The sequence below is a fragment of the Cryptomeria japonica genome, chromosome 9, assembly GCF_030272615.1.
Source record: "Cryptomeria japonica chromosome 9, Sugi_1.0, whole genome shotgun sequence".
Lineage (NCBI taxonomy): Eukaryota > Viridiplantae > Streptophyta > Pinopsida > Cupressales > Cupressaceae > Cryptomeria > Cryptomeria japonica.
Window position 1 is genome coordinate 330,104,387 of NC_081413.1, and position 273,915 is coordinate 330,378,301.

A 273,915-nucleotide genomic window follows, 5' to 3' on the forward strand; every position below is an offset into this window, starting at 1 on the left:
ATCCAGCTGACCTATATATCCTATACAACTTATCATGCCTTATGTTGGCTTCCAACGATAATTACAATATCAAATTACATGTCGGCTAGATAACATAAATGCATGAATATAAAAAAAAAAAATTGATGCCGGATCCAAGAGATGTTAGCCTCCAATATCGATAACCTTATTCTAAACCAAGTTGGCCTGCATTGTCGGTAACCAAAGAAATCCTTTTGTCTTGCCGGTGCCAGTGTCGATGTAGTGTCTATGAAGTGTCTGTCGGTACACAACTGAATCAAAACATGAAGCCGGAACACAATATCATGTTTCCATCAATGACAACATAGCGAAACCTACCAATTGAGTGTCAATTGCCAACAAGGTTGTCATCTGTTCAAGCTAGGAGGAAGGAACTTTTGCAAAATCAGGATGATGAAGAGAAAGATGTACTTAAGGAATAGTGTTAGAAGCCGAGTTAGGAAAACATGGTCATGAGAAATGAAATGCAATCTATAACCATGAGGATGTCTAAGGAGATTGAAGACTGGAGGACAAAGGAAGAAAATCTTGTTGTATCCCTGAAGAACAAATTTGAAGAATATGGTAGGTTGGTTCATGAGAATGATATGTTGAGAACTGATTTAGTACAATCTCAAAGTAATGAACAAGATCTTGAGAGACAAATGATAATTCTGAGAGATGATCTAACTACTGCAAGTCAGTATAAAGAAAAATTCAAGATTAGTTTAGCACAACTAGATGAGTTACTGAAAAGACAAAGGCAGATTGGAGATTCCAATGGACTTGGATTTGAGAAAGGACAAAGTTTCGGTACTGCTAATGAATATCAAAACCATAAGGCACCAGTAAGGAAGTTTAATGCTTATAAATTTAATGGTAGATGTTTTGTTTGCAATAAATTTGGTCACATGGCTAGGCAATGTAGAAACAGAGCAAATCAAAACCCTGATTCTGCTCCCGGTAAATGTTCTAAATGTAATAAGTATGGTCATAAGACAGAAGATTGCAAAATGAATGTTAAATTCTATGCATGTGGAAAATTTGGACATATGGTTAATCAATGCAGGTCAAGCAATTTCATCGGTTTTAGCAAAGCAATTCAAAGAAACAATGTTACATGTAATGAGGTTGGACATATTGCTAAATTCTATAGAAGCAGAAATCCACCTATTGGTAATGGAGGATAAAATGAGAAAGGGAAAGAGAAGGTAAATGAAATCCGACAAGATCATATACAGAGATGGGCCAAGAAGACTGAAGAACAAACAACAGATGGGAATGCACTGGTTACTTATCTAGCAAAGGAGGTTGCTCCTGCACCGACATGTAGCTCAATCGGTAAATAAGGCAGATGCCTTAGGGGTAGGAAAAATTCATGAAGATGTTGCATATGCCCCGGGAAGAGGTTTTGGAAGATGTTCCAGACATTGGGGATGCTTATCCGACATGGAGATGTTTTGTTCGAGATCCGGTATCTTTCACCGTCAATCATTGATGTCAATGAAAGATTAGGGTTTTTCTTTTTCTTGGAGGATAAAAGGTCGAATTCACTTCATTTTTTAATTAACTTGCATTCAGAGTGATTCAGTGTGATTAAGAGCGACTAAGAATGATCAAAGGTGATTCAAAGCAATCAGATTTCTTCTTGAGTGATTTCACCATCGACTGAAAGAGTTTGTTAGGGTTTCATCGAAAGTGATTACCAGGTATTTTTCTTTAATCATGGAAGTGGGATCATCATCTATTCCTATCTTTGTTGCAAATCTGACTTTTGTAGAGGTCAAAGACCATCCAAGGCCAACTTTCAAGCAATATCCACATGTGGCTACCCTAAATGACTCGGTTGGAGCATTTTCCCGTGTTCCAGAGGGAGTTGTTTATGTTGAAGATGTTAGGGCATACATATATTGTCACATTGAGGATTTTGGGATATCTGATATAAAGGGCATGTACATGAGCGGGCTTATGGGAGATTCTGGAAAGGTTAAACCAAAATACAAGCACATTGAAGACCTAGGGTTTACCGACATTCTGGACATTTCAGAATTCGAAGATGAAATCATTAGGTATGTTTTGAGCAGAGTACATAGGGAGTTTATCTGGTTGGATAGACCTTACAAGATCACCAAGGAAGCCATCAGGGCAATCACTGGTTTACCACAAGTTGGGCAATGTCTAGATAAGAAGGTTTCTAATGATTATGTCAACAAAATCACTGGTGCAACATCAGATAGGAGATCTATGAAAATAAGCACTATTATCGACACAGACATTAGATTCGGTAGCATGATCATCGGTTATAAGGTAACTCAGTCAAACCGACTGAATTCTGTTTCTAGCTCCTGCATTTTCGTAGCTTACAAGATGATGAGAGAAAATGAGAAATTGGATCTATGCGGTTGGATGTTGGATGAACTATTAATAAACCTAGGAAAGATTAAAGGTGAAAAGAAAGGAACTTTCTGGTATGGCAACTTAATTGTCTTCTTAATGCTATTTTTCATGAATGACACTCCCAATTTTTGGAAGAGACAATGGGCATTTGATATCCCGGTAGGGAGACAATTGAAATAGTCAATTGCTAATTTAGGAAGTCAAAGAGATGATAAGGTATGGGGATATTTTAAGGGATTCCAGAAGTATATGAAGTCTAGGGAAAGGGTTCCTAAGCATATTGTTGAAAAAAACTCAATCGACATATGCTTCATGGTGAAGAAGGATGAAACACTTATGGAAGCGATTAAGCCCTGAAAGATTTTGATTGAGGAAATGGGCTATGAAGTTGATGCACAGATCCTCGATGCTTATGCAAAGATCCTAATTTATGCACCTATTGATGAGGCTGAGAAACCTTGTGGTACTGCAAAACAAAAGACACAAGAGGTTGAAACAGAGTTAAACCAAAAGAAGAGAGAGAAAAGGGAAGGAAAGGCAAGCGAGTTTGTAGAAAAGGTTTCACTGGACATTAAAGAATTGATTGATGTTGTCTCGAAGAAAGGAAAGAAGAGGAAGGATCCAGATGTACACATTGAGCCTGTTACAATAGAGTCTGAATCTGAGGATGACACACCCTTGGCTTTCAAGAGGGTTATAAGGAAGAAAACAAAGGAAACCAAGGTAGAAGCTAAAAAGCAACCGGTTAGAAGAGTTACATTCAAGTTACCGGTAGAGAAGTAAGCACCATAAGTAACACCTTCAGCTCCATCTGGTACTGCAAAAAGGAAGAACAAGAATGACATTGATATAACAATTCAATCCGGTAACGTAACTATCATTCCACCAAAAGATTGTGTAGAATTAGTAGATGAAATAACTAAGGATGACATGTTAAAGAATGTACATTTTTACTATGATCGTTTAGACAATGTTGAACAAAGAGAGGTAGAGGAAGCAATTTTGTTATATTTGGATATTTACAAGAAAGCCTTGACAGAAATTGAAAACCAAGTACTGGCAGAACTGTATGATATGTTAGATGCTAGGAGAGTATCAGCAGTACAAGAAGACAAGAATATTAAAATTCAAGAGTTGTTATTTGTTTGTGATTCTATTACTCCAGAGGAAATGGATAAGACACTTGAGGTTGCAGATAGAAAGGTCTTTAACAACAAACATAGAATAACCAGTCTTATGCTAGGAAGGGTAAATGAGATAATAAAGGAGACCCAAAAGGCATGGGCTAAGTTCTTTGAAGAGAACAAAGGTTTCTTTACTTCACCGGAATAAAAAATAGACACTACAGACACCCTGGTTGAAGGGAAAGGAAATGGTATTATGGGTACTTCACCCTCAATTGTGAAGAGCATTAAGATAGTGAAAATCAAGCCCCCAGTAGATACAAATGTACAGTCAAATGTTGAGATATCGGAAAGTACAAAGAGTGAAAAGGTTGATATTGTACAAGATACTAATATTGAGGATAATAGTCCTCCAGATACAAATGTACATGTTGAGGTTACAGTTCCTATAGAGGAATCGACAGTTACAAAGACTGTACCAAGTGGCGAAGCCACTGGTGCAAGTGAGGAAGCTATTAAGGTTAAATCATTAGAGGAGAAGCAAGGGGAATCTGGTAGGGAACTGGTAGTGGATCCATCATTGTTGTCAATTGACACCTCATAGGTTGTAAAGAAAAACATAACTGAGATGAGTCCTCTTGAACTCATGATGATGGCTACACAGAAATTAATGAAGGAGGGATCTACAGATAAAGGGATTATTGATCAGTCTATCACTGTCTTGCACAGTCCCGGATTGTAAGTTTGACAACGAAGCGAGCCCATCCAACAAGCTTAAGACAATTACTGAGCACATTTTAAAGTATTTTCAATCCTTGCAGCAGATTTCAAACCGACAAGCACTGGAGAGGTTCATTCAGGCTAAAAGAGCTACATTTGATCAAGTAATTGAGTCTCAGAGGAAGAAGATTGATGAAAAGTTGAAATTAATAGACAATTCTTTGAAGCAGTGTACAAATATTTATAGGGTATGTTGTAACACATATATACTTACAATTAGTGTGGATAAGAAGATTAAGGAATTTCAGGAGAAAATTGCAAGTATAGCTAATTCTTTTGATGGATTGAATTCATTGACTACATCCATTGATGGTCAAAGTTTGGTTTTGGAAGCCCAAATTTTTGTTCTTGAGAAAGAAAAAGATAAAATCATAAGAAGAGACATAAGTCTTTGAGGCTTGGTGAGTCATCGGTTGGATTCACTAAGTGTACATAAGAAGGAGTGCATGGATATGGTTGGAAAGCCCACATTGGCAGAGCTAAGTGAGAAAGAGTCATTTGCACATATACTAAATGGACTTGTATCTACTTCTAACACTTTCAAAACTGGTTGGGATACTTATGTTGAGCTATTAGAGAAGGCTTATCCGGATATTTTCAAATTTGTTAAGCTCTGGTAATATACTTTTAGGATACTCATTGTACAGTTTTGGATCTTTGGCTTTATTTTTGAAATTTTGATGGCATTGATGTCAAAGGGAGAGTGATATAGATGTGAAAAAGAATAGAAGGATTTGTATACATTAGGGGGAGTATGGAATAGTTTTGATTATAATCAGTGATGAATATTTAGCTTAGGGAGAGCAGGCAGGATGAAACCAACAGATGAAACCGACAGATGAAACCTTGACCATTTTTCACATGAGTGTTGCCATCAATGCCAAAGGGGGAGATTGTTGGCAATTGACACTCAATTGGTTGGTTTCGTTATGTTGTCATTGATGGCAACATGGTATCTTGTTCCGACTTCATGTTTTGGTTTAGTTGTGTACCGACAGTCACTATAGCGGCACCGACATCGACAGGATAGAAGGATTTCTTTGGTTACCGACAATGCAAACTGACATGGTTTAGAATATGGCTATCGGTATTGGAGGCCGACATCTCTTGGATCCGGCATCGACAATTGATTTTGATATTAATGTATTTATGTTATCTGGCTGACATGTAATTTGATATTGTAATAATCTTTGTAAGCCAACATAAGGTGTGATAAGTTGTATGGGGTATATAGGTCAGCTGGATTAGATCATTTTTTATATATAGGAGATTATGGAATATGTGGATGTGATCTGATGCAAAATATATCTGAGAGATCATGTATATGAGGATATTTATGTAAGGGTTATTCCGGTAAGGGTTTAGGGTTTGAGACCGGAACAACCAGAGCTTAATCAGAACTGTATTCTGCCATATTGGATGCTATGTTAGCAGTTTACTCATTTCTCTGGATTGAAGTCTAGATTTATATGTAGTCAGTGAGGCTCCTTTTGTGATTGAGCAGTGTTTTCTAGGCTGTAAGCCTTCCTGCAAGTGTAGGCCCCTTATATTTTCTAATATATCTTCATATGGCCAGTGGATTGATATTGTGGGTCACAAATCCCACCATGGGTTTTCCTCTTTAAGGTTTTCCATGTATAATTCTATGTGCTATGGTGTTAATTTATGTGATTGGCTATTGGTTGCTTTACTTATTTCAATTCTGTATGTGTCGGTATATCGGTTGGGGTATGCATGTTTTAATAAGGCTAAAATTGATCATTCCGATATAACACTGATTCATCCCCCCCTCTCAGTGTTATTGGATTCCAATAACTAACATGTCAAAGAAAGGAATTCATGCATGGATTGATAGAACATGCAATAAGATTTTGATATGCTTATGAAGGTATTCAATATGTATCATATCCTTTCCATTTTATATTGGTTACATCCATGTGTGGTAGAATATGGTCTTTTAGAATAAAGTATTGGGATCATATTAATACAAAAGAGGTACTACATAAAAACAAATCACACAAACTTAAAAATATTTTAAAATGGGTTTCTTTATGTATGATGAGAAGATGGTTGCCATCATAAATCAAAAGTAAAATTAATGGTATATCTATGGAGGAGGCATATTATATTAGACTGTAGCCCTTCTTGGAACATTAAATGAAAGATGAGTAATAAAAATGGGTGAGCATAATCCAAGTTTATAATTTTTGTATAGAATACATGAAGGAAAAAAAGTGTAGTTGTAGATGTCTTTTGTATGATATCCCCAAGCCTCGTTCTATTTATGTCATTTTTTATTATGGAAATATTTATATCATGAGAGAATATTCCTAGAATTCATTTGTTTCTAACATCCTCGATGAAAATGTGAAGGATAATAATCATGAGAGAGAAAATTGTCTCATTGGGTAAAACAAAAAATAAAAAAATAAATTGTAATTTATTCTAAGATAAAATATAAAAATTTGAAGGTTATGCATGAAACACACAATGAGATGCTCTATATCCTACAAAATTTGTAGGGAAAAAAGTAACTCTCATGGAAGTACAATAGGATTCTCTCAAACAAATTAGTGAGTGCATTGCTTACATCTGAGTGAAGGATAACATGTCCTTCCTCCAAGTTTGTTGGTACTATTTTGCATTTCTCATCAAGAGTGGAAAAGTGTGTTCATACACTTCATCACAAGCATTATAAAGCTACAGGGTAAATATTTCATTCATGTTGCAGATAAGCTAAATGATTAGTCATACTTCATTACCATTTATTTTGATTTCAAATCACATTATGTGACTAAATTATTCTTCAATGAGGTGTTTAGACTATAGGGGTTATCTACATTATCAATAATAGACATGGCATTCTTGCTAGTTTCTCTTGGCAAAAAATATTTAATTTGATAGGTGTTAAAGTCAATCCTAGCATAAGTTATTGATTACAAGTAGTTGTAAAAACCAAAAAATGAAAGTAGCTAGCAATAATTTTGCGGGAACATATTTCAAGAAAAAAGTTAGCATGAGTCAAGTAGTTTTACTTGGGAGAACTTGTCCACATCATCCAACATCTATCCCTTAGAATGAGAAAGTCAAGAATTTGATCCATCAAAAGATATCTAGTTCATTGGAGAAACCTACCTACAAGGGATGCATCCAGTGAAGAATTGTTCCTGTAAATAATGACATTATCAAAGTAGGTACCTTTTAGCCTACTTATATGAGTTTTATTCATACTAGTTAAGTCTTCACATAGGGACTTTTTTTCTTTTTTTCATTTCATGTGGTTGAGACACATGTACTCACCTCTTGAGACGCCTATTGCATACACATGTTCACATGCTTCTCATATCAATATACAAGTGTTACACCTTTAGAGGGGTATTCTATTTGTTGGTTCCCAAATCTGCCAAACTTCTAGAGTATGCCACATTCTATGATCAAATTCAACAATTGATTTGACCAATGAATGGAATCAATCAAAATGATTAAACTTCTCCACACTTCAGGCTCTGCTATACCTTGGTGGTTGTACCTTTTAACATCATCTTCAAACGACTTTCAAGGCAAAACATCTTGATAAATGTTCTAAGACACATTTCTTCGAGGCATTTTAACAAAGACTTTGCGTTCTTTGTTTACGCTCCATCTTTGAGACCGTTTTTCCTTGAGACATTCTTATGTGTTATCTTTGCTCCTACCTTTCACATCGATACTAATATTTGCGATCCCAACAATACAATAAAATTTTTCTTGGTAACGTTATGCATATCATTATTAAACCATGAAATGAATTAAATAACAAAATATTAAAATTGAATTCAATATGACATTGTAAAACTATGTTGCATGTCGGGTCCCTTTTGTGGGCTTGCCTAAAAAAAAATTCAATCTGAAACAAATTTTATTTCTAATAAGCCTGAAACTAATCCAATTTGCCTCTTGAACAAAAGTGATAAAGTGGGTCGTCATCGAAATATGATCTTTGACACTTTTGCAATATGCTCAAAATAAGCCATGGGGCCTCCAAAATCGCCTTAAAAATCCAACCAGATATCAACCTAGAGCTCCAAGGGCTGATAGACATGATGACTGATAGTAAGAGAACTAAGTTTGACAAATAGATTGACATGACACAATATAGATCCCAAAATATTAACGACCAAAGTTGCTTACTTCAACATTTCAAAAAACTGCTTAAGTCAGAACACACTTGAACCTTGCAAATTTCACACACTGAAAAAATATGAAACTTCATTTTGGGAGGCTGCCACTTGGCATGGGTGTTCATTAAGATACAATAAGAAAGTGTGTGAAAGGGATTCGAACCATACTCCATTTTATGTGCAAGATGTTAATCATCAAAGATGGCCCTTCTAAAACAAGCCTGAAAGTGCACATTCAAACCTCAACAAATCTTGTTTGCTTTTCACTTTGGAAAAATATCAAATCGAATGTTGAAGTTCTGCAATTGACCACAACAATAGATGAAATTTCAAAGAATCACTTGCATCAATTTATTTCACTTGCATATCATCTTGCTTCAAAATATTAATGGTCAAAGTTAGCCTTCTGGAAAACTTATCATTGTGCACACATCAAATTTCAATAAACTGGATTTGGTTTTGATCAAGGAAAAATATCAAACAAAATGCTATATAGGAACAATTGCAAGGAATAATTCTCTTGACATGAAACTCAACCAGTTATGAAATATAAACCTCCAAAGTTGACCATCTTGGCAAGCTTGATAATGTTCAGACAACAAACATTCACATGACACTCAAACTCGGTACCTTGAAAACACATCAAATTTGATTTTGAGGGACTGAGAATGGACAAGCACATTCACTGATGACATATAAACATGATCCCCATGTGGCTTTACATGACACTCATAATTTACCAAGATATGAATTTTTAAACTAGGCCACATAGGAAACTTTGCAAGTGTACACGTCTTGGTGTTGCAACTGAATTTTCACATCATGGACACTACAAATTTTATTAAAAATTGGGTTGTTGACACTATCATTCACTCCTACTTCCTCCATCTTTCCTATTTATGCAAGCCATTCATTGTACACTTTTAACATTATTTTTTATATGATAGACATATCATTATGCTTATTTTATTTCACTCATGGAAGATTATTTTATTGCTTTCAAATCTTGGCTTCTCCAACATTGTATCAAAGAATATGATTCCGTGAAATTCATGTCTCAATTAATACTACAACTTTGTGGAGAGATTCTAGAAAACCCAGTTTGGTATCAAAGAAAGTTTTGGTTAAAATAAGTAAACCTAATCTCCAACAAGAATCTCATTAGGTTAAAATAAGTAAACCTAATCTTTGTTGAGGTCCTTACATAAAAATATCAAATACATTGTGCATATCATATCTACTTAACAACTATAGAAATTTAATATGTAATTGCACACCCAAATCAATTATTATGCATAAGTTTCCAATACATACCAAAAGTTGAAGCAAAGTAAAATAATCATCTTGATAATATTATTCGATTATGACCATTATATTGGTACAACAATACATGAGTTAATAATTGATTAAAGTAATAACTCAGCAAAACCATATAGTTAACAAACATATCATTCAAATGAAAATAGTGAAGCCAAGAGAAAAAGTAGGAGAGATAATAATAAAAAATGTAATTAGTCATATATCACAAATCACTAAGTTTCAAATTTTTTCTTCAAAAAATTATGATTTTTTAATAAATTTATGTCAACATTCTTTTATTAATTTTTTCTTGCATTAGCATTAAAAAAAATGTTTAAAAATCATCAAAATCGCAAGTGTTCATTTGTTACAATATTTTTTACCATTTTAGTTGATTTTAACTTTGACAAGCATTTTTTGTCAACATAGTACTATGTTTGAAGTTTTTGATTAAGGGAAAGAAGGTTTTGAAGGGCCCCTAAAACCCTTTACATCAGAATACAAAATAGATATAGCATTGAAAGCCCAACAAGATAGAACAACGGAGAAGAGACAAGGTTTCGAGGATGGCTCTGTGTGTGCATGGATGTCATGCTAGGGCCGAACTGCCCTAGCCTGTGATTTGCGCTTTGCTTGCTTCATCCCAGGGGGGGAGTTCTTGCTTGCTGGGGGTCGATTTTTGCTTGCCCATGGTCAGGTTTTTTGGGTTGCCGCAGGGTTTTTTTGCAACCCTTTTCTATTTCTTCTGCTCTGGGTTGTCATTGGGGTTTGTGGGGTTTTGGGGTTGGTTTTCCTGCCCCTTTTATTTTTCTTCTTCTGGTATTTTCTCTGGATCCATGGAGAATAGAGGAGTATCCTCTTCTCAGATGGTCTCTGGAGATCTGGATATGGCGGATCCGTCTCATTTGATGCATGCATGTGGAAAGGAACACATTGGTCATTCCCAATCAGGGGCAGGCGTTTCTTCTTTGAAAGAGCCTTTTCGCATGAAAAAGGTGAATGGTTGTTTGGAGAGATCCCAAGATCGTCCAGTTCAGGTTATTCAACCTGAGCAAATTTCAGAGGATGTTGAATATTGGTGCAACCATGCTCTCATATGTAAATTTATCGGTCTTCGCCTCTCTATACCTGTTTTAGAGTCTTGGGCACGTTGTGTCTGGAATCCTGAAGGAGACATGGAGCTACTTATGGTAGCCAATAACTATTTTCTGGTTATTTTTTCCAACCTAGTAGATAGGAACAAGGCTTTTGAGGGTGGCCCTTATTTTTTCAACTAGGTGGGACTCTTTATCAAACCTTGGCATATTGGCTTTAATTTTTCTGAGGAGCTTCCCTCTCTTGTGCCCGTGTGGATTCGATTGCCAAGGCTTCCGCTGGAGTTCTGGAGAGAAGATATTCTTCACTCAATCTCATTGCTTCTTGGTAAACCTATGGGTTCGGCTTCACAAACTCAAGATCGAAAGGTAATTTCCTACGCTCGCATATGTGTAGAAGTTGATTTAAATAATCCTTTGCCAGACTCTATGGAAATCTGTTTGGGGACATCTTCTTGGATCCAACAGTTGGACTATGAGACCCTACCATTTAGATGCAGAATTTGTCATGAATATGGTCATTTACAGCGGAGATGCCCCAAAAATAAATCTTCTTAACCGGTTGTTTCTGATCCTCCTCACTCTGTTCTGGGGGAAGATAAGGGGAAAGCCCATATGCCTAATGGTCCTACTGATAAAGATGGCTTCATTCTTGTGAAACCTTGAAATAAAGACAAGGGAAAGAAGAGAACCTAGTTGGATAGGCAAAATGATGTCACCCTAAATAGGTTTGAGGTTCTAGAGGATTTGGTCCAAGAGGAAGGAGTTCTAGTTGAAATGTCCTTGAGTGCCCAATTTCAGCATGAGGTGTTGGATGGGGATTCCAAGAAAGAGGGTTGGGCCCTATCTTTGGAGAATCAACAGGATGTTCAAATGGTTACGGATTTGCCTTCCCATGTTCAGGACAACAAAGATCTTAGTGAGTCATAGGTCCCTGAAGGTGCAGTGGTCATGGCGTCTACTCCTCCTTCCACTATTGTGGCCTCAAGTTCAGTGAAGAGTAACAAAGCCCCACTTGTTTTAGGCTTGCAGCAGAAGATCCTCAAAAAGGTTTCTTTAGACAAACCTTTAAGGAGTGGACGAAAAATGGATCAGGAAAAGGTTAAGCTTATTGGTGATACTTTGGTTGAGTTGGGGTCTGTAAAGACCATTGATTCTCACTTCTCTCAACCACATAAATGATTGTGCTCTCATGAAATGTAAGGGGGTTGAACAACATCCCTAGACAAAAGGTTATTCGCAGATTAATTGACTATGAGTCTCCTGATGTTGTTTTTATTCAGGAAACCAAGCTTTCAGTGGACGGTTTGGCCAGTTGTGCTTTTCATGTCTGGCCCCAGGGCCTTTGGCAAGGAGTGAGCTCTCATGGTAGTTCAAGGGGGGTTGCTTTCTTCTGGAACCCGAGGAAAGTTTCCCCTTTGTGGTGGTTTTCTAGCAGGTCTTCCATTTCTATGGTCGCTTCTAGCTTTGAGACAGGAGAAAGATGCCTCTTCTCTAATATTTATGCTCCTACTGATCTTGTGGGTAAGTCTCATCTTTGGGCTCACATCAATTTTGTTTGGGCTCATGATCCTTTTCTACCCTGGATTTTGGCTGGAGATTTTAATGTTGTTACTATTTTGGAGGAAAAGCAAGGTGGGTTATTCAGGCTTAATCCTTCCTCAAATTTACTTAGAGATAATATTGGTCTCTTGAATCTCATTGATGTGAAGCCAGTTAATAGTGTCTTTACATGGAATAATAGGAGGAGTGGTGTTGAGGCTATCTCTGAAAGGCTTGATAGATTTTTGGTTTCCTTCTTTTGGGTGCATGATAGGTGGTCCACCAGTTCAGAAATTCTTGATTGGAGGGGTTCTGATCATTGGCCTATTAAGCTTTCTATTACATCTTTTAGAACCTCCAAAAATCCCTCTTTCAAATTTCAATTGATGTGGCTTCGTGATCAGTCATTGAGGGATCTTATGGTTGATTGGTGGTATGAAGGGGTGCCTGCCCATGGGCAGGCTATGTACTCCTTTGGGAAGAGATTACAACATGTAAAATATAGGCTGAAGAGGTGGAATAAACAATGTTTTGGGAACCTGCATAGACACAAGATGGCAGCTCAATCCAAGCTGGATGAGGCTACGCAACAAATTCGGGATCAAGAGATGACTGTGGAGCTCAGTATGGCCGAGTCCCTTGCTCTCAAGGACTTAGAAGAGTGGGAGTTGCGTGAGGAGATTTTCTGGAAACAAAAGTCTCATGTGGATTGGCTCCAAGAAGGTGATAGAAACATTGCTTTTTTTCATAATTCTGTTAAGGCTCGTAGGTATGGTAACTCTATTACCTCTCTCATTTCTTCAGAAGGGGTTCATCTTTCATCTAAAGAAGAAATTGCTATGGAAGTTGTTAGTTTTTTTCTAATTTGTTTACCAAAGAGGATCCTGAAGCTATGGTGGAAGAGAGGACCACCCTGAACTGTATTCCCCCTCTTGTCTCTGTTGAAATGAATGATGCTCTCTTGCGCCCTATTTTGTTGTCTGAACTTGAGGGGGTTGTGTTTCAAATGAAAAAAGGCAAGGCTCCTGGCCCTGACGGGTTTCCTATTGAGTTTTTTCAAGAGTTTTGGGAGATTATGAAGTATGATCTTCTAGATGTGGTTCAAGAATTCATAGGAATAAACAAATGCTCAAATCTATGAATTCTACCTTCTTGGCTCTCATTCCTAAGAGGGAGGGGGCTAATAGCTTGGATCAGTACAGGCCTATTGCTCTATGTAATGTTGTCTACAAGATAATCACTAAATTGATTGTTGAATGACTCAAACCTCTCCTCTGCACTTTGGTTTCTAAGGAGAAAGGTGGTTTCATTAACGGAAGACAGATCCTTGATGAAGTTGTGATAGCAATGGAGGCTATTCATTCGATGGCTTCCTCTAAGGAGAAGGCTATATTTATTAAACTTGACATGGCCAAAGCTTATGATAGGGTGAGTTAGGATTTCTTACAGAAGATCCTTTTCGCTTTTGGTTTTGGAGAAGAGTGGGTGAACTGGGTTCTTAGTTGTGTGACTTCTACCTCTTTCTCAGTTCTTATTAATGGGAACCCTCAAAATTGTTTAGCGCTTTGCGGGGGCTTCGGCAAGGGAACCCTTTATCTCCCTATCTATTTATTCTCATAGTTGAAGGTCTTGGCATATTTCTCACTTCCCAGGTGAGACATGGTCTTATTCAGGGCTGGATTTGGAATAATGATTTACCTCCATACTCCCATCTTCAGTTTGTGGATGACACGGGTTTGATGGGCAGGGCCAAAATAAATGAGGCAGTGAATTTTAGGAGAGCTTTGGATATCTATTGTAAAGCCTCAGGTCAGAAAATTAATGAAGATAAATCATCCATATATTTCTTTAATACCCCTCGGCTTATTCAGAATAGGATTGCCAGGATCCTCAGATTTTAGACGGGGTCTCTTCCATTGTTGTACCTTGGGATTCCTTTAGATTTGGGGGTTCAGCGTGGAGATTTTTGGCAAGGAATTTTGGATAAATTTTGTTGTAAGGTTAATCATTGGACCTACAAGTGGTTATCCTTTGCTGGAAGAGTGATTCTTCTGAAGACTATGGTGCAAGCACTTCCCATTTATAGGTGTTTTGTGTAGGCTCCCCCCTCCAGCTTTGTGAGAGAGTTTGATGCTCTTTCTCGTCAATTTCTTTGGTCTGGTAGTTTTCTTTTTTCTAAGTGGAGTTTAGTTAAATGGGACTCTGTTTGTAGACCGAGACATGTTGGGGGTCTTGGCCTCAAATCTATTGCTTTGGCTAGCAAGGCCTTGGCGGCTAAGTTGTATTGGAGGTGGTGTAACAGTTAGGATTAGGATTGGGCCAAGATTTTAACCCACAAGTATCTCCATGGTGCTAATGATCATGAGGTGCCTCATCTTAGTTTAGTGGGCAGGGGCTCTTGTATCTGGGATACTCTTAAAAAAGGTGCCCAACTTATTAAAGATAGCCTTTTCTGGTTTTGTAATAGAGGCTCTGAAGCTATTTTTTGGCAGGACTCTTGGGATGGTCACCCTCCTATTTTGTCTAGTTATCCACAGCTTCAGCCTCTTTCCAACATTTTCACTAATGCTGGATGGGTTAAGGTGGAGAATTTTAAAACGGTTAGGCGCATTGGACAAGTTGAGGTGACTTGTTGGAAGGATCCTCTTGAATGGCCCTTAGGTGGTTCAGATGAAGATCGTGTAGTGTTGGTTAATATCTTGGAGGGTAGGTTATGTAGTTCCCTCAAGGAGAGAGATATTCTAGTGTGGGGTCCTAATCCAAAAGGCAAGTTTTTTGTTGCTGAAGGTTATGCTCAGCTTGATAGGCAATTGCATGGCCTGACGGATGTTCCCTGGTGGAAGAAGGTTTGGAATAGCTTTTCTTGGCCGAAATGTAATTTCTTCCTATGGTTGGTTGCTCAGAGGAAATGCCTCACGTGGGAGAATCTTCATAAGAGAGACTTCCAGGGACCATCTATCTGTTATCTTTGTATGCATAAAGAGGAAGACTGCTCCCACTTGTTTTTTGGCACAAGTGGTGGGAGGCTTGGCAACATGCTTGTTTTCATGCTACCTCCTTAATTGAATTTTGGGATAGCTTGGGAAAACCCCCAGCAAAGACCTCTTTTCTTCAAGTGGCTCGGGCTATTGGGCCAACTCTTATTATTTGGAATTTATGGCTGGAAAGGAATCAGAGGGTCTTTTGTGATTCACATATAGGGAGTTCTCAGTTGTGACAGAAGATAGTTAATAGGCTTCAGGAGACAATCTCGGCTAAATGCAATTTGTTTGAAAATGTTGATCCGGGTGATTATGCTACTGTAAGGAATTTGCAATTGGAAAACATTAAAATGGGTTGTGCTGCTAGAAATAGATCTCGTCATGCAAAGCAGGGGATAAGTAGAGATGGAAGGTGGATTCCCCCTCCTGTGGGAATCTTAAAAATTAATACTGATCGCTCTTCTCGTGGGAATCCTGGACATGCAGGTATTGGAGGTATAGGTAGAGGTGATGATGGTTGTGTAGTTTTTTTCTTCTCTATTTATACTGGGCAGCACTCCAACAATCTTATGGAGGCCCTAGCTATAAAGATTGTTGTTGAGCAAGGCTATTCTTTAGGATGGAAGAAGATTATTTGTGATTCAGAATCTCAGATTGTTGTGGACATGCTGAACAAACAAAATTTGAATGATGTGAGTTGGCAATTAGCTTCTGTGGTCAGACAGATTTTACAAATGTGTAACACATTGGAATTTGTCTCCTTTTGTCATATTCCCAGGGAGTGGAATAGAGTGGCTGATTGTTTGGCCAAGTGGGCTTCAGAGCATGTTGATGGTTGGGATTTTATTGGAAGGGATGGTATACCTCATGATTATCTTGAAACTTTAGACAGGTTAATGCTTGAAGATAGGATGATGCAAGAGCACCCAGTGGTGTAGGATCAATTTCCCCTTTTATGTTTGTTTCATTTTCATTGTCATGTTTGAGGCCCTTTGAGGCTTCAGATGAGCCTGGTTTTTTGTGTAACTCCAAAGTAGCTACTAGCCTTCGGCCCTACTTTGTGGAACATCATCTTTCTAAGGGCTTTCTGAAAATGTATTATCGTTGAAAATCCAACAGTTGGATCTATTGCTATGGTCACTGGACTTTGTAGTGGTGGTGCTGGTGGTTTCTTTAGGATCCTTTTAGTTTTTGTTGTTGTCTTGGTGGGCCTAAGGCCTCTTCTTTGTAATTCTATGATTTCTGAATAAATCTTTACCCCCTTTTTTCAAAAAACAAGATAGAGCAACCAAAAAAACAGGGACTACTCCAAAAGACAAGAGGTTACCCATAAAAATCAAACTAGGGATAGAACTTGACTTCTCAACAAAGAGGAGAGAGCCACAACCAAAAAATAGAGTCTGCCCCGAAAGACAACAGGTAACCTAGCCTAAGACAGGGCTAGAAAAACCAGCCCAAGCAACCCACAACAAGGGCCCTCAAGATTTACAACTAGTCTTGTGGGAAGGAAGAGTCATTTCTAAGGAAGGCTTGGACGTCTTTGAATGTTTACCCTTTATAGTAATCCAACCCTCTTCAACTCTAGCAGCTGCCACAGACCAATCCAAGGAGCCCAACACCTATCTATCCATATTGGAGGAAGGAGCAAGAGGAGAGAGAGCTACGACCGTCGCAGGTAAATGACCACCATCAACAGATGGGGCAGGAGAAGAAACAACACCCTGTGAAGCTGCTGGCAAGGTAAGAGACATCAAACATATTTCAGCAGAAGAGACAACAACATCTTGTAATCCAACATTTTTAATCACTGAGCCATCCTCTGTGGCATCCGAAGAAACATTCTTCGCCAATAAGGAGTCCATACTAGTCATCGAAACCCCAGCATCCAACGAATCATTAGAAGAGTCCAGAGATTTCTTAACCATATAATGCAAGTAAGAGGCCCCCGACCACCATGAAGCTACAAGATTTTTCTTCTCAAGCCCACAATTCCCAGTCACATGGCCAGTTTTAAAGCATTTTCGATACCTGAACGAAATACCTTAATAATCCAAAGTTTGAACCGAGCTGCCAAAAGAGGAGTTAATGGAAAACTCAACAGGTAGTCCCTTAGACACATCTAGGTCCAGCAGAATGCGAGCAAAAGTAGTGTGATATACTATGTTTGAAGTTTTTAACCTATATTATAGGGTTTTATAGAGATAATAGATGAATTGGACAAAGTTTTTTTTTCATGTGTCTATTGCAAATGAATGAAATGGACTCTTATGTTACCTAGCTATTTCAAGAGATAAATTATTAGTGTAAGGGTTAAGAACTCAAGGATATTGGTGACTTTCATTATTGTGTGTTAGCCAAAAGTAGAGCTTGAGATCAATCTATCCTCATGATCAAAATCAATTTTCTATGTGGTCATAAGAAACTTGGATTAAAGAGGCTTGCACTAGTTTTTATCAAGAAAAATACCTTTTAAAATAATTTGCTCCTTGTTATTTATTAGGCCTTTTTTTTAAAAATGTTCTGTTCTAATTTTAAACAAATGAATTTTGATAATTGAATCTAGGGGAAAATTGTTAGATTATATTCCCAAACTTTGAACCCATATCCAAACCCGAACCTAAATTGACAACTTAGGTTTTAACTTTTACATACATGCTTTTTCATTAATTTCAAATGTTATTTGCCTTGTCTACATTTGTTTGGAAATGATGACTTCAAATTTCAGTGGTTGCTTGGCTTCAAGTTTAGAATATATGCTTATTATAGAAGCTTTGGCTATAAACTTAAGATTAAATAGTTGGAATACATTTTGATTTGTAATTAATCCTAAATATTCAAAATGCATAAAATCTATCAAGATACTTTACTCATAGGAAAACCAATATTACTGATCAATAACACATAGGACATATAAACTTTTAATAATTCATGTAAGTGTTCCTTTTTACACATCCTTACCAGTTAAAAACAATCTTTCTAGTTAATAAATTGTAGGAGACATTGTTAATATTAGCAATCATATGGTTTGCATCCTATGCATCCACAATAATTGCATCGCAAACGTATTCCTTCACAAAAGAGTAGGCTTAAAGAGAGAGCTATGAGATGTCTGTGAAAGATAAATAGTTGCCCTTCGTAGTTAATTATTTTGTGTGGAGTCTTTGGGGTATTTCTTTTGTGTGTTTGTTGTTTTCTTGCTATTTTTATGTTTTTTTTATTATTATTTTGAATAGGTTATTGTTTTTCCCCATCATTTTCAGGGTATCAAACCATACCTTAAATTAATGAGCAGTGATAGCTATGTTATGCAAGAGAAGCTAGAGAATATTTTGGAAAATGAGAATATTAGTGATTTTGAGGGTTATGTATTGGTGAAGAAGTCTTTCAAATATTTTTTGGCAAGGGGTGAACTCGATAAGGTTCTAGAGGAGGCAAGGTTTGAAGTTCTGGATGTTGATAAGGGAGATTTTGTAGAAAGTATGCAAGCCAAAGGATAAGAAGGTAAGCTTTCTCCTCCTCACTCGAAAACCCTTTTTTTCTTAAGGCAAATAATGATATACATGTTGCTACCGAGAAGGAAGAAAATAGATTAAAAAAAGTTGTAGTCTTCTTTGATTCTCTTGACAAAGATAAACTCCTTGCTAGAATGTTTTTTGATGAATGGATTATAAATTTTTGTGGTAAGAATATTGGTCTCCATGTCTCATTTTTTAGAATGATTTAGAAGGGTCTTTTCAATTTTTTCTCTAAGAATCATTCTATGCAAAAGAGGTCCTTAATAAAATAATTATGGAAAGTGGGAATTTCATCTTTAAAATGGTGTCTTGGTTTCTAGATGTCTAAAATGAAATTGTCCTAACATATTCAATACCTAGATGGGTTACTATTAAAAACATTCCACCTCAATTGTGGGCCTTTATTTATAATTTCTTGTCTCTATTGGGGAAGTTACTCCAAGTTGAGTAGACCAAAGTCACCCTTCCCCATATGGATGTTATGGCTTTGGTGTCACTCTTTCCCATAATGGAAATACCTTAAAAAATTAGTGTTGACTTGGTAAGGGAAATTATTGGTCACATGATTGAGATCTTGGATGGTCTTAATGCCTATTTTCCATGCAAAACTGAAGGTCACCATTAAATAGAAGTCGACTAGTATTTTTGACCCAAAATTTTAAAAGAATCCTAATGGGTCTAACTCTGATGTTTTTGATAAGGATCCCCCTCCTAACAAAACCTTCCCACCTATCTATTTATCAAAGGATGATTCTATTGAAGTTGAAAGTGTTGAGGAAAATTGCATTGTAGACCTTAATGTTGTAGACTCCTTCAATAATGTGGATTTTAATCCTAGGCATGAGAAGAATGCACAAGAGTAGTGTTGGAAAAGTAATTAGAATAAAAAATTTTAAAGCTAGAAATAAGACTTTACAAGACCTTGTGGGAAAAGACTATATCCCCTCTTGTTATTTAGAGCCAAAAGGGGATATGAGAGTTATACTTGATAACGTTATCAATGGGAAAAATCTAAAAACAATGTTGTTGGCAATCCTCTCTTCTCAAAGTAATGAATAATAACCTAAGAAAAATGAGAGATGTTCTTTCAAATAAAATGATAAAATTTAAGAAACGAGTTAGTAGAGATGATTGTGAGCACATTCTTCGATAAACTTTACAAGAATCTAAAGGCTTCAAATTCTACTCATATTAATGAAGATTGCAATGCCTCCCCTATGCACATTTTGCCATTATTATTTTTTATCTGATATCGATACTATATATGGTATTATTGGATTGTGCACATGAGTATTCTTTTGTCTTGGCATCCATGTGGTGCATCCTAACTATTATTTTATTCTTTTGATCATGTGGATACTATTGTTGATGAGCATAGATGGTTATACATGTAGATTCAGTGATGGTTATACTTATGATGTTTATGATGAGATGATTACAAGATGATATTTTGATTATGCTTATGATGATGTTTTATATTATGGTACATTGATTATGTTATAGTGGTTTAATGATGTATTGTTACTAACCATGTTATTATGTGACCCTGATTGGGGAAATTTTATATATGAACCTCAGATATTATGTACATGCATAGGTACAAGTAATATTTATTAATTGATGCAGGTATAGGCTATGAACTCCACCTAGCTCCATAGGTTTGAGTGTATCCATTTCCTTAATAGTATTTATAGGAGATATCACATTGGTCATTATGTTATCCAACCATACCCATTGTTCCAAATTAGGCTAAACTCTACGTGATATTTGTTTACACCCTCGATTACTGCACTGGTCATTTTGATATATATGTTAAAAATGTTTTAATATTATTGTAGGAATTTAATAATTAAATATTTAATGTTCCTTATATGTATTTAAAATGTTTGTAATTGCATAATTTGGCTTTGGAGGTTATTAGGAGATTTACATATTGATTTAACTTATGATGTAATTTATTATTATTTTAATTTATTTCAAAAGTGAGATAATGGGAAATTAGAAGCCTATTTTCACATTTTTCTTTCTCAAACCATACTACATTGAGGATTTGGTTTGCTCATTTGGAGGGATCTACTTAGAGAGATTTTGTGGGTAGAAGTTTGTTGAATTTGTATTGATGAATTCATTATGTTGTCTAAAGGATTTGCCCTCTTTCTTGGTGTGCGGAAAATGGTTTCATTTTGAAGATTTTGGTTCAAGTTGGATGTAGGAGTTGATTTATTTCTCATTTCTCAATTTCATTGTTTAAAATTGGTTGTATTCGATTTGTATAAGGAAATAAAACATTCTTTTAGTTTATACCAAATCATTTTATGCATTCGTAATTTAGATTCCATTTAAATTTGAAAAACGTGTTTTATGAAATGTTGTGCTACCCAAATTTGTATGGAATGAGCGAAATGTCAAATTGAATATGGTTTTGTGGTGTTGGGAATATGAGGATCAAAAGGGTATTTTTATTTTTTTGCATTTTGAAAATTAAAGGTTTTTTAAGGTCCAATCATGATGGAAGGCCATGAGCTTGGTTATTGGTAAATTTGCAATACGAAATAAAAGTGGATTTTGATGTATATGATGTGATAATCCAAAATGGGATGATAGAAAATATGGATGTAATTTTAATTTGTGACCAAATCGGATCCAGTCTCATGACATTTTGGCCAATAGGACAATTATGCATATATGTCAAAATGGTTTTTTGTGATGTTGTATTTTGATACATTTAGTTTCCTCATCAATTAGGAATAGAATGAGCCTAGGGTTACGTACTATATTGGATTTCTCCCATTCATTTCCTCAACTTATAAGTGGTATGCTTGGCAATCATGATTGGGGGGTCTTGTAATCAAGTGATAACATGATAAAAAAAATTGGGGTAAAACATTAATAAGATAATTGGTTCCCCAAGAATTCCTTGAGAAATATCATGAGGCCAAGGGTGTCTTGGGAAGGCATGCCCACACATGGAGCACTAGGACTTGCCCGAAGAGACATGTTTGATCATGTAGTAGTGAGGCTTACATGATCATAATTCTCATCCGTATGAGAGAATGCTCAGTTTTGTGTGGTGCATCCTCTTAAGCACACATGATGACAATCTCTTTATTTAGCACTCTAGCATGTAATAGCTTTTGTATATTTGATTAGACACCCCATATGGATTTATGCACATGATACTACCCCCATTATTGACGTTGTATTATGATCTTGTATGCTAGTGTATACTATGTATGCATTGTGTATGGCAAGTGTGTAAGACTTCATATCCCCTTGTATGTTCTTGTATGACTATGGAGAGAGAATAAAAAAAATTAAATGGCTTTATAGCCTCCAAAATAGTCCTTGGGTTATAATAGGTGATTTTGGTATGGTGGAAGACAATGAAGACAAATTTAGAGAAATTGAAATGGAATGGAAAGACATTGAAAACAATTCGAAATAGATAGTCTTAAGCTTTTTGATCCTCTAAAAAGCTTGAAAAAATAAAGTAAAAGCATTAGGTTCACCTGGTGTAATTCTTGAAAAAGCTCTAAGAGAATATACTATATATTAGACAGATTCTATGCCAATAATGAACTCTTCAACTTTGATGAAGTCGATGAAGGAAACAATGTCAAAGTTCATCCTTGTTCACTTTTTGACAATCACCTTATTGAGGTTAAAATCTGATTTCACAATAATTGAAACTTAAAAGAGATCAAAAGGGGAAATAGCTTTAATGTCAATACTAATATTTTCAACTTAGAAGATTGTATTAATGTCATCTTCGAACTCTAAGAGAAATTAACAAAATCTTGCTAAGGAACCTATTTGTCGATAATAGAATGTTAATGTGCGTAGCTAGAGATCTTTCTTCTAGTTAATAAAGGGAAAAGGAGCCTTAGATGGAAGAAGACTTGAAAATGGACCTAAAGATGAACTCTTCCCTATGGAGTCTCAACTGCAAAATGATCCCTCTAATGAAATGCTTAACGAGGAACTAGTAAGAGAAGCATAATTTGAGAAAACTTTAGACCAAGAAGGTTCAATGCTTAGAGGTCAAGTCTACAATGAATTGGCTTAGAAATGGTGACAAATGTTTGAAGCTCTTCTTCAATTTAATAAAGGAAAAAAAAAATTAGGGAGGGCATTGGCTCAATTTGGGCAAATAATGTGTTGTTAAAGGATCCTACTCAAATCATTAATGAGTTTTATTCTTTTTATGAAAACATGTTCTTTGTTGAAGATACCAAAATTGAAGTAAAAAAGAGCCCAAAATTTTTGTAGAAAGATTATTCCAAGAAAAATTATTGAGGATGACAATGACTAGCTTGCTAGAGATATTTAGAAATAGTAAAGTCTATTAAGACTCAAAAATGATAAATACCCAGGCCTTGATAGGTTGCCTTATAAGTTTTACAACATGAATATAGACTAGATCAATGATGATATTTTGCAACTCAACACTAAGGCTATTAATATTGGCTTTTTGGGTAGTAATATTAATAAAGTTATTATCGAAATATTATTCAAGGAAGGAGTTGAATCCCAAATAGAAATTGGAGACCCATTACTCTCCTCAACATTTCCTACAAGGTTCTAGTTAAGGTATTAGCTTTCAAACTGCTTGATGTCCTACCATCCTTTATAAGTAATGCTCAAAATAGGTTCATCAAAGGTAAATTCATTCTCAAAAACCTAATCACCAACTAGGAGGCTGTGGAATGGGCTACAACTACTAATCAAAATGTTGGTATGTTTCTACTTGCTTCTGAGAAGGCTTGTGACAAGGTGGAGGGGTCCTTCATCGTTATGACTATTGAAGCCTTTGGTTTTCCCCATGAATTTTGTTACATGGTTAAAATATTATTTAAAGATGTTTCTCATGTTGACATAAATGGATATTAATATAATTCTTTTTAGCTCCATGGATAGGTAAGGTAGGGATTTCCTTTATCTCCTATCTTTTTGTGAATGTTATCTTTTGCTCATTAAGATATACTACATGGGACTAAATATCAAAGGTTTGTCCCTACCTAAAAAAGATAAGCTCCTTAACATTCAATTTGCTAATGAAAATTCTCCTCTTGTGAACCTTTGAGAAAAGAACTTTGAAACCTTAATGAGTAAGTTGGATGTGTTTTGCAAAGCTTCTAGTGTAAAAATTTCCAAGGCAAAATATGTGATGCTTTGTTGGGATAATTATCCTCCAAATTGGTTTAAAAAGTTTGGTTTTCAATGGGGAGGACCTAACAAACATGTTAGGTATTTAGGGATCCCTTTTGCAATTTTGAAGGATATGTGGGATTGGTTCAAAGGCAAGATTGAAGGTAGAATTACAAAATGGATCAAACATTTTCTCTCTTTGGTTGGAAGAATGCAAATTTATCAAAAAAATATCTTCCTATAGCCTATATTATGCTTTTGTTTGGATTTTATGTAGCTATTAAGTCAATGAAATTTTAAAAAGCATTAGAAATTTCATGGCAAATTAAAAGGAAAAAATTGTTGTTAAATGAGACTAATGTTGTTTAGATAAAGGAAATGGTGGTATTGGGCTTAAAAAATTGAAGTTGCAAGGAACCTCATTGACTATCAAATGGATTACTAAGTCCCTAAATGGTAATTGAAAGTTCTTGTGACGAATAATATTCAATTGGAAACCCTAAAGCAAGCCAAATTCTAAAAGGGCCTTCACCCCCATGATTCTTTTTTTTGAATTTTTTTCTATATCCCCTTTTGGCTCTAATATTTTCAAGAGCACATGGAAAACTTGGGAATATGTCAAAATTTTGATAAAATGTATTGAGTTTTGTAATAAACAAGAAAATTAAATTTGTAGTTTTGGGTTAGTTTGGTGAAACCTCCAATGGAAGAACAAACCCTTTGCTCTCCTACAAGGCTGCTCTATTAAAAAATGGGAGTAATGGGATCAAAGATCTTGGAAGCATTATAAACAATAATCAATTGAAATGTCGGACTTCCCTAAGTACTAAGTATGGTTTCCCTCACTCTCGCATGAGAACATGTTCAATCCTTAGAAAAGCTTGCAAGAGCTTTCATTTTCCTATTCATCTTGGTTTTAACATTGAAATTTGTGCTTTTTTCCAATGGTGTCATGGAACCACCCTGCATAAAGTGAACTTTGAGAAGATTTATAGTACGCTTGCTAGTTCTCAAGAGGTTGTTAAACACCTTAATGACTATTCACATATAGATTTTAAACATTGTCATTGGTCTAAAATCATTAAACACTATTGGTCCTATATTATTGAGCCTAAAAAAGCCTACTTTAAATGATTGTTTCTATTGAAAAAACTATTCGTCAATCTGAATCATATCGAACCAAATACCAGTTTGTGTACAATTTATAGAACCCCTAAGATTATCAACCACATTTTTAACTATGAGGGTGAGGGAGGGTCATAAAGGCAATAAAGAGAACTTCTCTTGGCAAGAAATATATTGGTTATATCAAAGGGCTTGGTAAGGCTTTTAATCTATTTTGGTTGGTTTTGTCAACTAACATTTTGTGATTTTTGTTGAAAGCAAGAAATAGGGACTATAAGCTCACTAAGTCTTAAAAAGACTTAATTTTCATTCCATTGCTCTATAGGTTACATTGATTTTGAAGGTGTCTAAAGATAGATTCCATGAGCTTATGGATACAGGGCAAACTAATTTCAAGAGGTCCAAAGTAAAGTCAACTAAATATTGCCCTTATGTCAGGGAGGAAGTTTGAAGAATTACTTGGAATTTCAAAAGCAATACAATAAAAACTATACTTGTGAGATGCTTCTTGAGGACATGAGTCTCAAGAAGCAATATGCTCTTGATGAAGGCTGTGAGCTAGAAGTTGTCAAAACCAATGAGTATTTTTGAAATTGAGGATGGTATGATTTGGACAGATTTAGTGAAAGCTGAAATTTCTATTTTTTTTTTTTAAACCTAAATCCTTATATGCTAGCAAACTCTTATCCTCTTTTTGGGGGTCTTGTTTGGAGTTGTATTATATGGGATCTTTTTTTTACCAACGACTGTAAGGAGATTTTTAGTGGTAATCTATAATCAATATTAAAAAAAAACCTATTCTACAATTTATAGACTAAACTCTCTTGTTTAATTTAATTTGCTTTTTATATCTCTATGCTATTTAAATATTTTTAAATTTAAAACATACTAGATTTTTCTTTTATTTTTTCAAACATCCAGTTTTTTCTCTGAATAAATCTTGATTTTCTAAAAATATCTTATAATTTTGATTTATTTATTTATTTTCTATTAACAATATAAATAATCATCCAATATTACAAATATCAGATGTAAACACTACATCACACAATGAAGGCACACATGCCTGTGGGAATTACACAACGGCTCTTTTAAACAGTAAATACAAATTTTACTTGTGCTGCAGTTCTTGTAGGGGTAGTAGGGGTCTTGAACTTCTGTTGGAATCTAAGTCAAAGAAGACAAAATAAATAAAAAAGATAAACATGTACAGCCATGATGAATTTTATGGTCTTTGCATGCTTATCGTGACTTCTCAACCATTGATTCAATAATTGCACCAGCACTTTCTCAGAAATGATTTCACCATTATTAGTGCAAACAAAAGAATTACACAAGATGGCAAGAGTTGATTGTGAGCCTCTCCCATTTCATTCTGGTCAAACATCTTTTTATTTAATTTAAGTGTTCCTCAACCTTCTTTTCATTTCATGCATATGAAGGTTTTCTGAAAACAATTCAGTGGAACATGTTATCATAAAACAGAAATCATTGACAGATACCCAACAATGTCTATATAAGCAGTGATCTACATTGCACTTTAATTCTATCAAGCCAACAGCATGGTGTAGATTGCCTCATGCTCAAAATTGAGAAAACATAAAACAAACATTATACAAACTGAAAATAAAATCTTGTCCCTTCATTATTAGTGCAAGTCAGACACGATGCACATTGTTATGGTGCAGGTCTACTTTAGCATCACCAGTAATCTCCACAAGAACATTGTCCCTGATCAAAACGATGGAAACGGTTTGCATCTCTCACAACAATTTCTCTTCCAGCAATCTTGGAGATAAATTTTGTTGCAGTGTGGCAATCAGCACATACTCGAAGGTTCTTAAAAACTCTAATAGTTGTTCCAGAAGGTGTGTTTAATAAACCAAATGCAATTGCCAACTTTTCACTATGGTGGCAGAGAAATAATTCTTTTTCCTCCTCTTCAACATCATTAAGTGAATGTTCTGAATCTGGAAAATATCCTGCTGCCTTCATATCCCAAGTCAATTTCTCCAACTTTGCATAAATCTCCTGTGTCTGTGGGTGTGATCTATCTCCAACACAAAAAGTATGTACAGTTTTATGGGCTTCAATCCAACTACATCCGGGGGTCTTTTTAATTCTTGTGTCTTTCATCAATCTCCTTACTATTTGAACTTCACTCCACCTCCCCACTTGTGCATATATGTTTGAGAGAAGAACATAAGTCGCAGAATTTTTAGGATCCAAATCAAAAAGCAGTGTTGCTGTAAATACTCCTAAACCTATATTCTTATGTGATCTACACGCACCAAGAAAACACATCCACACACCGACCACAGGCTTAACAGGCATCTTAATGATAAATTTTAGGGCGCCCTCAAGATAGCCAGCACGAGCAAGAAGGTCAACCATGCACACATAATGATCGACAGTAGGTGTAATGCAATAATGGCTACTCATGTGATTGAAGTATGTACAACCCTCATCCACTAAGCCTGCATGGCTACATGCAAATAGAACATAAGCAAAGCTTACAATGTCAGGATATGTTCTAGAGTGCTTCATTAATTCAAAGAATTTGAGAGCATCCTTGCACAATCCATTTTGTGCATATCCTGCAATCATGGCATTCCATGAGACCACATTTCTTTGAGGCATTTTGTCAAACAGTTCACGTGCCTTATCTATACTTCCACATTTTGAATACATGTCTACCAGGGCACTTACAATTACAACATCTGACAAAAATCCCCCTTCTGTTATTCTTTGATGGATGTCCATACCCTGTTCCAAAGCTCCCATTTTGCCACAGGCTGGAAGGACGCTGGCAAAGGTTGTGGAGTCTGGATTTATACCTGCCAATTGCATTTGCTTGAAGGTTTCTAAAGCCTTTTCAGGAAATCCATTTTGTGCGTATCCTACAATCATTGCAGTCCATGAGACCACATCTCGTTGAGGCATCCTGTCAAATAGTTGACGTGCCTTGTCAACGCTTCCACATTTTGCGTACATGTCTACCAGCGCACTTGCAACTACAATATCTGACAAAAATCCGGTTTCAATTATGCTTTGATGGATGCCCATACCCTCTTCCACAGCTCCAATTTTAGCACAGGCAGGGAGGATGCTGACAAAGGTTGAGGAGTTTAGTTTTACACCTGCTAGCTGCATTTGCTTAAAAGTTTCTAAGGCCTTTTCAACAAACCCATTTTGAACATATCCTGCAGTCATGGCATTCCATGATACCACATTTCTTTGAGGCATTGTGTTGAATATTTTGTGTGCCTTGTCTATGCCTCCACATTTTGCATACATGTCTACCAGGGCACTTGCAACTACAACATCTGACAAAAAATCCCCTTCTGTTATGCTTCTATGGATGTTCATCCCCTGTTCCAAAGCTCCCATTTTGGCACACGCTGGGAGGATGCTGGCAAAGGTTGTGGAGTGCGGCTTTACATCTGCCAAATACATTTGCTTGAAAGTTTCTAAAGCCTTTTCAAGAGATCCATTTTGTGCATATCCTGCAATCATGGCATTCCAGGAAACCACATTTCTTTGAGGCATTTTGTCAAACAGTTCACGTGCCTTGTCTATACTTCCACATTTTGCATACATGTCTACCAGGGAACTTGCAACTACAACATCTGACAAAAATCCCCCTTCCGTTATGCTTCGATGGATGTCCATACCCTGTTCTAAAGCTCCCATTTTGGCACAGGCTGGAAGGATGCTGGCAAAAGTGGTGGAGTCTGGCTTTACACCTGCCAGTGGCATTAGCTTGAATGTTTCTAAAGCGTTTTCGACAAATCCATTTTGTGCACACCCTGCAATCATCACATTCCAGGATGATACATTTTTTCGAGGTATTTCGTTGAAAAGCCTTAAAGCCTTGTCTAGAACACCATTTTGTGTGTATCCTGCAATCATTGCATTCCATGAGATTACATCTCTTTGAGGCATCCTGTCAAACAGTTCACGTGCCCTGTCTATGCTTCCACATTTTGCATACATGTCTACCAGCGCAGTTGCAACTACAACATCTGACAGAAATCCCCCTTCCGTTATGCTTTGATGGATGTCTATACCCTCTTCCAAAGCTCCTATCGTAGCACAGGCAGGAAGGATGCTGGCAAAGGTTGCGGTATCTGGTTTTACACCTGCCAATTGCATTTGCTTGAAAGTTTCTAAAGCCTTTTTAACAAGCCCATTGTAGGCATATCCTGCAATCATTGCATTCCATGAAATGACATCCCTTTGAGGAATTCTGTCAAATAGTTCGCGTGCCTTGTCTATGCTTCCACATTTTGCAAGCATGTCTACCAAGGCAGTTGCAACTACAACATTTAACGAGATTCCTCTATCCTTTATGCTTTGATAGATGTCCATACCCTGTTCCAATGTTCCCATTTTGGCACAGGCTGGGATTACGCTGGCAAATGTGAACTGATCGGGTTGGAGAAATGTTCGTTGCATTTGGTGAAACAGTGTGACTGCCACTTGAGGATACCCATGCCTTCGATATCCTGCAATAATCGTATTCCATGAGATAACGTCTCGTTCTTTCAGATGGTCAAACAATTTACGAGAATCCAGCAAGCTTCCACACTGGACATACATGTTAATAAGCTTATTCTGAAAACTTGTGCATGTAGCAAATGCAAATCGCCTCTGAGCAATGAAAGAATGGACATTTTTGCCGTGTGAAAGTGCGTTCTTGAGAATACAGGTCTGAAATAATTGAAGATACGAAGAGGAGTCTCCAGGGGGGTTATGTGTAGTAACCAGAATGTGCAGCGCCTCCATCTACTGAGATGAGATTGAGATGGGTGGTAAATGGCAATGGCAATGGCATTTTATGATTGTGGTGGATGGCATTGCCAGCGGTACCCCTGGGAGCATTTTAACTTTTTCACGAATCGAACCAATTAACAACATCAAAATTGAGTGTAAGCACAAGAAGAAACAACCAGCAAGTGGCAAATATCGCTGGTTGAAACAGAGAGAAGGAAGAACCAGAAACAACAATTTAACAATCTCAAAACACAGATAGCAGAAAACAGAAGATGTAGCAACAATCTTAATTTCTAGAATGTAGAAGAATTTGTTCAAATTTTCTTGAGAAGCTTTCAGTTGGGTTACTTGCTTTCGAATCTAATCAACCTGTTTGGCCAGCTGCTTGTTATTTTTATTTGTTATTTTTACATGTTCGAATGAAACTCCTGAAGTTTTTATATAAACATTACAAAATAAAACGTTGAAAATTATCTTGCATTTAGTTGATCAGATGGGATTATTATAACTTGTTTTATGGGTATTATTTATAGTAGCAGTATTTAAGGAAGGTAATTTTTCCATCGTACAGATATAGATGGAAGAAATTATTTATGTAGTGCATATTTAAAATTTGAAAATTTAATGTAAAAGTATACAATAGAAGTTTAGTTATTAAGAGAAGAATGCATAATAAATGACATGTAATAACTATTATTTGTATATCTTTAAATGATAAAACTTGCAAGAGATCCAATTATAATAAGACACTAGTAAAATAAGTACATTCTACAATTTATAGTCTCCATTTGATGTCTAATCTCTAATGTTCTATTTCTATTTTGTAACCATATTCAATTGATTTACCACCTTTTTATAGATATATTTGGATGCAATAAGGTAGTGTTGACCAAAAACATAGTGCAATGCCCTATATACATGTAATGGGAACAAAGAAGTTAGCATTAAATGATTTCAACTTTTATCTTTCATTAGAATATAACACATTTGTTTGTTGCTTGTAACACAACCCCTTCTTAAATGGGTGCAACAAGATATAATGTAGAACTTAATGTAGTTTCAACTTTGAAACCCCCAAGGAGCAATATATAATTATCATTAGAATTGGTGCAAAAATCAAATCATTGGCACATAATCTAAATTAAGTCTCTTTTACAATAAGAAACCACCATAACTAGAAATAAAGCAACAAAAATACAAAATTGGACATGTGAATAGTTTAAAGGCCCTATAAGATTTTAGGATTACATTTTGGAGGCTTAAGGAGTAATATGTGGTACCACATAGACAAAATTCTATTTGTAACTCTATATGAACAATCAAAGGATAGCTATAATAAAACTAACTTGTGGTAAGAACAAAACAATTGTGACAAGAAAGAAAACCTACAAAAATAAAAAATAAAATATATTAATAAAATATTTTTTGGATAATACAAGATTGCAAGACCCTTAAGATGCCATTGCATCAAACGCCTCAAGTAACACAATTTTTAGTTGAGTGTTCAATATTAAGGAAATGAGGGAGATTGATTTGACCAATCAGGTCAACCTACTTCTTTAGAAATCCATGTATTATCTTCTAGACCTTTTCCTTTCCATCTGACAATATTTACTTGTTCTCTTTTATCCTAGTTCTCTTTCCTAGATACACATGTAGAACATGCATTATTGCTTCTCACTACTTTGACACTTGTTGATTCTAGTAAAACTTCTATGATAGCAATTTATGAGAAGAAACATCTTCAACTTTGATGCAAGGAAGTAAATGAAAAATATTGAATTGATGAGATGTCCAAATATTTAGGAAATTCAATTTCAAAAGTATTTTCTAAAATTTGTGTAAAATTTTACAAGGACCAATTTTCTTGGGCTTTAGTTTATTAAAATTTCCTTTAGGGAATCTTTTTCTTTCTCAAGTTTGTTATGACTAGCTCTCCCTTTTAGTATTTTTTCTCTCTCTTCTATTCATTCAAACTTGCTTTATACTTGTGTTACTCATCTCCAATTGTCTCTTTTACTTGTGTTACTCATCTCCAATTGTCTCTTTTCTTGTGCATTCACTTCCTTCATGTGATGTGCAAAGTATTTTGACTTTACACTAATATTCTTATTAGCTATATTCTCCAATGGTTCATCTATAACATCCTTAGAGATTTCCCATAAATAATCTAAAATGGTGTCCTACATATAGACTTATTAAGTAAGTTGTACATTACAAATTTAGCTTGTTTTTGTATAGAAACCCATTGTGTCAGCTTGTCTCCAATCAACATTCTTAATATATTACGAAGGCCCCTATTGAAAACCTTAGTTTAACCATCTTCTTGTGGATGGTATACAAAATTATAATTTAATTGCATACCTAACTTGTTTTACAATGTATGCCAAAAATTACTTAAGAACTTAATATATTTATTTGTAGTGACAATCCATGGAAACCCATATAACTTGACTACTTCTTTGAAGAACAAATTTATAATCTTGGACTCATTATTCAATTTTCAACAAGGAATGGAATTTGGTTATTTAAAAATTGGTCAACTACAAAGATAAAATCAATACTTCTTTTTGAGAAATCCAAAAAAATCCATGGGAAGTTCTTCATATATATGATATTTTTGGTAGTGGATATATAAGTTTGTATTTCAAGCAACTCATTTATCAATTTAACAAGTTTTACATATTTCAACAAATCTCTTGACATCTTGATGAAAAATTGGCTAGTAGTACTGTCGTGCTCTGTGAAGTGTACCTGTACCTGCAAACACAATGCACTCAATAAATCATTATAAGCAATGGTTAGTAAATTGAAACAATGAAAGACAAAACCATAGCTAATCGACTTATTGCCTCCTAGTAAATGCGAGTATGGAAAATGCTCTCAGATCTGATTATGCATACTCCAGTGACTTGACTACACTTAGATGGAGGATTTGAATGATGAAAATGCATGATCTAGCAAGAATAGCATGATTAAGCTACATGAATGATTGATCTAGCACGATTAAGCTAAGATTTAAGCTAAAATTGAGCATGATAACATTGCTAAAACTGATAAACTATAAGCTAGATGCCTATAATAACAATGCATAAGATGAGAATGAGATGGGATGCAAAAATGATATGAAATTGGAACCCATATTGCTCAAAATGAAGTCTATTTATAGGATTTCCCAAGGCTAGGGGTGAGGTGGCAAGAATCAATGGTCAAGATTGATCTGAAGATATCAATGGTTAAATTGGAGGAGGGTGGCAAAGGGGATTGGATTAAAGGGAACATCTGTCATCTCTATGGTGACAAGTGTCAAGAGGCTTCTAGAAGGAGTAGGATGAAAGAGAACGATTAGTGACAAGTGTCACAAGGTTCTAGAAGATGTTGGCTGAAAGGGGACATGGTGGTAGGTAGAATGGGTTGGGTTTAGGAATGGTTAGGTTTAGGAGTGGTAGAAGTTAGGAGAATTTGAATTTAAAAATTCAAATAATATGAAAAGGATAATTAATCTCAACAACTCATGAATTTGATTTGTTTTAATTAATTAGGGGATTAGAAGAAATGATTTTGGTGGAGGGAATTAATTAATTAAAGGGGTGAAATGAACTTATTTAATAAATCCTTAGATTTATTAATAAGTAGATGAAAGGGGAAATTTAATCAAATTGCTTAGTGAATTCAATTAAATTGGGGAGGAGGATTAATTAAATAATTGCTTATTTAATTAATTATCTTCAGACCATTTTTAGGTGTATACAAGTACCCTTCTTCCAATATGGCCAATGTCAAGTCCACACTAAAGTGTGCCCCACGCTATGTAGTTCTTTGATGAGTTTCTCTGTCATTAAACTCTATGGTATGCATAATCCTCTCCTTCTGAAAATATATGCTTCTTAAAAAAAAATTCTCCAAAAAATAGCTTTACCTCCAACCTAAGGTTTTATACAAGTTTTCCATGTATATGCAAAATCTGGATCTATGACATATAAATCCTTTATCATATCCATACCTAGCAATTCAACTGCCATGGTAGACAATAGTTCTTTCCTTCTACTAAAAATATCTACAATTTTTTTAATACTGTCCCTATGTTTGAAAAGAAAATAATAACCTTTTAAATATTCCACCCACCTCATATGACTTTGATTCAATTTTTCTATGTTTACTAGTCATCCAATAGGGCTGATTTGTTGTAGGTTCTATGCATTAGCTTACAACTATAGATCTCACTTGAAGCTCAAGAATGTCTTGGCTCCTTCATTATAGACTTATTAGACAAAATATTGGTTTTAAGAAATAATACATAAATCATACGTTCAACATTTGTAGAGATACACATAACTAATCTAGCTAATCAAACAAATATCCATTTGACGCGTGTAGAGATAAACATAACTAATCTAACTAATCAAACAAATATCCATTCAATTTTAATGCAAAGTAATGATTTCATATTAAGAATAGAGATTTTTTTCTAAATCATGATTATATCTTGTTTGCATACATTATGGTTAGAACAATGTTTTATTCGTGTGTTGCCCTAGCACTTTCTAATGTGCATGCAAATATGGTTATCACTTGTATTTTATAATTTAATTACTACTTGTGTGTGGGTACAAGAATTAGTCATTAATTACTAATTAAATGGTTATAGTGACATCAAAATATGGGAGTGGAGTACAATGGTGCCAACATTCTTCTAGTACAAAAGTAACAAATACTTAACCAAAATTATAAAATTCAATCTAGGAGAACACCTAAGGTAACCTTTAATGTAATTTCTTATACCTTATCCATCAAAATAAATTAGCTACACTACACAACATGAGAGGTAACAAAAAAAATTGAACCTCAACAAGTATTTTCTTGATGGTTTGCATATTGATAGGGACAATATTAGTTCTCCATACCACAAAATATGGTACCATGGTGCAAATCTCAATTATTAGCTACAATTTGTTTTGTAGTTCTTCTTGAAGTAGTTGCTTTAAGTTTGTTTTCTCCACCTTTTTAAAAAAAATTATGATCAAGGATTGCTAAGCATAGTCTTAATTGACTAAAGTAGTTATTTTTTTCATGGTGAGTTCCTTTTATAACAATTCATTTTAATTGCTTTAAACTTGTTTATTTCTACCTCCAACTATAAATAAATTAATTAATGTGGAGTTAAAACTAAAGTAAGCACTTTGCACATGATGGTGCTATGCTTATAGACTTCCTAGATGATTTGCAATTGAGAAAGATCATACTTTAGTTTATCAAGTATTTTTTTAATGTCTTCTTGTGGTTCCTCTTATTGTGATATAGGGATCAATTATTGGTGTAGGGACATGATTGGTAGTGTTGAAATCATTATAATTATTATCATTGAAAAGTGTCGTGGAAAATGGAGTTTGTGAAGGGAGGAGAAATTGATTGATCATGTTACTGGAATTTAGTCAAATTGCTTGTGTTATGATTTTGTAGGTGTCATTTATGTCAAAATTTCATGACAAAGATTATCTTGGTCATGATTGTTTTCCTTGTTTCATGAAGTTGGATAATAGAATAGGAGGTGGAATCATGGACCTAAAACCAATTCTATCTACACAACTTGGACCTTGTTGCTTTTGTACATGCTAATAATTATTGAAGCTTTGGGCTACATTGGCATTGAACAATCTTATTTTTTAAATGGATTACCTCAAAATGTACTACACATCTTTGACATTATGCCAACTTTAGCTAGCAAGGTTGGAGATCAAGGAAATTTAATGTGTAATCCTATGGAAGCCATTTACATCATGATGTTGATTATAAAAAAAGAAAGAGTTGTCATTTTTTCATTGGTAACCTAACAAGGTCTAGTAGAATATAACTAGATGGACATAATATTTCTATCAAAGTTAAATCCTAAGCTAGTGGTACAAGTGAATTTGTTGCTACTATGGATATTGGTAGTGGTTCGAGTGAGTAAAGAAGGCACAGACTATAGAAAGCCTTTTCCAAAAATAAAATTAAGAACTTGTTCTAGTAGCAATAATGGTATTGTTATCGATTTCATAGGTGATTGTTCAAGTGTGGCGATTAGTAAGTGTTGGAAGTGTTGCTATGATCTTGTATTTTCATAGGAGTATGTGTTGGGAAAGGTGTTTGAACCTTGCTCCTAATGTTAGGATTACACAAAGTGTAATTTTTAGATACAAAATGAAAAAACTTAGTTTTTGGCTACAGAATTGGTTTTTGGACAAAATAAATATTTTCGATTAGCACTACCTACAAGGGTTCCTATTGCATAGATCTCTTCAAGTTCTTCAATTTTTGTAAACATGGACTCAATCACTTCATGAGATCAAAAGTTACAACCCTTGAATTTTTGCATAGATGTAAATATTTGTTGGACACATAAAAGAGTTGTAACCTGGGTAGTTACACTTGTTGACTAACTAATGATGCATGTTATATATGATACATCACAAGGAATCTTTTATAAGAAATAATTTTGGGTATCATCTTTTAGGTGGTTTCAAATAAGGGATAAATTATAATTACCATTTGATGGTTTCATGTATTGTATATTATTATATATTAGGTGCTTGAGAAGGAGGTTGTGTGTGATTTTTGTAGATATTGTAGCTATGTTTTCAAATTTCCTCTAGATCTCTAGTTTGTGATATTCCTATGAAGTCTTTCTCTACAAGTGCATTGTAATTTTTGTTTACTAAATAATAATACATTAGGCTACTTTATAGTTTGGCATTTTCTCTCAAAAGGGTTTTCTCCATGTGCACTTGTGTTATGGTATATTTTTTATTTTATGTCATAATGTGTTCCTACTTTCTATAATTTTTAAAATATTAAAATTTGCACAATGCTCTACTCAAAATATTAGTGTATGAAGAATTTATGCACACCTTGCTGAAATGGATTGAAATGAATCCATTGCGCAAAATATGAATTTATTCATTCTCTATTTTGAATCTATGTATCATTTAATTAGGGGAACAATCAATTAGGCCCAACTTCTATCCTCAAGGAGAGATGAACACTATGATTAATTGTTCCTTTTTTATTTGATTTGATATGATTAGCTACGATTTGATATAAAAATGCAAGAACTAGCTGAAATGATGCAAAAATGAAAAGATTCAACATAAATAGATAGATATAGAAAATAAAGAAGACACAAAAGTATAGATCTAGAAATGAGATATAGAGAAGAACTTCTTATTGAAATCTGAAGCTAGAAATGTTGGTCAAGTAAGCTAGGCGCCTTAGACCTAGAGGTATTTTTGTCAGTCAAGGCTTTGGATTGTGAATCAAGGTGGTTTGTAGATATTCACTCCAAAATTTAGCCTAAAAGTGTCAATCAAGTGAGATAGACACCATAAACCAGGGGTTTTTTCTTTTTTTTAAGTCTGGAACTATGTAGCTTAGTCTTCTCTATGCAACTTTGCAAATTTCAACTTTGTAAGTTGCACACATAGTAGAGGGGGAAATATTATGTTGTATAGGGGATTACCTAATTCAAACCCTATATTGGTGTTTCCACCTTCAATACAACAATGTTGGATGAAAGAGAGCTTACCCCTAGTAGGCAGAGGTTGAAAAAGTTAAAGGAAATGCTTGAATTGACAAATGATACTTTTTATACAAAAATCATTTACTTGAAGCCTCTCACAAAGCTTGGTGTGGCTTGATAGGTGTTAATGCATGTCTTCATCATGGAGGAACACATAACTTGATCATGATTGCTAAACTTGAATGCTTGAATGCTTATTTGCATACTTCTCCTCAATTGCCTTGAAGATGCTTGATTGAATGCTCAATTGGAAGTGATAGGCATATAAACTTGTGTGATTAGATGAGACAAGATTTTAAATGATAGAGGGAGTTAACTGTATTTATACACAAGTTACATCTTTTGGGGGTTTAATTTTTAAAAAAGTTTGACATCAAGGAGTACTTTCTTTCTATTTGCAAAGCTGATTGTTTGAATTTTAAATTTGGGGCCAAAATGGCCAGACTAAGGCAGTAGGCACCATAAAATGGGAGATCTAAGGCACTAAGTGCCATATTCCTAATAGTTTGGGCTAAAATAAAGTTCAATGAGTATAGGATTGCACTTAGCATCCGGAAATGACTAATGACCTGAGCACAATCAGACATAAGTCAAGGGCATGAGGCACAACCACCAAAGTGAACCCAAAATGTGTGTGAAATTGTAGAGGGGTACAATTTATGACTGTACCTTGCTTCCTTTCATTAGATATTAGAGTTCAATCACCTTAAATTCTAAGTGTTTGGTAAAGGGTTTCTTGTACTGATATTTGTTTAAATGCAAGCTTGTATAAAGAATGTTTCGATCTTACTGCAAGAAGAGATGTTAAACACATCAACTTGGATAGATATGGATAAGTTATTAGACACAAAATTTGACTTTTGGAAGCTCGATATGGAGGATGTTCATGTAGAAAATGATCTACAAGGTGTATTATATATATCCAAGCCTACAAATACATCACAAGAAGACTAATACAAAATGGAGAAAAATGCAAAGGGTCTTATTAGATTTAGTTTGGTTGATTTAGTGTTGTTGAATATGCATGAAGATACTACAACAATGAATCTTTGGAAGAAGCTTGGAGAAATTTATCATGATAAATCCCTAATGAATAAGTATTTCTTGAGGAAGGATATGCATGCTCTTGGGATAGAGGATGGTGTCTCTATGACTTGTAGCGTCCTAAAATTGCACCCCTTAGCAATTTTGACTGCATTTGAGTCTTCACCTTAGTGTTTGTGCCCCTTGGCCTGATTGAAGACTTGATTATGCTCACGCCCCTCATAAATGTCATAAAAATTGATTCCCCCCCCCCTCCTTGGCCACCTTGATCCTAACCCAAAATAGGGTAGGACTAGGGCATGGGGACCGTGGTGCCATGCCATGGTCCTCCCTAAAGTGGCCTCCCTTTAAACCCATTTTGGTATTTGAGAATTGAGTGAGATTCCCCTCTCTTTGTCGGCCCATGTCGGAAAATTAGTCAATTTTCTCAATGGGTAGGTATATAAAGAGGTTTTCCCCTCTCATTTGAGGATCCACAAGCATCCATCAATTAGAAAAATCACACATGAGATCAAGCAATCAAGCACTCAAGAGCAATTTAGCATTAATCAATCTTTCTTCAAGCCTTGGAGCGGCAATAAAGTCAAGATTCAAGCATTGAATATGACATTATTCATCGTAATTTGTTGAAGACTTCATAAACCCTATTTCCATGTGGAGGCAAGCAAAATTTCACAAGGAGGTATCATCATTCAATTTTCAGTCATAATTTAGCATCTCCCTCAAAAGGAAAATCTTTCATTACAATCATTTCAATTACATTTATTTCAATTTCATGGTTAATTCCGAAACGGGGGTTTGACCTAAGGCAAGCCCCTATTCCCAATCTTTTTCCCCTTCTTTCTGTGTGTAGGAAACAAGAACAGAGCTGTGATGTTTAGAATAAGCACTATTTGCAGAAACAAATCAACCCTTTTCGAACTGTGAAAAAGTAGGAGGACTAGGGCGCCCACCATCACAGTCCCAACATTTTTGGAGCATTTTTGAGGATCATATCCAAATATGCATATACTACTCAGATCTAGGTGCATGAGAAAATATTGCATCTATAGCTTACTGTTTCCTCAATTTCACCATATTTCACCATTTCAACTTACAAAAGAGAAAATAAAAAATTAATTTAATCCATTTATTATTTAGTCCTAATCTGATTTGTGATTGAATCTAGTGGATTCCCTTCTTCTTTTGAATGTAATGGTCCCTAAGTGAATAATTTAGTGGTTTTCTCCCTCTAATGGTGGAAACCCTAAAAATTTTCCACCTTACATGACTAAACATCTAACTTCCTTCAATATGATAGTTACCTAGTTGCACTCTATGGGAATGAAAATGGAGGAGAATTGAGGTATGGATTTATTGTGTTCTTTTCTAAATTCATGGTATAACTTAATTATGACAATTATGAGAACCACCACAAAGTTAAAATGGATGAATTAGTTCAAACGATGCTTTATAAAGAAATAATAATAAGAGTTTTGAGTCAACTAAGAAGGCCTAAGCAGTTCATCAATGGTCCAAAGAAAAAGACAAGAAGAAGGATAATAAGCAAGATAATTCTAGATCTAAATCTCATGGGAGATCTAGATCTCTTGGTAAGTTCACAAAAAAAAGTTGCAACAAATTTGCATATCTAAAAAGAGATTGTAAGGATGAAAATAAGAAGAAGAAAAAATCATAGTTTCATAATGAGTTTGAGAGAGACTCCAAAGATGGAGATGATTCTTTTTTTGTTACCTTGGCTACTCATGCATTGGAAGGTGCATCGTTGATAGTTTGGTGCCTCCTTCTACATGACATCACATTGAGATTGGTTTACAAAATATGAATAGTGCCTTGTAAATGATTCTCATATTAATATTGTTTGTTGTAGTAGAGTTATAATTTGATTCCTTGGTTGATGAGTGGAAGGGATAAATGGTGTATTCAATATCCCTACTAGAGCACATAACCTACTTTATTTTAGATAAAAAATGAATGATAAAAGTGTGAAGGTTGTTTTATCAAGTGGATGGTGCAAGATGTTTAAAGGAACTATGATTCTTTCTAAGGGTATTTGGATTGAGAGTATTTTTTAGGTAGATTCATGTATGGTTCAACTTAATAGTTCCCTAATTCCTATAGCAAATAGATTAGTAGAATATTTAGTGATAGATTAGTATAATCTTTTCCTTCACCATTAAAGATCTAACAATAAAGAAGTGCATTATGTCTCTTCTAAGGGTCATACTTTTGGGCACCTAACGGTGCTCATGATTCAAGGAGACTAAGCTCCCAATACATAAATTAATTTTATGACACCAAATGATGGGTCACATAGGTAAGAAGGGTTTAAGGACCCTAGAAATAAAAACCTTGTTGAGGGATTAAATTATTGTAATCTTGAATTTTATTTTTATGAATATTGTGTATGTAAAAAATAAATTCACATTTAGTTTTACTCTAGTTCTTATAAATCTTTTGGGGTTTTGGATTTAATTCATTCTAATGTATTTAGTTTTGTTAATGTTCTTTCAATTTCTAATATGTATATTATGTTTCTTGCATTGATGATATATAGTAGGACGTGTGTATATTTATTTATAAGTAAATTTGTAGTCTTTAGATTTTTTAAACATTTAAAGGCTTTTGTATACAATTCAAGTGGTAGAAAGATTAAGATTTTTAGAATTGGTAATAGAAGTGAGTTTTGTTAAATATATTTTGATAGATTTTGCAAGGATAATGAGATATAAAGACATAATACAACTCCATACACCCTTTAATAGAATGGAGTTTCAAAAGAGAATGAATAGGACATTGATGGAGAGGGTTAGGAGTATGCTTAGTGGAGTTGAGCTGGAATTAAAAAAAATTGGACAAAAGTGGTTACCATAACTTGTTAACTAGTTAACGTGTTTCCTATATCAACTCTTACTAATAAGAAACCTATGGAGGTGTGATCAAGAAGACAATTCACTCATTAATACATATTCAAGTATTTGGTTGTGAGGCATATGTACATATTTCTCGGGAGAAGTGATCAAAGTTTGATAGAAAAGCTATAAAATGTATCTTTGTTAGTTATGGTGTTGTTGTGAAAGGATACAAGTCTTGTGACCATACAAATGAGATATTTTTATATGGTAGAAGTTTTATATTTAAGTTTTGTTTCATAATATTGCAACTCAAAAAGGATGGAAAGAAAGATATAGTTCAAGTAACCTCATAGTGGTGCAGGGCACCTAGCTCAAAGCTGTCTTTTCTTGCATTTTAGAGTTTTTATGTGATTTCAAGTTATTTTATGTTGTAATAAGGTGGAATAAATCCTATGACGCTTTTTGAAGCCATAGTTTGGTTGTCCACACTTTTGTTGTGCTCAGGATCCAAAATTGTCATTATCCTGAAATGTTGTCAAAATGTCAATTTTTGGTTTGTACCAGGTGGATGCCTGGAAACTGGCTAGAATGTTTGGAAATAGTTTAAATCCATTTTGGGATTCCATTTGAGTGATTTTTCAGGCCTTGAGAGCCTTGGAGTGTGTTTTTGCACTCATAGGTAAAAGTTGTTAAAAATTGGTCATGACAACTTTTGCATCTTTAGGCAAAAGTTGTCCATGAAGGAAATGGCATTGGAAGTTGGTTGGAACCAACTTAAAATGGTGTATAAAACCTTCTAATCATCTCCAATAACAGGTTAATCAACTTTTGGTTTACATTCAATTCATTTGCCAAGGGTTTCTTATGATTTTCCTCATGTTTGGATTGTTTTTGCTTTAATTTTCTGCTTTTGTATGGCCTGTACGGTCTGGTATGGTGCTCATAATAGAAGAGTAAGTTAGGAATTTGTTTTATCTTTCCATAAAGTATGATATGAAGGTTTGAAGTGCCTTGGATCGAAAGTTATCACTGTTTTTGTAAAAGTTGCTCACAAACCCTTGAAACTTGGGGTTTTGGTTATAAAAATGCATTTTACCTGAGCATCCATGAATGGAACAAGTTTCAATCCAGTGGATGGCTTGGGTAGGCTCTATAAATATTTTTAGAGTAGGTTTTTTAAATTTTTGCAAGCCACAAGGAGGAGAATGGGTGAGATGAATAACACATAAGCTTGTAGCTAGTGTGTGAGGGCAACAAAGATTGCTCATTTTTAGAGCCATGGAGAAGTGACACCCCAACAACCCATAGTGTTTTGGAAAGGTATATGAGTGCAATAAAATAATCCAAGTTTTTTTGGGTTGGTAATTGTGATTGGTGAATATTTTGGAGCACATCTTCCAAAACTGCCTGGAAGCCCTAAACCCCTTAAAAATAGCTCTTTTTCAGTAACCCTAGTTGTGCAATAAACCCAAATGGGAAAATGAGTGACCTTGTTTAACTTCCAAATGGGTATTTTAATATGTAAAAATATTTGGGGATTGTTAGGAAAGTTTGGGTAAGAAGACCAAAAAGCAGTCAAAGAAGGGTTAGTCAATTAGGCCTAACAGCAGCCGGTAGAAGCAAGTTGAAAGCCTAGGGCTTGGGAGGAAGGTGCAGAACTTTTCAATGCATAAAATGACCTTGAACATAACTACACAACATAACCGCAACCTTTGAACATGCTTTTAGAGTGAAGATCCTTGGTGGAGGTCTTTGGAGCCTAGTTGGAGATTTGGGAACCTAGTAGGAGACCATCTCAAAATCAGAGATTTGGGTCAAAACCAACAAGAAAACTCAAGTGGCTATACCTAGGAGGAAAGCAAGTAGATTTTAGGACTTGGAGGTTTAAGGAGTGTACCCTAACAAGTTACCTTGGAGGAGCTTAAGTAGAAGGGTGAGTTGAGAAGTTGGGGTGAGTAAGGGTGAATTGGAGAGCTAGGTGCAAGACTTCTACATCACATAGGCTAAAAAGGTTAAACAAAAAACCAAAAATGAACTAAAAGGGAAGAGAGATTAGATAGTTTAGAGAGTTTTCAAGAAGAGATAAAACCTTCACCTCAATCATTAAGGATGCCCACTCAGAAAAGACAACTAGAAAGGTATACTCTCTCTCTTATTGGAGGTGTGTTGGATATGGTTGGTCATTGTTGCTACTAGGATATGTTTTTTTCATTGATGTCAACATATTCCTGTGATTTGATCCGGTGTACTTGGAAAGATTTTATGATCCGGTTTTGTAGTTTGGTTTTGTTGATCACTGTTTTGCAGAGGTTGATATTTCCTCTGGTATATTCCGATGTGATCAGATCTTGTGCTGAGACTTTGGGATATTGTTTTGGATGATCTTTTGTATCTTCATTTCATATGGTTCATGATTTGGTTCTCTGCAAGTTATCTTTCTTCATGATAGTTGTTGATTGGTCGTTTTCTTGAGCTTCTAGACGTTAACAGATGAAGATTTGAAAAGTGGTGTTGGTGCAGCTGTTTTGGATGATCCTAACATGAGTTTTGGTGTTTCCTAGTCGTGTCCTATTTGTTTTGGTGATCCGTATTGATTCTTGTGTGAGTTCTTGGTTATTTTCATCAACCGGTATTAATTTTTCGTGTTATGTGGTATTTTTGGTGGTGTAGTGTGTTGCGGTTGATCTTGGCATGATTTTCGGTGGAGTTGATCATTTGGGAATTTGAATTAGGTCCATGTTATGCTATGTAAATCATCATATTGGTCTAGTGGTTGATCTTTGTATGGTGTAATGTAATTTTGTATATAAGGGTTGAGGGTTTAGCCGACCTTGTTACCAAGGTTGATGAATTGTATATATAGGTGATATAGTCATGTAATTTAGGTGTCCATGTTGTGTCTACATTATCAGAGAGATATTTCTGTGTGAACAAGTGATTTATCATTTGGTGTTGAGTTTGAGGTGATATTGGTGTTGCAGGGAAGACAATTGTGCTTAACCAGAACTGTAATCAGGCATTTGGAGATGTTATTCTTTCAGTTCATTTCTTCAGGATTGTAGTCTGAATCTAATTGTAAGTTAGTGAGACTTCCCTGAGGGTTGTAGCCTTTTGAGCCATTATATTTGAGAAGTGAGCTCTAGGAAGTGTGCCTGAATACATGTGCATTCTCCATTGTAATATTTTCACATAGTACTACAAAGTATCATCTTACTATGGGTAGGTTCCCACCGTGTTTTTTCCCTTAACCGGGTTTTCCACGTCAAAAATCTTGGTGTTGTGTGTTGTGTTGTTAATTTGCTTATCTTTTTATTGTTGCAGTTTGTTAGATCTATTGTTGTGCTTAAATTTTTTATATTTTGGTGAAGATTAATTCCCCCCCCCCTCGCAGTCTTCCTTCTTTGTTGTTTCTAACAATTGGTATCAGAGCTAGATTCTCTAGTAAAAGCTTAATCGCTTGAGGAGATCCGGGATGGAAACTCAAGGCATTCTCTTTAAGAAGGACAGTTTGAGGTTTGATGGAAGCAACTATACTATATGGAAGAACTGGATGGAGGTGCACTTGAAATGTCTTGGAGAAGATTACAAAGAATCCCTATGTTGTTCCTTAGAATGGACTATCTACTCCTGATGAAGTTAAGGAAGTAGAATACAATGCTAGAGCGAAGGAAGCGTTGCTTAGTGCCCTGAGTGATTTAGAAATGACAAATGTAATGTGACTTCAGACTGCACATGAGATTTGGGAGAAGCTTGAAATTTTGTATGAAGGTGATAAACAGGTGAAAGTTGCTAAGTTACAGAGTTTGAAAGGAAAATATGAGACATTGAAGATGGGAGATGATGAGAACATACATTATTTTATGGATAAGGTAAATGACCTTATCTTGTGTATCAGATGTGCTGGTGGAAGCATTGAGGAAGATGAAATTGTTGCTAAGGTGCTGAGATCTTTGCCTCCTGCTTATAAACATAAGGTTGCTGGTATTGATGAGATCCAGAGTGTGACTACAGTGACAAGAGATGTGTTGGTTGGAAATATTGTTGCATTTGAGCTGAGTGAGTTTGGAGAATCACATGGAAAGTTTGAGACAACATTTAGAGCATCTGCATCTGTATCCGATAAGCAAAAGTATGATCCCGATGAGTGCACAATATCTAGATATGAGAGAGAGAGAAAAGAGATTGAAGAGCAAGAAAGAGAGCTTGATGAGCTTGAAGCACTGATTGCCTGGAGATTGCCTAAAGGTGTCGATAAGTATGATGGAAATTTGCCTTTGAAATGTTTCTCTTGTAATAAGATAGGACATTTTTCTTCTAGATGCCCAAAGAGAATGGTTAAGTATGACAGACATGACAAGTTTGATAAGCATGATAGGAATGATAGATATGAGAAGCATGAGAAGTATGATAAGCCTTATAAGTCTAACCGGAAGTTTAGGAACCAAAAGAACTATTATTATGCTGCAGATAAAGGTGTTATAGATGATGAATTAGAAGGAGATGAAGTTGTGTTTATTTCCATTAAAGAGGATAGGCTTGTACCTATTGATTCCACTAGTTTTTCCTGTTGAAGAAAAAGCCTTGGCAACTAAGGTAGAATAAAAGGATGAATGGGTGATTGATAGCGGTTGTTCACATCATATGACCGGTGATAAAAGAAAATTTGTAAGCATGGAAAGGTATGATGGTGGAATAGTTAGATTTGGAGATGACAAAGCCTGTGTAATCCATGGGAGATGTTCTACTTATTTTGATGATAATCATAACACTGATGATGTCTTGTATGTTGAAGGTTTGAAGCATAATCTTTTGAGTGTTGAATAGATGGTTGATAAGGGTTATGATCTACAATTCAAGGATGTTAAATGCAAGATCTTGAATGCCTCTGGTATAGAGATTGCATTTGGGACTAAGACTGAAGGTGATATTTTTCATTTGAATGCTGGTGAGAAAATTTATTTGATTGCTAAGATAGATGAGAGTTGGTGTTGGCATAGGAGAATGTGTCATGTAAACTTTGATTCAATGATTAAGATCTGTTCTACACAAGTTGTTAGAGATTTGCCTAAGATTGTTAAGCCTGCTAATCCGGTATGTAAGGAATGTCAGTTGGGTAAGCAAACAAGGATTTCTTTCAAGAGCAAACAATATAATCTGATAGTGATGGATTGCTAGATCTTGTGCATACTGACCTATGTGGACCTACAAATGTTAGAAGTGTGCAGGGTGATAGATATTTTATGCTACTAATTGATGATTATTCCAGGATGATGTGGGTTGTCCTTTTGAAGGAGAAATCAGAAGCATTGGACAAATTCAAGATATTCAAAGCAAAGGTGGAAACTGAGTCTGGATTGAAGGTGAAATATCTGAGATCTGATAGAGGTGGAGAATTATATTCTAGTGAATTCAACTCATTCTGTGAGATGCATGGAATTAGAAGACAATTATCTGCTCCTACAACCCCACAACAAAATGGAGTTATTGAGAGGAAGAACATAATTGTTTTGGATGCTGCAAGGACTATGCTGATTGAAGGAAATGTTCTCAAGATCTACTAGAGAGAAGCCATTAGCATTATTGTTTACACATTCAATAGAGTTCACATCAAAGGTAATACCAGTAAGACCCCTTTATGAGCTTTGGTTTGGTCATGTCCCTATAGTAAGATATTTCAGAGTATTTGGTAGCAAATGTTATATCAAGAGAGATGAGGATATAGGAAAGTTTGATGCTAGAAGTGATGAAGGTATCTTCTTGGGATATTCAACTAAGAGAAAAGCCTACCTGTGCTATAATAAGAGATTGAGAAAGATAGTTAAAAGTGAAAATGTGAAGCTGGATGAGAATCTTGGGAAGGAGATTAGAGCATGCAGTTATGATGATGGTCAACATGTTGTTTTGGCTCTTGTTCAGCCTGAAGAACCTAAGCAGAATGATCCGGTAGAGACTATTAATCTGGATGTTGCTGCTGCCAGTGAAGAAGTACAAGAACTTGAGAATCAGAACAAACAAAACACTCCGAGGTATGTAAGATTAAATCATTCTGAAAATCAGATTATGGGTGATAAGAATAAGGGTGTAATGACTAGAAGAAGGTTAGCTACAGAAGAAGTATGTTTGATTTCTAAAGTTGAACCTAAAGATGTTGTTGAAGCTTGTAAAGATGAAAGTTGCATGAGAGCTATGGAAGAAGAACTAGATCAGACTAAAAAGAATAATACTTTGGAACGTGTGTCTAGACCTAAAGATAAGAATGTTATTGGTACTAAATGGGTATTCAAAACCAAATTGAATGAAGCCGATGAAGTTGTCAGAAATAAAGTTAGACTGGTCTGCAAAGGGTATTCACAACAAGAAGGAATTGATTATGAGGAGACTTTTGCTCCGGTTGCCAGACTTGAATCTATTAGACTATTGCTTGTTTATGCTGCTTATAAAGATTTCAAGGTATATCAGATGGATGTCAAATCATCCTTTTTGAATGGTAATCTAGAAGAAGAAGTTTACATTGAATAACCTGATGGATTTTCACTGTCGGATGATGGAGACATGGTATGTAAGTTGAAGAAAGCTCTTTATGGATTGAAACACCTAGAGCTTGGTATGCTAGATTAGATAAATACTTGGTTAGATTGGGATTTAATAAAGGTACTGCTGACAGTAATCTGCATTTCAAGATTAAAAATGATAACATCTTGATTGTTGAAGTCTTTGTTGATGATATTATCTTTGGTGGTGATGATGACTTGAGCATGAAGTTTGTCGGTGATATGTAGAAAAAATTTGAGATGTCTATGATTGGTGAGATGAAATCCTTCTTAGGTTTGTAGATTGTACAAACATGAAAAGGTATATTCATATCTCAAACTAAGTATGTGAAGGAATCGTTGAAGAAGTTTGGATTAGATGACTCCAAACGGGTTGGAACTCCTATGGTGATTGGTTGTAAATTGTCTAAAAATGATGAATCTCCGAAAGCTATTTAGAGTTTGTACAAATCTATGGTTGGTGGACTGCTATATCTTACTCAGACTAGGCCTACCATTATGCATGTTGTGTGTATGGCTACTAGATATCAAGCTGACCCAAAGGAGAGTCATGTCACTACTATTAAGAGGATATTCAGATATCTAAAGGGAAGTGTGGACTATGGTTTATGGTACCCGAGGAATGATGATTTCATGTTGTGTACCTATACTGATGTTGACTGGGCTGGTGATGTAGATGATTGGAAGAGAACTACCGGTGGAGAATTCTTCTTAGGTAAGAAGTTAGTTTCATGGGATAACAAGAAACAAGATTCAGTGTCCTTATCTACTGCTGAAGTTGGGTACATTGCTGCTGCTAGTAATTGCACCCAGGTGGTTTGGATGAAGCAAATGTTGAAAGATATCAGAGTTATTCATGATGAGCCTACTGTTATATACTGTGATAATTCCAGTGCTATCAACATGTCAAAGAATATGGTACAACATTCAAAGACTAAGCATATATCAATCAAATATCATTACTTGAGAGAACAAGTCAATGAGGAGAAGGTGAGATGGAGTATGTATCTACAAAGGAACAAATAGCTGATATTTTCACTAAGCCTTTGCCTACAAATAAATTTGTCTATTTGAGAGACAAGTTAGGGGTATCCACCCCTCTTGATGGGAACTAGATGCATTGAGTTGCATCGATCTAGTGGATTTCAGAGCGTTATTCTTTTATCCAGATTGATGAGTTGGTGCTGCTCCTCTGCTAGAGTATTCTGTGTTTTGGGGAGAGATATTTATGTTTTCTATTTTGGAGATCTTTGGCATTGCTGTCAAAGGGGGAGGGAGATCATGTGAAAAACTTCTTTATCTGTCTTGACCTTAGGGGGAGTTTATTGGTGATATCTTCTTTCTTTGCATTCACTGTTTTTCAGATTCATAAGTTGCCATCAATACCAATGGGGGAGATTGTTGGATATGGTTGGTCATTGCTGCTACTAGGATATGTTGTTTTCATTGATGTCAACATATTCCTGTGATTTGATCTGGTGTACTTGGAAAGATTTTATGATTCGGATTTGTAGTTTGGTTTTGCTTATCAGTATTTTGCAGAGGTTGATATTTCCTTCGATATATTGTGGTGTGATCAGATCTTGTGCTGAGACTTTGGGATATTGTTTTGGATGGCCTTATGTATCTTCATTTCAGATGGTTCATGATTTGGTGCTCCACAAGTTATCTTTCTTCGTGAGAGTTGCTAATTGGTTGTGTTCTTGGGCTTCTAGACATTGACAGATGAAGATTTGAAAAATGGTGTTAGTGCAGGTGTTCTGGATGATCGTAAAATTCTTGCTGGTGTTTCCTAGTCGTGTCTTATTTATTTTGGTGATCCGCATTGATCGTTGTGCGAGTTCTTGGTGATTTTCATCAACCGGTATTGATTTTTGTGTTATGCAGTATTTCTGGTGGTGTAGCGTGTTGCAGTTGATCTTGGCATGATTTTCGGTGGAGTTGATCATTTGAGAATTTGAATTAGGTCCATGTTATGCTATGCAAATCATCATATTGGTCCTGTGGTTGATCTTTGTGTCATGTGATATAATTTTGTAATTAAGGGTTGAGGGTTTAGCCGACCTTGTTATCAAGGTTGATGAATTGTATATATAGGTGATATAGTCATATAATTTAAGTGTCAATGTTGTGTCTACATTATTAGAGAGAGATTTGTGTGTGAACAACTGATTTATCATTTGGTGTTGAGTTTGAGGTGAGATTGGTGTTGCAGGGCAGACAAATGTGCTTAACCGGAACTGTAATCAAGCATTTGGAGATGCTATTCTTTCAGTTCATTTTTTCAAGATTGTAGTCTAAATCTTATTGTAAGTCAGTGAGACTTCCTTGAGGGTTGTAGCCTTCCGGGCCATTATATTTGAGCAATGAGCTCTAGGAAGTGTGCCTGAATGGATGCGCATTCCCCATTGTAATATTTTCACATACTACTACAGAGTATCATCTTACTATGGGTAGGTTCCCACTGTGGTTTTTCCCTTAACCAGGTTTTCCACGTCAAAAATCTTGGTTTTGTGTGTTGTGGTATTAATTTGTTTATCCGTTTATTGCTACAGTTTGTTAGATCTGTTGTTGTGCTTAAAGTTTTATATTTCAGTGAAGACTGATTCCCCCCCTCTCCCGTGCCCCTCTCAGTCTTCCTTCTTTGCTACTGCTAACAAGGTGTATATTTTCTTTGAGTGATATGAATAATGAGCCTAGGATTGTACCAACACCTATGGGTATGATTGAAGGAGAGTTCTAGAAGTTGACCATGGACAAGGAGATGGATTATTTGAAGAAAAATAACACATGAGACCTAGTACCTTTACTTAACAAATGAAAGCATTTTTAGATGCAAATGGGTTTTCAAAATAAAATTAGAGTCTGATGAAAAAGTTAAGAAGTACAAGGTGAGATTGGTTGCAAAGGGTTATTCCTAGATTGAGGGAATAGATTATGGTGACATTTTCTCCCCAAATAGAAAAGTTTACATCCATTCACTTTCTATTGCCTCTTGTTATAATGTATGATCTCGAGGTTGAATAGATGGATGCGAAGACAACATTCCTTCCAAGTGATTTAGAGGAAGATATTTATATGACACAATTGGAGTACAACATTGATAAGGTAAAGAATATTTGGTTTGTAATTAAAAAAAAATAATACTTTTTTTTAAAGGAATTTGATAGTATAAACACTTCCTACACTCATCAATGAGAAGAGAAACACATGTACTATATGAACTAGTAGTTTCAAAAGAAAATACAACATGCAAAATTAAACCACAATGGCACAATGTTTATCCTAGGAAAACCCTTTCAGGAAAAACCCAACCTCTAAATCTTGAACCATTATACTTGAAGTACCAGTCTAATTATAATACATCAATGTGATTGAGCCTTCATAGGAAAACAACTAGCACAAGTCTACGTATATTTTAGTAATACACCCTACAAAGTTACATCATACTACATCCCCACCTTAGGCACTAATATACAAAAGATGCAATTTAGGAAACCAAAAAAATGATAAACCATAAACCATGGTGGGATACCACTCCAAAAAATTGTGCACAAATCATATCATGAGTAATTCCATTATCAACTCCCGTGATGAGCCAACATATTAATAGTACAAGATCCTCTTAAATTGTCATAGTCTATCATAGCCAAATCACCAACTTGAAAATGGAAGCGGCTAAACTCCACACAAAACAACATTCTGTACAGTTTTTAAAATTTGCAAAACACAACAAATTTTCGCGAAATTTTCAAGAGTGAAATCTTCATGCTCTGCATCCCCATCGTTGTTAAACCATAAAAAATCTGATGAAAAAATACCGTGTTTTGCAGATCTAAAATATTTTTTGGAGTGTCATTTTGTGTGAAGATTAACCTATACCAAGTTTGCATTTGACTCCATATCCCCATTTAAAGACGCCTTATAGTTATGACATGTAATATCCGCATCATAAAGTTGATTAAAATTCAAGTCTACTATGGGACTCCCTATAACCATACAAGTACATGCATTAGAAAATTTTTCTCTTAAAAAATTACTTACCTCCTTAGCTTTTCCTTGTTCCTTGACTTGATGTTAGGCAACGGTATAAGTCTAATTGTTTTTTAATATTTGCCTTTTTATCACCCTCATGTGGGAAGTACTCGAAACTGAGAGGCATCTGACCAAGCTGATCAATCAGATTGAGGAGGCAAATAACCCACCTTCAGCTTCAGCTTCAAACGAAAATTTAAACAGACACCTCCAATTTCCTACTAATTACGATTGTTACATTTTTCGCTATCTGTGATTTGAGATTGTTACCGTTATTTCTGTTTTTCTAACAGCAGTCGTTTGATTGTCTCTCTTACAGGCTTGGATTGTACTTAGATTTGCAATGAACTTATAAAATGATGAAATAGGTTAGTCAAGTGAAAATGCTACCACTGGCAATGCCATTGTGGTAGACGCAGAGTGAATAATACGGCACATATTTGTCATAGAATGTCATTGCCATCCACCCCTCATCTCAATCTCACAGCATTATGTAAGGAGGGACAGTTGGTGGAGGCGCTGCGCATTCTGCTTACTACACACATACCTCCCAGAGATTCCTCTACATATTTTCAATTATTGCGGACCTGCATTCTTAAAAATGCCCTTACACAAGGGAAAAATGTTCACTCTTTCATCGTTCATAGGCGCTTTGCATTTGCTACACGCACAAATTTTCAGAACAAGCTTATTAACATGTATGTCAAGTGCGGAAGTTTGGTTGATGCTCGTAAAGTGTTTGACCTCATGAAAGTACGAAACAGCATCTCATGGAATACGATTATTGGAGCATATCGACAACATGGGTATCCTCACGAGTCAGTCACTTTGTTTCACCAAATGCAACGAACAGGTTTTCAACCCGATCAGTTCACATTTGCCACCGTACTCCCAGCTTGTGCCAAAATGGGAGCTTTGGAACAGGGTATGGACATCTATCAAAGCATAAAGGATAGTGGAATTTCGTCAAATGTTGTAGTTGCAACGGCCCTGGTAGACATGCTTGCAAAATGTGGAAGCATAGACAAGGCACGCGAAGTATTTGACAAAATGCCTCAAAGAGATGTCATCTCATGGAATGCAATGATTGTAGGATATGCACACAATGGGCTTGTTGAAAAGGCTTTAGAAACTTTCAAGCAAATGCAATTGGCAGGTGTAAAGCCTGATTCTAAAACCGTTGCCAGCATCCTTCCAGCCTGTGCTACAATAGGAGCATTGGAAGAGGGTATGGACATCCACCACAGCATAACGGAAGGCGGATTTTTGTCAGATGTTGTAGTCGCAAGTGCCCTGATAGACATGTATTCAAAATGTGGAAGAGTAGAGAAGGCCCGGGAATTGTTTGACAAAATGCCTCAAAGAGATGTCATATCATGGACTGTCATGATTGCAGGATATGTTCAAAATGGATTCGTTGAAAAGGCCTTACAAACTTTTAAGCAAATGCAACTGACAGGTGTAAAGCCAGATTCCTCAATCTTTGCTAGCATCCTCCCTGCCTGTACTCATATTGGAGCTTCGGAACCGGGTATAGCCATCCATCAAATCATAACTGAAGGCGGATTTTCGTCAGACGTTGTTGTTGCAAGTGCTCTGGTGGATATGTATGCAAAATGTGGAAGCATAGAAAAGGCACGTGAAATGTTTGACAGAATACCTCAAAGAGATGTGGTCTCATGGACTGCAATGATCGTAGGATACGCACAAAATGGATTTGTTGAGAAGGCCTTAGAAACTTTCAAGCAAATGCAACTGGCAAGTGTAAAGCCAAATTCCACAACCTTTGCGAGCGTCCTTCCAGCCTGTGCCAAAATGGGAGCTTTGGAACAGGGAATGGATATCCATCAAAGCATAATTGAAGGAGGATTTTTCTCAGATGTTGTCGTTGCAAGTGCCTTGGTAGACATGTATGCAAAATGTGGAAGCATAGACAAGTCATGTGAACTGTTTGACAAAATGCCTCAAAGAAATGTGGTCTCATGGAATGCCATGATTGCAGGATATGCACAAAATGGATTAGTTGAAAAGGCTCTAGAAACTTTCAAGCAAATGCAATTGGCAGGTGTAAAGCCAGACTCCACAACCTTTGCCAGCGTCCTCCCAGTCTGTGCCAAAATGGGTGCTTTGGAACAAGGTATGGCCGTCCATCAAAGCATAACAGAGGAGGGATTTATGTCAGATGTTGTACTTGCTAGTGCTCTGGTAGACATGTATGCAAAATGTGGAAGGCTAGATAAGGCACGTGAACTGTTTGACAAAATACCTCAAAGAAATGTGGTCTCATGGAACGCCATGATTACAGGATATGTCCAAAATGGGTTTGTTGAAAAGGCCTTAGAAACTTTTAAGCAAATGCAACTGATGGGTTTAAAGCCAGATTACGTGACCTTTGCCACCATTGTCTCTGCCTGTGCTCAAATTGGAGCTTTGGAAATGGGTAGAGCTATCCATCAAATCATAATTGAAAGTGGATTTTTGGCAGAGGTTGTAGTTGCAAGTGCCCTGGTAGACATGTATGCAAAATGTGGAAGCATAGACAGAGCATGTAAACAGTTTGATAGAATGTCTGAAAGAGATGCGGTCTCATGGACTTCAATGATAGTAGGATACACACAAAATGGATTTGTTGAAAAGGCTTTAGAAACTTTCAAGCAAATGCCCTTGGCAGGTGTAAAGCCAAATTCCACAACCTTTGCCAGCATCCTTCCAGCCTGTGCCAAAATGGGAGCTCTGGAACAGGGTATATTTATACATCAAAGCATACTGGAAGGGGGATGTTTGTCAGATGTTGTAGTTGCAAGTGCCTTGGTAGACATGTATGCAAAATGTGGAAGCATAGACAAGGCACGTGAACTGTTTGACAAAATGCCTCAAAGAAATGTGATCTCATGGAATGCCATGATTGCAGGCTATGCACAAAATGGACTTTGTAAGGATGCTCTCAAAATCTTTGAATTGATGAAGCACTCTGGAACATATCCTGACATCGTAAGCTTTGCTTGTGTTCTATTTGCATGCAGCCATGCAGGTTTAGTGGATGAGGGCTGTACATACTTCAATCATATGGGTAACCTTTACTGCATGACACCTACGGTTGATCATTATGTGTGCATGGTTGATCTTCTTGGCCGTGCTGGCTATCTTGAGGATACCCTAAAATTTATCATTAAGATGCCAGTTAAACCTGTGGTGGTTGTGTGGATGTGTTTTCTTGGTTCCTGTAGATCACATCTGAATATAGGCTTAGGAGTATTTACAGCAATGCTGCTCTTTGATTTGGATTCTAAAAATGCTGCGACTTATGTTCTTCTCTCAAACATCTTTGCAGAAGTGGGCAGGTGGGATGAGGTTCAAATGGTAAGGAGATTGATGAAAGATAGAGAAATTAAAAAGATCCCTGGATGTAGTTGGATTGAAGGCCATAAAACAGTACATGCTTTTTGTGCGGGAGACAGATCACACCCACAGACACAGGAGATCTATGCAAAGTTGGAGAAATTGTCTTGGGAAATGAAGGCAGCAGGGTATTTTCCAGATTCAGAACAGTCAGTAAATGATGTTGAAGAGGAGGAAAAAGAATTATTTATCTGCCACCATAGTGAAAAGTTGGCAATTGCATTTGGTTTGTTAAACACACCCCATGGAACAACTATTAGAGTTGTTAAGAACCTTAGAGTATGCGCCGATTGCCACAGTGCAACGAAACTTATCTCCAAGATTGTTGGAAGAGAAATTGTTGTAAGAGATACAAACCGTTTCCATCATTTTAAACAGGGACAATGTTCTTGCAGAGATTATTGGTAATGCTAAGCAATCTGAAAAGAAGGCCTGCACTTTAATAACGTGCACCGTCATACCTGCAGTAATAATGAAGGGACAAGGTTTTATTTTCAGTTTCCAGAAAAAAAAATTGTTTTCCTTAGATTTTCTGTTTTGAGTATTTAGCAGTCTAGATAATGTCATTTACCTTTGTAAAATTAGATGTATAGAGTGCAATGCAGATCACTGCTAGAGTATCTTTCAAAGATCTATGGTAAAATGTATGTTTACACGGAATTGTTTCCAGGAAACCTATGTGCGTGTCTTGAAAAGCTGGAGGAGGAGGCGGGGAATAAGTAAAAACAAAATATGGGAACACCTCAAGTGAATGGAAAGATGCTAGACCAGTAGGAAATGGTTCACAATCAACCCTTGCCATTTGTATGATTATTTTGTTACACATTTTAGATTAGTTTTATTTTAGTACATGTGGATTTTTTTTTCATTTATGATGAGATATTTCTAACATTTTTTTTCACATCCCATTGTTTAGGGAGATAGCTAATAGATTAATGAATAAGCAATTATCTTTTAACTCAATTTGATTTCAATCTGTTATGTTTTAATTAGAAACAAACTATTATAATTTATATGTAAAGTAAAAAAAAAAAGATAATTGTATTTTTTTTATAATTAACAGATATGTGTGTTGGGTATATGAAGCCCAACAGTCACATGGCTGTTTGTCTTCCCGAGAAGACTCTTCATTTCATATTTGATATGTTTATATAAATGGCTATGTACAGCCCATACATGCTGTATTGTGTAATTGGATATTGGTTAATAAGAATTCTCCCTACGTTTTTGGTGGACGTAGCCACTTAGTGGTGAACCATGTTAATCTTGTGTCTTGAGTTCTTTGTTGTGTGTATTATTCTTTTTGCTGTTTTCTGTTCATTATTATGTGTTTTCTCTGCTCGTTTTTAAGTTAACAATTGGTATCAGAGCTATGGTGAAATATTGAGTAGAGATGGGATCCGATTGGATAGTTGATCCTAGAGTTGGGTGGTTTTATGTTATCAATAAACAGGCTGAAGTTTCAGATGATGAGGCTGAATCAGATGATGAAGCCAAATCAGTCATCGAAAAATTTCTTGGTAATCTAGACTCGGTAGAGAGTGATGTCCAAGTGGAGGTTGAAACCAAATGTCATTGGTGGGATGGCTGGAAAAAGGAGGAGACTCTGCTTGAAGAAGAAGAGGGTTTATTGTATTCATTGTTTGAAGAAGAGATTGGTTTGTTTCCCTTCCAAGATGAGAAGGATGTCTCCTGGGGTGAGGAGGATGTAGTCTCGAATCTAGCGAATGAGGATGACCCTGAAGAAGAACAAGCAGATTGCAGAAGTGATGATTTATTGTTGCAGATTGTAGTAGTGGAGGCAGAGTGGAATGCATTGATTGCAGGTACTGCACAAGTTTCTACACAAAATACAACAAATTCATTCAATGAGGCAATCGTGAGAATTGGGAGTGATGTTTGTAGGCTATTCACACCTGTACGAGAGTTTTATATTTGGGTATTAAAATCTGATAATGGTGATCTTCTAGATATTCTATTACGGGGGAGCACAAGAGCAAGAGACTTTGATGGAGGAGTGTATTATGCATCTACAGATAGTAGTGTTCCTGATTATGGATTACCGGATGAAGTAGTTAGAGAATATGTTTTTAACTCTGATCTGACTTGGAGAAGATTAATTCGCATTGTTCATGAACAGAGTTTGGCGATATTAAAATCTTCTCAAGAGCTGGTTGTAGTATGAGCTTTGGAATGGAGATGCAGAGAATGTTATAGGCTATGCTGGTTGGACTTCACGAGGGAGATTGTTGGGTATATGAAGCCCAACAGTCACATGGCTGTTTGTCTTCCCCAGAAGACTCTTCATTTCATATTTGATATGTTTATATAAATGGCTGTGTGCAGCCCATACATGCTGTATTGTGTAATTGGATATTGGTTAATAAGAATTCTCCCTATGTTTCTAGTGGACGTAGCCATATAGTGATGAACCACGTTAATCTTGTGTCTTGAGTTCTTTGTTGTGTCCATTATTCTTTCTGCTGTTATCTGTTCATTATTATCTGTTTTCTCTGCTCGTTTTTAAACTAACAATGCGTGGCACTTGAAAACTCATGCAATGAGATTTATAAATTGATGTTAGAGAGAAGAGAATAACATTTGTATATATAAAAGCAAAATCACAATTATATTGTATTGTAATATGATGTTCGTGGTATTATAAAATTGTCTATGATGAAATGTTAAAATTGTTATTAATGAGATGAGGGTTTGAAAGTGGTCGGGAGAGCTAAATAGAGCATTTTATTAGTATTTGGAGTGACAATAGCTTTCAATCAAGAGGGACTCAAAAGGATCAAGGTTCTAAGGACTTAAAAGAAACACGATGGGAGATATTTATAGAATTAGAATGGATATTATTCTATTCATAATAAATTGATTACTTGATTCATGTGTGGTAAACCTAACAAATGACATTAAAGGTTAAATTCCATTTGATGAGTTACAGATTGAATAATTTTGCATAAGTTGTGTACCTAGCAAATGCTAGTGAAGACTGATTCTATATACCACATATAAGGTTTGTTTGCAATTATTAATCATAATGACATCAAAAATCTTAAATTTTTATGTGTTTCATGTCAAAATTTTATAACTGGAGATTCAATTCATAATGTTCAAAGACATGAATCATAAGGCTAACAGTATTTGGTTAGTTGATTTAAAATGAAATATTATTATAAGCATGCATGCATGCATGTATACAACAAAGGCATGGAAATATATTTTTTGGAAAATCTGAAATGATGAAATTTAACTCTCATCTCATGCAAATGTGTCTGATAAATGTATGCTTATAAGAAACCATATATGTCTAAGTTATTCTAAGTCTTATTATGAATGTTCAATGTTTACATTAAAAGGGAGTTTGTTATGAAGTATTTTCTATTCTTATAAAAGTTAAATCATTTTGCAACTATCACACATGAGGTTCCAAGGCATCTAGAATTATTAAAGAAAAAAATATTGTATGCATTATAATATTGTAGAACATTTGACTAGAAGCAATTCTATTGTCACTAATAATAAAAATAAATATAAAATAATCTCATATATTACATTAAAAGAATGGACAAGTGGTTCTTTAAATTATAGGATAATATGCCATCACCAACAAAATTTATTATTAAGAAAATTAACAAAGTTCTAGGTTACAAGATATGCCAATATTTAGGTCATAGAAAGCATTTATGCCACCAATTTGTTAAAATGTCAACCAAGCACTTATAATGTAAATTACAAGTATGAGTCATTAGAGTTGTTTAAGAAGATGAGAGTGGGATATTATGGTTTGCATCTTATCTTTGGCACCCAATAGGAAGAGTGTTTGTGATGATCCCTCCAATGTTGTGCACATAATGCCTCTACTTTAATTTCTATATGGAATTCGGTATTATGATTGCTCTTATGTACCACTCTACTTTGCCTATTGGAATACGTGGGACCATTTGTAGGCAAGTCATCCTCTATGATGATCGTAGCTTCTAGACCTATTGAACCTACTCCTATTACCATATCTTTGAGGCACCTTGATCATAGTTCGCGTGCCTAGACTTAACATTCAATCATTTCTAGAGATATTACAAGCGTTCAAACTCTAAGGTTATCTTGGATGTTTGATGTTGAAATTGCAAATCAACATATGAAATCACATAATAATCATTTAGCCTAAAACAAGAATATATCTCTACAAAAAAATGAGCAAAATGGTACTATTACTACTTTCATGTTAATACAAAATTTTATGTATAAAAATATACATGGGTGATCATAATTTGTTCAAAACATGAAGAACTCTTGAAGATGGTATTACGTTAGAATAAAGAATTTTTGCTCACCATTAATGTATTTCATAATATTGTTGGCAAAATTGCTGGAAATTGTTGGAAATCTCTAATCCAAAAATATTGATGAGATTCAATTCTTATACCTAATGAAATTTTTTGATTGTATGGAAATTTGAAAATTAAGTTGCCTCAATATGGAAAAACCCTTTAGATATTCATCTTCTTTGTTATACCAAAATTACCATTTTAACATGCTTAATAAACATATCTTAGATGAACATAAAACAACACATAAATAAACATTATTTCACCATAAGATAACAACAATAATGAACATCTTACTTCTAGAATGCTGGATATTCTCCCCCGCATTATTTCGGCTCAGCAAAATGGTTTTGTCCCTAGTAGACAGATTCTAGATTTTATCATTTATGTTCATGAGAATATTCATTCTTTAACTGGTGTTAAAAAATAGGGCTTTTTTCTTAAGCTGGACATGTCCAAGGCCTATGACAGAGTGAATTGGCAATTCCTTTTCAGAATTATGAAAGCTTTTGGGTTTGGGGAAAAGGTGATTCAACTTTGTTCTCAGTTGACTGACACTTCAACCTCCACTGTTATTATTAATGGATCCCCTTCCACTGTTATTATTAATGGATCCCCTTCCAATTTCTTCAAAAGTTCTAGAGGCCTAAGACAAGGGGATCCTATCTCTACTATCTTGTTTACTATTCTGGCTGAAAGTTTGGGTAGATTTATTATGAGAAGTGTGGAAGAAGGGAAACTCAAAGGCCTTAAACCTTCTTCGTCCAACTTAACCTGTACTCATGAACAATTTGTTGATGATTCTATCACTATGGGAGAAGCTACCATAAGAGAAGCGAGAAACATGAAGAGTGTTATGGATTCCAATGAAGTTGCTTCTAGTCAAAAAATAAATTTGGATAAGAGTTCTTTGTTCTTCATCAACACCCCTGTGGATAGACAAAGAAGGATTGAAAGATCATTGGATGTAAAATTGCCGAGTTCCCATCTACTTATTTGGGTCTCCCTCTGTGCTTAAAGCCTTCAGAGAATTTCTGGATGAAGCTAGTTGATAGATTCAATTCCAAACTGGTTGGATGGAAAGGAGCCCTCCTTAGCCAAGCGGGTAAGGTGACGTTGCTTAAAGATACCCTTCAAAATTTGCCTATCTATGCCCTTAGTCTGTTCAAAATCCCTAGGAAGTTTGCTGAGGCCATTGAAAGAATTCAAAAAAAATTCTTATGGTCAGGACTGGAAGATAAAAATAGAATCCCCCTTATTGGCTTTTGGGGGTTTGGGATTAAGGAACATTATAACTATGAATAATGCCTTGTTAGCTAAACAAATTTGGAGAATGAAAGGGGAGAAAAGGGAATGGAATTCAATTTGGAAAAAGAAATACCTTTACATGCAACCATCCGAGGAAGAATTTATGGAAAATTCTTTTTTTGTGGAAGACTCTGCAATTTGGAATGCAGTTCAAATGGCTAAAGCTTGGGCTGCAGCTGGAAGAAAGTGGAAATTGGGGAATGGGAGAATTATTAGATTCTGGGAGCACAGATGGCTAACGGATAAACCGCTGGAGGAAATCCCCATTCTTAAGGAATGGAAAGAATGGTTCAAAAGCAGGTATGGAGACTTTGTTAGAGACTACTGGAGAAATGGGAAGTGGATTGAGTTCAGCCAGCTTTGTCCAGGATTAAATTGTTTAGAGATCTTGCTTTCTTCCAAAATCTTTATGGACCATTTTGAGGATTGTTTGATTTGGAGGGAAACTTATGATGGGAAATATTCTGTGTCTTCAGCGGTGTCTATCCATAACAAAGTTCTAGAAGAGATCCCTTTGTGGGCTAAAGTGTGGATAAAGAAGTTGATGCCCAAAATTAATATCTTCTTTTGGATTTTTATCCAAAATAAGGTGCTAACTCTTGATAATCTCCATAAGCGTGGATTTGTTTTTCCTAACAGGTGTTCTCTTTGCTGCAGGGAGGAGGAGTCTGCTTGTCATATCCTCTACCAGTGCAATTTCAGTCAGGAAATTTGGAATATTAATTTTAGTAGGTGGAAGTTGAGCCAGGTTTTCTCGAACTCTTCGGAAGAGTTTTGGCAGCAATGGTATTGCCCTAGTTCCAATTCTAAGAATGTTGAGCTTTGGAAACTAACTCTCCCTATTGTCATATGGAACATCTAGAAGGAGCGTAACAACATGATTTTTAGGGATAAAAGTGCGAACCCTGAAGTGGTGGTGGATAAAATCTATAGAGGGATCTATGAATGTTTATATGGAATTGATAATGGTTTAGCTGCTAAAGAAGACTTTAATGAAAGTTAGAACCTCTCCAATAATAGAAATAGTAAGGATCAGGGTAGGGATGGTCTTTTTTGGTGCTTTCCTTCCCAGGGATGGATTAAGACCAACTTTGATGGGGCTTCTAAGGGAAATCCTGGGAAAGCTGGTTATGGGGGCATTGTTAGGAATTATGCTGGAAGTTACCTTGTGGCTGTTGTTGGCCCTTTGGGTAACCAAACTAGTCATTATGCTGAAGCCTCGACGACACTAAATATTTTGATTATAGCAAAAAATATCAATCATGATAATCTATGGTTGGAGGGAGACTCTCTTAACATTATTAAATGCCTTAAGGGAGAAATTGAGCCTTCGTGGACTATAGAAAATATTATTTTTAAAGCTAGAGAAATTATTTCAATCTTTAAATCAATTATTATTGAACATGCTTTCAAGGAAAAAATGTCGTAGCAGACGTCCTTGCTAACCTTTGCGTTATTTTCGAAGCTCAAAGCATATGGAATGGGGAAGTTAACATTGATTTTAATATTTAAAAACTCATTAGAAATGACAACTTTATGGGGAAAGAAGGATCACACATTAATCATGGAAGTATTAATGATTAATCTTCAAATTTTTAGAAAGGTAATGATGGCACATCAGAAGGGCAGATTCCTAAACAAGAATATTAAATTTCCACACGCTTTGTGGGTGTGCATTTTCAAAAAGCCGAGTGTCATTTGGAAGAAAGCTCTGAAGTTGCAGAAGCAGAGAAATTGTAGAAGGAATTCTAAAATGGGGGGGGGGGGGATTGAAGAAGAGAGGAACCTGATAATATTTCCAGATGGCGGGAGATGCCTAAGGTATGGACAAAGTTGGAGAAGGGATTCATGACAAATTTCATGGAAAAATTGGTAGACTATGATAAAGGCAGAGTAAACCTAGCGGTTACCAAAGTTACTGAAAATTTGGAAAAATGGTTCCTTCAAAATTCATGGTGTTAGATTCAAGTTGGATGCAGACCTCATTTCAACGGTCACAGGTATGCCCCATTCTGGTCTTAACTTCTTTAGGGACCTGAAAGTGTCTAATAATGCAGTAAAGATTTTTCCGCATAAAGAGAAGGAGAGAGCAAAATTAGGAAAAGCTACGGGGGGTATTATGATGCTTCTAATATCAAGAAAATCTGGGTTTGTATGCTTAATGCAATTATGGAATATATTACTGTGGAGGGTCATTTCACCAGGCTCCACACCTACCATTTTGTGCTTCTAAATCACTTTAGACATGAGAAGAGGATTTCTCTGCCCTATTACCTTTTTAGGTCTCTATCGTGGTCTCTAAACAAGCATAGCAAGAACCCTTCTTCGCCCGTGCTTCATTATGACCTTATTTTGCTCATTTATGAGCATTGCAAGATTCTAGCTATCTAGGAAAATAAGAGGTTGTCGGTGTCGCTGGGGAAAGGAAAGAGGAAAATTGAGGAATGTGGGCCCAGTAAGGATGAGTTGATACAAAGCAAAAAGGTTAAAAAAGCCGCTGTGGAGAAAATTCAAGAGGACATGGGTAAACAAAAAGATATAGAGGTTGATTCTGAGGACATGGGAAAAGATGGAAGTGAGATGGAGACCGATGAGTCTGACGGAGAGGAGAGCTGGAAAGAAGAGGAAGTGGGGGAAGAGGAAGGAGGAGCAGAGGATATTTCTGATCAGAATAGCCCTACCCACAATGTGAGTATTGGTAATGTTAACAACCAGCCTATGGAGGAGCAAGACAATTAGATTAATAAGGAGGAAAGGGAAATGGAAACTGAGCAGGAGAAGGATAAGGAAGAAATGAGCAGGGAACAGGATAAAGCTGGAGATGGGATTGTTCTGGATAAACTCAAAAACCAATATGAGGCTCTAATGGGTTTTGATAGGTGGGTATATGAAAGAATCAAGAATCTGGAAAAAATTGATAAGCAACAGGAAGAGCAGGGAAAGAAAGATGAAAGTAACCAAGAACAATGGAAAAAGGTTATGGAGGAAAAAGTGGAGAAGCTGGAAGCTCAGATTAGTAAGTTGGAGGAAGGAAAAACTGCCATGAAGAAATTTTTGGTTATGATTCTGGATATCCTTACCTCTGTGACCAGGAATATGGAGGAAATTGCCAAGTTCCTTGATGGCTCCAGTACTTCCAAACCTGTTGTGGACCTAGATATTGATGAGGATGCTATTGAGGCAGGGAACGTGGAAAGTGCTCTTGGTGGCACGACAAAAAGGACTAGGACGAGTATGAAAAAAGCTGCTTTGGCCTCTTCCAAGGAAATCCCTATGCTCAGGGATAATATTAAAGATTTGCAAGGGATTAGCGAAAATTTGGCTAATGCCATTAAAAACATTAAGTAATTTGTCTTTTGTCTTTTTTCTGTTATGGCTGGATGTTGCTGGTTTTGTTGGGCTTTTATGCTGGTTTTTGCCTAGAACTGTGCTAGTTTTTTTGCAGATTGTCTTTTCTTGTTTCTTAATGCTCTTATATTTTAAGGATCTTTTGTAAAGGGTTTCGAGATCCCTTCAAAACTCATTTTTTCCCATAATAAAAAACAACAATAATGAATTATAAATCAACAACACAAAAAGAACACCTTACAACACAAGATTTATGTGAAGAAACCTTTTTGAAAAAAAAACACCACCAAGAAGAGAGGCCAATGCTTGTATTATCTTCATGAAATAGAGATTACATACAACCCTTCCTTCTCCTATTCTACCTTCAATCCAATAGCACTTGTGTACAAAAATGAGCTCCCATAATGTCTCCATCTCAAGTCTTAATATATAGGCTTATGGAGGCCCAAAATACCAATATAAAACATTACCATGGGCCAAAACAAGCTTCCAAAAAACCATGGTAAAAATCCATCTGACCCACCATTGAGATTCCCTCTTACAAGTTCAAAAATAGCACCACAATTGCACTTACAACTTTATGACAACTATCATAAGATGCTCTTACATGTCATAAACTATCACAACATACACCATCTAATATTAGCATATTCTCTTAAATTGTAAGACACCAAGAATAATAGATGCTCTTACATAAGTCATACACTAATAGTAGAATCTAGGCATCCCATATTTACTTGTGATAAACCTCATGGTAAATGTTAATAGTAATCATTGCCCGTAAATAATTAATTTACCATTGCTTGTAAACAAATAATTACCGGTCCAATAAAATATGTTTACTTCCATTGGTGAAACTCCTACCCCTTATGAATAATTTAAAAATAATATTAAGAGTAATTAATTACATAGGATTTACAAGGTTGATGGCACCTTAATCCTAACATTCTCCCACTTGACATAATACATTGTAAAAACACCCATAGGAATCACAAAGGAAGGAAAACCATCCCTTAGTCACAAATATACCACTTGATTATTTAACATGCTCATGTGCTTTGACAAGATACTTGCAATAGCAACCAAGCTAACCACCATCAAACAAAAAATACTCCTCACTTCCCCCAACATGCCACCTATGGAAGAAAAGGAACATGCCAAGGTGAAGCATACCAATTGTCACCGAGTCTTGCACCAATCTATATATGAACAAAAGCATCAAATTCAAATGATAACAAAGGCTCTGAGTAGCTACCTCACTTAAACCACTTGGAATAGCAACCACAACAAATTGCAATACATCCAAGCTAAACATACCTCAAACTAGGGTATACCAACATAGATAAAACTTCATGCCATCAATAAACCAACTCAAAATTGTAGTTAAGTCTTTGTGTATCCATCCTTCTACCTCAATGCAACATACCAATGCACAAATTACCAAAGACAAATCCAACTAACAAAGTCTACAATAACATTTAAAAATCTTGTGGGGTATATGCAGTCCACATTCGAGTCATCCCACTACAATTGATACGTTGTACACACCTACAAATTTTATAACTTGTAGATCCTAATCCAATGAAACAAGAAAACTCATCATCACATCAATAACCAATGACCCAAGATATCAAAGAGAATCACTAGACATAAATCTAGAAACTCTTAGTGCATGAGTAATACCAAACCTAAAAAATAGATTAAAGCATATCAAGTCTATCTATAGTACTTTTCATAGAGGATGCGACAAATCCTTCTATGACATAGTGTCAAGGAAACATACATTGATCTGCGAATCCTATAAACTGTTAGATACTTGATCAATCCCAAAGACATTGAGAGGGGGGCGGGGGGGAGTGAATCAGTGTCTAACTAGTGAATGAAATATTTAAACTTGTTTGAAACTTTACAACCCAAATTAATGTACCGATAAACAAGCAATAAAGCAATAAAGAGAAATAAGAGAGACATCATCAATGCACACCATAACACAAGATATTTTGGCGAGAAAACCCAGTAGGGGAAAAACCTCGGTGGGATTTGTGACCCATAATATTTACTCACTGGACAATATGAATAAATATTACTGATAGAATAGGGGCCTACACATGCAAGAAGGCCAACAACCTAGAGCTCACTGCTCAATCACAACAAGGAGTCACATTGACTACAAAATTGGATGATTAAATCCAATGACAATGTACTGCTCAAAATAACATCTATAATGCTTGATTCAGTACCGGTTTAAGCTCTATCAAATACCTCTGCCACAAACCTTTCTTCACTCTTCTATGCTCTTATTTGCTCATTAAAATTATTACATCAAAATACATATACAAATATTCGCTCTCATAATCCACTTGCATTGATTACCTATGCATACCTATCACACTTTTTACATACCTATGCCACTTACAAAATGACCTATAAGATCTCATACATATATGAGTCTTTACAATACATCATGTCAGCTATAAAATATAATTATAATACAAAACAATATAATTTCCATGTCGGCTAGTGTGCTAGTAAGATCTTCTATCGGTGTAGACTGGGTGCCGGTGAGAATAATCTTGTTGTGCCTGCCGGTGCCGGTAGATGATGTTAGTTGCTGGTGTATGTTGTGAACCATATTATTAGTTGGTTTCCATCAATGACAACATCAACTATTCTCATCTCAGTGTAGAATGCCAACAATCTCCCCCTTTAGCATTGATGGCAACACTCATGAGAAAAATCCAAAAACTGATATCCAAAAATGAAGTCCAAAACTGATCCAAAATAGGAGTGCTCCCCCTGAGCAAATGATCTCATATGTTTTTCTCCATACTACTACTCCCCCTTTGACATTAATGACAAAGGATGTAAAAAATAATCAAAGAATTCAAAATTCTACCTCATAGACTGTATCCGGTTATGTACAATTTGAAAGATATCCGCCAAAATCAGATTAAGGCTCTACATGAATTTGGTGTTGTAAGAGATAATGGTTCTAGTCTGCTAGATCATACTGGTCAGATAATGCATCTGTTGCTTCGGTGATCTTTCTCCTTGAATTGTTGCTTTAGACAGCTCAACCCGCTAAGTTATAAGGTTGTCCAATCTAGGACCAAGTTTGTTTTTTAGATCACGTGCCTTCATTCTTATCCTTGCTTTTTCTTTTTCTAGTTTCTCAATCTTTTCCTCAAAAACTACCATTTCTTGATCAAAAACTGATGTAAGTTCTGAAGAACCTATCATATTGTTTGCTATATCATCAATATCTTTTTGTGTTTTCTTTATCCCTTCCTCAATGTCTTCTGTCAAGTTGTGAGGCTTGCATGCTTCCTTATACAGTTCTTTATATTCCAGAATTGTGGAATTAAGTACCAATAATAAGGAATCAATGTGCTCAGTATAATCATTGATAGTTTTATTAAAGAATTTATTTTTCTCCTTATTCACCCTTTCCTTAACAGTCTCCTCATTAATCTTATCTACAATTAGCATATTTGAAGCAATGAATTTGGACAATGTGTCCAATTTACCTAAAGATCCATCAATATGATCTATCTTACAAGCTGGTGCAATCATCTTCAATATAGGTAATGTGTCATCAATGACCTTGAATGCTAAGGCGTTGCAATCTATGATCCTCTTAATTGAATCCAAAAGTACACCAGTCACATTTGTAGGCCTGAAATTCATGGTGGAAGTGCTAGGCTTAGCAATAACTTTCTTTTCTTCAGATACTTGTCCAATTGCCTTAACCACTTCTTCCTTATTTCCATAATTGACCTCTTCTTTATTCACTGTTTCTTCTTTTTTCTCATTTTGTGTTTCAATTTTGCTTTCAATCTTACTGTCATCCTTATTCTCTATCTTGCTGACTGTCGGTTCAGCTATGCTCTGTTCATGTTCTTTCTCTGTCGGTTTCTCTACCTTCTACTGAGTGTCATCATTTGTAGGTTCAGTTTGTGTTTTTACCTCTGCTTCTACTTGTGCTTCTGTCGATTTCTTAATGTTAGACTAAGTAGCATCTGGGATGGTATCAGGTTTCTCAACTTGTGCTAATATCTCAATGTTTTGAGAGTCAACAGTGTTGATTGGTGACTCAGAGATCTCAATATTTGCAGCATCAATTTGTTTTACCTCTGCAGTCTCTTTGTCCATGACAATGTTGATGTATTGTGTGTCCACATTCATGGTAAAAAGAACTTCAGATTCTGGATTGGTGTCATCTCTTGTTATTTCCTCTGCCTTCTCTTTCGGTTGACTATCAGTTTGTACCGGTGCCTCTACAGTTATTGGTGGGGTGTCCTGTGCTAGTGGAGGAAGGTTATCCTTGACCGTTATATTAGGTACACTACCAATTTTACCTTTACCTTTATCCTTTTGATATACCTTTGTAAAAGACATCCATTTTCTATCTATCCTTTTCTTCTTTATTTTCTCTTTCCACAAAGAATATGTCCCACTTGTCTGTTGTTTCATCTGCAATTTCCTTAACTCGGCTTGCCATAAGGCTAACCTATTGGTGACCACTTACAAAAACTAACCGGTTGGCTTCTGCAATCAATTCATAAATTTCCTATCAGGAATTGACAGGGTGAACCACCAACAATGCTTCAACTTTTAATTTCTTATCTAATTCCATAACTGACACCCTTTTAGCCTCTAACCTTAAATACAAATCATTGGGCAGATCATCAACAACCTCAATGAGAACCTTCTTGTAGATATCAAGATGTAATATAATGCTTTCCTCTATAGTATTTTTATTTGCATCCTTGAAAGAATGATAGAGTTTATTTACATTGCTAAGGTTACCTTCTTGTGTGATTTCTTTTATCAGTTCCTCCGGTGTAAGAGTGTTCGGTGCCTTAGGTTCTAATTTCTTCTTAGGAGTTACCTTCTTTTTGCCTTTGTTGTTAGATCCTTTATTGTTCGCCGGTATAGTCTTGCTTCTACAAAATTTTGCAATATGCCCAATCTTGTTACATGCATAACAAGTTACATTGTTTCTCTGAATAACCTTTCCATAACTTTGACTGGTTTGAGTTCTGCATTGATTAGATAAATGTCCAAATCTACCACAAACATAGCATTTCACATTCATTATGCAATTGTCTGAGTTATGACCACTTTTATTGCATTTGGAACATTGACCGGTGGGAAAGTTTGTATTCTGATTATTTCTAAATCTGCACTAATTTTCTCTATGACCAAATTTGTTTCAATTAAAACATTTCCCATTAAATTTATAAGCATTAGGTTGCCTTACCGGTTTACTGTGATCATGATTGTTTGCAGTCCCTGAGCTTTCTCCATGTTCAAATCCAAGTCCAATTGTTTCTCCATCAGGTTTCTGACTTTTCAGCATATCATCAAGATTATCTGAACTTTTCTTTAATTTGTCTTTGTATTCATTTGTAGTGACCAACTCACTTTCCAAAGTGCTAACCTGTCTCAAAAGTTCATCTTTATCATGTTGCATGTGGATCAAACCAGTTTTAAGCATATCATTTTCATAATTAAGCCTTTGAGATTCATCTGATCTTTCATTAAGTCTTTTGGCCAAATCTTCTTCATTCCTCTTCCTATCTTCAATATCTTTGCATAGTCTCCTGGTTAAATATTGCATTTTATTCTTCATGTTACTGTTCTCTTGTCTCAATTTGTCTGCAATATCCCTAAGAGTTTCTTTTTCTTCATTATCTTGATTTTGCAATTGCACATGTAATTCTTTTCTCTTATTCTTTGCTATAACTAGGTTATCTTGAAGTGCTTTGATAAATTCCCGAGAAGTTCTGAGTTCATCTTCCAGTTTGATATTCTTCAATTTCTATGCATCAAAATCTTCAAGAGCTCCTTCCAACTGTTGTCTCAATCTTTCCATTGATACTGATTTTAGAATCTTCCTCAAGCTATTAGGCTTTTGCAAATAGAGGACTAGGCTCTGATACCAATTGTTAGATACTTGATCAGTCCCAAAGACACTGAGAGGGGGGGGGGGTGAATCAGTGTCTAACCGGTGAATGAAATATTTAAACTTGTTTGCAACTTTACAACCCAAATTAATGTACCGGTAAACAAGAAATAAAGCAATAAAGAGAAATAAGAGAGACAACATCAATGCACACCATAAAAAAAGATATTTTGGCGAAGAAACCCGGTAGGGGAAAAACCTCGGTGGGATTTGTGACGCACAATATTTACTCACTGGCCAATATGAATAAATATTACTGATACAATAGGGGCCTGCACATGTAGGAAGGCCAACAACTTAGAGCTCACTGCTCAATCACAACAAGGAGTCACACTGACTACAAAATTGGATGATTAAATCCAATGGCAATGTACTGCTCAAAATAGCATCTATAATGCTTGATTCAATACCGGTTTAAGCTCTGTCAAATACCTCTGCCACAAACCTTTCTTCGCTATGCTCTGCTCTTATTCTCTCATCAAAATTATTACATCAAAATGCATATACAGATATTCGCTCTCATAATCCACTTGCATTGATTACCTATGCATACCTATCACACTTTTTACATACCTATGTCACTTAAAAATGACCTATAAGATCTCATACATATATGAGTCTTTACAATACATCACATCGGCTATACAATATAATTACAATACAAAACAATATAATTTCCATCTCAGCTAGGGTACCGGTAAGATCTTTTGTCGGTGTAGACTAGGTATCGGTGAGAATAATCTTGTTGTGCCTGCTGGTGCTGATAGATGATGTTAGTTGCCGGTGTATGCTGTGAACTATATTACCAGTTGGTTGCCATCAACGACAACATCAACTATTCTCATCTGAGTGTAGAATGCCAACACAAACTAATATGTTGGAATACCTCTCTCACCACTAGTCCCCATAGCTCTCTCAAGTTCTTCAAACTCAACCATATGAATACAAACATCCAAGAAGAAGAACAAAACCAAAGAGAGAACCTGCAAATCAGACCATATCCTTGTTCCATACTAACATGTACCAAGTTGTGTAAAGTAATATCTCCTTCACCATTCCCAAATGAAATCATGACAGCAATAGATGAAATATATCCATAGTCCAAGACCAACTATAAGGAAAACAATACAAATGCATAAAATCGTGCATCTTCTTCTTAATACGTCACCAAAATATCTATATCCAAGACTTAAGTCATATGAGAAGACAAGATACAAAATAATAATGAATCTAATATTCAAGTGAGCAATACCTCTTAGATCACTCACTTGTCGAGTAGACCAAGGGTGGGTTTCAATATTGTCTTGTGCACACAACACCAAGAATTAAAATATTATAATAAAGGGCAATCTTCCCTTCACATCCATAAAAAGGTGTAGGCTCCTTGGTCTTTCTACTAAAATCCTCATTAAAGAATAACTATCTCAATACATGATCCAATAAACAAGAGATCTTCCAACCTCACCTAAGTCTCTTTAATCTCCATGAGTATCCTCCAATCATTCCATGCCAATTTCAAATACAACCTTGAAAAATCATGAACCTCCAAGCAAAAGGTTAAAAATCAAAACCAAAGAGAACCAACAAGACCACTGCCAAATTTCTAGCTATAGAATCAAGAAACATATCATGTCATCATGATCTATCATAAAGAACATATCATGGTCTCAAGAGAACTCACATCATGCCAACACTCTAATCTAAAATCAAGAGTACATCATGACATAATATAAACCATACTCTAAACCTAAAACAACATCTCCAAACATATGAAGATAAACATCTCTTATCAGTGAAACCCAAGATGCCAAAGAACCCTCACTGCATATAAAATAGAATCCAAGAGTACATCCAAAACACCAACACAAAATTGAAGAAGATCATCAACCATCCAATGGTAAATCCACATCACTGTCTAAAATTTCTCACTAAAGTGTGTAATCAAGTTCTTTCAACATTGTGTTAACCATCTCCTAACTGAAGATCGTCCATGGCCACAAAACAATCAAATAACTCAACACCAAGAAATCCTGAAGGGAAGAGTCAAACCACAATTTCCAAACAAGAAGATATAATACTACACATTCTTTGTCAATAGAACCAAAAATGTCAAACTCTCATTGCAATATTAAAACAAAATCCAAGAGCTTTGCATGACATAAACAACCACTACAATAGACCATCCATGTTTTAACCAAATATTATCCATGAATCACTATACACTATAACAACAACATCTTAGAACCAAAATCTTGAAACAATGAAGATAAAACATATACTGTAATTGCATAAAGCTCCCATTGAAAGTGACACTGATTTATATATGGCATCATGACCAATATCATTACCAAAACTTCATTAAAAGTGAACAAAGCTTTTCATGCACCAATAACCTACTAGTAAGATTCAAACAAACAACTATATCATGTACTCCAAATAATCCTTTTCCCATTGCAATCGACATACCAATTTGATAATGGTGACCAAGAATAAGGCTTACCAAATAAAATCCACATTAGTAACATGCAAAAAAGAGATAATCGGGCATAACATGTGGATTTTCAAGAATCAAACACCAAAATAAATGCTATACTTGATTTTTCAAACAAATCCACATAGGAGTAACCATAAATCAATAAGAACCCTCCAAGGAACCATGCAAACCTGTCACTATCTTCATCCAAAACTCCCTGAATAGAGTCTTATGCATATCTACATAACACAAATTTTAGTTAACATGTAAAACTTGCGAAATCATCTTTGTAAATCTGAAATCCATTTCAACATATAGACATTCACATAAAAATATGTCATGTGAACAACTGAATAAACATAGATCTACAAACCCACAACTTTTAAAAACCAGAAAACTGCAAAACTTATCATGTTGTCTAGGAGCATTCAAGTCATCGAATAACCAACTTCACAACTCATAGACAACTAGTGACAAATCATCCAGTGATTTCTTGTAACCAAGGGGTGAAACTAGAAAGCCAACATAAGCACTCCATAACATAGTCCAAATAGTAAGTGCTTTCACATGTGACTCCAAAGCTAAAATCACACAACCAACATGCACACCCTTTCACTACACATGACTACATAGAAAAGGAACATAACCACCATGCAAGATGAGAGTAACATATTGCCAAACCGAAGCTCCATATCACTACTATGCAAGAGAAAAACCCATGATAAACTCCATAATACACAAGATCCTCTATGAGCTCCAAATACCCACCATAAATCTCTTTGACAATATTCAAACGAAAATTAGATTTCTAGGCTTCCATTCTCACAAGTCTGCAAAACAATGTTAACACATAGAAGATCCATTGTAATCCACAAGCCACCAACAATTCACAGTTCCTTCTAACCGATTCCCACAAGCTTGTCAGGCTAAGAAATCAAAATGGAGGAATACCCATAACTAAAACACCATGAATCCTTCACATGTAAGCACGTGCAAATAATATGCAAGTTCATGCAAGTACATGCAAACACATGCAAACCACAAAAACCCTTGAAGCTCTAATATCAAATGTTGGAAAAGTTGCTAAAAAATATTGGAAATCTCTAATCCAGTAAAAATATTGTTGATATTCAATGCTTAGACTATACCCAATGAAAATATGTGACTGTACACAAATCTGAAAATTAAGCTGCCTTAATATGGAAAACCATTTAGATATTCATCTTCTTTGTTATACCAAAAACCACCATTTTAACATGCTTAATAAACATATCTTCTATGAACATAAAGAATCACATAAATAACCATTATCTCACCATAAGACAACAACAATAATGAAGTATAAATGAGCAACACATGAAGACCATCTCACAACACAAGATTTACGTGGAGAAACCCTTTTGGGAAAAAACTCCACTAAGAAGAGAGACCAATGCTTGTATTATCTTCATGAAATAGAGATTACTGTTGACATTTTGAGTTTGTTGGTGTTTTGCATCAAGATTTCATTAGTGATATGTTGTCATTGATGTCAATTGAATCGATAAATGGTATTCATGTTATTGCTAATATTGTTGTTTTTGATATTGGCTAGTAACCAGTAAGAAGAGATTTGTTGAAGATGTTGTAAACTAGTATGTTAAGTTTGTGAGTTGAACCGGTGTAAAGGGTTAAACCTTTATATGTAATGTAGCCGGTAAACCCTATCAACTGTTAAACCCTAACCGACCAAGTTTGATGGTTTATTATCTAATAAATGGTAATGATGGATACACGTGTGATCATTTGATTAAGGAGATATTCAAATCATTTTGGCGTGTTTGTTCTTGTCTAGGGAAGGAGCAAAGTGGATTGCATCTAATGCACAACACGTGATGAATTACAAAGTCCAATAGAGCGGTGATCATGGAGCGGTTGAAAATGTCTTGAAGAATGTGAAGAGATTGTCATAATTTCTAACGGTCAAGATTGTACCGACTTGTTTGTAATCTTGATGATGAGAATTAGGTTTTTGCTGTGTTATCGACCTAATTGATTTCTATTTAAGGTCAATGAAGTTGTTTGTTAAGGTTGTTGTCAAGGTTGGTAGAAAACCCGTTGAGTGTATAGTTGCCAAACTGGTGAATGGATCTGCACTTTGAGTGAAGGCAAACTGAAGGTTATAAAAGGATCCGATCAAGCAAAAGTAGTGCTAATCAGACAGATCAACAAAACTGTTGCTTTCTAACAATCACAATAGAAGTTAAATCCCTTAACCGAGTAAGCTTTAACAAGCTTGATTACTCATTAAATCCTCTAACAAGGTGGTCCATTAGCTTGGATTCTTAAATCCTCCATCGAGGTTACTCCTAACAGGGTATTGTGCTTCTGACAAGGCATATTTGTAAAATCCCTTAACCGAGTGATTCCTAACCAAAATTAGTTCTTAACAAGACTTATTATAAAGCTCTAATAGGCTTTGGCTCCTAACAGGGTGAAATTCGAAAGAGTTCAGATAGCTATCCTTGTGAGTCTCATCTCACCATGTTTTTTACCTATTTGGGTTTTCCACATATAAACATTTATGTAAGTGGTGAATGATTTTGTGGTTGTGATCTTACTTGTTTATTTGATTAAATCTCTGATAAGGCATGTTAAGTAGAAGCATTAAGAGATGAATATGTTAAGTTATGATTAAGCATTGTTGATATTCACAAGATTGAAGTTGTTTACTGTTAAAGTTGTCATAATAGTTAAACCTGTTGATGTCAAGCATTCTTATGAATATTGATCTTGATTGAGATATGTTTACTTTGTTTGACTGAGTTTGAGTTTGGGAACTTTTGTATCAGTTTCTCAGTATACTGATTCACCCCCCCTCTCAGTATTCTACCAGATACTTATTATTTCATCATACCATCAATTGGTATCGGAGCATCTCAGGTCCTCTTAATCTAAAAGCCTAACAACTTGAGGAAAATATCTTGTAGATCATGATGAAGAAAGAAGGTTTGAAGTTAAACAAAGATAACTATAGAATATGGAGTGAAAGAATGAAGATTTACATTAAGAGTCTTGGTAGTCAGTATTGGGAGCATATAGAAAATAAGTATACTACACCTACTGGACCTCTGACTGATGATCAGAAGAAAGAACAACAAGAAAATCACTAGGCACTAGAAGCTATTATTAGTTCCCTGTCTGATGCCGAATATGTAGATGTTCATGGTCTTTAAACTGTATATGAAGTATGGAAGAAACTAGAAGATATTTATAGCGGTGATGAACATGTTAAGATTGCCAAAGAAGAGAGTTTAAGAGGCAAGTTTGACAACATGAGAATGTCTGAAGGTGAGAATATCCAACAGTATGGTCAAAGGATTAAAGAGATAGTTGGTGAGATAAAGAGTGCAAGAGGGAAAGTGGAAGATGCCACAATAATCCGTAAGGTACCGAGAACCCTGCTACCGGTCTATGCTATCCGAGTTGCAACTATTCAGGAGCTGAAATCCATTGATAAGACAAAGGTAACTCTTGACTCTATTATTGGAAAACTTACTGCTTTTAAACTAAATGGCTATGATGGTAGTGTACAGAAATCAGAATATGCATTTAGAGCTTCTGTCTCTAACCCATCTGTGAGAAGAAGTAGAGATACCAGCCATAACTATGAGTCTAGACCCAACAGAGATGTTGAAGATGAAGACAACTTAGTATAACTTGAAGCATTGTTGGCAAAATGATTGCCTAGAGGCACTGGTAAATATAGAGGTAAACTACCTTCAAAATGTTTTGCATGCAACAAGTTTTGTCATATAGCAACAAATTGCCCTAATGGTGAAAATGAATACAAGAGAGACAAATTTAAGAAATACAAGGGTAAAGGCAAGATAGATTGTCTTGTAGCTATTGACAGTGGTGTTATTGATGAAGAATCTAATGATGATGCTAGTGAAGGTATTGTGTTTGTAGCAATTAAGGAAGAAATATCAGATCAGAAGGCACTATTATCTAGAATGGATAACTCTGATGATTGGATCATTGATAGTGGCTATTCACATCACATGACAGGTGATCAAAGCAAATTTCTTTCCCTGAAGGAATTTGATGGCAGTGTTGTCAGATTTGGCAATGACTCACCCTGTATGGTTAAAGGTAAGGGAGTTATCTCTCTTAATGGGAAAAGAAGTGCTGACAATGTCTATTAGGTTGAAGGCCTAAATCACAATCTTCTTAGTGTGGCACAACTTAATGACAAAGGATACCCACTAGAATTCAGAAATGGTATATGCAAAATCTTTGACAACAAAGGAGAATTGATTGCAACCGGTAAACAGACCAGAGGTAATCTGTTTCATCTCAATCCTAAAATTAGCAACTGTTTGATTGTGAAAGTGGATGATAGCTGGCTTTGGCATAAGAGATTTTGTCATATTAATTTTGACAATATTGTTAAAGTAAGCAAGTCTAAGACAATAAGAGGTATGCTTCAGCTAGACAAGCTGGTTAATTCTCTTTGTAAACAATGTCAACTAGGAAGGATGACTTCTTCAACTTTTAAGAGCAAGTCCTTCTCAGCAGAGCACTTGTTAGATTTGGTTCATATAGATCTATGTGGACCAATAAGAACAAGAAGCATTCAAGGTGACAGATACTTCATGATCTTCATTGATGATTGTTCAAGGATGATGTGGGTCACATTCTTGAAGGATAAAAATGAAGCTTTTGGTAAATTCAAGGCATTCAGAGCCTTAGCTGAGAAAGAGAGTGGCAAAAAGATAAAATGTCTAAGAACAGATCAAGGCGATGAATTCACTTCTACTAAGTTCATTAAATATTGTGATGATAATGGTATCAAGTGACAACTTTCTGCACCAAGGACACCACAACAAAATGGTATAGCAGAAAGAAACAACCGGTCAGTGGTTGAAGCTGCTAGGACTATGTTGATACAAGGTGGTGTATCAATTTTTTTTTGGAAAGAAGCTGTAAGTACAACTGTGTATACAATGAACCGAGTTATGGTGAAAAGAGGTAAGGACAAGACCCCATATGAGTATTGGTATGGAAGATCACCCAATGTTAGCTATTTTAAAATATTTGGTAGCAAATGTTTTATTAAAAGAGGTGATTACATAAGCAAATTTGAAGCTAAGAGTGATGAAGGCATATTTCTTGGCTATTCTACCAAGAGTAAGGCCTATTAATGCTTCAACAACCGGACATAGAAAATTGTTGAAAGTGCTGATGTTCGTGTAGATGAATGTCCTGAAATTGGAGAAGGAACCAGTTCTGAGAAGAAGGATGAAGATCCTTGCATTTTGCTTTTGGAACCTGAAACTGTTAAAACAGAAATCAGAAAAGCAAATCCCGATGAACTTGTTCAACCAGAACAAATAAATTCAGAGGAAGATGACAATGATGAAGCTGAACCTAAAGAGAATGATCATGTTATTGCTAGGTATGTGAGACTGAATCACAGTCCTGAACAAATAATTGGGGATGAGGATGTTGGAGTACTAACTAGAAGGAAAATAAGAGAGAACTCTTGCATGATATCCACCTTTGAACCTAGAAGTGCTAAAGAGGCATTTGGTGATGATCATTGGGTGAAAGCTATGGAGGAGGAGTTAGATAAAATTGAGAAGAACAACACTTGGACCCTAGAACCCCGACTAGTAAACAAGAATGTTATAGGTACCAAATGGGTGTTCAGAAATAAGTTAAATTAAGATGGTGTTGTAGTTGAGAATAAGGCAAGATTAGTATGCAAAGGTTATGCACAAGAAGAGGGAGAAGACTATGGAGAAAATTTTGCACCAGTTGCAAGACTGGAAGGTGTCAGAACATTTCTTGCATTTGCAGCTCATAAAAAGTTTAAGGTATACCGGATGGATGTTAAGTCTGCATTCTTGAATGGGATACTGGAAGAAGAGGTTCTATATAGAGCAACCTGATGGTTATGCATTGACAGATGATGAAGACATGGTATGCGAATTGCATAAAGCCTTGTATGGATTAAAGCAGGCACTGAGAGCATGGTATGAATGACTTCATACTCATTTGATGAAGATAGGCTTTACTAGAACCATTGATGACAACAACATTTATTTCAAATCTGAAGGAGATCAAATACTGGTCAGTGAAGTATTTGTAGATGACATTATATTTGGAGGTAATGATGTCATGAGTAATTGTTTTGCAGATGTAATGAAAAATAAATTTGAGATTTCATTAGTAGGGGAAATAAATTATTTCATAGGTTTACAGATACAGTAGATGAAGAATGGTATTTTCATTACTCAATCCAAGTATGTGAAAGAGGTTTTGAAGACTTTCGGTATGAGTGACTATAAACTAGTTGGAACCCTAATGGTTACAGGTTGTAAATTGTCCAAGGAAGATGCATCTAAGTTTGTAGATGAAAAGGAATACAGGTCAATGATTGGCAAACTACACTATGCTGTTCACAGTCGACCAGATATTGCCCATGCAGTTGGTATTGTTGCTAGATTTTAGAAGAATCCAAGGGAGGCACATTTGATGGCAACCAAGAGAATTTTTAGATATCTGAAAGGTACTGTTGACTATGGGTTGTGGTTTCCATATGGTGGAAATTTTGATCTGAAAACATACACAGATGCTGATTGGGTAGGAAACATTCATGACCAGAAGAGTACTACTAGTGGAGCATTCTTTTTAGGAGGAAGGCTAGTCTCTTGGAGTAGCAAAAAGTAGAGCTGCATTTTATAATCTATTGTTGAAGTTGTGTATGTAGCAACTTATATGAATTGCACAAAAGCTATGTGAATGAGGCACATTTTGGAAGGTTTGAAGATAGAAATCTCAGAGCCTATAAAGATTTTGTGTGATAATACAAGTGCAATAAACATTTCAAAAAACCCTATTTTGCACACAAGGACTAAGCACATTGAATTGAAATATCACTTCTTGAGGGAAAAAGTTCAAAGTAAAGATGTTATCTTGGAGCATGTTTCTACCAAGGAGTAGCTTGCAAATATCTTTACCAAACCTCTGCCTAAGACCACTTTCGAGTATCTTAGAAGTCAATTGGGGGTTGTCCCTCTTCATGAAGTTAGTTAAGCATGATGTTGATTGCATCAGTCCCTGAACCACTTGTAGAATCTTATATGGATTGATGAAGGAGTGGATGTATTCCTCAAGGGGAGCATCAACATCACAGTGAGAGCAGAATTACATGTTTTACTTTCACTTTGGCATTGCTGTCAAAGGGAGAGAAGAATTATGTGATTGGGGAGAAGAATTATGTGTCTGATTATGTGAACCAACGACAGGCTGAAGATAGACAAAGCAAGGTGAATACCTGGTAATGTAAACCAAGATTTTCTATTCACCAATCTCAGTAGTAATCAAAGGCATTGATATTTGTATTTCTATCAATGCCAAAGGAGGAGATTGTTGGCATTTTGAGTTTGTTGGTGTTTTGCATCAAGATTGCATTAATGATATGTTATCATTGATGTCAATTGAACTGATAAATGGTATTCATGTTATTGCTGATATTATTGTTTTTGATATTGGCTAGTAATCGGTAAGAAGAGATTTGTGGAAGATGTTGTAAGCTTGTATGTTAAGTTTGTGAGTTGAACCGGTGTAAAGGGTTAAACCTTTCTATGTAATGTAACCAGTAAACCCTATCAGTTGTTAAACCCTAACCAAGCAAGTTTGATAGTTTATTATCTGATAAGCGGTAATGATGGAGACACGTGTGATCATTTGATTAAGGAGATATTCAAATTATTTTGGTGCATATGTTCTTGTCTACGGAAGGAGAAAAGTGAATTGCATCTAATGTACAACATGTGATGAGTTACAAAGTCCAATAGAGCGGTGATCATGGAGCTATTGAAATTGTCTTGAAGAATGTGAAGAGATTGTCACAATTTCTAACGGCCAAGATTGTACCGACTTGTTTGTAATCTTGGTGATGAGAATTAGGTTTTTGCTGTGTTACTGACCTAATTGATTTCTATTTAAGGTTGATGAAGTTGTTTGTTAAGGTTGTTGGCAAGGTTGGTAGAAAACTTGTTGAGTGTATAGTTGTCAAACCGGTGAATGGATTTGCACTTTGAGTGAAGGCAGACTGAAGGTTATAGAAGGATCCGATCAAGCAAAAGTAGTGCTATTTAGATAGATCAACAAAACTGTTGTTTTCCAACAATTACAATAGAAGTTAAATCCCTTAACCGGGTAAGCTCTAACAAGCTTGGTTACTCATTAAATCCTCTAACAAGGTGGTCCATTAGCTTGGATTCTTAAATCCTCCAACGAGGTTACTCCTAATAGGGTATTGTGCTTCTAACAAGGCATATTTGTAAAATCCCTTAACTGGGTGATTCTTAACTAGAATTAGTTCTTAACAGGACTTATTGTAAAGCTCTAACAAGCTTTGGCTCCTAACAGGGAGAACTTAGAAAGAGTTCAGATAGCTATCCTTGTGAGTCTCATCTCACTATGGTTTTTACCTATTTGGGTTTTCCACGTATAAACATTTATGTCAAGTGGTGAATGCTTTTGTGGTTGTGATCTTACTTGTTGATTTGGTTAAATCTCTGATGAGGCATGTTAAGTAGAAGCATTAAGAGATGAATATGTTGAGTTATTATTAAGCATTGTTGATATTCACAAGATTGAAGTTGTTTACTGTTAAAGTTGTCATAATAGTTAAACCTGTTGATGTCAAGTATTCTTATGAATTGATCTTGACTGAGATATGTTTACTTTGTTTGACTGAGTTTGAGTTTGGGAACTTTTGTATCAGTTTCTCAGTATATTGATTCACCCCCCTCTCAGTATTCTATTGGATACTTATTCTTTCATCATACCATCAATTACATACAACCCTTCCTTCCTTCTCCTATTCTACCTTCAATCTAGCAACACCTGTGTGAAAAAATGAGCTCCCACAATGTCTCCATCTCAAGCCCTCAATATATAGGATTATGGAGGCCCAAAAAACCACTATAGAACATTACCATGGGCCCAAACAAGCTTCCAAAAAACCATGGTAAAAATCCATCTAACCCATCATTGAGATTCCCTCTTACAAGTTCAAAAACAACACCATAATTACACTACAACTTTATGATAATTGCCTAAGATGCTGTTACATGTTGTCATAAATTGTCATAACATATACCATCTAATGTTAGCATATTCTCTTACAATTGTAAGACACCAAGAATAATAGATGCTCTTACACATGACATAATAATAGATTATATGCACCCCATATTTAGTTGTGGTTAACCTCATGATAAATGTGAATAGCAAGCACTGCTTGTAAATAACTAACTTACCATTGCTAGTAAATAAATAATTACTAGTCTTGTAAAATATATTTACCACCATTAGTAAAATTACCATCCCTTATGAATAATTTACAAATAATACTAGGAGTAATTAATTACATAAGGCTTTCGATATTCCTCTCGACAACAAAGGGATTTCCCTCCCCTACTAGACAAATGACCTCAGCCTATTTTTGACATTTGTGAAGGGTCTCCCATAGGGACTGGTGAAGACTCACCCACAGAGGTTGATGCCTCTAATGACAAATCAGTTGGGCCATACCCACAACAACATATTGATTGGAGTTGCTCATCATATGTTTCTTGGCCAAACACAATCCTTATGAAAAACCCTAAATTTTTAAGCACTCCAAATAACATTCCCCTGAAGGAAAGACCTAGTTTCTCAAAACTGACCAATGATGGAGTCCCCTTCAAATCAATAAAGACAATTCAGGTATGGAGGAAAAAATATAAAATACATAAGGGGCCTATAAGTAATATTGATGAGAATAATGGAGGCCGCCAAAGGGATAATGAACATACTACCTAGGAAAAGGATAAAAATGGAACCTATCAAAAAAACATAGATCACTCATTCAAGGGTTTAGATCGTTACAAGATCTCTCTACCAAAGAACCTTCCACTGTCACAAGTCACGCATATTAGGGATATTGCTTTCATTGGTAAGTTCCTTCAAACTCCTCTAACCATTTCTGAGTTATCTTCATGGACAAATAGAACTTGGAAAGGGATTAAAGACATTTTTTTCATAGATAATAAGTCTCAGGCTTTCATTGCTCTATTTTACTCTAAGGAGGATAGAGATACAATACATAAATCTAAAGGCTAGTTTTGCAAAGGGAAAGGTTTATTTACTACTCCTTGGATCCCAAATTTTTGAGCAAAGGATATGGTGTGTCAGTTTATGCCTTTCTGGATATCCTTTCCTTCATTACCATTGGAGTACAGAGACCCAAATCTTATTGAGATGTTTGCAAATCAAATGGGTATATTTTTGAAGCATGATCTTATTCCGTATGAAGTCACACATCTCCCTGTTAGGGTTTTTCTTTTATTCAATCTTTCTCAACCACTTCCCAAAATATTTCCCATCATTTCCAAATTTGGCTTATGGGAGCAGGAAATTTGTATTCAAGAACCGAAGATTATTGACAAACATTCTACTCATTTGGGTAACTTTAATTATCAGTATCAAGGATATCCCATCTCATCTTGGGAAGTATGTGAGGATCATGTATCAAACTCTTCCAAATGTGGTTTCTTCTCATCCTCACATAAGCCTCACAAAAATCTTAAAGGTCACAATGGGATTGTGAATCATTTGAGCTCTGTGGAAAATCTTAAGGGCCACAGTGGGATTGAGAATCATTTAAGCTCTATTCTAAGACCCCTAACTAAGAACACACTTTCATGTGTATTAATGGAATATTTGGCAGATTGCTCAGTTGGTATAGATTTTTTCTCTAAGGAACAACAAATGGTAATCTCTAAGGTATCTTTACAAGATTTTTTAAATGTTGGCTTCATGTTAACAAAGATATTTTCTAAAATGAAGACAACTTTACCTAAAGGACACTCTCTTATGACTCTCATGCCTCCTAAGGTCTCTTCACAACAGTTAACACATTCCTTTATTAATTCTCAGTTTTCACAAAGCAAAAAATTGGATGAGCTTGTCCATTCTTTAATGTTTCATAGTAACCCAGTTGACATGACAAGCAACCTACTGCAAGAATTTACTTCATCTCAGCAAGTCTTGCCATTGAATTTACAGATCATTGAACAAGATCAAAATCCAGAATAATATTCAAGAGACCTATACAATATGATGCAGGATTTACTCATTTCAGTAGCATCAGATTGCAGAAGAACTATATGACTTCAAAGAAAGTGCTAATTTGGTAACTGACTTAAGTTTTTCTTTTGATGATCACATTGACTTAAACTTATCAAATAGACATTAAAAATGACCTTTCCAATCTATATGAATCCTTTTTTATGGAATGTTCTCAACAACCCCAAGGTGATTCCCTAAATCCATCTCAGGATCATAACCAAGATGTTCCTATGACTAGAGAATTTGAATATGCACAAAATTTTTCGATATCACAATCACAAAGTGAATTAAAAGAAGAGCAGAAAACTCCAAAAAGAAGAGGGAGGAAGCCTAATTCCTTAAAGACACAAGAAGAAATAGAGGAAGGTACACAAACTACTCTAGATGGGAAATTTTCATCTACTAAAAGGCAGAGAAGAATGCGCTATTCTTCTAACCTACAATGAAGATCATCTCATGGAATGTCAGAGGCATAAATGCCTTTGAGAAAAGACAGAAGAAGCAACTTGATTCTTCTCAGGCCGATATAGTCCTGCTACAGGAAACTAAAACATCTCATGATTCTTTTCAAAAAAAAATCAGAAATGGTCCGACTAGCAATCTTCTCACTCACCAACAATAGGTGCATCTGGAGGGATTATATCTTTATGGAATCCCAAAACAACAAAAGTGTAGGTTGTCAAACAAGATAGTAACTGGAAATTGTTATTGGTTCAAAATTTTGACATATCATTTTACTTGGTAAATGTATATGGCCCAACACCCACACATGAAAATAAAATATTGTGGCTTTCACTCACTGCTTTGATACAGTTAGTTGCATATCAAAACATTATTCTAGGGGGAGACTTTAATGTAATAACTTCAACTTCTAAAAAGAAAGGAGGAATCTGCCCACTAGTCAAGGTTATTGAAGATTTTAACACATTTATTAATGATAATGCCTTATTGGATATTTTACCTCACAATGGCCTCTTCACATGGACTTAATAGAAGAGCAAATTTTCTTTAGATTGCTGAAAGGCTAGACAGGTTTCTTATGTCATAGTGCTGGAAAACTCATGATTTCTCAATCTTATCTGAAATTCTTCCATTCACAGGGTCAGATCACTTTCCAATCTCATTATCTATTTTGAAACATTCTCGACCTCCAATGCATATGCCATCATTCAAATTTGAAAGGATGTGGTTTTGTCACCCACATTTTCTTCCTTTTCTTAGGCAATCGTGGGTGAGTGCTCCTTTTCAAAAAGGAACTAAGATGTTTCAGCTATATAAGAAATTAAAATATGTGAAGTCTCAAATCAAAGAGTGGAATATACTAGTCTTTAAGAATATCTTCACATAAAAGGCAGCTATAGAAAAGGAATTAGAAGCTATTAATGATCATATAATTCTTCATGGTTTGGATCCTAATACCTTCATGAAACAAAGACAATTCCAAGATACGTGGGAAGAATTATGAAAAAGGGAAGAGATCTACTGGAAACAAAATGTTGGCTTGATGATGATGATAGAGTTGTATTAGGATGTTTGATGACTTTATTTGATGACAACCATGTTTTGTTAGTCATCTAAGTCATCTAGACCAACCGGTATAGCCTAACCGGTAGTGGAATTTGTTAGACAACAAAACTGCTAAGTTGCTGTCAATTGGTAAATAGGAACGAAGCGATGATCAAGCAATTGGTATGGATGATTGGTGAAGAGTTACACATTGTAGTTTTATAGGAGTGTTGGAGACAAGAAAATGCACCTATGTTCCAAACTACATCAATAGATTCAGTGTATTGAGCGAGTTATGATCATAAGAATAGTTACAGTCAGGAAGAACAGAGAACCAGTAAAGCAGAGTTACTTTGATCGATAATTGGTAGACTTATTGTTATGTTTTTAAGTTATGAACTGTTTGGCCGACATGTGAAAAGTGTAAAGAGTGGGAAAATGTAAAAGGTGACCAGATTCATTGAATCTAGGGAATTGTTCCAAGGTTCTTAGCCGACTTAATAAAGTCTTTATAAGGAGATCTAATTTGTATGATTTCATAGATCAAGAGTGAGAATTTGATCGAGCGGTTGAAGGATAAGTTAGGGTTTGATGTTTAGTCAGTGATAGAAGCTAAGCAAAAGTGGATCTAATCAGGCATAGAGGTGCTAACTTCATATCAGTTGAATTTGTTGTCTTCCTAACAGTTGCAGCAAGAAACTCCTCTAACAAGGTCACTCCTAACAGGGTGCGGTAGGATCCTAATAGGTCCGAAGGTGAAATCCTCTAACAAGGTGACATATTAGCTTGTGTTTTGAAATCTATTAATCGGGTAGCTCCTAACAGGGATGGGTCCTAACAAGCCTTATTGTATAGCTCTTAACCGGGCTAAAACACTCTTAACCGGGTGTACCCCTAATAGGGTGTTGTATGACCTTAATTGGTCAGATCTCTATACTACAGATAGTTGATCTTTGTGGGTACTAATTCCCACAGTGGTTTTTCCCATTTGGGATTCCACATGAAAAATCATTGTGTTATGATTTGCATGCTTTGCTAGATGTTTTCTTATGTGGTTATATTTATTGCATGCATATTGATTTTCAAGTTGGTGACAGTTGTTATCAGATCTATTAAGTTTTTGCTTGCACTAATTCACCCCCCCTCTCAATGCCTTATAATTTTATCAATTGGTATCAGAGCCTAATTTCCTTAAGGCTTAACCGCTTGGGAAGGATCTCTAAAGCTAACATGGGGGAAGGTTCAATGAGTTACAAAGAGCTTTCACACAAGCTTCCAAAATCTGAAGAAGCCCTTGGTGAACTAAAGGCCAAGTACAAAGCTTCATTGGCTAATAGAAAAGAGTTGGCTGAGCAGTTGTTGGAACTCAGTGAAAATAGTTCATCTAAGGAAGCAAACATTGATGCCTTGGTTAATGAGGTGGAAAAGCTGAATGATGATAAGACAAATCTGAGAAGAGAGTTGAAAGACCTTACCATCAGGATGAGCCATGAGGACAATTGAAGACACAATAAGATATAAGGAGCATGAGATCGTTAAGCTGAACCAGGAGACTGGTAACCTGCATGTACATATTCAAGAGGAAAAATAAGAAAAAGAGGAAATACAAGCTGATCTAGACATGGCTATGTCTCTTAGAGAAAGTATTACAAAGAAGAATGAGAAACTTACCAAGTTGTTGGCTAATGCAAATGAGTTATTAGCTAAATTCAATAAGAGAACTACAATGCTTGATGAGAAGATTCAAACACAAAGGCAAGAAGGAGATACATATGACTTAGTATACACAACCTTTTAACAAGGAGATCCATCCAGTACCAAGGACACCATGCATAAAGCTAAATCTGCACCAAAGACCAAGAAGATCACTGGTAAGAGAACCTACAAACCAGTATGTTTTAACTATCATAAGGTAGGTAATACTGCAAATGTTTGTAGAAGTAGATCTAGTATTTTTGATGGATATAGAACTAATGCATATGAAAGATATAAGCCTAGTACTTTTGATGGATATTGATTCAATTGCAACAAGTATGGGCACAAAGTTGTTGAGTGCAGGTCAAGAGTGAACAATCAAAGATCTTACATGAATCAGAGGTATAATGGTGAATGGAAAAGATCTTACAATGACTAGAGGAACCCTACTTGGTAGAGACCTTATGTGAATTGGTCTAGTCCTTATCAAATGGAGAATAGATGGAATGTGATGACATAATTGATGAATACTAAGAGGGGGGGGGGGTGAATTCATATACCAATAATTAGTGAACTCAAACACTTAAACAGTTTAACAGTTAACCGGTATAACATATTTACTAACAAACTGGTTAAGACAAATGCAAACCAAACAACAAATAAAGCATTCACCCACAAGATCACAATCACCATAACACAAGAAATTTTGATGTGGAAACCCAAATGGGAAAAACCATGGTGAGATGAAACTCACAAGTAACTATCTGTAGAATAGTAACCAGATCGGTTAAGGTCATACAATGTTCTTCACCAGAATAGATCCTGTTAGGAATCTCAATCCCTGTTAGGAGATAAGTCCTATTAAAGACTACCTTGTGAGAGGATTTCAAATCCACAGTTGTGAACCACCTTGTTAGAGGATTTACAAAGGCTTTGCCAGGCCTACCCAGTTAAGGGTTTCAGACTTGTCGAAGATGTGAGTAATCAACAAGTGAGTGATCTAAATACTAGCACAGTATGCTTGGTTAGATCCTTGATAGCTCATTGTTAATGCATTTCAGCATTACTTCAGTCTTCAATATCTCCACACTCTGTTTCTTCACACAGACCTAATCTTCTTCTATGATCGCACATACAAAAACCTCATCAACCACCTAAAACCCTAACGACAACTAAAACCCTAGACATGATGTCCTTATAAAGGAATCTGATTTCATGTCGGTCCAATAGGATTACAATGCAAGTTCCTAGGTTTAGTGCATCTGGACACATTTGGTAACATGACACAGAATCACAGCCAAAGTGTCGGTGGATGATAACTCATCACAAAAATACCGATTGGTAACTCATCACAGAGTAATACCGGTTCATACATTTATCGATTACCGGTTCACACATTTTATCAATTACCAGTTTGTCAAAATGAAGACTAGGAAAAAATAATACCTGCTTTGTTCCTTCGTACCGCTTTGAGATCCCCGAATTGCTTGAGGTCTTCATACCACTTGAGATCGGTAAACACTTTCTACAAAACACCGATAGTATAAAGACTATAATACATAATACCAGTTGGAACAAATACCGGTTGAGCATAACTCATACATACTAAAAGTGATCTCAAAGAAAGTGTGTGTCCATCAATGAAAATCACAACATCATCATAAAAAATACCAACAATCTCCCCCTTTGGCATTGATGGCAACACTTAGGAAAATTTTGACATCTAAGTGTTTTACAACAAAAAATATGCCATAATCAAAATTACTCCCCCTAAGCATATACACTATCCCTTTTGCAGAAAATACAATGTATACTACTCCCTTAAAGAGATAACATGAAAGTATACATAGCATTCACCAAAATTTTAAATACAAAATACTACTCCCCCTTTGCGAACAATGACAAAGTATTGCAGAATAACCCTTGTTTCTCATTATCATTAATATAATAAATGTTTATGACAATAATGAGTGAAACTTATCCAAAACTGATTTAAAATACTGCATAAAGGTCTTCATGGATAAAGGCCATGACTCAAGTAATGAGGTAGCCACCTCACTTTCTGTTTGCATCTGGGATACCTGTTCCTCCATGGCATCTATTGTGCTCATCTCTTGAGTGACCATTAAGGCATCCAGATTAAGATAGCACTTCTAAAGTATTTGTAGTCTGGGTAGTAGAACCAGTTGAAGTTCCTACAAATCTCTAGTCCGATTTTTGATCTCCAACTTGATTCTGGCAGATTGGAGCTGAAACCGGTGAACAATTTGCCCATATGTAGTGAAGGAATCATAGGGCGTCTTGAAGGTGCTTATAAATGCCTGCAATTCAGATTGCGGTTTTTCCTTCTATGCAAGAACATCATCACAAAATAGATGGGGTTAGCTTATCTTACTAAGTAGTAGTTTCCCTCATCCATAGAATCTCTTATGTCCTTCTTTTCTTTCTGGAGTTAAGACCAAAGCTCATTCAGTTTCTTCACTAAGGCAATGTTTAGTGCCTTTTGATGCTTTTTTTGTGCATTAGCTTCAACAAACTCTTCCAGGAATTGTACCTGGTCCTCCACAACTATACATAGAAGCTTTAGTTGGGCCAAAGAGGAATTGGTACTGGGGAGGTTAGTACCATGAATCAAACTGGTAAGAGTTTCAACTGCAGTTTGAATAACATCTTGCTCCTTTTTCCTCCTTAAAGCTTCCAGTCACTCCTGTGCAAGCTTAATGCTTTGGAGCAGCTCCGATTCATTTGCAAATTGGAGGTCAATAGGGCTGGTAATGTCAGCCGGTTTGGCTTGACTACCAGTTGCCTTTGGTGTCTCCACATGTGTGCTCTTTGTCGCTTCCTTGTTCGCTTTGGCTCTTTGCTTTTCCTCTTCTGCCTTCTTTTGTTCCTCTTCTTCTTTCTTTTTCTTCTCTTCATCCTTCTTCCTTTCTTTTTCCTTCTACTTCTCTTCTTCTTTCTTCTTCTCTTCCTGTTTCCTCTTCTCCTCTTCCTTTTTCTTCTTCTCCTCTTACTGATCCCTCTTCTCCTCTTTCTGTGTCCTTTTCTCCTCTTCCTTTTTCTTCTTCTCCTCTTCCTGTTTCCTCTTCTCCTTTTCCTGTTTCCTTTTCTCCTCTTCCTTTTTCTTCTTCTCCTCTTCCTGTTTCTTTTTCTCCTCTTCCTATTTCCTTTTCTCCTCTTCCTTTTTCTTCTTCTCCTCTTCCTATTTCTTTTTCTCCTCTTCTGCTTGTTTCCTCTTCTCCTCCTCTTGATTCTTTTTCTCTCTCTTTGCTTGCACTTTATCAACCTTTTCTTTGTCCTATTTTTCGTTGTCCACTCTCTCTTTATCAGCCTTTTCCTTTGCTACATTCAGAGTGACATTTTCACCATCCAAAGCATCAGCGTCAGTTGTGTCCATCTGTTCAGTGATCGGTTCTCCTTCACTATCATATACCTCATCCGGTTTTCTGGTTTTCCGGTTCTTGTTCAACCTTCTTGTTGGCTTTAGACACTTGGTGCAATCTTAGAGCGGCTTTGGCATGTGTGTGTATCTTTCACCACTTCAGGAACTTTCCCTTCCAACAACAGGAGTCTTCTTCTTCTTATGAAGAAGAGACCTTTGTATTTATCCATAACTTCATAGAGTTCTAAATTTGACACATCAGAAAAATATTGTGCAAAAATTTCTTCTCTTATTTCCTATTCCTTTTCTATGGCAATGCACTATTTGTTATCTAAAGAATTATATAAAGAATTTGTAAAGTTCTGATGCCAATAGCTAACAAGATGAGAGGGAGGGGGGGTGAATCATACAAACTTAATCTTCCATAAAATCAATAGATTCAACCTCGGTAACTTATACTTCAGTAATAAAACCAAAAACTGCTAAACATGCAAAATCATAAACACATAATCATCATAACACACATAACACCCGATTTAATGTGGAAACCCAAATAGGGAAAAACCACTGTGGGATTTCAAACCCACTAAGAAATATACTCTTCTAGAGTATGCTCGGTTAAAAGCAAATCCTGTTAAGGATTACCAACACATTGCTAGATGTGACCCGGTTAAGGGATTTCCCTTAGATCTGTTAGGATCTTCACTTTGTTAGAAGTGACCTTGTCAAAGGATTTCAAACACTCATTTAGAATGTTACCTTTCTAGAGGGTTTACAAATAAGATTGTTAAGTCCAGTCGGTTAAGAGATTTTCTGTCACTTACAAAATAAACAACAATAATAAATATATCTGCAACTTCACATCTAAAATGCTAAAGCAGATTCTTATTTGCTCAAAACAATCTTGTCATAGGACTTATCTTGTCCCTCTGCTAGGCTCCATACTCTGTTATTCAAACAGGTCTTCAAGCTTCTGTGCTCGGTAATCACTATGTAGCATCCCTGTGCTTACACTTGCCTGCATACATTGTTCATCAATAATTTCTTATTTATAAACAATTTGCTAAGCGCTAAATCTCCTTGATCACATTTCCCATGATCAATCTTAGCCATCAGATCTTCAATCTTGACTAGGTTAAATGCATCCTTCGATCTGAAAATGTTTTACCTTGCCTTGGGACTTGCATTCCTTTCTTGGAACTTGCACAAGGTTATTGCTGTTCAATCAGAGCTGTAGATCTTCCTACCGATGTCCCATTGCCATAGGTCCTTAACAAACTTCATGCATGACATACCAATCATTTAATCAACTCTAGCTCATCATTGTCCTTCATTAAATAATGCTTTTATCCATCCAATGCGATCTGTCATAACTCGGTTGCAACTCGATAAATACTAAACCTTACTCGATAGATATTCTGCCTTCATTAACCGATATCGATAACCTTAGGGTTTATCGACTAGGTTCCTTAGGGTTTACCGACTAGGTTCTTTACTCGGTGACATAGTATAGTATTAACCTTACAATCAACAACATATGTAGGATATCAAAACAATCTAAACATCATGATCTCATCATTGTCTAACTCGGTAATAGTTTCCCATTGAATATCTTATTTCTCCCCTTTCTTATCACATTCTTTCTGTGTCACTTACCGACCACTTAATACTTATCAAAACATACTTCTTAAGATATGGCAACATCATACTGAATCAAAAAATCAATTTCTTGACATCAATGACAAAATAATGTTATAAAGATAGTTATCATCCTTTTTCAGTTATATCAAATAATCTTCATCAACCTTCTCAATATCCTTAATGAATATCAATAATCTTTCTTCTATTGAAATGCCAACAATCTCCCCCTTTGGCATTGATGGCAAAACCAACTTTTAAATGGTAATACCAACAAGATATTCAAATTGATTCAAATTCAGATTGTTGTTAGACTTCTCCTAGTATCCTTGAGCTGTTAAAATCTCCTGAATTCTTCTCCCTTTTTCATTAGCTTCTAAGCTGTTGTCTTGCATTTAGTCTTCTCCCTTTTGTAACCTCCTCCCCCTATCATTAGTCTTTTGTTATCTTCTTCATTTAGGATTTTACCATTTAGTCTTCCCCCCCTTTGACAACAATGCCAAAAAGTAAAAGAACTAAATCATGATTTCTTCCTCTGTGAAGTGATTTGCCTTGCTGTGTATCATCTCAGTCTTGGTCAGAGCAACTTGTCTCGATTCACTATTTCCTGCACACCTTTAGAAAACCTTCTAAAGTGCGTAAATAAGCATCAATCCACACATAATATTCTATAGATTCATCAAATTGATGCTTTCATCGAACTCTGTCAGTGAGTAGAAGATAGGGGTAGGACCCCTAACTTGCTTCTGAGATACTCAAAAGTCTCCCTTGGTAGTGGCTTTGTGAAGATGTCTGCTAATTGCTCCTTTGAATTGATATATTCCAGCACAACTTTCTTCTCTTGAACTTCTTCTCTGAGATAATGATACTTTATAGAGATATGTTTTGTCTTAGAGTGCATTACCAGATTCTTTGAAATGTTAATGGTACTCGTATTATCATAGAATATAGTTACTGGCTCGGTAACTTTCTCATTTATACCTTCCAATAGTTGCTTGATCCATGCTATATTGGTACAATTCAATGCTGCAACAACATATTCAACTTCACTAAGCCAACTCACTAGTCTTTCTCCTAAAAAGAAAGCTCCACCACTTGTGCTTTTCCTATCATCTATGTTGCCTGCCCAATCAGCATCAGTATAAACTTTAAATCAAAATCATTCCTTTTTTCATATACTAAGCCATAATCTTCAGTGCCTCTCAGGTTTCTAAAAATTCTCTTGATTGCTGTCATATGGGTTTCCTTGGGATCTGCAAAAAATCTTGCAACAATACCTACTGCATGTGCTATATCCGGTCTACTATGCACAACATATTGCAACTTCCCAATCATAGATCGGTAAAGTGTCTCATCAACAGATGTAGATTCATCATTCTTTGATAGTTTACAGTTAGTAGTCATAGGGGTACTTACTGGTTTAGAATCCTCCATTCAAGATTTCCTTTATGTACTTGGATTAAGTAATGAAAATCTCATCTTTCATTTGTAGTATCGGTAAACCTATAAAATACTTTATCTCACCAATTAATGACATCTCAAATTCTTTGCACATTTCATTTCCAAAGTTCTTGCATAAGGAGTCATTACCACAAAAAATAATATCATCAACAAATATGGTTGAGATCAGTATTCCATTGTCCTCATTACTCTTCATGTACATGTTGCTATTTTCACCTGTCCTTATAAAACCAATCTTGATCAAATAAGAGTGCATTCTTTCATACCATGCTCTAGGTGCTTGTTTAAGACCATATAAAGATTTGTTTAATTTACATACCTGATCTTTGTACTCTTGTCTTCAACAAATCCTTCAGGCTGTTCAATGTAAACTTCTTCTTCTAGTATACCATTCAAAAATGCAGATTTAACATCCATTTGATATACCTTGAAATATTTGAAAGTAGTATATGCCAACAATGTTCTTACTCCCTCTAGTCTAGCCATAGGTGCAAAAGTATCACCATAATCTATTCCTTCTTCTTGAGCATAACCTTTGCAAACTAGTCTTGCTTTGTCCCGAATGACCTCACCTTTTTCATTTAGCTTGTTTATGAAAATCCACTTTGTATCGATTACATTTTTGTCCTTCGGCCTTGGGATCAGTGTCCATGTGTCATTCTTCTTGATTTGATCAATCTCTTCTGTCATAGCATTTACCCAATCTTCACTGTTAAATGCCTCTTTTACTATTCTCCGTTGAAATTCAGATATCAGACATGTGTTCTGTCTCAGTTTGTTCCTTGTCATCACTGGATCATCCTTATCTCCTATAATCTGACTTGATGCATGATGTATTCTGACATATTTGGCTAATATAGGCTCGGTAGGTTCTGTATGATCTTCTTCATCACTCGGTAATTGGACATTATCTTCATTTTCTTCTGCAACTTCCTTGGTAGGACTTCTCGGTTGAACATAAACAAATTCTTCATAATCTTCTGGTTCTTTGGAATTTCCTTCATCATTTCTTTCTGTAAATTCATCAATTTTCACATTTGTACTTTCTACTATTTTGTTAGATGATTTGATCAGACATTTAAATGCTTTACTTCTAGAAGAATAACCAAGAAATATTTCTTCTTCACTTTTCTGATCAAACTTTCCATTTCTATCATCTTTGTGAACATAGCATCTCTTTCCAAAGATTTTAAAATAACTTACATTAGGTTTCTTGTCACACCAGATCTCATATGGTGTCTTCATAGTTCCTTTCTTCAGTTGTACTCAATTCAGGGTGTAAATTGCAGTGCTGATTACTTCTCTCCAAAATGTTTGAGGTACCCTTTTTTCTATCATCAGGGTTCTGGCACAATCTAAAATTGATCTGTTTCTTCTCTCGGCTATCCCATTTTGCTGAGGTGTTCTCAGTGCAGATACTTGTCTTTTTATACCATTATCATTGTAGAATAAGTTAAATTCATCAGAAGTGAATTCTCCTCCTCTATCAGATCTAGGACATTTCAGCTCTCTTCCTGTTTCAAATTTCAACTCTTGCCTTGTACCATTTAAACATTTGAAAAGCTTCTGATTTTTCTTTTAAAAACATAACTGACATCATCCTTGAGTAATCATCCACAAATAATATGAAATACTTATCACCATAATAACTTTGAACTTTCATGGGACCACAAAGATCAGTGTGTACTAGATCTAAAATTCCTTTAGAAGTGTAGGACTTACTTGTAAAGCTTGATTTTGTCATCTTACCCATCTGGCATCCTCGACATATAGCATTCTCAGGTTTTTCTAGACTTGGTAGACCTCTTACTCGGCGCTTCTTGCTTATTTTGATCAGATTATCAAAATTTACATGACAAAACCTTTTATGCCATAACCAGGTATCATCTATCTTAGCATAAAGACACTTGTTCCGAGTTGAGTCAAGATGAAATGTATTACCTTTTGTTTGTGTCCCGATAGTAGCTAACTTTCCATGCTTGTCATGAACTTTGACAATTCCTTTCTGAAATTCTATTTGGTATCCTGTATTGTTTAGCTATGCTACAGTCAACAAATTATATTTCAAACCTTCAACCTAGTATACATCATCACATTTAGCATTGTCAAGAAGTGTTATAGATCCTTTACCTTTCACCGGACATGGTGCATCATTACCAAATCTTACATAGCCTCCATCATAGTCTTCTAATTTAACAAACTTGTGTTTATCACCTGTCATGTGATGTGAGCATCCACTGTCTATGATCCAAGAGTCATTATTATTTATGTGAGATACTAGGGCTTTTTCTTCATACCTTTCTTCATCTGATCCATCTTTAATAGCCACATAAACAACTTCCTCTATATCCATTTCATTAGATTTATCATTGTTGGATTCCTCATCAGCTACTAGGCATGTCAATCTGTCTCTCCTTCTGAAGTCTCGGTGTCCTCTATATTGGTTGTCTTTCTGCCTGTTATCTCGGTATTCTCTCTTTTCACTAGATTCTTTGTCAGGACAGTTAGATGCCATATGTCCTATTTTATCACAATTGAAACATTTCAAAGGTAGCTTTCCTTTATACTTACCTTTTCCTCTCGGTAACCTTCTGGCTAATAATGCTTCAAACTCTTCTTGCTTCTTGATTTCCTCATATACTTTGTGCACTTCTTCCATGTTCTTGCGAAGTATTTCACTTGCTCCACTGTGATTCCCTTCAGAGTACTTACTCATTCTATCATTGTAATAATTAGATTCACCAATATGAAAAGAACTGAATGCAGATTCTACTTTATTTACCAAAGACCCACTGTTATCAAAATTAGTTAACTCAAATGCATGTAGCTTACTGATAGTAGCATCCAAAGAAACTGGCATGTTAGGTACAAACCTTAGTTCATTGATTGCAGAGACTCGAATGGCATAAGCAGGTAGAAGGGTTCTCAACAACTTACTTGTTACATCCTTTTCTTCAATAGTTCCTCCTGCTCCTTTAATTTGATTGACAATCTCCTTTAACCTTGTACTGTATTGGGTTATGTTCTCACTTTCATTCATTCTCATGGATTCAAGTTGTCCTCTTAGACTATCTACTTTTTCTCTTTGAACATGTTCTTCGCCACCATACACAGATATGAGCTTAGTCCACATTGCTTTTGCATCATTGCAGCCTTCTAGATCATTAAACTCTGAGTCGGTCAATGCTGATGTTATTTCAATCATAGCTTGAATATGTTCTTGCTTTTCCTTTATCTCTTCCAAGGTCATCGGGTTGGTGCTTGGTGGTATGTAATCATTCTCCAAATAATATGTTGCATATTCTCTAATTCCTGATAAATGCAGCTTCATCCTTTTCTGCCATGTGGAGAAACTTGACTTGTTCAGCTTTGGTGCATCCCTTTTATACATCTTCAGATCTTTGCCTCAAGTACCTTTAAAATTTTCTTTTGGAGTCCAAAGCTCCGATACCAAATGTAAAGTTTTGATTCCAATAGCTAACAAGATTAGAGGGGGGGGGGGGGGTGAATCATACAAACTTAATCTTCCATAAAATCAACAGATTCAACCTCGGTAACTTATACTTCAGCAATATAACCAAAAACTACTAAAAATGCAAACTCATAAACACATAATCATCATAAGACATATAACACTAGATTTAATGTGGAAACCCAAATAGGGAAAAACCACTATGGGATTTCGGACCCACTAAGAAATATACTCTTCTAGAGTACGCTCGGTTAAAAGCAAATCCTGTTAAAGATTACAAACACATTTCTAGATGTGACCTGGTTAAGGGATTTCCCTCAGATTTGTTAGGATCTTCACTTTGCTAGAAGTGACCTTGTCAAAGGATTTCAAACACTCATTTAGAATGTTACCTTGCTAGAGGGTTTACAAATAAGACTGTTAAGTCCACTCGGTTAAGATATTTTCTGTCACATTACAAAATAAACAACAATAATAAATATATCTGCAACTTCACATCTAAAATGCTAAAGCAGATTCTTATTTTCTCAAAACAATCTTGTCATAGGACTTATCTTGTCCCTCTGCTGGGCTCCATACTCTTTTATTCAAACAGGTCTTCAAGCTTCTGTGCTCGGTAATCACTATGTAGCATCCCTATGCATACACTTGCCCACATACATTGTTCATCAATAATTTCTTATTTATAAACAATTTGCTAAGCGCTAAATCTCCTTGATCACATTTCCCATGATCAATCTTAGCCATCAGATCTTCAATCTTGACTAGGTTCAATGCATCCTTCGATTTGAAAATGTTTTACCTTGCCTTGGGACTTGCATTCCTTTCTTGGAACTTGCACAAGGTTGTTGCGGTTCAATCTGAGCTGTAGATCTTCCTGTCGATCTCCCATTGCCATAGATCCTTAACAAACTTCATGCATGACATACCAATTATTTAATCAACTCCAGCTCATTATTGTTCTTCATTAAATAATGCTTTTATCCATCCAATGCGATCTGTCATAACTCGGTTGCAACTCGGTAAATAATAAACTTTACTCGGTAGACAGTCTGCCTTCATTAACCGATATTGATAACCTTAGGGTTTACCGACTAGGTTCCTTAGGGTTTACTGACTAGGTTCTTTGCTCGGTGACATAGTATAGTATTAAGCTTACAATCAACAACATATGTAGGATATGAAAACAATCTAAACATCATGATCTCATCATTGTCTAACTTGGTAATAGTTTCCCATTGAATATCTTATTTCTCCCCTTTCTTATCACATTCTTTTTGTGTCACTTACTGACCACTTAATACTCATCAAAACATACTTCTTAAGATATGGCAACATCATATTGAATCAAAAAATCAATTTCTTGACATCAATGATAAAATAATGTTATAAAGATAATTATCATCCTTTTTCAGTTATATCAAATACTCTTCAACAACCTTCTCAATATCCTTAATGAATATCAACAATCTTTCTTCTATTGAAATGCCAACAGAATCTAGTGTCACAGATCTAATTTTTGATGGCGACCAGTCATTAATACATAAATATTGAATAACTTCCTGTTCAACTTCCTCCTTTTCATTTTCATTAAAATCATCAAAATGATCTATTAAATCACTTAGCACTTTTCTCCTAATATTCTTGATAGTTTTTTGACAATTTGTAAATGGTTTGTAAGAGGAAATGTATATATTTACCGGTGCTGATGATGCCGGTTCATTACTGGTTGTCTTTGTCTTCTTCCTTGTTTGCCTAGTCTTTTTAGGCTGCACTTCAGGTTCTATTTCCTCAGAATCTGGTGAGTTGTTCTTAGTTTTCTGCTTTCTTTCAAAGACCTTGGCAGGTGCAACTTCTGGTTTCTTCTTGGCCGGTGACCACTTGGTCACTTTAAGACTTGTTGAAGTAACCGGTACCGATACCGATGGCACTGCCTTTCCCTTCTTCACTGAAGGTTTTTCAACTGGTGTTACCCTTTCCAAGTAGGTGCCTATTCTCTTCTTCTTTGGATCAAGAGGCGAGGAAAGTAGGGTAGACGCATACCCATCTAGTATGTCATACATCACCTCATATCCCATGGGCTCCACTTCTTCCTTTCTGGGCTCAACCGCATCCATTATGCACTCATCTTCTCTGATGACAAAGTAGATGTCCTCTTCATACTTCTTAACAATATTGTGAGATATTCTCATCCTCTGGCTCATCTTGCTTCTGAATTCATCAAAGTACTTGTTCAAGACTTCAGGATAACCGGTTCCCCCCGCTTGAATGCTTTCTCTGATTTTCTTGGTAACCGGTTGGTCAGTAGACCATTGAATCACTGACTCCCAGAAAAATAGCCTTGAAAATAGAAAAACAAACCTACCAACAGTTTTCCAAATTTAAATCTTAAGGCATTGTCCTATTTGATAGACTTCAGGTTTACCAAGAGCTGCCTCTACATACAGGTGCATAGATCAAATGATGCATCTTCCATGATCATTCTGTAGGCGGCATTCACCACAATAGTAGAAACAGAGTTTATTCTACTAGCATAGATTGTTCGGTAACCAATCAACATGCATACTTGACCAAGTCATCCTTGATGGTGTTGATGGTCATTCCCCGTTGGTCGCTCACAGAACTGGTGAGCTTGGTCATTTCCATCTTAATGACTTTCCTTAGGGCTGGCACTTCTCCAACATTATAGAAACCGGTGACGGCATGAATCACTTCAGGTGTGATGTCATGTGTCCGCTCAAGATACATTTTGTCACTGTGCACTCTGCTTAGGATGATGCGGATGTGATCTTCTATGAATTCTTCAAGAAAATAGACCACATTGTGAAGTTTCTTTCTTTCTAGGATGTTGTATTCCGGTTTGATCTTCTTGTCATTCCCGCAAAATAAAACTAACTAAGAATGGATCACTAGGGATCTTAGGTCTTCTATTTTGCAATCAATATAATTTGAAATACCTTCCTCAACTATAACACTAGCTGGTATCTGGGATAGGGCATTGTATTTCATCTTCCTTTATATGAAATCCACTGAATCACTAGGTGGACTTGAACTGGAGTGCGAAGCAGAAGCCATGATAAACAAAGAAGCTTGAAAAATACCTTCGTGAATCAAGATTTAGGGATTTTGACACTGTATCTAGCAACACACCACTTCGGTCGCTTGGAACACCGCTTAGTGTTCTTCACTTGACTGATTGATACTATCTCCAGATTCTACTTCAAAGCTTTTGAAATCTCTCTGAATCACAAAACAAATCACCTTTGGTCGCTCTGCACTTAAAAATTTCTCCGCTCACAAATTGATAAGTGAAAATGACTTGAAAATCCCTTTTAAACAAATTCTTCACCTGCCATAATAAATGCTCCACCATTAGGTTATAAACCCTAATTTTTCCTTTTACCATTTCTAGTCTTCTGCCGATTGACAGGTAACACATACCGGTTAAGGTCTTTTACTGGTGTAGACCGAGGGTTCGAAACATTTCACCGATTTGTTCCCCCTAAGCTTTTCTGAAGCTCAGTTTGCTGGTTTAGAAACTTCTACACTAGGTGTAGAAACCAGTTCTTCTTGTGACACTTCTTCTAGTTTCTTTTTCTAGGTTTTCTTCATATCTACTTGAACAGTAACAACATCAATCTTTCCTTCTGAAGTGATCGGTATATCATCCGATATGTTCTTTCTCATCATGTAGAATATTGCTATGTGACCCGGTTTGTTGCAATGATAACATACCATTCCAGGTTCTTTCTAAGGTCCATTATTCATGTTTCCATTCTTCCTCCTACATGTTGCAGCAGTGTGACTGGTACCATGGCAAATCAAATAGGTTTCTCTCCAACCGGTTGCCGCTTGATAGCCACCACCACCTGACTAATGGTCATAGGCATTATACCGGTTTGGATTCCGGTTCACAGAGGATTTAGGAAAAACTCATTGACTCCTTTGAGGATATCTTCCAGTGTTGTGTATAACAGACCTGCATTCAAATGCTCTATGCCCAAACTTGTTGCATGCATAACTGTTACCATTGAATCTATTGGATCTAGGTTTATTATTTAGAAAGTAAGGAAAATTATTGTAAGCCTTACTTATACACACATTAGTAGTATGTTCTTCCTTGAGACAATTAAAGCAAACAAGTTTGAACTTTTGCTTACCTTTATCCTTTGGTGTTGGTTGCTTCTTTGATGCTCCATCTTTTGTTCCAGAGCTCTCACCTTCCTCATAATCAGAGAAACCAAGTCCATTAGTATTCTTTACCGGTTTGGCTAATTCAAGATTTTTCTCTAATTTAGCAGCACTTTGATTGAATTTGGCAAGTATCTCCTTTGACTCAGTGAGTTCCTTGGAAATAGCAGCATTGGATTCCTTCAAGGTTGCATTCTTAGAAATAGCCATGTTTAGTTCACCTTGCTTTTCTTCTTTTTCCACTTTACTCTCTTGGAGATGAGCAGTAAGTGCATTGATTTCTTGCTTCAGCTTGGAGATCTCATGATCTTTGTCTTTTACCAAATCTTCAGCTTTCCTCCGGTTCTCAAGCTCTTGACACATCCTGATAGTTAGTCCTTCCAGTTCCCTTCTTAGATTGGCATTAGACTCATTCAGTTTTTCAACTTCTTCAACTAGGGCTTCCATGTCCGCTTCATCAAAAGAACTATTTTGAGTAAGCTCCATTAGTTTCTTAGCATGCTCTCTTCTTTTTGCCAGAGAGGCTTTATATTTGACTTTGAGTTCATCAAAGGCTTTCTCAGTCTGAGTGAGACGGTGAGTAAGCTCCCTCATAGTGTATTCCCCCATATCTCCTTTCAAGTGGTTAAACTTATAGAAAGGTTGGCTCTGATATTAATTGATGAATACTAAGAGGGGGGGGGGGGGTGAATTAGTATACCAAGAATTAGTGAACTCAAACACTTAAACAATTTAATAGTTAATTGGTATAGCAGATTTACTAACAAACCGGTTAAGACAAATGCAAACCAAGCAACAAATAAAGAATTCACCCACAAGATCACAATCACCATAACACAAGAAATTTTCATGGGGAAACCCAAATGGGAAAAACCACGGTGAGATGAAACTCACAAGTAACTATTTGCAAAATAGTAACCAGACCAGTTAAGGTCAGACCGGTTAAGGTCATACAATGTTCTTCACTAGAATAGATCCTATTAGGAATCTCGATCCCTGTTAGGAGATAAGTCCTGTTAAAGACTACCTTGTGAGAGGATTTCAAATCCACAGTTGTGAACCACCTTGTTAGAGGATTTACAAAGGCTTTGCCAGGCTACCCGGTTAAGGGTTTCAGACTTGTCGAAGATGTGAGTAATCAACAAGTGAGTGATCTAAATACTAGCACAGTATGCTTGGTTAGATCCTTGATAGCTCATTGTTAATGCATTTCAGCATTACTTCAATCTTCAATATCTCCACACTTTGTTTCTCACACAGACCTAATCTTCTTCTATGATCGCACATACAAAAACCTCATCAACCACCTAAAACCCTAGCAACAACTAAAACCCTAGACATGATGTCCTTATAAAGGAATCTGATTTCATGTCAGTCCAATAGGATTACAATGCAAGTTCCTAGGTTCAGTGCATCTGGACACATTTGGTAACACGACACAGAATCACCACCAAAGTGTCAGTGGATGATAACTCATCACAAAAATACTAGTTGGTAACTCATCATAGAGTAATACTGGTTCATACATTTACCGATTATCAGTTCACACATTTTACCAATTACCGGTTTTTCAAAATGAAGACTGGGAAAAAATGATAACAACTGCTTTGTTCCTTCATACCGCTTTGGGATCCTCGAACTGCTTGAGGTCTTCATACCACTTGAGATCGGTAAACACTTTCTGCAAAACAACAATAGTCTAAAGACTATAATAAATAATACCGGTTGGAACAAATACCTATTGAGCATAACTCATACATACTAAAAGTGATCTTAAAGCAAGTGTGTGTCCATCAATGACAATCACAACATCATCATCAAAAATGACAACAACATGTTCAATCTATCATAACTATGGTTGTGTTGCTATGGATTGTCGGGGAAGAACTAATAGAGGCAATGTTGGACCCTGGAGAGTATCTGGAATGGCATGTTTCCACTGTCACAAACTAGGACACATTACAAGGTTTTGTAGAGCAAGAATGAAGCAACCGGTTAATCAGTCTATTGACCGGAAAGGAAAGAAGAAGGTAGATGTGGAAGAAACTAGAAGTGAGATGAATAAGATTTGGAGGACGAAAAGTGAGCAGAAACCATCAAAGGACTCCAATTCTTCACTTGGTGTGGAGAATCCCTCATTGGAAAACTAAGCAATGTATGAAGCTTCAGGGGAGCATATTGTCAGATCCATTTTCAGACCCTCTAAATGGTGTGCGGTAAGTCAAATATGCAGGTTTTGATGCAATATTTGTTAGGATAATCGGTGAACAACTGAGAGGGGGTGGGGTGAACCAGTTATTAATAGATTATAACTTTTAATCCACTCAATAACCTTTAAATAGATCAAGTACCGATAAAGCACATACAGATGCCGGTAGGAATGGATACCGGTAAACAATACAACTTAACAATTAAACAAATAATCAATACAAAGAAACCATACCACATAACACTATGATTTGTACGTGGAAAACCCAGAAAGGGAAAAACCACGGTGGGAAGCCTACCCATAGTCAGATGATACTTCTGCAAAAAGTATGTGTTACAATGAGGGGCCTACACTTGCAGGAAGGCACACTATCTAGAGCGTATTTCTCATTACAAAAGAGTCTCACTGACTACAGAGATGCTACAACCATCTCAAGATAAATGGACAATAATCTAATAGAGTGAACTGCCAGAAATAACATCTACCATGCCTGATTACAGTTCTGATTAAGCTCAATGTCAGAGGACTAAATCCTCTTTTGATTCCAATTCAATCATAAATGATCGACCAACTCCTCTACCTGAATGATATTACAATATTCACACATTACATTCCTTGACCATGACCTTTTCATAACCATGATACTCTACAAAGAGTTTCTACCTCTTATTTATACAAACCCTAAGGCCTAAACCAATTAGGTTGGCCACCTAAAAGATATTACAATAAGATCATTACATAATTCCTTATTACAATGATATTCCATGTCGGCTTAAGACCAAATCAACAATAACAAATCCTTAAATCATCTTGAAACATCCCGGTAACATGTAGAGTACACGTTAGCATGATACCGGTCCATAACCTAGATAGGTACCAGACCTATTCTGGGTCCACTAAGCCAAAGAAATGTCTTCAAGTAGTTGAAGCATGATCAAAGAAAATCTTCAACATCCTAAAATCCATGTAGAAGTTGCACCAACACCACTTATGCATCCTATCAAGATTCCTTAGTGAAAGTTCTGCCAGTAGAGGCTTAAACCAATGCCGGTAAGGGTTTACCAGAATGTATGATAGTATCCAATACCAAGCCAATATCAACTAACCAAAACATGCTCATGAATCACGTATCACATGTAATCAAACATACTTCACTGGTCCAAACATGTCGAAAGTGTCCAACAGATTGTCTCTTCTGCCGGTAACACTAGATCTTCTATCGGTAACCAAAACTTGTTTGCTGGTAACCATCCATATCATATAGTGTTGACATCAATGACAAAATGTCAATGCAACACATAATAAATTCATCCATAATGCCAACAATCTCCCCCTTTGGCATTGATAGCAACACTAGATGTAAAAAATATCTAAGTACCAAAAAAAATACCAAACAAGTCTCCCCCTATGGAAGACAACCAAAAATATATGAGACTTGTTGAGCACTATTTTTGAAAATAAAAATATATAAAAAATGTATGTTTCCATAAGCATGAAGACTAATGGATATTTCGACCAGCAAACTGTATCGAGCATTGCAGAGGAAGTTTCATCGAAAGAGGTGTTTTCATTGACACAAGCACTAAGCAAAGGTATTTCGGCAAAAGGTTACCTTCGATGAACGTAGAAAACCACTCATCGATACTCTAAGTTTCATCGAAAAAGTAAAAACAAAAAGGCAAAAGGGTGATTTCGAAGGAATGTCATTACCGAAGAAACTCAAAAGGCATTCATCGAAATGCAAGTTTTCATCGATGAACGTAGTGTCGAACAAAAGTAAGGCTATTTCATCGATAAAGAAGGATATCGATGAAAAAGGGATATCGATGAACGCGCATAGGCCTTCACCGAAGAAAGAAACTCATCGAAAGTATGACATCGATGAAACTTGCGAGCGACTTATCGAAAAAGGGGTCTATCGATGAAAGAGTGATTTCGATGAATCTTAAAAGCGGCCTCTCGACATGAGCTTTTCACCAAAACAATAATATCGAAGAAAATGAGCTTTCGATGGAAGATTCAAACACTCGGCCGAAGATAAGGGTTTCATCGATAACTTGAGATATGAGCATTTTGAGCGCACTGTACTTCCCGCGAAAGAGTTAAAGGCCCAATTGAAGAGTGTCACATCTGCAATTAAGTTTAAAACACTTGAGTAGCCATTGTAGATGCAGAACATTAACTGTGCACAAGTTGCCCATACGATTACAGTTGAACTGAGTGAATTTTCGTAAGAATCAGATCGATGCTAAAAGATTGAAGGCTGCGAAGAACCTGCAGAGACTTGCAAGCGATAACCAGAGAAGTTGAGCATTCACCAAGTAAGTATTGTCTCTCTTATTTTACTGTGACTATGGAACCTTCATCTTCTTCTTCTAAAAAGAGTAGAAAAGGAAAAGAGTTGAACCCTGAAGAGAAGCCCAAAAGACAGAAGAAAGAAGGGAGAGCTCTGACTCAGGACTTATTAGACCAGTGTCCATCGTCTAGTGTAAGGTCAAAAAAGATCAAAAGTGAAGAAGAAGGATTAGAAGACAGATTTGAGAACTTAGGAGACATTTGGACTGAGATAAGAGGGCATGAATTATTTTTGTTTTGTTACAAAAGAAGGGATGCACCTGAACCCATAAGCAATCTATGGAAGAAGAATTTAGGCAAGTTAGTTGTCCCAAATGTGTTTGTAGATGTAGAATTAATGAAAGCTCTGGTAGATTGCTACAACCCAAGAACCAAAACCATATGTGATTACAGAGGGAATACATTAGTAGTGATTAATAAGCAGACTATTGATATGGTTTTTGATTTGGACTGGGAAGTAGAGGAGACTATCGACATGAAGAAACTTTCACAGGAATTCTTTAGTTTGGAAAATATCTACAGGACTTGGAGGCTACCTGTTCACAAGCCAAAAGTGGGTGGGTCATTTGTTCAGTTTGGCAAAGATGACAAGGTGCCATTTGATGTCAACCACTTCCATCCATATTTCAAGTATATGTATTATGCTGCAGCCCAAGTACTAGGCCTAGAGGCTCATCCACTCATGGATATTGGGGTTATGGTTCTATGTGCTGATATACAATCAAAAGACCCTAGGTCATTTGATTTTGCCACTTATGTTGCAGATGCCTTGAATCATGGGCTGGAAAAATTGAAAGGAGACCTTGTGAATGTTCATTTTTCATTATACTCCATGTTAATGCATATTCTTCTCTATTGTGGACAAGAAATTAACTTCTGGCCAGAAGAGTTCAGCATTAGGTCTTATGATAAGAATGGTCTGAAGAAGCCGGTTCAGTTGTGGGTATCAGCATGGGACCAGAGGTTTATGAATAACCAATATTGGCATTTTCAAGAATACTTTGTGAAACCTCTCAGTGCGGCTTTTGGACAGCACAGGGATTATACTTTGTCCCCTGAAATCAGGAGGTTCCTCAGGCCAAAGGATTTCTCTCCAGAATCACAGATTGAACATAATTGGGGTGATTGGTATTGCCATGATAATCACACAGAAATAAGGGTATTTGGATTTGAAGGACGACCCCACATGCTTCCAATTACGGTACCAAACAGAGTGGCTAGCTTGGAGATTATAAGGCAATTGTCTATTGCCAGTGCTAAACATTTAACTGATTTTGGTAAACAATCTATTGTTCCAGGTTTATTAGTTTTCTCTGATTTCATTGTCAAAAGTTCAAAGAGTTATCATTTATTACAGAATAAATTAGATTACTATGGCATGACTCTGGGTGAGCCTAGGGAGAATTTTGATCCTGAAGGATATATAAGAGCTGCCAGAGCCTCACAGAAACTCAAAGCTGGGATACATATGGCCAAAATGCCAGACGACCTAATTAAGAACCTTGAACGAGAGGAGGCCAAAGCTTTAAAAGGAAAGAGTGAGTTAGTCTGGGAGGCCTACAAATGGAAAAGGGCAAGGGGAATGATAGATGGAGACCTAATTGGAAATCTCCAAGATCCTCTGGAAGTAGCTAAAAGGCTGCTTCAACATGAAGCAGAAATTATGCACAGAGTGCCTTCGCGATTCCTTCATTTTATTAATACTGAGAAGGACAGTCAGCCCCTAGCTCACATGTCACCAAAGTCGACTGCCAGTAGTATCCCACCTGATTCTCCTAGAGAGGATTATCCTCTTGGTTTCAAAACAGAAATGAACATGGACACAGGAGAAATCAACATCAAGGATGTTGTTGACATAAGAATGACTGAGCATGAGGACTTCGTTGCTGATGATGGATTCGCCTCCTCTAGGGAATTCCTTTCATTTTTATACCAATACAAAGGGGCTCATGTCAAACGAAGCATGGCTAGAAGACCAGAGGAGGAACAGATGAAGAGATTACAGGATGAAATTGATGTCCTCATGAAAGACATGACTCCTGAAAAGGGGAGGAGATTATTAAAAGAGGCCGGTGTAATCATCTTCTCTGGTTGGGATATCAATTTGGCACTTTTATTTGATGGCTTCTTGAAAAAACAAGATTTGAATCAACAAGTGTTGCCCCAGGAGATAGACAAACTGTTCCTAGGCTCTGGATATGATCCAGACAAGAAAGCTCTCCTACAGTGGGCACTATATCCAAAGGGGAAGAGGCCTATCATTGTGGATATAGAAGAGACCTTTGGGCATCTCATGGTTCATCAGGTTGGAAAGATTGATCCTAGGGTCACTGCAAAGCTCAACCTGGATGTTGCAAGATTGAACTTGGACCAGACAGAGTTTTTGGTCAGAGAGAACGTTACATATAAGGGACTATATGAAAAATCCAAGGAGGAAAATCAGAAGCTGCAGGCAAAGGTATTGCAATTAGAGACGGGGACTCCTATCAATGAATACACCTCATACCCCGCAGGACACAGCTTGGATGACATCTCTGATGCTCTGTACTGGAAGTATCAGGCAGAAAAGGCCAATAAACATGCAGACAATGTCCAACAAAAGATGGACAAATTGGTCAACGACATTATAGGACATCGGTTTAACACCATGCTCTTACAGGTCGAACCATATTGGACAGTTTACACTAGAACGATAAAAGTGCTAACAGAGCATGAACGGTTAAGAGCACGATTGCAGGAAGTACTAAGCAATGTCGTTACCATGTCACCAGAGTAAAAGGCTGAGGGAAACGCGTATATGGACAATCATGTCAAATTCAAGGATACGCTGAGGAGAGACTTAAGAGAATTAGATGATGATAAACCCGTTGGAATGCCTTCCGTCTACAAGGAAGGAGAGGTGATATCCTTGGAGGATCTGCGAAAAGAACTCATCAGCGTCAAGGATTGGGCCTTGTCAGAGATTGATCGGAGTAAGGATATGGCCCCTACTGTCAACCAGATAATATTCAAGTATCTGTCGCTGGGGGATGAATTGAAGAAGCAAACTTCTTGAATCAAAACATTCAAAGACGATGATTACATTCATCATTTGGGGCTCTTAAATCTCTTTTTACTTAAGTTTAGAAATATCCAAAGTTAATGATTAATATTGTAAAGGGTCGTGTCTCTTCGTGAAGAGCTTTCATCCTCATATATATACGAGAATGATTTTTTGTAATGTAAGGTGAGAGATATTAGATAGGATTAAGAGCGAAAGAACGACAGCCTATAAGTCTTCTGTGTACGAACTATAATGGAATACAAATCTTGATCAATTGTTTCCCTGCATATGTGTTGTGGATTATTTCATTTTCTTTTGGCAATCGTCTGTGATATTGTCTGATAAAGATAAGGTTATTCATGTTCTTAAGATCAAATCTATGCTTTATGTTATAATGTTGCAACAAAAGTTTTGCTTGCGGATTGTAATTGTTCCTTGCAAAGCTTAATTGACTGGTCCCTTAAGGGTAGGGTTAAATTCACTCAATCAGCATATAGTATAAGCATTCATTTGGTTTTAACAGAAATAGTAACTGACAGGTTCATAAGGGATGAATTAAAAACTGTCTCACAGATTCGCACCATAAGTCCTGAAGAAAATTGTAATGACTCTGCAACCCAATTAACGAAGAAGGCACTGGCTAAATTACAAATTACCCTCATCATTTCTTCATTTTGATAGCTATAGAAGTAATTAAGAAACATAAAGCAAACAATTATCATAACAACAATCTTGAACTCGTCTGCTATATCTCCATTCAAGGAACTCATGCCATTTCAAGATCAGGAGATATCAGATTAGGATAACATATCTGCTATAAAAGGCACCATTTATTGGAGACATTCAGTGAATAGGTATACCCGCCTAGGTCCTGCAGAGCCTAAAGTGAGAGAGTAAGCAACCAAACAGGTTCACTCTACATGTTGGCCAAATCAATTGGAGGGTTTAACCATAGGGACTGGCATTTCCTTAGAACCTATCCAATCTGTTGATTTGAGACCCAACAAGACTGATATCTCTGTAGAGTTCTGAATATATCTCTCCCCCTAATGTATACAACTCCTCCTTTATTTTTATTTTCACATCAATATCTCTCCCACTTTGACATCAATGCCAGAAATCTGACAAAAATATGAAAGCAATAATGTAAACCTCTGAAACTTTGAGCTAACTAGTCCCGCTGAGTAGTAGCACCACTCATCAGTGCCAGAATGAATAATGTCTTTGGTAATGCATGTTGGACTGATGACAAACTGCAACAATCAAGTCTCTGCCGGAGGAACATAAACCCCTAACCTATCTCTCAAATATTCAAATGATTCCTTAGATAGTGGTTTAGTGAATATATCTACAATTTGTTCTTTAGTGTTCACATAAACCAATTTGACTTCCTTTGCTTCTACCTTGTCCTTCAGAAAGTTATACTTTATTGAAATATGCTTAGTTTTAGAGTGAAATATCGGATTCTTAGACATGTCAATAGATGCAGAGCTATCATAGTAGATAACCACCGGTTCACTATAATTTACCCTGATATCCTTCAACATTTGCTTCATCCACAAGAATTGAGTGCAATTAGTTGTTGCTGCAACATACTCAGCTTTTGCAGTAGATAAAGAAATGCATTATTGTTTTTTGCTGATCCATGAAACCAGTTTCTTTTTAAGAAAGAAAGCTCCACCAGAAGTTCTCTTCATATCATCAGTATCTCTCACCCAATCTGAGTCAGTATATGCACATAAAGTGAAATCATCATTTTTAGAATACCATAAACCATATTCTGTTGTTCCTTGCAAATACCAGAATATCCTCTTTACTGCACATTCATGATTTTCTTTGGGATTACTTTGATATCTTGAAACAATACTTACTACATTCATAATATCAGGTTTAGTCTGAGTTAGATATAATAGATCACCAATCATAGACTCATACCTTGTCAGATTTACCGGTGTAGACATATCCTTGAAAGATAGTTTCTCACTTATCACCATAGGGGTACTTTCGGTTTGGAATTATCCATACCAAACTTCTTCAAAAAATCCCTCAGATACTTAGTTTGATAGATAAAAATGCCTTTGTTAGTTTGAGTAATCTTCAAACCTAAGAAAAAATCTCATCTCACCAATCATGGACATTTCAAATTCATTCTTTATGTTGTTAGAAAATTCCATGCACAATTTATCTTCTCCTCCAAAAATGATATCATCAACAAATACTTCAATAATCAGAATATCATTATCAGTGATCTTATAATATAAATTACTATCAGCACTTCCTTTAGTAAAACCAAGCTTCAAAAGATATTTATCCAACCTTGCATACCAAGCTCTAGGAGCCTGTTTCAATCCATATAAAAATTTCTTCAACATGCAAACCATATCTTTATCATATGTTAGTGAAAATCCATCAGGTTGGTCAATGCAAACTTATTTCTCAAGCTCACCATTCAAAAATGCACATTTAACATCCATTTGATAAACCTTATAGTTTTTAAAAGCTGCATAGGCAAGAAATAGTCTAACAGCTTCAATTCTAGCTACAAGTGCAAATGTCTCACCATAATCAACTCCTTCCATTTGAGAATATCCTTTACAAACCAATCTAGCCTTGTTTCTTACAACTTGATCATCCTCATTTAGTTTATTCCTAAATATCCATTTAGTTCCAATAGCATTCTTATTTTTAGGCCAGGGAACTAAAGACCAAGTCTCATTTTTCTCTATCTGATCTAATTCATCTTCCATAGCTTTTAACCAATGTTTATCCTTACAAGCTTCAATAAAAGTTGCCAGTTCAACTTGAGAAATAAGACATACCTCTTCATTTGCTAGTTTTCTTCTTGTCACAACTCCCTTGTTCCTATCTCCAATAATTTGATCTTCAAAATGATTTAATCTTACATACGTTGGTGTATTCTAAACTTCAAGTTCATTGCTCTCATCATCAGTCACCATTGAATTTTCTGATTGTGCCGGTGTAACTGTTTCAGTTCCCTATACTAGTTGAGATATTGTCAGTTCAGTTATGATCATTTCCACTGCCGGTTCCCTATCATATGACATAGAATGATTTCTGTACTCTTCATCCACTTTCACATTAGCACTTTCCACAATTTTCTGAAATATTTTGTTATAACATCTATATGCTTTGCTTTGAATTGAATACCCAAGAAATATCCCTTCATCACATCTAGGATAAAACTTTCCAATTGAATCATCTCTTTTCATATAGCATTTACCTCCAAAAATTCTGAAATATTTAACAGTAGGTGTATGTCCAAACCATAGATAATAAGGGGTCTTACCGGTTTCACCTTTGATGTGAACTCTATTTAATGTGTAGACTGGTATACTCACTACTTCTCTCTAGTAGATATGAGGTAATTTAGCTTCCATCATCATAGATATTGCTACATCCAAAATGGTTCCGTTCTTTCTTTCCACTACTCCATTCTGGTGAGGAGTCCTAGGTGCAGATAGATGTCTCCTGATTCCATTTGTCTCACAATAACTATTAAATTCATTAGAAGTGAACTCACTGCCATGATCTAATCTTAGACATTTGATTTTCAATCCAGTTTCAATTTCAACCTTTTCTTTAAAGATATTGAATTTGTCAAAAGCTTCAGACTTCTCCCTTAGAAAATTCACCCACATCATTCTAGAATAGTCATCAATAATCAAAATGAAATACCTATCACCTTGAAAGCTTTTAGTCCTTGATGGACCACATAAGTCAATGCGAATCAAATCAAGTACATCATTATATTTATCATGTATGATTTTAAAAGAACTTATAACTTGCTTTCCCAATTGACATTCCTTACATACCAGAATATGAGGCTTCATAACCTTAGGTATATCTCTAACTGCCTTAGTTGAACTGATCTTAACAATACAATCAAAATTAACATGACACAACCTCTTATGCCATAGCTAACTGTCATCAATATGAGCAATCACACATGTCTTATTACCAGTGTTAAAGTGAAAGATATTACTTCATGTTCCGAATACCTATTGCAATCTCTAAACCAGTCTTGTTAGTGATTTTGCACTTTCTATCTTTAAACTAAAGTAAGAAACCCTTATCAACCAATTTACCAACACTCAAAAGATTATGCTTTAAACCTTCTACATAATAGGCATTATCAATATTATGCTTACCATCCAAATAAATAATACCTCTACCTCTGATCATACATGCTTTGTCATCTCCAAATCTGACCTGACCGCCATTGTATTCTTGCAGGGATAGAAAATTCCTTTTATCTCCAGTCATATGATGTGAGCATCCACTATCAATTACCCATTCATCCTCATCTTCAACTTTTTCTACCAGGGCCTTTTCTTCATTCTTGATAGCCAGTTCTGGTTCATCTTCCTTCAAAGCATAGAATACCCATTCCTTTCCATTGCCGGATCCACTAGCAAAGTCTTCTGCCGGTTCATCTCCAGAGTCATTAGTTACTCCTTCCTCAACTACTATGTAGCATTCTTTACTTTTCTTGAATCTATATCTGTTCTTGTTAGTTTTAAAAGATTTCTTGACTCTTTCCTCAAACCTTGCATTCCTTTCAGGACATCTAGATGCAAAATGGCCAATCTTCTTACATGCAAAACATTTAAAAGGTGCTTTTCCTTCATACTTACTTCCATTCGGTCCTTTAGGTACTCTTCTAGAAAATAAGGCTTCAAGTTTCTCAAGTTCTTCAACTTCTTTCCTCATGTCTTCCAATTCTTTTGCATATAGGGCTCTCCAATCACTTTTATTGGTAGATGATGATGATGATTATGCATGAAAAGCATGTTCAGACTTTACAACTCTAGAAGATCCAAATTCTTCAAGCTCAAAAGAAGATAATTTCCCAATTAGAATGTCTCTGTTAATTCAAGAGTTTGCCATTGTTCTTAACTCATTAATTGTAGTTGCCTTCATCTTGTAAGCCGGTGGAAGGGCTCTCAAGACTTTGGAAACTATTTCATCTTCACTTAGAAATTCTCTACAACATTGAATTCCCATAACAATCTCATTTACTCTTTCCATAAACACAACAATTCTCTCATTATCTTCCATCTTTAAATTTTCATATCTTACCTGGTAGCCATCAAGTTTAGCAATTTTGATAGTATGATCACCTTCATTCAGGGTTTGTAATTTGTCCCACACAACCTTAGCCGATGATTTATCAGTCAATCCCATGATCTACTGATAAATAAGTGCACACAAGAGGGCTTCTCTAGCTCTGCAATCATTTTCAATATTCTTATCCAAGTCCGTAGGAGCAAGATTGCCAGATGCTAGATCATAAGGTGTGTATCCTTTCTTAGTGATCTCCCAAATATCTTTCTAAGATAAGTCTTCAGACGAATTTTCCATATCCCATAATTTTTTCCATAAAGCTTAGGGATTTCTCTTCTGAAAATAGTTGCCAGTGGATTAGAAGTGTTAGTTGCCATAGGATCTACCTCAAGCGGTTAAGCTTTCGTAAAAGAGGACCAAAGCTCTGATACCAATTGTTAGGATAACTGGTGAAATAATGAGAGGGGGGGGGGTTGAATCAGTTTTTAACAGATTATAACTTTTAATCCACTTAATAACCTTTAAACAAATCAAGTACCGGTAAAGAACATACAGATGCCGGTAAACAATACAACTTAACAATTAAACAAATAATCAATGCAAAGCAACCATACCACATAACACCATGATTTGTACATGGAAAAATCAGAAAGGGAAAAACCATGGTGGGAAGCCTACCCACAGTCAGATGATACTTCTGGAGAAAGTATGTGCAATAAGGGGCCTGCACTTGTAGGAAGGCACACTGCCTAGAGCATACTTCTCATTACAAAAGAGTCTCACTGACTACAAAGAGGCTACAACCATCTCAAGATAAATGGACAACAATCCAATAGAGTGAACTGCCAGAAATAGCATCTACCATGCTTGATTACAGTTTCAATTAAGCTCAATTCTGGAGGACTAAATCCTCTTTTGAATCCAATTCGATCACAAATAATCGACCAACTCCTCTACCTGAATGATATTACAATATTCCCACATTACATACCTTGACCATGACCTTTTCATAACTATGATACTATACAAAGATTTTCTACCTCTTTTTTATACAAACCTTAAGGCCTAAACCAATTAGGTCAGCCACCTAAAAGATATTATAGTAAGATCATTACATAATTCCTTATTACAATGATATGCCATGTCGGCTTAAAACCAAATCAATAATAACAAATCCATAAATCATCTCGAAACATCTGGGTAACATGTAGAGTACACGCTAGCATGATACCGGTCCAGTATTATAGTAAGATCATTACATAATTCCTTATTACAATGATATGCCATGTCGGCTTAAAACCAAATCAATAATAACAAATCCATAAATCATCTCGAAACATCTGGGTAACATGTAGAGTACACGCTGGCATGATACCGGTCCATAACCTAGATAGGTACTGGACCTATTCTGGGTCCACTACGCCAAAGCAATGTCTTCAAGCAGTTGAAGCATGATCAAAGAACATCTTCGACATCTTGAAATCCATGTAGAAGCTACACCAACACCACTTATGCATCCTGTCAAGATTCCTTAGTGAAAGCTTTTTTGGTAGAGCCTTAAACTAATGCTGGTAAGGGTTTACTAGAATGTATGATAGTGTCCAATACCAAGCCAATACCAACTGATCAAAACATGCTCATGAAACACGTATCACATGTAGTCAAACATACTTCACTGGTCCAAACATGCCGAAAGTGTCCAATAGATACTCTCTTCTACCAGTAACACTAGATCTTCTACCGATAACCAAGACCTATCTGCTGGTAACCATCCATATCAGCTAGTGTTGACATCAATGATAAAATGTCAATGCAACACATAATCAATTCATCCATAATGCCAGTAGATAATCAATGCAATATGTTATGTTTTGATGCAATATGATGTTATGAAGTGATTTTGTGATGAAACTGGTAAATTGGATGTATGTAAACCGGTAGCAAGTTTTAGGGTTGAACAATGATTAGGGTATTTCAACCAGTTTAGCATTAAATGCAGTTGGCAAAGGGAAATAAAAGGTGTTTTACAATTTCATTTCTTACCTAACATTTTTGAGAGCACATTTGAAGAGCGATAGAAACATAGAAGAGCACTTGATTGCTACTTTGGCGAAGTTAATAGTAGATTGTGAAGATTTGTGGAAAAGTGAATCAGTGGAAGAGCATTCAGACTGGAAACCCTAGTTGCGAAGAAGTTGAGAGGTATTTCTCTATGAATTTGAGTTTGTATTTGAATTTTCACGATGGATACACCACACATTGTTGATGTTTCTAAAAGACCTCAACCGAAATTCAAGAGACATCCTCATAAGTCCATGAAGACAGATCCAACTGGAGCCCTATCCAGCGTACCCTATGGTGTTTTACATGTTGAAGATATTATATCATACATTCATTGCAAAATGGAGGATTTGGGAACATTTTCTATCTTTGATCAATACCTATTGCTGTGTGATAAACAAGGTGTGATGAAGGATGAAATCAAAAGGGTAACCGATAAAAGTTTTCATCATGCTTTGAACTTAATAGATGATTTTGAAGAAGAGCTTGTCAGATATGTTTTGAGTAGGATTCACTATCAGTTTATGTGGTTAGATCAACCATACAAGATCACAAAAGAGGCTATCCATTCTCTCACCAGATTATGGGCAACCAATGAAGTTCCTGTTTTGAGATCAATCCCGAAGGATGAAGTTATCCAATTGACAAAATCAATGTGGGATGGGTGTGCTATGATAGTAAATTATATTGAAGATCCATAAGTGAAGTTTGCATCCATGGTCATCGGCTACATAATCTACCATTTAAGCTGGATGAATAGAATTCTTAGAGCTGCTATCCACACAACATAACGGATGTTGAAACAGAATGCTGATTATGATCTAGCAGAAGCCTTGAGAGCACAACTGATGTTGAACCTTGAATCAATCAAGAAGGACAAGCGACATAAGTTCAATTTTGGTCAGTTGATTATTGGATTGTTTTTCTATTTCCAAAATTTCTTTCCCGGTATAGGTGATATTCAATGGTCTATGGATACACCAGCAATGTTGCAGATTAAGAAGAACATTAAGATACTTGGCAATGAATTTACAAAGACTATCTGGGGATACTTCAAGGATTTCTAGAAGAAAATGCATGTCAGAGAAAGGATACCAGAGAATGTTGTGAAAAGGTATGAAGACTCTATCTATTTTATGGTTGATATTGATACTTGTCAGATGGAGGTTGCAGATCCAAGAACTTCATGGGTCATGCCTATGGGGTATGAGAAGACCTCTTGACTATTTATGCAGATCACCTTCTATCTAAACTAGTAGATCCTAATGTACCTAGGTTTGACACATTTAAAGAGAAATCATTATAGGTACATACTAAATTGGCCACACTAGTAATAGTAAAAAAGGTCAGGAAAGAGGTTGAAGAATTTGTTGTTGCACAAGGTTTCACAAAGGAGATGATTGATGAGGCTAGAACTAGATTTGAAGAAAAGAAGGTAGGAACCTCTAGTGCACCCATCAATAGACAAAATAGAAGTACAAATGTCAATAACGAGAAGCCCCCTCCTCCTCCAAAGATAAAAATAAGGAGAAAAGAAAAACAAGATGAGCCACAAGCACCTAAAGTCCCTAAAGCTACAGGGAAAATGAAGAAAGAACAAGCATAAAAAGGTTTTAAGGCTGTAGTAGAGGAAGAAGCAGATGAAACCCAATTAGGACAAAATAAAGAACTATGAGAAAGTGGCAAGAAATCCAAAAGTGGTTGGTGCACCCACTGTTAAATCAGTTAAGGTAACTAAACCTACTTCTCTTGAGAGCTTATTGATGAATATAAGGAATTATGGTGTATTGGTTGGTGTACATAAGTACTATACATTTTTGACGAGGAAGAGAAAAAAAAATTAAGGATTCATTTGTTTTGTTTATGAACCATTATAGCAAAGCATTGATTGAATTACAAGGAAAGATACCTGATTCTTTGTATAGAAAATTGGAATCTAGATGGCAGACTGCAATTAAGCAGGACAAAAAAATTATAGTATGTTCTTATGCATTTACAATCAGAGACATCCAAGGATGAAGTGTAGGAAATTCATTCAGAATCAAAACCATTATTCCTTACCAAAAAGAGGTTAACAAGATTGCTTGTTGGTGAGTCCTAGTCTGTGCAAGCTGAGATTGAGGAAGTTTTGAAAAAGTTTTTAGGACTTGAAAAAGAGGAACTAGAGATGATAGAAACTTCCGAGGAAGAAGATATTCCCGAGGCACCGATAATTGAAGGTGAACTATTGGATGAATTTGAAATTGATGAGATAATTACTCAAATAGAGAAAGAACGAGAAGGTGGCACCACATCAGTTTCTACTATCACAGTTGAAGAACTAGTGATACCAGAAGAAATTCCAACCGGTAAAGATGAAGAGGAGACAAATACACAAGTAAATGCACAAACAAATGATGTGAAAACCATAGGGCCATTAGAGAAAGATGAAGAAATGCAAAAAGACATGTACGAGATTGTGCAAATAGATGTTGATCAAACTAAAGAGTCACCGGAGAAGGTAGAAAGAAGAAGTACAAGAGAAAAAAGTGACCTACCAGTCACTTACTTCAAACAAAATCATTTATGATGATGAGGAATATTATACAATATCTATCCAAGGACTGATAAATATGGATATGTTAAGTCCAAAAAAATTGATGGAGATTTCATTTGCATTGCAATCCAAGGCCAAGAAGAATATAATGAGAGCTCATAGGAGAGAAGTTCAAACCATACAGATTGCAGTTGACATATTTTCCAATCTGTTATTGGAGAATGACACTGATAGTCTCACAACTCCTATTGAAAAACTGGACCACTTGGTCACATCTGCAGGAGAGCAAATGAAGAGTCTTGGAGAGGCTGCTCTACACAATGTAGAGAAGGAATATGAAAAGAAAAGGATTGAGATGCTAATCAAGACAATTGGCAAAGACAAAATAGGTCTTACTATGAACATGGACCAAATAAAAGAAGCATTGAAGAATGAAGGTAAAATTCTTTCTACAATTTGGAACTTTTCATCGTTCTTTGATTATATTGACAAGAAGAGGAAGGAATCTCAACAGGAGCTAAGGATTTTGAGTGAATCATTTAACCCCTTAAATGATTCAACTACAATTTTTGGTAGATCTGTTATAGTGATACAATAAGAGTAAGGAATATGAGGCTAAACAAGTTAAGAAGACTACATCATTGCAAGAGTTATAGACTCACCTAGTCCCTAAATTACAAATTTTGCAAAGAGGATACAAAGAGACAGAGGCAATTTTAACCACACTAGAAATGAGTACAATTGATGCTATGGAAGAGATTGCATACCAGGTTTGAACACACATTGAGATTACATCTACTCTTTTGGAGACATGGGAGAATGATTTGAAAGTCTTGAAGACTAATTTTGCTGATGCTTTTCTCAAAATGTAATTGTAAATGTTTAAACTCTTATACATTTGGTAATGCAAGTTTTGATGTATTGTATTCATTTGTTTCAAATGTATTTGCTTACCTTTGTCATTGTTGTCATAGGGGGAGTAGTATAAGTCAGTCAAAATTTTGTAATAGCATGTAATTGCTAAGGGGGAGTTTTTTAGTAGAATCATGACTCAACTCAACTCATCATGTCTATTGTCATGTCATGATTGTTGTAATGTGACACTTAGAATTTTTTTTCCTAAGTGTTGCCATCAATGCCAACGTGGGATATTGTTGGCTTGATGATGATGATAGAGTTGTATTAGGATGTTTGATGACTTTATTTGTGTTGTCATTGATGGCAGCCATGTTTTGTTAGTCATCTAAGTCATCTAGACCAATCGGTATAGCCTAACTAGTAGTGGAATTTGTTAGACAACAGAACTACTAAGTTGTTGTCAACCGATAAATAGGAACAAAGTGATGATCAAGCAATCGATACAAACGATTGGTGAAGAGTTATACGTTGTGGTTTTACAGGAGTATTGGAGACAGGAACATGCACCTATGTTCCAAACCACATCAACAGATTCAATGTATTGCGTGAGATGATCAGAATAACAGTTATAGTCAGGAAGAATAGAGAACCAGTAAAGCATAGTTACTTTGATCAGTAACCGGTAGAATTGTTGTTATGTTTTTAAGTTATGAAATTTTTGGCCAACATGTGAAAAGTGTAAAGAGAAGGAAAATGTAAAAGGTGACTAGATTAATTGAATCTAGGGAATTGTTCCAAGGTTCTTAGCCAACTTAATAAAGTCTTTATAATGAGATCTAAGTTATATGATTTCATAGATCAAGAGTGAGAATTTGATCGAGCGGTTGAAGGAAAATTTAGGGTTTGATGTTTAGTTGGTGATAGAAGTTAAGCATAAGCGTATCTAATTAGGCACAAAGGTGCTAACTTCAGATCAGTTGAACTTGTTGTCTTCCTAACAGTTGTAACAAGAGAATCCTCTAACAAGGTCACTCCTAACAAGGTGCGGTAGGATCCTAACATGTCCGAAGGTGAAATCCTCTAACAAGGTGACACATTAGCTTGTGTTTTGAAATCCCTTAATCGGGTAGTGTGTGGGTGAAAAAGGGGTTGTATTTGCAAGCACAACACTTCAATTAAGTCATTACATGTATGGTTAGTAAATAATAATCAATCAATAATAAACCATAACAAAGCGACTAATTGCCTTCTAAAAGATGCGAGTATAAGATTGCTCTCAGATTTTTTCATAAGCAATACCAGTGACTAGACTACACCAAGAAGAAGGATTTAATCTATATGATATTAACTATATGGATGCAAAATGGATGAATAATTCAAGCAATAATCAATTCAAGCAATATGGATTCAAGCAATATGGATGCAAATAATCTCAAAAATCACAATGATCTTCAATGACTCTAGAGCGAAATTAGCGTGATAATAATCTCCAAGTGTGTTTTCAAAAATCTCTAGGGTAAATTGGAATGAGAGCTGAAGACTGAATTTATAGAGAATTACAAAAAAGCTCAATTTAGGATTAATTGAAAATAATTGAGAAATCAGGTTTAGTTAACCTTGAGATAGATTCCAATTATAGCTTAATTGAAATGCATTCAAATTAGAAGTTCAAGTTGCATTGGAAATAATATTAAATTAATTCCATGCACTTGTGATAAAAATAGATAATTCTTTTATTTATTCAAGAAAAGAGTCTTTTCAATGCAACTGAACTTCTTTTTCTGAAAAGCTTTTAGTTCCAATTTTAGAGAATAATTCAATTAATTCAATTTAATTGCTTTTTTGATTTCAAGTTCTAAATTTAGAAAAAGAAATAATATCTCAAGTTTGATTTCTCTCTCAATTCAATTCTTTTATTTTATTTCAATTCAACTCTTGTTTTGTAATTAATTCCTCTTTTGTAATAAATTAATTCCTTTTGCATGATTAAATGGAAAATTTATTAATTAATTAAATATGCAAGGATATTTAATAAATTAAAATAGGATGATTGATCAAAATGATATTCTTGGAAATGATTCAATTAATTAAATAAATATTTAATTAATATTGAGTAATTGATTTGCCATGTGATATTTGATGATTAAAGAATTAATAATGTGCTCAAGGTTGATTTAATTGCCTTTGGTTAGGACCTTGGTGATGTTGTCGAGATTAGGGGCCCATGGTTTAGATGACCATTTTAGGGTATTACATTTGCCCCTCTTTGAATTAATGTGCAAGCAGTGCGTTGGTTCAAAGAATTTGTGATGTCTAGGAGATACCAGTTCTGAACTTGATTGATCACAGACTAGATGAAGACCAAGGTGTTTAGCTTGATTCAAAGCGACAAAGCTGAATGAAGTTTGATTAAAGTGATACCGTTCCTGAACTTGATTGAACTTAGGAATGATAGAAAACAAAAGATACTGAACTTGAACTTGATTGATCAAGAAGTGGATCTTACTTATCTAGAACTTGATTGATCTAGACACAGTGAGTGATGATAAAAATCTATCTTGAACTTGATTGATCAAGACCCAATGGAGATAAACTATCCAACTTGATCAAGAAATGAATACTGAACACCTTATTAGATTGAGCATGATCAAAGATACTCTTTAAACTTTTGATTGAGTTTAAACGAATAATCAGCTTGATGTAAAGCGATGAAAGTGATTAAAGTTAAGAGATTGATTCAGATGAAAGACAAATATCAGCTTGATTTGAAGCAATGAAACTGATATGCCCCTAGCGATTGATTCGATTCAGATGATCGAGAGATCTCAACTTCATGTGAAGCGATGAAGGTGAGATGCCCCTTTAGCAATAAGAATTAATTTTCTTTAGTTGAAAATATTTTGCTCGACTTTTGATGAAGATTTAAAAAATTTCTCGACATGTGAGATGTGAAGTCATAAGGTCATTAGTATGCCCCCTCGGGAGCAAAATCAAAAAATAAGGAGGGTACTTGATCATAGGCAATGGTGTGGCAAAAATAAGTTATTTGAGCATAAATTGATCCTGAGGAATGTTTGAAAATTTGGCATTGATTGACGAGATTAAGCGCAAAGTTGATCATAAAATTGATGTGTAGAATTGGAATTGAATTAAGCGTTGATATTGAGCGCAGTTTGAAGAAAGAATGAACATTTGATGAAAAGAGCTCTAAGTGGTCCAAATCGTGAAATTGACTAGCAAAATAATCTCGAATTTCAATTTCAATCTCGAAAATGGAATCAGGATGGTCAAATTAGCTAAGGGTACAATTTTCATGTCCATCGGAGCAAGTTGAAAAATTAGGGTTTTGGCTATATATGGGACAAAAGTGTCATTTTCAAATGATTTTAACCCTCCAAGTTTGAAAATTCAAAAAGCCTTCTACGAAGAAAATGGTGGTCCCTACTCGTCAGCATCGATTTGAGCGGCAGAGACATCATAATCGACCCCGAAACTATGAGCCAACAGTAAGTGATCAAGCTTGAGCCTCTTTATGTTTTCAATTTTGAATTTTTTGGTTCATTTTTCAAGTTTTTGGCATGTTTGGGGTCGGGTTTCACGTTTTATCGTGCGAGACAAGATTCTATCTCGTACGAGTAACTGTTAAAATTTATTTTGTCGTTTAAGGCCATTAGAATTATCGTTCGGACCTTACCCTCATATTGTACGACAGGTATGTAAAAAGACCATTTTGTCATGTGGAGTCTCATAGTTTGTCGTCTGGGAATGTTTTGTCATACGAGAGCTATTCCTGACTCGTACAAGATGCTGTCCCTCTATGTTTTGTCATTCGGGAGATAGTGAGCATTTTTTAAGGTCTAAACTTGAAAATTTGATTTTGCAGTTGACTTAGTTGGATTTGCGTGATGTTTTACTTCTCTTGTAGGCTCATTTGGAATGTTTTCTGATGCTTCGGTGTTGGGTTTTTTGTAGGTTCGATTACCTCCTATGTTTTTTAGATGTGTTTATCCTCCTACTATGGCATTAGTTTGACATTTATCTGAGGTTGAGAAGGCTCATATTGATTTGTGTGGGTTGACTCATCTTCTGGGTTTGCTAGATATCCGTGTTGGTAGAGAGATTCCATTCAGAGCATAACACGTTTCATCTGCCAGTGGGGGAGTTGACTATCACTCCCGAGGATGTATATAGGATCCTCCGTATCCCTTTTGCTGGGGATAACGTGGATGATGATTCAGGGAACCTCCCAGGATTATAGGTAGTGAGGCATGTCTTCAGGGATCCTGACATTGTGACTCATTCCATTAGTTGGGACATATTGATGAGCAGATACAATGAGGAGTTTCCTTTGGCATGTGTTCTAGCAGGATTTATCGACTGTTTTTTGATGCTTGATAGAGGGCACCAGGGTTTCTAGTGTGGTTGGGGCAGGATGTTGATGAGATTGATGGAGACCCCTTAGAGGCTTGGCTGGGGTTATTGCTTGCTGGCTCACATGTATCATGAGATGCATGAGATTGTATATAGAGATGGCAGGAGCATGGCCACAGGTGTATATATTTTACAAGTTTGTGCTTGGGAGCACCTTCCTGTTTGTCGGCCGGTGGTAGATGATAGTAGAGAGCTTGGGCAACTGATTATATATAGGTATGGCAGTTATATTACATAGCCCCATCTGGGAAAGACAGATTTTTGGAGATGACAACTAGACGATTTGATAGCTGTAGTATGGAGACCTTACAGAGGTTTGGAGCTGTGGGATGACTGGCGGTTGGTTCGTAGGGACCTTTTTGTTACGTGCCCTCTCATTGGGAGACCACAGACTATTGTTGAGTGGCTCATTGTATCACGGGTGATGAGGCAGTATGGCCAGCCTCAGGGGATCTCGTAGGAGTATACAACTTATGCGCATTATGCAAATGAGGAGAGATAGGGATGGTCTCCATGGTTGTCCTATGCCTTAGCTATACAGGATCTGACTGGTCTACAATGCCTTAGATGGGATTATATGGACGATGTTGTGAATGCGGGGGTATTGCCCCAGTACAAAGATTGGTTCCAGCAACATCCTTTTCCTAGGTTTACAGATTCGGGTGAGAAGGTGCCTCGCATAGAGGATATTGAGGATGATGCTCCCACATAGGTACAAGGACAAGGTCCAAGATAGGGCCAAAGATAGGGATAGGGACAAAGAACCGAGGCTCCGAGGCGGACAGGTGATGATCTTGGTGCTAGTAGCAGCAGGGTTTCAGCTGAGAGTGGACACCAGAGGGGTGAGGGCGGATCCCTTGGGAGAGTAGGAGTGAGATTGGGTGGAGCTGAGGAGGAGTGAGCAGCTCCAAGATAGGTCCAACAGTGGAGGGATGAGCAGGGTGGTACTGGAGGTGGAGATGAGGGTGGAGAGCCGACGAGAGAGCAGGGGACTGACGTAGGGCAATCGATGAGAGCACATCTTGCAGAGTTGTCGTCACAGTTGATAGTGGCTCAGACTCAGTTGGCGGAGTGAGATCATCAGCTTACGAAGCTGAGAGCAGAGCGCAATCGTCAGGTCGCGATGATGAGAGCGGAGTGAGACACCCTCTAGCAGGAGGTTTTGCATAAGAACAATAGGGCAACCTACTATATCGCAACATATAGCATGGCAGTTCCAGTAGCTCAGCAGGTGATCCCTTATTCTCAATATATGGCACGTTCAGAGGGAGCTCGGGCACTTCGATAGGATCCTAGTCATCAGGCTCCTCCTCCTCCACCAGGCGATGAGGGAGAGGCTCAGAGCTAGATATTCTTTTTGTAGCTCAGATATATTTTTTGTAGACACACCCATTTTTTTTGTAGCCTATATGATTCTTGCTCTGATGGGAGTTTGTATATGTCATTCGACATCATTTTGTACTCTTAGACTTGACATGATATATATATATATATATATATATATATACGAGATCCGATTTGACTTCATCGTACTTGCATTGATTCGTTTATGAGATGTCTTTTATATGCTTTATTCTATATGTATGCATTTCTTTTCAATATGAATGTATGTAATGCAAATGATTATGAATGTCTTTTTTTATTTCTTTTCATATGCAAATAGATGAGTATGTAATGAGTAATATGAGTAATGCAATGTTTTCATTTTTCTATGCAATAAGATGAATGCAGATAAGTGAATAATGAAATATATGAATCTATATTAAAATATTTATGTATGCAACTAAACATCTCAAAACATAAATACTCGATTGAAGAAATGATGATAAATAGACCACTTAGTGTAAGAAATGACAATGCTTTCAGCTCTCATTCAACAGATAAAGAGATTATTACCATATCGAAATCACTCTAAAGTCACAAAAATGCAGAATGATATGCAAAATGATATGCGAAATGCAACCTAAACCTAGTCACTGGATTTAAAATACTTAAGATTCATCATCGAGCATAACGAATACAACAGGCATGTTAGAGTTCCTTTCTTTTTCAATGTGCAATATTTATTATCTTGTCCGCAATGACCCTTTTTTTCGTTCATATCCTTGGACAGATTTCGTAGGGACCCAAATTGCATCATAAAGAAATTCCCTCAAAACAAACAAAGAAATGATATGGACCTCCCTGTAGCATACAAATAAGTGGAGTCGAGGTATGTGAGGCAATTTCACCTTGTTGTGAAGGCTCTTAGCATAGACACCCAGCTAATTTAGATGTTTCTAGATCATTGGGATCATTCCTACAAGAAGAAAACAAAGAAAATATTATGCCCCCAATCCTTGCTCCTCTTAGTCACAATAGACTTCCTCGAGTTACTCAGAGGGATAATAATCGAAAACCAATATAAAAGACAACATACAAAGAAAATTTTCATTCATAGCTCAAATTGTTTAGTGATTGTTTTCCGTTATGTTGTTTTGCTTGTTTACTTAGTGATAAAAACTCTTTGGTAGTTAGGAGATAGGTGACTGACTTGGAGTGGATGACCAGGTTTCACTGATGGAAAGATGACTTGGTTGACATTACTTAGGATATGTGAATTGCTTAGTCAAGTAACCTAAGACTAGGATGTTGATCAGTTTCAAGTCATGAAGGTTCCAACAAACTAGGATGTCACAAAAGTGACTGAAATTTATGCACAAGCGAAAGCAAAGATGCATGAAAGCGGGAAATGCCAACGTTGCATTGATAGATGGAGCGCTTGAGTAAAAGAGGCACTTGTTTGCCAGGTTTTCACCTGCTTGGTAGAGATTCACTTTTTTTTATACCAAGGTGCCTGCTTATTAGGTTTTCACCAGGGTATTTTTTTCAGGACTTTTTCTAGTTGTACATGTTGGTGGCACAGAGAATGCTAAGTGAAGAATTTATTCAAGTGGATGGTGTTAATCAATTCACGGAGCTGTTCTCCTTCTAAATTTGGGAGTTGATAGGCACTCGAGCTGAATACTGCAGTAACGATGTAGGGACCCAGCCAGTTGGGTTCAAACTTCCCTTTATTGTCTCGAAACTGCTAATTTTTGGGATTTTCTCTTAGAACTAGGTCACCAACCTGAAATTCTCTTTGTCTAACTTTCTTGTTATATCCTCTGGACATTCTCTTTTGATATACTCTGAGTTGATCAAATGCCACTTGCCGACGCTCATCCAGCAATTTGAGTTCTTGCAATCTAGATATTCTACGATCTTCATTAGTAACAAGACCTTGCAAATAAACTCTTAGAGATGGTATTTCTACTTCAATAGGTAGTACTGCTTCAGACCCATACACCAAAGAGAAAGGTGTAGCCCCAGTAGGTGTTCTGATACTTGTTCTGTAAGCCCATAGTGCATGATTGAGCTGTAGATGCCAATCCTTCCTAGATTTGTTCACTGTTATGTGCAAGATAGTCAGTAGGTTTTTGTTAGATGCCTCAACTTGTCCATTACCTTGAGGGTAATATACTGATGACCAGTGTTGTTTTATTTTGAATTTCTCACAAATCTCATCCATATCTCTATTCTTGAACTATCCTTCATTATCAATCACGATGGATGAAGGTATCCCATACCTGCAGATGATATAGTTCAGGATGAACAAGGCGACTTGTTTACCGGTTTCTTTGATGAGCGGAACCGCCTCTACCCACTTGGTGAAATACTCAGTGATAGTTATGATGAATTTATGTCCGTTGGATGAAGCAGGATATATCTAACCAATGAGATCAAAGGCCCATTGCTAAAAATGCCAGTGTGTAATAAATGGTATAAGGTCCCTTGTCGGGGCATGTATGAGATTTCCATGAAGCTGACATTTCTCACAAGTCTTAGCAAATTTGATGGCATAAATTTCCATGTCTGGCCAGTAGTAGCTAGCCCGTAGTTTCTGAGCTAAAGTAAGACCATTCGAATGACATCCACAAATACCTTCATGAACTTCTGATAACACACATTTAGATTCTTCAGTTTTTAGACATCTAAGCAATGTACCATCCAAACCTCATCTAAATAAATCATTAGCTATGATAACATACCGTGAAGCATTTTGGGTTAGGTTTCTTTTCTCATTTCGGGTAAAATTTCTAGGGATAATTTGGTCGCATAGATAGGAATAGATGTGGTTGTATCGGGATGAGTCATGTCCAATAATAGAATAGACTATTTGGGTCTCAAGAGAATCATAGGTGGGGAAATATAACTCTTCCACCAGCAAATCAAAGAGAAAATTGGACTCTTGTAACTCAGGTATAGATGCCAAGGTGGCCATAACATCTGCTGCTTTGTTTGCGCATCTAGGAATCTGTTGGAATGATACAAAAGAAAAATACTTCTTAAGATCATCAACCATCCTTTTGTAAGGCATGAATTTCTCATCTTGAGTATGATATGTATCGTTGATTTGGTTAACCACTAGCTGAGAATCTCCATAGATATACAATTCTGCAACCTTCCATTCAATAGCTAGTTTTATCCCGTTCACCAAAGCTTCATATTCTGCAATGTTATTTGTGCAAGGGAATAGAATCTTATAAGACTTTGGGATTGAATACTTCTGAGGAGTAATGAATAATATGCCAGCACCTGAACCATTTTGAGTAAAGGACCCATCAAAGAACATTTTCCAAGGTTGTTGAGTAAGATGCATTATTAGTTCATCTGGAAACTATATATGTAGTGGTTGAGAGTCTTCAAGCAGAGCTTCAACAAGTTGATCAGCAATTACCTATCCTTTTATGGCTTTTCGTTCCACATATTCAATGTCAAACTCTGTAAGGATCACGACTCATTTCGCTAATCTTCCTGTAAGTGTTGCCTTATTGAGAAGATACTTGAGTGGATCAATTTTGGCCACTAGCTTGACTGAATGTGCTAGCATGTAGTGCCTCAGTTTTTGTGATGCAATGACTAATGCCAAGAATGCTTTTTCTATTATAGTATAGTTCATTTCATAAGACACCAATGTCCTGCTAATGTAATAAATAGCTCATTCCTTTTTATTGTCATCCTGTTGCGCCAGAAGTGCCCCCAGTGATGAATCGGTTGTTGATATATATAAGATTAGTGGTTTACCCTAAATCGATGGCATCAATATTGGTGGATTTGATAGGTACTCTTTTATCTACTGAAGATGTTATTCTCACTACTGATCCTAGTTGTATATTACTCCTTTTCTCAATACCTTTGTGAAAGGTTGAGCTTTGTCTGCTAGCTGAGAAATGAAGCATCTGATGGATTGGAGATGTCCCTGTAGACTTCTCATTTGACTGATGTTCTTCAGAGGTGGCATTTCCATTATGGCTTGGACCTTCTTAGGATCAACCTCGATTCCCTTCTTTGAAATGATGTAGCCAAATAGTTTACCAGATGTCACTTCGAATGCACACTTCTTTGGATTTAACCGGAGTTTGAACTTTTCCATTCTGTCTAGTATAGGACCTAACTCTTGAATATGCGTTGATCTCTTCATAGTCTTCACTAAGGTGTCATCAACATAATCTTCCATATTCTTATGCATCATGTCATGAAAAATGGTAGTAATTGCTCTTTGATAGGTTTCTCCTGCATTCTTTAGCCCAAATGGTATGATGTTCCAGCAAAAGGTTCCCCATGCATAGGTGAATGCTATCTTTTCTTGATCTCCAGGAGCTATTTTGATTTGGTTGTAGCTAGAGAATCTGTCCATTAGTGAGTACATCTCATACCTAGCAGTCATGTCGACTATCATATCAATATTTGATAATGGAAAGTCGTCATTCGGGCACACTTTGTTAAGATCTATGAAGTCTGTGCAAACTCTGATGGATTTGTCTACCTTTGACACAGGTACTATGTTTGAAATCCATTCAGCATAATCTATAGCTCTGATGAATCTAGCTTTGAGCAGTTTTTCTAGTTCAACCTTGACTAATAGTGCTACATGCGGGTGCATCTTACAGAGTTTTTGCTTAATTGGTTTTACTCCTGGTGTGATTGAAAGATGGTACATAATGAGATCAGGATCCAAGCCTGGCATATCGAAGTATGTCCATGCAAAATTTATTTTCTTTTCTGAGAATAGCTGAGTGAAATCCTTCAATTCTTCTGCTGATAGTGATTGAGCTACATGAATGATGTGTGGTGTCTCTTGACTCCCAATTTCCACTTGTTGAGTTGGCTCAATCAACATGGAAGACCTCTCCTGGAAATGAGTTGGCAGTATATCAAGTATCTCACCTTCAGGCGCCTCAGAGAGGTTTTCACCTTTAGGTATGTCCTTTATTTTCTCTTTTTTAGATTCTGACACCGCTACAATGTGGTTTTCACCATCAGATCTTTTATTTTTTATTTTTCTTGTTTTTGTGACTAAGATACTTGATATCCACTTCAGTTATGTTTTCACTCTGTCCACTGGTGGAAGAGTCTATAGGTTCAACTGCATTGAGATAATAGGCTAATGTATAGTCATTGACAAAAGTAGGTATATTCATGGGCTGGTATTGTAAAGTACAGTCAATCAATTCAGGATGTACTAAGGATAAATTTTGGATAGGTTCAAGAGCATTCATGGTATTATTATCACAGTGGCAGATCAAAAAGTGGATTTCTAGAAGAATACCTTGTGTAAGTGTCTCGAGACTAGAAAGAGTCAGATCATGATTATTAAAGTTCACTTTAATATTTAGTTGATCTAATCCAATAGTCATACTTGTAACGTCATTCACTATGCTAGACTGGATGTCATATCGTGGTTGAACAATGATAAGATCAGTAGAAAAATTTTCATTGTTTGTATCACATGATTTCGAATTTGAGGCTGAGTAGATATTGTCCTGAATAAGACTGTCATCAAGGTCATTAGAGTCATCAGATGAAGTTTTTGAGTCTTCTTCAAGTGATTTAGTAAGTGTATGTATGGTATCAACACCAACATCTTTAATACTACAAGTTCCTTCATGTTGTGGTTCATTTGTCATTTGTATCTAACACACCTATTGACATGGTCTTGATGTTTATTGTGATTTTCTGTCGTCTACTCCATTCATCTTATTCTGGACTGATAACTGGTTCTTGTTCTGTAGCTTCCAACTCTTCTTGTGTAGTGCTATACTTGATTTGTTCTGTTTTAGGATGGGGGTACATAGATGAGAAGCTTTCTGGTATTCTTCCTTCTTTCAGTCCTTGTTCATAATTTTCTTTTCTCTTTTGTCTAATTTCATGTATTTCTTTCTCTAGTGTTATGTGCATTAGCTCTTGAGTATCATCTATGACACTGCTAGACTGTTCTGGAGTTTCTGTAGTGGATGTGTCTGAGAGGCAGTCACGACCCCATTCATACTCGTTTGAGTCAGTCTCTGAATTGTGTACTTGCTGCCTGCCAGTATATGTGACTGGAACTTTTAGTGGTGCAAACAATCCTCTGATTCTTACTACTTCATCTCTTATATCTTCTGGGACCTCAACTTCTTGTATTATTGTAGTTGACACCATCGAATCTTGAGCACTGACTGTTTCTTCTTTCTTGATTGCTGATTCCTCTTTCTCTTTTCTACACTCTGCTTTTGTTTGTTGAGTGTCTACTTCTTGTAATGTTGAAGGCGATATTCTTTTCTGCCACTTAGACTTAGAAACATGTTTTTGGTTTGATGTCTTTTTCGGATTGTATCCCAGTCCAACCTTATCATTTGTGGATTTTGTTTGCAGCTGAATTGGTTCAGTAATACCTTCCTTTTGTTTGCCCAGAGGACCAATACCTGAATATCCCATGTGTTGAATCATTTTGTAGCCAGGACTATATTGGTTATAGGAAATATCACAATGTCGTACCTCCTCATTTTGACTATCTTCCTTAAAGAGCCAGTTAAGAACATCATCCTCTTCTATTTCATCCACCAAGGAGGTAGAGGAGTGTACAAAGAGACCATCATACATGGTATTCGGAGCTGAAGTTTGTGTTCTCATATCCTCGGATGGCTTGCCCAACTATTTTGGTGATGGAGGGAGAGAAACTAATGAAAGTATCAGTTCTATCTTGTAGCCATCCATGTTGGTATTTGTAATCTTCAATCTCTTTTCTAAGTCTTTCATCAATGTTTCTGGATCTTCATTTGTAGAGGCTGCCCTATTATGAGGCACAAAAGTATCTGCACCTTTTATCAATGCATTACAAATGACATTTATATCAACAAAAATACTGACTTCAACTCCATTATAAGCTAACTTTAGGCATTGATCGTATGTTGATGGTACTGCCTTCATTTCATGAATCCACGACCTGCCTAGTAAAATATTGTATGACAATGGAATATCCAGTACCTGGAAAAGGACATCTCTCTCTACTGGTCCCACTCTAACTGGTAATGATGCCAAACCTTTGGAGGTCCTTTCTTCTTCATCATAGGCTTTTATTGTTATTTTCTTGCCGAGATCAATGACATTTTCAAAGAATCTTAGTTGTGTAAGCAGACTCTAAGTACAAATATTCAACCCCGCGCCTCCATCTATCAAAACATGCTTGACTCTATGTTTGTGGATCATGAATTCAATATGCAATGGCTGGTTATGTGGATGATTTAGTGAGTTTTCATCTTCTTCAGAGAAGGTCAGATAGTGAGGTGAAGTTAGATGACCCACCATAGACTGAAACCGATCAATGTCTAAATCTTTTGGAATGTTGGTGGTGAGCAATGCTTTGTCTAGAATTTCTTTGTGAGCAGACAAGAGTTTTAGCAATTCAAAGATTGAGATTTGAGCATTTGTCCTTTTCAACTGTTCAATGACACTATATCCAGAAGATGATGATGAAGTTAACCTTTTGAATTTGTCCAAGGTTGATTCTTTTTGTTTGTTTGATTGGGCTGGTGGGTTTAATGTTGCTTGAGCTGGATTGGAAGAACTAGCTCCTTGGAGAGTGACTTTCTTTTGAGATCGGGTCAGAGATCTTGCATATCGTGATTCATTTGGTTTATCTTGGACTATAATCACATTGCAATATTTGGATCACATTGCAATATTCAGATTGGGAAGGTTCAATCATGTTGATGATGTTGTCATTGCTGGTATAAGTATAATTTACCTTGGTGCCTCCTTTGGTCTTTGAAGAATCACCTTGTTCGTAAACAGGCAAAGGGTCCTTAAATACTTTATGATCAACATTGGTCAGGTGATTCCCAACAACAACTTTACCAGCGTCTATGAGATCTTGAATCTCATGTTTTAGCTTCATGCAATTGTTTATGTTATGACCTTTATTCCGATGGAAGTCACAGTATTCATTTTCTCTCTACCATCTTGGTTTGACTTCTAGATCATATGGTCTGGAGTTATCTGGTAGCATTATCAAGTTGTTTGCCAACAGATTTTTGAAAGCGGATTCATATGATTCTTCGGGAGGAGTAAAATCATGCTTAGGTTTGGAAAGCCAAGGCTTTTCTTTGAACCATTCTTTTGTTTTCTTTGGTGGATTTTCTATTGCAGCCTCAATAGCTTTAAGTGCTTGTGTACCACTAGCCAAGTTGAATATTGTGGGCTTTGTGTTAGCTTTAACAGTATCTACTACCCCATCATTAACAACATTCTTGTTGTTGTCTTTGCCAAATTTCCAATACTTGTTCTTCTCTTTAGAGATAGATCCTGGTTGTGTTTCTTTCCAAGGTGAGATATCTCCCTTTTTTATGAGCACATCTTTGATTCGAATGGCATCATCTACCATTTTGTTAAATGATGGGTGTATTTGCATTTGTACACTATACTTCAGTTTGGGGACCAAGTTATTGACAAATATATCCATTTTCTCAGAGTCTGGGATAGGTCAAGAATACCTAGAAAACATCTTTCTCCAGCATTGGAGGAAAGTAAGAAGAGGCTCCCCTATTTTTTGTTTAGTATTGTAAAGCTCGATCATAGTCACAAGATGTTGAATGTTGTATGAGTACTGCTGTAAAAATAGTTGGATTAGTTCTTCAAACATTTTTATTCCTTTGGGTAGACTTGAGAACCATTCCATTGCTTGACCCCCTAAAATCCTTGGGAAAAGGCGCATGAGGCACGTTTGATCGTGCATGAACTCCATACAAGCGACACAAAACTCTCTGACATGATCTTGAGGATCCGAGGTACCATCATATTTATCAAATTTTGGGATCTCCACTTGTGAAGGAAATGGATGCATGTATAGATTCTTGTCAAATGGAAAGGGACATATTGTTTCCAGAGAATATTGTTTTGGGGACATATCTTTATTCTTCAATTCTGTGACCTCCATCCGTAAGGCTTGTAATTGTTTGTGTACCATGAGTATAGGCGATTATTCATTTTTAGTAACGAGTGTCTGAACATCATATCCAGTAGGAAGTTTGGCACCTTGTTTTTCTAGTTCTAAGAAATAGTCTTCCTTCTCTCGGGTCATGATATCTTTCATCATTTTTCTAAAGTCTTTGTCCTTTTGACAGTCACAAATTTCTTTTCTGGAGGTTTAGTGTCTTCGTCAGTCTCAATTGATGATGAGGAATCATTATCATTTTCGAGAATGTTATTATCTTCCTTGTTTCCATCATTGTGTTCCGTCTCATACATAGTGGGAGATTTAGGCTCATCAAAAATTGGTCCACTTGATGACGACAGTATGTCTGTGAGTGGATCCTTCACATAGAATGGATTATCTTGATATTTGAAGGGTTTTTCTTTGCCTTTGGCTTCTTTCTTGCGAGAACTCCTGGTTTGTGTAGGAATTTTTATGGATTAGTTTGACCTAAAGTTGTTTGTGATGCAGAGGTCAAGATCAATTTCAGAGCTAGTTGTTCTATTTAGAGTATTGTTTGGGAGAAACAACTGAGATTCAGTCTGGTTTCAGGAATGATCTATCCTATATAAGACGTTATCTAAGTGACTAAAATTTGATAGGTAGTTGATTGAACTAGCTGAAAGATGATCGACCAAATCGTGCAATGCAAATGGTAGAGGTACACTATCTTGATTTGTTTATGCTCAGGAAAATGATAACCAGTATTATGTTTGCTGTAGACTATTTTTAGGCAAATTTGACTGTTCTGTTTTGATAAAACCATTGACTCGTATGACAAGATTTTCAGAACCGGACAATAATTTAGCAGCTATAGGACGACAAAAGTTCTATTTCGTACGAGTTGCTGCCTTGTACCGTATGACATATGGGTATAAGCAAGATGAAAAAAGACTTAGGGTCATTCTGTTTCGTACGATACATGATATAGATCTAGATGATAGATAAAAATGACTTGTACGATACAAGATCAGGTCTAGGATGACAAATCAAAAGATTCGTATGACACAGGATCAAGTGCAACACGATAAATTATCAGACTCGTACGACTGTTCATAGGACAAAGCCTAGAAATTATGAGTTTTTTTGATTGTTGAGTATGATAATTGAGTTTGACCAATTCTGAGATGGACTGATTTTGGACCAGGATACAAAATTTTGACTTAAGATGGACAAGTTCTGACATGAACAGAGTTTCAACTTAAGATGGACTAATTTCTGACATGGACAGAGTTTCAACTTAGGATGGACTAGTTTCTGACATTGATAGAGTTTCGACTTAAGATGGACTAATTTCTGACACGGACAAAGTTTCTAATCACTAAGTTGATTTCTTGTCTTCTCCAATTTTTCGTATTTCAATTTTTGTTTTAGGGATGAAAACACAGAAAACACGTAGTATGTATAGTAACTCCAATCACAGCATGCAAACCCTAAGGAATTTGGTGAGGAAAGAAAACCTTTCCTTGTAGACTCAGGTACACATGCAATAGCTAATCAAAATACAACCGCTGAGTCTCATGCAATGGATTCTCAATGCTGTATTATCCGACTCCAAACGCTAATGGGGGCACGAAATGACAAGTATCTTGGGAGAGTTACTATCTCTCTTGCACAAAGATTATCCCCCTTTCGGAGATGAACCAGGTAGCTTCTAATTTTCAATTGGAACTAGTCAGGGATCCGTTTAGCGCGTCAAGGTATAAACTCAATTAAGAGGTCTCCCAGCCTTGAAAACCAAGGTTTAATATACTCAAAGGTACGAAGGAGAGCTATTCCCAAGCATTACCGTTGACTTGATTTTCATCAAATCACATTTATTTTATAGTGGGTTGGAGTACTCGGCATTTAAACATTCCCAGTTAGGTCATTCCCCTCACACCAGCCGTAATGGCTTTAAGAGTTTTTCAACCCCTCGGGAGGGCAGGCTTGCTAAAGATGTACAAATCTCAAACAAAGCAAAAGCCTCAAGGGTCTGGATTTCTGATTGTCTAGAAAAAGACAAGAGCATACTCTCCTACCTCTCAGAATCTTCTAAAAACATGAAAGACAGATTTGTTCTTTAACCAGATAGCAATTTAGGTTCCTAAAAATGAATTTAAAGAATACACGATGTTTAGTCGATTCTCCTCAAGCAACCTGCAAAGACAACAAATCAGTAGTCATATTGTCTTTGTGCGACAATCATATTATTCGACAAGCGTTCTGCAAAAACTGATTAGGCTGTGAAAAATTCTGAGATAAACAGATAAACAGTCAGGATCAGTCATCAAAATAATCAATAAAAATCATGAAATTTGCCCTTTTTTTACTTTTTTACTAGAAAATACAGAGTTGTACGACAGTATAAAAACTCATACGATACACGATTCCAAATCGTACGAGACATGATTCTAGTTCATACGATACCTACAATTTGTCATTTTAGTCTGTGGGAAATGTCGTACGAGATGTATGGATGAAAATTTGAAAAATTTGGAAAATAACAAAAAACAAAGCAGTCAGTCTTGTAGGCCAAAAAATGTAGTCTTCTACCCCACGGCGGGGGCCAGAGATGTGTGGGTGAAAAAGGGGTTGTAGCTGCAAGCACAACACTTCAATTAAGTCATTACATGTATGGTTAGTAAATAATAATCAATCAATAATAAACCATAACAAAGCGACTAATTGTCTTCTAAAAGATGCGAGTATAAGATTGCTCTCAGATTTTTTTATAAGCAATACCAGTGACTAGACTACACCAAGACGAAGGATTTAATCTATATGATATTAACTATATGGATGCAAAATGGATGAATCATTCAAGCAATAATCAATTCAAGCAATATGGATTCAAGCAATATGGATGCAAATAATCTAAAAAAGCACAATGATCTTCAATGACTCTAGAGCGAAATAATAATCTCCAAGCGTGTTTTCAAAAATCTCTGGGGTAAATTGGAATGAGAGTTGAAGACTGAATTTATAGAGAATTACAAAAAAACTCAATTTAGGATTAATTGAAAATAATTGAGAAATCAGGTTTAGTTAACCTTGAGATAGATTCCAATTATAGCTTAATTGAAATGCATTCAAATTAGAAGTTCAAGTTGCATTGGAAATAATATTAAATTAATTCCATGCACTTGTGATAAAAATAGATAATTCTTTTATTTATTCAAGAAAAGAGTCTTTTCAATGCAACTGAACTTCTTTTTCTAAAAAGCCTTTAGTTCCAATTTTAGAGAATAATTCAACTAATTCAATTTAATTGCTTTTCTGATTTCAAGTTCTAAATTTAGAAAAAGAAATAATATCTCAAGTTTGATTTCTCTCGCAATTCAATTTTTTTATTTTATTTCAATTCAAATCTTGTTTTGTAATTAATTCCTCTTTTCTAATAAATTAATTCCTTTTGCATGATTAAATGACAAATTTATTAATTAATTAAATATGCAAGGATATTTAATAAATTAAAATAGGATAATTGATCAAAATATATTCTTGGAAATGATTCAATTAATTAAATAAATATTTAATTAATATTGAGTAATTGATTTGCCATGTGATATTTGATGATTAAAGAATTAATAATGTGCTCAAGGTTGATTTAATTGCCTTTGGTTAGGACCTTGGTGATGTTGTCGAGATTGGGGGCCCATGGTTTAGATGAGCATTTTTAGGCTATTACAGGTAGCTCCTAATAGGGCTGGGTCCTAATAGGCCTTATTGTATAGCTCTTAACCAGGCTAAAACACTCTTAACCGGGTGTACCCCTAATAGGGTGTTGTATGACCTTAACCAGTCAGATCTCTATACTACAAAAGTTGATCTTTGTGGGTAGTAATTGCCACCGTGGTTTTTCCCATTTAGGTTTCCACGTGAAAAATCATTGTGTTATGATTTGCATGCTTTGTTGGATGTTTGCTTATGTGGTTATATTTCTTGCATGCATATTGATTTTCAAGTTGGTGAAATTTGTTATCAGATCTATTAAGTTTTTGTTTGCACTAATTCACCTCCCCCTCTTAGTGCCTTATAATTTTATCACAAAAGTCTCGAGAATTATGGCTCAAAGATGGAGACAAAAACACTAAGTTTTTTCACATGTCAGCAAAACTAAAGAGATCAACAACTACTATTTTTTCTATTGACGATTCAGTAACTGGGAACAAAATTACAAATTAGCAGAAGATCCAAGAGGAGGGTGTTCAATTTTTTTAAAATCTATTAGCAGCTACCCCTTCTCTCCATGCTGATGTAACTAAAGAAAATGAACTCCTAGATGTCATCCCATCCATCATATCCTCTCAAGACAATCTATTCTTAATGAACCATTTACTCTTGAGGAAATTTATAAAGTAGTGTTTTCATTAGCTCTAGACAAAGCACTTGGACCAGATGCTTTTACTGCCCTTTGTAGCATGCTCAAATACACCATTGCTAAATAGGAAATAAGGATGATCACGAATCCTTAACTATCTAAGCAATTCAAAGATAAAACCAATAGAATAAATGCAAAATGGAATTAAACTAAGCAATATGAAACTCCCTATTATGCATCGTGGCTTCCATTGTCCTTCTAATCTCTGTGGTATGATGGCTCTCAGATATTGCACTGGCAACCTGCAATTGACACAAAGATTCGAAGCTCGTGATCTAGAGGAATTGTGAGGTTTGAATGCACAATTTATAGATTTTTGGAGAAGATTGATTGAAAGGTGGAATAAAATGATCAAGAGGTGGAACTCATGTGAGCTCACATGCTGATTGATAGTTGAACTACTAACTTGGAGGTGAAACAGAATAGATTGAATATATTAATTGAGTCAACTGATTGAGAAAAAGCTAACTGAAAGAAGAAAAAAAATGATTGGAAGAAATAAAGAAGATGACCAAGAGAACTAGAAGATGGAAATAGAGATTGGAGAGATAAATGATTTAATTAATTAATTGATAAATTAATTAATTTAGCATGTGCTTGCACTTTAACTTAGAGTTTCAATTTAATCTTTGCATGGAATTTATTTAAATAATTGAATTTATTTTAATTCAATTTAGCATTTGAATCTTTGCATGAAACTTGACTTTGATTTTCAATTTGGTTTTTGAAATCATGCACATGTGTTTGAATTTGGAAGAAATTAGAAGAATATGAAATTAAATGAAATTAGAATTTGGGGATTTGGAATTGAAGAATTAATTAGTTAATTAAATAATTTAAAAAAACTATTTAATTATGCTAGAAATGGACTTTAATTAAATAATAAAGATTATTTAAATTAAAAGATTAAATCACAATTAATTAAATAATAAATATTTAATTAATATTTAGAAGAGAGTTGAACGATTAGATGATTAGAGATAGAAATTGAGAATTAATTTATTTAAATAATAAAGATTATTTAAATTGGGGAATTAATTAGAATTAATTAAATAATAAATATTTAATTAATATTTAGAAAATGGTTAAAATGTTTAAATGATGATAGAAATAGAAAATAGAATAATTAGTAAGATGATGAGGAAATATGAAATTAGAAGAAATAGTTAATTAAATTAATTAAATAATTATTTAATCAATTAGAGGAATAATTAATACATGATCAATGAGACATTCTTAGCTGTCTACATTTGCCCCTCTTTGAGACAATGTCGGAATGATATTGTTTCATAGAAAATGAAAAATTCTGCCCCAGTATGCCCCGGTACCACTATATAGTGTAAATATGCCCCCTTCGAAAAGGTGGTCGGAAAATTCAAAATTTGAGACCATGTTTTCGATATTAGTGTAATAAGCCATCGTGTGAAGTTTCGTGTGATTTCGAGATTGTTTGAGTAGGCTACAAGTTGTTTGAAGCTAACAGGGACCACGGGCATCAAGGTGTCAAAAAACCCTAGTTTTGATCTATAAATAGAGATTTTAGGTTTTCATTTGCTCATTTGGTAGTTGGTAAGTTCTTTGTTTTCTCTGTAAATCTTGTGCTTTCTTCTGAGTATTTGATCATCATGGTTGGTTATAGAGCTCGATTGCACCTGTCTGACCGAGTACGTTCATATCAGAAACCTCCTAGGACTGGCAGCATGGTATTTTTTTAGTTTTTCCTTTGCATCACGCATTAGCATATCGATTTTCACGCAAACGCCTTAAATATACCGCAATCGCTCATAGCAGTACACATTAGTGTAGAATGTACCACATTCATTCATATCATCACGCATAAGTGTTTAATATTACGCATGCACTTATATCATTACACATTAGCTGTAAATGGCACACAAAAGCTATAAGTGTACCACATTAGTAGTAACTATCATGCATTTGTTGTATGTGTAAATTTTTGTCCTGGATCTGAATTTTTTTTAATTTTTTAGTGATTTGATATCTGATACTTTCAACATTTTCTCGTTGTAAGAGAACATTCGAGTGCTATACTGCTGACAAAGCAGACCCAGTGGACTTGATCTTCGTGCTAACTTACTTGATGAGGAGATCGAGCATATCCGACAGCTCGGTTTAAATCATGTATTACACTTACCAGAGGTTATGGCCAATAGGGCCGTGATCACAACTTTGATAAAGCGGCGGCATTCCGAGACGTGTTCATTCCATCTTCCAACTGGGGAGGCATTCATTGTTGGCAAATGCACACTCCAATGAGAAATTGTAGGTGATTGAAGGTTTTGTCATTGATGGCAAACTTGCAATCATATGATACCAGCAAGACAGGATACCGACATCGGCAATGACAAACTCTACACCGACACACAAAACACTGGCAGTGAAAGGAAGGATACCGGCACCCTGGCCGACAAGAATTTTGTTTATAATGTATTTTGTAATTAATTGTAAAATCATTGTAAGCCGACATGGCAAGTTGTAAAATGACTCATATATGTATGAGATCATTATAGAACATTTTGTAAGAAGGATATAGGCAAAATTATGCAGACCTAATATGTGAATTATAGGTTAAGGGTTTATGTATGTAGCAGAGCTTAAACCGGTATTGGATCTAGCATAGCAGATGCTAATCTGAAGCAGTACAAGGCATTGGATTAATATAATCCATTTTTGTAAGTCAGTGTGACTTCTTTTTTAATTGAGTAGTGAGCTCTAGGCACTTGGCCTTCCTGCATGTGTAGGCCCCTATTGTAAGAGTAATATTCCCTTATTGGCCAGTAAGCGAATATTGTGGGTCACAAATCCCACCGAGGTTTTTCCCACATCAGGTTTCCTCATCAAAATACTGTGTTATGGTGTGCTTCTCATGTGGTTGTTGTTATTCTTGTTTACTTCATTATTTCTTGTTTACCGGTACACAGTTTTAATATGCTTTTCATGTTTTAAGTCAAGTAAATTTACAAACCGGTCAGATACTGATTCACCCCCCCTCTCAGTATCTTTGGGAATCCTAATCCTAACAATTGGTATCAGAGCCTGGTCCTCTATTTTTAGAAGCCTAACAACTTGAGGAAGATATTGTCACCGGTAGAGATGGAAAACTTAAGAGAACAATTGAAAACAACTCTTTCAGACTATGATACAGAAAAGGTGAAAATAATCAAAATTGAAGATGATCTAAAGGCTGCTCAGGATATCATTCAAGCACTTCAAGAAAATCTTACCATTGCAAGAAATAAGAGAAGAGAACTTTGTGAAAAGATGCAGAATGAGAATGATGAAAAAGAAACTCTTAATGATCTGGTAAACAAGCTAAGACAAGAGATCAGTACAACACAGAATGAGATGCAGGATATGACTATGAGATTTTGCAAAGAAGTTGAAGATAGAAAGAAGAATGAATAAGAATTGACTAGAAGACTAAATGATGCTAGAAATGAAAACACAAGACTAAGTCATGAAAATGATATGTTGAAGATAGATCTAATGCACACACAAAATGACAGAACTAAACTCATAAGATAGAAAGGAATCTTGGAAAGTGAACTAACTGCTGCAAATCATCACAAGGAAAAATTCAAGAAAAGTTCAGAAGAACTTGGTGACATGCTGAAGAATTAGAAACCTAATGGTGATACAAATGGCCTTGGCTTTGAAGTTGGTGAAATCTCCAGTACTACAAACAATCATGATCATAGCAAACCAGTAAGACAACCTATTGCTTACAAGTTTAATGGAAAATGCTTGAACTATAACAAGTATGGTCATAGGGAAAATCAGTGTAGATCTAGAAATTATCAAAACACTAATACACCCATTGGTCAATATTCTAAATGCAAAAAAGTTGGTCATAATTCAGAAAATTGTAGAATGAATGTGAGATGTTATGTTTGTGGAAGATTTGGGCACTTATCTAATCAATGCAGAACACATACCGGCATAGGATATGGGAAAGCTATTCAGAAAAACAATGTGACTTGTTATGCCAGTAACAAGATTGGACATATTGCTAAATTTTGTAAAAGTAAGGCATCACCGGCAAATAACAAAGGTCCTAGTTTGAAAGGTAAAGAAAAATTTGAAGAGGTAAAGCAAGAATTCTCAAAACAATGGATCAAAAAGTCAGATCAGAATGTTGATATGATTACTCCTCCACCGGCAGAACAGTGTAATGCTCCACCGGCAGGAGATTCTTCATCTAACTGAAGAAAATTCTTCTGGGGGTTTAGCAACAAAATGAAAAACATGCTATTATTCCCTTGGTAGATGGTGAGAAGTTGAAATTAATTCTATACCGGCAGATGACTTAAGTTGTGACTTAACCAGCAAGCATTAAATGTGGTAGTTGGCAAAAATAACATTACAAAGAAAGTGTTTTGGCTCTTTTTCATTCACCGAGCATTCAAATCTTCGAGAGCGTGAAAATTCCTGAGTGAAGGTACTCCAAGAAAAGAAGTAAAGCAACCCATCAAAGCATTCATCCTTAAGGAAGATTGAGGTATTTATAGCTATGGCATCTTCATCCACTCCTGAATTTATTGCAAAACCTACTGTTGTTGAAGTTGTTAAGCGACCTAGACCCGTTTTTTAGCTAGTTCTTGAAATTGCTAAGAAAGATGATAGCATAGGTGCATTCTCTCACATCCCTAAAGGAGTAGTATATGCTGAAGACCCTAGAATGTATATACATTGTCAGAAAATATGTATGAGACTGTAATTTGTGATGAATCCAGAAATGTCAAACCTGAACATAAGATAGTAGAAACCCTAGGTTTCACTGAAATACTTAGTATCCCAGATTTACTCAAGGATATCATAAGGATTGTGTTAAGAAGAGTACATGGTGAATTCTTCTGGTTAGACTCTATTCATAAAATCACAAAAGAAGAAGTAAAAGCTATAACAGGGTTACCCTCCACTAGCAATAGACCTGACAAAACTAAGAAGGTCTCAAATGACCTAGTGACAAACCTAACCGGTGCAACATTTGATAAGAGATCTCTAAGGGTAAACGATGTGAAGGATACAAATATCAGATTTATCAGTATGGTCTTAGGTTATAAGGCTACACATGCAAATAGGTTAAACTCAGTTTCTAGCCTATGTATTAAGAGTGCCTATGATATGGTAATGATAATGCAAGAATAGACATATGTAAATGGCTCAAAGATGAGTTGATAGACAATTTGGGTAAGATCAAAAGAGACAAGAAAGGGACATTCAGATTTGGAAACTTACTTGTTTGTTTGATGCTATACATAACCAAACAAGTACCTGATATTGGTGCTAAAGATTTTGGATTTGATATTCCGGTAGGAAAGAAACTATCAGAACAATTAAACAATATGGGAGAGAATAGGGAGAAAAACATAAATGAGCATTTTCAAGCATTTAAGGCTTGAATGAAGAACAGAGTAAGACTAACACAAGCTATTATGGATAAGTATCAAAAGGAAATCTATTTTATAATCAAGAAAGATGAAATTTGGATGGAGGCAGTTATCCCTAGAACCTTCTGGGTAACTAAAATGGGCTATGAGACAGATGATAACATCATAGAAAATTATGCAAAAGCCCCCCTTAAAGCTCATAATGAACCGAAAGAGAAAGTATTTGGTAGTGCAAAAAACATTGAGAGCACTATACAATCAAGGAAAAGAGTTAAGAAGGTAGAAGCAATCGTTAGAAAAGGAACCCGACAGGCAAAGGAAATCAAGGAAGATGTGCTAAAACAAACTGGTATAACTGAAAAGTGAGTTGGAAGCACTTCAACCGGAAATTCACCTTTCCCCAATTGGATCTTCTTTAGAAAGTGACATACCTGTTGTATTCAAGAGAGTTGAGAGGAAAATAAAACCTTCACCGGAACCTTCTCCTACACCAAAAAGGACAAGACAGAAGCAACAGGCAGTAAGGCCTCCGACAAAGAAGATAACTCCTAAGAAGAAGGTGAAAAAACTATTGCCCCCATTGACAAAATTCTTAGTGAAATTACAGAGGATGGTAAGCTGAAGAACATCAATAAAATGTACAATACACTATCAGCTGATGATAAGGAAAGTATAGAGAACAGTGTAATTCTACACTTAGATATATACAAGAAATTTTTTATGCAAATTGTTGATGAAATTCCAAATGACATGTATAAGAGATTAGAAGCTAGAAGATTATCTATTGTTGAACTAGATAAATAGATTAAAATTGAAAAGTTACTGCTAGTGCATCCAGTTAACTCACCTAATGAAATAGACAAATTAATTAGTGAGGCTAACCAAACAGTATTCTCTACTGCTCACCGGCATGTAGCATTAATGGTTGGCAGAGTAACTGAAGTATCTGAGGAAACAACTGATGGATGGGATATTTTCTTTGTGGAGAAAGAAAAAGAGGAAGAATTACTCAGACCTAAAACTATCAGAGTATCAAAAGGACAAAGACAAGGGTAAAGGCAAGGTAGGTGGACCACCAAGTTTAAAAATAACTGACAATATGCCCCCACCTCCTTCAGATACTCCACCAGTAGACACTACTGCAAATCAACTGGCCACTGAGAGTATGGAGACTCTGGTAGAAGATACAAACCCTGAATCAGAAATTTTGTATACTGTAAATGTAGATACTCAGGAAGTAAATGTCGTGGTTGATAGAGAGACCACTGAGGATAAGGAGAAAGATGTGACCATAGAGTCACTAGATGTTGAGGTTGAGTTAAACATAGAAAAACCTACACAGACAGAGCAATCGACAGAGGATACCACTGAGAAACTGGTAGATATAATAGACAAACCATCTGAAGACCTGACTAAGCAAAGTTCAAAGGCACAAACTGAGGAACTGGCAACTGAAATCTCAGAGAAACTGTCTGAAACACATTTGGAGAAACCCAAACCAGTACAGGTTGAAGCACAGGTATAGATAGAGACAGTGCCACTTGGCCAAACTATAAAGCCTAAACCTTTGTTTGTGGAAATGAAAACTCAGACAGACCTACCAGAGGTCGAACCAAACAAGGAAATAACTACAACCAGTAGCATGGCTATTGTAAAAACTGTTGGACAAACATCTGGTACAACTATGACAGAATTCAGACCTACTAATGTAACAGAGGTCTTATTAGATTCAATAAAGAAGATCACATAATGCAATGCACAAGCCTATAAGGCTATTGATGATACTATACCAATTCTTAAATTGATATCACCAAAGTGTAGTGTTGAGAATAAAGATTCTTTAGGTCAACTAGACACATTGTCTAAGTTTATCACCGACAACCTATTAACTGTTGATCAAATAAATGAGGATACATTTAAGGAGAGGATGATAAATGAAAAAGAGAAATTCTTTGAGGATATTGTAAATAAGAACAAGGAGAAAATGGATACTCTATTACCGGAACTTGGAGAAATAATTCTTGACTTCAAGAAACTATACAAGGATACTTGCAAAATAAATGTCTTAACAGAGGATCTTGACAAGGAGATCAACAAAGCTCAAGAGAAGTTAAATAATATTGTTGACAATTTGATTGGAACATCAGATTCATTTTTGGAATTGGAAAAGAAAATTGCAGAGCAGGAAGAGAAAATCAAGAAATTGGAGAAAGACAAACAAGGAATAAAGGATAAGGCAAAGGACTTAAAATGCAGACTTAGTCCAAGACTAGAGTATCTTATTTCCTTGAGAAAAGAAATATCTAAGGCTTTGGTTCCTGGACTAAAGACACCGGAAGAGAAAATGTACATACTCGCCGGTACAGTGCAGAGAACACAAGAGGCAATAAAAGACTGCAAAACATTCAGCAATGGCATAAATTTAGTTTTGACAGATATCTTTTAGATTGTAACCCACCGGTTACAAGAATCTAGGTAGGACACCACTGACACCGAATGACAACCTTTGTCATTGATGTCAAAGGGGGAGTGGTGGGATGAGAAAAATGGTTAGAAGGAAGGGACTTCATCTACTCAGGGGGAGCATACAATTTTGGCAGAATATTTTTTGGATATCATTTTGGACACTTCTATTTTTTTCTCATGAGTGTTGCCATCAATGCCAAAGGGGGAGATTGTTGGCAAATGCACACTCCAATGAGAAATTGTAGGTGATTGAAGGTTTTGTCATTGATGGAAACCTTGCAATCATATAATACCAGCAAGACAGGATATCGACATCGGCAACGACAAACTCTACACTGGCACACAGAACACTGACAGTGAAAGGAAGGATACCGGCACCTTGGCCGATAGGAATTTTGTTTATAATGTATTTTGTAATTAATTGTAAAATCATTGTAAGCCGACATGGCAAGTTGTAAAATGACTCATATATGTATGAGATCATTATAGAATATTTTGTAAGAAGGATATAGGTGAAATTATGCAGACCTAATATGCAAATTATAGGTTAAGGGTTTATGTATGTAGCAGAGCTTAAACCGGTATTGGATCTGGCATAGCAGATGCTAATTTGAAGCAGTACAAGACATTGGATTAATATAATCCATTTTTGTAAGTCAGTGTGACTTCTTTTGTAATTGAGCAGTGAGCTCTATGCACTTGGCCTTCCAGCATGTGCAGGCTCCTATTGTAAGAGTAATATTCCCTTATTGGCCAGTAAGCGAATATTGTGGGTCACAAATCCCACCGAGGTTTTTCCCACACCAGGTTTCCTCATTAAAATACTATGTTATGGTGTGCTTCTCATGTGGTTGTTGTTATTCTTGTTTACTACATTATTTCTTGTTTACTAGTACATAGTTTTAATATGCTTTTCATGTTTTAAGTCAAGTAAATTTACAAACCGGTCAGATACTGATTCATCCCCCCCTCTCAGTATCTTTGGGAATCCTAATTCTAACATCCATTATGTTAGAGGATGTATGGCATATACTGCATATTCCGATTCATGGTGAGAGAGTTGTGTACAACCATGACAATGGCATTGCTAGATTGTGTGCACTATTCAAGTGTGAGATACAAGATTTGTAGATCAGTGGCCGATATGACATCCCTTGGGCCCAGTTAGATTATGATGACATGACTATTGTACTATGTGGTGTTGTTGGTGGTTTGTTGATACCTGACAGATGAGGTCATGGATTTCCAGTGGGATGGGGTAGAGTGCTCCATGATATGATTGTTCATCGACAAGTATATGCGTGGGGTCCATGTCTGCTGGCCATCTTGTATTATCAGATGCATGGGATTGTATATCTTGGATATCGGTCTATCAGTTGTGGTGTGACACTGCTCCAAACTTGGGCATGGGAGAATATTTCTATTTCGAGACCTCTCATTCATGTTGATTTGCAGCCTGGTGAGCCTTATGCTTTTAGGTACACAACAGGTATCAGACATAGGGGTTCAGGTAACACCTTGTATTGGAGACATCAGTTTGACATACTACAACATTTTATTTGGAGACCATACTTAGATTTCCCTGGTTGGGTGGATGACATAGTACACTTGCCTTTCTGTTGATAATAGAGGTATCTGATCGGTAGGACTTTTGAGATGCAACAAATTATAGAGATGTATCTCCCAGGTTGAGTATTGAGACAATTTGGAGAGGTACAGGTGACACCTATTGTTGCTGCTTACTTTGCTCGTGTATCTAGGGAGGTATCTAATTGGGGGGTGTGCATACAACCGCATGTTGCTTCTGCTGAGTTTGATGCTCTTCAGTCGTTACTCTGGGGTTGGGGTAGAGGTGCAGCGGATCCAAGGATGATGCCGGAGTATGATGCATGGTTTTCCAAACATAGGCCGATTCCACTTATTGATCTTGCTGTTTTGATTACAACATAGTAGATTTGCCATCCTAGGCCGAGATTGAGGCTAGAGTTGGGGGAGAGAGCTAGAGGAGGAGAGGAAGGTTGGAGACAAGGGAGAAGTGGAAGGTGCAGTAGAGGATGGAGACGAGGAGGGAGAGCATGAGATAGGAGATGAGGGAGATGGAGACCAGGATGTAGACATTAGTGGGGACACCGAGTCTATCAGTACTGGGGATAGCGATGATTCTTCAGAGTCATCGAGTAGTGAGGATGGAGATGATGATGATGATATGCCAGAGCTAAAGGATGTTCCTATTGTAGAGGGAGGGAGAGGATAGGTGGGCAATGAGGATGATTCACAGATTCTTAAAGCGTAGATTCAGAGCTTGGAGGAGGAGGCCGCTAGACGAGATGTCGAGCAAGAGGCCTACCATGCAGACTACAGTGCTTTAGAGGGATCATCTCTAGAGGGAGAGAGATGATGTAGTTAGGAGAGCTCAGATCACCATGGATGCATATGATCAGCTCTTCAGACTAGTGACAGAGGCACGCGACCAAGCAGTTAGATATTTTGTTGCCACACAGGAGGCTATTTATTATTGTCAGGCTAATGAGAGAGCTAACCCTGAGGGTCAAAGAGAGACTAGTTACAGTGCCTTCATGGGGAGGAGATCGAGTCGATCTACTTCTCAACAGACTAGTAGTGGTGGTGTTATGGGACCACCTCGGCATCGTGGGAAAGGATCCACCTACTGACAAAGGCAGTGTTGGTTGAGACATTTTTGATCATGTTATCTGAGCCTTCGAGCTTGTTTATTATATTCATACACATTATCATTTTTGAGTTATATATATATGATATGCAGTTTTTGGTAGTGATCTATTTATGTTTTGCTTTATATGTATGCTTATATGATGCTATGAGTTATATGATGTATGTCTATTTGAGTCTATATGATTCACAAATGTAATGATTTTTATATGTATGTATCAATGATGCTAATGAATGCAATGGTATCTATTTGAATGCATCAATGAATGTTTATGAATGCAATGGAATCTATTTTTTTTTTATATGATAATGCTAGAACAAATTTTTAACTCTGATGCACTGTGAAGAAATGTTAGTAAGATAATAGAGAGAAGAGATTGATGATAGAAAGAATGTTAGAAAGAATGCGATTTAGAGAGAAAATGAGAAATCAACAAACTATCCAAAAAACACATGAGATGTGAATGAAATTGAAAGAATCATGAACTTGTGTCACATATTTTATTTGTGCAATGTATATTCATCACTGAGCCTTATTATTGAACAATGAATCTTAGCACATCAGGGTATAAGAAACCAAGATGCGAGATATCTCATTGTAGAAACAAACACGTAGCAGATAAGGAGTGAACCCTCCATTCTGGGAATTACACTAGGGGTCGAGGTATGTGTGGTATCCAATTGCTGAATGCTCCTATCACAGACACCCACTAGAGCAATTTCCCTAGAATTTCATCGGTTCACACCACAAACAACAAACCAAGAAGAAGAAAAAAAAAGATAATGCCCATCATAACTCCTCTAGTCACTTGTGACATCCCTGAGTAGCATAGGAACATAATCTATTGCCAAATGATAAAAGATAAAGATTGACCTGAACAAAATTCAGCAGCAATACTGACCTTGTGCCTTCATTCTCAGTTGCTTGATGTGATGGTTGATAATGTCTGATCTCAGAAAGTTGTGGACTGTGTTTAAGACTGACCTATCTGATTTTGAGTGTATCCTCTTCTGTTTAAGACAAGATAATGATCACTTTGATATGTATATGATACGATTGATAAGACAGTTTGATCAGTTGATTGCAGATATTTGACTGGATAGTCATATCCTTTCTTGACCTCATGCAAAGCGTTTGCTAGATATCTGCTAGGGTATTTGTTTCTTGCGAGACATTTTATTGCAAGTTTTTCTGATTGATTGATTTTTCAATTTTTAGTTATTTTCCAGGAGCTTTTTCGATGTTTTTGGACTATGTGGATCGATATTTGAATGTTTTTGATTGATTTTTTTGTTTTTAGGATATTTTCGAAGGACATTATATGATTTTTTGGAATTTTTCAGGACTTTGTACAATTTTTTGGATTTTTTTAGGACTTTATATGATTTTTTGGATTTTTTTAGTTATGCCCCGAGTGTGCAGACCTGTATGCCATGATGATATGCAGAATGCATGTGGAGACAATGAATTTTTGACATGACCTATGTTAATGCAATATGTATGATGAAGATGCATTTCCTATTTGAACAAGGTTAACTATGTTTATTGTATCATTTGTAATACACCAATTGAAATGGAGGTGCAAAACATTTCATAGATAAATGGTCAATTGATCCCTAAGGCCCTTTGGAACATTCAACTCAACACACTTAGTGTCTAGGATTCACAAATGGAGGCATGGAAAACTTCTCCATTGGTTCTTGAAACTTTGTTCTTCTTTTGCCCATGCCTGTGCAGATGAGTTAATTCCTGCTCTTGCGTTCACTAAAGATCCTTAACATCCTATATGACTAGCTACCTAGATTATCCTAACTTCAAAAGCAACTCAAATAGAGCCTTGCTGCCAGCAAGCCTTGAGAGCTCCGATGAGGTTATAGATTTTAATTTCTTAAATATTTCTCCATTGCCAGTAGGCGTCTGTAGCCCTGATGGAGTTACTTGCATGTTCCCATAGTCAAGATTTTTATCTCATTTGTATACATGATATTTCAGTTATATATCATTTCTCTTTTGCCTTGAGAGGGATATTTGGCATAGCTCTTTTTCTTTTTCTTTTCTTGCCTTGACTTGTAAGTAATGAAACCTACTTGGGTGTGATAATTACAATGGCACTGAAGTAAAATTTTAGATTTTTCACTAGTCATATGATCAACTAGGTGTCTAGATTGAATTAGAGATCTTCTTAATATGCTTGACATATAGAAATTGATAGATTGTGGGTTAACAAGTCTCAAATAGTGAAATCACTACCCAACCATAAGTAAAGCATTGTCATAGAGTAATGTTGAAAATGAATGACCTTAGAACACCAAAGACTTCATGTCATAATATCTAAGAAAGGAGATGACCCTTGCTTCTCTTGAATGCAAACGAATGATAAACTTGAACAATTGCCCATTGGAAGAAGTAGGGTTGATTTTACCCACTAGATCTAATCTCCATTGTGAAAATGGCCATGGTGACGTAATGGGTTGAAGATCTTGTGTTGGTGCATGAATGAGGTCTCCATGCATTTGGCATTACTTACATTTCTATACATACTTATAAGTGTCCTTTTCCATAGTTGGCCAGTAATAACCTGTTCTCAACTTCTTTGACAATGGTGGACCACTTTGGTGAGCCCCACAAATTCCATCATGTACTTCCTTTAAAGAAAGTTGTGCTTCATTTTCATCAAGACATCAGAGAAGAGCTCCATCGAACCCTTTCTGTACAAAGTGTCAGCTATAATGGTGTATCTAGATGCCTGACAAATAAGGGTCTTTTTAAAAAAAATTCTGGAAAGATCCGGTGACATGTATTGAGTATGTAAATATGTATATATTTCATTGTACCAAGGTGATTATGGACCCACAATTGCACATATATATTATGTTGGGGGAGTCTCATATACCGGTAGCATCAACTATTCTATGATGAACTCAAACTGAGTTTTGTTAGCAGGCATATTTAGAAGAGATCCTATGGTAGCCATGGAATCTGCTACCTTGTTTTGTATCCTTGGGATGTGTTCAAAGGTAATTTTGTTGAAGTGCTCCTTGTAATCTTCTACCATCTTTTTATAAGGCATGAGTTTGTCATCCTTCGTGTTATAATCATCATTAACTTGGTTTACAATCAATTGTAAATCACCATAGACCTGTAATTCTTGTATTCTCCACTATACAGTTGTACGAAGCCCTATGAGGAGAGATTCATATTCAGCTATATTATTTGTGCATTGGAAATTGATCCTAAATTACTTAGGTATAGAATCCCCTTGAGGGGTGACAAAAAGAATCCTTGCTCTAGATCCATGACTTCTATATGACCCATCAAAATATAATTTCCACATTAAAGATGCAGTCAATGCAAACACAGATTCGTCTGGAAAGTCTATTAGCAATGGGTGACTATCCTATAAAGGAGCCTTTTCTAATTGATCTACTATAATTTGTCTTTTGATGGCTTTTCTATCTAAGTATTCCATATCAAACTCGCTCAGGATCATAACCCACTTAGCCAATCGCCCGGTTAATGTTGCTCTACTCAATATGTACTTGAGTGGGTCAAAGTGTGCAATGAGTTGTACCTTATGACTTAGCATGTAATGTCTGAGCTTTTGGGATGCAAAGATTACTACTAAGCATGCTCACTCTATAGGGGTATAATTAAGCTCATAGCCGATCACAGTCCTACTTATATAATAAATGGCCCTTTCTTTTCCTTTTTCGTCATGTTGTGCCAACAAAGCTCCTAGAGCTGAGTTTGTTGCTGATATGTATAACAATAGAGGTTTTCTCGGAGTAGGTGATACTAACACGGGTGTATTTAAAAGATAATCTTTCATAGCTTGGAAAGCTTCTTGGCATTTTTTTGTCCATTTAAAAGTAACTCCTTTCCTGAGTAAATGCTGGAAGGGGTGACACTTATCTGCCAATTGTGCTATGAATCTCCTTATGGATTTCAATCTTACTTGTAACCCTCTTAGTTGTTTAAGTGTTGATGGAGGTTGAATATCAATGATTGCCTTGACCTTGGTAGGGTCTACAATTCCTCTATTGGACATAATAAACCCTAACAATTTACCTGTTGTTATGCCGAACACACACTTCTTTGGATTTAGTCTGACATTATTTTGCTCCAACTGATCAAATATCTGTGCAAGGACTGTAAGGTGACCTTCTCTTGTTTGTGATTTAACCAATAAGTCATCCACATAATCTTCCATTATGTTGTGGATCATGTCATGAAACAGAGTTGTCATGGCTCGTTGGTATGTTGCTCCGACGTTTTTGAGACCAAATGGCATCACAATCTAGCAGTATGTTCCCCATGGGAATGTAAAGGCCATTTTATGTTGATCTTATGGCGCAATTTTAATCTGGTTGTATCCTAAGAAACCATCCATTAAGGATAGCATTTCATTCCTAGCTGTTAGGTCAACTATCATATCGATATTGGGTAGCGGGAAGTCATCCTTAGGGCAAGCTTTATTTAGATCCCGAAAATCCATGCAAATTATGATGCCTCTTGTGGGCTTAGTCATAGGTACCAGGTTGGATATCCATTCCGCATCGTCAATAGGTCGAATGAAATCTATGACCAACAACTTTTGTAGTTCTATTTTAACTAGTAATGGAATACTCAGATGCATTTTTCTCAATTTTTGCTTGTAAGGTTTAACTCCTGGTATCAAAGGTAAATGATGCAACACTAATTCAGGGTCTAAGCCTGGCATATCTGCATAGGACCAAGCAAAACTGATAGGTCATTTCTTGAAAAAATGAATGAATTTGTCTTTTTCTTCTTTGCTTAGTGATTTTGCTAGGTCGATGTTATGTACAATCTCTCCTTCTGCTATGTTTACTTCTTCTGTTTCTTCTATAAGCAATGCTAAACTTTCTCTTTCAATAGGAAGGTTACCCAACTCACTCTTGCCATTATGGGTGGTTTGATCTTTATCTTCTATTGTAGAGGTACTTTCTTCTCCAAAGTATGTTGTTCTATCCAGGTCTACAACAAACCCTTCTTTGTAATCACCTTGTGGAAATCCCTCTCTGACTTCGAGAAATTCTGCAATTGCTTCACTGTTTTCAAACCAATCCAGAGATGGTTTTCCTTCTTGCCCCCAATAAATCAAGTGTGAATGTACAAGGGGTAAATCATTACTCCCTTCCATAGTAGACTCTAATAACATGAAGACTTGATTGTTTGAATGACTTTGTGTATTTTCATCTTGTATAGACTTTATTTGATACCTTAGTATGACACTTGCTGGTGGGATAGAATCATGGAGTGATAAGAACTCATAGTCATGAGAGTCTGTCTCACTTTCAATGTATTTTTCATCATCTGAGATATCATCACTTATTTCTTCTTGTTCCTGCCCCTGATTCTATTGTAGATTGACTGGTCTTCTTTGGACAATAGTTACCCTTCTTAAGCCTGGTATAAGCCTTTACAATCTTTCTTCATCCGATTTGTCAGGTTGAGACCGAGTCATTTCCCATGGCAGAAGTATTGATAATAACCATGGATTAGATTCATCTGTGGGTATTAAGCCTGCATCTATTGCAACATTAGCTTGTGTTGTTGTGTCGACAACTGTATCATTTTGTGACTCAGTGTTAGGTTCTTGCAGGAGTTGTCTCATGTCTTCTCCATCTGATTTCGCACTAGGCAATGTGGGTACTTGATTACTTGTTTGAGATGAAGATGGAAGCACCTGCGTGGACAAATCCCTTTGTGGTATATAGTCTAACAGTTTCATTGGTCAACTTAGTATATCAAGGGTATGCTGTCTTGCTTCTGTGATATGTGGTACATGCTTGTACCACAATCCTTGATTCCTTGGATTATCATTAGGAACAATAGGCTCTAGTCTTCCTTGTTTCTGTAACCCCCGGCCTGTGGTGCCTTCATATCCATGTCTCTAGAGAATTTTGAATCCATTTCCATACTGATCTATGGGTATTCTAGTTATTGTCATATGATCCTCTTCTCTATATATCCAATGGTTAACATCTTCATTCAGGGATTCTTCTTGTAAGTCACCCCATCTAATGAAAGAGCATGAGTCTGTATATCTGGCAATTTCTTTTCCTTTGTCTTATTTTTGTATGGTATTGTGAGGTTTCCCAAAAGACTTAGGAGAAAGAGACAACTGTTTCCCACTTAAAGTATTTAAAATAGAATACTCTACACAACCCATATCTTGTATTTTTAAGGAGGACGTTGTAGGCATATCCTTTTTTGTTTCTATGATTGTTAATGCCTCTAGTTGTGTAGTGAGAGGTGCTACTTGATTAATAGGTACCTGATTATCCACACTTTCTTTCAAGTAATTGCAATGTTGGAAGGGATTTGGATCACCCTTTATGGTGATTTCAATACCATTATATGGGAATTTGACACACTGATGAAATGTGGATGGTACTGCTTGCATGGTGTTGATCCATGGGTAGACCAATAACATGTTATATCCCAGTTCTCTATCCAAGACTTGAAAAGTGACCTCTATTGTTATAGTTCCTACTTGTACGGGTAATGTTACAATGCCTTTTGACAGACGTTCTTCATCATTGTATGCCTTGATATTTATCCTCTTGGATGAATCAATATGAAATTTAGAATATCCTAGTGCCTTAACTAGTTTTAAAGTACAAATGTTGAGACCGGCTCCTCCATCTATGCGTACTCTTTTGATTCTTCTCTTATGTATGTAAGCTTCCAGATGTAGTGTGTTGTTATGAAGTAGTCTATCACTAGGAATATCTTGTTCTGTGAATGCAATATATGTGCCTTGTGTCAAATTTCCTACCATAGACTGGAAGACATTTTCATCTATATCTCTGTCTACTAGCAAATCTTGAAGTGCTTTGTCCAGTATAGCTCTATGAGTGGGTGAAATACGCAAAAGTTTGAATAATGATATCCGTGCTGGAGTTTTCTTAAGTTCCTCAACAACATTATAAGTCCCTATTGCTAGTGGCTGATTTTGTGGTATTCCTTGTAAAGTTGCCTTTGATCTGTGAGTAACTACTACACAGTCTCTGTCTCTGGGAGTTATGGTGATCGTAGACACTGTATCATATTCTATGTTATCAAGATTTATGTTAAATCCCTCTTCATAGTCTTTATGTGTATGTTTGACATCCATGATGTGTTCTATGAGTTCATATTCAAACCAACCAGAATGAGATGGTTGATCATGCCCCCAATCTCTAAGACAAAGATTTCTATCATCATCATATTTTGGTGCCTCTAATATCATGCAAATTTGGATATCATCTGTGTCAGTGTCTTGATATTTCTCATCTTGATCAAGTGTTTCTTGTGAATCATTGTTTACTATATCTCCTAAGCTAATGGCATGAATAGTGTAGTCGTATGAGACCTTTGTGTAGTTAGCTATATTGTATTGAGTACCTGATGTGGTAGCTTTCCCTTGTCATTCTTAACAAATGGATCCTTAAAGATTGTACGACTTGTGTTTGCTGAGGTTTTATTGGTATCGATTGTGATGTCACCTTGGTCTATCAAATCTTGGACCAAGTTTTTCAACTTGTAGCAACTTGCTGTTTTGTGACCTTTTATCCGATGATAATCACAGAAATCATTATCGTTCCACCATGTGGGTTTGAAAGGACCTGGTTCATATACTCTTATTTCTGGTAAAGTGATCATGTTTGTCTGTATTAACTTTTTAAGTGTTGACTCAATAGGTTCTCCTAGAGGTGTGTAATTCCTTCTTGGAGCATTTACTCTGGGGTACCTTGTGTTCGTGTTTTGTGTAGCATTCACATTTGTTGAAGTAAGGTTATTCTCTGTATGCGGATTTGACGATTGACTCATTCCCAAAGATAAAACTGGTTGAGTTTTGTTTATTGTTCTAGTGTCTACAATACCATCATTGGTCACATTTTTGTTTTTCGACCAAAACTTGGATTTTTCATATTTGTTGGTGTTGCCATACTTAATAAGACCTTGTTCTACTAGTCCCTTCTCACATTTTAGAGCTTTTTCCATGATTTGTTTGAATGTGGTTGAAAATTGCATTTGTATCGGATATTTAATCTTGGGAATCAAGTTTTTTGTGAACATATCCACTTGCTCTATTTCTAGGATAATTGTCTTGTACCTCCTATAGAGAGCCCTCCATCATTGTATGAAGGATGCAAATGTTTTATTCTCATATTGTTTAGCGGCACACAAGTCCATCAAAGTAACCGGGGTTTCAATGTTATGAGAGAAGTTTGCAATAAATTGTTAACCTAATTCTCCCCATGATGTGATGGTTGGTGGTAAATGTGAAAACCACTCTAAAGCCGGACCCCCCAGACTTTTAGGAAATAGTCTCATTAAGTAAGTATCTTCTATTGCAACCTCTATAAATGTTGTAAAAAACTCTTTGATATGGTCTCTAGGATCAACCTTCCCTCGATATCTATCAAATTTAGGTGTTTCAAAATATGGTGGGAAAGGCAGCATGTATAATGTGTGATCGAATGGATAAGGATGTAAGTCCGGTATTGTGTATCTCTTTTTATTGTTACCGGTCTGCATGGTTGTCATTTGTTGTTGCAAATTCTATAATTGTTGTGTCAGAATATCTATTTGGGTCAAAGGTACACCTTGTGTTTGTGTATGTCCCACAAAAGGATTCATGGTTGCATAACTAGGAGGTTGTTGGAAGGTACCATGATTATAATTTTGTGTGTTGTGCATTCCACTAGGTACCATGAAATAAGTGATATGCAAACCCATGTTTGGTGGAGTTGTACTTGTTGTATTGGTAAGACCTAGATTTGCATTTTGGTGACTATATGTCGATCCTATAGAATAGGAAACCAAAGGTTGGGTTTCACTTGTTTCTTGTGTTTGAATAGGTGTTGAGAAACTTGATATTATTGGTATGCTTTGTGTTGGTATACTAACATTTATCGCCGAAGATGATGCACTTGTTTGAAAGATTGCATTTGTATTGACATTTGTTTGGATAGGTACATTTTGAGGAAAACTTGAGGTCGTTGCTTACATTTGTGTTATGGGTAGTGTTTGACTCTTATATTGACCTAAAGTTTTTCCTTGTGGTAAGATCTTTGTGACATCAAAATCTTTAGGTAGTTTCGCCCCATTTTGTAATAAAAGCGATAGATATTTGCCCCTATTACTATGTATAAGTGCATCTAATATCATAAGGACATGTGGATCTTGTTGAGCTGACTCAATTTATTCTTTTGTTAAATGTTGTTGTAATTCAATTAGGGTAGACATTTCCCGAGAACTTGATTGTTGACTAGTTGATATATCCATATTCCAAGTTGGGTTTACAGGCTGGTCATTGTTTGGGTCCATTATACCTTTTGCCTTTTGTGACCTTGTGACAGAAATTTAAGACTACTATATGAGGGTGGTTTTATGCAAGACAACGACTAATGCTAGACTGTAGACGTAGGTATGAGGTATGCAAAAACTAGACTAGACTCTCTATTGAGGATTTTGATGTGAGACTTGTTGAGTATTTTTGGATTTCTGTATTGCAAGTTTTTCCATGTCTTCTCTTAGATGTTCTGCAAGAATTTCTCTATCAATCCTACGGGCAATTTTATACTTGATATTTATCTCGTACTCGACTCCTATATACTGAGGTGTGTTTCTCCTTGAGTCCCAGGTTAAGTTAGCTAGACCTTCAATGATTTCTCGCTGACTACCGTTTGGCACTAGATTAGGTTTCTCTAAGGGGAGCAAACCATCACCTGGGAGACCCATTAAGACACATGCCATGACTTTGTAGGATGATTATGTCAATGATGACAGACTAAGACAACCGTATATGAAATCTTGATGAAGACGTATATGAAGATGATAATGGGGATGTTAATGAGGACTATGCAAGGACTAATGATGATAGTAAGGACGTAAATGAGGACTTTGCAAGGATTTATGACGTAAGTGAGGACTATGCAAGGACTAATGATGATAGTAAGGACATAAATGAGGACTATGCAAGGACTTCCTAGGGTCACAAGTGTATAAACCTTTGAGTTTTGACGTTTCAAAAAAGGACTTTGTTTTCAGTAATTCTGTGTATAGGACTAGTTTCGTGGTTTCTTCAAGCCTGAGAACAATTGTTTGGAGGTAAATATAGTTGACTGAACTAGTTTTTCAAACAATCTTCAAAAATTCAGAGATATGTAGGATAGGGCCCGAAATAGCCCAAAGGACTGACTCAATACTGATTTAACACAACAATACATAAAAAAGCACAGAATACAATCTTAGGCTGGAAAGTGGACACCATTCAATGAGGCCCTTATGAAATACCGAGACAAAATGAACAGATAGAGAGTCTGGCAGCACTGGCTCCACTCCACGACACACACTTCTTGGGCATGCCAGTCTCTCTTACCCCGAAGATCCAAAGATCTTATAGCCAAGGGATTCATGTATCATAGTGTAAGGTACATGAAGGGTATCTATGGGGTACAATGCACACTCTTGGAATCACTGAATGTAGGGTTTTGGTCTACTAATTTGGTTCTTATTGTAGGGTTTTGAGGGGTCTTGATCCAATGATGGATTCTCAGAGCAATCCACTTAAGACTTTAGTTGAGCTTATCGGTACAGGGAAGGCCCCCACATATGTTGAATTCACTCAACACTCTAGCCGCCTGACCAGTATATTTATATAGAGGCTCAAAAAACCCACTCGCGAGTACGCTAGGAGAGATGATATCCCCAATGCATCCCAATTTGAAGTACCTCTATGGGGTGATGAAATCCCTAGTCAAAGATACCCCTCACTATGTGGAATAAAATAAAAAATGGATGTCACTGTCACCTTCTTCCTTTCTCCCAAGACCCCGAAGGCGAGTGGAAAGTTAGTTAATGCGACAGTAGGTCCACCCTAAACACGATAAAAATTCTTTACCTTAAGAAAACCAAATGTGATTTAATCTAATGCAGCCTGATTCACGTTCATTTTATAGCCCAAATTTAGGTGTTGAATACGCATGTGCATGTCCATTTTAGACACCAAATTGAAATATGAAGGCATGCATGTCAATTTTAACTGTTGTTGATTTTAAGCCCAAATCGAAGTGTTATACATGCATGTCAATTTTAACCAATGTTAATTTTAATCACCAACAGATAAAGTGTGAGATTGTGCATGCATGTTCATTTTAACCATTGTTGATTTTAAGCACCAAAAGATGAAGTATGAGATTATGAGTGCAATTGATCTAATACTAATCTGATCCTTTCTATAAATTCGCCATAGGTTGCAAATAGATGATTAGCAGTAAAATCAAATCAATAGAAGACAGAGAATAAAAAATTGACATAAACGAATGCGTGACAATACCTGCGCGATTGCGTGACACTGACAAAGCCAATGCGTGAACATAACATAGCGAATGTGTAATTTAGATAGTTGGAATGCGTGACAATAACAGATCAATTGCATAATCCAAATAGGACGATTGCGTGATAGATAGGCAGATAACACAAAAAAATAAAAAAATAAAAAATTAATCTAAACCCGATCAGAAACTTGTAAAACTAATTGTGAGGCCCTAGATAAATCTCTCATCATCCATTCAATATTAATTAGATCACATTTTACTTGATATGAGAGAACTAAGTTGTTATATCTATCAAAGGTTGGTTGATCTTCCCAATCTTGTATCTACTTTTCTGCTTGGATAAACTTTTGATAGCATTTGGCCTGTCTTCTTTGTTCCTTTGTCCTTCTAGCACCCGAGATCCTGAATTGTACCTTTCATGCCATAAACTGTTATAATAAAATCATGCAAAATAATTTGTTTCCAGATTTACTCAATTTTAGACAGAATTAAACATATCAAAGAATAGAAAGGATATGAGAATAGAAACAATCAACACCAATTTTCCTTGCGAATGCGTGATCTGTAAAGGGTGATTGCGTGATCTTGCCTGGTTGAATGCGTAACGCTATCTGTGCAATTGCGTGATGATGTAAGGGCGATTGTGTGATGACAAATATGTTCTCGAAATCCATGCAAAATCTTTAAAAAATAAAAAAATTTGTACGACCTGCAAAAATTACACAGAAAACAGAGAAGGTAAATTAGCTGTTGCTCACGTCGGGTTCACCAAAATGTAGCATGCTCAAATACACCATTTCTTAATAGGAAACAAGGATGATCACGAATCCTTAACTATCTAAGCAATTCAAACATAAAACCAATGGAATAAATGCAAAATGGAATTACACTAAGTAATATGAAACTCCCTATTATGCATCGTGGCTTCGATTGTCCTTCTTCTCTCTATGGTATGATGGCTCTTAGATATTGCACTGGCAACCTACAATTGACACAAAAATTCAAAGTTTGTGATCTAGAGGAATTGTGAGGATTGAATTCTCAATTTATAGATTTTTGGAGAAGATTGATTGAAAGGTGGAACCAAAAGATCAAGAGGTGGAACTCAGGTGAGCTCACATGTTGATTGATAGTTGAACTGCTGACTTGGAGGTGAAACAAAATATATTGAATAGATTAATTGAGTCAACTGATTGAGAAAAAGCTAACTGAAAGAAGAAAAAGATGATTGGAAGAAATAAAGAAGATGACCAAGAGAACTAGAAGATGAAAATAGAGATTGGAGAGGTAAATGAATTAATTAATTTAGCATGTGCTTGCACTTTAACTTAGATTTTCAATTTCATCTTTGCATGAAATTTATTCAAATAATTTAATTTTTTTAATTTAATTTAGCATTTGAATATATTTAGAACTTGACTTTAATTTTCAATTTGGTTTTTGAAATCATGCACATGTGTTTGAATTTGGAAGAAATTAGAAGAATATGAAATTAAATGAAATTCGAATTTGGGGATTTGGAATTGAAGAATTAATTAGTTAATTAAATAATTAAAAAAAACTATTTAATTATGCTAGAAGTGGACTTTAATTAAATAATAAAAATTATTTAAATTAAAAGATTAAATCACAATTAATTAAATAATAAATATTTAATTAATATTCAGAAGATAGTTGAATGATTAGATGATTAGAGATAGAAATTGAGAATTAATTTATTTAAATAATAAAGATTGTTTAAATTGGGGAATTAATCAGAATTAATTAAATAATAAATATTAAATTAATATTTAGAAAATGGTTAAAATGATTAAATGATGATAGAAATTGAAAATAGAATAATTAGTAAGATGATGAGGAAATATATGAAACTAGAAGAAATAGTTAATTAAATTAATTAAATAATTAAAGAATTATTTAATCAATTAGAAGAATAATTAGTACATGATCAATGAGACATTTTTAGGTGTCTACACCCTCTTCTTTAAAAAATGTTGGGATGTGATTCATTTTGATTTGTGGGCAGCCCTAGAGGAATCAAGAAGAAGCTCTTCAATGTTAAAATTTTTTAATGTTACTAATGTTACCCTCATTCCCAAGAGCAAGGAGCCTAAATTTTTTGTAGAGTTTATACCCATTTCCCTTTGCAACATAGTTTACAAAATATTTTCTAAAGCTATATATTTGAGACTTCAACATCTTATTCCCAAGATAATTTCTTTAGAGCAGGGTGGCTTTGTGCCAAGAAGAGAAACAATGGAAGGGGCATTAGTAGCATATGAAGTCTTGCATTCTATTAACTCATCCCATTTATCATCATTTATTATCAAATTAGACATGATGAAAGTGTATGATAAAGTAAATTGGAATTTCTTACTAAAAGTACTTCATAAGTTTGGATTCTCTAATAAATGATGTAAGTGGATCAATTCATGCATCTTAGGTGCTTTCTTCTCAGTTATTATTAATGGAGATCCTTCGGGTTTTTTTGTTGCAACTCAAGGAATTAGACAAGGATGTTAGTATATGTGCAGAGTATGATGACATGATGATATTGTATGTTGTCATTGATGTCAATATGTTGAAGAGTGAACTAGTATATTGAAGTAAGCAACTTGCAAGAGAACTAATATGTTGTTGTGAACCGGTATATGTGAAAAAGTGAAGTGGTATGTTTGTCCAAATGAACTAGTATGTTGAAATGTGAACCGGTATATGGAATGTTTTGTATCAAGGTTTCATATGGTATGACTACCGGTTGGTAGTCTTAGCTTTAGGGTTTCTAGTTGAAGTGTTCTATGCCTGTGCGATTCAACTGATGACATTGTGTGATGAGTTAGCATTGTAATGAAGAACAGATTGTGTTGCCACGTCAGCCTTGTGCGGGTGAAGGATCTTGCATGAAGGAGATTGATCCTATCTACCTTGGGAATGTGCAAAGTCTCTGTAAATGGTGGAGAACACGTGATGTGTTATCAGCCTCCAAGAAGTGGCAAAGAATGAACGATGGAGAGCGTCTTGAGATATGTTCAAGACTATTGCATTCAATGCAGTATGTTCAACGGTCAGGATTGAATCGACTGAATTGCTTAACCTAAATGTTTAGGGTTTAGGGTTTATGATACCGACCTATCTGTTTCCTATAAGGTCGATATTGTTTTTCATGTTGAGGTTGTTGGCAAATGTTGTGTTTGTATCTAAGTGCAAAGATACGTGATTCTTTCCAAACCAGATAAGAGAATAGATACCTGCAGAGTGTGATTGCAGAAGGAAGGAACTAAAGTAGATCTGCATTGGCATTGAAGTGCTATTACTAGATCATTGTGATACCTGTTGACCTCTAACCACTTCAATAGTTGGAAAATCCCTTAATAGGGTAGCTTTAACTGGCTTGCTGTAAATCCTTTAACAGGGTGATTCAAAATCATGGAGTTCTTAAAATCCTCTAACAAGGTAACCTTTAACAGGGTTTAACCCTTAACCGGGTATTTTAGCCATCCGTAAACCAGGTGATCCCTAGTAGGATCGGTTCCTAAGAGAACCTATTGTAAAGTCTTTAACCGGACTGGGCTCCTAACAGAGTGGACTTCAAAAGGGTTCAAAGAATAGCTTGTGGGTATTCATCCCCACCGTGGTTTTTCCCAGTTGGGTTTCCATGTGAAAAATATGTGTGTTATGTGTGATGCTTTTCATGTGATGCTTTGTTATTCTCTGTCAAGCAGTAAAGCATGTTGACCAGTAAGTCTTTGCATTTCTGTTGATGTATTACTAGTGTATGCATATGGGTGAAATGTAAATAAGATGTTAGATTGTGTGGAAAGCTAAGAGTTACCGGTTTATGTCCGTCACATTCTTACTGTGTTTAATCGGTAGTAATCTGGTTTGGATCGATGATATTGCTTGCCCGTCAAGTGCAGTGTTCTCAGTCAAACTGGTTCAAGGAAAAGTGTTTTTGCCAGTAGTGATTCACCCCCCCTCTCGATACCGGTTTGGTACTAACTGCTCATCATCGACTCATCAAAGGAGACCCCCTTTCTCCATTTTTGTTCATCATTATGGCAGAGGCTTTCAACAGAGCAATTGAAATTAAGAATGAGAAAGGGTTGTGGTAGGGTATCACTATCCCAAGTACTACTATTGCTAACACTCACACACTCTTTGCAGATGATACATTACTCATGGGATGAGCATCCTTGCAAGAGGCAAAGCAAATTAAGTTAAAAACATTTTTATATACCTCAGTCTTAGGGCAAAGGATTAATGCACATAAATCCAAAATCTCCATTTTTAAGACAAATGCTATTATTTATCGGAAAATTGTAAACACATTGGGCTTCATGCTAGAAGAGCTTCCTTCTACTTACTTGGGCATACCTTTTATTATGGGCCCCAATAAACCAATTTATTGGAAAATGGTCCTAGAGAGGATCAAGTCAAGAGTCTCGACATGGAAAGCAAGATGGCTTACATTGTCTAGTCAGATCCTCCTTATCAAAACAATGCTTGCTACTATCCCTAACTATTACATTTCAGTTAAAAAAGCTCCCTCTTTGATCATTTTGCAAATTGAAAAATTCATTATTGATTTCTTATGGAAGGGTAACCTGTTAGAGGAAAAGAAGATCCCACTTATCTCATTAAAAAATATGGCCTTAAATAAACAATTTGGAGGGGTGGGGCTGCATGATTTATCAAAAAGGAACATAGCATTTGGTGGGAAAGTTGTCTGGAAAATGTATGCCAAAACTGAAGCTAAATGGTATCAAATAATGCAGGCCAAATACCTTGATTCTAATAATCCTTCAAGAATTTTCACCACTCTAGACCCTCCCTATGGATCTGCTATTTGGAATTTTATGATAGCTACTAGAGATGTGGTTGTTAAGTACATATCGTGGCAAGTGCATAATGGAGAGCATGCCAATTTTTGGAACGATTCATGAAATTGATTGCCCCTTCTAAATCAAGAAGCCAATTTGATAGAGGCAATTCCACTTATCATCTCATAGTGGGGTAGCAAGTTGATTAATTATGTCAGTGTTGTTGAAAGAAATTTAGGAAAACAAATTTGGAAGGACCCTACCGATCTTTCCTTAGATACCACTTATACTAATTGTCTACATAATATCTTTTCCACTAGAACTGTTTATCTCTCAAATACGCAAGATAAAATTATATGGTCCCCTTGAAAAGATGGTAGCTATTCAATTAAGAATGGTTATAAAGTTGTGAAACAAATGGATAATCAGTTATATACACAAAGAGCCTTCTCTTTTTGTTGGAATAGCTCAGTATTACCTAAGTTAGGATGTTTTGCATGGCTTGCATTGCAAAAGAGGATTTTAACAAGTGATAAACTGGCTAAGTTGAAGATTTCACAACCATTTAAATATGTCCTCTGTGATCAAGAGTATGAATTAGTTGATCATCTATTTATTCAGTATTCATTTGCACAACAATTTTGGCAATTTATTCTCAATAAATTGGAGTTATCTATGCCACTACCAAATACACTTTGGGACTTGTTCCAATCATGGCCTACCCCCTTTGGTTCATCACTCTTTGCTTGAATTTGGATTATAGTTTTGGCTACTCTAATTTGGTCCATTTGGTGGGAAAGGAACAAGAGAATCTTCAGAAAAGCATCTGTTCCTATTCAGACAGTTTTAGAAGGAATAGAAAAATCCATTTCTGAAATGGTGAATTTCTACACTCAAAATGAATATAACAACTTTTCTCTCTTCACTCCTTGGGATGGCAAACTAGTTAATAATTGGAAATAAATCTCCATTCCTTCTCCTTCATGTTTCTTTTGACTCAATCAACCTCATGTTGACAGATCTACTATCAAATGGCAGCCTCCATTGTACAATTTTGTCAAGATCAATTTTGATGGCTCTTCGCGAGGAAATCCTGGTGACTCAGGCATATGTATATGTATAAGAGATCAATTGGGGAATCTAAAGGCTTTCAAATCTCCTACCATTGCACCAAGCACAAATAATTTTGCAGAAGCACAAGCTCTTTTAAGTGGACTAACATTGGTAAAGAAATTGGGTTTCACTAATATTCATATAGAGGGAGACTCAACAATGATAATAAATGCCTATAAGAAAAGACAAATTATAAATTGGCAGATAAGATATATTCTAGAATGCATCTGGGCATTGATGGACTCTTTCACCAATGTATATATATCACATACATATAGAGAGGGGAATAAATTAGCAGACCTCCTTGCTAATTTAGGGTGCGATAACATTAATTTGGACTCATCATTGCATGGAATCAACATACATGAGTTTCCAGATATTGAGTCAATAGTGAAAAATAACATGCCTTTTACTCATAACTAAGATTTGATGTGGGCATCATTTAAAGAACATATTAACAATTCACATAGATATTTTAAATCCTCTATATCCTAATGTGTCATTTTCATGTGTTAATGTGTAAGTTGTATCAAGAATATGACATATTTTTCGTATTACATGATTAATTGGCTTGTGTGATTTCAAGGTGCATTTAAAATTATCTTCAGGCCGTAGCATTCTAAACCAAATTGTTTTTGTTGAATGCAAAAGTGGCAATTTGGAGTTGAATTTTAAGTGCAAAAATGTCCTTCAACAAACTTTCATAAATGTTGGGAGAAATGTGGGTGTTTCTCTTCTCACTATTTTAGGCCATGATCATGTTTTACCAGATGAACCAGTTTCTAGTATGCCTTTGACATGGTGTGATTCCCGAGCAAAATCTTGAAAATTTAGCACATTCAGCAAGGCAATTTCCACTTTCATCTTCCAAGTCTTTTGACAATTTCAACTCCACTCAACTGTCAGCCATTGGGAGGCAGGATTCACTGGATACAAATATCCCTTGGGTATTGAATGATAACGATAGTGTTTTGGCTAAATCTCAGCTAATGGAGGAAGAGTAACTCATGCACTTCAACAAATTTTGAAATTTTGAGGAGAATTTTTGACAGCTATGGGCCGATAGTGTTTGGTCAGCTTCGAGTTATATGGAGAGGATTTTTTTGCTTGCAACAATGTTCTTGTTTTTTGATGACACAATTTACATTTATGGCTTCTCCCTCTGTCACATCCTTTTGTGCCTTGATGGTTTTTCAGAGCCAAATTACGAAATACACATGCTCCTCATGCGAGTGAGCCAGGTCGATATGCTGATGAATGATAATGAAGGATAAATGTGGACTGTCTCTGTCATGATATTTGATGGAGTCTAGTTTTTTTAGAGATTAATAAGTGTTTATTTTCCCTAATTGTAAACTTTGTAATTAATATTTTGTGGGTCTTTGGGGTCTTAGTTTTGGTAGATATGTGCATATGCAAGCACTTGGAAATATAATACATGGGTGTTCTAAGATTAGTGGGTGGTTAGTAGTCTGAGTCTGGATAGCTATTTGTGTCTTTGTCCTATATTTCAAGCAAGGATTGGAGGTTTTCTTGTTCTTTCCTCCATTAGCTCTTGAACTAGTTTCTATTTATATTAATATATTAAGTGGCTCTACCACATTTGCCCCCCCCCAAAAAATTAATTACATAGGATTTAGAAGGTTTACGACAGCTTAATCCTAACAAATATATTATATTATAACCTACAATTTTATGTTAATAACTCAAAACCCAACACCTATTTTCTTAAAGTAGTCTAATTAGGAAGGTTTTGGAATTTCCAAAGTTATGGAACTTGAGATTTAATATATTTAATGCATTAATTAGATTGTGAAATAAGTATTCAATCTAAATCAAGATCTTTATCTAACTTTTATTTTTTTCAATCTAAACTAAATACTTGTTTGAGTGGTTTAAATAAGGATTTTCATTTTCCATTTCTAAGATTGTTTACGAATTTTGAGTGTTATATTAATGAAAAAGATTTTTTTTATAGAATTTAATATTTGAATTCATGTACAATCTTGTCTCATTTGATGTCGTAATTTTTTATCTATCTAGATCACATGTGACATGGAGACTCAAACTAGCATGATGTACAAAGTTGTGAACAAAAAAATACCAAAATAACTTTTTTTTAATTGTTTGTTTGCATAATGATTTAATCTAATGGTACTATGCAATGCTTTTTTATTAGTTAGGAAAATATTTTGAAAGGGCCCAAGCCCTTGTATATGTTGGTAATATTGCATTATAACAGACAATGAAAGATTGTTGGAATTTCTTAAGGATATTGAGAAGGTTGTTGATGATTATGGATATAGCTGATTAAAGATGTTTTACTGTCTTGATATTATTATTTTGTCATTGATGTCAAGAAATTGATTTTCTAATTCAGTATGATGTTGCCATATCTTGAGAAGTATGATATGAAGATTATAAAGATGTCGGTAAAAGACACAGGAAAGAATATGATGAATAAGGGGATGAATAAGGTATTCAATGGGCAACTACTACCGAGTCAGACAATGATGAGATCATGATGTTTTAGATTGTTTTAACATCATACATATGTTGTAAATTGTAAAGGTTAATACTATACTATGTTATCAAGCAAAGAACCTAGTCGGTAAACCCTAAGGAACCTAGTCGGTAAACCCTAAGGTTATTGCTATCGGTTAATGAAGGCAGAATGTCTACCGAGTGGAGTTTAGTATTCACCGAGTTGTAACCGAGTTGTAACCGAGCTATAATAGAATGCATTAAATGTTTACATGCGGTATTTAATGAAGGAAGTTGATGAGCTGGAGCAGATTAAATGTTTGGTGAGCCATGGAAGAAGTTTGTTAACAAATCTAAGGCAATGGAAAGTTAGCATGAAGATCTACAGCTCAGATTGAACCACAATTCCCTGGCACAAGTTCCAAGACTATTATGAAAGTTCCAAGGTGGGGTAAAATATTTTTAGATCGAAAGATGCATTGAAACTGGACAAGATTAAAGATCTGATGGCTATGATTGATCATGGGAAATGTGATCAATGAGATTAAGCGGTTACCTAATTGTTTATAAATAGGAAATTGTTGATAAACAATGAATGCGGGCAAGTGTATGCACAAAGATGCTACATAGTGATTATCGAGCACAGAAGCTTGAAGACCTGTTAGAATAACAGAGTATAGAAGCCCAACAGATAGACAAGATTAGTTCTATGTCTAGATTGTATTGAACAAATAAGAATCTGCTTTAGCATTTTAGATGTGAAGTTGCAGATAGATTTTTATTACTATTATTTTGTGAAAGTGATAGAAAATCTCTTAACTGAGTGGACTTAATAGTCTTATATGTAAAACCCTCTAGCAAGGTGACATTCTGATTGAGTGTTTGAAATCCTTTAACAAGGTCACTTCTAACAAAGTGAAGATCCTAACAGATCTGAGGGAAATCCCTTAACTGGGTCACATCTAGCAATGTGTTTGTAATCTTTAACAGGATTTGCTTTTAACCGAGCATACTCTAGAAGAGTATATTTCTTAGTGGGTCCGAAATCCCATAGTGGTTTTTCCCTATTTGGGTTTCCACGTTAAATCTGGTGTTATGAGGTTTATATTGTTCATATGCTTTTGAGTTTGCATGTTTAACAGTTTTGGTTATATTACTGATATATATGTTACCAAGGTTGAATCTGATGTTTTTATGGATGATTAAGTTTGTATGATTCACCCCCCCCCTCTCATCTTGTTGGTTATTGGATCTGTACTTATATTAAGTATTAGAACTATCAATTGGTATCAGAGCTTTGGACTTCGAAAGGAAAGTTTAAAGGCACTTGAGTTAAAGATCCAAAGATGTATAAGAGGGATGCACCGAAGCTGAACAAGTCAAGTTTCTCTACATGGTAGAAAAGGATGAAGCTACATCTATCAGGAGTTGGAGAATATGTTGTATACTATTTGGAGAATGATTTTGTTACACCGAGCACTTATCCATTGACTATGGAAGAGATAAAGGCGAAGCAAGAACATATTCAAGCAATGATTGAAATAACATCTGCATTGACCGATTTAGAGTTTAATGATCTAGAAGGCTGCAATGATGCAAAGGCAATGTGGGATAAGCTCATATCAGTATATGGAGGAGATGAACATGTTCAAAGAGCAAAAGTAGACAGTCTGAGAGGACAAATTGAATCTCTGAGGATGAATGAAGGAGAGAACATAACTCAATACAGTACAAGACTAAAGGAGATTGTCAATCAAATCAAAGGAGCAGGTGGAACTATTGAAGAAAAGGATATAACAAGTAAGTTGTTAAGAAACCTTCTACCAGCTTATGCAATCCGAATCTCTACAAGGCAAAAGAAAATCTTGGATTATGGTATCCTAAAGATGAAAATTTTAATCTATATGCATACACAGATGCAAATTGGGCAGGAGATGTGGATGATAGAAAGAGAACCACTGGAGGAGCATTCTTTCTTGGAAAGAGATTAGTTTCTTGGTTAAGTAAGAAACAGAGTTGTACATCGTTATCAACCGCAGAATCAGAATATGTTGCAGCAGCAACAAATTGTACATAGGCACTTTGGCTTAAGCAAATGTTGAAAGACATAAAGGTAAAATGCAAAGAACCTATTACTATATATTGTGATAACACTGCAGCAATTGATATATCTAAGAATCCAGTATTACATTCTAAAACAAAACATGTTTCTATCAAACTGAATTTTCTAAGGGAAAAAGTTGAAGAAAAAGAAATAAAACTGGTTTATGTGAATACTAAAGAACAGCTTGTAGATATTTTTACAAAACCTTTGCCTAAGGAAACTTTTGAGTATCTCAGAGATCAGCTCGGAGTCTTACCTCCATCGGTAGAGACTTAGACAGTTGATGATTGTCATCAACCGACAGAATTAAATGGACAAATCTTTTATTCCGGTATATGATGAGGAAGCTACTTCTCAGGGGGAGTAGTTGGTATATTGAATTGGTTGGTATTTTGTATGAACTTGACCTTTTTGTGACTTTGGCATTTGATGTCAAAGGGGGAGAGATATATGGAAAAACATTAAAGAAAAATATATGGAAAAATGCATTATCTTTTTGAGGAGAGATTGGTATTGTAAATAAATCTTTGTATAAACACATATTAATCCCAGGGGGAGAATTGGTTTTTGTACTTGGCATTTCTATTTTGGCACTTTGATGGTTTTTCCATCTTGTGTTGCCATCAATGCCAAAGGGGGATATTGTTGGTATTTTGGTATGGTTTTGTCATTGATGTCAACACCTGCTAAATACACCTACTTTGGAAATCCAGCAACATTCACCGGCAATCAGTAAACTATTCAACAATCACCGGTATATGGTTAACCGACAGGATATAATGTACACCGGTACATACAATGACATGGAAGACACTTGGTAATGTCAAAGACATCATGTGGACACTTTTCCTTGAAGTAATATCATTGGTATATTCTTATTTGCATATTTGGTTTTATCGGCAAATAGGTCCAGGTTATCTAGGGTTACACCGACAGGTTTATCTTTTCCAGATCAGCATGGCACGCTATGGAGATGATTTATTATTGTTGTAAATGCATTAAGCCGACATGTTCAATCGATTATTGCAACGGATATTGTATTATTTGTAAAATGTTTTATTGTAATATCTTGTAGAGCCGACCTACTAAAATTGGTCTTAGGGTATGGTATAAATGTAAGATCTTATTTGTAAGATCAGATGTGGAATGCAAAAAAGAATTGTAAGAAGGTATATGCGAGATTAAGCAGAGGTATACACGAAGACATCATTTGAAGGTGAAGCTAGGTTTTTGTAGAAGCATATCAACATTACACCGGTACCGAATCCAACATATGAAGATGCTATTTTGTGCAGTACATTCTCATTGGATTTAACCATCCAACTGTAGTCAGTGTGACTCCCATTTGTGTTTGAGCAGTGAGCTCTAGGCTGTTGGCCTTTCTGCATGTGCAGACCCCTCTTTGTACACTTACTATCTGCAGTAGTATCATCTGATTGTGGGTAAGGTTTCCCACCGTGGTTTTTCCCCTTACAGGGTTTCCACGTACAAATATTTGTGTCATGTGTTGTGGTTGACTTTGTGCTTATGTTTCATGCATTAATTCTTACCGGTACAACATTTCCTATTAACATTGTTTACCGGCACAATTAACTGTCTTACCGCTGTTAAGCAATAAGTTGGTTAATAAGATTTTGGTTTGAATTTATTAGACAACTGATTCACCCCCCCCCTCTCAGTTGTCCCTGGGACCTACACATACGACTCCCTTTCAAAGTAAGAGAAATCATAGACCAAGACCTCAATAAGCAGACAAAACACCTATAATTATTCCCAAAACACCCACATCAATAAGGGGAAAACAAGGTGTGAACACACACGTTACACACAAGTAGGGTTTGCTCAATCCCACCCTCACATCAAGGAGGACAAGCATACAACATAAGGTAGACACACACACACCAACTAAGGGCACAAGCGAAACCAGAGATCCCAGTGTTGCAACATGGGCTCTGATACCAAGTGTAATGCCCCGCTAGGAAACCCCTAAGGGTTTAAGTTAAAAAGACTCAAATAGAGTGTAAATATTTTTTTTTATAATAATAATAATTACGAGCGTTATAATAAGTTACAACATTAAGATAATTAGGAGTTATCTAAAGCTTAGATAACATAGCGGAAGGCTAAACAGACCTAAGGAGTTTCCCAACGCGATTACGTAACCTTACACCTAACTCAACTCGCGTCAATTGATCCAATAAGCTAGATATCTTAATTACGAGATAACGCATAAGACATGATTATATATATGCTCAATAATTTGACATCCTAGAATTTTAGGAAGCGTTCGTTTATTTTGGGTGGATAGGAGGCCATCGCGAGGTTATTTACTCAATGCACTTTAAAACCTAATTAATTTAAGAGGCCTCCCTTAAGGTTCAATGCGATTAATATAACGAAGTTCATTCATTGGTTTTAAGATAACCACCCACAATTGATATCTTTCTTTAATATTAAAAGTATGGCTAATAAGATGAGATTCGTTCATTAAGGATTAAACTTCCATTAATAGAGTGAGGTTCCTTCATTTGAATTCAAGCATAACCATCTAATGAGTCGTAGTTTCTTTATGGAGGATAGAATGCAAGTAGCCATAGAGCTCATTCATTGAAGTTTTAATAAAGCTAATAGAAGGAGCTCAATTCATTAAGGTAAAAATGTATTAGGAACACATGAGTTCATCCCTTTAATTAAGATATAGTTATCAAGATGATATTCATTATTACAGGATTAAAATATAAGTTCATAGTGACATTCATTCATTAGGATTACAATATAACTAACTTAATGTGTGTCAATCTTTTAGTTAAAATATAGCTAATATGTAAAGGTACACTTGCTAAGATTCATATATAAACATCTACTTGGATCCTTCCCTTTTCAGTTCAATCTTAGCAATCATAAAGAAATTCATTTATTAGGGTTATAATTAGGGTTGAATAGTTGAGTTCACCCAATTCCCAAATTAATCTGGTAAGGATTGTTTGTTAAGATTAAAACATAAATAACTAAACAAATTCATCCGATATAGTGTAATATAACTAACATGGCAATATTCATATACTAAGATAAACAAAAAGGTAATTACCTATATGATGTTCATCCTTTAGATTGCAATTTAGAAAATTACGACATTAATTCTAACTTTGTTACCCATTCACATTCGTGCAATTTACCAACTTATTTCAAACTAAAACAATATTGGTATCCTAACGAGATTCTTTCAACTATTATTGCTTTTAATTAACATAACCATAATACTTTTCCATAATCATAATTACAATGTTTTTTTGACTTGATTTCTACATTTATCAAGATGACTAAATTTATGCACTTTGATTTAGCTTCATAAAATTCCCATTATATACTTATGAAAAAAAAGACAATCATTCATGATAACTTAAAGTATGAAATAAAAGAGACAAGGCATCGCATAACACAGATATGATCTCGGAGTTCACCGCTAAGGGCTACATCTCCGGGTCTGCTCAACTACAAGACCCCTCTGGCATTTAAATATAGTTAAGAATACATAAATTACATGTCTTTTACATCCTTGCCACTTAGGTGAACACAACCAATATACAACAGCCACCTCAGTAAATAATTACATAATGATCCCTTCTGAAATGGATCCTATCAAATACATCAAAGCAATAACAAGGAATTCTTGTTAATTGTTGGTACCCTAATTGGAGACTTGACCGACGTTGACCAGACATAAGAAATCACACGACCGGGACTCAACATACCTATCAAGGGCATGCTATTATAATAGACATAACAATTACCAAAATATTAAGCCATGCTCAAGCGTTAACGGGTAGTTACAACATTTCCTCAAGTTGACTTAAGCATCCAAACAGATTATTTAATCCTTAGATAAAACACCAAAGACAAGTTGGTTTTACAAAAATAATCTAGCCCTTTCTCTAACTATACAAAAATTACCCTTCTTCTATAAAGAACAAAATACATTGAGAGTGAATAAAGGAATGGGAAAATCATTTCCGAGCTAAATTAAGCTCCTATTGCATACATAAAAAAAAGTTAAAGTCTAATGCCACCATTCAATTTACTCATTAGCATTTAAACGTGAGTCCCCATATTTTCCCACTTAAATGAAATAAAACTTAAATACACATTTCAGCATTTGTAAAGATAATGAAAATCATTGATATATTAAATTCCAAAAAATCAATATATATCATCAAATTATATATGCTAATTAGGTGTTACCTATATTAACATATATTTTAATATATCGATTTATCCCTTTTTTTAAAAAAAGAAGAAAAACATTACTTATTAAAATATACATCTCAACTCACATTTTTAATATAAAATATTGCTTATAATATATTTGTATTAATAAGCATTTTTTTTTTTTGTATAAAATAAAACAAACTATATTCAAATTTTAACTTACCTAAAATACTAAATAATAAATTAAAAAAAACAGTTAAAAATTAGAGGGCGGCCAACCCTAGTTAGCGAAACCCTAGGGCGGTTGTGTCCTAGCCGAAGAGCCTGCGGCCTCCATGGAGGACGCAGGCCCCTCGACCTCCACTTACAGTGGAGTCGGGGGTAGTACGCCCACCGTGGGGGTCGCAGGCCCTTCGGCTCCCCCACACAGTGGCGTCGGGAGGAGCTGCGGACTCCATGGGAGACGTAGTCCCCTTCGGCCCCCACTGTGTGTGGGCACCGAGTGGAGCTGCCGCGGCACCGCGGGGAGGGGTGGGTTGAGCTTCGGCTCCCCCCCCGAAAACCCCAAATTTACTTTTTTTTTGTTTTTTTTTTTGTATATAATTTTTTGCATAAAAAACCAGTTTCGAGTTAACAACATTTTTTTTTTTAAAAAGCCCATAAACGAAATACCCAAAAACGTAAAAACCCCCATTTTTCCATTTGTTACAGTCACATTCATTTGTTCTTTTTTTGTCTTTTCCCAGCATGTTATGGTTTTTTTTTAACACAGTAGGAGAGATTGATGAATAACCTCCAAAACCATACAGTATTTGCAGTCCATTTTCCACACAAAGATCCAACAAAAGCCAAGCTTTACCATTTCTTTTACAATGAAATTTACTCATAACCAACAATGGAAAATCTGAAAACCAGTATTGCAAGAAAGAAAAATACAAGATATTATGATCAAATTGATGAACAGATTCCTACCTCCAAACGCATTCCGGGAAGAGTTTTGATGAAGAGCTCCACTTGCAACTCAAAGCAAATCTCCATTTTTTTTTTCCTCCAAAATTTCCCCCATCTCCATTCCCCAAAAAAAGATCCCAAAAAGAGAACCCCCAAAATATTTCCAAAGACTAGGTTAAATGAGAAACCCCCTTTTTTTTTTGACCTAATTTTCAATTTCGAATTTAGGCATTTATTTTTAAAATAAAAGAAAATGAAAATGGAATCATTCCTTTCCACTATTCAATACCTCTTATCCATTTTTTTTTCTTATTAAAATTAAAATGCTCCTATTTCTTATTTAATTCTAATTTTAATTTCTCCATATTACTTTAGCCAACATTTATATTTTGAACTATTAACAAGGGTAAGGTATTTAGGTTAATTTAAATTTCCAAAAATCAATCCTTTATACTATATCAACTTTACAAGTAAAAATAATAATTTCCTTTAAATAATAAAATTTACCCTTTCTTTTCCAAAATGTGAAAATGATAAATTTATTTCTATTTCTCAATGACTTTAAATCTTCCCTTTCTAAAAACGCATAACTAATTGAATTCGTTATTTAAAATTAACTATTAAATTAACTCGCTACAACATAATAAAGCGACCCTTTTTAATAAATGACTAATCTCATGAAGGAACCTATTTATTTTAATTCCTCAACTATTAATGCGTAAATGAACACATTATTTCAATTTAAATGCTTAAGCTTGCTACAAATATAAATAAAGCGATCTCTTAAATTAACGATTAATAATATAAAAGAAAACTACCTATTTTAAATTTCTAAATTACAAATGCATACATCCTCACATTAAATTGGATTAAATACTTAGGATAACAAACTCCACTTACGCTGCGCAAGGCACACAAATCGAGGAAGTCCACCAAATCACAGGACACACAACCCAATGAAAAGAAAGCCCCACGAACCACACACGATGCTCACTTGACCATGGCTAAGGCAAGACGAGATTTTTATGACCCCCAAATCCGAATTCTGAGGATGGAGGAGGTTTACTCAACCTTGCGAATCCCGAAGGAGATGAACCTCGCCCTAGGCGTTGTTGTACCTAAAATATCCTACACCCATGAATCACGCAAGTATACATATACATATACATATTCAATGAAGGCGTTAGCTCGAGATTTATCACAACGGTTAGGAAACAATTACATTTACACAAGAATCAATGCAAGAGCACAATAATAGGTATGCACAATCATTTATATTATCTAAACTACACATTGCATCCCGGTCATCCTACCATTCAAGAATGCCACATAGGAAGTCAATCAAGGTCAAACGGGTTTCACAAGTCTGACTAGGGTAGGGGCATTACATTCTCCCCCACTAGGCTCCAACTTACTCCTGGAAGTCGCAAGGCTAAACGGAAGTCCTACAACACGTATTAGCCGTTAAACTCAATTAACAATTATCAATTTGCACAAACAACTATTTTGTCAACATTTTAGAACATTATTTTTAAATCCTCTACAAATGTCATTATCCATTAATGGAATGCAACTAACATCATTCACATCTTAAAATATTCTAGAATTTACTCCCAATCATAGTAGAGAAACGAGAATTTTCCCTTTTTATTACACCAAATTAAAGCAATTAAGATATATAGACACAGTTATCATACCCATTTATCAAACATGACAAGAAAGTATGCCCTCAAGGTCAATTTCTATCACCAATTCATCTCTTTTCACAAAACTTTATCATATAGAACTAGCTTCAAATATCAATTTCTACAACCAAGTTAACTTTCGACAAATAAGAGCAACGTAAGAACTCAATTGTTTACACTTTTCAGACATACAAGAATCTTTCCAATGACTATGCCCCATAACATAGTGACAAGTTAATACCATTTAATCCATGATAACACATAATATCCATTCACAAGACTGGTTTGCATAACACAAAAGGCCACATGTGAGCATGTCTAATGCTCGGTCAAAGGTAACATATACGATCAACATCTCTATGCCTGCTCACAGAACAAATACATGATCATCAATATCCAACATCTCACTCAAGGGCTTGATGGTGCTAGGGTACACCATAGTGGTGCTACCTTCCATACAAGTCCCTCGTGAATATCCCTTGTTGTGTAAGGTGTTTAGCCTCCAAGAGATAGTCACCACTCATAGGTAGGTAGTGGATCCTAGCTATCTCACAGCCTCACATACCTCCATCCTCAAGGTTCCCTACGTCTACTTCCTCGTATACACTCATCCAAGACCGTCTCCTACGTTCTTGGAGAGGAATTCACATTGCAAGACAAGACTAGCATACGAAAACAACAAGGATAAACTGGTTTAGCCACCAAAGTACAAAAGAATAAAGATAATAATTGTCAATTCCAACAATAAGACAAGAAAATAATTTCTGGATTTGCAACATCAAATCAAGTAAGATCAAGATTGCAAGATCATGGCTAAACTGTCAAGGTCAAAGTAAAATAAATTGCTGGCCCACAAGGAAATAAATAAATAAATAAAAGAAAATCTTAAGTGCACATTACATCACTACATGACTAGCAGCTAGCCACCAATGAGGAAGGAAGGAACAATCATCTAACTATCCTAGTAGCTCATCATGTGGTGTGGCCAAGTCACACATCTGCATGGCATGGTAGTGTGCACCTCGACATCACCCCGCATCATGTCGTCACGTGGCATGGCTCTACCCTATACCTATCATTAGGCCACATGGAAATGTCTACTACATCCCGCATCGTGTCTCAACACGACATGGCAATACTTCAAGCGGACAGGGCACGCAATGGACGTATCCCGCATGGTAGTGTACCTTGCAGATAAGGCATGCGCCGGTCACACTCTGCATAGCGATGTTCCTCTCAGGATACTCGCCATAAGCCAAAGGTATACATGGCCAAGGTCTACCCACAAGTCTACCAACACTAGTCAGTTGGCCACTTATGTAAGAAAAATAACATGCCTCTCATGAAGACAAGGCAAAAGATGCTCAAATAAAATCCATCCATATGCTCAAGAACTATCATCTATATGCTCAAAATACAGGATAGGAATTAGGCTGGCACACATGAACCTCATAAATCGGTTCATCACAAGGGGAAGTATAGAGTACACCTATGTTATAGTTCATTACAAAACTATACTTTTCCTCAAAATAGGGAAGCTAAAGTCGCTTCGCATCGACATTACTCGTACGCTGTTCATACTATTCAAGGAATGGTGACTTCTACTACTACTCCTTCACATACTGACTTATCAACAACCCATGGGTTGGCACTCAGTAAGGAAACAAATAAGAAACATCACATAGATAGGTATGGTTTCCCATACTCATAAGCAAACATATTCCCCATGGTTGATTACTTCACCATCCCATGGGCACACATAGCAAGTACGGGTTTCCTACAACACTCATAGAATGGCACCATTATTGGTTTAGTCACATTTACGGGGGGTACTTTACATTATGTTAACATATACTTAAGGGAATTTTTAATTATTCTTTACACATGAATCACTAGATAAAGTTTACTCTAGATACACATTCTGAAATTCTCAACAATTCAAATTTACACAAGGAAATAACATCATTCTGATATCTTTCTCAAATCTCTCTAAGCATTTTCATTCACATTACTAACTTTGCAATTTCCCTTTCCAAGACGAAAAACTTTCCCCTTTCAATTAGAAGCCCAAAGCAACATACAATTTCATGTGCGTTATAAGAATTCTTTTTCTTAAATCACTACATTCTAAATAGTATTTCAAAACAACAAATCCTATAATTTAGGCAAGAGGAGGAAAGGAGTTGGAAAATCATCTATTTCCTACGAATACACAAGAACTTCAAGATCACACCATATGCTCGGATATAAGTCTATCATTTTAGTTGCATGGTTTTCATTTCGCTATCTTTTAGGAGGGTGCCAAAGAAACCTAACATGACATTTCTAATCATTATTGTTGCACTATAATGTTCTAGTTTTCCGAACAAGAATTCAAGACAACCAAATTTTCTTTTGTAATACAAGTCTTCTTGAGAACAATCACTATTCGTAATACAATACAATACAATAATACACCAAATCTAAAATTGAAAATTCATAATACGACAAGAAGGTAAATGAAGAGCTATCTACTAGATATTTCACATTTAATGCATACAAATTAAGAAGTCTTTCATTTACTCTTTTCTAAACATAATAAGACAATTACCCATATCCAAAGCAAGTTAAAAGGTGCGTTACTAAATTATAGTACTCCTACCAAGTACATGGAGAACCCTTAAAGCAAACATACAATTTCCTATCATTAACCAAAAATTAACTCCCAAACCAATCCCTTTCACAACCTAAAACACAAAATGTTACAAGGCTCACACAAGGGCTCAAGATATATCATCCTTTCTCTTGCAGTAAGAAAACTTAAATGAGAGATAATTACCCATATCAAATCCTTTTAATTTACTAGAGAGAGAAGAAGAAGAGTCATAATCACTCAATGTAGTACATAATAAGCATTAACATTTGCCATACTAGTCTTTCAAGTGGACAATCATTAAAATCGATCAATACCATAAACAAGCACATACCGTACTTTTAGATTCAAGATATCAACAACCAACCTAGATGGATTAGTCAAAAGAGTAAAACAAATCAAGATCGAAGGTACATACTGTTGGTATTTTGGTATGGTTTTGTCATTGATGTCAACACCTGCTAAATACACCTACTTTGGAGATCCAGCAAAATTCACCGGCAATCAGTAAACTGTTCAACAATCACCAGTATATGGTTAACCGGCGGGATATAATGTACACCGGTACATACAATGACATGGAAGACACTTGGTAATGTCGAAGACATCATGTGGACACTTTTCCTTGAAGTAATATCATTGGTATATTCTTATTTGCATATTTGCTTTTACCGGCAAATAGGTCCAGGTTATCTAGGGTTACATCGACAGGTTTATCTTTTCCAGATCAGCATGGCACGCTATGGAGATGATTTATTATTGTTGTAAATGCATTAAGCCGACATGTTCAATCGGTTATTGCATCGGATATTGTATTATTTGTAAAATGTTTTATTGTAATATCTTGTAGAGTCAACCTACTAAAATTGGTCTTAGGGTATGGTATAAATGTAAGATCTTATTTGTAAGATCAGATGTGGAATGTGAAAAAGAATTGTAAGAAGGTATATGCGAGATTAAGTAGAGGTATACACGAAGACATCATTTGAAGGTGAAGCTAGGTTTTTGTAGAAGCATATCAGCATTACACTAGTACTGAATCTAGCATATGAAGATGCTATTTTGTGCAGTACATTCTCATTGGATTTAACCATCCAACTGTAGTCAGTGTGACTCCCATTTGTGTTTGAGCAGTGAGCTCTAGGCTGTTGGCCTTTCTGCATGTGCAGACCCCTCTTTGTACACTTACTATCTGCAGTAGTATCATCTGATTATGGGTAAGGTTTCCCACCGTGGTTTTTCCCCTTACAGGGTTTCCACGTACAAATATTTGTGTCATGTGTTGTGGTTGACTTTGTGCTTATGTTTCATGCATTAATTATTACTGGTACAACATTTCCTGTTAACATTGTTTACCGGCACAATTAACTATCTTACCGGTATTAAGCAATAAGTTGGTTAATAAGATTTTGGTTTGAATTTATTAGACAACTGATTCACCCCCCCCCTCTCAGTTGTCCCCGGGACCTACAATTGGTATCAGAGCTTAGTCCTCTTTTTGCAAAAGTTTAACAACTTGAGGAGATCCAATATCTACTAATTATTTTAGGAAGGATAGTCCTAAACTTGATGGAACCAACTATGGAATATGGAAAATCTGAATGGAGACACATCTGATTTGCATTGGTAAAGACATCTGGGAAGTTACTAAGAATGGTTATACTGCTGTTGTAGCTGGTCAGCCTGCTCCTATTACTTTAGGCAAAGATGAAGAAAATGATTGCAAAGAAAGAGAAGCACTTTTGAGTGCATTATCAGATCAACAAATCATGGGATTATCAGATAGATCTACTGCAAAAGCTATTTGGGATCATTTGGAAACATTGAATGAAGGGGATTCCATAGTCAAAATTGCAAAACTTGAAAGCGTCCGAGTCAGGTATGAACATTTGAAAATGGAAGAAGATGAAAGAATTTATGCTTTTAATGGAAAGAGTAAATGAATTTGTTTTAGGTATCAAATGTTGTGGAGGAACCTTGAGTGAAGATGAGATTGTTTCAAAAATCTTAAGAGGTTTTCCACCAGCATATAAAATGAAGGTTACTACTATTAATGAGCTGAGAACAATGCCTAATACATCAGTAACTAGGGATACATTGATTGGAAAACTTTCAGCTTTTGAAATAGAGGAATTTGGTCCTGTTGCTACAAAAACTGATTTGGCCTTCAAAGCATCAACATCATCTGCTCCATCTTTTGACAAATTAGACTGGAGAGCCTTTTATGCAAGAGAACTTGAAGAAACCAGGAAGGAGAATGAAGAGCTTGAAGAACTTGAAGCACTATTTGCAAGAAAAATGCCAAAAGGTCCAATTGGAAGTAAGTATGAAGGTAAAGCACCCTTTAAATGTTTCAATTGCAATAAGATTGGTCATATGGCTTCAAGATGCCCTGATAGACATGCTAGACTAAGAGAAGAAGCTAGAAGGACATACAAACCTAATCCTGAATATCAGAGATACATATTTAAGAAAAACAAAGATAAATCCTGTTACATTGCTGATGAAGGTGTGACTGATGATTCTAATGAAGATCCAACAGACAACAGATGGGTCTTTGTTGCTATAACAGAAGATCAACCGGTACCTATTGCTCCACCGGTAGAACAAGCCCTAGCAGCTAAAGTTGAATCAAAGGATGAATGGATTATTGACTCAGGATGCTCACATCACATGACTGGAGACAAAGGCAAATTCTTGAACTTTCAAGAATACAATGGAGGTTTAGTAAGATTCGGAGATGACAAAGCCTGTTCAATCAAAGGTAAGGGTTCAATATCTCTTGATGGTAAACATAACACTGATAATGTTTACTATGTTGAAGGATTAAAACATAATCTTTTAAGTGTTAGTCAATTAGTTGAAAAAGGTTTTCAGTTACAATTTAAAAATGGAAAATGCAAAATCATGAATAGAATTGGTTTGGAAATTGCAACCGGTAATCAGACTAGAGGTAATATCTTTCATTTGAATAACAGTGAAAACACATGCTTAATTGCTCATATAGATGAAAGTTGGCTATGGCATAAAAGACTATGCCATGTAAATTTTAATTGCATGGTAAAAATCAGTACTTCTAAGGTAGTTAGAGATCTACCTAAAATTGTGAAACCTCAGAATACAATTTGCAAGGAATGTCAATTTGGAAAACAGGTTAGAGCTAGTTTCAAAAGTATTCCAAAAAAATCCAATAATGCTCTTGATTTAATTCACACTGATTTATGTGGTCCGGCTAGAACTAAAAGCTTACAAGGTGATAGATATTTCATGCTAATTATTGATGATTATTCTAGAATGTGTTGGGTTACTTTTCTCAGAGAAAAGTCAGAAGCACTTGAGAAGTTCAAACTATTCAAAGCAATGGTTGAAAATGAAACCGGTAAGAAAATTAAATGTTTAAGATCAGATCAAAGAGGAGAATTCACATCTAGAGATTTTAATACATTCTGTGAAGTGAATGGAACCAAAAGACAATTATCAGCACCTCGGACACCACAACAGAATGGAGTTGTTGAAAGGAAAAATAGAACTATTTTGGATGCAGCAAGAAGTATGTTATCAAAAGCAAATCTACCACATGTGTACTGGAGAGAGGCAGTAAGCAATGCTGTCTATACATTCAACAAAGTTCACATCAAAGGTGAAATCGGTAAGACCCCTCATGAACTATGGTTTGGTAATACTCCTACTCTTAAGTATTTCATAATTTTTGGAAGTAAATGTTATATTAGAAGAGATGAGTATATTGGCAAGTTTGATCCTAGAAGTGATGAAAGAATATTTCTTGGTTATTCATCTAAGAGTAAAGCTTATAGATGTTTTAATAAAAGATTACAAAAAATTGTTGAGAGTACAAATGTAAAGATTGATGAACAATTCAGAGGAACTTCAAGGTATATAGACTCTGAACCGGTAACAAAAATTATGACAAATGAACCAACAGTAAATCCACCGGTACAGAATGATGACCTAGTTACTCCGGTATCATCAGAGGATACCACAGTAATTGAAGAACAACAACAGACTAAGACACCCCAGTATGTAAGACTGAATCATTCTAAAGATCAGATAATTGGAAGCAAATTTAAAAGATTCATGACAAGAGGAAGATTGGCAAATGAAGAGGTATGTCTTATTTCTCAAATTGAACCATTATCTATCAATGAGGCATGTGAAGATAAATTTTGGATTAAAGCTATGGAAGAAGAATTAGGACAAATTGAGAAAAATAATACTTGGACATTAGTTCACCGGCCTGAAAATAAAAATGTAATTGGAACCAAATGGGTATTTAGAAACAAACTCAATGAAGATGGTAAGGTTGTCAGGAATAAAGCAAGACAAGTGTGTAAGGGATATTCTCAGAAAGAAGGAGTTGATTACAATGAAACCTTTGCACTGGTAGCCAGAATTGAAGCAGTTAGATTATTCTTAGCCTTTGCAGCTCACAAGGATTACAAAGTTTATCAAATGGATATTAAATGTGCATTTTTGAATGGAGATCTTGAAGAAGAAGTTTATATTGAACAACCTGATGGATTTTCTTTGATAGATAACAATGATATGGTTTGCAGATTAAGAAAAGCTCTGTATGGACTAAAACAAACTCCAAGAGCCTGGTATGCAAGATTGGATAAGTATCTCTTAAAAATTGGTTTTACTAAAGGAAATGCAGATAGCAATTTATATTACAAAGTAACTAATGATGACATTTTGATTATGGAAGTATTTGTTGATGATATAATCTTTGGAGGAGAAGATGGATTATGCAAAGAATTTTCTCTTAAAATGTAGCATGAATTTGAAATGTCTATGATTGGAGAAATAAAATTCTTTTTAGGATTGCAGATTTTACAGATTGATAAAGGCATATTTTTGAGTCAATCTAAGTACTTGAAATACCTACTCAAGAAATTTGGGATGGAGAACTCTAAACCGGTAAGCACACCTATGACTACAAATGACAAATTATCACAAAGGGATGAATCTACACCTATTAATCCAACTAGATACAAATCTATGATAGGAGGTTTACTGTATTTGACACAAACCAGACCTGATATTATGAATGCAATATGTATAGTTTCTAGATTTCAGAGTAATCCCAAGGAAAATCATGAATCAACAGTAAAAAGGATTTTCCGGTACTTACAAGGCACAACAAATCTTGGATTATGGTATCCTAAAGATGAAAATTTTAATCTATATGCATACACAACTGCAAATTGGGCAGGAGATGTGGATGATAGAAAGAGAACCACTGGAGGAGCATTCTTTCTTGGAAAGAGATTAGTTTCTTGGTTAAGTAAGAAATAGAGTTGTACATCGTTATCAATAACAGAATCAGAATATGTTGCAGCAGCAACAAACTGTACATAGGTACCTTGGCTTAAGCAAATGTTGAAAGACATAAAGGTAAAATGCAAAGAACCTATTACTATATATTGTGATAACACTGCAGCAATTGATATATCTAAGAATCCAGTATTACATTCTAAAACAAAACATGTTTCTATCAAACTGAATTTTCTAAGGGAAAAAGTTGAAGAAAAAGAAATAAAACTGGTTTATGTGAATACTAAAGAACAACTTGCAGATATTTTTACAAAACCTTTGCCTAAGGAAACTTTTGAGTATCTCAGAGATCAGCTCGGAGTCTTACCTCCATCGGTAGAGACTTAGACAGTTGATGATTGTCATCAACCGACAGAATTAAATGGACAAATCTTTTATTCCGGTATTTGATGAGGAAGCTACTTCTCAGGGGGAGTAGTTGGTATATTGAATTGGTTGGTATTTTGTATGAACTTGACCTTTTTGTGACTTTGGCATTTGATGTCAAAGGGGGGGAGATATATGGAAAAACATTAAAGAAAAATATATGGAAAAATGCATTATCTTTTTGAGGAGAGATTGGTATTGTAAATAAATCTTTGTATAAACACATATTACTCCCAGGGGGAGAATTGGTTTTTGTACATGGCATTTCTATTTTGGCACTTTGATGGTTTTTCCATCTTGTGTTGCCATCAATGCCAAAGGGGGAGATTGTTGGTATTTTGGTATGGTTTTGTCATTGATGTCAACACCTTCTAAATACACCTACTTTGGAAATCCAGCAACATTCACCGGCAATCAGTAAACTGTTCAACAATCACCGGTATATGGTTAACCGGCAGGATATAATGTACACCGGTACATACAATGACATGGAAGACACTTGGTAATGTCAAAGACATCATGTGGACACTTTTCCTTGAAGTAATATCATTGGTATATTCTTATTTGCATATTTGCTTTTACCGGCTAATAGGTCCAGGTTATCTAGGGTTACACCGGCAGGTTTATCTTTTCTAGATCAGCATGGCACGCTATGGAGATGATTTATTATTGTTGTAAATGCATTAAGCCGACATGTTCAATCAGTTATTGCATCGGATATTGTATTATTTGTAAAATGTTTTATTGTAATATCTTGCAGAGCCGACCTACTAAAATTGGTCTTAGGGTATGGTATAAATGTAAGATCTTATTTGTAAGATCAGATGTGGAATGCGAAAAAGAATTGTAAGAAGGTATATGTGAGATTAAGCAGAGGTATACACGAAGACATCATTTGAAGGTGAAGATAGGTTTTTGTAGAAGCATATCAGCATTACACCGGTACCGAATCCAACATATGAAGATGCTATTTTGTGCAGTACATTCTCATTGGATTTAACCATCCAACTGTAGTCAGTGTGACTCCCATTTGTGTTTGAGCAGTGAGCTCTAGGCTGTTGGCCTTTCTGCATGTGCAGACCCCTCTTTGTACACTTACTATCTGCAGTAGTATCATCTGATTGTGGGTAAGGTTTCCCACCGTGGTTTTTCCCCTTACAGGGTTTCCACGTACAAATATTTGTGTCATGTGTTGTGGTTGACTATGTGCTTATGTTTCATGCATTAATTCTTACCGGTACAACATTTCCTGTTAACATTGTTTATCGACACAATTAACTGTCTTACCGGTGTTAAGCAATAAGTTGGTTAATAAGATTTTGGTTTGAATTACTTAGACAACTGATTCACCCCCCCCCCCCCCTCTCAGTTGTCCCTGGGACCTACACATACGACTCCCTTTCAAAGTAAGAGAAATCATAGACCAAGACCTCAATAAGCAGACAAAACACCTATAATTATTCCCAAAACACCCACATCAATAAGGGGAAAACAAGGTGTGAACACACACGTTACACACAAGTAGGGTTTGCTCAATCCCACCCTCACATCAAGGAGGACAAGAATACAACATAAGGTAGACACACACACACCAACTAAGGGCACAAGCAAAACCAGAGATCCCAGTGTTGCAACATGGGCTCTGGTACCAAGTGTAATGCCTCACCAGGAAACCCCTAAGGGTTTAAGTTAAAAACACTCAAATAGAGTGTAAATATTTTTTTTTATAATAATAATAATTACGAGCGTTAATAATAAGTTACAACATTAAGATAATTAGGAGTTATCTAAAGCTTAGATAATACAACAGAAGGCTAAACGGACCTAAGGAGTTTCCCAACGCGATTACGTAACCTTACACCTAACTCAACTCGCGTCAATTGATCCAATAAGCCGGATATCTTAATTACGAGATAACGCATAAGACATGATTATATATATGCTCAATAATTTGACATCCTAGAATTTTAGGAAGCGTTCGTTTATTTTGGGTGGATAGGAGGCCATTGCGAGATTATTTACTCAATGCACTTTAAAACCTAATTAATTTAAGAGGCCTCCCTTAAGGTTCAATGCGATTAATATAACGAAGTTCATTCATTGGTTTTAAGATAACCACCCACAATTGATATCTTTCTTTAATATTAAAAGTATGGCTAATAAGATGAGATTCGTTCATTAAGGATTAAACTTCCATTAATAGAGTGAGGTTCCTTCATTTGAATTCAAGCATAACCATCTAATGAGTCGCAGTTTCTTTATGGAGGATAGAATGCAAGTAGCCATAGAGCTCATTCATTGAAGTTTTAATAAAGCTAATAGAAGGAGCTCAATTCATTAAGGTAAAAATGTATTAGGAGCACATGAGTTCATCCCTTTAATTAAGATATAGTTAGCAAGATGATATTCATTATTACAGGATTAAAATATAAGTTCATAGTGACGTTCATCCATTAGGATTACAATATAACTAACTTAATGTGTGTCACTCTTTTAGTTAAAATGGAGCTAATATGTAAAGGTACACTTGCTAAGATTCATATATAAACATCTACTTGGATCCTTCCCTTTTCAGTTCAATCTTAGCGATCATAAAGAAATTCATTTATTAGGGTTATAATTATGGTTGAATAGTTGAGTTCACCCAATTCCCAAATTAATCTGGTAAGGATTGTTTGTTAAGATTAAAACATAAATAACTAAACAAATTCATCTGATATAGTGTAATATAACTAACATGGCGATATTCATATACTAAGATAAACAAAAAGGTAATTACCTATATGATGTTCATCCTTTAGATTGCAATTCAGAAAATTACGACATTAATTCTAACTTTGTTACCCATTCACATTCGTCCAATTTACCAACTTATATCAAACTAAAACAATATTGGTATCCTAACGAGATTCTTTCCACTATTATTGCTTTTAGTTAACATAACCATAATACTTTTCCATAATCACAATTACAATGTTTTTTTGACCTGATTTCTACATTTATCAAGATGACTAAATTTATGCACTTTGATTTAGCTTCATTAAATTCCCATTATATACTTATGAAAAAAAAGACAACCATTCATGATAACTTAAAGTATGAAATAAAAGAGACAAGACATCGCATAACATGGATATGATCTCGGAGTTCACCCCTAAGGGATACATCTCCAGGTCTGCTCAACTGCAAGACCCCTCTAGCATTTAAATATAGTTAAGAATACATAAATTACATGTCTTTTACATCCTTGCCACTTAGGCGAACACAACTAATATACAACAGCCACCTCAGTAAATAATTACATAATGATCCCTTCTGAAATGGATCCTATCAAATACATCAAAGCAATAACAAGGAATTCTTATTAATTGTCGATACCCTAACTAGAGACTTGACCGACGTTGACCAGACATAAGAGATCACACGACCGGGACCCAACATACCTATCAAGGGCGTGCTATTATAATAGACATAACAATTACCAAAATATTAAGCCATGCTCAAGCGTTAACGGGTAGTTACAACATTTCCTCAAGTTGACTTAAGCATCCAAACAAATTATTTAATCCTTAGATAAAACACCAAAGACAAGTTGGTTTTACAAGAATAATCTAGCCCCTTCTCTAACTATACAAAAATTACTCTTCTTCTATAAAGAACAAAATACATTGAGAGTGAATAAAGGAATGGGAAAATCATTTCCGAGCTAAATTAAGCTCCTATTGCATACATAAAAAAAAGTTAAAGTCTAATGCCACCATTCAATTTACTCATTAGCATTTAAACGTGAGTCCCCATATTTTCCCACTTAAATGAAATAAAACTTAAATACACATTTCAGCATTTGTAAAGATAATGAAAATCATTGATATATTAAATTCCAAAAAATCAATATATATCATCAAATTATATATGCTAATTAGGTGTTACCTATATTAACATATATTTTAATATATCTATTTATCCCTTTTTTTAAAAAAAGAAGAAAAACATTACTTATTAAATTATACATCTCAACTCACATTTTTAATATAAAATATTGCTTATAATATATTTATATTAATAAGCATTTTATTTTTTTTGTATAAAATAAAACAAACTATATTCAAATTTTAACTTACCTAAAAGACTAAATAATAAATTAAAAAAAAAAAGTTAAAAATTAGAGGGCGGCCAACCCTAGGTGGCGAAACCCTAGGGTGGTCGTGCCCTAGCCGAAGAGGCTGCAGCCTCCATGGAGGACGCAGGCCCCTCGGCCTCCACTTACAGTGGAGTCAGGGGTACTGTGCCCACCGTGGGGGTCGCAGGCCCTTCGGCTCCCCCACACAGTGGCGCCGGGAGGAGCTGCGGCCTCCATGGGAGACGCAGTCCCCTTCGGGCCCCACTGTGTGTGGGCACCGAGTGGAGCTGCCGCGGCGCCACGGGGAGGGGCGGGTTGAGCTTCAGCTCCCCCCCCGAAAACCCCAAATTTACTTTTTTTTTTGTTTTTTTTTTGTATATAATTTTTTGCATAAAAAAATAGTTTCGAGTTAACAACATTTAAAAAAAAAAAAAAAAAAAGCCCATAAACGAAATACCCAAAAACGTAAAAACCCCCATTTTTCCATTTGTTACAAACACATTCATTTGTTCTTTTTTTTGTCTTTTCCCAGCATGTTATGGTTTTTTTTTAACACAATAGGAGAGATTGATGAATAACCTCCAAAACCATACAGTATTTGCAGTCCATTTTCCACACAAAGATCCAACAAAAGCCAAGCTTTACCATTTCTTTTACAATGAAATTTACTCATAACCAACAATGGAAAATCTGAAAACCAGTATTGCAAGAAAGAAAAATACAAGATATTATGATCAAACTGATGAACAAATTCCTACCTCCAAACGCATTCCGGGAAGAGTTTTGATGAAGAGCTCCACCTGCAACTCAAAGCAAATCTCCATTTTTTTTTTCCTCCAAAATTTCCCCCATCTCCATTCCCCTAAAAAAGATCCCAAAAAGGGAATCCCCAAAATATTTCCAAAGACTAGGTTAAATGAGAAACCCCCTTTTTTTTTTTGACCTAATTTTCAATTTCGAATTTAGGCATTTATTTTTAAAATAAAAGAAAATGAAAATGGAATCATTCCTTTCCACTATTCAATACCTCTTATCCGTTTTTTTTTTCTTATTAAAATTAAAATGCTCCTATTTCTTATTTAATTCTAGTTTTAATTTCTCCATATTACTTTAGCCAACATTTATATGTTGAACTATTAACAAGGGTAAGGTATTTAGGTTAATTTAAATTTCCAAAAATCAATCCTTTATACTTTATCAACTTTACAAGTAAAAAGAATAATTTCCTTTAAATAATAAAATTTACCCTTTCTTTTCTAAAATGCGAAAATGATAAATTTATTTCTATTTCTCAATGACTTTAAATCTTCCCTTTCTAAAAACGCATAACTAATTGAATTCGTTATTTAAAATTAACTATTAAATTAACTCGCTACAACATAATAAAGTGACCCTTTTTAATAAATGACTAATCTCATGAAGGAACCTATTTATTTTAATTCCTCAACTATTAATGCGTAAATGAACACATTATTTCAATTTAAATGCTTAAGCTTGCTACAAATATAAATAAAGCGATCTCTTAAATTAACGATTAATCATATAAAAGAAAACTACCTATTTTAAATTTCTAAATTACAAATGCGTACATCCTCACATTAAATTGGATTAAATACTTAGGATAACAAACTCCACTTACCCTGCGCAAGGCACACAAATCGAGGAAGTCCACCAAATCATAGGACACGCAACCCAATGAAAAGAAAGCCCCACGAACCACACACGACCCTCACTTGACCATGGCTAAGGCAAGACGAGAGTTTTATGACCCCCAAATCCGAATTTTGAGGATGGAGGAGGTTTACTCAACCCTGCGAATCTTGAAGGAGATGAACCTCACCCTAGGCGGTGTTGTACCTGAAATCTCTTGCACCCATGAATCACGCAAGCATACATATACATATACATATTCAATGAAGGCATTAGCTCAAGATTTATCACAAGGGTTAGGAAACAATTACATTTACACAAGAATCTATGCAAGAGCACAATAATAGGTATGCACAATCATTTATATTATCTAAACTACACATTGCATCCCGGTCATCATACCATTCAAGAATGCCACATAGGAAGTCAATCAAGGTCAAACGGGTTTCACAAGTCTGACTAGGGTAGGGGCATTACAAAACTGTTGGAAGGTATAAACGAGAAAGTTACCGAGCCAGTAACTATATTCTGTGACAATACTAGTGCCATTAATATTTCAAAGAATCCTGCTATGCACTCTAAGACAAAGCACATATCTATCAAATATCATTATCTTAGAGAATAAGCTCAAGAGATGAAAGTGGTGTTGGAGTATGTTAGCAGAAAGGAGCAAATAGCAGATATCTTCACCAAACCACTACCAAGGGACACTTTTGAATATCTTAGAAGTAAGTTAGGGGTCCTACCCCTATCTTCTACTCACTGACCAAGTTCGGTGAAAGCATCAATTCGATGACTGTATTGAATATCTTTTGGGAGTTGATGCTAAGTTATACACTTTAGGATGTTTTCTAAAAGTGTATAGGAATTAATACATGAATTATACAGGGAACAAGAATTGAAGACAAATGCTCTGACCGAGACTTGGTTGATACACAACAGCAAGAAATCACTTCTTATAGAAAGAAATTATGTTTTAGTTCTTTATTTTTTTTTTGGCATTGTTTTCAAAGGGGGAGAAGACCTGCAAAGGGGGAGAAGACTACTATAAAGGAGAGAAGACTAAAGAGAAAACTAAGCAGACTACAGATTGGGAAGAAGACTAAAGAAATGAGGAGAAGTCTAATGTATGGGGGAGAGCATTTCACCATTTCAGAATCACAACAATCTGAATATATTAAGGTCAAATCAATTGGTTTTGCCATCAATGCCAAAGGGGGAGATTGTTGGCAATATTGCATTATAACAAACAATGAAAGATTGTTGGCATTTCTTAAGGATATTGAGAAGGTTGTTGATGATTATGGATATAGTTGATTAAAGATGTTTTACTGTCTTGATATTATTATTTTGTCATTGATGTCAAGAAATTGATTTTCTAATTCAGTGTGATGTTGCCATATCTTGAGAAGTATGATATGAAGATTATAAAGATGTCGGTAAAAGACATAGGAAAGAATATGATGAATAAGGGGATGAATAAGGTATTCAATGGGCAACTACTACCGAGTCAGACAATGATGAGATCATGATGTTTTAGATTGTTTTAACATCATACATATGTTGTAAATTGTAAAGGTTAATACTATACTATGTTATCAAGCAAAGAACCTAGTCGGTAAACCCTAAGGAACCTAGTCGGTAAACCCTAAGGTTATTGCTATCGGTTAATGAAGGCAGAATGTCTACCGAGTGGAGTTTAGTATTCACCGAGTTGTAACCGAGTTGTAACCGAGCTATAATAGAATGCATTAAATGTTTACATGCGGTATTTAATGAAGGAAGTTGATGAGCTGGAGCAGATTAAATGTTTGGTGAGCCATGGAAGAAGTTTGTTAACAAATCTAAGGCAATGGAAAGTTAGCATGAAGATCTACAGCTCAGATTGAACCACAATTCCCTGGCACAAGTTCCAAGACTATTATGAAAGTTCCAAGGTGGGGTAAAATATTTTTAGATCGAAAGATGCATTGAAACTGGACAAGATTAAAGATCTGATGGCTATGATTGATCATGGGAAATGTGATCAATGAGATTAAGCGGTTACCTAATTGTTTATAAATAGGAAATTGTTGATAAACAATGAATGCGGGCAAGTGTATGCACAAAGATGCTACATAGTGATTATCGAGCACAGAAGCTTGAAGACCTGTTAGAATAACAGAGTATAGAAGCCCAACAGATAGACAAGATTAGTTCTATGTCTAGATTGTATTGAACAAATAAGAATCTGCTTTAGCATTTTAGATGTGAAGTTGCAGATAGATTTTTATTACTATTATTTTGTGAAAGTGATAGAAAATCTCTTAACTGAGTGGACTTAATAGTCTTATATGTAAAACCCTCTAGCAAGGTGACATTCTGATTGAGTGTTTGAAATCCTTTAACAAGGTCACTTCTAACAAAGTGAAGATCCTAACAGATCTGAGGGAAATCCCTTAACTGGGTCACATCTAGCAATGTGTTTGTAATCTTTAACAGGATTTGCTTTTAACCGAGCATACTCTAGAAGAGTATATTTCTTAGTGGGTCCGAAATCCCACAGTGGTTTTTCCCTATTTGGGTTTCCACGTTAAATCTGGTGTTATGAGGTTTATATTGTTCATATGCTTTTGAGTTTGCATGTTTAATAGTTTTGGTTATATTACTGATATATATGTTACCGAGGTTGAATTTGATGTTTTTATGGATGATTAAGTTTGTATGATTCACTCCCCCCCTCTCATCTTGTTGGTTATTGGATCTGTACTTGTATTAAGTATCAGAACTATCAGTATAAAGAGAAATGGAAAGCAATAACCTTAAATGACTCCAACCAACAACCAAAGAGTAACTATGATACTAAAAAAGACAAGTCATTACAAAACCAAGAAACCAACCCAAGTTAGTTAGGGTGGTTTAAAAAATTGTTCCAAAGATTTTTTCCTTACTACAATACAAGAATCCCCCCCCCCCCAAGGCTTCTTTTTCTTGTGAACCTTCAGAAATCTACAAGAGCCCTCATCCAACCTTGAAACATTCAAAGATGTGTCAATCATAGAACATGCAATAGGATATTTTCCCCTATTATCAACCTTCTTCACCTTCTCAATGATATTGTAGACTCCTCATTAGTAGTAGGCATTTGTTCCTTTTTTAATGTAACCAAAGATTCTCTTGGCTATCTTTTCTCTATGTCAATTTTCTGTAGTGTGTGTTTTTCAATTTTGGGCTATTCTTGTTGTGCCTCTTTCAAACTTATGTCACTTAGTGAAGTTGTGGTGTTATGAGGGAGATTGTGCACTAGTAGAATTTGGCAAATAAATGACTAAGTGACTAAAACTTTTAGTCTTGACAACTAAAAATGACTAAATTCTACTATTTTTTTTGCAACATGGCTATAAATGACTAAATATATGACACAAACACACACACATATGTATGTATGTTTGTAATTCCCGTCAAAATATCCTAGAGAAATAAACCAACAAACATGCAAACAATTTTTATTTTTTTTTAAAAGTACTCTAATGCAATCACATATGTAACTCAAATAAACACATAACATTATTCTAGCATTATCTAGTCATGCACGTATTCAAATTATTCTAACATGATCATAAGAACATAAAAATAAATACCATCTCAACACCCAACATTCCCTAAGGTATCTTAGTGCCATTACTTAAGTGACAACATCATAAGTATAACCACATCATAACCATCCAACAAATATCCTATAATCATATCATCTAAGATCATAGAAAGATATCCATTTATAATACTTATTCAATGCAACCCCTTAACTCCTAACTCTAAGTTCATTTTAAGTACACCAAATCCAAACGTTCCTAACACTTAATCCCAGCCAAATAAGAACTATCCAATGTCCAAATATAACCATACAAGTTAAGTTGATTATTTCCATTCCAATTCATAAGATACATATTGTAATACCCTAAAAATGGCCATCTAAACCACGGGCCCCTAATCTCGATTACATCACCAAGGTCCTAACCAAAGGAAACTAAATCAATCTTGAGCACCTAATTAATTGATTCCTAAGTCATCAATGACACATGGTGAATAAATCATTTAAAATTAATTAAATGTTTATTTAATTAATTAATCATTCCAAGTAAATCATTTTAATCAATTATCCTATTTATTTAATTAAATATCCTAACATATTTAATTAATAAATAAATTTGCCATTAAATCATCAAAAAGGAATTAATTTGCAAAAAAGAATTAATTGCAAAAAAAGAGTTAATTTGAAAAAAAAGGGAATTGAATTGAGAAAATAAATCAACTTGGGATATTTCTTTTTCTAATTTGAGATAACTTGAGAAATCTCAGAAAAGCAAGAAAAGCAATTAAATTGAATAAATTATTTTCTCTAAATTTAAACTCAAAGTAATCTTGAGAAAATGATTCAGTTGCATTAAAATGGTTTTTTTCTAATAAAACAAATCTTGAGCAAATAAAAGAAATATGCATGGAATTAACTGATTTTTATCTCAAATGCATGAAATTAATTGATTTTTTTATCTCCAATGCAAACTCAGACTTATAATCCAAATGCATTAAATCAAGCTTTATTGAATTTATCTCAAGATTAAGCCAATCTTATCTCCTCTGGAACTGAATCATAGCACCCAATCATTTCAATTCACCTGGATTGTGCTTTCTCTTGAGGAATCTCAACCGCTCATCATTAATCAATCTCGACCATTGGTCTCTCTTTGGATTCTCTATAAATTTAGGTTTTCATCTCTTAATCAAGGCATCCTAGAGATTTATTGTTATTATGCTATTTTTTCTCTAGAGTCATTGAGAATATTATGTATTGAGATTATTGCATCTTAACTTTCTTGCATATTAGTTTAATCATGTTAGCTTGATTAGAATCATATAGCTTGATAATCATTGCTTGCATCCATCTAGCTTAATTTGATTAATCTTGCATCCATTTAGCTTAATTTTGTGCTCATATAGATTAAAATTTTCCATCTTGGTGTAGTCTAGTAACTGGTATTGCTTAGATAAATCTGAGAGCAAGTCTATACTCGCATCTTTTAGGAGGCAATAGGTCAATTTGTTATGGTTTTTACATTCATTGATTATATCTGTCTAACCATGCATGAAATGACTTATTGAAGTGTTTGTGTCTTATAGCTTATAGGATTACCACTTTTCACACACACCGTGGGGCCCAAAGATTACAATTTTTGGCCTTGCAGATCAGTTCTTTTTATTTTTCAAATTCCATTCGCACCGTTTTTGCTAAAACTCTTACGAGTTTTTGTTAAGGGTAGTATGAACTTATGTGATATATAATATGGTCTATGGAGAATCATTGTACAACTGTGTGAGTTTAGTCGTACGATTTTCTGTTTTCTCATATCAAAAGACAGAGTGATTTTTAGGGTTTTTGTGATTGGATTTTGTTGATACTAATTCTAACCCTGACTTGTTTTCTATCTATCTGAATATTTTCATAGCCTAACAAGTTTTTACAAAACGTTTGTCCAAGAACATGCCTGTTGCTCAAAAATAATATTTTTATTGATTCGTTGTTTTTGCCTGAGGAGATTCAAGCAAACTTTGTGTATTCTTAATTGTTTTCTAGGCACTTAAATTATGATGTGGTAAATGAACAAATATGTTTTTCATTTTTGAGAAAAGTCTAAAAGGTAGGAGAGTATACTCTTGTTTGTATAGACAATCAGAAATCCAAACCCTTGAATCTTTTCTAGTTTGAGATTTGTGTTCCTTTTAGCGAGTCTATCACAGTGGGAAAAAGTAATCACCTTGTGAGAATGAACCTAGTGAGTACAGCTAGACCCAATCATTCCGAGTCACTATAATAAATAGGCCTCTTTGGAATTAAATTCTTGGAGGACGGAGTTATTTGAGTTTTCTCTTTGAGATCTCTAATATCGAGCATTTTGTAGGGCCTCACGGTCTCAATCACGCTTGCCTAGCTACATCTTATTTCAGTACCTTGTCCATCTATAGGCCTCAATAGTTCTTGCGTGACTTCAACAGGTAATTTCAAATGAAAATCCTTACTAAGAACTTTAAGATAGAAGCTAACTAATTCACCTCTGAAAGGGGGATAATCTTTGTGCAAGAGAGATAGTAACTTTCCCAAGATACTTGCCATATCATGCCCCCATTAGTGTTTGGAGTCATCTAATCCGACATTGAGAATCCATTTCATGAGACTCAGTGGCTGTATTCTGATTAGATATTGGGTGTGGACCTAAGCTTGCAAGCAAAGGTTTTCTCTCTCAGCCAACTTCCTTAGGATTAACATGTTGTGTTTGAAGTCACTTTACATCTTGCGTGTTTGTTGTGTCTTTGTCCTTCAAACTAAAACTAAAACCCTAGATAATCAACTGAAACTAGCAAAAACAATCAAAAAATCAAAAACTCAGAGGTCAAAAACTCTATTCTTGTCAGAAACTTGTCCCTGTTCGGTCATGTGTCATACGAGTCATAATCCTAGGGTTCTTTTTAGCTAGTTTGTCATACTACCCTGTGAGAATTATTGTCTGGGAACTATTAAACTGTCGTACGTGTCATAGATCAGAAGATATATTTTTACTATTTTTTCATACTACCTTGTGAAAATTATCGTCTGATAGCATATAAACTGTCGTACGAGTCTATGCATTTGATATAACTTTTTGACATCCTAAAGAAACAACTTGTACGAGAATTCTAGTTTGTCGTCTGGTAGCTCCTAAATTGTTGTCTGGTGCCTAATATTTTGTCATACGAGCCTCTATTTCCATCAGTACATAAACTTGTGTTTTTGTGTTCTTTTTCAAATCTATCATATTTGCCTAATCAGTCCTGATACACCACAGTGAGCATATATCTAGTCTTTTTCATCCTGAGCATAGTAATCTTGATAGTGTACCCATGTCGTTGTGTTACACAATTTTGTCGATTATATCCTAGCTAGTTCAATCAATCATTCATCAATATGATCAACTTAATCTGCTTATATCATGTCTTATACAAGATAGATCATTCCTGAAACCAGACTTGATCTCAATTTCTTCATCCAATCATCACCTTAAACAAACATCTAGCTTCGATTTGATCTTGACATCTGTATCACTTCTATCTCTCGGTCACATTAATTGTAAATTCTTGTTCGAACCAGGATCTCTTCTAAGAATTCTGACAAAAGTAAGGGACAATCTTTTTCATTACAAACTAATCCATTCTTTCAAGAAGAACCAATCTCTGACAAACCTTCATCCTCAAGTCAACCAATTTTTGATCAACCGTTATCTTCCAATATGCCTGGGGAAAAACAAGAAAAAGAGGCTGCTAAACATAGTGCTCGAGATAACATTAGCACTCAAGCTACTAATAGTGAATCCTCATCTAGTGACTTTGAACCTTCTGAACCTGAAGAAGATACTACAATTAAATGTCAAAACGGCAAGGATTTCAGAAGAATGATGAAAATTATCATGTCCCGGGAAAAAGAAGAATATTTTCTAGAATTGGCTAAACAAGGAGCCAAACTTCCTACTAACTACAACATTGAAAGCCTTATCACTAAAGAAGAAGATACTCCATTAACGTTGGTAACCAAACAATTGCAAGCACTACAAACTAAGATCAAAGAAATGAAAGACAAGGATAAATCTTCTGTGCTATATTCCTTGGACACAATCTGCCTGTTTCCATTCGACAACAATCTTCACATGCCTCCATTTCCTTCAAGAATGGAAATTCCTAAATTTGACAAATATGATAGCAACTCGGATCCTCAAAGACCATGTCGAAGAATTATGTGCTCTATGTATGAAATTTATGCATGAACAGACATATCTTATGCATCTCTTCCAAGAAGTCTAGGAGGACAAGCTATGGAATGGTTTTCAAAATTGCCTATGGGAATTAAATATGTCAAGGAGCTGGTCAAACTATTTCTCCAATAATACTCATACAAAATATATCATCCAGTCACCATGATTGATCTCTGTAATACAAAACAAAAAATAGGAGAACCTTTCCTCACTTTCCTTCAACATTGGAGAAAGATATTCTCTAGATATTCATGACCCATTCGTGATTCTGAAAAGATTGACATCTTTGTCAACAATCTGATTCCTGAGTTAAAATATAATATTTAAATGCAAGTATACCCTCCATTTAATAAGATGGTGGACAATTATGTCAAAATAGAAGATGTGCTTGTGAAGAAAGGAGAAATCTCACTTTATAAGGAAACACAACATGTCTCTAGTTCTTGTAATACCCTAAAAACGGTCATCTAAACCTTGAATCCCTAATCTCGACTACATCACCAAGGTCATAACCAAAGACAATTAAATCAATCTTGAGCATCTAATTAATTTATTCCTCAATCATCAATGTCACATGGCAAATAAATCATTCTAAATTAATTAAATGTTTATTTAAATTAATTAATCATTTCAATTAAATCATTTTTATCAATTATCCTATTTATTTAATTAAATATCCTAACATATTTAATTAATAAATCAATTTGCCATTAAATCATCAAAAAAGAAATTAATTTATAAAAATGAATTAAATTGAGAAAAGAAATCAACTTGAGATATTTCTTTTTCTAAAATTGAGATAACTTGAGAAATCTCATAAAAGCAAGAAAAGCAATTAAATTGAATAAATTGTTTTCTCTAAAATTAAAACTCAAAGTAAATCTTGAGGAAAGAAGTTTAGTTGCATTGAAAAGGCTTTTTCTAATAAAAATCTTGAGCAAATAAGAGGAATGTGCATGGAATCAACTAATTTTATCTCAAGTACATGGAATCAACTAATTTTATCTCCAATGCAAACTCAGACTTATAATCTCAATGCATTCAATCAAACTTTAATTGGAATTTATCTCAAGATCAACTCAATCTAATCTTCTCTGAAACTAAATCAAAGCATCCAATCATTTCAATTCACCTGGATTATTTTTTTCTTAAGGAATCTCAATTGCTAATCATTAATCAATCTTGACAGTTGGTCTCTCCTTGGATTCTCTATAAATTCAACCTTTCATCTCTCATTCAAGTCTATACTCACATCTTTTAGAAGGCAATAGATCAATTTGTTATGGTTTTTATATTCATTTATTATATCTGTCTAATCATGTATGCAATGATTTATTGAAGTGTTTGTGCCTTATAGCTTACAGATTACCACTTTTCACACACACATTTTTGGTGCCCATTGTGGGGTAGAAGATTACAATTTTTCGGCCTTCTAGATCAACTCTTTTTATTTTTTAGTTTTCGTCCGTACAATTCCTGTTAAAACTCATACAAGTTTTTGTTAGGAATAGTATGATAATTTGTTACATATCATACGGGTCTGTGAAAAAGCTCGTACACCTATCTGGTTTCTCGTATGGCTATGTAAGGAATATTGTATGGTCTGTGGGGAATAATCATATTTCTTGGTGAGAATCTCGTACGACATTGTTTTCTCATATCAAAAGGTAGAGTGATTTTTAGGGATTTCTCATTGAATTTTGATGGTACTAATGCTAACCCTGGCTTCTTTTCTATTTGCCCGAGAGATTTTTTTTCACAACCTAACCAGTTTTTGCAGAACGTTTGTTGAAGAACATGTTTGTCGCTCAAAACACTATGACTAATGATTTGTTGTTTTTGCAGGTTGCCTGAGGAGATTCAAGTAAACATTGTGTACTCTTTAATTCATTTCTAGGCACTTAAATTTCAATATGGCTAATGAACATATCTATTTTTCATGTTTGAGAAAAGTCTAAAAGGTAGGAGAGTATGCTCTTGTCTGTACAAACAATCAGAAATCCACACCCTTGAACCTTTTCTAGTTTGAGATTTGTGTTCCTTTAGCAGGCCTGTCATAGTGGGAAAAAGTAATCACTCCATGAGAATGACCCAAGTGAGTACAACTAGACCCAAGCCTTCTGACTCATTATAATAAATAGACCTTTCAGGATTAGAGTCTCAGAGGACGGGATTATTTGAGTTTTCTCTTTGAGATCTCTCATATTAGGCATTTTGTAGGGCCTCGCAGTCTCAATCACGCTTGTGTGACTACATCTTGTTTTGGTACCTTGTTAGGCTATAGGCCTCAATCGCGCTTGTGCAAATTCAAGGGGTAATTTTGAACGAAAATCCTTACTAAGAACTTTAAGATAGAAGCTACCTGGTTCACCTTCGAAAGGGGGATAATCTTTGTGCAAGAGAGATAGTAACTCTCTCAAGATAGTTGCCATATTGTGACCCCATTAGCATTTGTAGCTAGCTAATACAATGTTGAGAATCCATTGCATGAGACTCAACAACCATATTCTAATTAGCTATTGGGTGTGTACTTGATCTGCAAGCACAGGTTTTCTCTCTCAGCCAACTTTCTTAGAATTAGCATGTTGTGCTTGAATTCACTTTACATCTTGCATGTTTGTTGTGTCTTTATCCTAGAAACATAAACTGAAACTGGAAAAGAATCAAAACATCAAAAACTCAGTGGTCAAAACTTTTTCCTTGTTAGAAACTCATCCCTGTTCGGTCCTATTTCGTACGAGTCTTCTACTTTGTCATCCTGGTCTGTGAGAATTATCTTTTGGTTAATAGAAAACTGTCATACGAGTCATAACTTTAGGGAGTCATCATTGCCAGTTTGTTGTATCACCTGCAAGGAATTGTCGTCTGATAACTAGTATACTGTCGTATGAGTCATCATTATATAGGTTCATCTTTACCAGTTTGTTATACAACCAGTGAGAATTGTCGTCTGGCCATACATAAACTGTCGTACGAGTTATCATCATCTCTGACAGTTTATTATCTGATAAGCCTTTTATTGTCGTTTGATTATAGACATCAACTTGTACGAATATCTGTCTGTGTCATCTCGGACTCTTTAAATTATCATCTGAGTCATATTTTTCTATCGTACTAGCCTCTAATTCTGCCAGTTCAGAAGCCTATCTTTTTGCGTGCCTTTTCGTATCTGTCATACTTGCCTAATCAGTCTGCAGTGAGCATATATTTGGTCTTTTTCAACCTAAGCATAAACAATCTTGATAGTGTACCCCTGCTATTGTGTTACATGATTTTTTCGATTATATCTCAGCTAATTCAATCAATCCTACATCAATTTGATCAACCTAATCTTCTTAGATCACGTCTTATACGGAATAGATCGTTCCTGAAACCAGATTTGGTCTTAATCACTTTACTCAATCATTACCTCAAATAAACAACTAGCTCCAATTTGATCTTGACTTCTGTATCACTCCGAGCTCTCGGTCACATTAATTGTAAATGGTTGTTCGAACCAGAAGTTCTCATAAAAAAGATGACAAAAGTAAGGATAGTCTTACTCATTACAAACTAATCCATTCTTGCAAATCAAAACTATCATAAATCTCCATGGCTACCTTGGCAAAACAAATTCAAGATCTCAAGAGAGAAATATAGGACATTCAAGCCCAACAAAAAGATTCAATGACCCCTCTTGAGATAAAATTTCATGAATCAAGAACACCAGACTTCAAGAAATGCTAAAACAATTATATAAAATGAAACAAAAAGTAATTTAAAATCAAAAGCCAAATCTCATACAAGATAACAAGACATATTCACCAAGACAAAAAAACATCTAACCCCTAGATAGACAGTTTACACCTTTGGGGCAATCTATTGAGTCAACTTTAGAAGAGCTTCTTGCGCACAATCTTATCATATTGCCTAACAAGACTACATGGGGATGCGAATTTTTGAGTAATTACTGTACATATCATAGGCATAACAAACATAAGACTCCAATGTTCATGAAATTAAATCATAAAATTCAAGACCTCCTTGATGATGGTGTTATTAAAATTCAAGATCATAATAATTCACCTAAGGAGAAACCAGATGTCATTACCAAACATGATCGAAATTATGAACCCATGTCTAGCAATGGCCCACATGTAGCCTCCATTTCTTCCATGATGCCTCCATCTCCTAAGGCTTCTCAACAACTATCCATACCATATCCCTCAAATAATGAACCCAATGATGAAACTTCTCATGTTGACCCTCAAGGGCTATCTCAAGGGCCATCCCATCCAATGGTTGACCAAGATCCTATCTCCCTACAATCCCATGATGATCCCCTTCAATCTCAAGAGCAAAGCATCCTTCCAAATCCCATTCCTAATCCACTTCCTAAGCAAGATCATGATGCCTCTTCCAACTTTTCAAATGATCCTATTCAAAATGAAGAGTTAAACATCATTCCTACTCTATCCAATGGTCCTCTTCCATGTCAAGATCAAAGTATCCCTTCATCTCCTTGTCATAATCCTCCATGTTCACCTCAATGATCCATTGTGTCTACAAATCCCTCTCATGATCCTATCATTCCCTACATTCCACCTCCACCTCATAATGGACTCACGTCTTCTTCCCAAAGCAAAGTGTATCCTACAAGTCAAAATATTTATAAAGGCAAAGGGGTAGAACTTCACCAGCAAGAAACCATCCATATTAAAGAAAATATTAAGGGTCATGGCCTCAATGAAATTCCTCACTATGTTGGTATCCCTATTAAACCAAAATCCAAATACACGCCTTCCCTTTTATCTCTTCCATCCATTTTAGGCCCCTATATCCCTCCATCCCTTATGCAGGATCAACAAATGCATACATATTCGATCACCTTCCATCCATCCAAAATATCTCCATATCATTCCTATCAATCTACACATTCTTTTCCTTCTCCAAGCAATTTGGATGCCAAGCGTAAAAGTCATAAGTCAAGTAATCCACATGTATTCAAGGGTCAACATGTCCCATCCAATCAACATGTCAAAACAAAGCAAAATATGATCCAAAAAGAAGAAGAAAAATCTAAAAGGACACAAAGGCCCATTGAGAAAAAGAAATAAAACTAAAAAGTTATATGCGTTCCAAAGAAATACAAAAGCATTAAAAATTAAAAACCATGTGGATCCCAAAGCGGCTCCTTGAAGCACAACAGTCTAAAGAAAAATCCAAATTGGCATCCAAAATTGTTGTTTCTCCATCCAAACCTTTCAAACCTATTCCTCCATCACCTCCTTCATCCATTTTGGATCCTTATGTCCCAAAATCCCCGGCTGTTCCTCCATCCAAATCTCAAAATCTAAGATGTGTGCCAAAGTTGATCCCACCAACATTTCCATTCACTCATGCACCAAACATTCAATATCTGATCCATTATCCAACACCTCTTTTTCACTCTTCCATCCCCCTTATCCAATCCTTTGCATAATACTTTACCCTAGTTTCATCACAAAATCCAAAAACTACGGAAATCAACATTGGAGATGTTGAACATATACACTTAGCTAAGTCCTTATATCCTATTGGAAAATATATCTTTATCCGACTCTTCAAACAAAGACCAATGAACTACCTACACAAAACTCCCTGACCCTATGAACAACATGCACCTTAAATGATACTATATCTAAGGGTTGGGTTAGTTTAGGTTTTGTTTTTTGCATTGCATCTCATTTTATTCAAAGCACTACATTTCATATAGTTTCTTTTTTAAATGCATCACATCCACAAAATTTTTGCATTTGCATATAGAAACATTAATAAAATAAGGCAACTGTCCAAGTTTATCATTTGTTTTCATTCAAGACAAACAAGGGTCATCATCTTTTTTATATATTCAGACATGAAGTCTTTGAGGTCCTAAGGTCATTCATTTTCAACATCACCCCGTGACGACACTTTACTTATGGTTGGGTAGTGATTTCACTATTTTAGACTTGTTAACCCAAAATCTATCAATTGCTATATCTCAAACACATTAACAGAATCTCTAATTCATTCTAGACACCTAGTTGATCATATGACTAGTGAAAAATCTAAAATTCTACTTCAGCGCCACTGTAATTGTCACACCCAAGTAGGTTTCATTACTTACAAGTCAAGGCAAGAAAAACAAAGAAAAAAAGAAAAAGTGCTATGCGAAATATTCATCTCAAGAAAAAAGAGCAATGATATATAACTGAAATATCACGCATACAAGTGCGACAAAAATCTTGACTATGGGAACATGCAAGTAACTCCATCAAGGCTATGAACGCCTATTGACAATGGAACAATATTTGAGAAATTACAGTCTATAACCTCGTTGGAGCCCTAAAAGCTTGCTGGTAGTGAGGCTCTATTTGAGATGCTTTTGAAGTTAGGATAATCCATGCAGCTAGTCATATAGGATGCTAAGGATCTTTAATGAACACAAGAGTAGGAATTAACTCATTTGCACTCACATGGGCAAAAGAAGATAAAAGTTTCAAGAATCAATGGGGAAGTTTTCCGCGTCTCCATTTGTAAATCCTAGTCACTAAGTGTGTTAATTTGGACTTTCCGAGGGACCTTAAGGATCAATTCACCACTTATCTATGAAATGTTTTGTGCCTCCAATTCAATTGGTGTATTACAAAATGCTAAACAAACACAGTCATCCTTGTTCAAATAGGAAATGCATCTTCATCATGCATATTGCATTAACGTAGGTCATATCAAAAATTCATTGTCTCCACATGAATTCTACAGATCATCATGTCAGATAGGTTTGCATACTGGGGGCATGGCTGAAAAAATCCTATAAATCATTAAAAGTCCTGAAAAAAATCCTAAAAATCAAAAACAAAAACTGAAAAAAATGAAAGCAAGAAAGCATAGACCATCCATCAAACCAAATCAACAACAGAAAAACTCTCAAAGTCTATAATCAAACTTATCACATGTCTTTTTAATCAATCTATCAAACTCTATTAAACATCAACATGTCTTATACAAGGAAGGGTACACTCAAAACTAGACAGATCGGTCTTATACGGGGTACTCACTCTTTGAAAGCAGACATTCCTATCAATGATCACACCAATCAAAACAATGACACAGATCAGTATGGCTGTTGGATTTTGTTCAAGTTAGTCTTATTTTCTGTACAGAAGTGCTCCATCTATCAACGCAAATTTGACATTTCTTGTTTTATTTCCTGCTTTCTTGTATCTTTGCTTTAGCTTGTACATATATTTCAGTCACTTTTGTGACACCCTAGTTCTTTTTGGAACCATCAAACTGATCAACGTCCTAGTATTAGGGTAATCAATTGATCAATCTAAATGTTCTAAGTAGTTTAACCAAGTAATATTTATGTTGGTAGTACCAGGTCATCCAATCCAAGTGAGTCAACTATCTCCAAACCACTGTAGGGTTTTACCACTAAGTAAACAAGCAAAACAAGAACAATGAAAACAATCACTAAAATTGTCTGAGATTTGATTGAAATTTTCTTTGTGTGTTGTCTTTTAAATTGGTTTTCAATTATTATTCCCTCTGAGTAACTCAAGGACGTCTATCTTGACTAAGAGGAGAAAGAAGGGGGGGCATAATACTTTTCTTTGTTTTCTGTTTGTAGGAATAATTTCGATGATCTGAAAACATCTCATAAGTTGGGTGTCTATGATTAGTGCCTTCACATCAAGGTGAAATCACCACACATACCTTGACTCCATTTATTTGTATGCTACAGGGAGGTTGGAATCATTTTCCTATCTTTTGAGTAAATTTCTTTATTATGCAAGCCAGATGCATGCTTAATCTTTACTAGGATATGACCAATAAAAGGGTCATTATGAACAAGATAATCAATATTGCATATGAAAAGGAAGGAACACTTCTTTGTCTGGTGTGTTTGCACACAAGCAACATTCAGGTCATCTTGGCTCTTTATTCCTTGGTGCTTATGTTTGCTTGCTATATTAAAAAGGATGTGATATTCAGGACATCCTGGCTCTTCATGCCTTTGTGCTTATGTCTATCTTTGACATTGTAAAACACTCAGTGATGATAAATAAGCATACCAAATCCAGTGACTAAGTTTTAGTTTGCATTCATACTAAGCTTTGTGCATTTCAAGTGATTTCCACATAATAACATTATTCTCTTCATCCTTTGACTAAGAGCCTAAATTTGAAACAATCATCATTTCTTCACTAATTTCGAGATCGAAATCGAAATCTAACATCAATTTTCTAGTCAAATTTTCACAATGTTGACCACTTGACACTTTCATCTTCACATCATTTTGCACTTAAATTTTTTTTCAAATCAATTCTAATCTCAATTTAATTCTCAAATTTATCTTTGTGCTCAGATTATCATCGCTAAATCAAAATTATTAAATAAAATTGCCTAAAATCACTGTGATCTTGCTATCTTTCGATTTCTCTCCTGAGGGGGCATACTTATTACATAATAATTATAAGTGATGACATCATCAAAAATTCAAGAATTTTTTCAAATCTTCATCTAAAGTCGAGTAGAAAATATTTTCAAATCAAAGATTAATCGAACTTCAATCAATCTCTAGGGGCATATCAGTTTCATCACACCAAATCAAGCTGGTTATTCGTTAAACCCAACCAAGGGTTTAAAGAGTCTTTTTGACAGTGATCACAGGCTCAATCCAAATAGGTGTTTAGTTTCATTGTATAAAATTAAGCTAGACATTATATTTCGCTAATCGGTTCTTGTTCAATCAAGTTCGGAATCATTTTTATCTCTTTACTCAGTCGATTCTAGTTCAATCAATTTCTAGATCGGTGCTTGCTTCATGATCCATCAAGTTAAAGATCGGTATCTCGCTCTTCATCGGTCCTAGTTCAATCAAGTTCAGGATCGCTATCACTTTAATCAATCTATTCAATTTTATTGCTTCAAATCAAGCTGAACATCATTGGTTTTTGATCCATCAAGTTTAGAACTGATATCTCTACAACATCAACTATTCTTTGAATCAATGCGCTGCTCGCACATCAATTCAAAGAGGGGCAAATGTAATACCCTAAAAATGTTCATCTAAACCACGAGCCCCTAATCTTGACTACATCACCAAGGTCCCAACCAAAGGCAATTAAATCAATCTTGAGCATCTAATTAATTAATTCAACAATCATCAATGTCACATGGAAAATAAATCATTCTAAATTAATTAAATATTTATTGAATTAATTAATCATTCCAAGTAAATCATTTTGATCAATTATCCTATTTATTTAATTAAATATCCTTGAATATTTAATTAATAAATCAATTTGCCTTTAAATCATCAAAAAGGAATTAAATTGAGAAAAGAAATCAACTTGAGATATTTCTTTTTCTAAAATTGAGATAACTTGAGAAATCTCAGAAAACCAAGAAAAACAATTAAATTGAATAAATCATTTTCTCTAAAATTAGAACTCAAATTAAATCTTGAGGAAAGAAGTTTAGTTGCATTGAAAAGGCTTTTTCTAATAAAAATCTTGAGAAAATAAGAGGAATGTGCATGGAATCAACTAATTTTATCTCCAATGCAAACTCAGACTTATAATCTCAATGCATTCAATCAAGCTTTAATTGGAATTTATCTCAAGATTAACTCAATCTAATCTTCGTTGAAACTAAATCAAAGCATCCAATCATTTCAATTTACCTAGATTGTGCTTTCTTGAGGAATCTCAACCGCTCATCATTAATCGATCTTGACTGTTGGTCTCTCCTTGGATTCTCTATAAATTCATCCTTTCATCTCTCATTCAAGACACCCTAGAGATTTATTGTTATTATGCAATTTTTTCACTAGAGTCATTGAGAATATTGAGCTTTGAGATTATTGCATCTTAGCTTTTTGCATATTAGTTTAATCATGATTGCTTGTATCCATTTAGCTTAATATTGCATATCTAGCTTAATCTTGCATCCATTTAGCTTAATTTTGTGCTCATATAGATTAAATCCTTTGTCTTGGTGTATTCTAGTCACTAGTATTGCTTAGACAAATATGAGAGAAAGTCTATATTCACATCTTTTAAAAGGCAATATATCGATTTGTTATGGTTTTTATATTCATTGATTATATTTGTATAATCATGTATGCAATGATTTATTGAAGTGTTTGTGCCTTACAACTTACAGATTACCACTTTTCACACACAGAGTTCTAAAGAGAAAAACAAATACTGGAAATATGGAAAAGACAATAATAAAAATGTTATGAATGATGGAGTAGTTGATACTATTAAACCAAAACCAAAACCAAAACCAGTAGTATTTAATCTGACTAGTGGTACACAGGCACTCAAAGCTTCTCAAAGTGCTGCGAAAAACCCTCCTAAGAAATCGAAAGAGTAGTTTAAAGATAAGCATTGGGTTTTAAAGCCTAAATGTGATTTTACTCCTCTGGGAGAATCCTATGAGTCATCTTTTAAGACTTTGTTGGCAAATGAACTGATCACATTTCCTGACAACTCCAAACCATATGATCCTGAAGTAAAACCCAAATGGTGGAGGGAAAATGATTACTATGAATACCACCAAAACAAGGGTCACACAACTAATAACTGCATGAAACTCAAACACAAGATTCAAGACCTTGTCGATAATGGTAAAATTGTTGTGGGAAATCACGCAACAAATTATGATCACAAAGCTTTCAAATATCCCTTGCCTACTTATGAGAAAGGAGATTCCTCTAAATCCAAGGGAGGTACCAAGGTAAATTACACCTAGACAAATGATGACAATATCATTAACATGCTTGAACCCTCTCAATTAGAGCATTGAAATGTAATCATAGTTAAAGAAGAGTAAAAAAAATCAAGAGAAGTAAACGTTGTGACTCATGCTCAAGGAAAAGTTACTCTCAAAGGAGTTGGTTCCTCATCTTCTGATCAGACATCATCATCAAATCCATCAACATCATCAAAATTTCCAACATCTTCAAACAAACAACCAACTACAAACACTGCTAAGCCTTCTCCCTCTAAATAGCTAGTTTCACCATCTTCTTCTGGCTACAACATTATTGAATAGTTAAAATGAACTACTGTTCAAATCTTTATTCTTGAATTGCTTAAGATATATCTTGCTCATAGAGAGATTTTGGACAAATCTTTACTTGCTACCAACGTCCCTAAAGACTTAGATCTGGATCATTTTCAATCTATGGTGGGTCATCTAACTTCACCTCACTACTTGTCCTTCTCTGAAGAAGATGATAATTCCTTGAACCATCCACATAATCAACCATTACATATTGAAGCCATGATCCATAAACACCGAGTCAAACATGTTTTGATAGATGGAGGCGCTGGGCTGAACATTTGTACTTACAATCTACTCATACAATTGGGATTTTTTGAGAATGATATAATTCCAAGAAAAAAGATAACAATAAAAGCTTATGATGAAGAAGAGAGAACCTCTACAGGTCTGGTGCTATTACCAATCAGGGTAGGAACCATGGAAAGAGATGTTATCGGTCAGGTGCTTGATCTTCCTTTATCTTACAACATTTTGCTGAGAAGACCATGGATTCATGATATGCAAGCAGTGCCATCTACATACCATCAGTGTTTGAAGTTTCCCTATAATGGAGTTGAGGTCAGTGTTCGAAACACATTAAAATAATATATTGATACTCTTGTCCCTCACAATAGAGCAACCTCTATATCTAAGAATTCAAAAGCTATGATGAAGGAATTAGAAAAGAAATTGAAAAATCATAGATGTCGGCATGGGCAGATACAAGATATAACCTGTACTTTCACAGATGAATCTTCCTCCATCAACTAGAGAGTAGAAAATCATTTGAAGCTATGAAACCACAAACTTCACCTGCAAATATCATCTATGACGGTACTTTTGTGCAATCCCCTGCTTCTCTTGAAAATGAAATAGAAGAGGCAATTGTTCTCGAATGGATTTACAGAGGAGAAAATGAAGATTGAGAAGTGCAATGTTGTGAAATTTATCCTGAACAATATGGTAAAGGCTATCAAATAATCCAACATATAGGGTATTTAGGTATAGGTCCTCTGGGAAAACGTCAAGAAGGAATTTTTGAACTTATCAAGCCACAAACCAAGTCTACAAATGACAAAAATGGACTTGGATACCATCTAGATGTATCATCAAATCAAAAAAAAAAATCTTATCAACAAGCTAAGTGGAGGAAGAAGACACTACACCAAGTGTCACAGGAAGTAAACAAAAAGAAAATTTAGGAAGAATATGAGAAACAACAAAAAGAATTGGAAATCAAAAGAGAAGGAACAACTTATAACCAAGTTCCAAAGGTACTAGCAAGAAGAAGACTAGAATTCAAAATTCTAGAAGAAATGAGAGAACAGGTGTAAAGAATCAAAGAAATGTTTGCACCATTAAACATTCCTATCACATATACGGGAAGGATACCAGAAGAAGATTTAGAAACAAACTCAATTGAGTATGAATGGGGTCCAAAATCTCTATCAGATGCATCTAATGAGGAAAATCCCGAAGAATCCAGTGATATTATAGATGAAGCATAAGAAATAGCCCACATGAAGCTACAATGAGACCTAGAGGAAATTAGACTAAAAAGACAAGAAGCTTATGAGCAACTAGGAAGAAAAGAGAAAGCACAGGAAAATCACTCACCTATTGTATCTCCATCCGATGAGACAAAACAAATTAGGTATGGGAACACAATTGAAGAACTGGAGGCTAGTCAAGCAAGATCAACCATAAGTTCAGAAGAAGCTGAATGGGAAAGAAGACATAAACTGGCAGAGACATCAGGGCTATGTGAATAGGTATGTCAACTACATGCGATCAATGAATCAAAACAAAAAAGAACTTGCAGGATAAAAGATGTTAATATTGATACCATACATGATTTTACTGGATAAAAGATGTTAATATTCTTCTCACTTTGATCAACCTGAAATAAGATCAATTTATGACATTACCTATTCAACACCAAACTATGAGTACTTTGTCATGAATGTTGAACCTCTATCTGAAGAAGTTATTGTTGTTGAACCACAATACATAGCCTAGTCTGAAGTAGGAGAAGGGTTTAGTGGTAGGTCTGTTGGGTTAGATTCTCTAAATGCTAATGTAGGCTTTGATAATCATGTTATGACTCTTCCCGGTCTTGAGATGCTTACGCAAGGTAGTCTTCTAGAACTCAACTTGTTGGTCCGGGGTTGTGATGACAATACTATAAATTTCCTTGAACCCATTGAATATTTATCCCTAGTATACCTTGAGCTTATTGACCGTACTCTACAAGACCAACCCATGGATATCCCTACTTTTTCTAATGACTATGCCTTAGCATGTTACCTTAATGCAGTTGAACCCATGAACTCTTCCATCAATGAACAAAGTGTGAACATGACAAAAGCGGATGTGAAGTATCTTAGTCTCAAATATCAAAAGAAGAAAAAAAAGTGTTCTGATGTCGAAAACCACACTATGGTGGTATCAGAACCAAAAAAAATAAAAACAAAAGACATACCTAATGGTGAAAACCTCCTTGAGGCAACTAAAGATAAGATACTTGATATTCTGCATGATCACTTTCAAGAGCGATCATCAGTACTAATTGAACCTACACAACTAGTGCACATTGGAACAAAAGAAACTCAACATATAATACAAGTAGCCCAATCCCTATCAGTAGAAGAACTAAACGAGTACTGATATCTTGTAATAGACTCATATATGTATGATATCTTGTAAATTATTTTGATATATAGAATAAGGATAGTGGATGGAATAGAGGATGAGATATATGTGAATGCATAGGACACATTTTGTATAAGGTTTATGGTTAGAGTATGAGCTTAAACCGGTACTGAACCTAGCATAGTTGATGCTGATTTGAAGCTGTACATTGTATTGGATTTTCATAATCCATTTTGTAAGTCAGTGAGACTTCTATTTTGTAGATTGAGCAGTGAGCTCTAGGTAGTTGGCCTTCCTGCATGTGCATGCCCCTCATTGTAAGTAATATTTATTCATTGGCCAATGAGTGAATATTGTGGGTCACAAATCCCACCAAGGTTTTTCCCACACCGGGTTTCCTCGCTAAACATCTTGTGTTATGGTGTGTTTTCTATGCTATCTTTATTGTTCCTATTTACTGCATTAATTCTTATTTACCGATACACTACTTTGGAATGCAAAATACCTAATAAGGTTAAATATTCTATCAACCGGTTAGATATTGATTCACCCCCCTCTCAGTATCTTTGGGACTATCATCAATCCTAACAATCAGTATCAGAGCCTGGTCCTCTATTTTCAAAATCCTAACAGCTTGAGGAAGATTCTGACACCGGTACAGATGGAGAACTTAAGAAAGCAATTGGAAGGAGCTCTTGTAGACTATGATTCAGAGAAGTTGAAGAATATTAAACTTGAAGATGATCTGAGGATTGCACAAGAATTCATTCAAGGACTTCAAGAGAATCCTACTATTGCTAGAAATAAGAGAAAAGAACTTCATGAGAAGATGCAGAATGACAATGATGACAAGGAAACTCTTAATGAGCTTGTGAACAAGATGAGGCAAGAAAACATGACTATGAGGAATGAAATGCAAGATATGACTATGAGATTTTATAAAGACATTGAAGACAAAAAGAAGAATGAAGATGACTTGACTAGGAGACTCAATGATGTTGGTAATGAAAATCTAAGACTCAGTCATGAAAATGATATGTTAAAGACAGATCTGATTCACATGCAACATGATAAAACTGAACTTATGAGGCAGATGGGAATTTTGGAAAATGAGTTGGCTACTGCAAATCAACATAAAGAGAAATTCAAGAAAAGTTCAGAAGAACTTGATGATATGCTGAAAAGTCAAAAACCTAATGGAGATACTAATGGACTTGGATTTGAAGTTGGTGAAAGTTCTGGCACTGCAAACAATCATGATCACAATAAACTGGTAAGTCAACCTAATGCTTAAAAATTTAATGGGAAATGCTTTAACTGTAACAAGTTTGGTCATAGAGCAAATCAGTGTAGATCTAGAAACAATCAGAACATTAATGCACCCACCGGTCAATGTTCCAAATGCAACAAAGTTGGTCATAATTCAGAAAACTACCGAATGAATGTAAGATGTTATGTTTGTGGAAGATCTGGGCACTTATCTAATCAATGCATAACACAAACCAGCATAGGATATGGAAAGGCTATTCAGAAGAATAATGTGACTTGTTATTCTTGTAACAAGATTGGACATATTGCAAAATTTTGTAGAAGTAAGACTTCACCGACAAACAATAAAGGACCTAGTTTGAAAGGCAAAGAAAAGGTTGATGAGGTAAAGAAAGAATTTTCAAGACAATGGATTATAAAGACAGATTAGAATGTTGATGAGACTATTTCTTCATCGGTAGAACAAAGTATTACTCCACCGACAGGAAAATCTTCATCCAACTAAGAATTAACCCTTTGGGGGTATTGCAGCAAGTTGAATATCATGCAAATTACCCCTAGTAGATGGTGAGAAGATATCTTTCTTCTTTATTGGTAGATGTGTTAAGTTTTCACTTAACTGGCGAGCATTTATTGTGGTTGTTGAATGAAATTTCATTATAAATCATCGATTTTCCCTCTTTTTTGGATCACCAAGCATTCAAACTAGTAGAGAGTGTGAAAATCTGAGCAAAGGCATTCAAGGCGAAGAAGTGAAGCTATTTCTTTCAAGCACTCAAACATTATCAGACAGCTTAAGGTATTTTTCAAATGGCTTCCTCTTCTGCTCTTGAATTTATTGCAAACCCTACTGTTGTGGAAATTGTAAAACACCCTAGGCTTGTTTTAAAAATTATTCCTGAGATAGCTAAGCAAGATGATTCCATAGGCGCATTTTCAAAAATTCCTAAAGGTGTAGCTTATGCTGAAGACCCTAGAATTTATATTCATTGCAATATTGAAGAATTAGGTTCTGTGGAAGTGTTAAAGATGTTTAAAATAGTAATTTTTGATGAGAATGGAAATGGAAAACCCGAACACAAGGTTATTGAGACCTTAGGTTTTGTAGAAATTTTGAACATCCCTGAATTTCCAGAGGAGGTAGTGAGAATTGTCCTAAGTAGGGCACATGGAGAATTTCTTTGGTTAGACTCAGTTTACAAAATCACCCGACAAGCAATTAGGGCAGTGATAGGTTTACCCTCTACCGACAGTAGACCTAACAAAACAAAGAAGGTTCCTAACAACACAGTCATGACCTTAACAGGAGCAATGTATGATAGCAGATCTCTGAGAGTAAATGACATCAAGGATATCAATGTAAGATTCATACATATGATTTTAGGTTACAAGACCACACATGCAAACTAATTTAACTCAGTTTCTAGTCTTTGCATTAAAAGTGCTTATGTTATGGTAAATAATGATGTAAAAATAGATGTGTGTGAATGGTTGAAGGATGAATTAGTTGATAATTTGAAGAAGATAAAAGGTGACAAGAAAGGAACATTTCATTTTGGTAATCTTTTGGTATGTCTTATGTTGTATTTCTCAAAACAAATTCCCGGTATTGGACACAAAGATTTTGCATATGACATACCAGTAGGCAAACAGTTGCAAGAAGCCTTCACTGGCATGGGTACTGCCAGGGAAAACAACATAACTGAATATTTCAAATCTTTCCAAGCCAAAATGAAAACAAGAGAGAGACTACCACAAAGTATAGTAGACAGATATGATAAGGAAATCTGTTTTGTGATTAAGAAAGATGAAATATGGATGGAAGCAGTTCTTTCTAGAACTGTATGGGTAACCGAAATGGGGTATGAAGTTGATATGAATATTATTGAAACTTATGCTAAAGCCCTGTTAGAAGCACCTAGAGAACCAACGGAAGAAGTTTTTGGTAGTGCAGAAAGAATTGAGAGTGGTGTACAAACATTGAAACAAAGGAAGAGAAGAGAAAAGTATATAAGAGATGCATCAAAACAAGTAAAGGAAATAAAAGAAAATGTCATGAACCTTACTGGAATAAAGGAAAGTGAACTAGAAGGATTGCAACCGGAGGCACATATCTCACCGATTGGCACATCATCTGACAGTGAGATACCTCCCAAGTTTAAGAGAGTTGATAGGAAGAGAAAACCCTCACTGGTACCCTCTCCTCCACCCAAGAAAACAAGAACTCTGAGAAAGAAGCAACAAGCAGTAAGACATCCAGCAAAGAAGTTGACACCCAAGAAGAATCAAGAACAGGTGATACCACCTTTGGATAGCTTACCGAATGAAATCACTGATGATGGTAACTTGGCTAATGTGAGCAAGTTGTATAACACATTCGCTGATTCTGAAAAGGAAAGTGTTGAAAACAACATTATTCTACATTTGGACATCTACAAGAAAGTGCTAATTGAAGTTGTAGATGATTTACCAAATGATCCATACAGAAGGTTAGATGCAAAAAGGATTGTTGTAATGGAGTTAGACAAGAAACTTAAGGTTGAAAAACTTCTGACTGTTCATCTAGTTAACTCGAAAGAGGAGATTGATGAATTAATTTGTGAAGCTAACAGATTAGTTTTTGCTAGTGGTCACCGACAAGTGAGCTTAATTGTTGGCAGAGTAAATGAAATTGTAGAGGAAACAACTCACAAATGGGATATCTTTTTTGTAGAAAAGGAAAAATAGGAAGAATTGAACCAACCTAAGAAAACATTCAAGGTTTATCAAAAGGACAAGGACAAAGCAAAAGGTAAAGTTGGTGGAATACCAAACATCAGAATAACTAACAACTTACCAACACCCTTAGAAACCACACTGGTACATATTGATGATACACCGGCTACTAAAAAATGTGGACATAACACATGATGATACTAACCCTGAATCAGAAATTCTATTTACCATGAATGTTGATACTCAGGAAGTGAACATTATTGTGGACAAGGATAGCACAGAGGTACATGATGATATTGTTGGCAGAGAAACCTTTGGACAGTGGAATGAATATTGGTAGTTTAGATGCTTGCACAGAGAAACCGACAGAGACAGAGATACCGACAGTTGATAGCATAGAGAAACCAACAGAACAACCAACAGAGGCACATGTACATGTTGAGATAGCAAAACTGGTAATCACTGAGAAACCCAAACCACTACAGGTGGAAACACAAACTCAGACTGATCCACCAGAGGTTGAGACAAGAAAATTGATTACTAACACTGGAAGCACAAAAATAATAAAGGCAATTGGTCAGACATCCGAATTTAGACCTACTAATGTGACAGAGGTACTTTTGGACTCAATCAAGAAGATAATTGATTTTAATGCTTTAGGCTACAAGGCAATTGATGATACCATACCTATTCTTAAAATGATTGCACCAAAATGCAATGTAGATAATGTAAAGGATTCTTTAGGATAGTTAGACACATTGTCTAAATTTATTGTTGGAAATGTAATAACAGTGGATAAGGTAAATGAGGATACATTCAAAGATAAAATGGAAAAAGAAAAAGAAAAATTCTTTGAGGAGACAATAAAGAAGTGCACTGAGCATATTAACACACTTTTACCAGCACTAAACACAACAATTTTGGAGTATAAGGAATTGTATAGAGAAACATGCAAGCCACATCTGTTGACCCAAGACATTGAAAAAGAAATAAGAAGAGTACAAAAGGAAATTGATGATATAGTTGATAACATCATTGGTTCATCTGAACCTATATCAGTTATTGAGCAAGAAATAGCAGGATTTGAAGAAAAGTTGGAGAAATTTGAGAAGGAAAAAGCAAGGATCAAGGAAAATGCCAGAGAGCTGAAGTATAAACTTAGTCCTAAACTGGATAACCTTATCTCTCTGAGAAATGAGATCTCTAAAGCATTAATTTAAGGAGAAAGATCACCGGAGGAACATATGCATCATCTCACCAGCACGATCCAACGAATTGAGGCAACCATGAATGATAGCAATAGATTCATGCAAAGTTTAAACTTAGTTTTGGCTGATATATTTCAGATTGTAACCAACCGGTTACAAACCTTAAGGTGAAATTTTGCACTCGTTTGACAATTTTTGACAACCTTTTTCATTGATTTCAAAGGGGGAGTAGTGGATAGAGAAAAATGACTATTCAGAGTAGATCATTTGCTCAGGGGGAGCACATATTTTTGGTAAAAACTTTTGGACTTCATTTTTGGAAACAGTTTTGGATTTTTCTCATGAGTGTTGCCATCAATGCCAAAGGGGGAGATTGTTGGCATTCTACACTCTAGTGAGAAATGATGGTATTGTCATTGATGGCAACCTATCGGAAACCTACTGGCAACCTTCAGGCAACCACCTGACAGGCACCGACACCGATAGATACTTCACTGACAGCAATGCATACCGACACTCCAGCCGACAGCAATAAACTTTTGTTTATTGTATTTAATTGAAAATATCTTTTTGTAAAAGCCAACATGGCATATTGTAATAGACTCATATATGTATGATATCTTGTAAATCATTTTGATATATATAATAAGGATAGTGGATGGAATAGAGGATGAGATATATGCAAATGCATAGGACAGATTTTGTATAAGGTTTATGGTTAGAGTATGAGCTTAAACCGGTACTGAACCTAGCATAGTTGATGTTGATTTGAAGCAGTACATTGTATTGGATTTTAATAATCCATTTTGTAAGTCAGTGAGACTTCTATTTTGTAGATTGAGCAGTGAGCTCTAGATAGTTGGCCTTCCTACATGTGCAGGCCCCTCATTGTAGGTAATATGTATTCATTGGCCAGTGAGTGAATATTGTGGGTCACAAATCCCACCGAGGTTTTTCCCACATTGGGTTTCCTCATTAAACATCTTGTGTTATGGTGTGTTTTCTATGTTGTCTTTATTGTTCCCATTTACTGCATTAATTCTTATTTACCAGTACACTGCTTTGGAATACAAAATACCTAATAAGGTTAAATATTCTGTCAACTGGTTAGATACTGATTCACCCCCCTCTCAGTATCTTTGGGGCTATCATTAATCCTAACAGATATGCTTGGTCTGGATCCTGACCTTATAATGCATCATCTTTCTATTACTCCTGGAGTCAAACCTATCAAGCTAGAGTTCCAAAAAATAATCCTCATGCCGCATTGCTTGTTAAGGTTGAGCTAGAGAAATTACTAAAAGAAGGATTCATCTGAGAAATTGATTATGCTGAGTGGATATCTAACATTGTACCTATTTCAAAACCTGATAATTCAATCCATGTTTGCACAGATTTCAAAGACTTAAACAAGGCATGTCCAAAAGATGATTTTCCACTACCTAACATTGACATGATAGTGGACATGACTGCTAGTTATGAAATGTACTCTCTAATGGATGGCCTTTTCAGCTACAATCAAATCAAAATCGCACCTGAAGATCAAGAGAAAACAACATTCACATGTGCCTGAGGAACTTTTTGCTTGAATGTCATGCCCTTTGGCTTAAAGAATACAGGTGCTACCTATTAAAGAGTTGTAACTACAATCTTTCATGACATGATGCACAAAAACATAGAAGATTGTGTCGATGATTCTGGTGCTGGAATCCTTTTTATCACTCCTCAAAGATACTCAAATCCAAAGGCATACAAGATCCTCTTTCCTTGTACCAACAATATTGCAGAATATGAAGCCTTGGTAAATGGAATCAAGCTGGCTATTGAATGGAAAGTTGTTTAGCTATACATCTATGGTGACTCCCAACTGATAATCAACTAGATCAATGATATATATCAAACTCAGGATGAACTATAAAAGAATGGTTGATGACTTTAAGAAATACTTTGTATTTGTTTCATTTCAGCAAATTCCTAGATCAGCAAACAAAGCAATAGATGCTATGGCTACATTGGCATCTATACCACAACTACAAGAAACACAGTTCTGCTATGAGTTCTTGGTGGAAGAGCTTCATTATCCTGCTTATGATTCCCCTGATTCCCAGATGGTCTATTCTATCATTGGGCATGGCCCATCTCGCTATAACCATATATACTCCTACTTTCGTGACCAAATTATCCCTAATAACCTTACTTGTAATGAGAAAAGAAGCCTAATCCAAAATGCTTCACGATATGTCATCATCGCTAACGATCTGTATAGGCGAGGTTTAGATGGTACTTTTCTTAGGTGTCTAGAACTTGAAGAGTCTCAATGTGTGTTATCTGAAGTCCATGAAGGTATTTGTGGATCTCACTTAAATGGTGTAACTCTAGCTCGGAAATTACTAAGGGCAGGCTACTATTGGCCAAATATGGAAAAAGGTGCTATTAAATTTGCTAAAACTTGTCATAAATGCCAGCTGCATGGGAATCTCATACATGCTCTTGCAAGAGAGCTAATACCTTTTATCACACATTGGCCTTTTCAAGAATGGGTGTTTGACCTGATTGGCCAAATCTATCCTACATCATCTAATGGACATAAGTTTATCATAACTGCCACTGAGTACTTCACTAAGTGGGTTGAAGCAGTTCCTCTAATCAAAGCAATCAACAAAAAAGTGGCTATGTTCATTCTTAACTACATCATTTGCAGGTATGGAATCCCTTCTTCAATTGTGACTAATAATGGAGGGCCATTCAAAAACAAGGATATAGATGAGCTCTATGACAAGTTCAAAATCAAACAACATTGGTCTTCCATATACTACCCTCAGGGTAATGGACAGGTTGAAGCATCTAACAAAACTCTTCTGACTATCTTGCATAGAAGAGTCAACAAAACTGGAAAGGATTGACATATGCAACTCAATCTGGCATTGTGGGCTTATAGAATGAGAATAAGAACACCTACTGGGGATACACCTTTTGCTTTGGTGTATGGGGCCAAAGCAATCCTCCCTATTGAGGTTGAAATTCCTTCTTTGAGAGTTTCTTTTCAAGGTCTTATTACTGATGAAGATCACAAAATATCTAGATTGCAAGAACTAGAATTGCTAGATGAATGTCGACAAGTGGCATTTGATCATCTGAGAGCTTACTAAAAGAGAATGTCTAGTGGTTTATAATAAGAAAGTAATACAAAGATACTTTCAGGTTGGTGATCTTGTTTTGAGAGAGAATCCTAAAAATCAACAACATCAGGGAACAAAAAGGGAAGTTTTAACCCAATTGGCTGGGTCCCTACATTGTTACTGCAGTCTTTGGCTCTAGCGCTTATCAAATCTCAACACCAGAAGGAGAAAAGATCCTTGAACCGATCAAAACCATCCAATTGAAGAGATTCTACACTTAATATTCTCTTCTCCAACAATCTATACAACTAAAATCAATTGAAAAAAATCATAAAAAAGTCTAGAAAAAATTTTAAAAAATCAAAATATGAAAAGAAATCAAATGCCTTGGTGAAAACCTGGTAAACAGGCACCTTGGTAGTAAAAAAAGAGAATATCTACTAAGAAGGTGAAAACTTGGTAAACAGGAGCCTCTTGTACTAAAGTGCTCCATCTATCAACGTAAATTTGGCATTTTCTATTTTATTTCCTGCTTTCCTACATCTTTGCTTTAGCTTGTACATATCCTTCATTTGCTTTTGTGACATCCTGGTTCTTTTAGAACCCTCATGGCTTGAAACCGATCAACATCCTATACTTAGGGTAATTGACTGATCAACCTAAATGTCCTAAGAAGTTTAACCAAGTCATATTTCAATCGGTAGTACTAGGTCATCCAATTCGAGTCAGTTACCTATCTCCTAACCACTGTAGGGTTTTACCACTGAGTAAGCAGACAAAACAAGAACAATGAAAACAATCACTAAAATAGTTTGAAATATGATTAAAATTTTCTTTGTATGTTGTCTTTTAAATTGGTTTTTATTTATTATTCCCTCTGAGTAACTCAAGGAAGTCTATCTTGACTAAGAGGAGCAAGGACTGGGGGCATAATACTTTTCTTTTTTCTCTACTTGTAGGAATGATTTCGATGATTTGAAAACATCTCATAAGATGGGTGTCTATGATAAGTGCCTTCACATCAAGGTGAAATTTCCACACATACCTCGACTCCAATTATTTGTATGCTACAGGGAGGTTGGAACCATTTCCTTGTCTGTTTTGAGTAAATTTCTTTATTATGCAATCTGGATGCATGCTTAATCTGTCCTAGGATATGAACGGTAAAAGGGTCATTACGAACAAGATAATCACTATTTCCTAGTAAAGGAAGAAACTTCGCTTTGTCTGGTGTGTTTGCACGTAAGCAACATTTAGGTCATCCTGGCTCTTTATGCCTTGATGCTTATGTTCTCTTGCTAAATCAAAAGGACATGACATTCAGGTCATCCCGACTCTTTGTTCCTTGGTGCTTATGTCTATCTCTAACATTTTAAAACACTTAGTGATGATAAATAAGCATACCAAATCTAGTGACTAAAGTCTTAGGTTGTGTTCATACTAAGCTTTGTGCATTTCAAGAAATTTAAGCATGATAACTTTACTTTTCCTTTCATTTGAATGAAGCTTGATTCTAAAACAATCACCCTAATTTTCAAACTTGCTCCGATTGACACGAAATTTGTACCCTAGCTAAATTGACCATCTTGAGTCCATTTTCGGGATCGAAATCGAAATCTGACGTCACTTTTCTAGTCAAATTCTCACAACGTTGACCACTTAGCACTTTCATCTTCAGGTCAATTTTCACATCACTTTGTGCTCAAATATTTTCTGCATGAACTCTAAATTTCTTCAACTTATCTCAAATCAATTCTTACATCAATCTTCGTGCTCAGATTATCATCATTTTGTTAAACAAAATTGCCTAAAATCACTGCGATCTCGCTATCTTTTGATTTCACTCCCGAGGGGGCATACTCATTACATCAACATTATCAGTGATTACATCATTGAAAAGTCAAGAAATTTTTCAAATTTCATCACAAGTCGAGCATAAAATCTTTTCAATCAAAGATTAATCAAATATCAATAAAATAAAATCAACTAAAACCTTGTTGCTAGTGGCATCTTAACTACATCACATCATATCAAGTTGAGATTCTTTGATGTTAAATAAAAACAATCTCTAGGGACATATCAGTTTTTGTCCTCATCTTAATCAATCTTCAAATCGGTGTTCAGTATTCATCGCATCAAATCAAGCTGGACATTCAGTTTCACTAATCGGTTCTTGTTCAATCAAGTTCAAAATCGGTATTATCTCTTTGCTCAATTGATTCTAGTTCAATCATGTTCTAGATTGATACCCGTTTCTTGATCCATCAAGTTCAAGATCGGTATCTCGCTCTTCATCGGTCTTAGTTCAATCAATTTTAGGATTGGTATCGCTTTAATCAATCTGTTAAGCTTCATTGCTTCAAATCAAGATGAACATCTCACTCTTCATCGGTTTTTGATCCATCAAGCTCATAACTTATATTTATTTGACATCAACTATTATTTGAATCAATGCGCTACTCGCACATCAATTCAAAGAGGGGCAAATGTAATACCCTCAAAATGGTCATCTAAACCATGTGCCCCTAATCTCGATTACATCACCAAGGTCCTAACCAAAGGCACCTAAATCAATCTTGAGCACCTAATTAATTGATTCCTAAGTCATCAATAACACATGGCGAATAAATCATTTTAAAATAATTAAATGTTTATTTAATTAATTAATCATTCCAAGTAAATCATTTTAATCAATTATCCTATTTATTTAATTAAATATCCTAGCATATTTAATTAATAAATAAATTTACAATTAAATCATCAAAAAGGAATTAATTTGCCAAAAAAGAATTAATTTGAAAAAAAAGGGAATTAAATTGAGAAAAGAAATCAACTTGAGATATTTCTTCTTCTAATTTGAGATAACTTGAGAAATATTAGAAAAGCAAGAAAAACAATAAAATTGAATAAATCATTTTCTCTAATTTAAACCCAAAGAAATCTTGAGGAAAAGGATTCGGTTGCATTAAAATGGCTTTTTCTAATAAAACAAATCTTGAGCAAATAAAAGAAATATGCATGGAATTAACTGATTTTTATCTCAAATGCATGAAATTAATTGATTTTATCTCCAATGCAAACTCAAACTTATAATCCAAATGCATTAAATCAAGCTTTATTGAATTTATCTCAAGATTAACTCAATCTTATCTCCTCTGAAATTGAATCAAAGCACCCAATCATTTCAATTCACCTAGATTGTGCTTTCTCTTAAGGAATCTCAACCACTCATCATTAATCAATCTCGACCGTTGGTCTCTCTTTGGATTCTCTATAAATTCAGGCTTTCATCTTTCAATCAAGGCACCTTAGAGATTTATTGTTATTATGTTGTTTTTTCTCTAGAGTCATTGAGAATATTGTGTACTGAGATTATTGCATCTTAGCTTTCTTGCATATTAATTTAATCATGTTAGCTTGATAATCATTGCTTGCATCCATCTAGCTTAATTTGCTTAATCTTGCATCCATTTAGCTTAATTTTGTGCTCATATAGATTAAAATCCTCTATCTTGGTATAGTCTATGTTGGCATATGCACACTCTAGTGAGAAATTGTAGGTGATTGAAGGTTTTGTCATTGATGGCAACCTTACAATCCTATGGCACCGAGAAGGCATTACACTGGCAAGATAGTTCACCAGCATCAATGATCAATCTCTACACCGACACTCAGGACACCGGCACTGACACAAAGAAAGGAAGTATACCGTCACAGAGGCCGACAGGATTTTGTTATATTATATTTTGTTTATTATTGTAAAAACTTTGTAAGCTGACTTGGCATGTTGTAAAATGACTCATATATAAAAGAGATCATTGTAGACATTTTGAAAAGAAGTTAAGAAAGTGATGTAAGTGAAATATTAAGGCAGACCTATTATGCGAAATATAGGTTAAAGGGTTTATGTAAGAAGCAGAGCAGAAACTGGTACTAGATCAGGCATTATAGATGCTATTGTAAAGCAGTACAAGATATTGGATTTGTATAATCCACATTGTAAGTCAGGGAGACTTCCCATTGAGCAGTGAGCTCTAGGCAGTTGGCCTTCCTGCATGTGCAGGCCCCTCTTGTAAGTAATATTCTCTTATTGGCCAATAAGTGGATATTGTGGGTCACAAATCCCACTGAGGTTTTTCCCACACCGGGTTTCCTCATTAAATCCTTGTGTCATGGTGTGCTTTTCATGTGGATGTTTTTAATTCTATTTATTTCATTATTTCTTGCATACTGATACACTATTATAATATGTTCTGCATGTTTTAAGATAAGAAATTCTATATACTGGTTAGATGTTGATTCACCCCCCCCCTCTCAGTATCTGTGGGAATCCTAACAATTGGTATCAGAGATTGGTCCTCTATTTTTAGAAGCCTAATAGCCTGAGGAAGATCTTGACACCAGTAAAGATGGAAAATTTGATGAAGCAACTTGAAGGAGCTCTCTCAGACTATGATACAGAAAAATTGAAAAATATCAAACTAGAAGATGATTTAAAGGTAGCTTAGGATATCATTCAGGCACTTCAAGAGAATCTTACTGTTGCAAGAAATAAGAGAAGAGAACTTTGTGAAAAGATGCAAAATGAGAATGATGAAAAGGAATCACTTAATGATTAGATAAGCAAGCTGAAACAAGAGAACATGACAACAAAGAATGAGATGCAGGATATGACTATGAGATTTTATAAAGAAATTGAGGATAGGAAGAAGAATGAAGAAGAATTGACCAGAAGACTAAGTGATGCAACAAATGAGAACACAAGACTTAGCTATGAAAATGATTTATTGAAGATAGATCGGATGCACACTCAGAATGACTCCAATGAACTGATAAGGCAGAAAGAAGTCTTAGAAAGAGAACTAGAAACTACAAATCAACATAAAGAAAAATTCAAGAAAAGCTCAGAGGTACTTGGCACCTTGCTGAAGAATCAAAAACCTAAGGGTGACACTTCTGGAATTGGCTTTGAAGTTGGTGAAAGCTCCGGTACTGCAAATACTCAGGATCACAAGAAACCGGTAAGACAACCTAATGCTTATAAATTCAATGGAAAATTCTTTAACTGTAATAAGTATGATCATAGAGAAAATGAATGTAGATCTAGAAATTATCAGAATATCAACACACCCACTGGTCAATATTCTAAATGCAACAAAGTTGGTCACAACTCTGAAAATTGCAGAATGAATGTGAGATGTTATGTTTGTGGAAGATTTGGACATTTATCTAATCAATGCAGAACACAAACCAGCATAGGTTATGGGAAAGCTATTCAGAAGAATAATGTAACTTGTTATGCATGTAACAAGATTGGGCATATTGCAAAATTCTATAGAAGTAAAGGATCACCGGTAGACAACAAAAGTTCTTGCTTGAAAGGTAAAGAAAAAGTTGAAGAGGTTAAGCAAGAATTATCAAAACAATGGATTAGAAAAGCTTATCTAAATATTGGGAATACTCCTCCACCGGTAGAACCAGTCAATGCTTCGCCAATAGGACAGAGCAGTGCTCCACTGGCAGGAAGTTCTTCATCTAATTGAAGAAATTTTCCTTGAGGGTTTGGCAATCTAATGACACATGTGCTAGTATTCCCTTGGTTAGAGATGAGAAGTTGGAAATTACTTATTACCGACAGACAATGTTAAGTAACTAGTTAACCGGCATACATTTAATGTGGTAGATGGCAAAAAGACACTATAAATTTGAGGTTTTGGCTCCATTTCATTTCACCGAGATTTCAAACCTATGAAGAGCGTGAAGATTCTGAGCTAAGGCATTTCAAGCAAGAGGCAAGAACACTTCAAGCAATCATCCATCCTAAAGGCAGTAAAAGGTATTTTATCATGGCATCCACCTCTACACTTGAATATATAGAAAACCCTACTATTGTCAAAGTTATAAAAAGACCTAGGCCCATATTTCAACTAGTTCCCAGAGTAGCAAAGAAAGATGATACCTTAGGGGCTTTTTCTCAAATTCCTAAGGGAGTTGTTTATGCTAAAGACCCCAGAATTTACATTCACTGCAATATTGAGGAACTAGGAGATGAAGAGATTAAAACCATGTTTAAAACTGTCATATGTGATGAATCCAGAAATGTAAAAGATGAACATAAGATCATTGAAACCCTAGGATTTACAGAGATCCTTAGCATTCCTGAATTTCCCAAGGATGTAATTAGGATAGTCTTAAGTAGGGTACATGGTGAATTTTTCTGGTTAGATGTAATTCACAAAATCACCAAGGAAGCTATGAAAGTTGTCACAGGGTTACAGACCACTGGTAAAAGGCTAGACAAGACTAAAAAGGTCTCCAATGACCTAGTTATAAACCTAACTAGTGCCACATCCAACAGAAGGTCCTTAAGAGTAAATGATGTAACAGATATTAATGTAAGATTTATCAGCATGATATTAGGATATAAAGCTACTCATGCAAATAGACTCAATTCAGTTTCAAGTCTGTGCATTAAGAGTGCTTATGATATGGTCACAGATAATGTGAAGATTGATGTATGTGAGTGGTTGAAGGACGAATTAATTGACAACTTAGGCAAGATTAAGAAGGACAAGAAAGGAACTTTTAAATTTGGAAATCTCCTGCTAGTATGTCTAATGCTACATATAACCAAATAGGTTCCTGGTATAGGCTACAAAGAACTTGGATATGATATAGTGGTAGGTAAAAAACTAACATAACTATTCAATAACATGGGAGAAAATAAGGAAAACAATATCCATGATTTCTTTCAAGCACTTAAAGCCAAAATGAAGAAAAGAATCATATTATCACAAAAGATTGTTGACAAATATAAGGATGAAATATGCTTTGTAATCAAGAAGGATGAGATCTGGATGGAAGCAATCATCCCTAGGACAGTTTGGGTAACAGAGATGGGCTATGAAACAGATGATCATATAATTGAAACTTATGCTAAAGCACTTCTGGAAGCCCCTAAAGAACCTAAGGAAGAAGTATTTGGTAGTGCAGAAACTATTGAAAGCCAAATACAATCTAAGAAAAGAGTGAAAAAGGTTAAGGTAGTTGTAAGAAAAGGTTCTAGGAAAGCAAAGGAAATCAAGGATAAAATAATGGAACAAACCAGTATAACAGAGGATGAGTTAGCAGCTCCACAACCTGAAACTCACCTATCACCGGTAGGCACATCTTCAAAGAATGACATGCCTACAACTTTCAAGAGAGTTGTAAGGAAAAGAGATCCCTCACTGGCAACCACACCCTCACCTAGGAGGACAAGAAAAAAACAACAAGCAGTGAGATCTCCGGTAAGAAAGGCTACACCAAAGAAGAAGAAACTGACACCCAAGAAGAAGAAGAGGACAAATAAGGACTTGGCCCCTCTTGACATACTATTGAATGAAATTACAGAGGAAGGGAAATCAAAGAATATAGAGAAACTATATGACACTCTGACAGCTGATGAAAAAGAACAAGTAGAAAATAGTGTTATATTGCATATGGATATGTATAAGAAATTTTTGATGGATGTAGTAGATGAAGTACTAGATGAAATATTTAAGAGACTAGAAGCAAGAAGACAAGTAGTAGTAGAACTTGACAAGAAAATAAAGATAGAAAAGCTACTCGCTATATACCCAGTGAATTCACCTAAAGAAATTGATGACTTAATTGCTGAAGCCAACTGGTCAGTATTTTCTATTGCACACTGACACATTGCTTTAATGGTTGGAAGAGTTAATGAGGTGATTGAGGAGACAGAAAATGCATGGGACATTTTCCTAGTGGAAAAAAAAAACAAGAAGAATACATGAGCCACAAACCTATAAAGGTATATCAGAAAGAAAGGGACAAGGGTAAAGGTAAATTGGTGGACCACCTAGTATCAAGGTTAAAGACAACTTACCCCCACCTCCTTTGATTACTCCACCGGTAACAACAATAGCTACAAAAGATCAACCAACAATTGAAAGTATGGATGTAGAGGATGTCAATCCTAATCCTAAAGTCTTATATACAGTGGATGTTGATACTCAAAAGATCAACATTGTGGTAGATAAAGATATAGCTGATAAGACTGACATGGCTAGTAAGCCTCCGGTAGCTGAGCAAATTGATAACACACAGGAGAAACCAGAAGATGACAAAGGGCAATAGGTAGAAACTCAGACTTAGACTGAGACAATGCAACAAATAGAGAAACAAACAAAGCAAAAGGCTCCGGAATAGGAACAACAATAGAAATAGGAACAGGTTCATAAGGAAACAGTGCCACCGACAACTGGAGAAATAGAAAAACTATTGCTTAAGGAAATGCAAACACAAACAGACCTACCAGAGGTCAATACAAGCTTGGTTACTTCCACTGGCGATACTCGGAATGTAGGTTCCTCATTAGGTTACAAATCAACTGATGTGACTGAAGTACTATTGGATTCAATTAAAAAGATAACAGATTGCAGCTCACAAGCTTATAAGGCAATAGATGACACAATACCAATTTTGAAGGTAATTTCTCCTAACTGTAATATAGACAATAAAGATTCTTTAGGACAACTTGATACCTTGTGTAAATATATCACAGAGAACATTGAGAAAATAAAGGAAGAGACATTGAAGGAAAAATTGGAAATTGAAAAGCAAAAATTCTTTGATGAACAGATAAAGAAGTGTACCAGAGATTTTGACACACTTGTATCGGAACTGTGTAATTTATTGAAAGAGTACAAAACTCTGTACAAAGACACCTGTAAGACAAACTTTTTGGCTGTAGATATAGATAAGAAGATGAGCAAGGCACAGGATGAAAACAATAAACTTGCAGAGAATTTTGATAACTCACCTGATACATTATCAGTTTTTGAACAGAAGATAACAACTTTTAAGGAAGAATTACTTAAATTAGAAAGAGAAAAAGAGAGAATAGTGAATAAGGTAGAGCATCTAAGATTAAAACTGAGTCCAAGATTGGACTATCTAGCATCATTACAGAAGGAAATATCTGAGGCACTGATATTGGGATAGAAAACATCGACAGAGCATTTGTAGCATCTCACCGGTACATTTAAAAGAACAGAGACAACAATAAGAGACAGTAAAAAGTTTATGAAGAGTATAAACTTGATTTTGGTGGATCTATTTCAAATTGTAACTACTCAGTTACAAGGTTGAAACTACAAACTCTACTAACATCTTGACAACCTTTGTCATTGATGCCAAAGGGGGAGTAGTGGTATGAGAAAATTCAAATATCACAGGAATCATATGCTCAGGGGGAGCACACATTTTTGGTAACATTTTTTTTGGACTTCACATTTTTTGATACACTTTTTGAAATTTCTCATGAGTGTTGCCATCAATGCCAAAGGGGGAGATTGTTGGCATATGCACACTCCAATGAGACATTGTAGGTGATTGAAGGTTTTGTCATTGATGTCAACCTTACAATCCTATGGCACTGGCAAGGCATTACACCAGCAAGATAGTTCACCGACATCAACGATCAAACTCTACATCGACACTCAAGACACCGATACCGACACAAAGAAAGGAAGTATACCGGCACAGAGGCCGATAGGATTTTGTTATATTATATTTTGTTTATTATTGTAAAAACTTTGTAAGCCAACTTAGCATGTTGTAAAATGACTCTTATATATAAAAGAGATCATTGTAGACATTTTGTAAGGAAGTTAAGAAAGTGATGTAAGTGAAATATTAAGGCAGACCTATTATGCGAAATATAGGTTAAAGGGTTTATGTAAGAAGTAGAGCAGCAACCAGTATTGGACCAGGCATTATAGATGCTATTGTAAAGTAGTACAAGATATTGGATTTTTATAATCCACATTGTAAGTCAGTGAGACTTCCCATTGAGCAATGAGCTCTAGGCAGTTGGCCTTCTTGCATGTGTAGGTTCCTCTTGTAAGTAATATTCTCTTATTGGCCAGTAAGTGGATATTGTGGGTCACAAATCCTACCGAGGTTTTTCCCACACCAGGTTCCTCATTAAATCCTTGTGTCATGGTGTGCTTTTCATGTGGATGTTTTTAATTTTGTTTATTTCATTATTTCTTGCATACTGGTACACTGTTATAATATGTTCTGCATGTTTTAAGATAAGAAATTCTATATACCAGTTAGATACTGATTCACCCCCCCCTCTCAGCATCTGTGGGAATCCTAACAGTCTATTCATTGGTATTACTTAGATAAATCTGAGAGCAAGTCTATACTTGCATCTTTTAGGAGGCAATAGGTCGATTTGTTATGGTTTTTACATTCATTGATTATATCTGTCTAACCATGCATGCAATGACTTATTGAAGTGTTTGTGTCTTACAGCTTACATGATTACCACTTTTCACATACACCACATATGTTACTATTTCTATCATTTAATCCATTATGAACTAAACTTCCAACCACATGAATAATAAAAATCCAAGATGCATATTCAATAAACCAACATGGATTGCAACACATCACAACTACAAGATTAATAGCCATAGCCTACTAAATCATTTTCAATATAATGATTACCATATTGTCTTCTATCAAGATTCATAGTCTCCAACATACAAGTATACATATCTCATGATACATGTTTTGTCACAAAGGATTTCACCCATGATGGGTAAGTATGAAACCCAACAATCCTATGAAACATGAGAATACTTTCAGGCTTGTGGGTATGCTTATCCTGAAAGTAGACCTCTAGATTATAGGTCGTCTTCCTATTAGATGAATCTCCTGCAAATAACTTTCTGTTGAGAAAAAAGATAGAATGAATACTAAGCTTAAACCTATCCTACGAGGTGATGCACCAAATATCTATCTGAGAACTACAACATGCTTAACTCACAAAATCTTTCAACTAGTAGCTTTGAATGTTTCACAACTTAACTGAACAATCAGATGCATAAATATTTCCTAGAAAGGGTTGAATTTAATGCCTTCTTGGAGGAAAACAATAGGTTTTCACAGCTACAAGTTATCAAATTCAATTAACACAATCTAAAAGCTACACCTAGTATGTATCTCCCTACACGATATGTTGACTGAATGAGACAAATTAGAGGACATAAATCACATAAAATCATTAGATCATTCATTCATCAAATGACATAAGAAGTATCAAGAAGGAATATGTTGCTATTTTATTGAAAAAATAAAGGAAATGCTACTATTACAATCTCAGAAAAAGTGAGCCACAATGTTATCCTTGAGCATGAAAGGGCCTAAAACAGTCCACAATCATGCTAAGGAAAGAAAATAACTAAGAAAATAATGAAGAGAAGAGGAATATATAGAAGATAACTCCAAAAATATGCATCTAAAGATAGCATGAAGAGAATTGCATGTAGATGCCTAAACTGAAAAGTTGTGTGAGAAAAACCCTTGGGTGAATTTGCCCAAAATAGTGTGCAATACACATGCAAAAATCTGTCAAAAATAGTCCCTGCAGCTAAAAATAGCTCCCCAACTGAAACTATATGCATGAGTAACTCTTTTCTGAAAATAGAACTGCCATACTACTAAATATAGCCACTGAGAAAAAAACACCTCCCCCTCTGAAATCTGCATGCTTACATACTGCTAAATATAGTTCCAAAAAAGAAGACATCTCCCCCTTCTGAAAACTGCATGCTGAACCATATTTCTTTTATTTCTTTTAAATAATCATATTTTAATATTAAATTAAAATAAATAATTTTATTATTTTAATAAATGCTAAAATACTATTATTTATTTCTTTTATTTTTTTATTTTATTTCCTTTTTTATAATTCAATATATATTTATTAAGATTTTTCCCTTAAAGTAAATCTTAGTAAAAATATATTAGATTTAACCAATAAAAGAAATAAAATAAAGAGCCTAAAAACTCTTGGCCTTTTATAAAATAATATATTTTCTTAAGGAAAAGAAAACCTTAAAAAAGCTATACTAATTATAAATGAAAACAATAAAAAGCTTCAAAAAGCTTTTAGCCCTTTGTGGCAATTTGTTTTCTAAAAAATAAATAAAAGAAACCCACTCTAAACTTCGAGTTAGGGCATGCAAAAGCTCAAACCCTAAAATCTTTCATTTTCATTTTGTATTCTGGATAAAAGTCTTCATGGCAGCTACATGCTATGATGATTTGAGCTAAATTGTGGCCTTTCTTGCATGATGACAACTCGGTATGTTCAGCTCATATCCTTTTTATGATGTTTATCCCTTTGGAAGAGAAAATTGCAAAGCATTTGACTTCTGTTCAAGCATGTATTAGGGTTTCTTGTCAAAATATTTTGTACATGCATCTTCATGAAGAAGACCTACTAAAAACTGCTTCTACTTTGCCTTTACTCAAACTATAACTACTATTTATTGCTCTAGACAGACAAGAGATCAAAATTTTTGCTTTTAATCTTGATGCTTATACTAGGGTTTGAAGTAAATTTTTTACTCATGCATCCTTTGTGCCTCAGATTGTAGTTTTCAACCATCTCTGCTTTTCCATTCTAGGTTAGTAAGAGGTTCTAATACATTTGAAGGCTTTGTATTACCACCATTCTTAGAGCCTATGCACATATTTTTCCTTTGACAAGCATTAATAGTTCTCATCGTTATTGCTTGATGTTTTAATAATCCTTATATTGTTTGGGTTGTTGTATGATTACAACTATGGTTGAATCTATTTTTCTGAGATAAGGATCATACTTTGTTGTTCTTATGCAATCTTTGCCAAAAACTATGATAATGCTTTTTGGATTGTCCTTGGACTGCAATGCATGCTCACTGAGTGCGAACCAATATTTTGGTTTCTTTATAATCAGGTTCTTTGTCTCTCTTTAAGGGGATAATCTTCTCCTATCTATAGATATCATTGGCATATTTGTAATTCAAATGCCTTTAACTGTGACTATAGCATTATGACTGCCAAAAATATTTGCTCAAACTTGTAATATACTGTTGATGATGGTGATTATCAGCACTACTTCCTTGAAATGGTTTTTAAGGCATTTAAACTGTCTTGAAGCTCATTCTTTATGATTTTATCTTATTCTAAGGCTATCACACATTCTTCTCATCCTCTCATAAGGTATGCATTGTAAAGTATGAGGGGATCACTTTTATCACTATTTTTACTATAAAAAAGCTTTGACATAAGCTTTATTACCTTGAGGACAATCGTTCTTATCAAACTATTTTTGCATCCATTGTCACCTTGTATGAGAGCTATGATAGTTATGTTAGTCATTACTCTTGAATTTGTATGGTAGCTATCTTCTGAAAGCTGCACTTTCTCATCATATTTTGATTTGGTTATCTTTCCTCTATATGCTATATGTACTTGATGGCCATGTGCACTGTTGATGCTGATGACTTCTTTCATGCTACCCATTGTCTATTTGGCATTGACTTTGTAGTTCTCTATGGCTGATGATTTCTATCTTCAATGTAACTTGAGCACCATCTTTTCACTATGAATTGCTTAATGTGTTGCAATAATATCATTATGTTGTCTCATACCACTGTACATTTATATATTCAACAATGTATTTGAGGGCTTACCACTATCAATGAAGTTGTTACTATGATGTTTTTTATTGATATACTATATGATGACTGTTAATTTTGTCTCCCTTTCATCATTTGATGACTGTGTTCTTGCAGGTATTTTAAATTGCTGCAATGAAGTATTTTGTTGTCTTTGTATCTTCATATTCTAATAGCCATAGCCCTCTTTTCTGTGTTGTACCATCAATTCTCTCTATGTATTGGATCATGAAGGACAATGAGAGTTTTTCACTGTGATACTATCTTTGAGGCTTATGAATATGATGACTTTACTTTGACTGGTAAAGCTCTTTTGGTGATCTTTGTTATGATTCCTATCTTTATCTTGCAAAATACTGCTCTTCACACCTACCAGCTATAATGTTTTCTTTGTGTGTATGCATAAACATAAACTGGAGATGTTCAGTGTTCAATGCATTTGACTGTGATCTTACCCATGGATACCTTTCTCTTAATGTCTCATTTGTCAAAGGTTTGATCCTTTCTCACTGAAATCTTTATTGGCACGTACTATCACTGTCAAAAATATTCTTGAACTGTCACAACCATAGAACCCTTGATATATTGTTCTCTATCTCCTATAAACTGTGATATGATATAGACTGCTCTAGACATCAGCTTAATAGTACTACTATATGAGTATGAATATTGCATTGTGAATGCAACCTTCATTTGCTTATGTTTAATATGACTATGATTGAAAATGTTGGGACAGTCATTGTTCTCTTTTGATAGTATGACTGTGATTGAAAATGTTGGGATAGTCATTGTTCTCTTTTGATAGTTCATCCTGCAATGTGCTGGAGTCTTTGAGGTCTACAATGAAGTAGTTATAGTCTTGTTTCTAATGAATAGTATTATGAATAAAGTCCTTTGATTGATTTCTCTATAGAATAATATTGATTGTACATGATAATGAAATCTTATCTCATTTGTATTCCTCAATGACTGACTTATATGGACTGCAACCACTATTTCCTTCCTTGGATTGTTCATGTCTTCCATGGACTTAATGATTGCACTTTATTCACTGCTCCCACATTATTGGTTGTCATAAACATTTTTCTCATGATGCTTTGATATCATGCACTGAGATTATAACTCTCAAAAATGGTTTTTACTTCAAAGTTTTCATATTAGTACTCTCATTGTGGCTCTTTGTGTTTTGGATCATGAAGGACTATGAGAGTTTTTATATGACAGCGATTGATCTTCAATGGTGAATTCTTCTGGCGACTACTCCAACAGTAACTTGAAAGCTACTATTTTGTTGTTATAATGATCGTGAATAAACACATATATCTTTGAATATCATGCCTTTGTCCTTATTTGGCATAAGTGTTGTAGCTCTTTGATTCATGGTTACTCTTTGACTTCAAAACTGTAGCAACACTTTAAGACTTTTGTGATATGGCTGAGGCTATTGTTGAATTTTGGGAGGACTATACTCAAAATTTATGAAAAACTATAATTGCTACTTCTCTGTGAACTTTTACACTTTGTGTACCTACAAACACTATCTATTTGGTACAAATAATTGCTCTATGCATTCAATCCTTTTGTATTGATTGTAGACTTTGTTTATGGGTTTGTCTAGGTGTTAATATGTCAATATGGCTACATTGGTCACAAGCACATCATCAATAACAATGATCCTAAAAGTTGCACTGTTGTAAATGGTGGGTCCATGCTCAATGGAGCCATCTTGACATATTAGTATCCTGGGCTCAACCCTTGTGGGAGCCTCATTTAACCCCACATGCTTTATGATGAATCAATAATGTACTATTAAATCTTTGTATCTCCACATGAAACAAATAAGTTAGATAAAACATGATACTTGCTGCTATCTCATGGTAACTTCTCTATGTTGATTCCTTTTCTTCTGAATCTGATATCCTGATAGTTGTAGACATATATTTTTATATTGTTATGCAAATAGACTATGTATTTTGGCGAGTTTGAGTGTGAAAGTATGATTATCCTCATTTCTCTAACATAATTTTTCAATTCTCAGAAAGGTACTGATGGAATGAGAGTGGGAGAAGTTGAAGATGGATGAATAGATGAAGATCCAACCACTCCTTCAAGCTTAGGTTCATCATTCCAGGAAATGATGGGTCACCCTATTGTTACACTCATCCTTTCATTTATTTATATAGTTGATCTGTATAACTATATGAGAGTATATGTCTGTAGCTATTCAACTATTCCCATGACTTGTGTGGGATACCTTATACATTTCTTGTAAATAAAAATTTATTTCTATGTAATCTTCTATTGTTGTTTCTTAGAAAGTATTTGCATTAATGAAATAAACTTCAATCTTCATATAACAATGTGCAAAAATGAAGATTTTGTAAAAAAAAAAGTTGTGTACCTTTGTTCATCTACTATGTATAAGGCCACATTAGGCCACCAAATTTAGCCGTAGAAAAATTTGGTAACAACATGATACAATAGTGATTAGCTAATCTCATAGATATACAATAATCTTCTCCTTGAATCTAATCACAAACTGAAGAGATAGAGAATCCACATCCACACACAAACATCCAAAGAAGAGAACATCCTAATGCAAGAAGGCATCAAACCACCCGACCATGTGGAACCACCCCTCATGCTATGGAGAGTGACACAAGGTCCCACACACACTCTAGACCTAGGATGACACCTAATAACCAAAGGAAATCCACAACAATAACCATAACTGAAAAGCAACCACATAAACAATAATGCAAATCAAATCATGAGGTTAAATTGAAATCATAAAACTTCCAAAGGTAAATAAAAAAACCATGGCATAAGGAACAAGGACACATTTAGGGAAGAGTGTCATCGCATGCTACCCTCACAAAGAAGGGAGATCCACACCCCTGATAGATATGCAAAACCAACTCTACCTATGTGAGAATCAAGGGAGACCAGTTTGCCATCTCTATGGCCTTCCCAAGCTCATACCGAGTCATCCCTTAAGGGCTATGAGATGGGGCACAAAAGATCAATTTATTATCTTAATTAGATGAATCCTAATTACCCAACCCATCTAATTAATTATTAAGGTTATCACTTGATTAATAAGGAAATTTTCAATGAGATCCTGGAAGTCTAGACCCACAAGAATCCTTAGAAGGAACCTCTTAGTGGCCTATTATCACGTGACCCTAGCCAACTCATGAAAGAAAGTCCCCCTAACCATGTTCCAAGACCTTAGGATATAAAACATTACAATAACAACAATAAGGAGGCTTATTCAAATTTACATGACAATATCCACATGAAACCATTCACAAATGAATCAATAACCAAACACCAAAAATCCAATTCACAAAAGTAACCAAGAGCTTCATATAAAATCTATAAATATGAGCAAGGCATGATCCCTCTTTCTCAACCAACAAATAATACAAACATCCTCAACAAGGCAACATCTTCTTGCTGGAACCATGCAAATGCACAAATACTCAAATCAAGAGAATTAATACATCTTTCTCAGACATAAAATACCAAATAACCACATCTGATCATAAATACAAATCTAGAAAAACACAGGGAGTTCAAAACATAGCCTCTGGTACAAGTTACAAACTTAGAAAACTAACTCAGAAAGTCAAAATCAACTCAGAAATAGAAATACGATAACATGGTGCATTTACCTAATATAAAAACATATACACAAAATGAAATGATGCATATGAATGACCCTTCAATGCATACACATCACTATGCAACACATTTATAGACTTATACAATGCTTTTGACCAATTCTATAGTGCATCTGTGACACAGAGTAGCGCATATGAGCTATTTTGAAGCACATACAATCATTTCTGCAGCATTTACAAGACCAAGAATAATGCATATACTTGATTCTGCAACCACCAATATCCATGAGATAACATATACTTTAGCATATATCATAAATAATTAGACAAGTGAAGAGAATCAGAATATCATATCACGTTCGTAACGAGTGGTATGTCATCATCTCTATCACAAATACATTAGTAAACAATCATGATAACCATATCATCTTCTCATCTAATATAATCTTGAAGTGGGGTTAGCACTAATAAGATGCAATCATATCATCATAAGCAATGTAATTCACATATGAGTAATGAATGCATATAGATTTCCAAATGTAAGTCTATCCATCATCATAATCTAGAAAATTAACATCGTCCACATAAATCATAATGTATCAAGTATCAATATAGAAATGTCTAGCATCAACCATAAGCATCTGAGATATAAATGAAGCCATAAGCATCAATTAAAATACCATCTAAGAGTATAAGCAAGTCTATTGATGCACAAAAGAAAGATGAATCAGGGAGGGACACTACTATATATATAATTGACCAAATCCTATATATCAAATTATTTTTTAAACCTTCAAGTTATGTGTACCTAATATCATTGTCCCCACCACAGGGTTAATTTTTCTTAATTATATTAATTCCTTATTTACTTTTCCCAGCCAAAACCTAATGAGTTGAGCATTCATTCTCATCCATTAGATTGCTTTGATTTCCATCATTAGATCTTAGGGCTTCATTAGGAAACTCTAACTTCTATTATGATGGAAAGAAAGGGGAATTCTAACCCTATTTTCTCATTTGAACAATTCCTCTAGATTTTCTAACCCTAGACTCCTTCATGGAAGCCATTGATGTAGGTCTTCCAAGGGTGTTTTGGCTTCATCAAATCAGCCATGAAGATCAAAGGTTCCTCCCAAATCTTCTTTCTTCCTCTGATTTTTAATTTATCCTTAGATATAATTTTTCTTTAATTTGTTTTGTTTGTTTTGCAGATCTCCAAGTATTGATTGAGGAGGAATGGCAGTCATAGTTATCTCAGGGGTTCAAATCCCCCTTTTTGTATTGTGTAGGTTTTTTCTTTCATAAAATCTACCATTTTTTTATTCTTCATTTATTTTTGTTTTAAAAAAAGTTATTTGTAGAGAGGTGGATTAAATCCCTCCCCCCCTCCACCCTTGACCCATGGCATGGAGGTGGCACCCATGGGAGTGACAACCCCCATGTCATGGGTGCTGCAAATCCCATGGGAGTCGCAACCGCCACGTCCTGGGTGTTGCGATCCCCATGTGGACACAACAATCATGGTGTGGACCTATGGCCCCCATGGCCCCTCAAACCTATTTGGATAAAGGAACATTGAGAAGGGGGGGGGGGTGAATCAGTTTTCTACCGGTTTTCAAATTTTCTAATTGAACTTTAAACCATTGGAAGCATAAGTATGAAACTGAAATGTAGAAACTCAAAACAACCAACCACAAAATCATAACACCAAGATTTTTATGTGGAAACCCAAATGGGAAAAACCATGGTGGGATTTGAACCCACAATATTATTCTACTATAGCCAGTAGAAAAACAATATTACATGAGGGGGAATGCACAATCATTTAGGCACACTACCTAGAGCTCACTGCTTAATTACAATAAGGGCTACAACCTTGAAAGGATCACTGCCTTACTGATCAATTATAGTGATGAAATACAATGAAATAACTCCAAAATAGCATCTAATAATGCTTGGATGAGTTCTGGTTAAGTGCCAAATATCTGACTGTATCTCCTCTATAGCTTTGCTTTATTTCATGTCTCAATTAGCTACCAGATCAAGAATGCTCATCTGAAACTACACTACAAAGGATTATCAATCACCACTCCCTCACATATCAATCATACCACACACAAAAAAGATCTTCTTCACCAGTCTTATATATCCGCAATCACAAAATAATCATTTATCAAGTTAGCCTATTGATGTAACGTGTAATCATGAGTCAGCTTGACCGGATCACCAAAAAAAAAAGTGGATCACCAAATCAATGATAAAATGATGTCTCTATGTCGGCCCAATCATCCCATGCACGATTCATAACACCAGAATCACTAGAAAGCTTCCGGACCAAAACTGCTATGCTCAACCTGAAATACCTGTAAATTGGCTACCGGTTGACATCCGCTTCCGGATATCAAGATCTGTGATTATCGGATAAGAATCTCAAGAAGAGTTTCCATCAATAACAACCCTAAACTACTAATCAAGAATTGATATCCATTGGATGAGTGTCAATTGCCAATAATCTCCTCCTTTGGCATTGATGGAAACACTCGTGAAAAATGACCAAGTGTTGAAACCTATACACCAGATAAAAAATGCTAAGGCTCCCCCTTAGACAAATAATTTTGAAACTTGTATCATGCTCTATACATTACATTATACATTTTTCACCTTTACTCTCCCCCTTTGACAGTAATGCCAAAGATGGGGTGCTATCCAAAACTTATATACAAAGATATCTAGCGAAGACTTTACAAGTATTTGAAGATATCAACAAAAATGGTCTTCAAAAATCCTAGGTGAGTGTCCCACCCACTCTTCAAGTTATCCAAAATTGTAATGAATGCACTGAAAGCATATGCATGGATCTCCACATCCTTCAGTTTAGATGGAACAGGTTGTCTCATAACTTTCATACAATCAACCTTATTGCTCAACATGGTGTCTAGGTGGGGGGCAATCAAATTCTGGAGTTCACCAACTCTCCTCAAATTTATGTCCTTATCCTCATTAAGGCTCGAGATCTGATCATTGAGAGCCATTAATTTACCTTCTACACTACTAGTTAGGGATACATTAGGATCAAAAGACTATGAAATGCCATCAATTTTACCTCGGCAAACATTGATCTGCTTGTCTATATCTACTGTGAACTTTGGTAAAATAAGACAAGACTTATATATTTTACTGCCTTTAGCCAATGTATCTGAAATAGTCCACTGGCCTTTATTCAATCTTACTCTATCATCTTCTATCATTTTCCAGAATTTCTGCATTCTTACTTCCTTGAATCTATTCAATACTCGCTTAGTATTAGACTTCTCCAAATAATCAAAATTGATATTTACATTGTTAATCAATTGTAATAATTTACTGGAGGGGATAGAATTGGGATCTAGTTGCACATCCGAAACCACCTTTTGTAACACATCAATAGACATCAAAATAAGCTTTTTATCTTTGGATTCTGATTTGACCAGATCCTACCTGGCCTGAGCTTGTACAACTGCTGCAAGCATCAAATTTTTAGCAGGAGACATTTGTCCAAGATCTAGAGGACCATCAAGATTGATAGAGATTTGGGGTAGGGTCCTTGTGACTGGAGGAGTGTCAATTGTCGAATCAACAAATTGCTTCCCTTTATCTACCTTTGCATCTTGAACCTTCGACTTCTTAGACTCCTTTATCTCAGCATCATTCCCTTCATCCCATGCACTAGTGTTTCCACTTGGTGCAGTATCATCCTTTTGAGTCTTGAGAACTTCTCCAACATTATCTATCACCAGAGGATTTGTATTGATCTCAACATCAAGTGAGATATTTCCTTGGTCTTCTGGATGCTCCTCAGTCTGGGTTTCATCCTTTAGATCACCAGAGACACCTTCCTTTACTTCCGGATAGGAAGTCTGAATTGCATCACTGTACAAGGGATTGTTCTTCATGATTCTTCTCCACATATCCTCTGTTTCCTTCCTCACCTCTTCAACCCTGCCAATTATCAACTTGTTCACCCTATTTCTACTTTTGAATTCCTTCTTATTTGCTTCCTCAATGAGCCTTTTGGGTTCATCTTGGGAGATACAGGTGCAAACATTAATCGATTCTCTTTCTTTCATTTCCTTATCTATTTTGCTAGTATTCAGTCTCCTCGCATCAATAATATTATATAGATATTTAGGGATGCTCTGCTCAATCTAAATCAACATTTTCTTAAAGTTATGTAAATACAAAAGAAGTGCTTCCTCAACCTTTCTCTGATCTACCTCAACAAGATTTTCATAATATGCTCCAATATTTTTCAAATTTCCATCAACAATTATCTCATCAATCAATTGATCTGTTGTCAATGGAGAAACAAATGAATATTTACCTTGCTGATCACTGAATTCAAGATCTTTATCAAGTTGAGTTCTAATCTTCCTTCCCCTCTTGGGTCTTCCAATAAGGGTAGGTTCAGATTTAGCTTTCTTTCTCTGCTCTGCACCACCAAATTGTGATTTCCTCATAACTCTGACAAACTCTCCATTCTTCTTAGCCTTATCTATTTCTTCATCAGATTTAGTCTCAAATGCTACCAGAGATACAACAACATAGGTTCATTTAGGATTCTCCTTTTGCTTCAAAATTCCCTTTCTGGATGAGCTCTATCCTAATGATGGTACTACAAGAGTAAGGGCAGACTTGGTCTCTTTTGGATTGACATTAGAGGGAACCGGTTTAGCCTTAGGCTTCTTGGATTCCTCCTTAGCTTCCATCTGGGCATGTTTATCCCTTGCTTGCTTCACCGCCTCTCAGGTAATTCCCATTTGCACTGCCACTTCATCAACCATCTTAGATACTTTCCTCTTCCTTGCAAGTGTTGTGAAATGCTTGTGCAACTCTATGTCATTTTCCTTGAAGGTTTCGAATCTTCCTTCTTTCTTATCAACTGGCATGACTCAACATATGTTCAGAATAGGAATCAAGGGTACCAACATCAACTTCATAACCCATTGGAAGAATCTACACAATCCTTGGCTCAATGACTTCCATTGGACATTGGTCTTTATCAATCATGAAGCAAATTGTTTTCTCATACTTCTTCACTATCTCTTTTGGGATTCTTTCTCTTCATTGTGGCTTGAAAAGTTTTGAAATAGCCACATAGAGTGGATATCCTCATTGTGCCATCACCAATCCCCATAATCCCTTCCTTGATTTTCATAGCAACTGGCTTGTCATAGGCCCATTGGACCTTTCCTTGAACACCAAGGATTTCATTCATGAAATATAGAGCCAAACAGATAATAAGGGTGCCAAACTTAAAGGTGTGCTTGTTGTCTTGTTTAATTTTCTTCAAATTGCTCAGTAACTCATTCAAGAGAACCGTACATAAATCATACCTCTTATTTTCCTCCAATATCCAATAGGCAGAGTATATTGTTGTACCAGAGACAGAGTTTTGTCTGCTTGTCTGGTATACTTTATATCCAACCACCATTGATGCAAACTTGACATCATGCTCCAAAATGCCATTGATTGTCATATCTTTGCTGTCAAATTGAGAACTAGTGGGGACAATCACAATGTTGTTTGTGCAGACACTTAAATTAATTATTTTAATTAATTTAACTCTCCAACATAATTAACTTATTTAATTATGTTAATCCTTATTCTTCTCAATATTAATTGAATTTAGTTTAATTAATATTGTCACTATAGCCCAATAATTGATTTATACAATAAATCAACTTTCCTTTCTTCTTCTAAAGTATCCAAAATTAATTATTCTTAAATCTCCCCTTAAATTAATTAATCTCAATTAATTAATTAACCCTTGTGATTCCTACAAATCATCTTTTTCTAATCCATCGTTAGCCTAATTAATTCTTCTAGAAGTCCTCTTAATCTCATTTACCATTATTTCTCTAATTTTTTATTGCCTCCACTCATTCTCTCTCCTAGTCAAATCCTCCTACAAATCCCACTTGCTCTAATATCACCTAATCCCTCTTCTAATCTTTCTTCTAATGGGTTGCTAGTGGCTAATCCTCATGATTATCCACAAAGTCAACTCTTTGTCCCCTCACTCAACCACTTTCCTTAAATGACTTCTCACATCTCTCTATGCATCTTCCCATCCAACTACCTCCTTAAATTCTCTTTTCCTAGGTAAATGTGAGATTTTCAAAAATCTTACACTCCTCTAAGTATCCCTTCACCCAAGGAATTTTTAATTTTTTTTATTTCTCCAATCCCCATGCTCCTCTTTTTAGGGAATTTTTAATTCTCCTTCTCATCATCCAAGGAATATTTTTATTCCTTTTGTCTTTCCTAGGTGCATTGGGAAGCCTTCCCAATGAACCTTGAGGGGTGTGGAGACAAGAAATGCCTTTATGGCATATCTCTTGGACTCCACACTTGTCTTGTCAACTCCTCTTAATCCATGTGTGGGCTCACATGCAATCTTGACCCTCCATCTTGAATCAATCCTAGCCCTCCATTTCCTCTCTCCTTCTCCTATAAATTGGAGACTCCACTCCTTCATTTCCCATCTCCAAATTAAGTAATTTCATGTTTCCCTTTTGAATCCAAGCAATCGTCCAAGCACCCAAACTATAGTAAAGTTTCCCCACATCCATCACTTAGTCACTCATCTTGCATACACACCCTATCCACAATCCATCCATTTTATCATCATTTTGTGCACATTTGGAGAGCCAATCGCATCTAATCAAAGAGAAAATCCAATCAGGTTGGAGAAGGGTGTTATTCCAACCTCATCACACTCAATCCGAGGAACAAGTAAGAACTATGAAGGTATAATGGTATTTCTTAGGTTTATTTGAATGTTTAATGCTTATTTTTATTCAAAACTAACCATTTATCTTCATCCTAGTTTTCCCTTGGTTCATTTTGGCATGCCCAGTGGGACCAACGTCCCTAATTTAACAATTTTCTTGATGTTTTTGTGAGATTTTAGTCTTAGGTATCGGAATAGCGCGAGTGATGCAGGTTCATTGCAGGCAATAGGGTCTTCAGCGCGTGCGCACGCACTTTAGCACGTCAGGTTTAAATTCAAATTTTCTAACCTGCCCTTTTTGCAAGCCGACCGATCAGCGCGAGCGCTACGGGAATAACACATCTGATTTCAACCTTCTTCCATTTGCTTTCCTATTGTTGTTTTTATATATTCAATTTTCTATTCTATTATCAGTCACTAAAAGCACATAAAAAGGGAAAAAACTTTTAAAAAAAATAAAATTCAGTTTATTTGCTTTATCTAGTGTTTTATTTTTAAGAAACATTGCTTTAGAGCGAGCGTTCTGCAAATAGCACGGGTGCTCTGTAAAAAATCCCGCTCATTTTCAAAAATTTGAATTTTCAATTTTGCTGCTAACCACTAACCTTTTTTTGATTTTGGCATGAGCACATGCGCTTTAGCGCGACCGACAACAGAGCAGCGTGACTTCTCCAGGTATAATCTAAGTTTTCTAGAATTTTTCTTATTTTTTTGCATTTTCAATTTTATGTTTTCAGTTCTCACTACAACGCATATGTAGGCATTTCAGCACTTGTGCAGATGCTTCAGCGTGACCGTCTGCAGAACAGTGCGGACGCTGTTTCTGCAGAATTTTGTTATTGATAAGATTTTGTGAGTGTTGCGGGTTTTACCTGATTGGTCCAAGACACAATTTTACACTACTAACCTGTATTTTTGTAGAACGTTAGTCCAAGATTTTTCTTCTCAAATAATTTATTGTTCAAACCTTAGGACTACTAATTCATTGTTTTTGTAGGTTGCCTAAGGAGATACAAACAAACATTGTGTCTTTTTAATTGTTTTTTTGGGCACTTAAATATCATTGGGTAAAATAACTATGTTTTATGTGTTTCAAGAAAGTGTAAAGGTAGGAGAGTATGCTCTTGTCTATATAGACAATCAGAAATCGAGACCCTTGAAACTTTTCTAGTTTGCTTGCATGCTCTTTACCCTTAGTGGGCCTTCCCTCCCGATTTGCCTGGCACACTCGCGTAGGCATTGGTGAGAGGGGAGCGACCCAAGTGAGTATGAATAAAATCCAAGCATTCCAACTCATTATAATAAATAGGCCTCTTAGGATGAAAATCTTGGAGGACGGAGCTATCTAAGAGTTTACTCTCATATCGGGCATTTTGTAGGGCCTTTAGGTCTCAATCACACTTGTGTGACTACATATTTCTTGGTACTTTGTTGGGCTATAGGCCTCAATCGTGCTTGTGTGACTGCAAATGGTAGTCTTCAAGTGGAAACCCTTACTAAGAACCCTAGGATTAGAGGCCACCTGGTTCACCTCTGAAAGGTGGATAATCTTTGTGCAAGGGAAATAGTAGCTCCCCCAAGAGACTTGCCATATCGTGCCCCCATTAGCATTTGGAGTCGCTTAATACGATGTTGAGAATCCATTGCATGAGGATTAGCATCTTTATTCTAATTAGCTATTAGTTGTGTACCTGGGTCAGCAAGCAAAGGTTTTCCTCCTCAACCAACTTCCTAGGATAGCATGTTGTACTTGATTTCTCTATTTGAGTTAATGACTAATGTTTTTCTATGTCTTCTTGCCAAGAGTAGAATTAGTATACCCAAGTAAACATCCTAGTCATCATAGTCCAAGTCTAAGTCACCTTTTGTCACATTATAATCCAAGTCAAGCATAATCAAAGTCATAGTCCCTAGTCATCCTCACATCATGTTTTAGTCATACCCAAGTCATGTCCTAGTTTTGTCCTAGTCATATCCTAGTCCAAATTTTGAACCAACCTTAGTCAAGCCCAAGTCACATTCAAGTCCAAATTTCCCAACAAGTCAAAAACTACATTGAAACTCCACCTGCCTCATGTTTCATAAAACTAAGTTGTACAAGCATCCTAAGAAGTCAATCCATCGTCCAATCAAGAAGAAAAATCTCACACAAGCACAACTCATTAGACGCTGAAAGTTTTGGTATACCAACCACAAACTCTTTCTCAAACATAGGACCTTTTTGCACTGATATCACATTTATATTCATGGTCATAGCAATGAGTTTGATGCTAGTGATGAGCTAAGAGCCCGAGATTTACACCAAGGATCTGGCTTGTCTTTCAAAACCAATTATTGTCAAAATCCAGGTGGTTGCATACCTTCATACAATTTGCTATCTGAACCTATCACTTATTGAGTCCTTTCCATTCCAAGGATAATCTAGTCATCTAATTCTTCTAATCATCACTATCACCCTTCTTTGATCTTTCATCATCAACCTTTTCTAAGAACTTAGCACATCAATAAATCTTTAATCAATCATCTTTGATCAAGTCGATCCTCAATCAATCATCCTTCAATCAAATCAACCTCACGCTAAGGTTTTATGCCTTGTGAATTTCTATTTAGACCTCATCTTTAATCAATTAATCATTTGGCCTTTGTACTTGGGAAACAATCTCCCCCGAGTACCTTTGCCTCATCCTTTGAGTCGATCAAGACTCCTATCCTACGTCTTTATTTTTCTTTGGATCATTAGACAATCCTTAGTAGAAAAGAGACTTTGATAATTATCCTAAGGTCTAAATTTTACCCAACTCAGTTGTTACCTTGCTTGTGGTTTCATCAACATTTCCCACCTAAAATCCTCACCCAAGGAATAAGGTGCAATCTTAATCAAACTCATGTCCTAATCCAAGGACCCCATCAATCAATCTATCCAATTTCATCGAATCCAAATCAAATCCAAAATCTTAAATTTTCGCTAAGTCCTTTCATCAAGACTTTTTCTTCCAATAAATGTTTCTAAGGTTATTACTATATGGTCACAACTCGATCTCAAAAGAAAAAGATGGCTGAACAACAATATGGCATGTCGGACATTAGTGTCCTATATCAAGACCCTACGCAAGACGATACACAAAGTGCACAACATAATCATCCAACATAATCCTAGTGGTCTTCTAAAGACTTATTGAAAATGGAGCTCGCCTTCCCCCTTATTTTGATAGATCTATTCTTGATCAACAACCATAAGGAGACTTTGCTCCTACTCACATCATTACACCTATTCTTCAACCTCAATCAATCACACCCCCGCCTATCATTCAGTCCCAATCAATAACACCTATGGTATCTTTCCCCATGGTCTCCATCCCACCTTCTTCCTTCTTAACATCCATGCCATAATCCAATCCGATCACATCTATTCTCCAAAATTCTTCCATGCCATCTTCTTCTACCCAACCACATGTCTCTATTCCACAATCTTATATTCCTCTCAATAATGTTACTAATTTCATCCATGCTTCACTTCCTCCCATCATAGTAATTCGCAAGTCGCAACCAATTTTCACTCAAGTTTCCATGACATCGGTCATCACATCTCACATCCCTGCTTCTTCATCATATAAATATATTAGTGGTGGTGGTACACCTTCCGAGACTCATTCGATATTAAGGGCAAACACAATCCATCATATCCAAAATCCACAACAGGATATCATCAAGGAAATCCAAGATATGAAAAACATCATCAAAAACATGAAGGAAGGGACTAACAAGATAAAACCTTATTCATTTGAGGAATTTTGTCCTTGTCCTTATGACCCGTCAATATCATTTGCACCTTACCCACCAGGGTTTGAGATTCCTAAGTTCATGAAGTATGAGGGCCAAGGGGACTCCCGAGACCATGTCCGTGAGTTTCATATCTTATGTCAAGAAGTCTTCTTTAGTGATTTATATCTTCATAGGGTCTTCCCTGAGAGTCTCATGGGAGACGCTCTTGCATGGTTCTCATCCTTTCCATGAGGTTCTATCACATCCTTCCTGAACTTAGCAGAAAAGTTTGTGACCCACTATACCTATAACATTGTCAATGATGTTTCCATGATGGACCTTTGTAACACAAAACATAGGCCTGGAGAAACTTTCGCTAACTTCTTGTAGAAGTGGTGACACCTTATCAAGAAATTCTAGTGGGATATGCCAGAACAACATCAAATTGAATTATTTCAGAAAAATCTGGTGCTCGAACTATCAAACCCCTTGACATCTCAATGCATAAAGTCTTTCCAGAAGTTGACTGACAAGGGCCTAGCCCTTGAACGTGTCTTTTTAGAGGAAGGTACCCTAAAGCATTATCAAAAATCAAGTCAAAATTCCTCTTCTTATCATAATGACAAACCAAGATTTTGGTCTAAAAATAAGAGCGTGGTCAACCATGGTGTTACTGATGCAAAGAGAGTTCAGACCATGACCACTCCTCCAAAGTCCACCACCACTAATCGCCAAATCAATACTCATCAAAACAATCAAAATCAATCTGAGAGGCCTCCCAAAAATGTTTCAGTCTAGGGGCGACCACCCCGATCCAACAATAAGACTCTAAGAGAGTATACTCCTCTTGTCGAGCCCATTGAAGTTGTGTTCCAAAAGCTTGTCTAGGCGAGTGCGGTCGTCTTTCCAATAACTCATGCATTTGATCCTAATCAACCCAAGCCTAGGTGGTACAATGAGAATGAGTATTGTGAATATCATTGTATCAATGGGCATGATACATGAAAGTGTATGAAGCTGAAGATCTACATACAAGAGTTCATTGATAAGGGTGATATTGAATTAGCGACAATGAAACCTAGTAATAATAATGACAAACTTAAGATGTACCAGGATCCTTTCCTAAAGCATGATAAAGGAAAGTGATCATCATCTAATGTTGTGAACTATGATTACACCAGTCATATAATGGGATTTGACTTTTTGGTGGGTCACATTGAGCCTGCAGATAACAATGTCAATGTCATCACTGTCCAGGGAGCTAACCCTCCCCCTTCCCAAAGAAGACCTAGGATCACTATTCAAGGTGATCCCACCCCGTCTCAACTAGAAAGAAGACCTAACCCTACTAAGATAGTCATTCAAGGTGCCACACCTTCTGCTTCCCACTCTCAAAATGACTGCAATGTAACTACCCGTTGAGGGAGAGTAACTATCCAAGGAGCCCCTCCTCCATCGAACCTTCCCCCCATGTCATCCACCCGTCGATATGATCTCTTTGACCATCTTGGGAAGACCCTCGCATAGATCTCCATCCTAGAGCTCCTCAAGACCTCTCCTATCCACTAGGAGATTTAACAATCCCTCCTTGAGTTGTGTGTCCCCAACAACATCAATGCTACCCAATTCTAAGCCCTCATTGGAAATCTCGCTTCCCAACAACACCTTGTTTTTACCTCCAATGATGCTCCTGCAGATGAGGATCATAACAAACCATTACATATTGAAGCCCTTATCCAGAAACCCAAAGTTAGAGACATCTTGATAGATGGTGGATCTGGACTCAATCTTTGTGTATATAAGTTAATAAAGAAATTGGGGCTTTTTGAGGACCTAGTTGATACGTCAAGAATAATCACAATCAAAGCCTATGATGATGCAGAAAGGGTTTCTAAAGGAATAATCACTTTGCCTCTTCAAGTGGGCCCTATTACAATTGAGATCCCTTGCCATGTCCTAGATCTTGATCTCCCTTATAACATCCTCCTAGGATGCCCGTGGATTCATTCCCTTCAAGCCATTCCTTCCACTTACCATCAATGCATCAAATTCCCCTTCAATGGTAGAGAGATCACTATCAAAGGTGATCCACAACCCTTTTAGTATTGAAAGCTCTTAGAGGGAAAACATCCATATCATTTCCTGTTGAATAGACCAGCTCCAACTCCCTGATCTAACGCATCTAAAGTCACCTCCACCTCATTTTAAACAGATCCCAAAGTCAAGATCCTGGACAATGGATGTGGAGAATACAAACTCGAGGATGTCCTATTAATAGGAAATCTCCCCTTGTCTACTAAATCATTTGGTAATCCCAAAGAAATAAAAAAAGATCAGAAACCCATTATATAATGTAAGGATACTACCTTCAAACAATGGGGTCCACTTGATGAGGAAAGTCTTGAGATAGATGAATCTTCATGGTTGTACTGTGAAGAAGATGAAGATCTGGCAAAAATACCCAAGAAGATGTATCCAAAAGCATCAGCCATAGTGGAGAAGATAGGTTATAAAGGACACGGCCTGGGGCCAGAAGAGAAAGGAATCAAAGAACCAATAAATCCCATCTCGTAGAAGTATAACATGGGCTTGGGTTATACTATAGTGCCTAATATCACTATCACTAGTGCCCCTTCATGTCCTTCTTTGGATGTCAAAGACTCTGATGAAGAGGAGTTCCATGAAATGCCTTTTGAATACGAAGATGAAATCTTCTTTGACACCCACATCAACACCATCACCCCCATAACCCCTTCCACCTCGTATGAACTACAACTCGTTCACCTTGAGCTTATAGATTGGGACCTATGAGACAAACCCTCTTTAGACATATACATCGATGACAATGCTCTCATGACTCTCTTGACTATGCACAATTCAGAAGACTGCAACAGAGTTCATGGGATTCAATTACATGAAAAAGGATACTTTGGTAGTTAGGTCAATGCCCTTAGTCGTAAAAAATATAATAAAAAGAAAAATCATGATTCCTTAGGTGAAAACCTCTCTAAGGCACCTTTGGATGAGGAAAAAGTAAAAATAAAGGGTGTATTTGAAAGTGAAAACCTGGATCAGGCACTTGAAGATGAGGGAATTGACCTCCCTACCATTGTTCCTCCTCAATGAGACATGTCAACTTTACTGATAGAGGAAACATACACTATCAATATGGGCACAAAAGATACTTCGAAGGACGTGCTCATTGCTAGGTCCTTGACAGATCAAGAGAGAAAGGACTTTATCAATTTTCTCACAGAAATAAATATCAATTTCACCTGGTCATATACTGACATGCTAGGCCTAGATCCCAACTTGGTAGTCCACAATCTTGCAGTTCGTCTAGATGCAAAACCAGTAAAGGAAAAGTTACGCAAGATGCATCCACACATTGCACTCCTCATCAAAGAAGAACTTCAAAAGATGTTGGATGTTGGATTCATAAAACCAATAGACTATCCTAAGTGGGTATCCAACATTGTACCTATTGGCAAAGCTACTGGGGGCACCTGCATTTGCACAGATTTCTGGGATTTGAATAAAGCGTGCCCTAAGGATGATTTCCTACTCCCCAACATAGACATGATTGTGGACCTCATAGGGGGACATGAAATTTTATCACATATGGATGAATTTTCTGGATACAATAAGATTAGGATCGCAGAGGAAGACCAACACAAAACAACATTCACAACACCATGGGGCACATTTTCTTACCAGGTCATGCCTTTTGGTCTCAACAACGTTGAAGCTACATATCAACGAGAAATGAAAACAATTTTTTGTCACCTATTGCACAAAATCATGGAGGATTATGTGGATGATCTTCTAGGAAAATCTAAGACAAGACATGAGCACATCCCTATCCTAAGGCAAATCTTCAAGAGACTGGAAAAATACAAACTGTGACTCAATCCCAAGAAATGTGTTTTTGGTGTTGCATCAGAGAAACTGATAGGCTTCATTATTTCACACAAAGGCATAGAGGTTGATTATGCAAAGGTGAAAGCTATCATGAAAATACCTCCCCCAAAGGCCCTTAAACAACTATGTAGTCTCCAAGGGAAGCTCCAATCCATCAGACGCTTCATCTCACAACTTGTAGACAAACATCACCCATTTTTTCACCTATTCTATAAGGATACCAAATTCAAATGGGACTGCTTGTGTCAGAATGCTTTTGAGAAACTTAAGAAATATCTTGCATTGCCTCCAATTCTTATGGCTCCTATTCCAGGGAAGCCACTTCTTTTGTACATATCTGCTACTGCAATGGCATCAAGTTAATTATTGGCATAGATAGATGATCAGGGAAAGGAGAATGATATATACTATATCAGTCACACATTAGTAGGGTATGAGATCAATTATACCCTCATTGAAAGAGCATGATTAACACTTGTCTTCAGCACACAAAAGCTCTGACACTACATGCTTAACAATAAAACAAAATTGATTGCTAAGATCGACCCCCTCAAGTACCTCCTGTCAAAGGTTGCTCTCACTGGCAAAACTGCTAAGTGGGTCATGTTGTTAAGTGAATTTGACATCAAATATGTGGATAGAAAAGAAATCAAAGGACAAGTAATAGAAGACCAGTTGGCCAATGCTCCACTTCTAGGTGACCACCTGATCCTCATAGAATTTCTTGATGAATTCATAATGACTGTCACTACATCCTCTACATGACATTTATACTTTGATGGTTCTTGCACCCAAAATAGATCAAGGGCAGGAATAGTGTTGATCACGCCCCAAGGAGATTGCATCCCTAAATCCTACAAGATAGCCTTTTCATGCACCAACAACATCGCATAGTATGAAGCACTAATCATTGGCCTACACCTAGCTATCTAATGAAAGATATTGGAATTACATGTCTATGGTGATTCCCAACTTGTCATTAAGCAAATCAATAATGAGTATTAAACAAAAAATGACAAGCTTCTTCCTTATCACAGTATGGTTGAGGACCTCAAGCAACATTTTACATCAATCAAGTTTGATTAGATTCCATGTACCAATAACAAAGCTGCAGATGCAATGGTCACTATTGATTCCCTCCTTTAGATGCTGACACATACTTAAAAATGTCAGTTTTTGGTCAAGCAAATCTTCATACCGGCATATCACCTACAAGATTTTGAAATGTTGTGCATACTTGTTGGTCCCAAATCCCCATGGTATCAAGAGACCTTCACTTACCTAAGAGATAACACAATTCCTCCACACCTCACCAAAACCCAACAACAAACCTTTATTCGCCGATGTGCTGGGTATACTTGATGAGCCTATAAATTGACCATATTAATTAATGTTTTACCTCATGTTTATAATTTCCTTCCAAGTCATTTCCAAATGTTACCTTGGTTTTGTGAAGCATTAACTAGGATTAATGATGTTTGATATGCATATAAGTGTCTAGCTAGTTGATGCTAAATGATGATAAAATATTATAATAAATGGTTATTATTGAATGTAAATTACTTAAGAAGGATTAACATTTTTTTTTCAGTGATTTGAGTCATTCATACAACTAGAAGAAAGGAGGAGCAAGTTGGCAATTGACAGATGTAGCAGTTGACTGAAAGTGCAAAAAAAGTCAAAATACCAGTTTCAGTAAAACGAGAATATCTCACTCATTTATTAACTAAATTTAAATTTTCAAAATTATCTAGAAATCTTAAAAGAATATCTAATATGGGTTTAAACCGTTTGAGATGATTCACAATATTTAATGAGCATAATTCACTAGAAGTTGACTGAGATAAACTAGCAGATTTTCAGGTAGCAGTTAAGGATTGAGTTCTAGTTCAACTTGGACTCTTCTACTTCTTCATGAGTTCATGTATTTAGAGTTATTGAAGTCAATAAATATTGGAAATATTGTGGAAACAATATTTGATGATTCATAAATAATTATAACATTTTTGTACACATGTTCAGCCATGAGTGCATTTAATGGTTGTAGAGTTCAAAGAGGATTAGAACTCTCTCAACTCTTGTTAGTTTAATCTTTATTATTAGTCATGAATAGAATAAGTTATCTCCTTGTTGTCACATGAGAAATGAAATTTGTAATAATTTGTTGAGTTTGTAATTACTTCAACTCTCAAGCCTCAAGCATAAATCTAAGATTTATAGAATGAGAATAAAAGACAAGAGCCAAGGAAGAGGATATGACAGTCACAAAATTTCATGCATAACCAATGTCTACTCCTTGATTCAGGACAAGAAAGAATACTATCCTTGCTGACACCCTATTCAAAAGGCATTTCGATGGTTCCCTCCTAAGGTGTTTAGACAAACAAGAGGATGAATGGGCACTACAGGAAGTGCACGAAGATATCTATGGGGAACACTCAAATGGTCTCACTTTGTCTAAGAAGCTCTTGCCAATGAGATACTACTGGCCTATAATGGATGTAGATGCATACAATTATATGAAGAAATGTATCTCTTGTTAGAAGAACGATGACAAGATTCACACTCCATCACAATATCTGCAACCTTTTATCACACCCTGACCCTTCTCATAGTGGGGGCTCGATCTCATTGGGAAAATCCACCCTGCATCCTCCAATGGCCACAAATTCATCATCACCACCACTGAATACTTCACCAAGTGGGTGGAGGCCATGCCTCTTACCTTCACCACTAGTAAACAAATCTCTAAATTCATTCTGAACTATTTGATCTGCTGATATGGAATCCCCAAGGTTATCATCATAGATAATGGCAGACCTTTCAAAAATCAAGATGTTAAAGAGCTCTGTCAAAAGTTTGATATCCAACACCGCTTATCCACTCCCTATTACCCTCAAGGTAACAATCAAGTTGAGGCCTCTAATAAGACCTTAATCAAAATTCTTAAAAATATAGTCAATGAAGCCAACCGTGATTGACACCTCCAACTCCATCCTGCTCAGTGGGCTTACCACACTTCCATCCACACATTAACATGCGCCACTCCATATTCCCTCATCTTTGGCTCTGAAGTTGTCCTCCCTCTAGAAATCGAGATCCCCTCCCTAAGGGTGTCATTGCAGAACATCCTCTCAGATGAGGAATACAAAGTTGCCAGGCTACAAGAGCTAGAATTATTGGATGAAAGGCGCCTTAAGGCCTTAAACTATCTCCGGGTATATTAGAACCGCTTACACTTGAGCTACAACAAGAAAGTTAGAACCCAGGAGTTTGAAGTTGGTGATCTTGTCCTTATGGAAAATCAGAGAAACCTTCAAGAATGAGAGAAGAAAGGCAAGTTTGAGCCCAATTGGCTTGGACCCTATGTGATCACAACAAAGTATGGGTCAGGGGCATATCAGTTGGCTACTCCTGAAGGAGATCCCTTGGATGAGATGATGAACATCATGCACCTAAAGATATTACATGTGTAGTACCCCTGCCCTAATCAATTTCTAATCTCGGTTTAATCTTGGTCATTTTATCTTAATATAATGTTATAGTCAGATGTTTGATTTAATGCATAGCCGTTGATGTGGTTTTCACACTAGTTGTATGCAAGTTGTTCAATGTTCCTTTTTCATGGTATTAATATCGGGCTAACGCTTTCATTAAGTTTATATATGTATGCATGTATGACTCTTGGTTGTAGGAGATTTCAGGTACAATGCCGCATGAGTGCGAGGTTCGTCTTCACCTGGATTTGCAGGTTTGAGTGTACCTCTTTTATCCTTAGAGTTGGATTAGGTGGTCGTAAGACCCTAGTTGACCATAGTCGTGCTCAAGTGAGCACTATTAGTCATCGTCGGTATTCCCTTTTTGGATGGGGAAGGATTCCTTGAGCTGCAGATTGGGGCTCTTCAGCAGATCTTGCCAGGAATGTGAGATAAGGTAGGATTCAGATCCATCTCTTTGATTTCTGGTTGTATTGTTCTTGCTTTTTCAAAACCAAATATTGGATGTCAATTGGAAATGGCTGTTCATGAGGAACTCTTGTTTAAATCTCCATTGGGTGTTCTCAAATTCAAATTCTATTTTAGAAATTAGATGTTGTTGGGAAGAATGGTTGATTTTGAATATTAAATGCATTTTGTATATGCTGTTGAAAAAGAAAGATTTAAATTTAATTGCAATAGAATTAATTTAATCCTTTGGCATTTTTGAAATAGAAAGGTTAAATTTCAGTTGAGTGAGAAAATCAATTTTAACTGGGAAAAACAATTTAATTTGTTGATATAGTTGGAAAATAGTAATTTTTGGGAATTATTTTTAAATAAAAATTTTAATTCCAAAAATGAAATTTTGGTCAACTCTTCCTTATAACCTAGACTTTTGGAAAATTTTGGGGACGGAATTTTTTTGGAGAAAAATATAATTTTGGAAAAATATTTTGGAGGAAATTTGGGGGTTTTGGGAGGAAGAAGGTTTTTGGAGCTTGCAGGTTGGGCTCTCCTTCAAATCTCTTCCAGGAATGTGTATGGAGGTAGGAATTACCTTATTTGTCTTCCTTGTTACCAAAGAAATGGTCTGTGGTAGAAAGAAAAATGTTTGTTGTTAAAAAAATCAAGCTTTCAAATTGATTTTAGATTTAATTTGGATATGTGATTTTAAAACTATGCATATGACTGGTCTTCTTGCAAAAATAGTTGAATCATTGTGTTAAAAATGGTTCTTTTTGCCCATATATGGATTTTTTGTTGAAAATTTTTTATTTGGGGTTTTGATATTCCTCAATTTGTTTTGGGTGTTGAAACCCATTTGTGTTTGGAAGGAAGAATACCCATCAAAAAAAAAAAAGAGAAACCAAAACATATTTCATACCAAACTAATTTTTATTGCAAATCGAAATTGTGTTTTAAAAAAAAAAATGAATATTTTAAGTCTCTAGGAGACTATTTTTTTTAGACTGTGTTTTACACAATAAACAGTTTTTAAAAAAAAAATGAAAATAAATAAAAAAAATATAAAAAATGTGGAAACCCCAACCACGTGGGAGAGTACCCCACCATGTGGAGGGGTGCTGCTTGTCCATTGGGCAGCAACGCTTCCCATGGGGGCTGCGTGCTCCCTTTGGGAATAGCAGCGCTCCCATGGGGGCTGCGTGCTCCCATTGGGCAGTAGCATGAGCTCCCAAGGGGGGGGGGGCACGTGGGTACCCTCCCCCATATAATGTTGTTTTTTTTTAGTTTTAAAAAAATGTTTTTTTTTTATGTTCAAAAAAATATATATATAATATTTTAATATTATTTAATGGTAATTTTTAATTAAGTTTTTAATTATGATTAATGTGGCATAAATTATAATTTATGATTAATTTGAAATTAATTAATTGTATAATGGAATATATACGTTAATTAATACTCAAATTTCATTTTATGATTAACGCATTTTTTCTAATTAAATTCTAGAGTTGCTAATTTCACAATTAAATATTAATTGGTTATATTTTGATTAATCATGGATTAATAAATATATACCTTAATTAATAGCTAATATGGGTATTTGTCTAATTGAGGAAGTATTGTTTTTTTTTTTTTTTTTAAATAGAATATTATTTTATTGGAAAATTGTTGAAATATGATATATTTACTAATTGGTTATGTTAAATAATTTTTTTTATTCGAGAACATATCATTTGAGTAATTGAGAAGTAAATGGAATATTTTATCATTGGATATTTTGATCATTTAATCGATATACTATTGGAAATTAATAATGTATTGTTTGGAATGTTGGTGAGTTAATGGTAATTTCAATTTGTAAAACAAATGGTATAGTTATAATCTTCCTCTGTTTTGAGACATAGGCGAATGGACCATTGAGATTGTGGTATTGTACTCACCTGATAATGGTGGTTTTTCTGTCAATGCAATTCGAGAACTTAGATCATTAGAAAACTTGATTGACTATTAATGTTCAAATCAATATGAGAAAATATTGTCTTTTCTGGTTATTGCCTTTGCGAGTTTAATTTCTGTATTCGTTGATGCTTAAGTAATGGCAAGTCGTGCTTTGTTTGATTGGACCCAGTCGTATGGTTGATTTGGGTGCCTATTCCAGTCCTCTGTCCCATGTTGACTATTGTTTTGTAGGTGTGTCGTAATTGGTCATAACCTTTATATGGGTGTCGAATGATGATTCGTGGTTGACCATAGTTGGTCAGGTCTCTGGTTAGAGTACCGTCAGTAAGTGTACCACTTTTGAGTTGTGTTTGACCAGATGGTTGTTCCCTCCTTCTTGAACTCCGTTCGTCTGACCATGTCTATTCCTTGGTTTTTGAGTTCGTCCGAGTTTAGTCTAGTGTCGTATGGGAAAGTGGCTTTCGATTGGGGGCTGCACCCAAAGTGGCTGCTGGGTAACCCGTCAAAAGTGAGTCTAATAAGTGATAACCTATTAGTAGATTAGAATGTAATCTCTAAGTAAGATAAATGTGCCTCACACATGGGACGAGTGCTAACATAGACCCGACATGCTGTGAGAAGGCCTGAAATGACAGACCATCATCCTTGTCTTCATGAGAGGATGTGTGGGTCCAAATGAGGCTTGGATGGGCCGGAGGTTCGGATTAGGTTGCCAGGGTAACCCAGTGTATGGGGTCGAGACCTATGAAGATTTGCCATGGTAACCGTACCAGGTTGTGTGATGACACTTGTCCCTACGTTCGCTAGTGTGTTGTCGTTTTGTCCTATTAGGAGCACATTTGTGGGTCGTCCTTTTTTTTTCTATGCCCCTGTAAGTACTTGGTTTCATGTTAGACCTTGGGTGGTGATGACTCAGTTTTGTGGATGCTCCAATGGACCTTTGTATTAGCTTTGATTATGTTCAGCTGGATCCTTTTCTTTTCAGGGATCGTTTATGTATTAATTGACTAATGCGGTCACTTGTATATTGTTTATGTTTCGCCTTGATGACCGGATTGTAATGGTGTAACCTCTTGTATTCTTAACTTTATTAATTATTAGAGGGGTCTTGCAGTTGAGCAGACCCAGAGATGTAGCCCTTTAGGGGTGAACTCTGAGATCATTATGGTGTTATGTGATGTTATTCTCTTATGTTTCCCTTATTCAACTTTATCATGTATGAATAGCTTATGTTAGAATGTATAAGTGGATAAGATGGAATTAACTTTAAATGTTTCTATGCAGTTCTTTCTTGAATGCCATTTCGATCGAATGCATAAGTGGTTTAGATGAGATTTATCGTAGATGCATATATGCAATCGTCTTTTAAATGCAATAAATTGGAATATGAAAGAATGTAACTTAGAGTAATGGAATATATTCAGTTGTTGTTAAGGAAATTAAGTATTCTTGAAAGATCTCATATGTTTATGATGAAATTCTAGTGTGTTAGAATATTAGATGTATGGCTTGTATTTTAATGAAAAGCTTGAATGAAGATTATGAATAGATCTTAATGGATGAATCTTTGCTTGTGATTTATATTTCCATCTTCTGAAAGAAATTATCCTGATTAAGAATTATCTCGTTATTAAGATAATCAGCTTATTGGATTAATTGTGTGAGTTAAGTGAATTGTGAAATTAAAGTAATCTTGTTGGGAAACTCTTTAGGTGTTAGTTGATGTCTTCCGCTATGTAATCTGAATCTTTGATATCTTGTTGTATCTTAATGTGGTGTAACTTAAAAAAAAAAAAAAAAATTATTGCACTCTATTCTTGTGTTTTGGCTTATCCCTTCGGGGTTTCCTGGCAGGGCATTACAACATGCCTAGTCCTCAGAAGGTCACCAAGCTAATGAACATCATGCACCTAAAGAGATTACATGCCTAGTCCTCAGAAGGTCACCAATTGTCTTAAAATCTCAAAAAATTAAAAAAAATTTTAAAAAAATTAAAAAGTCAAGAAAAAATACAAAAAAAATTGAAAAAAATGAAAATAAGGCAAAAAGTAAAGAAAAATAATCATCCATAAGTGAAAACCACTCTATGGTGTTATGGGCAAGTACCTTGGTGAAAGCCTGCATGCAGGCATCGAGGTTAATAATTTGGATCCATCGTCTATCAGGTCAGACTCGCTCCCCATCACCTACCCATCAGATATCCATGTTCCCTACCACCCAATCCTTCTTCCATAGTATTCATCATCTGCCTACTCACCCAGATTGCACAGAACGATCACTCGCATGATGATGAGTCTTTTCCTGAATCATGAATAAGGATAAACCCATTAATTTGAGCTTTATCCCATCAAACTGAGCTTTATCCCGTTAAACTTATCTTTGTCCCACTTCACGAGCTTGTGCCTCCATGTGAGCTTCATCAAGTCTTGATGATAGTCCTACGTCCGCAGGTTAGTCCTCATGGTCATCTTGTCAATTTCCTAGGCAATTTTATTCACCTTATCCTTTGCCCTTGGGATGAATCCTTCCCTCACTTGGTAGTTTAATAATTTATCTTGATCCTACTCTTGGCAAGAGATGACAGTTGGTCACGTATGGGTGACTTGTTCAATTTTTTTGGATTTTCATTTATGACTTGCATCTTTTGCCTTACGATTGCTCTTATCTACGACTGCCCAAATCCTTCATATCCTGGTATGTTTACGATGGGTGTATACTGGGGCATGTTTTCATGGTATGGTATGTATGGGATTTCTCTTGTATGAACCGATGACCTGGTATAAGTGTTTATCAACACTTACCTTGTCATGTACAAGGGATATCTGTGTGCTTGAGGGTTTCCTTTCACATACCCACAACTTTGTATCAGTTTTCCTCGACACTTGCATAGCTGTGTGTAGGTAATTCCCACTTGTCTATGAGTCAATCCATGCCTTGGGTTTCTCATGGCATCCTAGTTCCTATAATCAGTTGTGTGGGTTACCTATGGCAATATAAAACTAGGTTGGCTCTCCACATCTTTCGTGCACAACCCCCCCCATCATTTTCGTCCTGTATTTTCATCAAGTCCTCAATTCTCCCCATCTAACATTCCCCTGGAGTCTTCAATTTCCCCCTCATGTTCTTCTATCCTATCCAACGTCATTATATTATAATTAGCATATTCACAAATAAATTTTGCATTATTCATTAAAGTTGCATCTCAAATTTTGTTAATCATTTATCTTGCATTTCAAAATTTTGTTGCATCATTTAGGTTTCAAATTTTGTTACATTTCTTATTCATTATAGGTGTAAATGATCATTTCATTATATATTGCATTGCATATTCATCCATTAAATCATATTTTGCATTCTCAAATCATCAAAACAACACATCATACAAATATATATATATATATATCATAAAATCTCAAAAACATATGCATCCACATAAGTCCATCCATGCATCACATCATAAAATAATAATGGCCATCATAATGTCAATAATAAAGTACATGCATGCATAAGCGTCACCAAAATCATATATATATATATATATATAATGGATAGTCTGTCATAGTACAATGATCGCCCCAAAGGGTCAAAAATAACACATAAGTCAAAATGGAGCTAGCACCTCTCTACCTATCTCCCTAGCCCCCTCCTCATCACCTCCTCATCCTCTAGATCCCCTGCTCCCCCTATCCTAGGTGGCCTGAAACCCATCGATCCACCCATCTACTGGCTCTGTGTGGGATGCTGGTTGTGGGTCCTGTGGGAGCATACACTCTCAGTGTACGATGCTGCTCTTTGATCCACTGGTACTACCCCGTAATATAACCCTTTGTAATATGCAGACTCTCATCCTTCCCTCTCTACTCTCTCCCACTATTGCATCATGTTAGAGTACATCTATCCAAGCCCTACGGGAGCCAACATTTGTCATGCTACGTCCCTCTCCCCCCAAGCGAGTAACATCTGCCTCTTCCCTGTGAACCCTCGCTCGCAGCCCCTCTAGCTCTAAATCCTATTGCCGTAAAGCACTCTACAGCTCCCCAATGGTGGTCCCTTTCCTATCCTCATCTAGCATCCTCTCTGCCTCCTCCCTATCCATCCGCAATTCATCCACCTCCGTCTTGGCTGTCTGTAGGCTCTCGGTCAAATTACTGACCTCCCATCATAGCCTCTCCACCTCTGCCTCTAGGCTCTCCCTCCTCATGGTCTCAATCTATACCTCATCCTCCGGTGAGTGTAGTTTCACTCTAGTGGCATCCCTCGCATCCCATCCAAATCTATCTGGGATGCTCCTCCTCCACCCCCTACCCTCACATCCTGTACCTGTACCTCAGGAATATCAATCGACACTACCTCATCCTATCCACCCTCTCCCCCCTCCATTGCCTCACAACACCCCTTCCTACTCCTACCAAAGCCCTATTTCCAGGTGCATCCTCCTCCCCTCCACCTATCTCATCTACAACTGGCTACAACTAATCATCCTCTGGGACCCCTGGAATGGTCAGACGTATTGGAAAGTGCACCTCCCACCAACTCTTGTCATCCCTGGATCCTCCCTTGTACCCATCCACTCATCCCAAACTAGATAGACTACAGTTTGTAAGCTAGCCCTCCCCTCCAGTGGACTCATCTTCTGCCCCCATCTTCCAGCCTCCCGAGTAGTCTGAGGGTATAGTGGTATGTCCCATACTATATCCCGCACCTGGCCAAACTATCGAGCTACCCTGTATGGTGCATAGTACTCCATCACATAAATAGATTATCCAAAAAGTCACATCTCTATGCCAGCCCAATGCAGCTATCAGTCTCCCCTCCATCTCTCACAATCCAAAAATGGCCACCATGTGAACTCCATGAGCTCATAAAAAATGCGGTGCCAAAACCAGATGGCTCCTATCTATGTATAGTGTAGAAGGCCCCTGTAATTGTTAATATAAGGATGTCAGGCTCGCATGTCCTGTACCCCAAGTGGTCATGTCACTACGATGTGCTCCCATGCCCATATATGTAGAAGGGTGACCCCTACAGATAGACTATCATAATCCCTATATACCATGAGGTGCATATCATGATATAGCTGGGCAAGCATTGTTGCTTCCCATGCATACTCTACACAGTCCTATACCATATTAAAAACACAATGGCTCAATCCAATAGGAAACCCATGCCCTCCTAGATCAGGCATCAATCATCTGCTTAAAAATACGCAGATTGCAAGAACTAGACGAGGAATGTGTGGGATTTCCATCTCTCTCCCTAGATGCATCCGACTCATGTCCATCATAGGCAATGCCTCATACTCGCAAATCTCTCGAAGGTAGAAGTCTTTCGCATCTATTTAGTACTTAGGAATGACATCATGAATGGGGATCTTAAGGATCCTCCATACATCTAATAGAGTCGTTGTGGCCTCTCCTATGAGCAGGTGAAAGGTACAAGTCCTATTATCCCATCTCTCCACTAGCATAGTCATCATGGGAGCATTTGCTCTGATCCTTGGCCATCGACCAACAAAATGTAATCCTACTACGGTCAGTATCTCCAACTCGTCTGCCCTCAGCTTCCTATAGAGTCTCATGGTCACCAGCCAATTCTCCCTTGATGCCAATGGCCCCAAATCTGCCTGCATCCACGTAAACCACTTCATTATCTCATGACATCCTAGGTCATATTCTATTCCTGAGACATTCATGATCCCCTCAAGCTATTTTCCTTACCTTTACTTACCCAAATTATTCATTCCCCCCTCCCTAGCGCTTGCGTTGATTCATCTAGTGATCATGCCAAACCTGTGGCGCTTGTCTTATGTCACAATCCTACACACTAAATAACCTTCATTTTAGACCTAGCCCCAATCGGCACGAGTGCTCGCGCCACGTGCCCCCTTTTCCCCCTAGACCAAAACCCTAACCTACACTAGCACGGGTGCTCACACCAAGCACGTTTGCCAGCCCCAAATCCCCCTAGGAACCCTATTCCCCCACCAACACTGGCGCTATTCGCCAATGCTCGCACTACCCTTGGGATGCGCACGCTGAAATGAAAATCAATGCATTTGCCCCATCAGACTTCTAAGCCTATTTCTAGCCCTAAATCTATAAAATCACAAAGAAGGTTAGTGGAACGTACCATTGGTCCATAGAGGGTGGGCCTCTCATAACAGAGAACCCTCTCGGCACGGTGCTCATGTGTCAAAACGTGGTCCATCTTTTCTTCTGCTCTCTAAGCTCTGATATGTTGCAATGCTTATATGTGACAATGACCCTTCATTGGGCCCTGTGTGGCTTATATGGGCCCCCTCGCGGGCCCACTTTCATTGTCTTCTTCCTTCTTCTATCTCTTTTCATATTTCCTCAATCATTTCTCTCTTGCTTTCTTATTCACTTGTCATTTTTTCTCCTTCTTTTCGAGAATTTTCCACTTATTTTTCTTCAAAAATTCTGAAAAATTATCAAGGGGGCATACACCACCTACGCTCTACACTGGGGCATCCATTTTATTCTATCTTTTGCCCATTTTCAAATTTTGCCGCTGCATAAAAGAGGGGAAAATGTAGAAACTTAAATTAATTATTTTAATTAATTTAACTCTCCCACATAATTAACTTATTTAATTATGTTAATCCTTATTCTTCTCAATATTAATTGAATTTAGTTTAATTAATATTGTCACTATAGCCCAATAATTTATTTATTAATAAATCAACTTTCATTTATTCTTCTAAAGTATCCAAAATTAATTCTTCTTAAATCTCCCCTTTAATTAATTAATCTCAATTAATTAATTAACCCTTGTGATTCCTACAAATCATCTTTTCCTAATCAATCATTAGCCTAATTAATTCTTCTAGAATTCCTCTTAATCTCACTTACCATTATTCCTCTAATTTTTAATTGCCTTCACTCATTCTCTCTCCTAGTTAAATCCTCCTACAAATCCCACTTTCTCTAATCTCACCTAATCCCTCTTCTAATCTTTCTTCTAATGGGTTGCTAGTGGCTAATCCTCATGATTAGCCACAAAGTCAACTCCTTGTCCCCTCACTCAACCACTTTCCTTAAATGACTTCTCACATCTCTCTATGCATCTTCCCATCCAACTACCTTCCTTAAGTGCTCTTTTCCTAGGTGAATGTGAGATTTTCAAAAATATCACATTCCTCTAGGTATCCCTTCACCCAAGGAATTTTTAATTCCTTTTTATTTCTCCAATCCCCATGCTCCTCTTTTTAGGGAATTTTTAATTCTCCTTCTCATCATCCAAGGAATATTTTTATTCCTTTTGTCTTCCCTAGATGCATTGAGAAGCCTTCCCAATGAACCTTGAGGAGTGTGGAGACAAGAAATGCCTTTATGGCATATCTCTTGAACTCCACACTTGTCTTGTCAACTCCTCTTGATCCATGTGTGGGCTCACATGCAATCTTGACCCTCCATCTTGAATCAAGCCTAGCCCTTCATTTCCTCTCTCCTTCTTCTATAAATTAGAGACTCCACTCCTTCATTTCCCATCTCCAAATTAATTAAGTCCATGCTACCCTTTTGAATCCAAGCACCCAAACTATAGTCAAATTTCCCCCCATCCATCACTTAGTCACTCATCTTGTATACACACCCTATCCACAATCCATCCATTTTATCATCATCTTGTACACATTTGGAGAGCCAATCACATCTAATCAAAGATAAAATCCAATCAGGTTGGAGAATGGCGCTATTCCAACCTCATCATGCTCAATCTGAGGAACAAGCGAGAACTATGAAGGTATAATGATATTTCTTGGGTTTATTTAATTTTTTAATGTTTATTTCTATTCAAACTAACCATTTATCTTCATCCTAGTTTTCCCTTGGTTTAGTTTGATATTTTCCTTAAGCTAGGAACTTCACCGGATGCGCTCAGACAAGTCACGACCTAGATTGCTTTCTTAGTGATCTTGTAAGGCTTATCCAACCACCTAGATTCATCATGAATTTTGATGAGTACGTACTAGATCCATTCTTTCTCATCAAATGTCGAAAAGTGTACGAACTAAGAAAAACCCTTGACCTACAAATGGTGATATTTCAGCTTGAGATTCCCCAAGCTATCCACCAAATGATTGTTGTACAGGGTCAACATGTCAGCACTACCGAGTTCATCAAGATCACGGTGGATATATGCCTTGATGTCCTCATTATGAAGAATGTCGTAGGGTATAGAGAAAAATGCTCCATCTGAATCATCCTCGACTGATTTGAAAGGATGTTTCTTGAAAATGGGTCGAGCCCTATCCTTGATTTACACAACTAGTGGGGTAGCAATTCCAGATACTAATGCCATCGAGAACTTAGGGTTTTCAAAATCTGATAACTTGAAATAGATAAATACCTCAATTCACAATAGAGGACAAAGGTTCTCTTTAGGATTGCTATAACAGTTGTTTATATCTCCAAATTACTTTTCTCTGTTGCTCTGCACTTTCTCTTGATCGCATTGTAAGAAATAAAGATTTGAAATACCTTTTTAACCTTCCTAAACCTAATTCTGCACTGTAATAAATGCTATAACCGGTTACCTTGATTTTTCATGGAGTTGCTTACCGGAGCATCAAATCTTCACCTAATCTCCTGGATAACATCTACATATATGATTTAGGCCTTCTGCAACCTTCCAGAATTGATTACAGATCTTCGAAGAGGGGGTTCTTAGAATCTGCATGAAAAGTTCCCCCTAAGGCAAAAAGCCCTAGTTACCAGATGAATATCCTGTACCGGATTTGGTTGTAGATCCATTGTCTTCCTTGGATTAATCTTTTCTTACCTACATCTTCTCATGCTTGTCTCTAATCTCCTCTACCTTTGCCTTGCCTTTCTTATCTGATTTGTTCTTGTCTACCGGAGCACTCTTGTTCACATTTTTTCTTCTGCAATATTTTGCAATGTGATTAGTTTTATTGCATGCATGCCAAACAACATTCTGCATAGGTTTGAAGTTCATCTGATTTGGTCTCACCTTGTATTGGTTAGAGATATTTCCAAACATCCCACAAGCATAACATCTCTTGTTTTGAAATTTAATCATTACTTCTCTGCACATGTTTGACTTGTGACCAAAATTATTGCATATAAAACACTAACCAGTAAAGGTAGGACCATTGTTCAATTTATTCATTCCATTATTCACCGTACTTCTGCATTGATTCACCATATGACCAAATTTATTGCAATTAAAGCATCTACCATTGAATTTATGAGTATTAGGCTGTCGTACCAAAGGGTTCTTGTTCTTAGGCTTTGCATTGCTTTGTCTAGATCTGAAGGGTTCTCCTTTTTTGAATCCAAGTCATCGCATGTCATTTCCATGTCTCTGACTTTCTAGCATCCCATTAAGCCTTGTTGAGCTAGCATTGAATTTTTCTTTGTATTCATTTGCAGTATCCAGTTCATCTATTAAGGCAACAATCTATCTTTCAAGTTCTTGACCATTATTCCTTGATTGTGTCAACTCAAGCTTCAACTGATCATTCTCAATGGTAAGCCTGAAGTATTCATCTTCTCTTTCCTTCAATGATTGATTCAAATTCTCTTCATTCTTCTTTCGGTCCTCGATGTCCTTATTCAACTTCATCACAATGGATTGCATCTCATTCTTCAATGCAACTCTCTCTCTCTCTCTCAAGCTTGTCAACTTTGTCCAGATTTCTCCATGCATTGATCTTCTTTCTCCTTCAACTTGACCATCAGTTCTTTCCTCTTTTCTCTTGTAGAGCTCAATTGATCCTTCAAATCATTAATGAAGTCTTCAACTGCATTTAGGTTTCTCTTTAAGGTACTATTCTCATCTCTTGCTGCATCAAGATTCTCAAGTGCCATACTAAGTTGTCTTTGAAAAATCAGAATCCATTGATTCAACCTCCCAGACCTTCCTCAAGTGGTTAGGCTTCCTCAGATGAATTGATATATGATACCAATTATTGGAATCAAGGAACACTGAGAGGGGGGAGTGAATCATTGTTCTACCAATTTTCAAATTTTCTGATTTAACTTTAAACCGCCAGAAGCATACACATGAAACTAAAATGCAAAAACTCAAAACAACTAACCACAAAATCATAACACCAATATTTTTATGTGGAAAACCAAATGGGTAAAACCATGGTGGGATTTAAACCCACAATATTATTCCACTATGGCCAGTAGAAAAATAATATTACATGAGGGGGAATGCACAAGCATTGAAGCACACTGCCTAGAGCTCATTGCTCAATTACAATAAGGGCTACAACCCCGGAAGACTCACTTCCTTACTGATCAATTACAGCGGCGAAACATAATGAAAGAACTCCAAAATAGCATCTAGCAATGCCTGGATGAGTTCCAGTTAAGTGCCCAAACTTTGTCTATATCTAATCTACAACTCTGTTCTATTTCCTACCTCAGTTAGCTAATAGATCAAGAATGTGCACATGAAACTGCACTACAAAGGATTCTCGATCACCACTCACTCACATATCAATCATACCGCACACCAAAAATATCTTCTGCACTAGTCTTATATAACCGCAATCACAAAATAATCATTTATCAAGTCAGCCTATTGATGTAACGTGTAATCATGAGTCTGCTTGACCGGATCACCAAAGACAAATGTGGATCACCAAATAGATGATAAAATGATGTTTCTATGTCGACCCAATCATCCCATGCACGATTCATAACACCGTAATCACCAGAAAGCTTCCAGACCAAAATTGCTCTGCTCAACCTGAAATATCAGTTAACTAGCTCCCAGTTGACATCCACTTCAAGATATCAAGATTCGTGATTATCAGATAGGAATCTCAAGAAGAGTTACCTTCAATGACAACCTTAAACCACTAATCAATAATCTATATCCACCAGACGAGTTTCAATTGCCAACAAAAACCCTCAATTTTTTAATATATTTTATATTTTATTTTTTATATAATTTTTTATTATATATATGTAGTGTCATAAAATAGTGACCCTAGCAATTTTAACCATATTTGAGGTCCTCACCTTGGCAACAACATCTTCCTTCCCAAACGAGACTTCTCTTTGCATTTTCACCTTGAACCTCTCCTTGTTTAAGCTTTGTTTCTGCCTTTAGACCCTATCCAGACCCCAAGATAGGGCAGGACAGGGGCGTGGTGCCCTTGTACTCCTAGGATAGGGGCATGGCACCCCTATTCCCCCCTCTTAGGGTGGCCCAAAGATAGGTCCCTCCAGTCCTATCTACATTTTAGGATTCCAAATCCCCTCGATGTCGACCTTTGGTGAGATGAGTTAATCTTTTGAGGCATGTATAAAAGGGGAGTTGGTCATTTCATTTGCATAGATAGGATATACATGAAATACACGATAGGCAAAATTCAAGCAAAAGGTCTTCATCAAGCTTTCAAGTCTTCAAGCATCCATCAAATCTTCTTCTTCATGTGTCTTCTTCATTCACCCATTGGAGCAACATTATAACATTCATTTGCAAGCATATGTGTGTGTTAGGGTTTTGTCATGTTACATGCCATTTCATGCAACACTTATGATTACATCCAAGAAGAAAAACAATTATCATCAACAAATTGCAGATCTACAAGGTATACATTTCCATTATTTACATTTAAGCATTTGCAATTACTTTCTTTCAAGGTTGATTCCTCAACCAGGGTTTGACTGAGGCAAACCCCTATCCACGACCCTTCTTCCCTTCTTTATTGTGTGTAGGTTGTAGGTGCGCAACTATAATTGCAGGTTTGGGCTTCATTTGTAGAGACAGAAAAACCCTTTTCATTTCGCGGATTTTTTGAAGGACCGTGTGCACTTTCAACACGGTCCCGATGACTTTTCTCCAAATTTGTAGGGCAGATCCGTATCAGTCTAAATATCTTAGATCCAAAGTTATAGTGCAATCCCAAACCGATAGCTCCTCATTTCACCCATTTTATCTCTCTTTTCTGCATAGTCAACAAGTCAACTCTTCTACTTACAAAAGAGGGCAAATTACATTCTAACAATTACAATCCACTTAGAATTCACATCCTTATTTCCCTTGGATTTGGATCTAGTGGATTCAACCCCTCTTTTGAATGTAAAGTATCTCCCAAGTGAAAATCATCCTAGTGATTTCTTTTCTCTCTCCTAGGTGGGGAATCACTAGGGTTCAACTTTCCACTTTACATTTTGGTGAACTCAACGTCCTACATCTTAATTCAAATTTCTTATTGTTAGATCTGAATAATTGCAATTTGAATTTCAAAATTTCATTTCCAAGTTTGACCTTTTTTGCAAAATTTAGAGGTTAATTGCATAAAAAACTTAATTTTTCATTTCAAGGAAATTGAGCTTATGAAGTGTAGCATTTTGGTTGCTTGTTTCAGATCTGATTTCTATTTCAAAATTGCAATTCAAATCTATCTTTTCATTCTGAAAATTAAGTGGTTAAACAGTAAAACCCTAATTTTTAAGAATCTCCTATTTTTTACCTTTGACTACCAATTTGATTGATCTAGACATCTCCAAATCAGCTATTTTTTTTGGATTCTGCAATAAAATCATAATATCTACCATCCCTAAAAAAATTTAAAAAAGTTGGTCGAACCATGTGCACTTTCAACACGGTCCCTGGCTTTTTTCCCAAAATTTCAAGAGACGGAATTGACTATATTTTTCTGCTTAAATCCAAAAAATTGGCTGATTTTATCAATTTTTAAACCTCCTAAGTTCGAAAGCAAATTCAAAAATGCATGTTTGATTTTCTTGGAATTTACACAAAATCTAGATTTGAAATTGAATTTGTGCAAAACTTGGATCTTACTTCAATTTTTCAGATTTATCATTGTTGTCAGACTTGTCTTCTTGCCTAAAATTCAAATTTTCAATTTACCTCCTTTTCCAAAAATTCACAAAATTTAAAAATTAAGTGGTTAAGTCCTAAAACCCTAATTTTCAAAATTAATTGGATTTTGTGCAAATCTCAATCATTTTCCCACAATTTCTATTTTCTAAACATCATCTAAGGTAGTCTTATCCATTAGGTGTGACCTTTTTCAAATTTGTAATTCAATTCCTCATTTATCTGAAAACCCTAATAGGGTCCTATTTCGACATTCACACCTTAATTTCACCTATCTAGAGATCATATAATCAATCAATTTTTTGGGGTTAGCTCTCAAATCATCATAGCTTTCATCGCTGAAAATTTCTGAAAAAGTTGGGAGGATCGTGTGCACTTTCAACATGGTCCCTTTCCGAAATTTTGGGAGACTGTTATGACTGTATTCATTTGCTTAAATCTAGAAAATTGGTTGATTTTGTCAAATTTTGATCCCTCTAAAATAAATAAAAATATCCACTTTCAACATTTCAATTTTCAAGATATAGTTTAAAATTAAGTGGTTAATTAAGAACAACCCTAATTTTAAATTTCAAAATTTCAATTCCACAAATTTCAATTTTTAAAATTAAGAGGTTTTTCAATAGGCCCTAATTTTAATCTCTTTTGGATAATTTTAAATTTTAAAATTAAGAGGTTATTTTTTTACATAATCCTAATTTTAAAATTTCAATTTCCTAGGAGGTTGCATTATTATTCTTTCAAACAATTTGTTCATTTAATTGAATAATCATTTTTCCTAGAATTTTGAATTATTCAATTATTTTGCAAGTTTCAAATTTCAAATTCAAATTTCACATTTTCAATTCAAATTCCATTTTCCCTCCTTTATTCAATTTTCTATGCATGTATGGGGTGAACATTATTATGGTTAAATGACATATGAGTTTCTTGTTTAATCATATGTGCATATGGAGTTTATCTTATTTTGCTAATTCAATTTCAAGTTACATTAAAGATTTCCATGATGTTCTCTTTCATGCATATGATGATAATTTAGTTCTCCCTTTCATTCATAGCTATGATTTACCCTCTCCCAAAATTGATCTCATTAACGAGGGCACATTAGTGCAAAAAGGGAATATGGACACTTCTTTCAAAGATGAATCTTTGGAGAATTGTGTTCCTTCTTCTCCTAAAAATTACCTCCCTCATAAGGATTATTTTGTGCAAGAGGATGATATTATGACTACTTATCATAGGGATACCATACCTTCATTTCATGATCTCCCCCCTAAAGATGAATCATTAATTACATATGATAGTTCTTTTCCTAATGAGTGTCTTGAACATAAAGATACCTTAGAGAAAGAGGATGATATTATTTCTCATCATAATTCCCTCTCTCCCAAAAATCAAGAGCCTAACAAAAATCAAACCAATTCCATTCCTGTTCCTAGGAAACCAAAAATTCTTCCTAATTATCATGTTGTGCCTTACACATATACTAATGAGCTAGTTGATGAGAACATAAGTGAAGCATCATATGCTTTCTTAGTTCTTATAATCCTCTCTTCAATTCACTCAAATACACCATCTCCTACCAAAGAAGTTCCTAAAGAAGAACTCTTAGAGGATGATTCGGGGTCCTTAGATTTTACTCCTACCTTTTCTAGAAAGTCTAAGATGCCTAAATTTAATATTTTGATTTTTTCTCTTAAATTTGATTGGGCCTCTTTAAACTTCAAT

At 35.8% G+C, this 273,915-nt stretch overlaps 3 protein-coding genes across 5 annotated transcripts; 2 read left to right on the forward strand and 1 right to left on the reverse strand.

The window, feature by feature from the left end:
• Window positions 1-26,786: 26,786 nt before the first annotated feature.
• LOC131029762 (putative pentatricopeptide repeat-containing protein At3g13770, mitochondrial) lies at window positions 26,787-30,330 on the reverse strand. Its single transcript, XM_057960411.2, has one exon. The coding sequence runs from the start codon at window positions 29,951-29,953 to the stop codon at window positions 26,867-26,869; it is 3,087 nt and encodes a 1,028-aa protein (XP_057816394.2). The 5' UTR covers window positions 29,954-30,330; the 3' UTR covers window positions 26,787-26,866.
• A 21,761-nt stretch (window positions 30,331-52,091) lies between these two features.
• Window positions 52,092-56,212, forward strand: LOC131029735 (pentatricopeptide repeat-containing protein At3g12770-like). 3 transcript variants are annotated; one of them, XM_057960368.2, is made up of 3 exons: window positions 52,092-54,913; window positions 55,005-55,051; window positions 55,313-55,448. In XM_057960368.2, exons 1-2 carry the CDS (start codon window positions 52,432-52,434, stop codon window positions 55,016-55,018), a joined length of 2,496 nt encoding a protein of 831 aa, XP_057816351.2. In that variant the 5' UTR covers window positions 52,092-52,431; the 3' UTR covers window positions 55,019-55,051; window positions 55,313-55,448. The 3 variants fall into 3 exon arrangements, with proteins under 3 accessions (XP_057816351.2, XP_057816349.2, XP_057816350.2); XM_057960366.2 differs by adding an exon at window positions 56,051-56,212 and having other exon boundaries at window positions 52,092-55,865; XM_057960367.2 differs by having other exon boundaries at window positions 52,092-55,051; window positions 55,313-55,877.
• Window positions 56,213-63,782: 7,570 nt separating this feature from the next.
• LOC131858385 (uncharacterized) lies at window positions 63,783-240,203 on the forward strand. Its single transcript, XM_059211615.1, has 6 exons — window positions 63,783-63,901; window positions 117,959-118,058; window positions 118,183-118,581; window positions 118,802-119,054; window positions 145,219-145,493; window positions 240,189-240,203. The coding sequence occupies exons 1-6, from the start codon at window positions 63,783-63,785 to the stop codon at window positions 240,201-240,203; spliced, it is 1,161 nt and encodes a 386-aa protein (XP_059067598.1).
• Window positions 240,204-273,915: the final 33,712 nt, after the last annotated feature.

Bases quoted from the DNA above. Each gene is read 5' to 3' on its own strand.
- LOC131029762 (XM_057960411.2), bottom strand. From the start codon at position 29,953: ATGGAGGCGCTGCACATTCTGGTTACTACACATAACCCCCCTGGAGAC.
- LOC131029735 (XM_057960366.2), top strand. From the start codon at position 52,432: ATGTCATTGCCATCCACCCCTCATCTCAATCTCACAGCATTATGTAAG.
- LOC131858385 (XM_059211615.1), top strand. From the start codon at position 63,783: ATGGAAACTGAGCAGGAGAAGGATAAGGAAGAAATGAGCAGGGAACAG. The intron at 118,059-118,182 runs GTATGTTCTTAT...GGTGAGTCCTAG, and splicing joins AGCAGGACAAAAAAATTATA to TCTGTGCAAGCTGAGATTGA. The intron at 119,055-145,218 runs GTAAAATTCTTT...CTGTAAATGTAG, and splicing joins AGAAGCATTGAAGAATGAAG to ATACTCAGGAAGTAAATGTC.